Here is a 288,358-nt window from a genome sequence, read left to right as displayed (position 1 = left end):
CCCCACTGCCTTCAGCGGATGAGAGCTCCGTGGTCCCCCCACGCTGCTGGAAGCTCTGGGCCCCCCTGCTGTCCACTGTGGCTTGGGGCTCCAGGATCCCCCCCTCGAATCACCTCAGAGCTCCAGGGTTCCCCCCCCACCCGTAGCGCCTTGGAACTCTGGGGTCCCCCCCACCGCCTGAAGCACCTCAGAGCTCCAGGGTCCCCCCCGCCATCACCCGATGTGCCTCAGGGCTGGGAGATCCAGGGCCCCACTAGCTAACAGCTCTGGCCCCAGGGCTGAAGCAGAAAATGTCACGGAGGTTTCTGAAAGTCGCAGAATCCGTGACTTCTGTGACATAATCTTATCCTTACTCATAATATTTTTCTTCCCTTTTCCTTCCTTGTTGGATTTCTCCCTTCCCTCAGGTTTTCTCCTCTCCCTCTGTTTTACTATCACCCTCTTTTCCCTCTCCCTCCTGCCTCTCCATCCCTTTCCTTTCATTTTCTTTTCTGTCTTTCTACTCCACTGGTTATCTTTCTTCGCCCCTACCCCCAAACAGAGTGGGAACCAGGTTGTGAATCACAATCTGGTTTCTGGGCTCCGCACAACCATGCATTGCTCTTTACTCAGGATACCCCACTGCCCCTCAGTTCTCCATCTCCATTAGTAACCTCCGGCTGTGTCTGACTGACCCATAGCATCTGTACAGCCGGAAGAGAGACCAGGCTCCACTCTAGGCCCATGGCTGCTGACCTGTGCTGTGCTTTGTTTTTGTACATTCCAGCTCTGCAGGAAGGCATGGAACCCACTCCTGTTCCCCTGAGATCAGTGACTGTGGCAGAGGCAAGGTGCTGGTACAAGTGAGGTTGCAGTTGGGGAGGGACATGGTTGGCTGGGGACTTGCTGAGGAGCACTTCTTGTGAAACACAGCAGCCCTTCTCAACACCTTGAGAATTTGTGTGGCAGCAACACCCAGGCTGAAAAGCAGCCCCCATCGCTTAACCCAGGATTCTGAATGAAGAGCAACAGTAAAGAAAATCTTATATGGTGGCAGTCTTCCCCTTGATGCCAAGCTGGGCTTGAGCCAAGGCAGGGGGGCAGAGTACTCCTGTCATGCTGTGGTAATGGAACCAGCTACTCCACAGCTATCATGGCAGCCTTGTGCTCCACCTCCTCCTGCAAGCTCCCCCTAGCATGCTTTCCTGGGCCTGCTGGTATTATTGCCTCCCTGTGCTGTACTTCTGCACTGCACCCTCCGTGGCTGTGGAAGTGATGGACTAGGGTTAGACCCATGGGACAGAATACATATATTGTCACATAGAGGGACAGATCCTGTAACACTTACTCAGGCAAAGCTCCCATTGATGGCATGATTTGACCCAGATGATGCAACAGACAACAAAAGCCCACCCGTTTCACTGCACTACACATATTTCAGCATATATTAAAACATAAGAGGGGAGATCTAAAGCACCACAAGTAAAGGTCACCTGTTTATTTGTTTGACAGTAAGTGATAAGAGGGATCCACATACAGAAAAGATCAATATTCCAATTGTGTAGATGGCATTTTCCAGGGTGTCCCAGATTTCTGGCAACCAGTGATCACTGGCCCTCGGAAGAATATAGAGACTTCCTCCGTGAGCTGCTACTTTGATTTGAGCTGCAGGCACGAGGAATTTAAAAAGAAAAGGAGTCCTTGTGGCACCTTAGAGACTAACCAATTTATTTGAGCATGAGCTTTCGTGAGCTACAGCTCACTTCATCGGATGCATTCCGTGGAAACTGCAGAAGACATTATATACACACAGAGACCATGAAACAATACCTCCTCCCACCCCACTCTCCTGCTGCTAATAGCTTATCTAAAGTGATCATCAAGTTGGGCCATTTCCAATTTGTCTTGCTCACTAGTCTCTTGTGATGCTCAGAGCTGGCCGAGGAATTTTAATATTTCCTGGATGTGCATTCTTGAACTGTAAAGTAATTAAAATAGGCATTTCTGAGCCCTTTGCTGTGGGCTGCCCTTTGGTTGAATAGTGGCTTCATTTGTAACACCGTCAGTATAGGAACCCAATGTCAGAGTTTGGAAACCTGTTCTCTCCTGGTTTCATGCTGCTTTAACGTTAAAGGAAGAATGTCTGATCTCACACTAAACTTTTTGTTTAAATATTGAACATCAAGGGCTAAATTTGTAACACGAGCCACTAAGTCTCAGCTGCGTGACTCCCATTAAAGTTAATTGGAGTGCTGGAGCTAAACCCGAGCACACCGTATTCATATTTACCCCTAAAGGCCTTCTTCCTTGGCTGAAAAGATCTGAACACGTTGCTCTCAGTAAGGCTGTAGCGGGCATTCTAACATCCCATGCCAGATAACTGACTGTGCCTTTATAATTAGCATATTAACTTTATGTCATGCAGTGCATATGAAAAAAGACAATTGTGCCACCCTGCAGGCACTGAGAGGCTGTTGCAGGAATTAAAAGATAGGTTTTTTTAGTTAATTAATCCAACATAACTAACAGAATATGCTAATCTAATATAATTAATGTGAAAAATAACTGATCTGGTACTTTCAGGATTCAATATATTCAGATCTTTGCTACAGTGCATGTTTTATATGTATTTTATGTTTTATCTAAGATAGGGGACAGGATCTGCTCTCCTTTACACCTGAGTAATCTAAGGGATCAATTGTGACCTTGCCACAAACCGTGAGTAATAGGCAGTGCATAGTTCTCCTGTCACAGGAATTAGATTGCGTGACTCAGGATAATAATTTGGTTCCCATCCTGCTCAGGGATTCTAAACCTGGTGCACTGTATGTCTCCATCCATGCCTGCTCAGCCGGGCTGGCCTGAACACTGTGTGTGGGAGGAGACAAGACTCCACACCCACCCACCAACCTGCATGGGAAGGAAAACAATGGCCATCCATAGGCCATTCTACACTCCACTCTGCTACTTGTGATATGGGAGGCCAGATCAGAGAAATAGGGAGACATTTTATGCTCCTTTACTCCTGTGCTTGGACACTGAAGACAAGTTGCAACATTGCTCTCATCAATTTTCAAGGGGGCGGAACTCAGTTCAAGGGAGGCTTATGAGCCAAATTCTGCTTTCATTTACACCAGTGCAACCTATTTGATTTTAGTGGGGATGACTGGGTATAACTGAAGGCAGAATTTCATCCTACATGGCAAAGATCTTGTGTTTAGGCACCTCAATAAAACTTTATCTCTAAGTAGGCAACGTATACCTCAGCTTGCTAAAGTTACTTTAACAACAATCGTTTTTGCTACAGCTCTTTGAAAAATTACTGATGACGCTGGAGCCAATAAGTAATCAGATAGAATGTACAGCTTCTTACTGAAATGGTCCTATGAATAATTCTAACTGATTAATTTATGATTTATATATTATAGGATTGATTACTGGTCCTGGGTTCACGTAGAGATGGGCAGACAGGTTCAGAAAAAGCGAGAAATCCCATCTGAATCAGTCTATTTGTAAAATCAACCTTGAACTTGTAGTATTATAGGTTGTCACTAAATTATATTGGTACCAATAATACAATTTTTGTTTTCTCTTCCTATGTAATACCCTGTATCTTAGAGAAATGCTTAGTCTTAGCTGTGATGCAGTTCTTTGGCTATTGAACATATTACTCGTGGATTCTGTTGTCATAGCCTGAATCGTTTGGCCTAAATATATTTTTTTCTGCTTGAGGCTTATACTTATTCAAGCAAACCAAACCAAACCTTTATTAAGGTTCTGAAATGTATTGATTTAGTTTAACATTCAGGAAATCCCACGAGAGTCCAATCATTCACATATTCTTGACCAGTTTAGCAAATTAAATGGTTGGAGAGTTTGGCAGAGTTTCAAGTAAGCCTCCAAACTTCTGCTTACTTAGCTGAACCCAACCCAAATGCTTAACCTTCAGAAATTGTTCTGCCAGCTCTAGTTTCAGGTGTATTGTCCTTGTGCTGTGAATTCTTGCATTTATGGTGACTGGTTATAGGAAACAGATTTGAAGATGGATTAGAAGAATGATCAGTTACTGCCTGTGGTGGCCTAATACAAATGTATTCTGGATTATTTTCTGACATCTAGTAGCTAATTGAGCCACCTATTTATGACTTAATAGGTTACAGGAGTCGTGATCTTATATTACCTGGTTAGGGTTGTCTCATCAGGATAATGTTAATATAAACCATATAAGGAAATTACTCTGATTGATCCTGAAACAGGTTTATATGCAATGTTGGTGATCAGCCACTTTACTTCCAATTAAAATTGTTTAAAAACTACAGATGTATTGAGGTGTGTGATGTGACGCTCGTGTCTGCTACACACCGCCTATAGCAGGTGGCATTGAATATGCCAATCCTATTTGCTTTACTCATGCAAGAGGTTCCATTGACATTGATGGATACAATTCCCAGTTCTGCCACTGGCAAAATGGGTGACCTTGAGCAGGTCACTTCTTTTCTATGTGAGAGAACCAAAACCACTCCCCTCTTGCTCTGAGTAGGAAGTAAGTTGCACCATCCCTTTGCAATGTACATCTTCTTTCCCCCTCTGTCAGCTCAGCTGTGATGGCTAATGGCTGTGGGAAGCAGAGCCATGGCTCCACCCACATAGCCTCTGGATAGAAAGCAAAACGCAGACACTGGCCAGTTTAGGCAGTCTGGATTGATGGGAATATCACAGTATAGGCAGGGAACTATGCAGTCTGAAAATCTCCTGGCCAGGATGGAGAGAGACAGATGGTGTCTGCGGAGGAGTGACAGCGGAGGAGTTTGGAGCATAGAGGGGGTGCACTTTGTGCATGAAAGGGAAATACAGGTGCAGTTGTCCTGAACTGTGACAAATTCCAGCCAATATTATACCTTTCTCTGATACACTGACAAGCCCATTATAAAATATTTGTTCTCCCAGGGACTTATAAATTGTAATCAAGTCACCCCTTAACCTTCTCTTTGTTAAGCTAAATAGATTGAGCTCTGTGAGTCTATCACTATAAGGCATGTTTTCTAATCCTTTAATCATTATTATGGCTCCTCTCTGAATTCTATCCAATTTATCAACATCCATCTTGAATTGTGGACACCATATCCAAACACAGTGGTCGTACCAGTGCCAAATACAGAGGTAAAATAACTTCTTTAGTCCTACTTGAGATTCCTCTGTTTATGTATCCAAGGATCACATTAACCCTTTTGGCCACAAAGTCATCCCATGAGCTCATGTTCAGCTCATTATCTACTATGACCCCAAAACCTTTCTTCAGAGTCACTGATTCCAGGATAAAAGAAAAGGAGTACTTGTGGCATCTTAGAGACTAACAAATTTATTTGAGCATAAACTTTCATGAGTTACAGCTCACTTCATCTGATGCATTCAGGTTTCCTTCCCTGGACCTGAAGAAGAGCTCTGGGTAGCTCGAAATCTTGTACCTTCCACCAACAGAAGTTGGTCCAGTAAAAAATATTACCTCTCCTACTTTGTCTCCCTCATACTGTAGTCTGTTATTTTTTAATATTATAGTATTAGACAGCACCTGTCTGAAGAACCTCAACCATTGGATAGACCACAGGTCAGAGCAGTAGTTCCCAAACTTTAACAACCTGTGAACCCCTTTCAATAAAATGTCAAGTCTCGCGAACCCCCTCCGAAAAATGAATATTTCCAGGGATTTTATCCTTTACCTGAGTATAAATTATAAAAGCAGTGATCTTGGAAATATAAAATTTGTTTTTATGACATGCTTATTACACACTATTTATTATTAATTATTATTGATCATTACAGTATTTTTATTACATTATAAAAATGACAACACTATTCCAAGATCTCACTTTTGTAGCTTGTATCACTTTGAATAAGCCTGTTATAAGACAAGGCTCCTGTGTTTCATCAAGGAGTATCAGATGTGAAACAGCATGAAGATATTTAAGAAGCCAACTCAAAGAGTTCCTCCTACACAAGCAGTCCAGGCAAACAACGCACATTACAACAAAAGCTTAAACTTGTTCTTCATAATAATTTTAGAAACAATACTAGCTGCCTATTTAATTTTAAAAACAGCAAAAGATATCCACCTCCCTTTCCATTTCTTATAAGGAGTCTTGAAGTTTAAATCTCCTCAGTGTGATAGATATGCTTGCTTTGATCTGGTTAGCTCTTGGAAGTCCAGGGGCTCTGGGTTGCTGGTCCCGTGCTGCCCGGAGTCCCTAGGGACAGCTCTGTCTGCCATTAGGGAATTTTTTCCCAAGAACTCCCTGTAACATTTCGTGAAACTCCAGGGGTTCACAAACCCCAGTTTGGGAACCACTGGGTCACAGCCACTTCTCTAGAAATACAAACCCTTCTCCCATTTTAATTGGTATTTCCCATTCCTTCTTGTTGCTCAGAGAATGTTAAATTGTTTGGCTCAGTAACTGCATTAATTGCATTCGCTCTTTTATCAGATTACAGATCTTATCATTAGCCTATCCATAGTGAGTAAAATTGTTTCCAAAACTGGTCCTTCCAATTTGCCATTCTCTGCATAAAATATTATGTTCCATTGGATTTCTAAGGTGCTCACCTAAAACCAACCTTTCTTTTTCAAGGAAATTTGACAAAGCAAATGGCAGATGCTTTCCTACCTGTGATGTTTGGGGAGGGGTCCTGCAGTGAGGTGAGTAAGGCATTACCTCTTCAGCAATTAACCTGAGAGGGAAATGGAATCTATTCCATCGGAAGTAGCAGCAATGTCAATCCCAGTTGATTAGATGGGAAGGAGTATAATTGCCCTTCAAGTGAGATATCTCTGCTGATTGCTGACTCCACAGATGGTGGTGTTAGAGGAGGTAACAACCTGGGGTTTAACACTTTGTGGAGCTTGTGCACGTTACGTGAGGTATAGGTGTTAAATTGATAAATAATGACAACATATGTTAATTTTTTCATACTGTACCTATAACAGCGTGTGTAATGAAATTAAGCAGTGTGTGTTGCCATGCAGGAGAGCCAGGCTTAGTTCCCAAGCACTGGCCTGGCAGTGGGGGAACACTCAGCCTTTAGGAGCCAGAATGGGGAAGCAACCAATCCAGCTGATCTGGAAGGGTCTGGGGGGCTCACCAGCCAGCTCTCCTTGACTAACTCCAGATTGCTGTAGTAGGATCAACAGGAGCTTTCCTTAAATAAGGCCTGAGAAGAAAAATGGTTTTGTGGTTAAAACACTTGCCTAGGACTCAGGAAGCTGGGTTCACTCCCTGCTTCTGCAATAGCCACCCTGTGTAACCTTGCAAGGGTCACTGAACCTCTCTGTGCGTGAGATCACCAACTGTAACGTGGGGATGAAATTCTCTTTCTCCCACCCTGCATCTTGTCCATTTCAAATGTTTGGGACCATCTCTTACTAGAAGTGTGTACAGCACCTAACAAAGTGGGGCCGCACTCCCAGCTTTGGCCTCCAGATGTCATTGTCATAGAAACAACAGTGAACCCATCTGTAAGGTGAAGTCTCCTTTGCCAGTATATTCATACAGGTTTTGTTCTTTACAGAGGGTTTGCTGAATAAAACAGAACTGAAATACCCCCTTCCCTACAGAGGACAGCAATTGTAGTCTGCGGAATGGGATATTTTTAAACCTGATTTTGCACCTCTTTTTATCAAGGGTGGTAAATTATGATGTGAATGGAGGATAATGGGAGATGATGAACTTTTTGCTGGAGCCAGAATTCAATTTACTGCATGACATTCTGCTCTTGTTTGACTCAGAAGCAGAGTGTTAATAAAAGCAAAAAGAGGTGAGAATTTTAATAAAGGAAATGCATTAACGCTAGCTCTGAAATTAAACAAATGCTGCAGGAGGGAAAAGGCAAAGCATGAAGATAATATGACTATATCTTAAGGACAGTTATAATATGGGACTTGAACATTTTCCCTTTAAGCACAGCCCTGCACAGAAGTCAATGCAGAACTGCCCTGGCCCAAAGGGTGCAGAATGCCTCCTGGAGCTCATGGGCATAGAAAACCATGCACCCAGTGCCACACCCCTTTGGAAGGTGCAACCTGCTATCCTGTCTGTGCAGACTGGTTCTGCCAGCCAGTGTGTAGGGAGATGGATCCATGCCTCTGCATGGCCCTGCGAAGGAAGCAGGGAGGCAGCCGCTGGTGCACTCTCCAGAGCTCAGGAGTTTCAATTGTGTCTGAGTCTTTCACGAGCCATGCATGGGGTTGTGGGAAGGCTCCTTATGGGCTCCTTCCCCCTCTGTGCACCTGAGTAAGGGCCAGCAAGGTTTTTAGCCCATATAGAAGCAAATAGATACATACTGGGTTAACTTCTGTTCTCATCTACCCCAGTGAGAATTTGGTGTAACTCCACTGAAATCAGTGGCACTTCACCAGTGTAAACCTGGAGCAGCACAACACAATAGCGAATCAAGTCCATAGAATTGAAAGTGGGGTTTGTTAATCTTCTTAGTGGTGATGCATGTGGTTTCATATGAGATGTTTAGACACAATAACTACAAATGTTAAGCCTTAACCTCAATCCGTTTATAGCTATTCATCTAGGACCCAATCAAGCTGTGGAAAGAGTCACTTTTGATTTTAATGGGATTGGAATTGGGCAATTAGTTCACCCTTAAGTGAAAGATTGTTATTTACTGAATGCTGACAGTGTGTGCAGGGCTGTAGAAACCGGGAGCAAATCATGATCCCTGCCCTGAAGTGCTTTCCACCTCAATACCGAGATGTCTTCAGGGATAGGCTCTTGATGCTGCATCTCAGTAATGTGGATTAATGAGATCCTCTCTGTTGGATTAGTAACGCAAAATGCACATCCTTAAAAGATCCAGGTTCAGATCCAGTCGGGTGCATTCACATGGTCAGTTTTGATTTAGGACCACCATCCTGTTCAGCGGTGCCATCATCTTTGGCTCAGCGACAGCAACAAAAGACTCTCCCAGCGTGCCATCAGTGCCTGAGGCATATACTGCAGCACGTGATCTGCTGAGTATCTCGGTGATGACTTCGCCAGTGATTCAAGAGACATCTTGCCTGGTACCGACGGACACTTGTGTGGATTTTCTGGAGGCCAGAGTTCAGCCCTGAGTACTGTGGGCACCTCTGGTCACTGTGGTATCCCCTTGTACTGTGCTATCAAGAGCCAAGGTGGCTCTGACTTCCCCAATGTCATCTTCTTCAGACTCCCATCGCTATTCCCCAGCACTGAGAGGCACTGCATCTCCCTGGCAGGATGGCTCAAGTTTGTTGTCTAAGTCGGAAGTTGGATCTCATGTGTCATGTGTAAGCCATCACTTTCTTCTGAGGGGTTTTTAACCTGGTATTCAGTTGAGTTTCCACATTGGTCAGCTAGCAGGGAGCCATGATTGGGCTCCCATGCCTATCAATGGCTGTACTGGAATCTGTGGAGGTTTTCTCTTGCCTCTAGATCCTCTCCACACCCTCCCCTCTCTATGTTCTCCAGTAGATGTTTCGAAAATGCGCAACAAGAGCTGTAGGCAGGTGCTCCCAGTACTGAGTCCGGTGAATCCCTCTTTGCAAACTTTCTAGCTCAAGTGCCTAGACTGGACATTTGTAGAGCTGCAACTTCGTCTGCAGTACATATTTTTGCTTCTCATTTATGCCAGCTCTCAACAGTCTAGAGATGATGCCAGATTTGGATGTACAATCCTTCAATCATTATTTAGGTAGACTCTAATCCCACTTGGTGAGTCACCTGAAGCAGAATGGGCACGTGCAATCACTTGAAGAAAAATGGTTACTAACCGGTTCTGCAACTGTCACTCTTCGAGATATGCCGCACCTGTCCATTCCATGACCTATCCTCCCTCCTGGAAGGACTCTGATATAGAGGGGAAGAAGAAACTGCAGGGGGCCTGGGCTGGCTCTGCCCTTTATTTCATACCCAATTGTGCAGCAGCAGGAGGCAGTAGAGGGTGCATGCACCACCCTGACAGGTAACACTAAGGGAAACATTTCTGCAGCTAGTGCACTGGGCATGTACACATCTGAAGTGGAATGGACATGTGCAACACATCTCGGAAGAACAACAGCTACAGAACAGGTTAGTAACTGTTTTATCCAGCTAAAAACTTATGTGTGAATCTTTCCTCACAGCAATGTCTCAGCAGATGGCACTGTCTGGCTGAGGAATTTTAAAGGATGGTATTTTTTGCTAATGTTTTCTGTTCATTACAGCTAGCAACAAAATCAACTAGAATTGGCTGGGAGGTGCAGGAGGGAATTGTGAGCAATTCAGAAACTATTTCCTGGCCTTTTATATATCAGTTTAAACATTTTTTACTTTCTCCTTTGACCAGTGGGCAAAGAATCCATGAATCATTCTTTGTATAAACCTGTATCCCAGGGCAGTGTTTGTGTTGTTAATTATACTCTCGCCTAATTAGAGTAGGTGGCTGAATTACGCATCTTCTCTTATGGATAGCTATTACACAGACCATTTCCTCTTCTGAAAGTGGTAGATGTGTAATTATGTAGCGTTTCTTCAGGGTATGGAATGTTTTCTCATCACAGAGCTGGGAAGTAATTCCATGCAACTTTCTACGTGGGTAGTGATTGTGTATGAATGATCTTTCTCTCATTTGACAACCTACCTCCATTCGCTTTAGTTTCCAAAAGCATGAAATCATGTACTCTATAGAACAGCATCCCTGAGAAATAGCTGTTATATCTGAGTTGAATTTTTAAACCAGTTAAAGCTCTATAGGCCATAACACCAGTGGGTCCCCATACCCACTCCTTTAACTGCCTTCAATTATATGCTCTGCCTAGAGACTGAGAGACCCTGCCTCTGTGACCCAATCAACCTCCCATCTGGAGAAGGAGAACAGCAGATTTGCCACCATCAGCCTTCTACTACAGCAGATTCACCACACTTTAGAACCAGTGATGCTCAGCCACTCTCCACCCACCTGTTGCAGAGAGAGAGCAAACAGATGAGTAACTGCACTCAATCCCATGAGCCTGGACCCAAGGTCCAAGTACCCCATCTACGGATCTATGCATCTCTTATGTCCCCTGTTCAGGTATGTGCTCTGATTTTGAATCTAGCCCTAGGAGAATTAGCTAACGTGTTCGCGAGACCCATGATAACTTCTTCTGAAAAATCATGGGCAACTAGGATTGCTCTGAAAAGCTAAAGAAAAGTTTTCAAACAAGGAGAGAACAATGATGCTGGCAATCAGCATCCCTTCCATTTAACTTCTGTTGCTAAGAAAATTATGAAACAGTACTGCAAGAAAGTGAAAAGATGGTAATGGTACCATGAGGAATCAGCAGCCAAATGCATTTTCTCGATTGCTTTTTGTTAGAATGATAAAGGTCTGCCACCCGCAGCACCCATTGAAGTCAATTACGGCTCAGGATGTAAGTGGATGAAGGGAACACAGTCACTGTAATGGATTTGGATTTTAGGGAAGCATTTGGTGCTATCTCTCAGGAAATCTTACTCAAAAAGTTAATTCAAAATGACTTAATGGGACCACTGGCATGTGGATTGAAAACTGGCTGGAAATAATAAAAAGGTAATATTTTGAGGGGGTTAGCTAATGGGGTACCATTAGAGTCAATCTAGTTTAATTCCCTCATTAATGGTCTGGGAGAGTGAGTAGGCAGCATGTTAATGGAATTCTCAGTGACTATTAAATTGGAAGGAAATGTGAACACCAGTAAGGAGAAAGAACTAACACAAAAGGACAAGGAGTTGTTAGCAGGCTGGGTGGGCAGAAAATAAAATGAGATTCAATTTAGAGAAAAGCAAGCTAAATGATCTGGGGGGAAATAACCTGAAACACATACTGATCTACTCAATGAGTAAAGGACACTTGGGAATCATTAATGCTGAGAGAGACCTAGATGAAACTGGACAGTAAATTAGATACGATTTTGCAATATATACAAAATAATTAGACCACTAAGCACAGAGGTTCTGGTTTCTGGTATTACCATAATTCTGATGTTGGGTTCAGTTCTGGGCACCACATTACTAGAAATAGATTTCCAAATTGAGGGGGTTCAGAGGAAAGAAGCTAAAATGAGCAGGAGGCTGCAGGAATTAATCTATGAGGAAAATTAACTATACTGGCTAAGTGTTGACTGAAGGGATACATAAAAATGGCTACAAATAGCTGAAAATTGCAAGACCTTTGGATCTATCCTCTTGCTCTTCATCTTTCTTGTCTATTTAGACTGAGCGCTCCTCAGGGCAGTGTATACTGCCTTTTGCTGTGTGTCTGTACAGTGCCTAGGCCCAACTGAAATTTGGGCCTTTAGGTGCTGCTGTAATTCTAATAATTCATCATCATCACCATCACCACCACAAAAGAGTATCTACTTTCCTACTGGGGCATGTATTATTGACACTTCATTGTAAAATTGTAACAGCTTATTATATTCTTGGACTATTAATACAGTGGTGGTGTATCTCCAAATTCTCTTTCCAAATCTCAGGAGCAGACACAGAAACAGCACTATGTGGTGAGTAGGAAAGATGGGGCCCAGCTGTGGCCAGCTCTGCACCCAAGCACCCAGAAGTATGGAATGGTGTCCTCTGTTCTCTAGGGGCACTAAGATTCATACAGTTCCATCTTTTCCCCTAAGCCATATGGGCTTAGCGAATCAAAACTCTGGGGAGGAGCCAACCCAGGCCAGTCTCTCAAAGACAATGAAGTTCACCAGCAGAGCAGACACAGAAGCAGCCTCAGTAGGGACCATTAGATACTGATGATATCATTAGGCTGCTTCCTACAGTTTTCCCTCTGGACATTCTCTCCCCTGCTCTGATTGGCTGTGAGCTCAACTCCACCTGCCTCTTCCCTTGCAGTCTGTTCAGCTCAGCCTCACTCTAGCTCATCTCCATTCTCTTCCCCTTCCTTCCTTCACTCTTCTCCCTGTCCCCCGAGCCCTCCTCCTCTTTCTGTCCCCCTCTCCCTTCCTTTGTTGTCTCTCCACTTAGCAATCATCTCCCAACAACACCCTACCCTAAAAAATTAACAAACAAAAATATCCCTGCTCTAGTGTGACAACTGCAAACGATCACTGTTCTCTTCGATTGTACATTCTATGCATTCCCCTATCCTGTGTGTGTCTTGATAAACTGTAAGTTCTTTGGAGCAGGGACTGGCCATCACTCTAGCGCAATGAAGTTTTCCATCGCCCCTTAGGCACTACTGTAATAAACATAACTAAATAAAACAAAACTAGTTTGTTGTTCTTTGTGAGCAACAAAAATGAGAGGTATTGCAAGAATGCAACTGTGAGAAGGACAATGGCTCTCCCAGCCAAAAATGATAGTACAATGCATTACATTTTGATAGTTTCTGTTGTCAAAAACCAAAACAAAGCAACCAAAAAAAATCAAAACAAAAAACATCCCACCCCCCAACCCGAGACCTTTGGAGAGAGACATCTTTTTTTTCTACTGATTAAGTGATTGAGGTTATTTTAGGTTTCAGAGTAACAGCCGTGTTAGTCTGTATTCGCAAAAAGAAAAGGAGTCCTTGTGGCACCTTAGAGACTAACCAATTTATTTGAGCATGAGCTTTCGTGAGCTACAGCTCACTTCATCAGATGCATACCTCTGTGTATATATAAAGTCTGCTGCAGTTTCCACAGTATGCATCTGATGAAGTGAGCTGTAGCTCACGAAAGCTCATGCTCAAATAAATTGGTTAGTCTCTAAGGTGCCACAAGGACTCCTTTTCTTTTTGAGGTTATTTTAGTGTTCCAAGATGAAATAATGTGGCGAATTCAGAAAGCATGAATAAGAACAGTTGTTGGTACATTTTGGCAACCAGGACCCGTCCGCTGGTATCTGAATGACTAGAGAGCTGAATGGATTTGCTCATTACTAAAAAATGGGAGGGTTTGATTTGCCTTGTCATTTGCTCTGTGCAGAGAGGGTGTGAAATGCTATGATGGGGCAAGTGAAGGGAAAATTCTGACATGACAACATTTGCATCCACTTTGCAAGGACTACACAGTGTGCAAGGCAGTGGAGAACTAGGACCCTGAGGATATTTTTCAAATGACTTTGCCCATAATAGTAAAGTAAAGTGCTCAGGTTGTGCCTTAAATTCAATATGAGGAAAAAATAACTAAATTAAGGGCTAGATTCTCTGTTCTTGTAAACAAGTGTAGAGCCAATGAAATCAGTGGACCTGTGGCAGTTTACACCAATGGGGGAAAGCTATGGTTATAGAATCTCAGGGTCAGAAGTGACCATAGGAGGTCATCTAGTCCAACCCCCTGCTCAAAGCAGGACCAATCCCCAATTTTTCTCCCAGATCCCTAAATGGCCTCCTCAAGGATTGAACTCACAACCCTGGGTTTAGCATGCCAATGCTCAAACCACTGAGCTATCCCTCCCCCAGTGGTAATATACCTCTGCTGAGAATCTGGTCCTACATCTCTTTGAATGCCTACAGTCCACTTCAGCTCTGTAGTTAGTTTTGCTCCTCATACACAGTGTGTTTGTTAGTAAGGAACACAACAGACCCTACCTGCATTCAGAAAAGTGTTTGGAAGCAGTTGTTTAAATGAAGCAATCACTGCTGTCAGCAGACTATTTGCTGCTGGCATGTGCTGGGTTCTGTTGGCTAGGACTCTGCTGCGTTTCACATGCGGATAAAGAGGATCACCAAAGCTCAGAGAGACCATATAGGCTGAGAGATGTAAATGGGTTGGAAGTTTTTTTATTTATGTTGCAGTAGCACATAGAGTCCCTAATTGGGCCTCAGTGCCCCATTGTGCTGGGTGATGCACAAATGAGTAGAACAAGGACAGTCCTGCTCCAGAAAACTCACAGACTAGGACAGACAACTTGCTACGCATGTTGGAGGACAGGCAGATTGAGGATTTAATGATTTATTTTGTTCCTCTGCCTCCCAACCAAGCACTCACTTGGCCAGGCTAAAATTTCCAGCGTTTCCCCCCTTTGAAATGCAGTGGCAGCTCATCAGCTAGTGAACCAGTATCACTCCAGGGAAGTCAAAGGAGCCATGCTGATCTACACAGGCAGAGGATCTGATCCACAGCATTTTCCATTTTTACAATGTGTCTTTTGTTGTTGTTTCTTACAGAGCAGGGACTGACACTGGTTCTTCCACACTGCTTCTGCCTCTTGGGTGAGCCACTTTACTGTTATCTCTGCTCAATTCCCACACCCTCTGGAAGCCCACTCACTTCTGTCCATCTGCCACAGGCCTTCCCACAGATCCCCTTTAGCTTGTACATTGGGCAGTCAGGCCTACCTATCTCTGGGCTGAGCCCTGGGAGCCTCCATTTTGAATTTATGAGCTCAGGATCACAATGCTCACTGGATAGCGTTGAACCCCAGAGTGCATGAATATTAAAAACAGAGACATGAGGACCTCAGCACGGAGGAAGCCGGCTCCGATACTATTCACTTGGAAGATAAGGCTAATGCTGTGCTGTAATGTAATGTCCTCTGCTGTGAAAGCACTAACATAAAAGGACACTGCTGGTCTAGTCTAATCTTGGGCTTGCTTCAGCAGAAACTGTAAATCATGTTCAGTTGTTCCATAGGTTTTTTTGGGTAGAGAAATGGCCACTAGACAATAGGGAAGTACAAGACCACCAACATAATTTTCACGTGGGACCAAAACTTGAACCTGGGGCCTTCCAGGTTCATATACCTACCCTCCCATCACCGCCACAAAAAGAAGAGCTTTAAAGTGGGTCTGAGGTGGATTATTGTGAGAGGTCATTATTAATGTATCTGAACAAGCTCTCTGAACCCTAACCTTTTTTTTTTCAATGAACAATGAAGTTCCATCATTGGACTATGACAGACTTAACACTTCTTGCTGCAGACCCACTGTAAGCCTTGCTGACAGGCTACACAGCCAGAACCTGGGTTCTTCAGATCTGAGCAGCCACTTCCCCGCATGAACTGCTTCTAACAGTGTGAAGCACTACCTGGGTTTTGGAAAATTCTTAACTCCACTTCCTAAAGATTTAGGTTTTAAACATACTGATAAAAAATCAACATTATCTCCCTCCCCCCCAAAAGTTCCACATCACTGAAATGACACTGCACCTATAAAGCCCCAAGGTCCCACAAGTTTTTATAGCACTTTGTTTTACTGAGATGATGTAAAGTCCTTCAAGCCCCACAAGTTTATTGCAGGCAATCTCTGTACTTTCTCTGACTATGCACCAAGCACCAAGCTTTGCACCTGTAGCTCACCCAGTGCTGACTGCATTATTAGCTTTCTGGGCCACCCTGTCTTGGGTAATAGCATTTATTTACTTATAAACTGAGGTTACACTGAAGCTTTCCTCAGCTGAGATCAGACCTGTTAATGGACTACAGTGAAGAACCTAGTACGTCTATATTGTAATACACCATTGCAATTGCTTTTTCTAATTCACCAATACAAAATTATAGTGTTTGCTGATGGTCCCACCAGGGAAAGGCATCTTTAAACTGCAGACAAGGATGAGACTGCCCAGGGGATTGACATAATCAATCAATTAAGGGTTTTCTATAGTATCCAATATTTTAGTATTCAAGGGCCTGACCCTAAGTGCGTCACAGGTCAGTTAAATCTGCATAGTGCACTTCATCGTATACTCCATGGTATTTTCTGCTCCCCTTCCCTCCTTGGGTAGGAGTGACTCTGCTTAGGGAATAATATACTATACTTTGTATTATCATCATTATACTTTGGAAATACTTTGCCAAAGGGGAGGATCTTGCAGTGAGCGCTGTCAGTGGTCAAGCATCTCCTCAGGAGGTTCCATATAGAATATCAGGGGTGGAAGGGACCTCAGGAGGTCATCTAGTCCAACCCCTTGCTCAAAGCAGGGCCAAACCCCAATTTTTGCCCCAGATCCCTAAATGGCCCCCTCAAGGATTGAGCTCACAACCCTGGGTTTAGCAGGCCAATGTTCAAACCGCTGAGCTATCCCTCCTGCCAAAGAGTTGAACCTTCTCACGCAAGAAGGCTTTGTCTTTGGCTCTCAGGTGTCCTGTCAACTGTGTTGTTCCAGAGGAGCACAGCTGTTTTGGAGAGTCATGGGTAGAAACACGGTCACTGATGGTGAAATTCACCTCTGTGTACAAGACCTGTGCACCACTTGAGTCCCACTTACATTCTCAAAATTGATATTCTTCAAATTTGACTAGCTTTATAGGTCTCAAGGAGACTGTAATTTCAATTGGATGACTCTCTCAAAGACAATGAAGTTCTATGAAGTCTCTGTTCAACTTGTTTGCCAATAATCTGTCATACATAGTCTGTATCGCATATGGGAAAGGTGTTCTTAGTTTTCAGAATTTGTTTTAGTTAATGGACAATAGCAATTAGCTGTTAATCCTTTGCCTTATTCATTTTTCCAAGACCTCCTCTAATTCTCTTACAGGTGTGAGATATTCTGTCTCAAGATGTGTTATTTGATACACAGGTAATTTAGGGGACCCTATTGTCATGCCTCAGGTTAGGAATAGTTCCCATGTACTTCATGGGAGTCACCTTAGTATGTGGGAGTGAAAATGAGAATGTCATTTTGACCTTGTCTAAAGAAAGTAGACTGCTTCCAAAAAATCACTTAAACGATATTCTTGTCTCATTCCAAGACACCTCGTTTTTTCTGCTGGTTTCATTCAGCATTTCAGCTTTTGCTACACAGAAGCTGACATTCAAAGGGAAAACTCAGTGTGTACAAACCATGTGAACCAAAACAGAAAGTCTCATGTAACTCTACACCTGTTTTTTTTTTTTTTTTCACTTCAGTAAGGATGAACAGGTTGAATGAAACCTTTTGCTTTGTTTCAATAGGCATTTTGCCAATTGTTCCACAAGATGGCAGCAAAGGAAAATTGTTGCCCAAGTACAGGACAAAGACACACAAGGACATGCAGCTTTCCAACTGTGATTAAGACATTGAAAATACCATTGTGATAGAACCATGAATGCTTGTGGGAAGCCACCTGGTGAGAGAGATTTATTTATTGTATATGCTTTCCAAGCTTACCTGTCTATGAAGAGCTAAATGAAAGTTACTTTGTATTACATTAAATATATGCCCACTGTTCATGTGATACAGCAACAGCTAGGCTCTGATACCTGGACTTTGAGGTCCTGATTTCAAGTGTTAATTTTTGTGTGTCCCCCACCCCAAATAAGTTTAACCACAAAAATAGCTTTCTAGTCCTCTATTTTTACTTGTAATGCAGTAACACTTAAATGCGCCAACTGAGTTTGCCCCGTTGTGCTAGGCACTGTATATGTACATACAATCACTGCCCTGAAGAATTCAGATTCAAAACAGACAAAAGGTGTGAGAGGAAACAGTGGTGCAGAGACTTACCTACAGACATACAACTGGTCAGTGACAGAGCTGGGACTAGACCCCAAACAGCCTGACTACCAGGCCAGTCGCCTATTCACTGGACCATATTACCTCCTTGCTGGTTTACTGTATCCAGCACAATGGGACCATGATCCCTACTGGACCTTCTGGGTGCTACCAGAATATAAATAAGGACCATATAGTGATATCTTTACTCACACTCAGTAGGACTTTACTCCATGTGAAGTTCCACTGAATTTAATGGGAGTGTAGGTGGAATGTGGCAATACCCAATGTGAGTAAATGTATTGCATTTTGATCCATAATGAGGAGTCATGGTGAGTTGATGGCTGGACAGAGGAAAGGCAAAGGAGCTGAGGAACACTGGAAGGCTAAGGAGGACATAAAGGAAGAATTGAAGATTTTTTTCTTTTCTCTATTTATGTCTCTCTCTCGCTATAGGTCAGCCAACTGATGAAAGAGAGGTTAGATATTTCCTTATGTAGGAAAGGGAAGCCCCTAACAAATTCTAAATAGATGCAGAATTTTATTGTTTCCCTAATGAGATATGTCCCTCAGGGTATGTCTACACTATGGAATTAGGTCGAATTTATAGAAGTCGGTTTTTTAGAAATCGGTTTTATATATTCGAGTGTGTGTGTCCCCACAGAAAATGCTCTAAGTGCATTAAGTGCATTAACTCGGCGGAGTGCTTCCACAGTACCGAGGCTAGAGTCGACTTCCGGAGCGTTGCACTGTGGGTAGCTATCCCACAGTTCCCGCAGTCTCCGCTGCCCATTGGAATTCTGGGTTGAGATCCCAATGCCTGATGGGGCTAAAACATTGTCGCGAGTGGTTCTGGGTACATATCGTCAGGCCCCCGTTCCCTCCCTCCCTCCGTGAAAGCAAGGGCAGACAATCGTTTTGCGCCTTTTTTCCTGAGTTACCTGTGCAGACTCCATATGACGGCAAGCATGGAGCCCGCTCAGGTAACTGTCACTGTATGTCTCCTGCGTGCTGGCAGATGCGGTACTGCATTGCTACACAGTAGCAGCAACCCCTTGCCTTCTGGCAGCAGACGGTGCAATACGACTGGTAGCCGTCATCGTCATGTCCGAGGTGCTCCTGGCCACGTTGGCCGGGAGTGCCTGGACAGACATGGGCGCAGGGACTAAATTTGGAGTGACTTGACCAGGTCATTCTCTTTAGTCCTGCAGTCAGTCCTATTGAACCGTCTTATGGTGAGCAGGCAGGCGATACGGATTGCTAGCAGTCGTACTGTACCATCTTCTGCCGGGCAGGCAAGAGATGAGGATGGCTAGCAGTCGTATTGTACCATCTTCTGCTGAGCAGCCATGAGATGTGGATGGCATGCAGTCCTTCTGCACCGTCTGCTGCCAGCCAAAGATGTAAAAGATAGATGGAGTGTATCAAAACTAGAAATAGACCAGATTTGTTTTGTACTCATTTGCTTCCCCCCTTCCCCTGTCTAGGGGACTCATTCCTCTAGGTCACACTGCAGTCACTCACAGGGAAGGTGCAGCGAGGTAAATCTAGCCATGTATCAATCAGAGGCCAGACTAACCTCCTTGTTCCAATAAGAACAATAACTTAGGTGCACCATTTCTTATTGAAACCCTCCGTGAAGTACCTGCCTGAAATACTCCTTGATGTAAAGCCACCCCCTTTGTTGATTTTAGCTCCCTGAAGCCAACCCTGTAAGCCGTGTCCTCAGTCACCCCTCCCTGCGTCAGAGCAACGGCAAACAATCGTGCATCTGAGTTGAGAGTGCTGTCCAGAGCGGTCACAATGGAGCACTCTGGGATAGCTCCCGGAGGCCAATACCGTCGAATTGTGTCCACAGTACCCCAAATTCGACCTGGCAAGGCCGATTTAAGCACTAATCCACTTGTCAGGGGTGGAGTAAGGAAATCGATTTTAAGAGCCCTTTAAGTCGAAATAAAGGGCTTCATCGTGTGGACGGGTGCAGGTTTACATCGATTTAACGCTGCTAAATTTGACCTAAAGTCCTAGTGTAGACCAGGGCTCAGAGACTAGTAGAATGGAGACCTCTGTAGATCACTGTCAGGTAGATGTGATCAGTAAGAATCATTGCAAAGCCTCATGGTCCCATTGTGGGCATCAATCCTGAGTCCTGCTTGCTCTTGGTTAACCACCATGTAATTGCATAAAAGCATTCTTGGTATACCCCATGATACCAGCACCCTCCCCCACCCCATTTAGTCTTGCAAAAATCTAGTTGTCTGCCACATTAATGCCTACCAACGTGGTCAGCTGGAATAAAAGGAGTGACTCTGACTCTAAATGGCTGCAAATAATTAATTTAGGAGCCTCAATACAACACTGACAAAAATCAAACCCATTTTGTAGAGATGAACATATTTTGTAAGATCAAAAGAAAAATGCCTAACAAGTAAAGCCATAAGGCAAGTTTCAAATATGCAAAAAAATCCGTTCAGTGTTAAACTGGGTATTTAAATAGTAACAGTGCTCTATTCTGTACTACAGAGCTTTGACACAGTACTGTTTGGATGGTGGAGTAGGAGTGTTTTTTAAGCAAACAACCACAAAGTGCCACTCTCCATTATTCTAAGCTTGTAGAATAATGAAAGAATAAGTCAATCAGATCTTGATAATAGTGACAGAAAATGGACCAAAATCCTTGTTGAGTCTCTCCTGAGATTCTACAAGGATTAGGCTCCTCAGGCAGGAAGTCTTTTCTTTAAGGGTTTCTTTAAGAAATATGTTAAGCAAAAACATATAGTCAATTCAACAAGGTGGGCTGTAAAACTACATGCCCAAGGGGTCTTGGCTTCCAAGTCTCTTCTAAAAGTCACTAATGCCGATGTGTCAGTGAGGTAGGAGTGTGGAGGAGGCGACATTGTTTAGTGGGCAGGACACTAGACTGGGAATCAGGAATCCTTATTTCTTCCCCTGGCTCTGCCACAGTCTTGCCCAAGATCACACAGCAGATGGCTTTAACTCAGTGTGCTTCTGTTTCCTTTCCTTCTGTGTCTGTCTTGTCTATTTAGTTTGTAAGCACTTCAGGTACTGTCTTACTACAGATATATTTTTCAAAAGTGCCTAAGTGACTGGGGCACCCATTGTGGTAGGTGCTGTACATACACATAGCATAACCTTTTCAGAAGCACCTAAGTGACTTAGGAGCCTAATACCCAATTTGTATGTATAGTGCCTAGTACACTGGGGCCCCAAATTAATTTGGTGTCTCTAGGCACTACTGTAAAAAAAAGAGTAGTAAATAACTATAACAACATGCAACCTCCAATCCAGTGGAGTATAACAGAGTTGCATATATGGGAGGAAAGCAGATTAATAGAACTTTACAGTTCTAGGGCAACCACTGTCAAAGTAGATTAGGTCCCAAATTTAGGTTGTGAAAGGAAGAGTTTTATGACACCTAATGTAGAGGAAAATGTTTTCATGATTTCCTAATATTGTAATTTCAGTGAAAAGAGTTTGTAATATAAACTGTCCCTGGCAGTGCTGGAAACCAATGAAATCCACAAGATGAAACTGTCTAGCTAAGTTTTATTTCCCACACTGACCAAGCATTCCAAATTATAGAAGCTTTTTGTGGTAAAATAATTTACAAGATAACACCATGTGTGTGTAAACTTACACACTGCCTCAGACTATAACTGTAAAAACTGTCCAGAGTTGTGAGGGTTCAAGCCTGATGTACAAGACGAAAACACACCTATTAGACAACTACAGTGGAATGAGCTTTAGTTCCTAATGAATCCGAAAACAATGAGAAGTCCTTGGGGCACCTTAGAGACTAATATCAGGAGTAGCCGTGTTAGTCTGTATCCACAAAAACAACAAGGAGTCTGGTGGCACCTTAAAGACTACCAGATTTATTTGGGCACAAGCTTTCGTGGGTAAAACACCACTTCTTCAGATGCATGAAGTGAAAATTACAGACGCAGGCATTATATAATGACATATGAAGGGAAGGGAATTACCTCCCTCACAAGTGGAGAGCCAGTGTTGACAGGGCCAATTCGATCAGGGTGGATGTAGTCCACGCCCAATAATAGATGAGGAGGTGTCAATTCCAGGAGAGGCAAAGCTGCTTCTGTAATGAGCCAGCCACTCCTAGTCCCTATTCAAGCCCAAATTAATGATGTTAAATTTGCAAATGAATTTTAGTTCTGCTGTTTCTCATTGAAGTCTGTTTCTGAAGTTTTTTTGTTCAAGTATAGCTACTTTTAAATCTGTTATAGAATGTCCAGGAAGATTGAAGTGTTCTCCCACTGGCTTTTGTATGTTGCCATTCCTGATGTCCAATTTGCGTCCATTTATTTTTTTACATAGGGACTGTCCGGTTTGGCCAATGTGCATGGCAGAGGGGCATTGCTGGCACATGATGGCATATATAACATTAGTAGATGTGCAGGTGAATGAGCTCTGATGTTATGGCTGATGTGGTTTGGTCCTCTGATGGTGTCGCTAGAGTAGATATGGGGACAGAGTAGGCAATGAGGTTTGCTACAGGGATTGGTTCCTGGGTTAGAATAGAATATCAGAGTTGGAAGGGACCTCAGGAAGTCATCTAGTCCAACCCCCTGCTCAAACCAGGACCAATCCCCAATTTTTGCCCCAGCTCCCTAAATGGCCCCCTCAAGGATTGAACTCACAACCCTGGGTTTAGCAGGCCAATGCTCAAACCACTGAGCTATCCCTCCCCCTAAAAGGTTAGTGTTTCTGTAGTGCGGTGTGTAGTTGCTGGTGAGTATTTGCTTCAGGTTGGGGGGCTGTCTGTAAGCGAGGACCGGCCTGTCTCCCAAAATCTGTGAGAGTGAGGCATCGTTTTCCAGGATAGGTTGTAGATGGTGCTGGAGATAATGTGCTCGAGGGATTTTAGCTGGGGGCTGTATGTGATGGCCAGTGGTGTTCTGTTATTTTCCTTGTTGGGCCTGTCCTGTAGTAGGTGATTTCTGGGTACCTGTCTCGCTCTGTCAGTCTGTTTCCTCACTTCCCCAGGTGGGTATTGTACTTTTAAGAATGCTTGATAAAGATCTTGTAGGTGTTTGTCTCTGTCTGAGGGATTGGAGCAGACTCCTTGTTGTTTTTGTGATTAGAGACTAACAAATTTATTTGGGTATAAGCTTTTGTGGGCTAGAACCCACTTCATCAGATGCAGGGAGTGGAAAATACAGGAGCAGGTATAAATTAATCCAGTTTGCAAATTAATCAATTTTAATTAATTATTAATTAATCAATTAATACTACAAGACAGGCCCAACAAAGAAAGTAACAGAACACCACTAGCTGTCACCTACAGCCCCAAACTAAAATCTCTCCAGCGCATCATCAAGGATCTACAACCTATCCTGAAGGACAATCCCTCACTGTCACAGACCTTGGGAGACAGGCCAGTCCTTGCTTAAGGACAGCCCCCCAACCTAAAGCAAATACTCACCAGCAACTACACACCACACAACAAAAACATCAACCCAGGAATCAAACCCTGCAACAAACCCTGGTGCCAACTGTGTCCACATATCTGTTCAAGGGGCACCATCATAGGACCTAACCGCATCAGCCACACCATCAGGGGCTCATTCACCTGCACATCTACTAACGTGATATATGCCATCATGTGCCAGCAATGCCCCTCTGCCATGTACACTGACCAAACCGGACAGTCTCTATGCAAAAGAATAAATGGACACAAATCTGACATCAGGAATTATAACATTCAAAAACCAGTAGGAGAGCATTTCAGTCTCCCTGGTCACTCAATAACAAACCTAAAAGTGGCAATTCTTCAACAAAAAAAACTTCAGAAACAGACTCTAACGTGAAACTGTAGAACTGGAATTAATTTGCAAACTTGACACCATCACATTAGGCCTGAATAAAGACTGGCAGTGCTTGGGTCATTACAAAATCTAAGCCTAATTTCCCCCTACTGTTACTCACATCTTCTCGTCAACAGTTTGAAATGTGCCACTCTCATTACCACTACAAAAGTTAGTTTTCCTCCCTTGGTATCCTACTGGTAATTGAACTGTCCCGTTAGACTGACCTCACACTTGGTAATGGAACACCCATCTTTTCATATATTTATACCTGGTTCTGTATTTTCCACTCCATGCATCTAATGAAGTGGGTTCTAGCCCACGAAAGCTTATGTCCAAATAAATTTGTCTCTAAGGTGTCACAAGGACTCCTCGTTGTTTTTGCTGATAGAGACAAACACGGCTACCACTCTGAAACCAAAAACCCCAAGTGATACTCAGACAACCGCTCCCCGTGGTATTGTTATATATTATAGTTTTTCATTTTTTGTTAAGTGTTGGCACCATGACTTGCTGCTCTCAAAGACACAGATACAACATGATTCCTGTCTCAGGCAGCTTGGAGTCTAGAACCACAAACTGCAAACAACACATACTGATGATTCAGATGAAGAAGTTACCTTAGGTGATTCTTTCTTCTTCTCCCCTCCCACCACTGACTTCCCTCACCCTCATTTTCCTCCCATTTCAATATGATTTTATTTTTATTGTGGTTTCACATCAAAACCATAAATTTCCCGAGGTTTAGGTTTGAAACCATAAATCGTCCAAGGATAGTGTAATGGGATGTCCACCCCACACAAGACTGGAAGGGATTCAGGTGTGCACGTAGGCCAATTAACTGCCCAGGCTGCACCTGGAGGAGGAGCCAGGGAGCAGGGAATTGATTAGACCTGGGGCTAAGGTGGACAGGAGGAGGCCTGTATAAAGCCCAGGAGCTGAGAGCAGAAAGAGGCTGCAGGGAAGTAGTCTGCAGTCACTCCCTGAGAGGAGGGGCTTGGCCTGGCAAAACCAGAGAAAGCGGGGAAGTCAGAAGGTAGAGCTATGAAGTAGGAAGGAGTTCAGGGGAAGACCAATACAGTCTCGGACCAAGCAAGTCACTGTTGCAAGAAATAGCATCCCTGGACTGGAACCTGGAGCAGAAGGTGGGCCCCGGCTCCCCTACCAGCCACAGGAAAGTGGCATGGTCACAGCAGTGAAGGGAAGACAGCCATTTTGTATAGCAGGAGGAGAAACATACATAGTGACCTGGCCAGAGGGCCAAATCACAAAGAAGCAACACCCTAAGTTAAGAGGGTGCAAGAGGACAACAGGAAAGACACTACTAGAGGAGGGCGCAACACCTGGTCAAAGATAATCCCCAGGAGGAGGCACCACTAGTGGTGAGTGAAGTCCATGACAGATAGCTTTAAACTGGGCCTCAATTTCACTAGAAAGATTCACAGACATTATGTAACCTTCTGGTAAACCTAAGCAGAACATGGGTTTGCAACAAATCCTTAGGCCAACAAATCTTTAGTTCTTTGGGGTTTTAAGTTGCACTGTAATCATTTTACTCAGCCATCAATGCCACAGGGTTATTTTTGGACATTATCAACCATCCTTGTTCTTGAGAGAGAGTGCTAGGCTTGAAAGAACGGTGTTTGATGCTATTTATAAGACGTTTGTGCTACTCAAGAGCGACTTCAAAATGATGCATATACAGCACTGAAACTGCTGACCTGTGTGCACATTAGCAGCGTGTACTGATAAAAGGGAGACAAGTGCTCTTTAGAAGTGTCACAGGAAGGCGAGAAATAGGGAAAGCCATTGCAAGCGACACTCACTGTTCACTGCACAAATGAATCTCACAGCAAACACTGAGAGCATTACTAATGCTAGCAGTTTTCCTCTGAGAAGTATTAGGATGGATTTCTAAATGAGTCTGAATGTCACAGTCAGAAGATGTGACCATGTTTTAATGGCATTTTTTTAGTGCATGCCTGCTGAAAGAGCTGAATATTCCTTGACTTGTTTCAAGGAGCAGGAGCATGTTCTGACATTGCGCTCCCTATGTTTCATGGAAATATGCGAATGAGTGTGAATATGATGTAACTGGAATATGCTTTATGCAAAAGGTCTCTTGTAAGGTATTATAATCTACTGAGTGTGCTCATTCTATTTGTATGTATATATCATTCTCGTATCTGAAATTAGGAATATGAAATATAACTCTGAGGTCCTATTGTAGTTATGCAAAGTGTGGGCCATTAATGGTGGTTTGGAATCTTAATGGCTCCCATTAACCAGGACAATTGGTTGTAAATGGCTCTGTTTACCTGCAAGCTTCCACTGTATATGTGTGTGCCAACAAATGAGTAATGAAGTATTACTGTGACATGTGATCATGTCACCTGAACTGGAATCCATCCTTAATCTGGTGCTTTTCCATTAAGAAGGTAGGGTGGGAACCCAGAGAGAGACAAAGGATTCCCACCTTGTGCAAAAGATATATAAGGGGGTGAAACAGAACAAATGGGTGGCCAGTCATGTGGAATCCCCTGCTTTTCACTTAAGATGCCTGCTGGAATTAACAAGGACTGTACCACGAAAAAAGATTGGGCCCAGACTAGGAAGGAGTCTAGTCTGTGAAAGAAGCTTATTGGAACATCTCTTAGGAGATTTACCTGTACTCAGTTTTTTAATGTATTAGGCTTAGACTTGCTTGTTTTGTTTTATTTTACTTAGTAACTTACTTTGTTCTATCTGTTATTACTTGGAACCACTTGAATACTACTTTTTGTACTTAATAAAATCACTTTTGTTTGTTATTGAACCCAGAGTAAGTGATTAATAACCAGGAGAGCAAATAGCTGTGCATATCTCTCTATCAGTGTTGTAGAGGGCTGAAAATGTATAAGTTTACCCTGCATAAGCTTTATACAGAGCAAAGTGGTTTTATCTGGGGTTTAAGCTCCTAGAAGAACTGAATACTGGGTGCTAGGAAAGTCCCTGTTAACTGAGAAGCCCCTCGGCTAAGTGAATCTTAGATTCTGTAACTGCAGGGGGGCATAGCCCAACCTCTTGGTCTGTGCTGGAGCCAACTGGTGTGTCTAGCTCAGCAAGACGGGAGTGGAACGGGGGTTTGTTCTCAGTGGTATCCCAGCACATCTAGTGACAGTCTTGAGGGAGTTTCTGTGACCCAACCCGTCACACATATATTATTAGGGCTGTCAAGTGATTATAAAAAATATCACGATTAATCATGCAGTTAAACAATACTAGAATACCATTTATTTAAATATTTTTGGATGTTTTCTACATTTTCAAATATATGGATTTCAATTTCAACACATACAAAGTGTACAGTTCTCACTTTATTTTTTATTACAAATATTTGCACTGTAAAAAACAAAAGAAATAGTATTTTTCAATTCACCTAATACAAGTACTGTAGTGCAATCTCTTTATCATGAAAGTTGAACTTACAAATGTAGAATTATGTACAAAAATAACTGCATTCAAAAATAAAATTATGTAAAACTTTGGTGCCAGTCCAACTTCTTGTTCAGTCAATCGCTCAGACAAACAAGTTTGTTTATATTTGCAGGAGATAATGCTGCCGTCTTCCTGGTTACATCACCTGAAAGTGAGAACAGGCGCTTGCATGGCACTGTTTAGTCAGCGTTGCAAGATATTTACGTGCCAAATGTGCTAAAGATTTATATGTCCCTTCATGCTTCATCCACCACTCCAGAGGACATGTCCATGCTGATGAAGGGTTCTGCTCAATAAAGATCAAAAGCAAAGCGGACCGACACATGTTCATTTTCATCATCTGAGTCAGATGCCCCCAGCAGAAGGTTGATTTTCTTTTTTGTTGGGTTGGGTTCTCTAGTTTCTGCATCAGAGTGTTACTCTTTTAAGACTTCTGAAAGCATGCTCCACACCTCATCCCTTTCAGATTTTGGAAGGTACTTCAGATTCTTAAACCTTGGGTCCAGTGCCGTAGCTAGAAATCTCATATTGGTACTTTGTTTGTGTTTTGTCAAATCTGCAGTGAAAATGTTCTTAAATAGAACAACATCTGCTGGGTCGTCATCTGAGACTGTTATAACATGAAATATATGGTAGAATGCAGGGAAAACAGAGTCGGAAACATACAATTCTCCCCCAAGGAGTTCAGTCACAAATTTAATCAATGCATTATTTTTTTAATGAGCGTCATCAGCATGGAAGCATGTTCTTTGGAATGGTGGCCAAAGCATAAAGGGGCATATCTGCCATGTAAATACCTTGCAATGCTGGCTACATAAATGGCATGTGACCCACCTGTTCTGACTTTCAGGCGACATTGTAAATAAGAAGCAGGCAGCATTATCTCCCGTAAATGTAAACAAACTTGTTTCTCTTAGCAATTAGCTGAACGAGACTGAGTTGACTTTTAGGCTCTAAAGTTTTACATTGTTTTGTTTTTGAGTGCAGTGATGTAACAAAAAAAAATCTACATTTGAAAGTTGTACTTTCATGATAAAGAGATTGTACTATGGTTCTAGTGTGAGGTGAATTGAAAAATACTATTTCTTTTGTTTATTATCTTTACAGTGCAAATATTTGTATTCAAAAATATTAATATAAAGTGAGCACTGTGCACTTTGTATTCTGTGTTGTAATTGCAATCAATATATCTGAAAAGGTAGAAAAACATCCAAAAATATTTAATAAATTTCAATTGGTATTCTATTGTTTAACAGTATGATTAAAACTGCAATTAAGCGCGATTAACTTTTTTAATCACAATTTGTTTGAGTTAATCATGTGAGTTAACTGCAATTAATCAACAACCCTAATTAATATGCAATTAATTACCCTAATTTTTCCTTCTCCAAGCATGCTAAATCTTTTATCGCATTTATATTTCTTGAAGCACAGCCGAGATCTACATGTGTTTCAATTCATCTCTAATAGGAGGAACTCTCCGCATCAGTTGTTCAGATCTAGGCCTCCATTTGTGTAAGCACAAGCTTGATGTATGAGCAAACATATATTCTACCTATGTTTTTTCTACAGAGCCTCTCACCATGGTCTCGAGCACTTTTGCGGTCTGATCCATTAGGTCCAGTGGCTGTTGATTATGCCCTTTGTGCACTCACATTTGTATACACAGGTACTGGATTTTAACACATTTGTGCAGCTATGATAGAGATGCCACAGGCTAAATCCATTTCATTCAACTCTGGCTCCTCTGTGTTAAAGTGTTAGTTGTACCAAAGGCACTCAGATACTATGTAGATGGGTGCAATAGAAAAGCCCATGAAAGGTCGTTTTGATGATCCTGTGGCAGTTTGTGGAGACCAGCAGCTTTAACAACCTCCCTGATGCGTTATGGCCATTCTATAATTCAATTTTCACATTCCAGGGTGCTTGGATTTAGCTGGCAATCAGGGCCCGGCATAAAGGTGGCCAAATATAGTCTCGTTAGTGGCATTTTTAAAGTCAGAAAGAATTAGGGGTGTGAAGGAACGCTTATTGCAAAGGTTGCACGGTGAGCAAGAGTTACTGCGTTCATGGAAATGTAAGCAGCCATGTTGGAAGCTTGAAGTGGGAGGAATGGGAGAAAGAGCCTCACTTGAATTGATGGAGACAGGCAGTAGAAGTCTGACCTGGGTCAGCTTTTATATTCATACAACTGAAACAAGTCAGTCTGAGCACAAGGCCGAATGGAGAGGGATTGCAGTCCTCAGTGACAGTGAGGCTAACCTTTCCATGAATGACGGTGAGAAGTGGGATGCTAACAGTATTAGACACTGGTGTGATTAAAAATAGTATCTGCTATTCCAGTAGCTGGGATAGAAGTTTCAAGAGCTGTTATTCCCTCCTGTTTCAGGTTGTAGATTGAAAAGTAGCTGGGGCCAGGCATGAATATGGTTTCATGATACAGTATTGAATGATTATTTATTTCTACTATTCAGCAATGGGACTCAGTGTTGCCAGGACAAGCTTAAGGCAATCTGGGGCCCTAAACACACTGTATATGCGGACTGCCCTTGGTCACACCCCCACACTATAGCCACACCCCCATGTACTGGGTCCCTACACCTTCTTGGGGTGGCAATGCCAGAGGCCACTTACACAAGAGTATTGTGCTGGAGTGCCCACTTTGAGCAGGGTTCCTTGTCTACTGGTAGCTTGGGGCGTGTCTATAGGTGAGAAGATTCAGATGCCCTCCATCCCTCATGTGTGTGTGGATCCCTTCTGACGCCATCACATCACAACTGAGATTGGCCAGTGACAGGGAACCCCCTCCTTTATCACCTCATATAGACCCCTGGTGGGTGGCACAGGGTAATGTGTTTCAGGGTTACTAACCCAATAAGATGAATGGAGCAATTCTCATCTCCCCGAGCTATTGTTTCAGGCTGCCTGCAGACTCTGGCAGTCATTGCTATAACACTTGTTTCACATTTTGAATGTGTTCTTCAGAACTGCTATCAGAATCTGGCCCTGGGTTTTGTAGATAAAATAACCCAGTCAGTCAGACTTAGAATCCCACTAGTCCCACCTCACCCCAAATCCTTCCTCCTCTTCTGCAAAGAAGCAAGATGGAAGCAGGGCAAATCATAAATAAAAATGCATAGACAAGAAGGACTTATCATGAGTTCTAAGAACAGCCCCAGAAGGAGCCTGATACTAAGGGAGGGGAGCCTTAGCTTTGGCCTGATCCAGCCTGAATCTTTAGCTGGCTGATGGGAAAAGTCACCTCGGCTGAGATCAGTTGCTTGGGTAGATCACAGAGCTGAAGCTAGCCCAGGAAGTTCCTCATTCCTAGTTCATGAAGAGCTTTTCTATCGGTAATAACACCCTGTTGTGTACCTGTTGGCTTCCTATTTAGCCAATTCAGTTGGCCAAGAGCAGGGTGACACTGACACCCAGGCAACCATACTAAGGGTCTGGCAAAGAGCTATCCACGGCAGCCTTTTGGTTAGCTTGGAGGGAAACTGAAGGAGGCCTCATTAGATACATTATAAAGGCTTTAATGTCTTAACCTGAAGGATCAAACAATGGGCCCTGCAAGAGATAAGTTAGCAGAGGAAGATCATGATAGATGACAATTCCTAGCTTACATCCTCTCCTCGCACTTCATGGAGCTTGGTGACATAAGAGAATGATACAAAATAATTAGTTTCAAAGGGGAGATTTTCCACACTGATCCGCTCCCTTCCACTTTTAAAAATTTCCCCCCTAACAGCTTAGTGCAAGAGTCTGATTTCAGGTGCCAAAGGAGCTTGGGATATGTGTAAGAGGACTGGAGTGGGACAAGGCCCATTATGGAATAGCCTGGTGAACTCAGAACACTTTTAATAGACTTAAAGTTCTCTACAAGTATGTCACTTTTTTCCCGAGGCAAGAGAAGGAAGAGCTGTGTGGTTTGGGTGTGCGCTGAGCTGATATAGAATTAATAATTCAAAGCAGCAGAAGCTTTTATTCTGCCTTGATGCTTTGCACTGTCACTTTCATCAATAAAAACTCTAGCCTCTGTTTTTCGGCAGGAATGGCTAAAATCCAAGTGAAATACTATGCTTTATAAATATTATTTTTGTCTTGGGACAGATTCAGCTAACAGTGCAGTTCAGACTTTGCCGGGAGAGAGACAATAAAACAAATAATTCTCTAATTCCCCTAATTAGCCTCTGTGACAAGTACAGGAAACACATTTTTAATTATGGATTGCAGTTATGTAATGTTTTTCTTTCGGAAAGATCCTTTTGAGCATCTAAAAATAACTCCTCCCCTTCCCCCATCTCCAGGAGAAGATTTTCACTACACTCTTCTTTTACTACTTTCTGTATGATCTATTCTGCAGCAGCCATTTGTGGCCTTTGTGACACAGAAGATTGCATAAGCCATGGAAGACTGCATAGTTATTTATACTGCACCAGATGCACACATGCTTATTTGCAAATGATGAGACATTTAATAGTAATGAGATATGGCACTTACCTAGCACTATTCATTCACTGAACTCAAAGCACTGTAATCGTATGGGAATATATTAATACCCCTGTTTGGCCAAGGTCACATCTTGGGTCACTGTGAGAGAGCTGGGAGTAGACCTCAGTTCTCCTGGTCTCATGTCAAGAAAAGATGGACCCTGCCCCGAGGATCTTAAAATCTAATTAAAACAGATTACATGATATTTTCACAACACACGATGAAGGGAGTGAGAAGCTGGGTGGTGCTGGAGGAAATGCAATTGGAAGAAACAATTTTAACTTCTCTTCTGATATTTAGTTGTTAAGATCTGGATGCGTTTTTAAAATCAATCAGCCAAACACAGGGATGGAGAGTTCCATGGGTGCTTTCCCTAGCAAGATGCACAGAGTGAGCGTTGTTTGCTAGGGGTTTTGCACACACTAGTAACATGGAAAATGTCAGCCTTTTTAACACTCAGTCAGTGAAACTGACCATTCCATAGGCTGAATATTTTGCTTCTGTAGGCAATTGTTGGTCAGCCCCCAGGAGCCAGCTTTGGACGAGAGTGAAGAGATCATGCTAGATTCATGGAGTTTAAGGCCAGAAAGGACAATTAGTTCATTTAGTCTGACCTCCTGTACAGCACAGGCACAGAATTTCCCTCAGTTATCCCTGCATTGAACCCAATAACTTGTCTTTGATTGGAGCATCTCTTCCAGAGAGGCATCCTCAGTCTTGATTTGAAGACTTCAGAAGACGGCGAATCCATCACTTCCCTTGGCAATTTGTTTCAATGGTGAATCATCCTCATTATGAAACATTTGTATCTTATTTCTAATTTGAATTTTTCTGGCTTTAGCTTCCAGCCATTGCTTCTTGTTATGCCTTTCTCTGGTAAATTAAAGAGCTCTTTTGTATATGATATTTTCTTCCTGGGAAGGTAGATAATAAGATAGAAAATATCATATTGCCTCTATATAAATCTATGGTACACCACATCTTGAATACTGTGTGCAGATGTGGTTGCCCCATCTCAAAAAAGATATATTAGAATTGGAAAAGGTTCAGAAAAGGGCAACAACAATGATTAGGGGTATGGAATGCTGCCATATGAGGAGAGATTAATAAGACTGGGACTTTTCACCTTGGAAAAGCGACGACTAAGGGGGGATATGATTGAGGTCTATAAAATCATGACTGGTGTGGAGAAAGTAAATAAGGAAGTATTATTTACTCCTCATAACACAAGAACTAGGGGTCACCAAATGAAATTAATAGGCAGCAGGTTTAAAACAAACAAAACAAAGTATTTTTTCACACAACACACAGTCAACCTGTGGAGCTCCTTGCGAGAGGATGTTGTGAAAGCCAAGACTATAAGAGGGTTCAAGAAAGAACTTGATAAGTTCATGGAGGACAAGTCCATCAATGATTTATAGCCAGGATGGGCAGGGATGGTGTCCCCAGCCTCTGTTTGCCAGAAGCTGGGAATAGGTGACAGGGGATGAATCACTTGATGACTGCCTGTTCTGTTCAGTCCCTCTGGGGCACCTGGCATTGGCCATTGTCGGAAGACAGGATGCTGGGCTAGATGGACCTTTGGCTTGACCCAGTGTGGCTGTTTTTATGTATTTATACTCTGTAATGAATTAAATGAAATCCAGTGAATCCCTTCCTTTTCCATAAATATTCCTTCTGAGTCAGTCAGGCTTGACATTGGCACTATGCACTGGCAGAACCTGTTTGACGACCACACAGAAACTGAGCTGTCAGGCTGGTGGAGCACAGAAATTAGAGCTAGTAAGGAATTATATGTGACAGTCTTAGACTATGGCCTTTCCTTGTCAGAGTAGCTGACAGCCAGATGAGAGAAGCACTCAGCTGTAGGGTGGCAGTGTGCAGACTAGCCAGTAATGCTTAGCGAAACCCACCTGGCATTTTCAAACTTGAATACACAGAAAGGAGGGGGAGGCAGGATCAGTGAAAATGTTTATAGGGGTAAAGTCCAGACAGTCTGGTTGAACTCTTAGCCAAGTGTCTGAGGAAAGTTGGGGTATGGATAAGAACTAGCTGTCTGAAGCTTAATTCAGATCAGACTGAGGTTATGCCGGTAGGTTGGGGACCGGGAGGCTGATACCTCAGGTACTTGCCTGCCACTCACTTCTTGTGAGCATTTGCAATCTGGGGGTAGTGCTGGATCGCCATCTGCTGTTAGATGTGCACACTGCAGCAAGTGTCATGATTGCTTTTTACCAGATTCTGCCTGTCCGGGAGATTGCATTCTTCCAGATGTGGACCTTGCTGCCAGGCTCCAGCCTTACCGAGGCAGAACGGTTGCCCCATGTAGCACCTCAAGATCCAAAGAAACCCAAATTTGCTGACCTTCCAGGCACACTGCAAGGCCTGTCTCTTTGGGCAGGGATGGCTGAGGGTTAAGGCAGTTGAGGGTGGGTGTGTCTGGTGGGGAAGTGCAATTGGGGTTGTAAGTTGTATTGGTCACGTGCCTGGTGATCAGCTGGTGTGTGGCAGGGTGGGAGGAAGCAGTGCTCTTGCTCTGGTTGGGTTGTATTTGGCATTTCCAGTGTTCTTGTCTCTTTGAATTCAAACTGAAATCTGAATGAATAAATAAAAAGGAAGCCATGAAATGGCATTTTGCAGCCAGGACACAGGAGCCCTTTTTTTTTTTTTTAAATAGGGTGATGGATTGGTTTGCATGGAAACTGAACTCCTCCTGTTATTCACACAGTGGGCACTGAACAGCATGGGAAAACAGAACCCACATCATCTCTCCAGTGACCCTCCACCCTCATGGACAATGATTGCCAACAAACGGACCAGTTGTGTTGGTGATGGTGGCTTTCCTACCGCCTTTTCACACGGTGACCAAGCCTGATACAACCAAGTCATTTTACTCAGGCCACTGACCAGCCATCATCCCGTAACAACTTGCAGTCAATGGGCTAGACTAGAATCAGCCACCTAGAAATACTATCTGAGCCCATCTCCCTGTGAACCATTCAGGGGAGGTATTCTCTCTCCTAAACCTGCATTAGCCTCAATCGCCTATGGCTGGCACTTTGGGGAGCTAGTATTTCTACTCAACATGGGTGAGGATGTGTGTCAAAGTATAGAAAATAGGTTTTTTTAAAAAAAGAAATAGATACCTAATGAAACTGATCCTTAACTCACTGCCATAAAAATCTCAGTATCATTGCTGCTGTGTGTGAGCAGGTATAAAGATGAGAGCTTTGTTGCCCAAACCCCTTTACTTGTTTGGATCAATGGACAAAAATCCTCCAGTTTCACACTATCCTGGTAAGAGTCTTCACATATTTTATTTTACCTATATCCCACTGTCTCAAGGCAAAGCTGTACTGAATGGTGTTCCTCCCCCACATCCGAAGGGAGTGCTGCTGAAAAGAGCTTCAGAGATACATTAATTGTGAAGTAGCAAGGCCTTCGGCGCATCAATTTCAGTGTGTTTATTAGGTGGTAAAAGGGGAAAATGGAAAAAAAATTGATTAAGGAAAATGACTATATAAAGAAACGGACTTCACCCATTAATGTGACATACCCCAAGTAAACATTACTACCAGCAAGGCTAATTAACACAAAGTGCCTTAAATTCGAACCCAAGGACAATAGGCTTCAATGACAAGGAGACACTGACATGGAGTTTTTAAGCATTCTCCGTGTGTCCCGTCTATTGCATTGTAATCTTTCCCCCTCATGTAGTGAAGAGCGGAGCTTGAAAGACTGCAAATGCCCATCCATGTCACTCTGCTGTTGGATGACAACTGACAGGAATTCCCAGCCAGGTTAAGAATTTGACTGTGCAATTACAAAGCTCTTCATGTACCAATGGAGAAGCTTAATGTGGCGCTTTTCTGCTCTAATCATTTCATTGCACCTCTGCCAAAATCAAGTCTTGGGTAGGACTCTGTGCTTCTAAGGTGTCAGCTTGACAGTGTCCAATGAAAGGTTATTTGGCCATTATTAACTGTCCACTGAAAACAGAAAAGGAGTACTTGTGGCACCTTACAGACTAATTTGTTAGTCTCTAAGGTGCCACAAGTCCTCCTTTTCTTTTTACGAATACACACTAACACGGCTGCTACTCTGAAACCTGTCATTATTGAAAACAGGGAGATACTGAGTATTTTTGACATGGAAACTCCTTGATGTTCCATTCTGCATAGAAAAAGGAGGTAAATGCTTATGGATACCGAAGAGAAGGATTAAATGAGACTGTCACTTAGAGAAATCGTTGCTGGCTGTTTTCAGATATTTTCAGCAAGCAACAGTGAGATTATCAGGAATGAGTGAGAAGCTGTGTTTTTTTTTCAGTTGTTACATACACAACAGCCACGGTTATCAGGTCAGCATTTAGCGAAGTCCACACTGTGGTATCTGACAGCTTATCTAAACCGTGTAAATTCCTGCATGCACTAGCATGTGGCGCTAAGGGCCCATGCTAGACCCTGCCAATGCACACTAAAAGTTCCCTACTGTGCATTAATGTAGTCCTGTTTCAAAGAGTAGTACATTAACACACACTGGCGACCTTTTAGTGTGTGTCAGCAGGGTCCACACAGGCCACTTAGTGTGCAACACACTAGTGCAACACTGGAATTTACATCCCTCTAGCATGTACTAATGCGCTGTATAGAAAAGCCCTGAGATACCACAGTTCAGCTCTATGCTAAGTACAGGGAAATGAAGGATTGTCTACATGGGGACACTCAGGGAAAATTAATCCAAATGAACTAAATGTGTGAATTTAAAGTGGATTTGTTAAACCACATTAAATGCTTGTGTGGATGCTCTCATTCAGAATTCAGATGGTCTTAATTTGTTTTAATTTAATTAACTTCCAAAGTGAATTATAGTGTGAACATAGGGATAAAATGTGGTCTCACTAATCTACTTCAAAAATTAATTTGGATTAATTTTCCTGAGTGTCCCTGTGTAGACAAGCCCCAATACTCTCAAATCTCACTGTGTGATAAATGTTGTCTCTGTAGTGGTGAGTCATATCGCATTTTCACCTCTTCTTCTTGAACTTTGAACATTAGATATGGTATTGTCAATCAACCAGAAGGGACCTGAAATATTTTTTTAATATGCCAAACACTACAATTTTAGCCCCAAATTTGCTCTTTATTAAAGTGGGTGAATGACCTTACATTGTAAATATATACACATGGAGGAGTGTAAGATCAGTGATCCAGCTAGTTCAATATCCTATCTGAGTCAGTGATCAAAATTGGGTTCTTCAGAGACTGGGAATAACTGACCATACCGCAGTTGATGTGTTGGTTCAGCGGATGCTATTCTTCTTCCTACAAATAGCTAATCTTTTTAAAAAGACAATTTCTGAAGCTATATGAAACAGTGTATTGTTATGGGAGATGCATCCAAACCAAACTGTGGATTCAAACATGCCTAAACTTTGGCTAAATTCAACTCCAGCTCTATACTGGGGCTTGAGCTCACCGCTGGTATTTACGAGGGTGCATATGCCTAGTCACTGCCTACACTGCTTGCATATTGGACTTCTTGTAGGCTGCCACTGGGTAAGTCTTTGTTCCGAAGACCATCACAGACCTAATTTAAAGCCAATGGGTGTGGCTAATACTCCTTCAGTCTCAGTGGAAGAACCAGTCAAGCCCCTCCGTGTAGAAGAGACAGCTACAGACAATGGAAGCGCTGGCCTGGGCACACGGCAAGTCGGAGCAAAACCAAGTGGTCTGAGGGATTTCCCTGGTTGCAGATACAGGGGCGAGGCTATTGGTTTTGCAGCCTGTTTGTGGTAGAAGCCAGCAGAGCTTGGGGTCATGGAATGGTAGACTGGGGAGTTTCTGCGCAAGGAAACTGCCTGCTGCTGTTTGTGTACAAAAAATGTCCAAAAAGTTCTGTGTCTATGAACACAATAGAAACAAAGATTTTACCAAAGAAAAACCTGACTCACATCATCTATTTCTCATTCTACTAGAAACAACCCTATAAAGCCCCCAATATTGGCTAACCTCTTGGGCCAAAGATATCATGACAAGTTGCCTGCATAGCAACATCCTGTACTACTAAGCCTAAGCTTACACAGAGAAAGACTTCAGTTTTGTACTGGAATGTAGAAATCAAGTATGTGGTCCGGATGGATCCCTCCTTCTTTAGCCTGAATAGCGGTACCTGCACCAGCAGACAGGAACCACTGACGCTAGATATAAATATTGATATGGGTTGGGTGTAAGATCACAAATTACAATGCTATTGACAAGTCATAGAGTATATCTATAAAACAGAGCGTAGGTAATAGCTAGTGTTTCACTTGTGGCCTTTAGGCCGGTGGTCACCAACCAGTCGATCTGATTGACTGGTTGATCCTAGAGGATCTCCCAGTCGATCGCAATCTCCAGTGGGGCTGCTGCTAAGACAGGCTTCCTGCCTGCCCCGGCCCCACGCTGCTCCTGGAAGTGGCCAGCGTGGCCCGTGGCCTCGGGAAGGTAGGGGTCTCCCTCTGCGCGCTGCTTCTGCCTGCAAGCACCGCCCCCTGCAGCTCCAATTGGCCAGGAACAGGGAGTTATGGCCAATGGGAGCTGTGGGGTGGTGCTTGCAGAGAGGGGCAGCGTGCAGAGCCATGTCCTGCCCGCTCCCTTCCCCAGGGGCCACAGGGGTGCGTTGGCCCCTTCCGGGAGTGGCATGGGGCCTGGGCAGGCAGGGAGCCTGCCTCAGCGGCAGCCATGCTGCACTGCCGACCGGGAGCCGCTGGAGGTAAGTGCTGCCGGGCGGGGGGCCACACCCCAACCCCAGCCCTGAGCTCCCTCCTGGAACCAATACCCCATACCCCCTCCTGCACCCTGAACCCCCTCCTGTACCCCAAGCCCCAGCCCTGACCCCCCTCCTGCACCCCAACCCCCTGCCCTAGGCTCAGCCCAGAGCCCCCTCCCACACTGCAAATCCCTCGGTCCCAGCCCAGAGCCCGCACCCCCTCCCGAACCCCAACCCTCTACCCCAGCCCCGTGAAAGTGAGTGAGGTTGGGGGAGAGCGAGTGATGGGGGAGGGAGAGTGGAGTGAGTGGGGCAGGGCTTTGGGGAAGGGGTGGGGCCTTGGGGAAGGGACAGGGTAGATCCTGGGTTGTCCTTAAATTCAAAACGTGATCTTGGGCTTAAAAAGGTTGGAGACCACTGCTTTTGGCTATCACATTTGCATAAGTCACAAGCAGTGGAATAAGTAGGCTCCATCTAACATAGACAAGTAACCCCAGGCTGGGATTTTTTACCTGTGATAGTCACAGGTGAAATGTCCTCACTAGCATATTATTCCATGAGACTGAACAAATTTAGCCAGCGCTTTATCTGTGTGACACAAAGCTCAGACTTCATTAGCAAAGAATTCTGCTCGGGAATATAGCTACACTAAGGGGGATTTTGGAAGGACTAACAAAAAAAAAAAAAAGCCACCCATGCCTATGCCGAGAAGCACAAGATTAAAAATCCTATTATCCTCACATCTTCAGCATGGATTCCTGTTGTCTAGTTAACACCTTCCTCATGCTGGAAATTGTCACTACAAGGGTTGGCAGCATTGACAATGAGAAGGAGAAAACTGGTCATCAGGGACATGTGTGTTTAGCAAGGATGAAATGCCAAGTGAACCACAGGAAACACTCATCTATCCCTGTTGGTAGGAAAACTAGCGCCTAAGGGAAAAGACAGCTGTTTTTTAAAGCGCTGTTTAAACATGCCAAGACTTGGTTTCCTAGTGCCCCAAATGCTGCATCGAATGTGAAATTAGTTTAACTATCTCAGGGCTTGTCTGTGCAGTGCAGATTATGGGGCTATGACTAGCAATGCACATTAAAATGTTGCACGCCAAGGGTAAGTTTATGCTGCGATTAAAAATCCACGACTGGCCCGTGCCATCTGACTCAGACTCGCTGGGCTTGAGCGAAGGGGTTGTTTAATGGGGGTGTAGATGTTCAGGCTTGGGCTGCAGCCTGAACTTTGGGATCCTCCCACCTTGCAGGGTCCTGGAATCTGGGCTCCCGCCCAAGGCCAGATGTCTACACTGCAATTAAATGGCCACTTCGCCCAAGCCACATGAACCCATGTCAGCTGGCATGGTCCAGTTGCGGATATCTAATTGCAGTGTAGACGTACTCTAACTGCCCCATGTAGACCCTGCTAGCATGAACTAAAAGGTACCTAGTTCACATTAACATAGTGTAGCCCATACAGTAATTATAGCAGTAATCATCAGAGAAAGGGGTAAGGAATTAGTAGCAGAAATGCGAGACCTATAGGCCTAGACTTATCAGAATAGCTTATGCAGTTAGCATAAGGCCTTATAGCATGAGTAGGAGTAGCTGCTCAATAAATTAGTATAAGTAAATAACCGAACCGTGATCTTAAGTCACAAGATGCATAAGACTTTGTTTATTGTTTTGCAATAAACACCAGTGTTGCAAACTGATGGCAGGTAACTGCAAGAAGGGAGTTCATACCAACGTAGAATATTTTGGAGGGACACAACAGCAGATGCCAGTGTTAGAATATAGATAATCAGGCTTGCCTGTAAAGCCGATACTTTAGCATACGCTAACGTTAAGAATGTAGATGTATTTTTAACACTTAGCTAGTTACAGGGGTATTTAAAACAAAGGAGCAAAGTCACAGTCCGCCTGTGTATGGGCCTTCTCTCACTAGGATAGTCTGAGGCTCTGTGCTTCGGCTAAGGCCTTTAGCTAAACAGCAGAGGCAGCCATAAGCTGGGAAGCCGCCGTTCACCTCCTCACATCCCAAACCAGTTGCACTGAAATAAAGTGGTATTGGGCTGTTAGGAAGATGATCCTGTCCTGACAGTGCCCATCACCACCAGATGAAGAAACAGATTTTTAAGATGGTTAAAGAAAACTTAGTTTGATAGCACCCTGTCTGGCAAAAAATCACTTATCAATGGTTGTAATTGTGAAACCCTCATTTCTGTATTGTTTTATCTTTATGGCCCCCACATTTCTATTGTTAATCTGTCTGGTTCTCTAATTGTCTCTGTCTGCTGTATAATTAATTTTGCTAGGTGTAAGTTAATTAGGGTAGTGGGATGTAATTGGTTAGAGAATTTTGTTACAATATATTAGGATTGGTTTGTTAAATTTCAGTAAAATAATTGGTTAAGGTATAGCTGAGAATATTACTATATAAACTTGGGTCAAACAGGAAGTGGGGGGGGGAAGGGAAATTGGAATTATGCTTGCTAAGTGGGGGGAGAACGGGAATAAGGAATAGGGAACGGAGAACAGGATCACAGGCAAGGCTCTGCGGCGTCAGAGTTGGGAATGGGGACATGGGGTAAACGCTCTGCGGTGTCGGAGCCAGGAAGGGGGACGCAGGGTAAATGCTCTGCAGCATCGGACCTGGGAAGGGGGATGCGGGGTAAATGCTCTGCGGCATTAGAGCTGGGAAGAGGGACGCAGGGTAAACGCTCTGCAGTGTCAGAGCTGGGAATGGTAACTAAACGCTCTGTGGCGTTGGAGCCGGGCAGGGGGACATGGGGTAAACACTCTGCGGCGTCGGAGCTGGGAGTGGGACATTGGGTAAATGCTCTGCGGCATCGGAGCTGGGAAGGGGGACGCTGGGTAAACGCTCTGCGGCGTCGGAGCTGGGAAGGGGGACGCGGGGTAAACACTCTGCGGCGTCGGAGCTGGGAGTGGGACATGGGGTAAACACTCTGTGGCGTCGGAGCCGGGAAGGGGGATGCGGGGTAAACGCTCTGCGGCGTCGGAGCTGGGAGTGGGACATGGGGTAAATGCTCTGCGGCGTCGGAGCTGGGAGTGGGACATGGGGTAAACACTCTGTGGCGTCGGAGCCGGAAAGGGGGATGCGGGGTAAACGCTCTGCGGCGTTGGAGCCGGGCAGGGGGACGTGGGGTAAACACTCTGCAGCGTCGGAGCTCGGAGTGGGACATGGGGTAAATGCTTTGCGGCGTCGGAGCCGGGAAGGGGGATGCGGGGTAAACGCTCTGCGGCGTCAGAGCTGGGAGGGGGACACGGGTAAACGCTCTGTGGCATTGGAGCCGGGCAGGGGGATGCGGGGTAAACGCTCTGCGGCGTCGGAGCTGGGAAGGGGGATGCTGGGTAAACGCTCTGCGGCGTCGGAGCTGGGAGTGGGACATGGGGTAAATGCTCTGCGGCGTCGGAGCCGGGAAGGGGGGCGCGGGGTAAACGCTCTGCGGCGTCGGAGCTGGGCAGGGGGACGCGGGGTAAACACTCTGCGGCGTCGGAGCTGGGAGTGGGACATGGGGTAAATGCTCTGTGGCATCGGAGCTGGGAAGGGGGACGCGGGGTAAACGCTCTGCGGCATTGGAGCTGGGAAGGGGGACGCGGGGTAAATGTTCTGCGGCGTCGGAGCTGGGAAGGGGGATGCGGGGTAAACGCTCTGCGGCGTTGGAGCTGGGAGTGGGACATGGGGTAAATGCTCTGCGGCATCAGAGCTGGGAAGGGGGATGCGGGGTAAACGCTCTACGGCGTCAGAGCTGGGAAGGCGGACGCTGGGAACAGACTCTGTTGGCGTATAGAGATAAGCCTGATTGGTGAGAAGGGCTTTGGAATATGCTTGCTTGGAAACTAACCCCATTAAATATTAAATTGTTTTGTACTTTGGACTTCTGGTCTTTTGCTGCTTGCTGTGTGTGTGACAAGAACCAGGGAAGTGGGAGGGTGAAGGGAAAGCCCTCTAACAGCCTAACTACAGGTGAGCATAGTAACCTAACTGACATATATATTAATGAGTTTAACTTAACTACTATACTAACCCATGGGATAAGGACTGCCCAACATTATGAGGGTGAGGAATTTAAGCTATGGTAAAAGAGGTAGGAGTTTAGTGTATTTTCTGTTGGCACAGTAATTCTATTCCACTCACCTGGACATTACTCTTGTCATAAATATAAAGGGAAGGGTAAACACCTTTAAATCCCTCCTGGCCCGAGGAAAAACGCTTTCATCTGTAAAGGGTTAAGACGCTAGGATAACTTTGCTGGTACCTGACCAAAATGACCAATGAGGAGACAAGATACTTTCAAAGCTAGAGGCGGGGAGAAACAAAGGTTCTCTCTGTCTGTGTTGCTTTTGCCGGGACCAGAGCAGGAATGCAGGTCAGAACTCCTGTAAAGGGTTAATAAGCAATCTAGTTAGATATGCGTTAGATTCTGTTTTGTTTAAATGGCTGAGACAATAAGCTGTGCTGAATGGAATGTATATTCCTGTTCTTATGTCTTTTTGTAACTTAAGGTTTTGCCTAGAGGGATTCTCTATGTTTTGAATCTGATTACCCAGTAAGGTATTTACCATCCTGATTTTACAGAGGTGATTCTTTCACTTTTTCTTCAATTAAAATTCTTCTTTAAGAACCTGGTTGCTTTTTCATTGTTCTTAAGATCCAAGGGTTTGGGTCTGTGTTCACCTATGCAAATTGGTGGGGATTTTTATCAAGCCTTCCCCAGGAAAGGGGGTATAGGGTTTGGGAGGATTTTGGGGGGAAAGACGTTTCCAAGTGGGCTCTTTCCCTGTTATATATTTGTTAGACGCTTGGTGGTGGCAGCAATAAAGTCCAGGGGCAAAAGGTAAAATAGGTTGTACCTTGGGGAAGTTTTAACCTAAGCTGGTAAAAATAAGTTTAGGGGGTTTTTCATGCAGGTCCCCACATCTGTAGCCTAGAGTTCAGAGTGGGGAAGGAACCTTGAGAACTCTATATTTCAAACTACTGTATTTACAAATTCTACTGCTGTATACATGGGAACTGCATTCTGGAGTTTCCAGAAAGTCTGTTTCCTGTCTCTTTGCTTAGTGTGAATTTTTCACATTTTTACATTCACATCCACAGCTTGCTTTTAAAAGTGATTTTTAGTGCTTGTGAAAGGTGCCAGATTGGCAGCTCTGGAGAAAAGAGTCCTTCATTTATCTTGTGGCAAATATGCATAGCAGCAGGGCAAGCTTCCCCCCTCCCCACTAAGATGTCTCAATCCTGGCACAGAGATCTACATCCAGAGGTAAGAAGGGTAGTTCAGTCTTAATTCTCCATCTGCGGGGCCCAGATCAGCATTCATGTTGTGCTCCCTGTCAGTACCCAGCCCTGGTGAAGCTAATGATACAACTAGTGGACCAAATTCGATGATGACTTCTGGGCATGTACCACCTGAGGCACATTGTGCATACACTAAGAATAAGTACTTGGCCTCTTTACAGATGTCAAAAGGGCACAGGAGCCAGCAAAGAGAGCTGAAAACGGGAATTTGAGTGGAGATCTGCTGGAGGGGAAGGGAGGTAAGCCCTGGTTCCATAGGGGCAGTATGAGTTCTTGAGAGTGTTTGTTTGCTGGTTTGGTCTTGGTCTTTTGGTTTGGAACCAATTTTATTTAACATTTTCATTAATGACCTTGGCACAAAGAGTGGGAGTGTGTTAATAAAATTTGCGGATGACACAAAGTTGGGAGGTATTGTCAATACAGAGGAGGACCAGAATATCATACAAGAAGATACGGATGACCTTGAAAACTGGAGTAATAGGAATGGGATGAAATTTAATAGTGCAAGGTCATGCACTTAGGGACTAACAACAAGAATTCTTGCCATAAGATGGGGATTTATCAGTTGGAATCAACAATGGAGTGTTATTACCATTATACAAGGGACTGGTGAGACCTCATCTGGATTAATGTGTGCAATTCTGGTCTCCCATGTCTAAGAAAGATGAATTCTAACTGGAACAAGTATAAAGATGGACTACCAGGATGATTAGAGGAATGGAGAACCTACCTTACAAGAGGAAACTTAGGCAGAGTGTCTTATTTTGCCTAACAAAACAAAGGCTCTCTATAAATACATCAGAGGGAAAAATATCAGGGAGGGAGAGCAGTTATTTAAGTTAAATGCCAATGTTGGCACAAGAACAAATAGCTATACAATGGCCATAAACAAGTTTAGGCTTAAAATTAGATGAAGGTTTCTAACCATCAGACAAGCTATGTTCTGGAACAACCTCCCAAGGACAGCAGTAGGGGAAAAAATCTAACTGGTTTCAAGACTGAGCTTGATACACTTAGGGAGAGGATGTTATGATGAAACTGACTGCAATGGCATATGGCCCATCTGCTACTGCTAGTAGGAAATATCCCCAGTGATCACAGATGGGACACTAGATGGGGAGGGCTCTGAATTACTACAGTGAATTCTTTCCCAGGTGTTTGGTTGGTGGGTCTTTCCAATATGCTCAGGGTCTAACTGATCACCACATTTGGGGTTGGGAATGAATTTTTCCCCAGGTCAGATTGGCAGAGACCCTGGGGTTTAAATTTTGCCTTCTTCTGCAACGTGGGGCTGGTCTGAACTAGAGTAAATGGTGGACTCTCTAGAACTTGAAGTCTTTAAATCAAGGATTGAGGACTTCACTAACCCAGCCAGAGGTTATGGGCCTATTACAGGAGTGAATGGGTGGGTGAAGTTCTGAGGCCTGCGACCTACAGGAGCTCAGACTCGATCACCATAGTCCCTTCTGATCTTCAAGTCTATAAATCTAAAAGGAGCAGCGGTTGAAGTGGTGAGTTCTGTGATGTGGACTAGACTGAGACTCACTCATTTCACACAGGCCAAAGAGCCATCAGATGGTAATGATGTAGACCTGGTGTGAATTTGAAGTGATGCTCAAGGAGATGAAAGACAACCTTGTGGTTAAGGCATTGGACTGGAAATCAGGAGATCTGAGTGCAATTCCTGGCTGTGCCACAGGTTTCCTGTGTGACCTTGGACAAGTCACATGACCTCTCTGTGCCTCAGTTCCCTCCCCATTTGGTCTCTTAGGCCTCTTTAGATTCTAAACTCTTCCAGGCCAGGATTCTCTTTTATTAGGGGCTTGTGCGATGACTAGCACAATGGGACCCTGATCTTAGATGGGGCTTCTAGCTTACTATGGTAGTACAATGGATAACTAAGACTAAGTAATGACTAGAGGTCTCTCAGTCCATTACTAATTCCCGAAACTGCTGGTGACTTACGTTTTGCATGAACGTTGTATGAAAAGGAAAAAAAATCATACTTCTAAAAAAAATTAAACCCTTTTTATTTGTATATTTATTTTATATATAAAAGAAATTAAAAAAAAGAACACAAACAAAATGTTTATTATGGCAATTCAGTTTTGTCAGAGCCCTCTGCTTGGGCCACTGCCTCTGGTCCACTGGAAGTTAGCAAAGTCCGCCGGTTATAATGTCCCTTTATGATGCCGGAGTTATTGTTCTCATTAAGAATTTGCTTCTGTTTTTGCCTGTTAAGAGACTGTACAAGTCCTAATACAACAGCCGCTAAGGAATACTGTCCAGTCAGTTTTCTTGGTTGTAAGATTAAAGGATTTGGTTGTACTCTTCCTAGAAGAAAATACGTTTTGATTTTTCCTTCCTGTTCGCTGATACCTTTGACATAAATCTCTCCTCGATAGTCGAAGGCAAATCCCTTGTCCTTCAGGATCAGATACGTTTCTTCAGGCACTTGTATTCTGCCACTTACACCCGTGCTGTCCATTCGACTAGCTAGGTTAACCGTTTTGCCCCAGATATCATATTGGGGCTTCTTAGCACCGATAACTCCTGCTACAACAGAGCCATGGCTAATACCTACAAACAAAATAAAATCAAGAGGAAACATAATCAGACAATCGGGCAAGAATGTTTGAAATACCAAGTTTGCAATTATGCTTTAGAAGTTTGCTTCAGACACATTCTTCTCTGAGTTTTAGGAAAAGGGCGGAAATAAAGAGAAATAAGGACATAAAACATTGGAACTTCTATCTGGATATTGATTGTATATGGTAGCTATCACTATATGATGTGAATATCTGTAAACTATGCATCACCTTGACAGCAATAAACTTGGTACTGTACAAGGGCTCAGGACTAGCCATTGTTCCAAGTAGGTTTGCCATCTTTTGGGAGTTTATCCTGAAAGACAAACTTGTTAGTATTAGATGTGACATCATCATATTGTTAAGTATTAGGGGGTAGCCATGTTAGTATCTATCCACAAAAACAATGAGGAGTCCGGTGGCACCTTAAAGACTAACAGTTTTATTTGGGCATAAGCTTTCGTGTGTAAAAAACCCCACTTCTTCAGATGCAAGTGGGTTTCTTACCCATGAAAGCTTATGACCAAATAAATCCGTTAGACTTTAAGGTGCCACCGGACTCCTCATTGTCATCTTATTGTTACTTCCTATGGAAAGACATCACAAGATCATGATGCAATTGCTTAAAAATGTCATAGTTTCTTAACAGCTTAGCATTATTTTGGGAAAGCTAAAATTGTCCTGCAAGCACTCCTAATAAATTTAAGACAAGGGGTAATGCTGTAAGATTAAAAGGGTCTATATGCCTATTTTAAAAGTAAATTCAGTACTGGTGAAAGGTGATAGATACACAGCTCTGGAGAGAAATTGCTTTGCTTTCTCTCAGATGTATATGTGTATACAAGGACAGAATATATATAGGGACAATGACAATGCAAACCTCCAGACTGCATGATCTGTATAGCTCAACCTTGATGTGGAAAACCACCTCGAAGGGATCACATTTCTGTTGGATGTGTTTTGGGCTTGTCCAGTAATGCAGTCTGCTATACTGACTGTCAGGTGCAGGCATGTTACTGCTGTATCCAATACATATAGCCTATGATACTTTTGTGTCCCACCCTAATGGTTTCATCCAGGATGCCAGGTTTCCTATGGCAGCAATTCAAAACCACTGGTGGTCCTACAGGTCTGGGTAGAACTGGGATTAGATTTTTGTGCAAAGCCAAAAACCAAGTTGCTGTACTTAGAATAAGCTCCCATTTCTATTTTACAGGAGAAGCAGTTGATGCAGGGAGTTTAAATGAAAAAAGAGAAGGTGAGTCAATATCAGATCCAGGGTGCTCCTGGCTCCCAGTCTAGTGTTCAGACCATCACACAGTGATGCCTCTCTGTCAGACTCATGCGAGAGTGTACAGGATGTTGTCATCCATTGGTACCGTAGCTTGCCCAAGAGATTATAGGCATTATAAAAAGAGAACCAGAAGATTCTCTTTTAGGCTACATAGTGGGAGGCTGTATTTTGGGAGCCGGAGGATCGTATTTCTATCCTGCTCACGACTTTGAAGTCAATGTGATCACAGAAGACAAAATAGCTGGTGGTATTGAAGTTCAGTACATCCACGTGATCAGTATACAATGTCCTTGCAGGTCATAATAGGCAGAGGTAGGTAACAGGCAGCAGGTTTAAATCAAACATAAGGAAGCACTTCTTCACCCAGTGCACGAGCAACCTGTGGAACTTACTGCCAAAAGTATAACTGGGTTCAAAAAACAATTAGATGAGTCCATGAAGGAAAGGTCCGTCAATGGCTATTACCCCAGATGGTCTGGATGCAACCCCATGCTCCGGGTGTCCCTAAACCTCTGACTGCTAGAAGCTGGGACTGGATGACGGGAGAGGGCTCAATGAATAATTGCCTTCTTCTGTGCCTTCCCTCTTAAGCATCAGACACTGGCCACTATCAGAAGAAAGGATACTGGGCTAGATGGACCACTGGTCTGACCCAGTGTGGCCATTCCTATGTTCTTACATATAAAGGGTGTGTGCTTGCAAAAAATAAGCCATTTTATTTCAAATGCTTGCACGGTACTTACCGATGCGGAGTTCAAAGTTGTTGAACGAATGTTTGTTGATCTCCTGTATACTTTCATTCAAAGCTATGGAAAAGTCAGCCAGAGCGCACAAATGTCCCCATTTGTCTTCACATTGCTAAGAGTGAATTAAAATGGAATACATTATGTGTGTTTTGCATTTGCTATAAAACAACGGTCTCCCCAGAGCTAAGTATGTGAAATCATAATTCATAAGAGCAGTCTCATCATACCCTATTAAATCTCAGTGAAGTGGTTCACGGTTAATGGAGAGGTAATACATTCCATTTATGGTGCGCTGCTTACACATTTCAGTGCAGAGCTGCCTTGCTGTGAAATATTGTAGATACTTTGCTTGAGATCAGGAATTTGATGGGTAATAATGGGAATAAGCAGGAGGTGGGATTTCAGGAGATAAAATTAAAGCTGAGAGGGTGTGAGGAAAGAGAGAAACACAACTTGTCTTAGGAGGAAAAGTAACGAGAATGGGAGGCAGGGGAATAAGGGGACAAACAGCACTGAGAGTGAAAGAAGAAAAGAGAGGGAGAGAGAATTCTTCGAGAACAATTGTGATTTTCATTTGCTAGAAGTTCCAAATATCTATTTTCTTCTAGTAAATACCACCCTGTGAGCATCTAAAAATGACACCAATATCCTTTACTTTGCAGGAACAGATGAAGAGCATAACATTGACATCTCTGCTTGTTTTAAAAAGATTGAATTAGTCCCTTACCTGTTTTTCAGGTGATAATCCCGATACAGCCATGTATGTGCTGCCAATGGTTTTAATTTTTTCAATATCTTGAAATCTTTCTTCACCCAGTAACTAATGCAAATGAGACAAAAGGCTGTTACTTCTATAGTACCTGATGCAAAATGCGGTAGAGTTAAACTGTAAAAGTACAAAGACCTAAACTAATAATTATTCTCACAGTTCATTGTAAGGAAGATCTAATTTGGTAGAGCATCTTGTGTAATTGACAACGGCACACAGTTTGCTTGAACTTCTTTGTACAATGAGCTTAAAGCTTTCAATGTTTTCATGGTAGGTATTCACAAAATGCATTCAGTTAAACCCTGCAGGTCTGCTCGGCACAGCAAATTATGGATTGTACAAAATACACACACTCAAGTCCAATTTAAATTCAGGCAATTGCTGGAGTTCCATCACACACACACACACACACACACACACACACACACTAATTGAGCTTAAACAAACTGAAAAAAACCAACAACCAGCCCCCCAGAATGTTACAAAATCTCCGTAAATCCTAGAGGAAACTTCTCTTTTATTAGGCAAAACATGAACACCCTTATACTATATACCACTATGCAAAGTTCTTCCAGTTCATGTGTCTGAGGTTCCCATTGATTAAAAGCTAAAGGGATTACTTTATTCAAAGCAAGACGCATACCACAGGCTTATCACAGATGACCTCCCATCAAACTAACCACATTGTACGTAAGTCAAGAATCTGGGATCTTGGAAACATTGTATCTCGTTTATGGAAATCACACCACCTGCCTCTCATGGAATGCTGCACTGCCGCCTATGCAGGGAATGTAAACCCATATGCCTTTCAAACCATGGGAAGGCCAACACCTGACCTACTATCTGCTTGCAAAGCCATTTATGTGCCTTTCCCTGCCCAAAGCCAGCAGCTTCAATGCTCTCCTAAAGAAAGGAATCAATGCTTGTAACGCAGCCTTCATGAGCAATCTGATGGCAACACATCAGTGTGAACAGGCGTTCAGGGAAAACAATTATGGTAAAGAAACAGATTTCATTTTCAGCTTCCAAAGGGTTTTTGTAAACAGCAGTGAGCAACGCAGTAATTTAACAAGCATGACAAATATCTGAACCGTGCTCTTTTCAGGCGCAAAGAAGCCATTGGCTCTTAGATCATTTACAGAGAATATCTCAAGCTATCTTCTTTTTTGTCTTCTATTATTTTAAATACCCCTATATTTCAGAGGTTTAGCCTTTTTATCAGCTGCTTCATCCATGTTTAAAACAATGCCTTCTTTTTCATTTTCTGCTCTGTGGCATCTTACAAAGATGGATTTTAATATTGTGGGAAAATATTCAAATTGACTCAATTCTGTTTTTTTCCCCCTTATTGTGTTCACTAATTTGCCTAGGCAATTTAGGGAACATTTTCTAATACTAACACTTACCTTGAGCCCAAAAACCAGTTCAGGGCCTGATCCCACATTCTTCACATATCCAAGGTCAGTGGGATGTCACTGATCATGCAAAAAATGCAAGATTGGTTCTCAAGTGTACACATGCAATATTACCCAGTTGCATGCATGCAAGTACAATTTAACCAGTGAAGTGTGAAAATGTGATTCTGCAGTTAAATCATAATTTATATTTATGACAGTATAATAACGGCTATGGCATAAACACGGCGTAAGTCACTGCAGCGTAAAGAGAAAGGAAAAATGGTCTGTGAAGTAGAAAGCCCTTATTAAAATACCAAAACAAGTAATATCAGCACCAAGACAACACTAAGGTGGTAAGCACCTTAGATTAAATTGATTAGATAGAAAATGAGATATCCAAAAAAATTGCCTTAGATCTACAATTTTCAGGGCAGTGACAATGTCTGTGTGTGCTTCTGTACAGCATAACAAACACTGAGGGCTTGGTCTTGGTTGTGGCTTCTGGGATACAACAAATAATTATAATAATATTCATCTTGGACTCTGAAAAGTGGTGCTATAAAAAGGCAGCACAGTGTCCATATAGTCAATGTGCCGTCAGTGCCTCTGAGCACATCTACAAAATAGAAAATCACGTATAATTGCATTCTGAAATGACATGTTGTCACACTGAAAGACTCCCCATGCCAGTCCAGAAGTCAACATCTCCCGGCTCGCCAATCAGGGAAAGCCTGGATAACTAGACAGGCCTTACAGCAGGTTCTGAAGGTCAACAGACTTTTGGAGCTTTGGGGAAAGCAAGTTCCAGAGTCACATGACCCCAAATACACAAATTTGCGGCCAGACTGTGGCCTGGCCTTGTGTGACTGTACAAGGATATAAGAGGCAGTTAGACACCTGCCTCTACACCCATGAGAGTCCTCTTTGGACTGTGCTCTAGGAACACAAGGAAAGCAGGGCTTCATGAGGCCACTGCTTCCCCCTCCTGTGTGGATGTGTGGCGAGTTGGAGGAGAGGGGTAGGGAGTGGGCAGTCTTGAATTCATTCCCCGAGTGTAGGTTATTTCTCCCCAGAGACAAAGGGCAAAGAGTGGTGGGATTGTGACTCTCTGAGGTAGCATACAGCTTCCCAGAAGCACAGGAAGCACAAAATCGCTGAAATTCAGCCAGATAAATCTTCTGTTTGTTTTTCTCTCCTCAACATAGACCATGAGGACAAAAGACCAGACCCTAGCAGTCCTGTTCACCAAATTATAAAGCAATCAACATTCATCTCAGTTTTTGAGCATAGACAGATTGGTTTCCTCAGGCTGACTACACCCAGAAGAGTTCTCCTGATGCACACCACTCCTCCTTATTTGTAGACTGCTATGGTGGTGAAAGAGGTGGTTTACATCACAGCCACCGCACATGACTTAAAAGTGTACATGCAGCAATTGGGTGAATCCAGAACAAGATTTTTACTACTAGCTTTCTAACCGCCCTTCCTTCATGCTTCTTCTGCTGCAGAAGGCATACCAAAGAGGATGGTGCAGAAGGACATTTAGAAGACACGTATCAAGGAAAGAAGATAATTATATTTTCCCATCAACATATAAACCAAATGGTTCAACACAGTATGTTCCTTTATGCAGCTCTCAAATCCAATGGGGTGCGGAAGGAATATCAACAGAAAAGGTCCTCTGCCCAGGTAGGTGCAAATCTGAGCCCTGATCTCAAGCTGAATAAAGAATGGTTTGTTATCATTCAGTGATTCCATAATTAATTTGTTCCCCTCCACCTGCCAGATCTGCAAACTCAATCTCGGCTCTGACAGGCAAACTGGATTTGTTCCAGCTCACATGCCATCACCAATGACAACTACATTCCAGTTGCAGAATCTTTAACAGTAAACAATCCATCTCACTCTCTCTCACTGGCACTGACTGGGGCAAACAGGAATAATAGGCAGTCACAATGGATGTTGGTCACTGAAGTCAGCGGCTCTGACTCCGAATACATGCAGGGTGCAGAAACGTTGACTAAGATGTCACCATTTTTCATAATCACCCTTCTAGCTCTTAACAGCTGCTGAGTAAAGCAATTGTTTTTCACAATCTTTCCATATGTAATGCTGAAAAGCCGCATTTTTCCAACACTAACAGTGCTGCTCCCAAACTGTGCATCCAGACGTGGCTGACAGGTCTGCAAATAAGGAGTAGGGTGAAATACTGGCAAGGAAGCAACATGCCTCCACCCCTCCACCTTGTCCTTAAGTCAATATTTGCAAGAAAATGTTACCAGCAGACTTTCAGCTAGGGGATGTTGCACAGCTGAAAACGGGAAGCTTAATGACGTCTCTGTCTCTTTGCAGTACATTTTGTTCATGCTTCTCAGCCTTCCCTTCTTTCCTGTGTATGATCATTAACTCTTTTCAGTCATTCTCTCTTCTGTGCTTCCTTTCAAACAGCTGAGCTGCAGACCAGAGTCTAGCTAGAGTAAGCAAACTGCATCTCCACCATAGAAATAGGTTAGCAGCCAGCAAGGGATCACATTATTTCATTTAATATCCACACCACAACCTATTATACAACTAAAGATGTCTGAGACTTAACATAGTTCCTCAATAGGCTCTTTATTCATCAGAGAGTAGGTGTTAGGGACTTGAATGTGAGATAACTTTCATATTCTTGGTGAACGAGATGTCTTTAATGATCATAGCTACAGCAATAAGATTCTTCTGCCAAAATTGCACTCACATGCATGATGGGACTTCTTAAAATTAATTCATAGCATAAACTTTGAATTATCTTTGAGGCATAAAGTTTTAAATCAGAACTACAAAGAAAAACAAAACCATTAATAAAGAAATATGGTGACATCTGGGTGTTAGCTTAGGTATAAAATCAGATATTTATACCTGTGCAGGAGCCTAGCAAGTAGCAAAGCTTGTTAAGTAGCAATGATATTTGAAAGGTAATTATGTTACATAAGGACATCAGATTGTGCCTCTTTCTTCCACCCTGACCACCACTACCTCACTCCAGCAATTGCTGTTCCCCATCCAGTTCTGTGGACACATCCTCAGGCTTCTCCTCTCATCCACCTCTTTATCCACGATGTCTATATGCTTCAAATGCCAGTGAGTCAAAATCCAAGATGTACCCACCACCAGTCTCCCTCTCACACTACCCTGGGAGAGGAAGGTGAGGGTCCTAGTTCTGCCTCAGTTCTCCACCTGTAAAATTTGGATAACAATGCTTCTGGCAAAGAGGCAATATGAGGATAAATTCATTTAAAATTCAGAGGCGCTTGGACACCGTGGTGCTGGAGGCCATATAAGAACCTAGAGAAATGTATCTCCTCTACTCCATTCATGTTCTTATCACTCATACCCTCATCCTTTTCCTTTGGTGCCTGTTGAACTATCTTCCTTTCAGTAGAAAAGCACTGTAAGCCTTGATTGTATTCCCTGTCACCGTATCTCCTCCTGATTCCCAGTTCAGTGTCACAGCAACAGACAGCCACCCACTGTCCTTTGGTACCTTCCCTGGTGGTTTTAAGATTACCACTATTCCTACCCTTTCTGAAGATTCCTCCTTATTTACGTCCATCCCCACCCCCTCTCCATCTGATCTCCAATCTTCTCTTAGCAAAATCCTGGAAATCCAGATTTTTTTTCTGAGCTCTCTAATTTGCTTTTCCAAAAGCAATGCCCTGGATCCGTGGTGCTCAAGCTTTTCCACACTGAAACCAGGACCTCTCTCCCATTTAGCTGGGATCTAGAACTGCTGCCATTTGGCAATATGTGAAGGGCAGAGCAGTCACAACCTACTGAAACTTGTTTGTAGCCCCCAGGTTGACAGTCTCTATCCTTGGTAGTTTCCACTCTCACTTCCAGCTGCTTCACAGTTCTTAAACTGTCCTTCTGCTCAAAGATCTTTTCAGGTCTAGCCCTTGTTCCTTTTCTCTTCTAATCCTTCCTGACCGCAGTACAGAATTTGACACCATCTATCTTGACATCCCTATTAATTGATTGGCAGAGTTAGCAATAGCCTTGGACAACTTGCTTCCTGCTCTCACTCCGCTAGCCAACTGCTCCTCTCTTGCAATGGGCAATGGTTACTTCTCTGCTTTTAAACCTAAGGGGTTTGTCCTAGGCCGGCTTCTCTCCTCTTGTTTATCTTATCCCCGTTGGTGCCTATTCTGAAGTCAACCTTGGTTGTCCTTTCTGTGGAAATGATACCTAAATATAGCCCTTTACTTTAAGTCCTTTCCTCACAGATTATTAGCATCACTATGAAACTTTGTTCAGCTTAATATATCTAAACCTGTATCCTCCCTATCTGATCAGGCCAGCACCCTCAATCAAAACTCAACCATCTCTCCATCCCTCATTTACCATCTTCTTTCAAGAATCTGGACATTTGATTTGACACTGTTCACTATTTTTTCTTTCATATTCCTTGAGTCCATAAATTCATTGCCTTCAAAACAATGCCATTACTTCCTATATCTGGACCACTCCTTTCCCAAAACTAGTGCAGATAACTTCATCCTCTTTAACCATCAATACCAAGGTATAGTCTATATCTATATTATCTAGATGTATTGGGACAGATTCTGATTGCAATCACAAAGGTGTAAATCCAAGTCACTCAACTAATTTTAGTCTTAACTTCACCTTACTGGTGTAATTAATATCAGTGCTTGGCACTTTCAGTAGAAGAAAAGATAAACAATTTGGATAGCAATTACAGTAAAGACCAGGCACAAATATTGCAGGGACTTAGTAAAGATGATGAATCAAATGTCAGACCTGCTGATCTGGGTGTTCAATATTTAAAGTCCACCAAGTCCCCTTCTCTATTAGCTGGTATTACCTCATCGAAGTCTGCAATGATTTCATTCAGCAAACGGAGACATTCCACTCCTTGGTTGTTCATTTCAGTTTGAGAATAAAAATCAGCAAACCCAGGGATGGAAGCAAACATCACGCCAACAGCATCATAGGACTGAGAGTATAACTCCTAAAGGAACAATAGGGAAGAGAAACAAGTTGGAGTGGAAATTTATCCCATAGGTGATGTAGGGCTGTTGAAAATCATTGTCTGCACTTCACAACCCACATGTCTATCTTTTTAAGAACTTAACATTTGTTTGATGAACAGCTCTGGACATGGCATTTCGTAGGTACTATTGAGTTCCCTGGGAGAAGGTTGCCAAGAGGGTTGCCAACTCTTGTAATTTTATCATGAGTCTCTCACAATAGTCGGTGCTTTTCTTAAAGCCCTATCAGCTTGAGTCATGTGATTATGTAAGAATTTCAGCTTTCATTTAAAAGAAAAACGGTTTCAGCCCTCATGGTTGTGGAGAAGCGTTGGAAATGTGTACCTGCAAGGCTCAAACACCAGAAAACAAATAAAAAGAACCTTACATTTAATATTTTGAAAATCACATGATTTTTAAGCCACTCAATTTTTTTTGAATGCGTGGGATTGGCAATAGAGGTGTTGTCTAACGGCAAGAATCGGGGACATGAATCAAGATTCTTGATTTCTGTTCTTCACTCTTCTGCTGACTCACTCTGTAGTCGTTGGCACATCCCTTCTCTCTGTGCAGCAATTTACCCAACAGTAAAAATGGGAATAACAACAACTACCCAGGGGTGCTGGGAGTCTTAATTTGTTCAGGTTTGTTTGTTTGTTCGTTCGTTCTTTGGAACACAGCTGACTTTCTTACCCCAGCCCCTCCTCCGTCTGTGATGGAGGTGCCTCTGCAGGGACAGGGGAACCATACCACCGAGGCCAAACTCCCCCTTTCACAGCTGCAGTGCCCAGAGTGGAGCCTGGGGCCCTAATTATGGGAGAAGAGACAGTGTGTGTGTGTGTGTGTATATATATATATATAAACGTGTATGTATATATATCTCTGTCTATAAATCTCTGTCTATATATCTCTGTCTGTTTATCTCTGTCTATAAAACTGTTCAGCTGAGCCTTCCATTGCTCGGTTTTTCTATTTTTAGTAGGAAACATCAAGATAGAAATAATAAGTCCATGAGAAAGTGCTTACAGTACACATCTGGGGATTCATTTTTTGAGAGCAGGAGAATTAAGTTAATAGCCAGACATGAATTACAGGATTGATTGTACAGTAATCTTCCAGATGTTAATGCCAGCCAGCTCATTCATAAATCCTCCCCAGGTATAATCGCTCCAGGAAATTGCCTTGCAAAAAGCAGAGGTGGCAGCTGAAATCCAACTGCAAGTGTATTGAATGCATCAGCACTGAAATACCAGGCAACTGGTTTCAGTGCTTCTTTTGAAAATTATTTTAGCACTGAATGTGAATGTGTGTGGAGGTACATATCTCAATGGTTCAGTAGGATGGAGCATGTACCCTTCCAGCAGCCATAGTATATTCGTGACAGAAGATGGCAGAGGCCAGAATTGGAGTTTATTTCACACTAAAAAAAGGGCTTTACTTTTGCTCTCTTTCTGTCATATGCACACACACTTTCAATTGTGCAGAATAACATTGTGTTTTCTTAGCAATTTAATTCTTGCAAAGTAGGAGATTCCCCAAGAGGTGAAACTCTTAAATGCCTGGACATGTAAACCCCTGAAGATGATGCCATTTTTTCCTAGCTAATACTTTAAAGTATAACTTTTAGAAAAAACAATGGCATGTCCTGTCAGACCTATTTTGGCTAGTAACATCTATTTTCAAAAAAGTACTGTCTGACAAGTGGGATTCTGAACTCATTTAATTGTACAGCAAATAGCTTATTGTTGGTATCTTGATTCTAGAACTATTTGTGAACCCTTGGTTCCTGATGCACAGTTCAAAGGTCATGTATATCTCCAATCCCAAGCCTGATTTACATCGCACTTTACAACACACTCAGGGCTTGTCTACACCTCCCGGAGGATTGACATTGTGGCGATCGATGCATCGGCCGTTGATTTAGTGGGTCTAGTGAAGACCCGCTAAATTGACCACCCATCATTCTCCTGTCAATGCCTGTAATCTACCTGATCGAGAAGAGTAGGGAGAATGGACGGGAGAGTGTCTCCCGTTGACATTGCATATTGTGGACCCCACGGTAAGTTGATCTAAGCTATGTCGATTTGAATTACACTATTCATATAACTCAAATTTCATAGCTTAGATTGACTTTTCCCTTTAGTGTAGATAAGGGCTCAGCTTGGCCCCTACTAATATTATTGTGAGAATTTGACTTATTTCTGGTCACACTACTTTCAGACATGCTTTCTCCCTTTTCTTTTTTCTCAGATTTCCTTCATCCCTTGAGTAAACCCCTCTGAGATCTCCATCAAGGATCTCCAAAGCCTCCCCTACCAGCAGCTGTTATTGCCTGTTTCCTCTGTCTCAGGGGCCTGTCCAGTGTAGCTTTGTATTCATTCTGATTCTTAACATATCCTTATTAAGTTTGCCAAGGCCCATTAGGATACACTCTTTAATTACATGGTTTATATTTGTTCTAAGAAAACCCCTGTTTCATACACAAAAAGAAAAGGAGTACTTGTGGTACCTTAGAGACTAACCAATTTATTTGAGCATAAGCTTTTGTGAGCTACAGCTCACTACATCGGATGCATCCCTCAGTGCACAGGATGGATAGTAAATGAGGCAAACGGCTGTAAAAAGAGAAAGGATGTTCTCTTGGATTTAAGGGGCTGGACTGGCACCCAGGAGAGCTCTCCCACAAACTTCCTGTGTGATGCTGAACAAGACTAATTATGCATGAGCAGAGTGTATTAAGGTTACACAGGCATTAGTTAATTCTGGCATTTCCTATCTTTGGAGGGATTTGCAACATTAATGTTCTTTTAGCATTATTTTCTGCATGGAATAAATAATGTCAGACAGAGGCAACAGCTTTAACATTCTCACAGTATCATAAAGGACACTATTTTTCTTTTGCCTGTTAGGAAAAAAGTATCAGAAACAAACTGATATGTACTTCGTTATCTCGATCCTTCTCCAGGAAGTGACGGGCAACATGACTTGGCAGAATATTTCGAAGCATATTTTCATTGTGTTCCCTTAATTCCTTCATTTCGTTGATTTCTTCTTTCGCTTGAACACGCCACAGAAAGTCCAGGCGGGCTGTGTATTCAAGCTATATTTATGAAGAAAGGCAAACATTAAGTCTGATGAGCTAAATGCAGACATGGGATTGTAATCATGGAAGCCTGTCGCTACTACTTAAATTACTTCAGTGCTGTAGACACCAGAACTATGACTCCTAAATAGTTTTCTTTCTCCTATAAACAAATACCAGCATTTTGTCATGTATAGTGAGAATCGCAAAGGAATCAAGGGCCCAATAACATGAGTCATATTGCTATCTTATATTTAGTGGTTGGAAAATTTCAATAAAGCTATTTCCCCCTAGAACATGTCTGCATTACTTAAAGAATGATATTATGGAGTCAGACATGAGATAAAGTAACAGAATACATAGCTAGGTTAACAACATATTCTTCCAGCTCCTGAATCAGAAAATATATTCAGCTTTTTACAACTGTTTCCAACTGGAATGTACTTCACAAAAAAACAGAGCCAGGGTGAATAAGGATACTGTGCAGAGAGATAATTTACGTCTCAAGGACAAGCACTCTTCTCTCAGTGAAAAAAAAAATGAAAAGCCCAACATGCTTCAGACTTTCAAGTTTGAGATGCCTGAAGTGAGCTGTTTCTGCTGCTAGGGCAAATAGACATTTGCTTTTGAACTTATATATGATAGTGGAAGCATATAGATTGTCTTGTAGCTACATGAATAATCTGTAGTTTCATTCAGATTGCATTCTGGTTCCAAAGGTTGCAAAATTGCTATTGATTATTTGTATAACCATAGTGCCTAGTAGCCCCAGTCATGGGCCAGGACCCCAGTGCAGTAGATGCTGTACAAACAGGATCTCTGGAAAAGAGTCCCTAGAACGCGAGGCAATAGGTGGGTGCAGACAGGCGTGGGGAGCACAAGGAAGAATGAGACAATAGTGGTCTCTAGATACCAGCTGCCTCACCATTGTTCAGATTTTTGTAGGCATCACATCAAATGAGAGAGTTTTAATGAGGGATCTGAAGGAAGACAATGCAGTTTAATCCTGGTAGAGGTGCAGAAGCGGTCACTGATTGAACTATGGAAAGGCACTGAAATAATGGGGCTGTGTCTGTGTATGGATGCCATCAAACATGTCAAAGAACGATTTATGCTGTTTGGGATGATACAACCAGGAGTAAGGGTCAAACAACTAGAATGGGAATATTTCAAATAAGAGAACAGGCACATTTTCTAGCTGTGATATGCATTAGCCAATCAAATGATTTGCCAACGACAGTTATTGAGATTCCAGCACGAGAAATGTTTGAGAGCAGACCAGATAAGACACTTGGTATCTTTGTCTAGAGGATAATCCCCAATGGTGAACAAGGTATTGCCACATTGTAGCAGTCTAGTGGTCCATCCAGTTCAGTATCTTGTCAAGAACACTGGCCAGTGATCTTCTGAGAAAGGTGCAAGAAATGCTGCATGGACCGTTATAGGATAACCTAACTGGAGGGAAAGTTTCTTCCTCACTTCCCATAGCTAGAACAGAGTTTAAGCCCTGCAGGATGCAGGATTATATCTCATTACAAACTTGTATTTATTCTGCACTATTTTCTAAAACTCTTGTCATCCATATGAATCCTGCTAAGTTCTTGATCTCTGTTATATCCATGGCAGTGAGTTCCACAGGCTAACGGTGCATAGTCTGTAAAACTATTTCCTTTTACCAGTTTTTTCAGCTTTCAATCTCATTGAATACCCCCTTGCTCTTGTGTTATGAGCCAGGGTGCAGATAAGACCCTGATCTACCTTTACATCACCAGGAAAAAGAGGCCTAAAATCATCTCTCATTTACTTGTCATGGGATCCCCTCGTGATTTGAATAATTACGTGGGGCTTTAGATTAACAGATTCATAGATTCCAAGGTCAGAAGGTTCCACTGTGATCATCCTGTCTGACTTCCATTGTAACACAGGCCATAGAACTTCCCCAAAATAATTCGTAAAGCGTTTCTTTTAGAATAAGCATCCAATTTTGATTTAAAAATTGACAGTGATGGAAAATGCACCTTGATCCTTGGTAAATTGTTCCAATGGTTAATTACCCTCATTGTTAAAAATTTACACCTTTCTAGTCTGAATTTGTCTAGGTTCAACTTCCAGCCATTGGATCATGTTATACCTTTCGCTGCTAGACTGAAGAGCCCATTATCAAATATTTGTTCCCTATATAGGAATGTGTAGACCATAATCAAGCCACCTCTTAATCTTCTCTTTGTTAAGATAAATCGATTGAGTTCCTTGATTTTGTCACTATAAGGCATGATTTCTAATCCTTTCATCATTCTTGTGGCTCTGCCCTGAACCCTCTCCAATTTATCAACATCCTTCTTGAATTGTGGGGATGTGAGGGGGTGCAAGACCTTCCCCCACACTGTTGTCCTTGTAACCCCATGAACTGCTCAGACTCTCTTCTTTTACTGTCCCCTCCATCAGCACCTGTAGAGTGCAACACAACAGCCAGAATCCCTACAACCTTCAGTGCCTGTTTATCAGGGCCCTGGAGGAAAAGAGAACTCTCTTCCTTGGGATCTCCTTCAATCTGGGCACAGCCGGCCTTATCCTCCCTCCCTCTTAACACTTCCTTCCTGCCTTTTATCAAGCTAGTCAATTTATGGACGAATTAATTCTAGTTATACAGCCTCCCCATCTGAATAGCTAATTCCTCCCTATTTCCTCAATCTGCTGACACTGCGTAAACTAACTGAGTCTACCGTGATCAGAGTGCTAACCCATCTCTTGGGCCTCAATTCTCTGGCACAGGGCACCAGAACTGGACGCAGTGATCCAGAAGTGGTGGCACCAGTGTCAAATACGGAGGTAAAATAACCTCTCTGCTCTTACCCAAGAATCCCCTCTTCATGCATCCCAGGATCACATTAAATCTTTTGGCCACAGCATCACACTGGGAGCTTATGTTCAGCTGACTTTCCATCACCACCCACACATCTTATTTAGAACAAGTATGTTCCTAATAGAGTCTCCGATGCCGTAAGTATGGCCTGCATTCTTTGTTCCTAGATGTACACATTTATATTTAGCCATGTTAAAACACATATTGTTCGGTTGCACCCAGCTTAACAAGTGATCCAGATTGCTCTGTATCAGTGACCTGTCCTCTTCATTATTTACCAGTCCCCCAAACTGTGCATTATCTGCAAACTTTATCTGTGATGATTGTATGTTTTCTTCCAGGTCATTCGTAAACATGTTAAATAGTATGAGGCCAAGAACAGAGTGGGATTCTATTAGGAATATACTTGTTCAATGATGATTCCCTGTTTAGAATTACACGTTGAGAGGTATCGGTTAGCCAGCTATTAATCCATTTAATGTGTGCCATGTTCATTTTAAATCATTCTAATTTTTCAATAATGTCATGTGGTACCAAATCAAATGCCTTACTGAAGTTTATTACATCAACGTTGTTACCTTTATCAACCAAACTTGTAACCTCATCAGAAAAAGATATCAAGTTAGTTTGACATGATCTATTTTCCATAAACCCATTTTGATTGGCATTAATTACATTACCCTCCTTTAATTCTTTCCTAATCATCTGCTTAATCATTGTCTTGTCCAGGATCAATTTCAGAATCACAGACTCTGTCATTCTATTTACGCTTTTTAAATATTGGTGCATTAGCTTTCTTCCAGTCTTCTGGAACTTCCCCAGTGTTCTAAGACTTACTGAAAATCAACATTAATGATCCAGTGAGCTCCTTAGACAGCTCTTTAAAAACTTTTAGATGCAAGTTACCCAGGCTGGCTGATTTGAAAATGTGTAACTTTTATAGCTTATGTTTAACATCCTCCTGAGATACTAGTGGAATGGAAAGAGTGTTATCACATGATATGACGACATCTTATGTTTTTCCCAAATACAGAACAAAATATTTATTGAACACTCCTGCCTTTTCTGCGTTATTTATTGATCATTCTAATATTTCCATCTAGTGATGAACCAATACCATTGTTAGGATTCTTTTTCTTTCTAATATGTTTTAAAAAATCCTTCTTATTGTTCTTAAATGAGCTGTCCATACATTTCTCTGTAGGTCCCTTTTGCTTCTCTTATCAATTTTCTATAAGTTCTACCTTCTGATTTATACTCATGACTATCAACTTCCATTTTCTTCCATTGGTTTAATTTAATTTATTTATTTATCTGTCTATTTTTATAGCTCTAAACCAGGTTGTTATTTTAACCAATACAGCCTTCTTCCTCGATTGTTAGATGCCCCCAAAAGCACAATCTGACAAAGTATTCTTAAACAATTCCCAATTATTATTCATACTTTTACCAATTAAATTCTTCCTCCCAGCTGACTTGGCTCATAATTGTTTTCAGCTTTGTGAAATTGACCCTTTTAAAGCATCATATGTTATAAAACTGTTGTGGACCTTATGTTATTTGCATGTTATAAGAGTGATCTAGTCATAATCACTTGTATCTAAGCTACCACTAATTTTTAGATTTGTGATCAGTTCTTCTTTATCTGTCAACATGAGGACTAATATAGAATTCCCCGGGGTTGGATGCAACACTTTTTGAGTTAGAAAATTGTCTTCTATAACATTTAGAAATTTAGTTATTTGCAGAATATTTCTCATTGCACATAATGAAAGATTTCATTCAAATTTTATTTTGTAGTTTAGAATGAGAGCTTTGAAATTATATATGTATTTAAACTGCCTGTGAAAAATAAATTACTAACATTGGGAGAATTTTAACATAAGACTCCTCCAAGTCCAGTCCAGCACATCAGTGTTTAGCCTTTATATCCAGGCCAAAATCCAATCTGGATAATTTAATTTTCGCTATTTAAAATTCCCTCTTATTTCAGCTGGAACAATTTTCTATGCCTCCCTGGCACAAAATGGCTGCTCTGTTCTACTCCAGAGTTGACTCTATGTGACTTTGTGGGTGAGAGTGGTTTGTATATACAGGGTTATTAAATATCTAAAATGTAAGGTTATTTTTGTCTGTGAACAAATGGAACGGCCCCACTGTGGTGTTAATGGGAAAGGACTGTTCCAAGGGCTGCATCACTGCTAATCAGATTTTTTGGTTCTGCCATGTGATTACTAGAAATGTGGCTACCTTCATTACTGAGTAAAGAAAATAGGCTATTGCATAGGAAGCCAAAAAGCCCCAATTCCTAGGAGTGGAGATACCATCCAGCCTCTATGCATATATAATCACCATGCATGGTGGAAGCACAAGGTGCTAACGGGTTCAACTCTCAGTTTTCTCAGTATTTCTAGTGTAGTTTATTTTGGGGAAGAGGGAGTGTAGTCAAGACATCTCTTGAGGGTGCTTCCTCTAAGAGCAAATAATCACATGCTGGACTAAAGAGATTCCAAGGACAGAGTGCTTGCAAATGTGCTTTCTCCCCTTTCACTACACTTGCAAGACCTGCCACTTCCCACTGAGTTCAGTGGAAGGACTCAATGGGAGATGGATCAGTCTCCAGAAGGGTTAGCCTGTACTCCAACGACAAGAGGGAGTTTTAACATCACATTGAATTTCAAAGCTTCCCTCCATTTTCCTTCTTCTCTCTTTCCCTAAGATTCTTTTCCCTTCCCCAAATTCTCTCCTGCTTTCACCTCTCCTCCCATAGAGCCCCTTTCCACATTCAGAGCTATTCAGATGCTGAAAGGTCTGAGGATGGATGCTGGATTCTCCTCCAGCTGCACTGATGAATCTCAACCAGGTGGAGAGGAAGAGCATCTAAAATAAATATAACTAAATTACAAGAAGCTCTTTACTGCAAGTATGTGGACTTAATCTCCCTTGGGATTAATTCAGTGGAGGAGAGTAGCGCCAATGGAGTAACAAGGTAGAGAGGGTGAGAAACTGAGATAATTGTGTTTATTTTGTGGTTGAGAAATAGCTAGTTAGGCAAATCGGTCCTACCAGCCAGAATGCAGAGCTCTGCAGAACTGAAATATTATCTCAGTATTGTGGGTCATCAATGTATGCAAATCTCCAGATGAGAACTGAGCAGTAAATACAGCGGAATTTCATCCTGTATGACATATGCTGTTCAAAAGTCTGGATTGCAGAAGAAAATAATGCCTTTGGCTGAAGCCTCCTACCCTCAGTCTCTCATCCCTCTCCTCACTCAGCTGTGGTAGAATAGGTTGAGGCATGCACTGTTCTAGGAAGAGTTATTAGGCAGGAGATTCGTGTTAAAACAAATGTGAGTGTTTTCCATTTCAGAATTGTTAGCTGTCTGCCATTCTTTATGGAGCCTGACAAACTTAATTTAAAGTTCATCCCTCATTTTGCACACACAAGCTTTTAAGTTACTTTTTCTAGATACAGTCGAGACAGAGCAAGGCTGTCTCGTCACAGTGAGAGAATTTCCTAAAGAATCCATCTCTGGTGCAGCCAATAAGTCTGGAAAAATCAGTCATGCTAAACCCCTAATTAAAAATAGTTCCATTAGCAATATATGGTATCAACATAAATCAAATATTTCCATACCCCAGGAACCTAATTTAACACAAAAACAAGCATTCTGAGCCTGAAAATTATATTCTAAAAGCATTTGACTTACAGCAATATTTTGAAATGACATGTTGCACAGGAGAGCTGTTCTGACATTTGAGGCAGTCCCAGTCTTATGGCTATTCTATATTGAAGTATTTATTTCATTCAAAAATCATGTAGCCCAAATTACATAGAACTAGAACATACCTTAAAAACACATCAAAATAGAACATCACATACAAGTTCCTCGACAAGAGAAAAATGTTTCAAGACAAAATCCATATAGGGAAATGCTTCTAGGGCCCTAGCTCTCTGGATAGCAGCTAAAGCATCTATTAGACCTAACCTTAACTCTAATACTCTGCCTAAGCAGCTAAAGTGAGGCTTTAATAACTGTAGCCAGGGACCAAACAAGCCAAAGCTGAATCAAGTTCCCCTGTTTCTCCACCCCAGATAGGCCTTTAGCTGCTATCCAGAGGAGTCAGCGAGGGGGAGGGTACTCAGCCCCATCCGGGAGCCACTCTGCACAACTGTCCCTTTTCATTTCCTGAGCTTGTATTTCCTACATTCATGTTCTCCCTTTGGAAATACTCAATCAATCACTTCACAGCATTTCCCCCGTCCCTAAAATATTCTGAGCATGGTTCCTTCATCATCACTTCACAGCATTTCCCCCCTGTCCCTAAAATATTCTGAGCATGGTTCCTTCATCATATCACTCCAGTTTTACACCAATGCATGCTGAAATCAGTGTCTTTGCTGCAACATAATACTGGAGTAGCAACATGAAGAATCAGACTGTCGTGATTTTTATTTAGCACATGTCAGGGTTTTTTTGCTTTTTGTTACACTTTAAAGGTTTTATGCTCTTCTTTGAGGTACTTTTAATGTTCTGTTTCATCCACTTCTAAAACTTTCTTTTTATTTCACACCATTCAATACTATGTAATTTGAAAAACAAACAAAAAATCCAACACTAAAGCATTTACAGTTCTTTCAACCCCTTTCTTGCAAACCCCCATTATCTCCATGTTTCCATAGTGATTTACTTTCTGGGAGAGCTGGGCTCTCTTTGACTTTTACATGCTTTCAATGTATAGCTGAAGTGAGTGGAAGCTGAAATTAGGACACAGCAAGGAGCACAAGGTTACACAGTGGCATATTATAAGCAGCATATTATTAAGGTTGCCTGATGTTGCCCATTATAAAACCCTGTTTTCAGTTGCTTATAACTTTGCCAAACTATAGCTGTTTTGACTGAAATTTTTCATGCCAGGTGTCTGCATCAGTGTGGATTTTATTTATTTATTTATTTTTGGAAAATGTCAGCCAGTATTGTTTAGCCATTTCTGAGAATGAGGCTAGGGAAAAATATATTGGTGGGCAACCATTTTTGAAAGTTCTAGTGTGTGCCCATGTTTGGAGCAGAGTCTTGAAAGTTGGCAGGGGGTGGCCTTTGTGTCAGCAGTATACCTTTTGCTGACCCTGTGAAAATCCAGCCAAATTTGGCCAAGCTATAAATCTTTGGAAAATCACGGTTCAAATGGGCTCAGTATTGACTTGTTAGGCTTAAGCAGCTAAAGTCTCCAAAGATTCTGTCTGCAATGAACATTTTTCCAGCTGGCAGTTGAACAGGACTTTCCTTGCAACTGCAGCTCTGACCTGCTGTAGGCCATCTGAATACTAAAACTCAGAGCAGAGAGCCTTTCTCTTCTGTGTTCTCCATGACCTCCCTTCTGAGCCTAGGCAATATGAAGGAGGAAGATGCCTGATTTGAAGGCAGAGGGGGCTAGAGCTGGAGCTGGGGGAAGAGTAGATTAGGACAACCAGCATGGGAGTGGAATTGGGATAGGCCAAAGAGATTGGGACTGAGAATGGGTGGGAAATGTTGGAGAGAGACTGGGAGCCAGTAAGTGTGTGGGAGACCAGGATTAGAGGAACAGTCAGGTGGGAAAACTGGCTAGGCAAGGAGATGGGGACTCAGAAGCATTGGGGAAGGGGGAAGGCATTGAGCGGGGAAGGCAGACGTATACCAGTAAGGAGTCAGGGTCCGGGAGGAGAACTGGGACTGACTGAGCAAAGAGACCGAGACAAGGAGCTGGTGCAGGGGAAGTGGGCAACTGAAATTGGACAAGAAGCTCTGACATTGGAGGACAAGCTCAAGGAGGGAGACTGGAACTGGGAACCAGTAGGGACAGGGAATATGGATGCGGTGACTGGAGGCCAGAGTATGGGAGAGAGAGACAGATTGGATGAGGAGTTAGGAAAGGGGAAGTGGAATGTCTGGGCAAGGATGCTAGGGCTGGAAATTAGGAGAGAATGGGACAGGGAATCTGGAGTCATTAGAATAGGATTTGCTCAGCAAGAGGCTAGGGCTGGAATGATAAACCTGATGAGTTGAGATTGGGACTAGGTGAGGAGAATGGGGCTGGGATTAGAAACCAGGGGTGGGAAAGAGACTGAATTAGGACAGGGACAAGTTGGACAGGATGGAGCAGAAGGGGTCTAATCTTGGGGGAAATATGAAGAAGAGTCTGTGCTCATTAGAGAACACTCCCCCCACAGAGCCTGGAATGGAACTCAAGGTTTCTAAGTCCCACCATTTCTCAGCAAGTATTTATTAAACTACTGGCAAAGTGTGCTTCTCATCCCCTTCTAGAGCAGGGGGTGATGGTAAAACCATCCCCATAGAGGATGACAACCTACTAATGCTATCAGTTACTCCATTAGCTCAAGTGGAAGAGATCTAAAGGTTCCAGCGCCACCAATATCCTACATGGGTGTCAATATGATACCATGTAGTGGAATTTCTTTTTTTTGTTTATTTTTTTTTAAACTGGGAAATTACATACAAACTATATTGAAAGAACATTAAGGTTGCAAACTCAAGCACTTTAAAAGTTAGGAAATGCCAGCATAAGCATTTCCCATGCAACCTTAATTTGGCCCTCTTGTGCACATGCATTATGATACTGTATTTAATTACATGATCACATGCTATTTTTTCTATGAATAAACTTCAAGATCTCCAGAAATAAGAAATGATTTAAAAACATCTAGGACCATGGATTTACAGTGTGCAATCCATTCGCTTGCTGCAATATGGTGCAAGTCAGGGCCAAATTTACACCTTGGTGTAGTCAGTGAAAGTAACTCTACATTATCGTCCAAATCTTAGACTGTGTAAGGGCTTGTCTGAATCACAGCCCCTGTATTTGTGAGAGCACAAGGGCTGCTGCCAAGTTGTTTGTCCCTAGGAACAATTCCCTGGAAAGAGATTGAGAACATACAGAGCCATGCCTTCCCCATGCTCTCCTCTCCTTCCAGACGGCAGAGGGGAGTATGCTTCATGCCCTAAATGGCTGTAGCAAATTACCTCTACCCCCACCAGCCCAACCAGGGAGCTCCAGGAGACATTGCATCTTCCTGAAGCAGAATGACTCCAAATACCGCCCCACCCCCAGGAGTGCTGTTCCTTCACGTTGGTTGCTCGAATGCAGCACTGTGGTTCGATGCCACAGGTGAACCTTGCATGACTTGGGGTGTTCTAAGGGCTTGATCCTTCTGAGATTACTAGAAAAAAACTTCAGCCAAAGCCAAAGGGGGTTTTCCAGCACTGGACTAGGACTGCCTAGGGTTAGATCTTAACATTCCTACTGTATAACCCAGAGGAGTTTAGTGACCAACACTGCCCTGGATTGGTTTTGCAACAACTTCAATGCGGTTCTACGTTTACAAATCCAGAAGTATGGATGGGTTCAGATCCTGGTCCCCCTTTAATCATAACTCTCTATTTCTGAGGTATCCTAGGTAGGAAGTCTTTCCCAGTGGTTAGGGCACTCACCTGGGACGTGGGAGTTCTGCACTCAAGTCCCAATTACTTGGCCTCTCTATGCCTCCCTTTCCTATCTGTAAATTGAGGCTAACAGCTCTGCCCTGTTTCACAGTGGTGTGATGAGGATGAATACATCAAAGGTGGTGAGACACTCCAATACTATGGCTATGGAAGCCATATAAGTACCTAAGATACAGAGACGATTGCACATTTGGCCTCTCTCCATTATGCAGTGCATGCTGCTCTTAAGAATCACTAAAACTGCACTGTGCTGGATGTGAGCCTTCTTTAATCAGTCTTTGCTTAATTGGCTTATTTGACATTACATTATTAAAGGTCATATACTCAAGTGGATAAAAATATTTGCTTCAAATGCCAGCTGGTATTTTGAAAGTAATTATTGCTGCATCCTGCAATTCTAGTTTGTAAAGCGAGCAGTTACAGTAAATGTTTGCTTTACCTGTTGACCATGATAAAATACGGCTAACAGGAACATTGCCATCAGTAGCAAGGATGCTTCCTTTGTGCCCAGGAAATCGGTTCTGGAAAGAAAAAAACCCAAAGAAAGACATTATTATTGATCGGTCAGAGTTTTATTTTAATCAGGGAGGGCTTTAATTTGGTAACCTATGTGCTTTTCTATGGTTTGTTGTGAAAAACCTTGGCATTTGAAAATATAACCAATAACAATTAATTCAACAGTACAACACTGTAATTAAAATGTTCACTGTCTAATAACCAATGTGTTGAACGATTAAAGCGAGGCCTCCACTAGCAATCAGGAGATGCTAATCCTTCCCTTCCAACCGTGACAGAGAAGCCATGCATTCGTCACTCTCTTTGTGGTGGTGATCCCAGTGGCAGTGGTATGCAATGAACAGAACTGACATGATTAAATATATCCTTAAATGAGGTATGCACACTTCAGTCCTCTCCCAATCCAGGCTTCAGAGCTATGGGCCAGGATGATCTGCAGCACCAAAACCCACTTGGCACTGAAGAAGGGGGCCTATCACAGAGTGTGTTATGGCTTTATAAGTCTCTAGTTTGCCCTGGTCCTGCTGGAATTTAGAGCAGCTTAGTGGCCCCAAAGGGTCCATTACACAAGCTGGGGAGAGCACAGCACACTCCTGCTGCACCCCTAGAAATCTACTTTGGTTCCCAGCATGCCCTCTGTGTCAGGACCAGGGGAGAGTACACAGGGTAGGAACTGGCTATGCTGGCTTTAGGCCAGCTGAGACCTCCTTTCACTGAAGGAATTCTCAGCTGGCCAGATACAACCAGCATCTGGCACCTTTTTGCTGGTGGAGCAGTGCAAAGGGTTTGGAAGAGTGGAGAGAACCTGACCCTATATCTGGGATTATGACCTACAATCCTAACTTCAGCCATTACAATATTTTGCACGTGCCTAGCACCTTTCATTCAAGGACTTCAAAACATTTTACACATATTGACAAAGCCTCCCAACACCCTTTTGAGGTAGATCAGTATTCTGTCCATTCTACAGCTGGGTAAGGAGAAGCACAAATAAATTATGTGACTTGTCCCAGGTGTCTGGAAGTCACTTGCAAAGCCTGGAATAGAACCCAGTAGTTCGGACTTTGTCTTCTACTCGAATGATTCTCCCGACCTGAGCTGGTGAAATACTACAAAAACATTGTTTACTAGCTCTGGCTGAGAGAGTGATTTGAGTAGAAGATAAAGTCAGGACCACTGGGTTCTATTCCTGGCTTTGCAAATGATTTCCAGATATCTAGAGCAAGTCAGATAATTTGTTTGTGCCTTTCATTTGAATTCCAAGTGGCTGTTTGGTTAGATTATGCCGAGGCCCTTTTTAATCACTATTGATGAATATTCACATAAATAGGTTTTGTTCACCCAAATATCTGGGAAATGTCTGTTATTCATACAATTACTCACAGTTAAAAAGTGAAGAAAGGTATCTGTGTATGAATAAAAGCAGATACCATTCATAATGTCTTAGTGTCCTGATGTTTTAAATCCTCCTGTCGAGACTGGAAACAATATCATTTGACTAAGATGAACAATCAGAAACCATGAATTACAAATAGCAGGAGGGATAAAATGAAAAGTTTGTGAACAGCCCATAACTTATACAAACATGTTTTGCTCTATTTGCACAATTACAAATAGATTTGCAAAAATCAGCTATATTTGGAAATGATTTTTAAACAGAAAGGAGGGCTACATTTGTTGGATATTTTGTTGATACCAGGTAACTTGATCATATCAATCTACCTGCCTGTCCGTCTAGCCTATGGTAATTTTAGAATGGCAACAGGTACCTAGATCACTCTTTCTCTTATGTCACAGTGTTATAAAACAATGGTTACATGTTTCAATATAATAGTCTTTTTTTTCACCTCAACATACCATTCATCAGTTTAGCCCAAAACTCATATTATCGACAAACTGAAGTCATCCCATGAAAATCCATCTGATAATATTTCCTGATGGAAAACTAGTATATTTTTAGTATGCTTAGAATATATTCCCTTTTTGTAAGAGTAAGCATCTCCTTAAATATGCCTTTTAGAAACCACTGCCCTGTAACAGTTGGTATCTTCTCACTGTCATTCATGGTGCCTCAAGATTGTCAGGAAAACTGGTTTCTAATAGTAACACTCACTTAAGTTCCAATCAACCTGTCCTCTTTTTTTCAGTATTAGATGATTTATATTGATAATAGCATTTGTACATTCTTTTCTACTAGATTTTTTTCCTAACAATCCAAGACTGGCTGTGAACAAAGACAACTCTCTAATACATAACAACAAACCAGCGGGCACACTGTACGTGTCACTGTAGCCGAGGGTAACGTAAGCTGATAAATATCATCTTTGTCATGCAAGTACATCTGTGCTAAATTGATTTGGATATATGACTATTTTCTCTGAAAATACAAAGATATTTGAAGAAGAATTAAAATGTGGAATTCTCTGGATTTGGCCCAAGACTAGTCAAAAACATGAATCTTCACTGGCAATTCTATCACTTTATGGAGTGCTCACATGGCACTTAGGCCAGGTCTACACTATAAACATACATCGGTATAATTATGTCGCTCAGGGGTGTGAAAAATCCACATCCCTGAGCGAAGCAGTTATACTGACCTACCCCCCGGAGTAGACAATGCTATGTCGACGGGAGCGCTTCTCCTGTCGACATACCTACTGCCTCTTGTGGGGGTGGATTAACTCCACTGATGGGATAAGCTCTCCTGTCCGGACAGTAGCATCTTCACTGAAGCGCTACAGTGGCCCAGCTGCACCAGTGCTGCTGTAGTGCTTTAAGTGTACACCTACCCTCAAATACATAGGAACCCCAAGAAGCACTCCTTGCAATTAAGCTGCATTTCTTTTCGGGAGCAGGGCCCCAGAAGCAGTGGAATAAGCTTTCCAGTGAGATATACAACACTTCCTTCTAGCCCTGAAAGATCCAGAGATAAGGGTGAAATGATGGCTCAACGGAAATCGATGGGAATTGAGCTGTTTCATCTACACCTTAATGTTGTGTATTAAAGCCTACAGTAGATAATTTTTAGAGATGGTTCAAATGTGTGGATTTGGAAGTCTTATTCCTGAGAAAATTCTGTGCCAAAAAATTAGAAATTCTGCAAAATTCTGCAAATTTTATATGTCAATAAATAAATGTGGAGGCTCTAGCATGGCAGTAAGGAGCACAGGCCACTGGCTGCACAGAGGTGGGAGATCCCTTCTCCCTCCCTGGGACATGGACCTTTGGGGCAGGCCCAGCCTTTGTGCTGTGTCAGGATTGGGTGCAGCCTCATGGCCAAGTCCGTGTCCAGGGGTAGAGGGGCTGCATGGTGATCTCCCACCTCTGTGAAGCCAGTCACCTGTGCTCCTCACTGCCATGCTGGAGCCTTCTCATTTCTTTATTGACAAATTAAATTTGCAGAATTTAAAAATATTGTGTGCAGAATTTTTATTTTTTTTGGCACATAATTCCCTCAGAAGTAGGAGGTGCACATCCCCTGTGTCTTGGAGGGCAGGCTGAGGAAGGGTCAGTGGGGAGACTGAAAATCCACCCGTTTTTGTCCCCAGGGGGCATGAACAGAGAAAGAATGGAGGCTTTGGCAGCTTTAAAGTTACAGTAACAGTTGTGGCATATCTTGAGGAGAGTTTTCCTTCCCCACGGGGCCAAACTTGGGCTACGTGGCCATGGTTCAAAGGAAATATTTTAGCTCTTGGTGCATACAAGGACACGCATATACTACAGGTATATGGCCAGAGAGTTGCACAGAATATTAGAGAGCCACAAAACCACTCATCTGAGATTGAAATGGGAAGGATCTACACATTAGAACAGTTACAGCTTTATTTTTTTTAATTTATGAGACCTATATTAAGGCTGCCCTGTTCCATTCATGCATCTTCTTCTATTGCTAGTTAATGAGACGTTTCCTGCAGCAAGGAGGTACTGATTTGTCTACAAATGAGACGACTCAGGGTACATTTTTTGTGTTTCTAAGGCCTTTTTGTCCCTTAATGTTTAACGACATGACATTATACTCCTAGCAGAGGACAGAAAATAGCAACACATGGCATGAATGAAATATAACTGACTGAATAAATTAACCATCAGCAGCAGGTAGCTCGGAGAAAGAAGATCATGCTTAAATATATCACCATGGCATTTGATGCTTGTAGCTTATTATCAGTATTATTTATATTATAGTAGCTCCTACGAGCCCCCAAGAAAATAACTGCACAGCAAGAGACAGCCTCACCCTGAAGGGCTCTGTAGAGGCTCACAAGTCTGCTCCTACATGTGAGCTAATGGAGCTAAGCAGCAGCGGCTTAAGGCTTGAGATCTACTAGTTCCCAAATTCAGTCCTTGCAGATGATCTGGCTTATGGGTATTATTACACATGATCTAACCACTCAAGGGGGCTATAAAGTCACACTTGTGTTTGTGTGATTAACGCATTCCATCTGCCCTGAGAAGCTCATGTTGAGAATACACAATCCACAACCCCTGCATGGGCCACCTCACATAATGACTCCCTTGGTCCTCAGGGATTGAACTCTGAATCTAAAAGCACGCATGTCTGCTGTGGAGGCCTAAAGGACCAGCTCCATTAATTCACATGCAATAGCATAAACCTCTATAAGTGGCCTGGCCACTAGAGTACAGCAAACATGCACACTGGGTTAATGTGGATTACCACTGCTTTTTCTGAAGACCTCTAGTGCCATAGTAACAAGTAAGCCTGACACACTGCGTCATCTGACACCCTCAGCCACTGTGTCATCACAGCTCTTATGCCTCTTACATTGTTAATTATTCTTGTGGAGGCCCGAAATGGTAACTCTTTGAATCTTAAAAAGTAGTGATACAAAGCATGCTGCAGCTTTTATCTAACCATCATCCAAAGTACAGATAGCAAAGGATCACATTAACATCATACCGAAGGCTGCTTTAGTACATTTTAAAAAGGGTTCTGAAGAAAACAAGAGCCACTTCAAAAATGTTTAACATATGGTGTTGTTTGGAATCGTGATAGCTAAATTCAAACTACATCCAGCATTTCAAATCAATCCCTTCTTTGAAAACACATTTCTAATGCAACTTTTTCAGCTGCGTTAAAATTAGATGTCTGGCACAACCTTAAGTATGGTGTTGCTACTCCACTGTATTATCTGAAGGAAGTACATCACATACAATCTACATGCACAGACAGATTTTATATGTATATGTAAATTATGCTTAAGATTTTTGCATGTTCTCTTAATTGACACGTATTGCTAATTATTGTTTATAACTCCTGGTGAATGTCTGGAGTTTACTTTTTCTTTTTTCTTTGAGTTGCCTTAACATATTGATCACTTATTGACAGTTGAAACTATTTCCAATAAACTTGAGATTATCACTCCAATTTCAATGCTTTGTTGGTTTCTTAGCGAAGACTATATTGATTCTTTCATTAAAGGTTGTGAAATGCTTTGAAATGTATTGTTGAAGAGCACTGTATCAGAGCTCGGTGTTATTATTATTAATTCAGGGCCAGATTGTGATTCTCTTTTCCACACTGAGCAGCATATTACTCCAGAAGTAGTTCCTTTCACTCTGCTGGGACTATTAAAAGTGGAAGGTACTAATCAGCATGAGCAAGGAGATCACAGTCCGATCCTTAATTATTAATGATTATTCAAGAAATGAAAGCAAGGATACAGTGCGCACAGAGTTGTGCTTACTCCTGGTGAGTAGCACCTTACCACACTAGGAGTCCCTTTCGGAGCATGGCACTACTCATTGTGAGCAAAAGTGGCAAAACCCGTCCCATAAAACAATAGACATTTTTTCCAAATGTAGCTGCTAACACTTACTCTCCATTGTGATTCAAGTTGTCGTATTGCAGGAAGAGGGAGGCATAAACGGTCTCAGTCAGCAGAGAATAGATTGCGATCATAATGAGAAGCACTGCCAACTTCAGGACGGAGTTGAGACGAAGAAACACGGCACAGGTCACCATTGCCAAAACACCGGTAAAGACAAAATACTGAACAGAGAGCACGAGTGGTCAGTTTCAACTTTATGAAGGCATGAATTTTCGAAGTGTCCACCAATTGTGCTCAGACCTTTAGAAAATCCAGCTCTGTATCCTATTTGGGGCACCAAAAATGGAAGCATCCCTGCACGGTGGACACTTACGATAATTTAGGCCTAAACATTTATGGGGTATATATGTGCAGTTAGTCATTGGTGCAGACTAACTACAGTTAGTTTGTATGGAGATGGTCAGAGGAGGATTCCCTTTGTGCAGGAGAACTCTCCACTTGCAGAAATCTGGCAGAGATGGCTCTACCAATTCCTGTGCTAGCTACCCCATCCTGGGAAGGGCATTTCTTGGGCACAGTGGAGAGAGGAGAGGGCATTACACCTAATTGCCCACTTGCAAATGGTCTCTCGGGACATAAATTAGGTTTGCCCCTGGCAGTCCTTTCTTACACTAGGTTCAGGATCAGGGAGCCCCTGCCTTGCAACATGCCCCCTCCCTGCTGTCCAAGTGGAGAATCAAACCTGAAGGGGTGCTTTGGTATTGCAAATCCAGCAAAATTTCACTGCCCTCTTACAATGTGATGCCCAGAACCTCATTCACTTCTCATTTTCTAATACTTTCAACATCTCATTTTTCTTCATGACTACGTTTTTGTCAAACACCATCCTTGCACTTGAAGTTGTACATAGAGGAAAACATGGACCTGGCCTCAAATGGCTTACATTTGAAATGGCAACGTTAACACCTATAATCCGAACATCTTAGTGCCAATAAACATCCATAATATCTCATTAGTAATATTTTGCAATGGTGCAGAATTGGTTATTTTTATGGAATTTCTCTTATGCCACCTCTTTGCCCTCTCTTCTCCAGTAAGGTGCTGCCACCTGGAAATTCGTTGCATAACGGTGGCAACATTATGACACTGCCATGTGCCTCTTTTAGAGCAACATACTTGTTTTATCTACAACCAACCAGTTCAGTTCTGCTGATGTGTTTGCTCCCAATGGAAGGAAGAGTCCATCTGCTTCAAAGGCACAGACTGGAATGAAAGCTGTGGCAGCAGAGTCACTGCAGTTCTTCTTTGGTGTGTAAGATTTATTAGCACACTCCATTGACTTCCTCTGACTTACATTTGGTTTTGTATTTTATTGAACCAAGGAATAATCTTTGGGTGCATTATTTAAAAGTCTATAATGCAAGCAACAATGAAACATTGACAAAAGTCAACTCAAACAGGAGTTTGAGCCAACAACAAGTGTCTCATTCTCCCTGTCTAAGGCCCCGGCTTAGCCAATCACTCAGGCATCTTCTTTATTCTCATTGCCTTGAATGGGACATAAGGATGTGCATAAGCGCTTGGCTCAACAGGGATATGAGTAAGCAAACAGGCCTCTAAGGTGTGCTGATTGCAAAACCAACTCTTCTTTGGCCTTCACCATAGTATAGGACTTCAAAATGTTATTTTGTCATAGCCACCCTAGTCTCCTAACACTGCATATGTCTGCCAAAGTTCACCTGCCTATGGAAGCAGCAAAGAGTCCTGTGGCACCTTATAGACTAACAGACATATTGGAGCATGAGCTGTCATGGGTGAATACCCACTTCATCGGATGCATGTAGTGGAAATTTCCAGAGGCAGGTATAAATATGCAAGCAAGAATCAGGCTAGGAATAATGAGGTTAGTTCAATTAGGGAGGATGAGGTCCTCATCTAGCAGCTGAGGTGTGAACACCAAGGGAAGAGAAACTGCTTTTGTAGTTGGCGAGCCAGTCACAGTCTTTGTTTAATCCTGAGCTGATGGTGTCAAATTTGCTAATGAACTGAAGTTCAGCAGTTTCTCTTTGAAGTCTGGTCCTGAAGTTTTTTTGCTGCAGGATGGCTACCTTTAAATCTGCTAGTGTGTGTCCAGGGAGGTTGAGGTGTTCTCCTACAGGTTTTTGTATATTGCCATTCCTAATGTCTGATTTGTGTCCATTTATCCTTTTACGTAGGGACTGTCCAGTTTGGCTGATGTACATAACAGAGGGGCATTGCTGGCACATGATGGCGTATATTACATTGGTGGACGTGCAGGTGAATGAACCGGTGATGGTGTGGCTGAACTGGTTAGGTCCTGTGATGGTGTCGCTGGTGTAGATATGTGGGCAGAGTTGGCAACGAGGTTTGTTGCATGGATTGGTTCCTGAGTTAGAGTTACTATGGTGCGGTGTGTAGTTGCTGGTGAGAATATGCTTCAGGTTGGTGGGTTGTCTGTGGGCGAGGACTGGCCTGCCTTCCAAGGCCTTGTGAAAGTGAGGGATCGTTGTCCAGGATGGGTTCTAGATCACTGATGATGTGAATCATCTATGAATGGCTCGCCAACTACAAAAGCAGTTTCTCCTCCCTTTGTGTTCACACCTCAACTGCTAGAAGAGGACCTCATCCTCCCTGATTAAACTAACCTCATTATCCCTAGCCTGATTCTTGCTTGCATATTTGTACCTGCCTCCGGAAATTTCCACTACATGCATCTGATGAAGTGGGTATTCACCCACACAACCTTATGCTCCAATACGTCTGTTAGTCTATAAGGTGCCACCGGACTCTTTGCCGCTTTTACAGATCCAGACTAACACGGCTACCCTTCTGATACCTGCCTATGGAAGTGATCTGTGAGAACAGTGCAAAGGGAGGGGCACTCAGGAACCACTGTATCAATGATAGAGAGCAAAAACTGGTTGTAATGTCCTACAAGATCGTCAAGTTGGTTCTCTCTGTAACCTTCCATTGTGTTTTCTACCAGCATGTTGATAAACAGTAAGATCTCAACGAGTTTAAATATAAACTCAGAAATACCTCAGGATAGGAGCAGATATCCGTAAAAGATTCAGAGGAATTGAAAGTCTGATTCTTAAAGGGTATTGGTTTATCAAAATCACACCATAGCTGTGGATTAAAAAAAACAAGAAGTTAGGGATGTATTTAAACTGAAGTTATCCACTATACTGGTCCCTGATGACCAAACCCCCAGTAAAGTTAGGTGGACATAGACCAGGGAACTCTTTGGTTTCCAGGTTGTCACATCACAAAACACACCACCACTACAACTGGCTCCCTTGCTAGCAGTCTTAGCAGAAAATCCAAAGGCTGAATGCTTAGGAAGATGTCTAGGAAGTCTGTGTGCAACTGTCTATTGGCATATAAAGACCAAACTCATTTCACAAGATTAGATTAATTAGATTAAGAGTAGATTAATTTAAAATACCCACTTTACATGGATAGATATATATTTTTGTACACATAAAAGTTATGCACCCCTTTGACAACATACACATTGCACTAAAAATGACAGTATGGTCCCAGCAGATATGGGCCAAATTCCCATAGCTTCACTGGAAGTTTGGCTTGTGCATTCAAAAAACAGAATTTGATCCTAAGATTCCGGGAGTGACTATTGTGATGATAGGAAATTAGAGGGTTGTACTGGAAATAGATTTATCTGATACAAACTCAACAGATGCTTTAAATAGAGTATTTAATTAAAATATATAAACCAGCTAAAATCTAAACCAAATGGCAGTTTGAGATGCAATATATCATAATATAAAAACAGAAAAATTCTGTAATGATTTCATATCTTCAAAATGAAGTTAGGAGTCACTTGTCACACATGTTAATCCAGTCTGGATGTTTATTAGCAGGCTAATACTTCCAGGCCAAATCTCCTCTCACTCTTGGAAACAGAGTAAATAGTTTGTTTAATGAGGTCCGATTTCCTATAATTAAATTCTAATGAAGTCTCAACTTGCAACTCTCCTATTTGTTCTTCTAATAATGGTGGTCTCAGCAATGCAGTACCATCCTCTAGGATATTTGTGCACTCCTCAGTGACTATTAGTAGTTTACGTCTTATATAAGTTCATATGGCATTCATCAGAGAATATCTCTGTTTGCACTATAGAGTTCATGAGAACCACTTTGGCTATCTAGTTAAAAGATCAGCAGGCTTAGAGGTTGTATGTGAATATTCCACCAGGGATGAGTGAACCAATTTGGAGAAACATAAAACCCATTTGACCTTCTGATGAAAGCTTGTTAGAAAGAATTTAATTATTTTTTTTTAATTCGATGATTCTTGCCCTTTTTATCTGGTGCTGTGAACTTAGCAGATGCATGTGGCTGCAAAGATGGAATGATCTACGAAGCTGTCATAAATATAAAGGGAAGGGTAAACCCCTTTAAAATCCCTCCTGGCCAGAGGAAAAATCCTCTCACCTGTAAAGGGTTAAGAAGCTAAAGGTAACCTCGCTGGCACCTGACCAAAATGACCAATGAGGAGACAAGATACTTTCAAAAGCTGGGAGGAGGGAAAGAAACAAAGGGTCTGTGTCTGTTGGTATGCTGCTTTGCCGGGGATAGAACAGGAATGGAGTCTTAGAACTTTTAGTAAGTAATCTAGCTAGGTATGCGTTAGATTATGATTTCTTTAAATGGCTAAGAAAAGAATTGTGCTGAATAGAATGACTATTTCTGTCTGTGTGTCTTTTTTGTAACTTAAGGCTTTGCCTAGAGGGATTCTCTATGTTTTGAATCTAATTACCCTGTAAGGTACCTACCATCCTGATTTTACAGGGGTGATTCCTTTACTCCTATTTACTTCTATTTCTATTAAAAGTCTTCTTATAAGAAAACTGAATGCTTTTTCATTGTTCTCAGATCCAAGGGTTTGGGTCTGTGGTCACCTATGCAAATTGGTGAGGATTTTTACCAAACCTTTCCCAGGAAGTGGGGTGCAAGGGTTGGGAGGATTTTGGGGGGAAAGACGTGTCCAAACTACGTTTCCCAGTAAACCCAGTTAGAGTTTGGTGGTGGCAGTGGTTATTCCAAGGACAAAGGATAAAATTAATTTGTACCTTGTGGAAGTTTTAACCCTAAACTGGTAAAAGTAAGCTTAGGAGGTTTTCATGCAGGTCCCCACATCTGTACCCTAGAGTTCAGAGTGGGGGAGGAACCTTGACTGAGGCGCAATTCAATAGTATGTATGAGGATCAACCAGACAGAACTCACGGGCATGCTGGAGTACCCCTGTGGAATTTTGTATATGTTTTCTCAGGCCAAATATGAAGTAACAGCAATACAATAGTTAGAAATGTTTACCACAACTATACTAACTATTGGTACAATGTTCCAGAATAGCGCCATGCTAGTCTGTATCCACAAAAAGAACAGGAGGACTTGTGGCACCTGAGAGACTAACCAATTTATTTGAGCATAAGTTTTCGTGAGCTACCGCTCACTTCATCAGATGCATTCACAACTATAATCTATTTGCCCATTTTAGAAGCACCATTCTTGTGGTAATAATCTAAATACCACGCATGAAATCTTGCCCCTACTGAAGACAATAGGGACTTCATCTACAATGGTAAGAATCAGTGGTCACATTCTTCTTTCTGCTCCTGTCCTCCCTACCACTGGCTACGTGATATCACAAAGAAATTGGAAGGAAGCCATAGCACACTGATAACCATCTGTCAACCACAGTGGAATGACAACAGCAGAACACAGTACTATCAAACCACAATGGTGACATGGTAAGGGTTTGTCTCTATGAAAAGTTAGTGTGTAGCAAGCTGGGGTGTGAATTTACCTCACTGCAGCCTGCCACGCATTCACTGTCCAAGTGGAATCAGATGCTGCACACTAAAAGTTTCATAGTGTGCTTTGATCTACCCTGCTATGAAACAGTAGATTAAAGTGCACTAGGGAACTTTTAGTGCATGGCAGCAGGGCCCGCATGGACAGTTCGCATGCTGCAGGCTAGTGCAAGGTACATTTACATCCCAGGTTGTTATGCACTAACTTCATGTACACCAGCCCTAAATTAAACTCTTGGTTATTCATAGTCAGAGGTTTGACTTCAGCACACAAGACTTTGTCATTTAACCTCGTTGTGGCGACATTTCCCCATCTATCAAAATGGGGGAAAATAATAACATGTGCCTATCATATGGTGGCTTAGTTAATTATGTTTTTGGAAAGGGCTTTCAGGTCTTCATCTGGTAAGAGTTATAAAGATACAAATAGTAAAATCAAGCAGGTAAAGCACTTCAAGATCCTTGGTCAAAAGGTAATTTAGAAGGGGAAAGAATGAAGAACATATTAGAATTCACACAGTGAGATTTCAGCTCACCCTAGGGTGCCCAGATAGCAAGTGTGAAAAAATGGGACGGGGGTTGGGGGTAATAGGCGCCTATATAAGAAAAAGTCCCCCAAAATGGGACTGTCCCTTTAAAAATGGAACATCTGGTCACCCTAGCTCACCCTGAGCACAGACTTCGATACTGGTTGGACTGGCAGAACCTGCTTATCTGACCCATTTATCTGAAGGTTGCTGGTGCCTCTGAAGACCTTCAGATAGTCTGTGCATTCTTGAATTTTTCAGTTACACAGGGCCCTTTTCTATAGAGCTCCTCACCACAATCGAAGCACTAACACTTCGTATCTAAGCACAAATGCTTCACAAACATTGCTTTGCTTACTTTACAGATGAGTACACTGACAGAGAGATAAGCTAAGTGACTCGTCAAAGGTCACACATTGAATGGATAGCCAAGTTAGGAACTGAAACGAGGACTCCTGACTTCTTGTCTCTGACTCTAACCACTGGATTACCCCACATTTGATCCATTCTTCCACTGGTGTTTTCTTATGTTATCAGTCAATAGCATTGCTTAGAAATCTAATTCACAACAGAGTTGCAACAGATGAGAATCCTGTACCTTTTATTTGTGATCATTATTTCGAATACTAGTTCTTAAGAAACCACATCATCACAGCAGTAGACCATAAACGGTTTGCAAAGCACTGGACATGTTGAGCAGAAAGCAGCAGATGGGATTTGAAAATAGATAATCCTCATAAGGGAGAAATAATTATGCACTGGAGAAAACCATATTTTAAACAACCGATTGAATTTTCTGAAGTGCTTTAGCTTTGCCTTTTATATTTAAACCATGGGTGGCTCATTACCACATTAGTTAGCAAGAAGAGTAACAGGAAGAATGATAGGATTTTATAATTCATAAAAAAGTTCTCTGGTATACATGTACCACCCTCCCTTAGTCCGTCTGATACTTACAATATTTATGATGGCTCCCAGAAAGTTAATCAAAATGGATGCAAAAATGATCACATTCCTGGCCAAATAGGTCTCATTAATCCAGCAGCAAGTTTTCCGTAGCACTAGGGGTAAACATTTATAATCCTCTGCAGTGGTGATCAGCACAAGAGTGGAGTGCAGCATAATCAGAATGGAAAACTGAATGACCATTGGCATCATCCTGCAGGGCAAAAAAGAAAACCCAACAAAATATTAAAACAATACCACTTAGTATTAAAAAAAAATCCTAGTAAACTGCTAGTTAGTATTAGGAAATAAATACTAGTTAGATCATAGCACATTTCCCCTTCCTTTTCCATCAGTTTTTTCTCTTAAAATCAGTTGTTCTAATGACTGGCACAATTAGCCCCAAGACACATCATATATGCTGTGGACATCCCAGTGAATACAAAGAATTGTTTATATTCCATATGGCTGACCATAACTTCACTTATTTTATTATCCTCTAGCTTGCTAAGCAACTGCTGTCAAGGCAACATTCCACCGAAATTACTACCAATATCTCTCTGTGCACTGCGTGTTCGAGTGGTAGACATATCCTTCTTTTCAAGCCTCAGTGCTTCTCTTTCAAGATGCCATCCAAGAAGTCTATTACCCTTCCTACTCAGGTGGAGTCCATCCCAGTTCTCTGTCCATGAATGCCTCCCAGTGGTCAAACATCCCAAAAACCTCCTTATAGCACCACTGCTTGAGCCATCTGTTGATCATCATAATCTTGGCTCACCTTCACTCTCCTCCTCTAGGGACAAATAGAATCCCTCTGAAGATCACCTGTGTCTCCATTTCTTTAAGTGTCTTCCCCAGTCTGGCGTAGTCTTCCTTGATGTGTTCCAGTGAGAATTGAACAGTTTCATTTGCTCTCACACGAAGGACAGTCAGTTGATTCCCTCCCACTCCCATTAGAATCCTCTTCAGCCATAGGTCCATATCCTGTGTCTTAGCTCCTGGCAGATAGCACCCCATCTGTTCACCAGATCAGCTTTGGTAACAGACCTGTCTGTTCTTAGTAAGGAGTCCCCAGTCATGTAGAAACTGCCTCTTCCTGTTGTTGATGTGATTCTCCGGCCTTCCCCCTTCTGTTCTTTTCTGGCTGCAAGTCTTCTTGTCTTTTGTTCTCACTTTCAATCTTCTGTGCATCATCCGCTAGCCTCCTGGGGCTCCAAACTCTGCATTATCTGCATGATCTCTTTCCTTCTTCTTGTAGGACTAGCTGCTCTTCTCTTCTTTCTTGCCTTCCCACCTTCCTTTACTGCCTGCTGCGCCCCTTCATTTTCCAACTCAGCCAACCTGTTCCTCCGGTTCCTCTGTTTCTCTTTTACTAGCTAGTCTTTTCATCTGCCTTGTTCTCATAGTCACATGCTTACATGGGCCACTTTCTTCATCCAGAAGTTGTCAGGGTCTTAATCTGCAGCAGAGTCAGTCTCCTAGCAATCCAATGAGCACAGCTGGCCCTGATGGAAGCTGTCTCCATTGACTGTCCTGACTGGTTGCAGGAGTCAGCAGGCTGATATTTAAGCTCAATGGCAGCAGTAGTCCAGTGGCTGCTCAATGCATTCCTCGCCTGCAACTGTGCTTGGTCCTGTACTTGCCTCCACTATCTCTAGTCTTGATTCCGCTCCTGCTCCAGCCTGTCCCAGCTCCTGCCGGAGCTCTGACTCAGACCCTCAATTCCACCTTCTTACTGCAAGTCCAGTTAACCCTTTGGCTTTGGATTTGGTTTCTGACGCCCAGCTAAAACTTCTGCTACACCTTCCAACTCTGATTCCAGTTAACCCTTCAGATTAGGCTTTTGTCTCTGACTCCCAGCTATGACACTTGGCTGCATCCTCCCCATCTGGATTCCAACTGGTAGGCTCTTGCTCCAACCACTGGGCAAAGTGGCCCATGACTCAGTTGCTGACAGACGTCTACCCTCACAATACTCTTGTCCATCTTGCATCTGCAAGTCTTGAGTTTCCTCCTCAGCCTCCTTTCTCCTTCCCTCCATCATTCACCCAAATCCCCTTCTAAATTCAACCAGAATTTCTAGCTGCACCTCCAAACCTCGGGTCTTCTCTTCCATGAGATCTATCAGGCAGCACATCATAGAAATGAAACACCTTTCAGGTATCTGCTCCAGAATATTCATCCCGCAGCTTCCACATCCGGTCATCTTCATTGTCTCTTCCATTCATTGGGTCTTTGTATCTCTCATAACCTTCTCTACTTAACTCCTGTCAAAAAGAAGGAAAAAAGCCACCCACACCACACCCACGCTCCCCCAAACTTCCCTGTTTTCAGCTCAGTTTGCTGGCTCCTGTGCTGCTGGCTGGCCAGTTAGCTGCCTTTATAGGCCTGATGCCTAAGGAAGCCCCGCCCCTTAATCAAGGTTCAGCTGTAATCTAAGGCTCGGCTTCCTACCAGACTTTGCAAACTGAAAAACAAATGGAAAACAAGCCAGCAAGCAAACAAACACACACACTCTCAAGAACTCGCTGCTCCTGAGAAACAGGGACTGGCTTGCTGAGACCTCCAAGCTAAAGCTGTGCAGCTGGCCTAAACCACAAGCACAGCCCCAGGAAGCAGGCGGAGAGAACTCCTGTCCAAAGGAGGGAGTTATTATTCACCTAAACCACAACTCCAGCTCCAGAAAGAGAACGGGGGTGGGGGACTCCTGCTTTCAGGAGGGAAACCATAAGGACGATCTGGAGTTTCGCCCAGTGGAATAGCTGAGAGGACCAGGAAGAAGCCATACAGGAAATCCTCTGGAGAAGAGGACCATAGGTTGTGAACCAGAGGAATGGCCAGTAGGAGGAGCATGGTAGGAAGCAGGGCAGGGAATCTGTAAAGGGTTGGGAAACATTGGCACCAACCACCTTATACAGAGTTCCTGGCTTGGAACCCAGAGGGTGGATGGACCTGGGTCCCCCTACTAACCCAACAGGAAGGTTCATGAAGGCCTTGAGCAAACAGGTACATTCAAAGAGGCCAGGGACTACACTCCCCCATCTAGGGCAACTGGTCTCCTGAGATATTGTACTCTTTAGCACCCTGCAAGGGGAAAGGACTACCAATGACCCAGCCAGAGGGCTGAGGTCATGATGAAGGACCAATAAGGGGGTGAGATAGCCAGGGGTCCAGCAGAGGAGGGAAACTGAGGCAGGCTTGCTCTGTCATCCAGTTTTGCCACAAGAGGGTGCCAAAGAGATTGCCAATGGTTCTGTACACACCAGATATGAGAATGGAACAAAGAGTTTCCTTCTTTGTCATGAGTGCATACAGCATATCTGAGAGTGTTAGTAAAGCTACTGAGTAAAGTCTTTCTCATTATCATTTCAATAATGCTTCCCTTCACTTGTTTCCAATAATTCACCAGAGGTCCAGCTCAGCAATACATTTCAGTAGTTATTTAACCTTAAGCATGCGTGCGATCCTATTCCCTATTCAACATACCACTTAAGCATGTGCCTAAATCCCGCTGAAGTCAAAAACATGAAGTGCTTTGCTGAACATGATGGGATTACTCACATGCTTAAAATTCAGTGTGGGCTGAAATGCTGTGCTAGAAATACAACGCCTAGATCAGTTTCCTCACCTAAATGTTTTCCTCTCTCTTGCTCTAACAGACCTATTTCGTATTGCAGGGTTGTACATGATTATTTAGCAAAGAGTATTATTATTTGTATGCTTTGTAAAGAACGAGGTTTTGTTTTCAAAACAAAATATATGGACTTTACCAACAAGAAAAAGTGGTAGGTAAATGTTTGTCGTCATTAACTTGGAGAGTGATCTTTCAACTCCTGAGAGCAGAAACTTGCCCTGTAGCACAGAACTGAGGAAGAGAAATCAGAGGGAAAGCAAAAGAGCTGCAGTGAAGATGGATATGTCACATATGGCACTGGGTGGGGTTGTGAGTATTAGCGGAAAGGAATCCATACAACTAGAGAGCACATTGTATTTTGTTACTGTGACAGAAGTGATAAAGGAGCAAAAAACTCCAATGAAAAGTAGGTTCCATAAGCAAGCTCCATCAATCCTATTGCATATGAGCAACCACAAGAAAGTCAAGCACTCTAGACATGGTAGATTAATGTACTGGAAGAAGAAGGACTTTAAAAAACACGAACAGATTTTGCAATACCATTGGCAGCAATGCAGTACATCAGAAGCGCCAACAAGCTAAATGTCAGAGCTGGGAAATGCCCCGTTACATTCACAGGTGCCCTGAGCCTCAGTGTGTAGAATCATAGAATCATAGAATATCAGGGTTGGAAGGGACCTCAGGAGGTCATCTAGTCCAATCCCCTGCTCAAAGCAGGGATGATCCCCAATTAAATCATCCCAGCCAGGGCTTTGTCAAACCTGACTTTAAAAACTTCTAAGGAAGGAGATTCCACCACCTCCCTAGGTAACGCATTCCAGTGCTTCACCACCCTCCTAGTGAAAAAGTTTTTCCTAATATCCAACCTAAATCTCCCCCACTGCAACTTGAGACCATTACTCCTTGTTCTGTCATCTGCTACCACTGAGAACAGTCAAGAGCCATTCTCTTTGGAACCCACTTTCAGGTAGTTGAAAGCAGCTATCAAATCCCCCCTCATTCTTCTCTTCTGAAGACTAAACATCCCCAGTTCCCTCAGCTTCTCCTCATAAGTCATGTGTTCCAGTCCCCTAATCATTTTTGTTGCCCTTCGCTGGACTCTTTCCAATTTTTCCACAACCTTCTTGTAGTGTGGGGCCCAAAACTGGACACACTACTCCAGATGAGGCCTCACCAGTGTCGAATAGAGGGGAACAATCATGTTGGCAATGCCCCTACTTATACATCCCAAAATGCCATTGGCATTCTTGGCAACAAGGGCACACTCTTGACTCCTATCCAGCTTCTCGTCCACTGTAACCCCTAGGTCCTTTTCTGCAGAACTGCTGCCTAGCCATTTAGTCCATAGTCTGTAGCAGTGCATGGGATTCTTCCATCCTAAGTGCAGGACTCTGCACTTGTCCTTGTTGAACCTCATCAGATTTCTTTTGGCCCAATCCTCCAATTTGCCTAGGTCCCTCTGTATCCTATCCCTACCCTCCAGCGTATCTACCTCTCCTCCCAGTTTAGTGTCATCTGCAAACTTGCTGAGGGTGTAATCCACACCATCCTCCAGATCATTTATGAAGATATTGAACAAAACCGGCCCCAGGACTGACCCTTGGGGCACTCCACTTGATACCGGCTGCCAACTAGACATGGAGCCATTGATCACTACCCGTTGAGCCCGACAATCTAGCCAGCTTTCTCTCCACCTTATAGTCCATTCATCCAGCCCATACTTCTTTAACTTGCTGGCAAGAATATTGTGGGAGACAGTGTCAAAAGCTTTGCTAAAGTCAAGGAACAACACGTCCATGGCTTTCCCTTCATCCACAGAACCAGTTATCTCATCTTAGAAGGCAATTAGATTAGTCAGACATGACTTGCCGTTGGTGAATCCATGCTGACTCTTCCTGATCACTTTCCTCTCCTCTAAGTGCTTCAGAATTGATTCCTTGAGGACCTGCTCCATGATTTTTCCAGGGACTGAGGTGAGGCTGACTGGCCTGTAGTTCCCAGGATCCTCCTTCTTCCCTTTTTTAAAGATAGGCACTACATTAGCCTTTTTCCAGTCGTCTGGGACTTCCCCCGATCGCCATGAGTTTTCAAAGATAATGGTCAATGGCTCTGTAATCACATCCGCCAACTCCTTTAGCACTCTCGGATGCAACGCATCCGGCCCCATGGACTTGTGCACACCCAGCTTTTCTAAATAGTCCCAAACTACTTCTTTCTCCACAGAGGGCTGGTCACCTCCTCCCTATGCTGTGCTGCCCAGTGCAGCAGTCTGGGAGATGACCTTGTCCGTGAAGACAGAGGCAAAAAAAGCATTGAGTACATTAGCTTTTTCCACATCCTCTGTCACTAGGTTGTCTCCCTCAGTAAGGGGCCCACACTTTCCTTGACTTTCTTCTTGTTGCTAACATACCTGAAGAAACCCTTCTTGTTACTCTTAACATCTTTTGCTAGCTGCAACTCCACCAGTGATTTGGCCTTCCTGATTTCACTCCTGCATGCCCAAGCAATATTTTTATACTCATCCCCTGGTCATTTGTCCAATCTTCCACTTCTTGTAAGCTTCTTTTTTGTATTTAAGATCAGTAAGGATTTCACTGTTAAGCCAAGCTGGTCGCCTGCTGTATTTACTATTCTTTCTACACATCAGGATGGTTTGTCCCTGTAACCTCAATAAGGATTCTTTAAAATACAGCCAGCTCTCCTGGACTCCTTTCCCCCTCATGTTATTCTCCCAGGGGACCTTGCCCATCAGTTCCCTGAGGGAGTCAAAGTCTGCTTTTCTGAAGTCCAGAGTCCGTATTCTGCTGCTTTCCTTTCTTCCTTGTGTCAGGATCCTGAACTGGACTATCTCATAGGTCACTGCCTCCCAGGTTCCCCTCCACTTTTGCTTCCCGTACTAATTCTTCCTGGTTTGTGAGCGGCAGGTCAAGAAGAGCTCTGCCCCTAGTTGGTTCCTCCAGCACTTGCACCAGGAAATTGTCCCCTACACTTTCCAAAAACTTCCTGGATAGTCTGTGCACTGCTGTAGTGCTCTCCCAGCAGATATCAGGGTGATTGAAGTCTCCCATGAGAACCGGGGCGTGCGATCTAGTAACTTCTGCGAGTTAGAAAGTTTTCTTCTGCGGAAGAAAGCCTCGTCCACCTCATCGTCCTGGTCCGGTGGTCTATAGTAGACTCCCACCATGACTAGAATAGCTCATGTACCCAGTATTCACCTTGCTTTATGATACTCAGAGTAGATTATTTCTAAAGAACGGAAGATAAGAAACTGGAGATTATAAATTGGTAAAAATGGGCTGGGGGACAGGGACATTTTGCAAACCAGTGGTGGCTGGGTTTGTGATTTCTATAAAATCAAAAATAAGGGGTGTTTTTGATCCGTTAGAATTCTAAATGTTGTGGGAGTTTACGCAAATTACTATACACACATTTATAATGTGCCCATCACCATAATATAAAGGCATGCCTAAGATCATATGTTTTTAAAATTTTTCATTGATAAATGAAAAAAAGCACTTGTCCTAGGCTACAGGCACTTTTAATACTTATTCAAAGCACAAATCAGTTAGTTTAAGTCCTTAACGCTTGTCAGGTTGCTATAGTTTCAAAGTTATCCCACAGGTGGTCAAGTTCCTTTGTGTGACAAGCAGCTGTCTGAGAATTGAGTGCTTTGTGCATCCCGTTCTGTAGTAGCAGCATCATTCACCTCATAGGAGACTCAGCCGTGTGACTTTGGGGAAGTTAAGAGCCTAGGGTTTTTGTATTGTAGAGCAGTAGATGCTCAACATGGCTGTGGCATGTAGATAGACAAATGGGTGCACAATGCTTAGAAAAATGCTGCATTCAATGGCAGGAGAAGCTGGACAAAAATGAAAGTCTGACACGTTTGGTTATGTTACATGAAGTTCCATCGTGCAATACAGATGGCCTAGTTATTCAAATTACTGATCACCCTCAACTCCTGTTGACTTCAGCGGGAGTTAAGAGAACTCAGCGCTATGTGAAGCCCAGATAAATCAGAGTGGGAAAAGAGCTACTAGGTCATTTACTCTACCATTCTTGACAGTACAAGACTGTTCCTGACAGGATAATTATACATCACATCACACCATTGATAAAGTATAATTACACAACTTACTTAAGACATACTTATGTGCTGTGATGGAACACAGAAACAAAAGCACTTTTTAACCAGTCACCAACCCACCAATAATTATTTACTAATAAGAAATTGTACCCATTCAGAATGAGCATTTTTTAGATTATCTGTAGAAACATGAGGCCATATGATGCTGATTTTTTAAAGTCAAACTCCCCATTCATTTCAATGGTACGTGCCACTTAAAACTGATAGAATGATTCAAGACATAGCAGGCCTTGTGGATTTCAATTCTCTCCCTAACAAGATGAGAAGACAGGAGTGGTGTTAGGTCCTGAAGACAGCATGATACAAAAGTATGTTACAAGAAAAAAAACCCATGCATTAATATTTCCAATCTTTTCTTAGGAACTTTAGAATCAAGTTGCTTGATTTATGTTACATAAATGAAGGAAATTCTAGAAATATTATTGTCCTGGGTAGGGCCAGTGTTTTCCGTGAAACTGTTGCTATTACCATGTTTTTTTCTGAAATGACACTTCATTTCTAGAATTACACTTAATTTCCAGAATCACTGGTCAGAGGGTGGGCAGGGCACGCAGGGTCATGCCCTCCGACTGCTGATTTCTTCCCGGAGAAACCTGACTCATCCTGAGGGCACAGGGCAGACGCTGGCTATTGAGACTTGCTGATACCTTCTCCTCTTCTCATAGAGGCCTGGGCTCAGCAAAACTGCTGCGGAGTTTCCCCTGGGTGGGCAGGGGACTTGGCAGCCGGGCGCCGGGCTCCCTTGTCATGCTGCAGAGCGGATGGCACTCGTACCTGCTCTTGAGAGCATTCACAGCGCTTCTACCCCGCTCACCTCCCCTGCACACCTGGGTCTACCCCTCAGCACTTAGGATTTTTGTGCAGTAAAGAATTATATATTGCTCATGTTTGTTGATATTTGTATTAATGTATTTTTGTAGTAATATACTACATTTCCAAAATTTCTGAAATATACAGCTTTGAAAATCTGAAATTATTCTGTTTTCATTGCCGGAAAACACTGGCCCTAATCCTGTGCTTTCCCCGTAATGCCTTTTAGAATTGCAATGAGGTCTCTTTGTATTTACCTTGTAGAAGGAAGTAAACTTTGGATTGCCGTGATAAATACAAGGACAATGAATGCACACACCAAGTTTGATTTGAACACTTCATCCCTCATTTGAGAATACTGGAAAAAAAATAAAGAAGAATGAATTAACCTTCGGCTCATGCATCAGTTTTGTAAAGAGTGACATTTTTTGACGTTTCTGGGAAATTTAAAAGAGGATCTGGTACATTAATCAGCATATTGTGGTGTTGTTTTTAAAAAAGAACGAAAATCATCATGTCATGAATGAGCCAATAAACCACTCTCACAATGGGAGCAAACCCCAACCCTTTTGCTTTATAATACAAAGTGCTTTTACATGGTTGCCTTTTTGTCTGAATTCCATGCATTAAAAAGCAAAAGATGGGGTGAGGATACAGGTACCACGGGGATGAATATGATGCAAAATACCTAGGTACATAGTACTGACAGGGAAGTCCAAGCAGTAAATTCAGATCTAGATCTCTAATATCCCATAGTTCAGCAGTGTTTGGATACAAGGTTTTAATTGGGGACTCTATTAAAAAGAAATGGAAGAAATGCACCGAAGTCAACAGGGGCTGCATCACATACATAAAGTTACACGTGTGCGTAAGTGTTTTCAGGATAAAGGTCATTACATTTTCCTTTTAAAATACTCAACTTTCAGCTGAAGTGAGTCCCTCCCCTCCGCTCCTGAGCTCTACTGCCCTTGCTTATTCTGACTTCTCCAAAACATGGCAAGAGACCACTCTGTGATGGGAAGGGATCACGGAGTGTAATGTCAAGGTCAGTCTATAGCTTTATATCTAGGGCCCTACCAAATTCACGTCCATTTTGGTCAATTTCACGGTCATGGGATTTTAAAAATAGTTGATTTCAGCTATTTAAATCTGAAATTTCACAGTGTTGTAATTGTAGGGGTCCTGACACAAAAAGGAGCTAGGGGGGGTTGCGGTACTGCTACCCTCACTTCTGCACTGCTGCTGATGGTGACGCTGTCTTCAGAGCTGGGCGGCTGGGGAGCGGCGGCTGCTGGCCGGGAGCCCAGCTCTGAAGGCAGAGCCGCCGCCAGCAGCAGCGCAGAAGGACGGACGGCCTGGTGTGGTATTGCCACCCTTCCTTCTGCGCTGCTGCCTGCAGAGCTGGGCCCTCAGTCAGCAGCCGCCACTCTCCGGCCGCCCAGCTCTGAAGGCAGCGCAGAAGTAAAGGTGGCAACACCGTGACCCCCTAAAATAACCTTGCGACCCCCCTGCAACTCCCTTTTGGGTCAAGGCCCCCAGTTTGGGAAACGCTGGTCTCCCCCAAGAAATCCGTATAGTGTAGGGTAAAAGCACACAAAAGACCAGATTTCACAGTCCATGATGCGTTTTTCATGATCGTGAATTTGGTAGGGCTCTATTCATATCTAAATGATCTTTAAATCTGTAATTTCCTCTTCACACAGCTCCCCCCCTTCCACAAACCCATACATATCCTACTCTCAGGAGAATAAATTGTGCATGAGATTTGTGAATGGCGCTGGGTGATAATATGGATAACCGTTAATGCTCCCTTTGTAATGTATGAGTCACTTGGGGTAGCATTATGCCTTTTCCCAGAAGCCTAACAGAATATGGCCTGAACTCTGTATTACATTTATCCTGTTCTCCTTTCAAGTCGTGACAGTCAATATTCCAACTAACACACAGGTAATATAGAAACTTATGAACATGAGCATTCAAGTGGGGATATTATTCTGCCAACAGCCCAACTTTTATACTGAAGGCTCCTTGAGTTGCAAAGATGCCACCAAATGCTTTCCTCTGTTTTGGCTTTTTTTTTTTTTTTAAATTCAAACTACATATTGCCAAGCATTTTGCTTCCAGTCCTGCAAACCACAGATTTTGGAAATCCTAGCAGACATCGCAGATTACCACGTCACCCTTGCCATGCAAGTCCCTTCAGAAACGAGTTTTGGGCTCAGTCAATAAAAGTGAATCAGTTAAACCAGGAGGCAGATGGACTAGGTCCTTAAGTGGTGGAAATCAGCATATCACCGCTGACTTCAGTGGAGCAATGTCGATTTACAGCCGATGAGGAGCTGGCCCGTGTACCTAAATTTCAAAAAACCTGGCATAGCTCTATTTATGCCTTATCTGTGCTACAAAAATTCCTTTAAGGAATAAAAGTAAAAAGATGCCTATCTGTAAAACTTTCTTTCTCCTCTTTTATTGCAATGGAATCATGCCTCTCTGCTTCATCTAATCTCTCTAGGTGATGGTGAAGCCGAGTTATATATTCAGCACTGTAAATGAAATCAAAGGTAATATAAAATGTATATAGATCTCCCTTTCAGATTTTGTGAGAAACAAACAAACTCCCCCGCCCCGATGCCGACAGGTCCAGAGAAGCAGAACTAAAATGTGGGCATGAGCAGGGCAAGTGGCAAGAGAGAGGGAGCTGCATCACTAAGGTCCCTGGGTAACAGCATGTTGCAAAGCTCAACCCTCTGTCTTCTCAGCTACTTTTGAAGGAGGTGAGTGATGGGCTTTAAAACTGTGTCCAATCCTTGCATCCTTGGGCTTCATTTCCTGTTTGAGCATCTGCTGAAATCTAAAGCTCTATCTCATCTAGCTTTTGGAAGGGAGAAGGTGCTTCTTAGCTTCTCCCTCTTCCAAAGTGTCCTGTTTGCTATAAGGAAGAAGGATGTCCATTTACCTCTCTGCCTGCTTCTGTCTTTTGGATCCCCTTCTCTCATGAATAACTCCTTTGTCTACTCATTGCCGCGGCAGTGTGAAATTGACATGATTCTTGATGGTTTCACTACTGTGCACAAGGTTACTAGTTTCACTCTGCTGCTGTGTGCAGAGACAGTAGATCTGTTTACCTGCGTTTGCAAGAAGACACCACTTCATCCATTCATGTTTTCTTTTTTCTTTTTCTTTTTTTAAAGAAGGCTTAAACTTTGCAGAAATTGATTGCTAGTGCCTCACCACACTCATTAGGGGATGCTTCCTACTCGCTTTTCGAGATGGATGTCAATTTTTGAAGCCATGGGTGTGAGTTTAATTAGAGTTGTCTCCACATACTACCTGAGTCACTGAGCTATCAGCAACAATGACATAATGATAGTACAAAAGAGAACTGGCATATTAAATTCAGCTGCTCTTCGTAAACACAAAACTTGTCTCCTCTCAAATATAAAGCCCCATTTTCTTTCTAGTAACTTGTGAAATACCCAGTTCCACACTCCTGATTCAGGTAAAACTATCACTGAAGAAAGAAAGGGTTTTGCCTGCCTAAACTGTACAGGACTGGGCCTATGCACTGCACAAAATAACCAAGGAAAGTTAATTTTAAGTTTTTACAATTTATTATGAAATGAAAATGATTGGTTAGGGAAATTATAGAGAATTAATTTACTGCAGTACAAATACAGCATTTCCTGCTGTATTTAAATTGATTTTGAAAGGATAAAGGCGTATGTGGCATAATTGTGCCTTGAGAAGGACTTGTTGTTAATATTTCTGTGTGCTTTGAAATCATTAGGGGCTGGACTGAGCCTCGAGGCTCATCCCTGCTCCAGGAGGAATGCCAGGAAGTCACTCTGACTCAGAGAGGCACAATGCTTCCCTGGGCTCCCATCCGGCACTGTGCGTAGCATAGCAGGCCCCCAACAGCTTTGCTCATTCCCCACCCCTCTCTGACCACTTGCTCGCAGCATCCAATCCCTTTCCTTCCGCATGCGTAGAGCGGTGGTCTGGGCAGGGACTGTGCAGTCACAGATGGCAGTGGGCACTCTGCTGTTCACGGCTGCAGAGAACCAGGGCATGAACTGGCCTTAATTAATATTAGTGATGAGGAGGTTTATCATCATTAGCCTGTAGAGGCCACAATGCAGTATCAGGCGCCACTGTGCTGGGCACTGTACAAGCATGTAATGGAAGGACAGTCCCTGCCCTTAAGAGCTCACAGCCTTCGGAGATGTTTTTGTAATTAGAACAGCCCAGATTACACATTTTCCATGGGAACACTAAGATTGAAATGTCACCCTGGGGACAACTTCCCCATAGCAACTTCCTCCTACATTCCTTTCCCAATGCAATGTAGTTCTCTGTAGGAATAACCCTTGTGAGGAGAGGAATAACTCTGAGGCTAGGAATTCCTTTAGGGATAGCTACATTTTTAGGAATGAGACTTTCCTGAGCACAACCTTCGCCCTGCTGAAAATTACTCTGCCACACTCCCCTGATATATCTGCATGGGATTCATGGTATTGGGAAATTTCTAACGGACAAACAAGAAGTACAGAGAACCCCCTCCATGATAAACGCCTATTTAGAGGGGAATCATCCTAAGTGATAGCTGAGAACCTTTGTGAGCCATTAGAAGGCTGTCAGCATCTTCCACAGTCTGATGCTAAAACTTCAAGGATTCTTTAGCTGTGTCTCTTTTGATTTTGCCCATTTGCCACTATCCTGTTTGTGAAAATAGCTTCAAGTGAAACTGGGAGTGAATCATAATGAAAGTCCAGTGAGATATCAAGCGCTAATACGTGACATATGAATTAGCAATGACTGGTCCATTTGGTGATATAATTTTAAAAACACACTATTTGGGATCTTGCATGAATCCCTCCTAACACAATGAATCCTGGTGGAGTTCACTGTGCATTTTATCTTTCCTTTCATGGTGGTATCCTATTTTCTGATATAACTATGCTTGCCGTGTCTGTGGAATCTACATTCATGCAACAGTAGAGGAGAACAACAGAGGAATGGGGAATCTGCCACTGGAAGTAATCATAAAGACCTAAACTGTTATAAATAGATAGGAATTGTGCTACGTCACAACAAATTGTGCCATTTACACAAAGCAGGTGGATTCCTGAAATTGATACTTTGCTTTTATATCCTTTTTAACAAATCAAAGCTCCAAATTAACCCTGCTGTAATTCCACTGACTGCAGTGATTTTATAATGGATGAAATCCCAGCTCCTGAGCAGAGATGCAATATAAGTTCAATGCTCCCTTTAAGTCCCATTCAAACTACCGAAAATAAGCCTTCAATGGGACATAAATGGTGCACAGTCCTATTGCCTATACAGTCGGAGTGCATTTTTATATTTACTTGCTTGTCAATTGATCTGAGATATAAGCCATTGACTCTCTGTCCAGAATGACCATGGCTAGCAAGTATGATGCTTTATTATTGCCAGTGGGGTTAATGCTAGCGAATCTATTGTACACATTTAATATATGCATTCTCTAGGGAGAAATGCATGGACAACAAAAGAGAAGGGTTTATTCGGGAGAAGTCGGTGCTGTGTAAAAGCACCAGGCTGAATGTACGGACACAAGGTTTCAAAAAAAAGAAATTGAAAACATTTTGGAAATATTTTTATTTCTGAGCCGCTGCTGTCTTGTGGCAGCCACCGCACTAAACTGAAGGCGACAGGGAGCAAACTAAATCAATCAGGCATGGGGGAACTGCAGAGTGAGAGGGGAAGGCCAATAAACATGTGCCAGTTCATTTACTCAGAAGCACTGCGGAGAGCAACTAGAGGAGCTGATGTAGAAGGTCGGGGCAGACAGCAGAGAAGTGTTAAGAACTGGGGAAAAAGTCTGATTCTGGAGTGAAAGGCAAGGACCGGGGACAATGAGAGCTTAGCGAGAAAATGTTTTGAAATAGTCTGGTCGAACTCAAATTTTAACCTGATAAAACAAGAGGAAAACAATTAGTGTTAAATGATAGTATAGAGACAATCTAGAAAATAATTAGGGGCTGCCTTTCTAGAAATTGTAGCTATTCTCTGCAGATATTACCTTGTATAACGTCACTAAGTGGTGCTAACCCTGCAATCATTGCACAGGCAAAACTGGGAGGAACAAACATTTCCTGCATGTCAATATACGGTAGTTCCACTATATTAGTAATCAAATGTACATGATGATTTGCCTTTCATTAACCTACTGGCCCCATGAATACTTACTAGATGTATTATTTTGAGTAGCACAATTGGTGTGCATGGCACTTTGCACACATGTACGACGAAGCAGTCCCAGGCCCTCAAGAACTCACTGTCTAGCTTGTGATGGCATGGTTAGACTGCATCTTAGCAAGATGAATAGCTATGAGAACTTCGTTTTCCTCTAATTATTAGCTCTGAACAAACCAGATCAGATAAAATAATCTATCTGAATCTACTTCTACCCAATACTTGAAAAAAGCAGATTCAGAAAGTTGAAACTATTCCAGTTCACTTTTAAAAGACGTTCTTCATTTTTTCATATTCTGTGCCTGCTGGTTCTGCATGGACTAGAAATGCGGATATACAATGGTTATCATTAAAAAAGTCATAATTTACCAACAGTTATGGCACTGTGCTCTCTGAGGTACCATACTGAGAGCAACAGGTGTTGCAACCACTAACAAATGCTGACTTTTTGACAGACACCTTTCCGTCATTTAGATATAATTTAACACCTTGTTAATATTTGAAATCTGACCTATGAGATGTGACGGGTGGGTTTTTTCTTGCCCTGCTTAAACCGAATTTAAATTAGATCCCAAATTTTCTGTCTGGAATTTTCCTGTCATTGCTGATTGTGGAGTCTGAGCTGGCAGGCAGGTTTAACAAAACAATGCCCCTAACATAGGACTTGATTCTGGAAAATTCCTATTTACTTTGGGCCAGATTGAGGCTTTGCTCGTATTGAGTAGTAACTTACTTCTTGAATAGTCAGTCCTTTTTTCTTCAGTGGGGTCTTTTGCAAAGTAATGTATGATTCAATGACAGCAAGGGTTTCAGGAGGAGAAGTTCCTACTTAATGAGAGCAAGGTCTGTAATCAGAGTATTGCCTGAGTCCGGAATGTGGGATCAGACTCAAATTGCTCGCAGATGTCTATGGGACAGGCCCCTAGCTGCTGTCAATTATTATAATTCTGTGGAAGTCAATGGAGCTATGACAATTTACACCAGTTGAGGATCTGCCTACATGAGTTGAGCGAATGTACCTTGAGCTGTTGCTCAACAGATGTTAAAGCACTGATGGACAGCAAGACTCCTCAAGCGTGCAACTTCCATGCTGTTTCTCTCCCTCCCCCTTCTCCAATTAGGCATATACCTGACCATAAGACTGTCACTGCTGACACTGAGCACTTTGTTATTCTCTGGGTTGATGAAGTCATTTGAAACCAATGAAAAGAACCAACACAATTAGTTTGCAAGGAACACTGGACGAGCTCGCTTTTCCATTCCCCCTCCCACTTTCAAACTGAAATATATATGTGCTTTTGAATGCAGACAAGAGACAAGATTCGGGTGGGATCATACTGCAGCTCAGGAGCAACATGAGACATGAGAAAACAATATTTATCCCTCAGAAGTAGAACGTTTCTTTAATTTCGGGACTAAAACAAAGATTTGATAGAGTGGTTTTGACTCAAAATAAAAAATAGCAATTGACTAGGATTTTGGGTGGGATTGTGTCACCAAAAAGGGGGAATAGATTTCTATACTATCTATCCTCTTTTTTTTTATTTTCCTAAGGAGAAGCATCATTTTATTGACATGCTTGCTCCTGGTTTTTGTGCCCAAGCAGCCTCATTTTAAAAAGTAAGCTCTGCTTTGACTCATCATCCAATTAAAAAGCTGGCAAACAGCTTTCACTTTTCTTCAAAAGCAGCCCTTGGCTCACTAGTAGGGATTTGCCAGCTTTGGAACTGACTCATCAAGGAGTAGAATGACCTTCGGTTCAATCGTGTCTTCTAAAAAACAAAACAAAACAAAACAAAGCTAGAACCTAGAGCTATTGTCTCTAATTCAGTGGACATTTAAGACAATTTGAATTGGAAAAATGCAGCTATCAAGACCCAGCTACCTTATGCTCCAGGCTGGAGTCTTTAAACATCAGTGAGAAAGGCTTGATATGCTCTCTTCTCAATTTATCGCCACTCCGTAAGTCGATGGTGTGCTCTATTCGCTTGTTAATTTCCTCGGGCCCAGACTGGACATGCAAAGCTTGTGCAAGATGGTTTGGAAGCAGATTTATTGAATTTCTTGTTAGGGCAGCCAGAGTCTAGGGGAAAGCACATGCAAACAGAATAAACCTGCTGGTCCCCTTGGGTTAAAAATGCAATGTTTTAGATTATGTTGCATTGCAAACCGTAACAGCATTTCATGCAATTCATTCAATGAAACCTACAGAAGTTTAAAATAACGTCTGTTCCACTAAACACATACAGTATAGTAGGTGGCTGCTTTCGTGTCACGTTTTGTAGGGGCCTTTATGTTTGTGGTTCCACTGAACTATATCATTGTAATGTTTCCAGATTTTGCCGCTGCATTACCAAGGAAACAGGGGACTGAATTCAGTGGTCAGTCTCAGCAAATTAGAATAGAATTCACAGAAAATATGTAAAGGAGAAAAGACAGTGAAGTTACTGGATGTGTATAGTCAGGGAACAGATAGTTTGGAGGGGAGGAGAAAGAAAGAGAAACGTCCCTGTCTGCCTCACCATGTGCCTGTTCATATGCTTTCAAACAGACAGTGAGCTTCTCTACATTGGTATGTTCCAACCAGCATATGTAGATCACAGTTATGCCATATTGGTTAACATCATTCATATACATCACTTTTCATGGTCATAACTGTGGTAGATTTTTTTGTAGATCATTTTAATTGTCCTTTTCCATCACTGATGACGCAAGTGATTTCTGTGAAGTTTCGAAAAGGACAGATGGTGGAGATAGTAAGAGTAGTGTTTAACTTTGAGAACAGATGTAGAATTTAATTCCATGAAGGAGTAACTCAACCCAGTGTAGCAATTCGTTATGCAAACCACAAGACAGCAGATTGAACAGGAAAACTTAAACATTATTGTCTGCTATAGTCCCAACGTTTAAAAAAATGCTAGTGAGTAGAAGGGATATAAACTCTCAAACTTTAGGGTACAAGACAACCTCTAATTATTAGGGGTTAGGAAGAAATGTTCCTTGTGGGCAGGTTAATTCACAGCTGCCTGTTGCAGGGCTCCTCTGATGTATCTGGTACTGCCCGCTGCAGCAGACATAATACTGGTCTAGATGGACCAGTGGTTTGAACCCATAAGGCAATTTTTATTGATTAGGAGACTCCATGCAGATAATGGAATATGGAGTCTTTCCCTGGTCCAAATTCAGAGCATGGACAGAAACGATCTTAAGCTGTTACCTTCTGATAAATGTTGAGTAGCACATAAGAAATGAGAGTGGTTTTAGCCTAATTACCACCACAAAATACAGCTGAAGTGGCAACCTTATTTGAAGTCCTGGTACAGAGGCCAAGGATGAAATAATCCTGAATAGTAAATTGCTCTCTTACACTGCATAATTAGAAGAGAAACTTTAGAACACAGAAAGCCAAAAGAGCTTAACACACTATGGCTCAAATCCCTTCCAATATTGACGTTGATGGGGATTTTGCTCTTGACTTCAATACGGCTGGATTTCACCCTTCAAATGTTTTGAGAAGCCCTTTTACTTAGTCACAAAAAAGGCAGCACTACCAAATTTTCGGAAAGGGAAATCAATTAAACATTACCATAAAAACTTTCAGACATATCTAGGTCCCCATCTTATCGCTGGTATGCAAAAGTTAAGATGTATGCATTAAGGGCAGATTCCAGTGACATCATTAGGAATCTTTCTAGAGTCAGAGTTTCATGCCAGAAGGTACCACCAGAACGTCTAATCTGACCTCTTGTAAATCACAGGCCAATAAACTCCAGCTAGCCATCCCCAGACCAACCCTATCAACCAGAATTAGATCAAAGTATTATAGCCGTCTGGGGCTTAAACTATTGCATGCCACAGGCAGAGAACAGGAAGGACCGAGGTGCACAAATGCCTGAGGCCCCAGCAGTGACAAGGAGTTTTTCAGTGATATATACCCAGATGATTTTGGCATTCATGCCCCATGCCATAGAAAAAACCACAACCAGCGTCCCTGCCAATTTGATCTGGGGGAATAACTTCCCATCCTCACATATGGCGATTAGTTAGACCCGGAGCATGTGAGCATGAACCAGCCAGCCAAGCTGAGAGACACAATGCTCAGTACCACCTCAAATCACTGGCCCACTCTGCCAAGTGTTCCATCTGCAGGTATGGACATCTCTGATACTTCAGAGGAAGGAGAAAAAAAAATAAGGGTCCTTTCTGATCCCTACAGGTGATTGGGAGAAGCCCTGGATCATGAGATTTGAGATTTTAGGAACATTAGAAAATGTGATTGCAATGTGTTGTGGATCACACCTAATAACATCCTTTCTTTAGAGGTATATTAGTCATTCTCCAGACTTGAAGGAGTTAATTTAAACTTGGGATCTGTGGCAAAGCTATTATGGATATTCTGTTACAGGGATGGAGGCTTGAAGCAGTGCTTGGTCTCTATAAGAACAGGATCACTTCAGAGGCTGAAGTGTTTTGGTCTCTTCAGAATTAAGTCCAGCTCTGCTGGAAACAGAGGGAGACAAGTGCCTGATGTTTTAGCAGGGTAACTCTTGATTAATTGGGGCAAATTATCTCACCTCACCTCAGCAGGTGACTAAAATTATTTGGCTTAATGTGAAGTGAAGAATCATGCTGCTTTGTTGCTGCGTATATTAACTAATTGGTTTAGAACTACTGTTGACTAAATATGCCACCTAATCATGACAGGGGCCATAATGCAATTTGCAGTGGGACAAGGAGGGAAGCGGATTGAAACAATCCATATTTCTCCGGGAAAAAGAAGGACAAATCCCAGCTGAACATGATGTAATATGTCCATCTTTCTCTCTCACACAAACAAAGACACTGACACAAACAGCTTCTCCCTAATGGGCAATAAAAATCAAGTAATAAAAGGTTATCTGTGTGTCATTGACCAAGGTATGTGCTCTAATCCACTTGTGCCAGCACATCCCATGCTTTGTTCTGCATTTGCTAGGGGAACCAATGTAGAATACTTGCTTCCCCACCAAGCCTATGATGCTGTCTGGTCAGCAGCTATATGGAACAAATACTGGTGACCCATATAACTACTGAGGGCCAGATGCCGCCACCCTTATTCATCCAGAGTAGTTCTTATTCCTCGAGTAATCCCATTGAAACCAACAGGGCTATTTGCAGAGTAAAGTACTACTGAATATTAGTGAGGGTGGCAGAATCTGGACCTAATGATTTGTTTTTCCATATTAGTGAGTGACATTGAAAGACAAGACATAGTGCTTTCAGTCACACCTCTACTGGCAGAGAAAGCATTGTATATACAGTGGTCAAAACAAAACAGTTCCACGTTTGCCAACAGATGCCCTACTGTAGAGTTATCACATTTATTTATTCTTCTAAGTCTAGGGAAAAACTAGTGTCCATGATATGAGTGTGGTTAACGGTTGGCAAATGTCTTTTTTTTTTAAAGGCAACGGTTCTGTGTCTGTCTGTCATATGCACAAATGTGCATGCATGCAACGGTGTGCTCTAAAGGTTTTATTGACCTGAGTTTGGGGATAGCCATTGTACTCAGGAGTTAGGCCTAACCTCCCAAATGAACAGCACTGAAACCTTTATATCATGCAATGACATATTCTATATATCATGATCATCAGCATTTACACTACAGTAGCACCTTAAGACTCCATTCAGAATCAGGGAACCAGTGTACGAGGTTCTACTCAAACACAGATGAAGATGTGTTACAAAAAAAACAACTTTAGAAATGTTTCAGAGAGATTTGAAATACTGCATGGGAACGATATTTCACTTCCCTCTGCCTGTAAAACCAAGCTCCTTTAATATCACGAGTCCAGCTGTACTGAAGAGGAAAATAATAATGAATACATTTTTAGAAAACTCTAAGAATGACTTAAGTGAGATCATCCATGCAGATATCACTAGCCCTTCCAGGGTGAGATGCAAGTGCTGTATATCCCATGGGAAAATAGGGCAATATCCCCTTTCTAACCACACAAAGCTCCTATGTGTTATGCTGCAGGACCACAGTATATCTAACCTTACCCCTGCATTAGTCCGGGGTGAAATCCTAGCCCTGTTAAAGTCCTGGGAGTTTTGCCATTGATTTCAATGGAACCAGGATTTCATCCCATGGGGCAGATCAGTTGGGAGTACATTGTCTTGACAATTTACATCAGCTGAGGATCTCTTCCTGGTGCCCATCCTGTACCTCAGACCAGTGTAATATTAAGGGAAAGGAGGAAACATCCAGTAAGTTGATAGGTTTAAAATAGGCATTGTTTGATGTTGTCAAGAGATTTGGAATTACAAGTATGTTCCAAGGGGGGGCGAGGATTACTAAACAGAGATCTAGTGAGGCGGATCAAAAGGCATGAATAATGCAGTTCAGCACATGGTTTCCAATTTTTCTCATGCCTATTACCGCCACCCAAGTGAAGTTGTTATAATTTGTTTTTCACACAAAACTTTTCCAGTTTGACAGTACAATGCATTTCCCAGTGTTGTTTAATGCTTCAGCTGCGAATCCTTATCGCGTTGAAACCAACAGCAAAATTTCCATTGACTTCATTGTGACTAGGTTTTGGGCCTTAGCATGTTAACACCTTGCAATCATATTACTTCAAATATTTGGGTTATCTCAACTCAAGAGGCTCGTACTTTGATATAAAAGAGTTGCGTGAGACAGGCCCATTACTTGTCATCTCCCAGTGATGCCTGTGGTAGTTTTGCATAGACAGGGAATATGGGTTTAGGCCCAAATAATGTTGGAAGAAGTAGTAGAATACTTCCCATTAACCCAGGGTTCCTTATTTTTTTTGTAACTGAAAAAATACAAGAAAAAACACTGAGTGAGTTTCAGGGGGTAGGTTTAAATACTTTTGATTCAACATATTCCAGCTGAATTGTAATTTAGTACTAAATCTAATTACAATATTATCTATATCCAATTAGTGTGGAATTGGGATTGGTTTTGTTGTGTAAACAAAAAAGATCCAGAGTCAACTTAGTTATTCGGAATATAAAACTTGGCCAAGTGGAATCTTGGACAACTGATTGTGGTGCCAACAGAGTTTTGTTTTGCCTCCTGATTTATTAGCCAGAAGAAATGACACTCCGGTGGACCTTAAGGGCTGTGTTTTCAGTATGATGTAATGCAAATGTAGACAGGCTACTCATACTACCATTAGCTAAAAAAGATGGTGCATTCGAATTCCCATTCACTGAGCTGAATGTTTCCTTTTCGAACATGGGTTAATTGCTTGAGTCTTGTAGTGTATGACACAGGCACAAGCTCTCAGGTTCAAGTTCCACCACTAGATGAGCTAACATTGACACCAGAGGGCAGAATCTGGACTTCAAAGTGAAAAGACCAAAAAGCGTGAGAGGGCAAAAACAGACATAAAATAAGATAAATTGAAAACAGAGGGTGCAGAAATATATTGAAGTACAGGAATCAGAGGTCAAATTTTAAAAAGTTAGTTTTCAAAATAAAAATACACACATTTTTGAAAAAAATAGGAAGTATTCCCTCTGCTCCATTTTGTCATCATATATTCCTAGTCCAAGGGCCAGATTCACAAAGATATGGAAGCAGCTAAAGATGCTCTATGTCAAAGTCCTACAGAACTGCATAAGCATGAAACAGAATTCTATGAAAATTATTCTAAAAGTAATAAAATTGAATAGAGAGCAATATATCCTTTCTGTAAGTTTCTTTTTTACAGTGGAGTGCTATAGCAGGGATATGATTTTTTGTTAAACACTACAGGATGATTAAAATAACAAAAGACAGGTTTCCATTGTCTATTCAATCCTGTAAAACTATTTCATAGGGGCTTTTGGCACCAAAATAAGAGGTTGACACTAGGAATTGTATCTACGTCTCCTGCACTTTATGACCCCCTGCCCTTTTATGTTTGACTCCTGATCTTTACAACAGTTGTTCATACTTCTCTAAAATCAATGGAATTCTTTATACATTGTTTATTAGATGTCTGCATTGGTAACAGTCACCAAAACAATCACTAGAATATGTGCATTCACCACAAAGATGTCAGATTAGCATGTTTGTAACTGCATCCCATTTGTGTCAAATTTCTTCAGAGTAACATCAGGGGCCATATTCTGCCCTTGGTTTCAACTTCTGTAAAGCACAGACAGAGAATCCAATTCCACCAACTATCCATATACCACAGGGATTGGAGACTGTCTGTGCTTTACAGAAGGGCCCACCCATGCTAATAGCTCCATTCCACTAGCCTTACAGTCCAGGAATATTGGACATGGACTAAATTTCATTATGGCCACTCACAACCTCGGCGTAATTCACAACCAAACCTAAGTCACAAGCCTGGTAACTTTAGCTTTTCTACATGTGTGTGATGTGTAGATGGCTTATTTGGCCTCTAAATCAAATCTCATACCTCCACTCCCCGCCATTCGCATAGGCTACCAGTCCAAAATAAATTAGGGAAAAGAATTTGAAATGTGATGAATTGGGGCTTGGAGGAGAGAAATCAGAAGAGACTCTAATCTGTCAGATTCAAATAGACTCGGCAAGACCTAGAATTAAGCCACAGGTACCAGATGAGTTGAGTTACCCAAATCTTGTTGTAACTGATAATTTTTTAGTGAGGACATTTGAAAGGAACTGGCAAATACTAAAGCAGATCCAGTGCTTCGCTGTTGAACAGCTGCTTCTTGCATCTCTAACCTCCTCTGCTACAATTGATCTTTCTGCTGATAATTAACATTATTAAATGCTTAATCTGTCCAAGGCTGACCAGCCCTTGGAGAAAGATACAAATTACTAGCATAATTCAAAGATGCCATCTGATTTCTAAGATTATATTCGCTGCAGCCCACTATTAATGAACAATAATGCACACTATATTGACTTTACAATTGAAAATTACACAATTGAGTCATGCATGCAGTGATTGGCTAATTAGAGCATCTACCCAGCTAATTAACTGTTATATAGTAAAAATGATTTATGTTTTTAATACTGGGATAAATAATAGTCAATCAAAATAGGGAGAAGCCATCTTCTGTTGATTTAGATTCGTTTTGTTGCCATAAGGTGCAAATCCCTTTGAAGATACGTGCATTGATACACCTTTCAGTCATTTTCACAGACTTTTTATGGGCTTGTTAGATGGAAGGAGGTCAACAATGGTATAAAACAATAGCTCTTTTTCTTCATTGTTAGCACCATGATAAGGTACAGTTGAGAATATGGACAATGGGAGAATAGCCCAATCTGCAACATTTTTTTTTTGGCCTACAGAAATCGGAAAGGGAAAGAACAAAGAAAGGGAGAATGTTGAGAGAAGTTAATTTTAGCAACACACATGCACTCGTTCATTCCCAATGGAATGAAAATAGGGATATAAGCTGACAAAATGATGTGAGAGCTGAAAGGAGTTATACATGCAGATAAGCAAATACCCATATAAAACGTATGTTTTATGTAACCACAAACTGTACCATGCACCATTTTAGTCTGAAAGGACAAAGACTTTTCACAAAGAATTGATCACTTGTGAGGGTTTATCACTCTAAGCAAGAGACAGTTGACGAAGCAAGATCTTCATACAATAAAGCTCTAAGTTCTACAGACGTTTCAGCTGACTAGGACTAAGTACATGCAGCAAAAGAAAGAAAATATGTCATTATAGATCTCTCACATACCAATGGAAAGCAACTCAAACTGATCTTGTTTCACTATGACTCATCAATCTTTCAAATGCAGTAGAAAGAGTGGTGTCTTAGGGCATTTTAACCTTTTCATCTTTAATTCGTTTTAAGCAGACAGGTTTCATAACTGATTTTAGGACTGTGAAAAATTATTGGATCCCCAGGATGCGTACAACTTACATAAAATGCTTTTGAAAAGGGTCTGATTGAGAGCAATCTAGAGAGACATTTCTTTCATGTTATTGCTCCCTACTTCTCCTTAGCTAGTCAAGATTCCAGTAACCCCCTGTCAGGGAACCATAATTACGTCCAGGACTTTTTTTTAAGCTAATAAAGAACGAATGTGAAGAATAATGATACTGTTATCACAAGGTGCGTATTAGTCCAAACATCTTTACTTGGACTCATGCATCGCTATGTTTGCATATCCCACACAACATACACCTACTTGTCTTGACTTTGACAATGAATACAGCAGAGCACTGAAAATATAGTGTGTTGGTTAAATAGAGGTTACACATGGTGACTTGCCCATCTCGTGTCATTTAAGGACATTGGTTTTACATTTAATTAACTGCTTTGAGGTTTGGTACAATTAAAACTCAGCTGCAGAGTATTTAATTTTCGTTGGACCAAAAAAACCCAACCCCTGCCCCTTCTCGTCATGAAACCTTGGCATTTCCCCGATTCTGATACATAGGTTAATTCTGTCCTGAGGTGATTTGTTTAATCATCTACAGTTGCAGTAAATGTTAGAGAAAAGGTTAAAGATGAATTTGTTTCCTCTGAGGCTTTCATTATTGAGACGCATTCAAGCATGCTTTCATAGTTGATGACATTAAGGAAAGTTTGACTTACGTTCTGTTTTCCCACTATGTTATCAAATGGGAGTTCAGGGCTCCATGATCCTTCTGTAAATGTTGCCCCACTGTTTCTCCTGTCTGAGATGCTGACAGATTCTTTCACAATGTCTTCAGGCAAAGTCAACAGACTCTCCTCGGGCTGTTTTATTAAATAGGTCTCAATGTTATGTTTCCTTAAGAATTCGTTTCTTTCTTTACCATGTCCTTCTTCAACTTTATAATCCCCATTCAGGCAGTCCAGAGTGGCTTTGGAGATGTGGATCCTCCTGCGTGTATGACACAAGTGGTACTAAATGCTGATTGCATATTTTGACAGGAAGGACTATCAAGAGCTTTACATCATTATTTAACATTATAGATAAATGCTCTTTTTGGTATTACATATGATTTTACAATAATTAAACATTATAAATGGTTACATTTTAGAGGTGCTGTGTAATCACTCATGATCCCCAAATTTCTTTACAAACACAGGCTCCAGTTCTGCAGTGGGAGCCCAAGGTCAAACACTGGCACCAGCATGGAGCCCCATTCACTTCCATGGGATTCCATGCAGGTGTAGGGATCTGCCTATATTATATTATTAATTATTATTATTATTATTAATTATTTGGATTGAGGTCTCACTCGGGAGCCCCAGCCACGCACCAGGACCCCATTGTGCTAGGTACTATACACACAAACAGACAGTCCCTGCCTCAAACTGCTTACAATCTAAGTATAGGGCAAGGGACAACAAATGGATACCGACAGACTGAGGAGGGAGTACAAGAAACCAATGAGACACTATTGGTGAGCATGGTATGCAGTGGTATCAGACCATCACCAGGCTAACATGGATCAGATTGCAGGACTGGGGCTTTAATACCAGAACCTGATGCCCTTATGATAAGTAGGACCTTACTCCAGGAACAGTCCCATTGATTGCCATCAGACTACCCCCAGAGTGAGGTACTATTCAGTGTGAGCCAGAGCAGTGGTTTTCAAACTGCAGATCGTGAACCAGTACTGGGTGGTGGAATGTAAGGCACTGGGTCATCGCGGCTCTGGTCAGCACCTCCGACCGGGCTGTTAAAAGTCCCCTTGGCTGTGCTGCCTGGCTAAGACAGTCCCTACCTGTTCTGACACTGCACTGTGCCCCGGAAGTGGCCAGCAGCTGGTCCGGCTCCTAGGCGAGGAGGCCACGGGGCTCCGTGTGCTGCCCCCCTCCCTACCCCCCCACCCCCGAGCACCTGGCTCCCCGAAGGCTTTGCACTGCTTCTGAGAGGTGCAGGAATATGTTTTCGTATGGTAGTTTAAATGAGTTACTTGAAGTTCTGCATTAATACACCTAGTGAGGAATCTATTTGTCAGAAAACATTTCCTGGATCTTTTTTTTTTGGTCTGTATTATTACTTGCTGACAGGTATTTTGAAATAAATTACCTAACTAATTGAAACTGGCATGATTCTATTGTGTTATTTTAACAAACAGAATAGTGTGTGCAGAATTCTTAATCTTTTGGAACAGAATTCCCCCAGGAGTAACATATGCAGGAGATACACAGAGCTAGATTTTGCAGTGGTGTAACCTGGCATTGATTTCAATAGCTCTGTGCTGGTTTACACCAGCTCAGACTCTGGCCCATAATATTTCCCATCCCACCTCTTTGCAACCCTTGTTTTGCGGCCTATTTGGTGCCATTGCAGATTTATACTATGTAAAATCCTAGCGATAGACCTAGAAATTTGTGTAGTAAAAAGGGTATGGGTTTAACCCTTTGTGTTAGTGACTACCTCCTCCAAGTTGCTGATTACACTTAACTCCTCTGAAGTGCCTGGAAGTGAAAGAATCCAGAAAAACACAGAATCAGGAGCTATATATAATATGAAACATAATTTCACAATAAAAAACCCAAGAAATTTGAAATATTTACATCTCAATCCATTTAAAACCCAGGGCCAGATTTTCAGCCGATATAAATCAATGTAGCTGAATGGAAGTCAATGCATCTATGCCAATTTAACTCATAAGAGGATCTGAACCATAGTTTTTTCCAAAATTTCCCCGGAGATGAATGGTCTCTAACAATAAAATTACTGTAAAAATTGTTTCCAGAAGGTAAGCAGCATTTGGCCTGGATTTGAAAAAACAAATAGTCTCTACCTGAGAAACAGACTTTGTTTCCAAGCTTATAAATCCAAAAAGGCTAAATTAATTTAAGTAAGGGACTAAATAAAAAAAGAAAAGAAGATAATACATTAGTTGCTAGGGTGACTATCTTTGTGCTGAGTTTTAGTCTAATATAATTTCGGAAGATTGCATTATAAACTCCTGAAATGTGGGGCTTATAATGGAAACGATAACAGCGCTCAGTAGAGCTGTGATCCTGGCTACTGATTTAATAAACATACTGGGACAAAATATTAATAAACCAGCTGGTGGAGTCAAGAATGGGTTTTGGTTCCACCTTACATGCATTTGATTTTTCTTCATCCATTTAAAATGTATGTTGAAGTGGCCTGATTCTGGGCTCACTTAAAATGTATACATCAGGAACACTCGCATTGAAGTCAACGGATCTAACCCGTTTTAGAAAAGGTAAGACCAGAATCAGACCCAAGACTTTTGAACGTATTCATAAATAGGTATCTTGAAAAATCAGTTATCATCTATGTCTTATGCAGGAACAAAAAGGTTGATTCCATAATGCACATATCATGTATTAGAAATAACAGCCCTGACTTTAATACACAGAAAAGTGACTCTAAAAATAATATTCTGGGATTCCGTATGTATTCTCTATCAGTGGGTTCTGGATCCATTTGCTCATTTTAGAGCATATCCACACAAACATTGTATGCCAAGCTGCAATAAAAATCTACAGAGCTCCAGAATGCCACGCACTAACTGTCTGTGTGTACTGTGCTTATGTACATGAAAAGTTCTCTGGTGCATATTGCCGTACTGTGGTTTGAAACAGCCGTAGGTCAAAGTGCACTAGGAAACTTTTACTGAGCAGCAGCATGGTCCCACACGGACACTTAGTGTGCGGGACGCTAGAGCGCTGTAGATTAACACCCCAGCTAGCTGCACAGCAAGTGCTTGTGTAGACATGCCCTAAGGAAGACAGAAATGATTGATCTTTCATTGCAGCAAACTGCATCTGAGATCTGAAAGTCAAGGTGTATTCTTTGTGCTCCTAGTCACTGGGTGTGAAATTCACGCCCTTGCGAGCTAAGGGCCAGGTTTCAATCTATGCACCACTGAAGTCCCACTAAGCCCCACTATTGAGGGCCTAGGTGGGATTTATATGGTTAGGGCCCTACCAAATTCGCGGTCCATTTTGGTCAATTTCCCTGTCATAGGATGCTAAAAATTGTACATTTCATGATTTAAGCTACTTAAATCTGAAATTTCACAGTGTTGTAATTGTCGGGGTCCTGACCCAAAAAGGAGTTGCGGGGGGGGGTTGCAAGGTTATTGTAGGGGGGGTGCAGTACTGCTACCCTCACTTCTGCACTGCGGCTGGCGGCGACGCTGCCTTCAGAGCTGGGCGGCTGGAGAGCGGCAGCTGCTGGCCGGGAGCCCAGCTCTGAAGGCAGCGCCCCGCCAGCAGCAGTGCAGAAGGAAGGACGGCCTGGTATAGTACTGCCACCCTGACTTCTGAGCTGCTGCCTGCAGAGCTGAGCGCCTGGCCAAAAGTCACCGCCCTCTGACCGCCCAGCTCTGAAGGCAGCACAGAAGTAAGGGAAGCAATGCTGCAACCCCCCCAAAATAACTTTGTGACCCCCCCGCCCCAGAACACTCTTTTGGGTCAGAACCCCAGTTTGAGAAACTCTGGTCTCCCCCATGAAATCTGTATAGTATATACGGTAAAAGCACACAAAAACCAGATTTCATGGGGGGGAGACCAGATTTCACGGTCTGTGATGAGTATTTCATGGCTGTGAATTTGGTATGCCCTATGTATAAATGCATAGGCTTTGTGTTGTGCACTTTCAGTGAAGGGGTGAAATTCAAACCACTACAATACAGATTTGGGAAGCAGAACTTGGCTTGATCATTTTGCTAATGAAGACCAGGCTGAGTATGATGCAGCTTGTTCCTGTATTGGTTCTGTGGTGGTAACACTAATGAAAGTGTTTTGTCACTCCAGTGTGCACATGTGACTCAGGCACATACAGATCATATATGTTGGGAAAGGAGGAGTCATTTTTCTGAGCATAACTACACTTTAAAAAACAATACTTAGAAAGGTTTCAGAGTAACAGCCGTGTTAGTCTGCATTCGTAAAAAGAAAAGGAGGACTTGTGGCACCTTAGAGACTAAGGTTAGTCTCTAAGATGCCACAAGTCCTCCTTTTCTTTTTGCAAATACTTAGAAACCAATTACAGGCAATACCAACAGATTGGTAAAATGACTCATTTCCCACAGACTTTAAAGACAATTATTCGGCAGTCAGTATGGGGGCGGGGGTACTGTATCTGCAATATCTCTACAACAGCCTGGAAACATGGCTTTTCCATGCATTGCTTAAGGCAGATCTAGGTAGAAGGGGGTGTTCTAAGGCACTTAAAGACCGAACTAGTTAAGCACAACTCCCACTGCAAGAACTGGCAGTCACACTAAACTTCATCTGTTCCAGACTTCCCCAGATGTTGCTTCTATGCTCCAAGGTCCTGACCCTGCAACATTAAAGTAAATAGGACTTTTCCCAGATACACCAACAGGAACAGGACCAGAGCTTCAACAGGGATTTCTGAGGCCAGCATGGCACAATTGCTTGACCTTAACAGATCTCCAAAATCGTAAGTGGTCTGGCTGCAAAGGGTACTGAGAGTGGTTGACTCACCACAGCAAAGATAGGAATTGTGCATCTCAAAATGTGTTGAGATGCAGGTCATATGAGGCAGAAATAACTTTTCAGCCCTGGGGCGAAGCAGACATCTCAGATGAAGAAACACTAAGCAGATGGATGGCAACATGTATATCCCTACATATACAACTGCTGCTGTAAAGGTCACAAAGCACAGATTAGCAGCTCAAAGCATCAAGTTAGTTGTGAATAATCCCTGCAGGGTAAGTTTTCCAAAACTCTATGAAATTAGGTTGGCAGCTCATGAAAGATGCAACAATGCTCCCATATCTTGTGTAAAATCATGGGAAACTGCACCCATGTTCCTCACACCAGCATTTGGAACCAAAGGACTTAGACGTGAAGTCTGCATGCTAGTCAGAAGAGAGAATCTTGAACCAAAGGTATATCCATAAATCTAATGTCCGATACTGTGTCACAGGGTGAGCTGGCCTTTTAAGGGGTTTGGGGCTCACCCTCACCTGTGGCAGGTTTAACTCAGCTCTTCAGGTAAAGGAAATTAGTATAATGAGCATGTGAGGGGGGAACTCAGAACCAGGTCTGCTAAAAAATATAAGAGACAGCTTGTGACCATTCAGAGGAGAGTCTAAAAGGGGCAGGAGGAGAGTTCCACACAAAGACACTCCCCATAGGGTCCCAAGCAAAGGCCTGGATTGTGCAAGCCTCCAAAGATCAGGAATCAACTGGGAAGGCTGGAGTGAGGGGAGGAAGTTTGCGATGAGGGCTGGGACCAAGAATCCTGCCCTCAAGGTCTATGATCTAGCTAGGAAGGCTGGATGTAAGCTCTGTGTTGTTTTGTATTTTACATCAATAAATCAGACTCTTAAAAGGAAAGAATGACTGAGAAAACAGCTGCAGCGTGAAGTGTGATTAACGGGGAAAGGAAGGAAACTGAGGGAGCAGCAGGGCTGGAAGCCAGACCGGGTAAGCTCTGCTTCATTTAGGAATAGTTATTGACTGAATACTATCACTGACCATTTGCAGAGAGCAACATTCTCTTTCCCCCAGCCAGATCCACAACACCCAGGCTTGAATGGCAGGCAAGATGGCAATGGAAATGAGATCCGCTGACCTTCCCAGAAGATCTGCATGCCGGGGGTGGCGCGGTGGGGGCAGTCAATGGCTATCTAAGAGGAGGAACTGACATATGGGTATTTTGTGACAATCTTTTGACCAGCCTTTGCTAAGTGCCATTTTACAAATATCACCAGAAGGATGCTTTCAACATTGCATCAAACCTATTTAAATACTGGAAAGAGAGTTAATTTGTCAAAGGCACACAAAAATTATACAGCTGATGGTATCATGCTCCGTCTTACCCAGGAATTCCGCCTGACTCGAGTTTGTTTGCAATATCCACATCCCATGACCAGACATCAAACTGCCACTTCCGTAGGCCCAGCACCCCACACAGCACTGATCCAGAATGTATTCCAATCCGCATGTCAATGTCATGCTTTGTTCTTGACCTAACATACCTGTTTTTGTTAAGGGGTTAAATACACAAAGAAATACAAGATCAGCTCATGCCATCAACTCCATAGAAGGCTGTAACTATGGTCCATATGGAAAAGTCACATCTTTACTGCATCGTAACAACTGTCCTGTAGGTCTTGTCAGATAACAGGGCAGCTGCAGAACTAACATCATTCAGAGGTTTTACGTGTTTAAAAAATGTATAGTCCATAAAATGCAACACCAATTTGACATGTAGGGATACTTGGTAGCCTGGTACAATTAAGAGATAACATTCTGGGTCACAGAGTACATGCAGTCATAAAATAGGTCTGAAAGCTGGATTATCACAGAGGTGCTTAATTGCGGTTTGATGGCAAACATATTATTCCTATTTTACAGAAATATCAAAGGAGAGAGGGAGAGAGAGAGAGAGAGAGACACGTTTAAATGGAAGCAACCGTAGGGTCCACGGAGTCCTTTCCCATAAAAGCATAATTGAACATTTAACACATCAAGAGAAACTATTATAGTTAAGTATCAGAGGGGTAGCCGTATTTCTCTGGATCTGTAAAAGTGGCAAAGAGTCCTGTGGCACCTTATAGACTAACAGATGTATTGAAACATAAGCTTTCGTGGGTGAATACCCACTTCATCAGATCCCACGAAAGCTTATGCTCCACTATGTCTGTTAGTCTATAAGGTGCCACAGGACTCTTTGCCGCGATTATAGTTAAGATATACAATGTTCTCATTCTATCCTCCTCCTACTTGGAGTAACTCATTACTTTCCAAAACATCCCTTTTCTGGCTGATTCCAAAACATCCCTTTTCTCCAATTTTCTAGGGTTGGTCTTCGCCCAAAGGTGAAATATTTGTTAGAGGGTTTGGACAAAAATGCTTCTTAGAATATGAAGGGATTGAAAAAAATATATACATTTCCCATTATAACAAAAATTCCTGTGATCTTTTTTGAGCAGCTCTGAAGTCAAAACGGCTGGGGTTGCATACCTAAAATCTGGCATGGAAATAAGCCTTATTAAAGAGAAGTATCTTGGGCCATGTCTACGCTATGGGGACTATAGCAGCACAGCCAGGTGCCTTAGCTTTACCAGCATAAACCTATAATGTAGATGCATCCTACAGCGATGGAAGGGGTTTGTTTGTCCACTACTGTTGGACCACCACCTACCTGAGCAACAGTTGCTATGTCGATGGAAGCATTCTTCCATTGACCTAGTTGTGTCTCCATCGGGAATTAGGACAGCATAGCTATCGTTCTCATGAGCCTGGATTTTTCACACCCTGGAATGCTGTAGCTATGTCAACTTAAATTTTAAGCATAGACCAAGCCTTGGGGTGTGCTTGTAAAAATTGGAGATTTGCCCAATTGAAAATTGTACCCTGCACACTCACAGAGTACATTTTTCACAGGGCTTTGCATGAAGCTGATAAAATATGCAGCTAATGGAGGTTGTGTTATGTATGCACGCATGACTATCTTAGCTATGTAGCGAAGGTGCCAAAGCCCCGGCAGATCTTGTGAAATGTGACAGGGCTAGGGAGCACTGCTTTGCTCTTTGTATGGTTTGCAGAAAGAAGCACTCCTCTGATATGTTTTAAATGTGCCAGATCTGAGGAAAGAACAGAATGCCTTCCCCAACTTCCCAACATACCAGGTTCACAAGGAGAAGTGCTTACTTTGGCAGCTCTCCTAAGGGGCATGGGACATGACATGTCCAGGTTGCCCATGATACAGATAGTTCCAGATTTATGAGCTTGTATGCACCATTGCCATTTTTTTCCCAGTCTAAGGAATACTGTGCACACAAAGCCAATGTTGAGAGAATGTTACAGTTGTCTGGAAATCAGGAAATGCCAGAGATAAGTTGCATAAACAACCTTCAGCTCTGCCCTGTTGTGTGTATCATGGTAAAATCCATTTTACAAAAATTGTTCTCAGAGTTGACATTACTAGGCAACTTTGTTAACAGTCTCAGAAAGAAAATCACGTGCTTGATCATCAGCTGGTTTAAATCAATGTAGCTCTACTGAAGTAAATGGAGCTCCACCAGATGAAGACTTGAGCCAAAAGATGGATTTACAATGATCTTACACTAAATTAGTACCTTCCTTTCAGACTGATTCCAATGCAGTGTACGCGGAGACACTAAACTAACTTTGCATCCCAGAGGTGGTCCTTCCAAGGACTTTGCCTGGGCAGTGTGGAGCAGCTCACAACTAAGTTACCTGTGCTATACCTACTGGGAGGACAAAGAGCGTATTGTCTTCAGAGCTCTCAATCTAACACTATTAATGAACTCTAAATTTTCCTTACCGACCTCCCCCCCACTACTGTTTGCACCAATTAATATCCTTGCTGGCAGTCTCAGAATAAATAAAGTGCACGGCAGGCTGAAATTTGCTATTTCTTTGTACAGTCCCAGTCCTGCTACCACTGAAGTCAATGGCAATGATGCATGATCACACCTTAGGACAGACAAAGAATAAACAGCTGTTTCACAATTCACGAGCTGCACATCATAGACTCAGATCTGACCTAGACAGATCATGTCTAGGGACAAAAGGATAAATCACCAGTTTCCATTCAATCCTTGGCCTTTGATTGCTGTCAACAAGGACATCAATGCAGTGTGTGAAATTGAGTTTCAAAAAGGGAGAGAAATTATATAAAAATGAGAGGATTCTAGAAAAAGCAATTCACCTTTATTGCCCTCTCCTGCACATTTTCTTAGAAAAATGATGACTATAATATGTTCCTATGCAGCTGTTATCCTGCTAGCCCAGCACCTACTTGTCAGATTCAGACACCAGGAGGTCTCAGTGACCTTGGCAAGAGGGATGAACTGAGATTTACACCTTGATAAACTATTTTTTGGCACATTTCCTCCAATGTATTGAACAAAAACATGTTTCTCTATAAACAACAAGCACACCCAGCTTTCTTACTCCACCAACATTGTGTTCAAACACACCGATTGTGGTAACTGACTTGCCAGTGTCTCTTGATCTCTTGTCTCTTGGGATTCTGAATTTTGCTCTGCACTGCATCTTCACTGCTATCTTCACTGCACAGCATCTTCACTGTCTTCACTGCAACTATGCTCATTTTTATACCAGCTGAGGAGCTAGCCCTATATGATTACCAAAACCAATTAGAAAAGGCACCTAATTTTGAATAATTTGTGCTGTGTCAGGGTGTTCAAAAACAACTTTTGAACGTTTTAGTGCCAGGGCACTTTCTTTACCATACATAAATCTCTCTGAATTCATATATAACAGAATAAGGAGTAGGTGGGTCAGGTTTCCCAACAGACCAATACGACAGGTCAAAAAGCAGTTGTTTCTTGGGAAACAGCAGGAAACTTGGCAGGTCTGCTATTGAGATCATGCATGGTAGCGGCTTTTCTTGAATTAATGTTACTTCGGTTAGAGACTACGCATAGACAGACTGGTTTATAATGAAGACAAGCTGTTACACTATTTCCTGAGTTGAGTTTCAGTTGTGTGGTGAGACTACTTCTCCTGTCCTAATAATAAATATTCTTTCAGCTGGCACTTTAGTGGGCAGGTATCCCAGACACTTAGCCATCCAAGACTCCTTGACCTGTGAAGTAAGTGTGTTGGTAAGGGTTGTTTGGGTTTCCACTACTGTGCAGGGAGACCCCGGTCCCTTTGATGACACTAGAACTCACACAGCCACACAACCTCCCTTCTCCGCGTGAAGTAAGCCTCAGGAACAAAGAAATTCCAGGGGGGAGTTAGCCCCAGGCCCAGAGAAATTCAAGCCAGCTGAGCAATCACAGAAGCCAGCTTAACATGGACTGTTGGCCACCTATGTTACCACAGATTCATAGAGTTTAAGGCCAGAAGAGACCATCTAGCGTGTACCATCCTGTATATCAGTGGTTCTCAAAGCCAGTCCGCTGCTTGTTCAGAGAAAGCCCCTTGCGGGCCGGACTGGTTTGTTTACCTGCCGTGTCCGCAGGTTCGGCCGATTGCGGTTCCCACTGGCCATGGTTCGCCACTCCAGGGGCGGGAAGTAGCACGGGCCAAGGGACGTGCTGGTCACATTGCACAAGAAGATCCCATTTTTATTTGGCCTTCAGACCCTATTGTTACTGTTATAATTTATTTGTGTTACAATAATCCAGATGATCTGACATAAGATTGAATAAAGGGATGCAGAGATAGTAGATTCTATTCTTGCTAGGTCCTTAGCAGCTCTGTCTTCTTCTTCTGTGAAATTTGGGTATATCCATACAGCTGCATGGGAAGTGGTCAAAGCTACAACTTGATCCTGGGAAACAGCGACTCTGAAAAAGATTTGAGGGTTCTGGGAATAATCAGTTGAACATGAGCTCCCAGTGTAATGCTATGGCCAAAAGAGCTCATGCGATCTTGGGATGCCTAAAGAGGAGAATCTCGGGTAAGAGCAGAGAGGTTATTTTACCTCTGTATGTGGCACTGGTGAGACTGTTGCTGGAATACTGTGTCCATTTCTGGTGCCTACAATTCAAGAAGGCTGTTGATAGATTGCAGAGGGGTGAGACAAGAATGATAAGAATGACTGAAGGATTAGAAAACATGCTTTACAGGATAAACTCAAGGAGCTGAATCTTTTTAGCTTATCAAAAAGAAGGTTACGGGGTAACTTGATTACTGTCTATAAATATCTACCTGGGTAACAAATATTTGATAATGGGCTCTTCAACCTACCAGAAAAAGGTACAGCATGCTCCTGGGGCTGGAAGTTGAAGCTAGACAAATTCAGACTGGAAATAAGGCATAATTTTGAACAGGGAGAATAATTAACAATTGCAACAATTTACCAAGGGTTGTATGGATTCTCCATCACTGAAGATTTTTAATCAAGATTGGATGTTTTTTTTAAAAGCTGTGCTCTAGAAATTATTTTGGGGAAGTTCTATGGCCTGTGATACAAAGGAGGTCAGACTAGATGATCACAATGGTCTCTTTTGGCTTTGGACTCTATGAAAAAGCCTTATCAGTAATGAGATCCCAATGTGCTAAATGCTGACAAATACATAAGGAGACATGGGTTCCTGTCCCCAGGGAATTTACAATCATTGAGGAAAAGTGACCTATGAAGGACTTGGCAGAGGATATGCTGTCAAGTTTGTACAAATGACTTTATCTATATAAGAGGGACAAGGTGGGTGGGTAACCTCTTTTATTGGACAAGCTTTTGATCCACACAGAGCTCTTCTTCAGGTCTGGGAAAGGAACTCCCAGCGTCACAGCAAAATGCAAGGTGGAACAGATTGTTAACATAAGTAGATAGCACATATTGTAATGGATCTTTCAAGGTACAGTGGCCTGTTAACACCTCTGCAGTCTTAGGACAAAAAGAGGGGGTTAGTGGGTTACTACGCTGCATATATTTATATACATAACTGCAATATTTAATATTACTCATAGGGCTTGTCTTCACTACTGGAAGTCGACCTAAGTTACACAACTCCAGCTACATGAATAACATAGCCGGAGTCGATGTACCTTAGGTCGACTTACCCCGGTGTCTTCACTGTGCTGCGTCGATGGGATACACTCTCCTGCCGACTTCCCTTACTCTTCTTGGGGAGCTAGAGTACCAGAGTCAACTGGAGAACACTCTCTTGTCAGTTTAGCAGGTCTTAGACCCACTAAATTGACACCCGCCATATTGATTGCAGCAGTATCAATCTCCCCGGTAGTGAAGACAAGCCCATAGATAGCTTTTTTCCACCTATAACTTCTATAATTTGTGCTTTACTTTGGTTGTGGGACCCGAAGCAAAATATCCACCACACTCTGCAATATTTGGTCCGTTAGTTTTGTCAGCTCCCCTCCTAGAGATCAGTAACAGCAAGGTCCATTATTTAGTTGCATTTTTATTAATTATCTTCAAGCTCCTCTTAAATTCAGGACACAGTAATATAGGTGCAGTCCACAGTAACTCTCTAATTCCATGGGACACATCCAGGATTAGGAAGGAAGGCAGGTGGAAAGGTGGGAAAAACAGGAAATGGAATACACAAGAGATTGGAAAGGAAAACAGCAGTAATAAGGGGAGGAGTTTTGGTGTGGGACTCACTGATTTGATAAGGAAGGCAACAACAGGAGGAGCATTGGGAGAAGGATTCATTGGACCAAAAAGTGGGTGGTTTTGAGGTCACGCGTGAAAAAGGCCAAGAATGCTTCTTTTGTAGTATTGGAAATTGGGCACTAGCAGGGCAAAATACTTGACTATAAATGGGCTGCTGAAGCCTGATAGCTTCAGTGCATATATCTGATCAAAATATGCAGAACTGGCATTAGGCATAAGTAGACTAAGCAATTGCTTTGGGCTCTGAGCAGCTCATGGGGCCCCCTACTAATTATTAGTAGGAGTTGTGGGGAGTGGGTGGAAAGGCTCCCACAATATTCCTGCTTAGGGCTCCCAATGGGCTTGGATCACCTCTGAATACCGTACGCAACCAGAAACAAAGCTACATACACACTGGGGGTTCAAGTTGTAACTAAAACGTTCATAGTTCTGGTAGAGTTAAGAGGCAACCTTAACAGAATAAGCAAGCCTATTTAGCTGGCAAATCTTATATAACTTATAAATTTCTCTCTGACCTAGTATTCATATAAAGCCATTGCCACTGCTGTCTACTTACTGATCTTTGATTGTCAAAGAGATTATAGAAAATGAGCCTGCCTCGTTTTATCCTAAGCAACCTCATCTTTAAAAAACTGCAGCAGTGAAAATGAATAACTGCTAAATTCCAATCTGTGGAAATACACTGGCCATTGTCTCCTCCTCAACCTTCTTACTATCATCTTAGACATTATGTTATAGATTCTAAATCCTAGTATTTTACTTACATTGATTCAGTTTCTATGAATGTGGACCTGGTGCTGCTTCACAGATAAAAAAATTCTGTCTTGCTCCAGTAAGTCAATAATCCATCTCTGAAGCCAATGCACCATCAAGATAATATTTGAAGAGTTACTCTGTCTAGCAATAAAAATGCTTAAATAACAGACCACAGGACAGTAGCAACAACACCAAAAGAGGACAACAAAGAAAAGAATTACCTGATAGTTTTGATCATGCTGAGTCCCATTTCAACACAACAGTGTGCATGGTCTTGGCGAGGTTCCGGGAGCCCAGAAACACAGTAGTAACAATCCCCCAGGATCTTAATTCTAAGGCAATGATGTTCCTAAATTAAATGTATCAAAACAGAAAGATTTTTAGTAATGGATTTGTATTTGCAACACAAGCATGGAGGTGGCAGTGAAAAAATATTGGAAGGAAATGTAAAAGGTTTTCACTATACTCTGTGTGTGTATGTGTGTAACTAATACTACCTTGATTTGTTCTGATTTTGAAAATTAGTGCCTTTATACTTCTAGAAAAAAATATATATATACATATATACAATTACTTATTTTTTGTGGGTGTCTGAAGTTCTTATTGCAGGTGTGTGAAGTTCTTAGCAGGGTTGGATGAGAAGTTAGGCAAAGGTCCCAGAAGCTGCACAGTGGGTTAACTGGAGTCTCACATTTATAAAACAACAGAAATATATAGGGACTGATCCACACCGTAGCGTGCCCTTCCACTGACTTCACTGAGCATGGATCAGGCCCACAGACAGGAACAACACATTCCCTGTCCGGGAAGATATTGAACACTGAGGACAGGGAATAAACAATGTATTAGGAAGGAATTTCCATGGTTTTCCTCCTCTGCCTCTGTCCCTTACAAACAAATCAGAGCATATATCCAGCAATGAAATGTGGTCCATTACATTTAATTATAGTAAGAAAACAGTTCCTTAGTTTCTCATGAAGCAATTACTCAATGAAGGCTACAGGCAATGTTTTGGAGCACCTCTACCCCTCTGTAACAGAGTGCTAGGTATGAAAGCCTGAGTCAGCATTCTGTTCACAGTGCTTCAATCAGGCAAAGCAGATTGTGCCTAATTTGTGGGTGGCGCAGGGCAGAAAGGCTGATTAAGCCATTAGTCAGAGCCCACAAATAGGCACAGGAAGTAAGTAAGAAGGAGGGGAAGCAGGCAGTAATAGGGAGAGAGAGATTGCTCTCCCCTGCTTGTTAACGGCACTATGTATGATGTGAAGATAAACAAATAAACTGCACAAGGTGTTGGACCAGCACAAGGGTTTCTGTGTAGTCTGTCGACTGAGACAGAAGCAGGACCCAGGAGGACCTGTTACACCCTCCCTCCAAGATGTTTGTTAAGGGAAAAAACAAGCTTAAATAGTTAGATTTAAAGAGTTATTTATTTTGCTTTGGATTCTTTTTTCATTTTTTTCTGTTATCTCTTCGTTCAGGTCCACAAGGCAAGAAAATATAGAACAGCAAAACCTTTTGAATCATATCTCCAGGAGCATTTTCCACCTCTTAAAAAAAGGTTTTGCTTCCAATACAATTGCAGACATTTCCAGAGCTTGATCCAATACCCACTGAAGTCAGCAGACTCCCATTGATTTCAATAGGCTTTGGATGAAGCCTATATTCCAAAATAAAATAAAAAAACAGATGTCATTGGTCACAGATACAGTACATATTTATTTGCATACCATCCAACTAGAAATGTTCTTCAACTTCAAGGGAAACTGTACTATTTCATCATATATAAAGATACTTCTGGAGTCTATAGTAATGAACTGAAACACCATATTATCCTGTTTTTAGATCATTACTTTGGCATATCATTTTCTAGTGAAACAGCACTCAGAAACACCCAAGTATTCACAGGTTCCACTCTCCACTGTACTTGATGAAATAAAATTCATTTTTTACAAAATCCCCAACCCATCAAAGCACTTAAGACTGTGTTCAATTGTAAGCATATGCTTACGTGCTTTGCTGGATTGTGGGCTATGGTTGAGAATCAATGTGCTGTAATTGGAATTACAGGGTTCAGGGGTACAAATGTGGGTTTTCTAGAGCTGGAAGAGACTTTTCATGATGAAAAGTAGTTTAAAAAATAAATGCACTCTAACACCAGATCAGTGTATGTTTGTATGGTAGCAGGAAACCTTTGCAGTAAAGACGCAGACATACAGTACAAGGGAAGCAGTGTAGAGATTTCTCAAACTCCTGCATTAACAATAAAATCTGGTCTCCTTTATCTATAATATTTATTTTAGCTCTTTTCTCCTTGATGTCCCAAGCAATCTCCAGTGTAAGCTGTACTTCAATCAAAAGAAATGGAGTGGGAGCACAGGGGTGCACTAATAACACCGGGGAACATGATGACTGCAGGTGTCATACAGCAGCAACTGCCAGTGCCTGCCATGCCTCTGGAATCGGTTATTGGCAAATTGACTCTATGCTATCATTTACATTACTACAGAATCAAAGTGGAGTCTTGAAAAATAGCCTCAGAATATTCCTTTCAAATACTTAAGTGGTGAAAGTGACCTAACTACAGCATCAGTTGGGACCAGAGCTCCCAGTGAAGACAACGGAACCTTTGGGTATGCAGGGAAGGTGAAATCCACGCCGACTGTAGAGGCCAGATTAAGCTTATGCACCACATAAGTGCTACTGAAGCCCTCAGTGGGACTTGAGTGGTGCATAGGCCTTGGGCTGGCCCTCTGTACAGGGGTGGATTTCACAATTAATACAGGATCAGGCCCTTGCAGTGCAATGCATTGCTTTTGGAGTGTAACAAGGGATGTTAAAATGAAGTAAAGCTTCTAAAACTGTAAACATTATATCTGCTCCTCTCCTCCCCTTACACACATGCATGCACACTATTGAACTACTAGTAATTCCAGTTAGGGCTAAAGGGATATCTTTTCTGATTGGTTTGGGACACCATCATTCCTAACACAGAGGTACGAAAGGTTACTTTCTGCTCAGAGATGTGACTCCAAGTCAAACAAATTTATGTTGGTGGAAGTTGATTAGTGATACCAGAACTTTTACCTTAAAGAGTTTCTGTAGCATGTTCCCTCTACGTGGTTCTAGGCACTTTTATAATTACTAAAGAACAGAACAAGAAGCAATGGTCTTAAGTTGCAGGGGGGGAGGTCTAGGTTGGATATTAGGAAACACTATTTCACTAGGAGGGTGGTGAAGCACTGGAATGGGTTACCTAGGGAGGTGGTGGAATCTCTATCCTTGGAGGTTTTTAAGGCCCAGCTTGACAAAGCCCTGGCTGGGATGATTTAGTTGGGATTGGTCCTGCTTTGAGCAGGGGATTGGACTAGATGACCTCCTGAGGTCTCTTCCATCCCTATGATTCTATGATCCTGATACCCATATTCATAATAAGCTGCACTGCTTCTCAAATAGTCCCATTGATTTCAGATGGATAAATTATATTTTGCTTTTATGCTGACATACTATAATAAGCATTGTGTAATATTATACTGATAGGAGGCCACTGGAATAAGGTAATGGATTGTTGAACAGATTCTTTTCCACCTGGGACAATTACAAAAATGATCAGTTGATGATTCGCCATTCTAATTTAGAGAAAGAACAAAAAGTGGTCAACTTCCAGGTAACAAAAGGGTCTCTGATAGAGTAACTCTTATTAGGAAAAAGTCCTTCCAGTGATAAGCTTGTATGTGACACTAATATGCCTGGTTATTCTTGAAATATCAGACTGTTCCCTATAACACTTATTCGCCATTAACCAAGTATCTAATTTGAAATCTCATGCAAAACTGGAATGATCTCAGTGGTTTGGATCTTGGTGCCTCTTTAAAAACAGTGGGTGAAATCCTGGCTTAATTGATGTCAATGGTAAAACTCCCATAGATTCTAATGGGTCTAGAATTTCACCCTGCATGTTAACCATCTGTATAAAAAAATCCCCAAACCAAATTGTTGCCAAAAAGAACAGTAATGTAGACAAATGATAAGAAATACACATCCTTACCTGTCACATGCTAATAAGGGTTTGTTGCATGTAAGTGTGAATATATGTGTGAGACCGCTGACATATTTTTAGCACGACGCTGGCTAGATAGATGCTGCCCCCTTCAGAATACCACCTCTACTCTGTTTTATCGAGCAAGCACCCTACCCTCTCTTTTTAAAATCTCTCCTAGAAATGTCTCTCTTCTGTGATGGCCACAATGAGTCAAGAATATTCAAGGTCTTACCTGCCTTGTTTTTGTTTTATAAAACAAACCCTGAACTGAATCATTGTGACGGGCTCAGTGTCAACGCGTGCGGGAGCTGAGTAACAGTGTCACTGTGCTGCCCACACCAATTCCTCTTGCCGTTTATTTCCACCACTCGTGTCACATCTAAAATTTAGATTGGGGAGGGACCAGGTTTATTGGTTTATGGCTGCTCTGTGCCACTGGAGAGGTGCAATGCAGCAGAAGTGTGGCTGTAAATTTGGACTCAAGTTACCTTTTGGAATTGCCCAGCACATTTCTCAGTCAAAGGAAACAATAAAGAGGAATAACCTGCCCTGCCTTTAGTATTCAAGCCTATTGCTGTATACTAGCCTGAATACAATAGATAATTAAAAAGCTGAAAGCTTATGTAAAATGAAATCCAACTTTATCCAGAAAAAAAAATCAACTGCAAAATGATCAAAATGCTTTTAAAAAAGAAAGATGAACTGGTTAGAGCAATATTTCAAACCAGCAGTTGCTATTCTGCTCTTTGATGATGTCTCATTCATCCTCTTCTGTTCCTTATGTTCTCTTCCTATTCCACTTCCCTTCTGGAACCCCAGAAATTCTCCTTTTGCATGTGAATGACAGGCAACACTGCTCAAAAATACATGCATTAGTATCACTCATCCCCCTGTGATTAGCATTATTTTCTGTTGGTTCCGATTAGTGTCAAACTGTCTACTGGAATACTTCCTTTCCCTCTAAATCAGTTTCTCGTCTGATTTGAATGACAGTGTTTAGGGGCCTGATCCCACCATCCTCACTCAAGCAAGACTTCAACTGAAGTCAAAAGCAGTTTTCCCTGAGTAAATTGAGCAGGATCATGCCCTAGATGATCAGCAATAACAATTCTAACAGAGATCCTTAGCAGTTAATAGGGAGTTTTTTCCCCAATCCAAAACACCTTAACCCAGAGCAAAAGGGAATTTGCAGTCCTACTGTAAACACATGAGCTGATTATGACAGAGTAGCATGTGAATGATTTATGCTTTGGCTTATTAAAAAACACCAGCAGTGACTGGAAAGAAAGCAAAGCAAATTGGCATAAAATAGAGCTGAAGAAATGAGTTGCTCAAATATCAAACCACTGAAACACACAAACAGAAACTTCATTAACATTTCTTGTCTCCTCAGGCAGAAATTCTAAGGAAAAAAAATAAAATAAAAAGATTGATTGCATTTCGTAAAATAAACCCAGCTTACCAGAGTTCCAGCTGCAGTGAATTAATCATTCCACCCGCTTTTCAAAGAAGCCCAAAATGTTCACTATCAACTAACCAAACATTCAGTTTTCACAAGTATTTCAAGCTCGACTTCATCATCCGTAAGTGAGGAATCGGGTGAGGTTGGAGTGCAGAACACAAAAAGTCCCTCAAAATATTTGCTAGAGCAAAGGTTTCCAAACTCTTTAATCTGCTATGTGGTCCATGTGATAAACAGATTTTAAGGTCAGAAGGGACTATTACGATCATCTTGGGTAACAGTTTCAGAAGCATGTAAGTGACTTAGGAACTGAAATCTCATTTTCAAAAGTTGCTTTACAAGCCTATGTCCCAGTGAAAATCAATAACAATTAGGTTCCTAAGTGATTCTTGAAAATGGAATTGTTTCAGAGTAGCAGCCGTGTTAGTCTGTATCCACAAAAAGAACAGGAGGACTTGTGGCACCTTAGAGACTAACAAATTTATTAGAGCATAAGCTTTCATGAGCTACAGCTCATTTCATTGGATGCAGGTGAATCTGATGAAGTGGGCTGTAGCTCACGAAAGCTTATGCTCTGACAAATTTGTGAGCCTCTAAGGTGCCACAAGTACTCCTTTTCTTTTTGAAAATGGAATGTAGGCGCTTTTGAAAATTTTGGCCCTCATCGAGTTTGATTTTCTGCATAAGGCTTATGGAACTAATCATGTGCATAAAGTGAAGCGGGTGCCTAAACGTTTGCTAGATTGGGGCATCATGTGGATAATATAGGTCCCTTGCTGACCTAATAGGCTTTTTATAGTCTCTAATGCTATAACTATATGAAAAAAAATGAGCTTTAGTAGTGGATAATTAAGTATTGGACACCGTCAGAAAAAAAATACTCCAGAATGACCTTTAAGAATGCAAGACTTCAAAGAGAAGTTATGGAAACTAAAGGTTTTCTAAAATTGTCATTACACATCTACAGAAAGGTGAATGAAATGCTTAGTTAAATGTCACTGACATGTACATTAGCAGTCCAATTAATTCTCCCTCTCTGTGCGACATACTATTAATCTAATATGTTACTGTATGATGTTGAATTTTACTCCCTTATTTACATGTATATATGATGTTTAAATAGTCCCTTTCAACCAGAGATTCCAGAATACTCTACACCAACTACATATACAAGGATTCACCAAAGAACAAAATGCAACCACCACGGGCTGGAACACAGCGTCTGATTAGTAGGACACTGCAATGCTACACACAGGATAGGTTAGATGAGGAAATGAAGAAGAATACTGTATCTGGTGAAACTACACAAGGAAATTAAAGAAGATTGATTGTCCATTACCCAAAATGGAATTTGACCAGGACTCCAAAGACCTTTTGCAAAAAGTGTCATGGGATCTTTAATAACCACAAGTGCCTGGGATCTTTATTTTACACTGCATATGAAATATATTATCTCCAGTAGCATCACACTGGTTCAAAGGGAAGAATGCCACTTACTAACTCATTAAGGTCACATCCTGTAGCTGAGGTTTCCATGGAGAACTCCCATCCAAGTAAGGAGCAGGTACCACCGTGATTAGCATAGGAGAGTTGATGAGATCTCAAACGGAAGAGACAAAGGCCATAAAACTTGCTCTTCTCCTTTAGGAGATCTGCTCTTACATAAAACCTATGCATGCCGATATTTCATGATAATATTTTAATGTTTCTTATCCGTGGGAACATACTTAGTTTTTATTAGGGACGGGTCCAAACTCAAACCCAGGATCTGAACACACAGGAATTTGTGTGACAGTGTCTGTGTGTGACAGCGTATGTGTGTGAGAGAGAAATCTGGATCCAGATCTGAATTTTGTGGTTTGAGCTCATCTTTCATTCTTAATGACAGTGAACTTGATAGCCAGCTGGTGTAACAGAAGCCTTCAAAACTACAATCATTTACACCAATTGAGGATCAGATCATTTCTCCTTAGTTTTTTATATCTAAAACTGCATCTCCACACAGATGACAGGGACAGAGACATATGGCAAGCAATTTAATCTGGTGGGCCAGATAATCGCTTTTCTGAGATGGGGAGAGAAAAATAAATAGCAAATATAGCTATTACTTCACCAAAGCTGGAACTTTCTTAGCCATACACATCCTGAAAAATGCAGTCAGTCATTTCCCCCCCCCCCCCGTCAGAATTTCTGCCTGAGGAAAACAGAAATATTAATGAAGCTTCTGTACCAGTAGATTGATATTTGAAGAACTCATTTCTTCAGCTCTGGTTTATGCCAGTTCGGTTTGCTTTCTTTCCAGTTGCCACTTGGGTCTTTAATAACCATAAATCTTTTGAAAATGTTGGAGAGAGAGTAGGAGAGAGAAGTAGCAAAATATATCATGCTATTATATTTTTCTTCTAAACAAATGGTGGGCTGATGTCTGCTCTTAATTCAGTACAGCTTATGAAATTTGTTACTAATAGTAATGTCATATACATCCACATAGACCAGAATCCTTGGCATAACTCAGGCCTAAGCCTTTAAAAAATGTCAAACAGCAGATGCTGCTTCTGTTTTCCATATAGAGGAATCAGACTAACAGACACAGCTAGTTAGCTAAACTAACCAGAAACTTGCTAAGCTGTGAAGTAACTTCCTTTTTCATATTATCATATTATCAGCTTTATGCCTATAAGTTTGTAAGAGAGATTCAGCAGATCAAGCTGCTATTTGACATAGTATTATAAATGTATAATATTAATGAGTAAATATGAATGTATAAGGTGTCAATTAAAATTTAAGAAATTATATCAAAAATTTAAAGTTATCTAAAGCTTTCTGTAGCAAACTTTTTCATTTGAGGAAGAGTCATTGTCAAGCCAATCTGAGCACAGAGTGTATTGCAAATTGTTTGAACAATGCTGTCTATTTTAAATAGAGGTGTGATCAATAAAGCACATCTTAAATGGAGTAAGAACTGGCTAATTAACAGATCTCAAAATAGTTGTCAATGGTAAATCATCATAAAATGCGGGTGTTTTTGGTGGGGTTCTGCAGGGATCAGTTCCAGGCCCAATGTTATCCAATACTTTAAGCAATGAGCTGGAAGTAAATATAACATCACTGCTGATAAAATTTATGGATGACACACAGATTGGCAGAGTGGTGTATAATGATGTGGAGAGGGCAGTCATACAGATCTGGATCTCTTGATAGGCAGGACTCATTCAGATAAAATGCATTTTAATATAGCCAAATGCAAGGTCATACATTTAGGAATAAAGAATGCAGTGCTTCTGAAAAGGATCTAGCAATCATACTGAGCAAACAACTGAACATGAACTCCCAGTGCAATGCTGTGGCAAAAATGACAAAGACAACCTTGGAGGTATAAACAGAGGAGTAGTGAATAAGAGTAGGGAAATGATTTTACTCCTGTTTACAGCACAGGTAGGACCAATACTGGACTACTGCATATAGTTCTGATGTGCCCATTGTAAAAAGTATGATGAAAAATTGCAGAGAGTGCAGTGAAGAGCCACCAAAATGAATCTGGAGTCTTACAGTGAGAGAGTTAAGCAGCTCATTGTGTTTAGTTTATCAAGAAGAAGACTGAGAAGTGACTTGATTACAGTGTATAAGTTCCTTCCCAGGAAGAAAAGAGTGGGTACTAAAGGACTCGTTAATGAAGAAAGGCATAACAAGAACCAATGGCTAGTTGTTAAAGCCAGACAAATTCAAATTAGAAATAAGGAATCACTGTGAGGGAGATTAATTATTAGACAAACTACCACGGGAAGTGGTGAATTCTCACTCTTGAAGTTTTCAAATCAAGACTAGATGCCTTGCTGGAAGTTATGCTTCAGTCAAATACACGTTATTGGGCTAAAAAAAAGTGGTGATTGGAAGAAATTATATGGCCTGAGTTATCCAGGAGGTCAGACTAGATGATCTAACAATCCCTTCTAGCCTTAAAATCTATTCAATTTAAATTCATTCTTCAGTCTGTACCATAGCTAAGCAACACAGGTCCAAAGAGGAGTGAGAAACCTCATAGAGCTAACGGGCTAGCTATATAATTAATGGTTTCAGAGTAGCAGCCGTGTTAGTCTGTATCCGCAGAAAGAAAAGGCGTACTTGTGGCACCTTAGAGACTAACAAATTTATTTGAGCATCAGCTGTAGCTCACGAAAGCTTATGCTCAAATAAATTTGCTAGTCTCTAAGGTGCCACAAGTACGCCTTTTCTTTTGACATAATTAATGTTAACTATTCTGACAAACTCCAAAGAGGTCAGTAAAATTATATCGATATAACTGACAACAGAGTTTGCCCTGGTATATTTTACAGAATCTTTTTTTAATTAAATTTTGTAATAAATATGCATCCATCTCACTGCAACACTTTTCTATGACATGTGGGAACAGGAATTCATGAATGACAGAAATGCGGTTGTACCCTATTTAGGGCTGGGATTTTCAAAAGTGCCCCAGTGACTTAGGGGCATATCTCATTGAAAGTCAAAGGGTCTTGTGCTCTTCATCACCTAGCTGTTTTTGGACAATCCTACCCCAAAAGCCCATGGAAGTTAATGGGAGTCTTTGGTTACCCTTAATCTACAATGAGATCATGACTGGCAGATATATGGCTCAGTCTGGACCCACATAGAGTAAAGTCAGTTATCAAATAGACATGAAGTGAATGCAGTACTCGTTTGGATTTGGGTGGGCAGAACTTCATGCTATAGAGTGGGGAGGCAACAGCCCTTCTCCTGACAATGCTGGTACAAAGGCCCCTGGAATTCAGTACTGGGCAACCCCCTGTCAAGAAAACTGACAGTGTGAGGGAATTCAGAGAACAAGCAACAAAAAGGATACTGGATCTCTTGAGTTGATTTACACTGAAGGAGCTAATTGCCTATAGCTTGGCTAAGAGGTGGCTCTTGGAGAACATAATCATCTATGCATATCTGAAGGCCATTAAGCCCCATGGAGAGAGCAATTATTAACGCTGGTCTGAGGAGGTATAACTAGGAGTCGATTCCTGATATTAAAGGTTAGATTGAGCTTATTATTTGCATTACTGTAGCAGCTAGGAGTCCTAGTGATGGACCATGACCCCACTGTGCTAGATGCTGTACAAATCCTCAACTCCAAGATGACCCCTGCCCCCATAGAATCTTTTAGGCACTCTGTGAAGGGGCAGCACGCACCTGGGCTGCCTTAGGAAGGAATTCTGGCTCTCCCCTGATCTGCAAAAAAACCTGTGTTTTCAGAGTGCAGCTCACCTTCTCCCTCTTGCCTGTCCAGCTCTTCCTGCCTTTCCCTGTCCTCTCCTGGCCCACTTGGTTACAGAAGGCAGGACCGACTAGGCACACAGTCCTTGTTCTTCCCCTCTGCTCCCCTAGCTCAGATCAGAGTAGGTCTATGCAGCTGTGCAGGTCACTTTGGAAATCAGGCTGTCCATTTAGGTGCCTAGATGTGGACCCAGAAGCTGAAACGTTAGGCATCTAATTTTGAAAATCTCAGACAACGACTCTACTCCCTGTTCTGCTATTGCATCCTGTGTGACATCGGGCAAGTCGTTTAACCCCTCCGGGCTTCCTTATTCTCCCATTAGCACCAGTGGCTTCAATGGAGCTATTTTTGATTTACCTCAGATGAGAGGAGAAGCAGTTATGCTCCGTGCCTCAGCTTCCCCGTCTGTAAAATTGGGATTAAATTATTTCCTGACTTGACAGTGGTCATGTGAGGATAAATTCATTAATATTTGTCAGACACAATAGCGATGGACGCCAGACACCTGGTTACAAAGGCATTGTGCATTAAATATGGTTTAAGAAGGAATTAAAAAAGAAGAAATCTATGCACATGAGGCTGGAGACTATTCCTGGCATATAGGGCAAATATGAAATGTAAAACAAATGCATTAAATACATTTGTGAAAAAAGTTTATGTTTTAAAATGCCTTTGTAACACACACAAATTAATTAAATTTGATCTAATATACTTTTCTCCACCTGACAATTTACTTTCATTAAGTGATAAAGAAGCAGTTGTGAGTGTTTAACCTGCATCAAAGACAAAACCAATTTAACTCCTTTCACTTAGCTTGCTTTGGCAACACAAATCAGCACCGCACAGCCAGAGAGTGGGCATTTTTTGTTTGTTGGCAAAACAAATATTGTAAGTAGATCTTAATGCACTGGCAATATGCTAATGCTTTGGCCCATTACCAGGGCAATATTATACACTTGAGAAAGTCCATTTCCTTTTCAGATCACAAAGGTTGGCTCAGAAATTACACTCAGTAATTGAGAAATAGAGTCTTACTTTTCTTGACCTTGATGTGCAAGTAAAGAGCCTATGCTGAGGATCGCATCAGTGTGGGGAGATGCACACCTGTCCTCTGAATAAGCACAATGCACAGGAAACTAAAGAGGGACCTTATTAAAAGACTTTGAGACATACCACAATGTTAGTAATGCCGCTGTACCGGAAGTCAGTCGAAAAGCAGAAAATAGGAGAACCCTCCCAAAAGAGTTTATAATGGACCCAATTCTGCCACTCAGCACCTTTCTCTGCAAGAATTCCCATTGGTGAGCTAGGAGGGCAGGTTCTAGTCTGCTCATGTTGAGTAGCACCTAATTCCACAAGTCATGCCATTGTTTCCAATGGGACTATATGTGGCGTTAGGTATTGTCTAACATGAAGAAGGGAATTAAAATGTGACCCTAAGTAACAATACTTGGTGAGTATGATGGCTGGACAAAGAAAGGCCAGTGACAATAATAAATCTTTGAACCTTTGCCCAACTCTTAGAATCAAACTCTAAATAAATCTTTGAGCTATTTAAAATGTTCAGATCAGTCGATTTCTCTTCCAGTTTTCATCTTGGAACAAAAGGAGACAACTCTCTGAAAGCCTGCTCTCATGAGATTCTCAGCCTAGTTTTGCAAACACATGAGGTTCAGATGAGCATGTGAACTTTTGGATGCTTATCTGAACTGAAACCTAACTGCAGACCTTTGGCGCTTCACCCATCCCTAGTGGCTATGTCCAATCTCAGCTGGTGAGGAATTGTAGATGCAACATCACTCCCCTTTGAAAATGAACTGCATTTAACTCACATGTGCTAGTCGATCAAATCTGGCAAAGAGTTCATTCAGCATTCGGACCAGCTCCTGTGCTGATAAGGTTGTGGAGAGGTTGGTGAAACCTTTAACATCTGCAAAAAGAATGCTAAACAAAGAAAGGGAAAGGATATTAATATTTCAATCCATTTCCGCCATAATTGGCAAGATAAATACAAACAGTAATCCTGTGTATAGTGATTAGTATGGACTCTGCATATGTGAAAAAGTGATAGGCAAATAGCCAATGTCTGGTCAGGGTGTAATTTAAGGAGAGCGGGAAATTCATTAGCTCAGACGCAGGGAGGGAACATTTTAAAGTTATTCTGTCTTTGCTATGGGCCTTACTCACTAGACTATTTCCAGTACAAAGAACTAGTATTAAAAGTACTAAAATATGAGCAGAAAAGTACTAAAAAACTGCTTCATAAAAGAATGTTATAGTAATTTTCATACTTTGTGTTTCTATAGGTCCTTTCATCAGAGGATCTCATATCACTTATAAAGCACTAACTAAACTTTTATATTTAGCATAATTATCCCATTTTATGATTGAGGAGACAGAGACACAATGGGGTTAAAGCCCAGATCCTCAAAGGTAGTTAGGTGTCTAATATCTAATGAAATCAATGGGAATTAGACACCTAAATACCTTTGAGCACTGGGGCCTAAGTGACTTGTCCAAGGTTATGCAGCAAGTCAGTGTGGCAGAGCTGGGAACGGACGGTACAGAGGATGGTCTAATGGATAGAGCACTACAGTGGGACTTGGGAGACCTGGGGCCAACTCCTGGGTCAGCCACAGACTGCCTGTGTGACCCATAGAGGTGTTGTGAGGATAAAATCTGTTAATGATCGTGAGATGCTCAGATGCTATGGTGATGATGAAGGCCGTATAAGTTGATAGACAGAAACCCAGAAGTCTTGACTTCCAGTCTTCAGCCACTAGCTGACACTGTTCCTCAATATATAGACTAGAACTTGTCTGTGTACACAACCTTTCTTGCTGGGGGCACAGTGAGAGCTTGACACTTCATTCTTTGGTCTTCAGGTCTAGCCAAATTATGCTCACAGCTAGACTCAAAAGGGGGAACATAGGTAGATTTATGCCTACTTTATGACTCTCCAATGCTGTCAGCCCTGCTCTAATATGTGCTCAGCAGCCAACAGCCCAAAGGGCCATTTTAGCAACCAGAGATGGAGAGAGCAAAGAGGGATGGACCCCTGTCCTCTATTCCTACAATAACAACCACCTCAAATTTAAGAATGCGGGGAGGGAAAGGCTTTAACAGTGCTTAAGCACGCACAGACACACTTGCCCAAATAGTCTGCTATATCTAAGGCTATGTCTACACTACAACCTATGCTGGCATAACTTATGTTACTCCGGGATTTCGGAAAAACACCCCCTCATCAACATAAGTTACACCGACATAAGTGCTTGTGTGCACAGTGCTTCTCCTGCTGACATAGCTTCTGCTGCTCGCAGAGGTGGTTTCATTAGGCCGACGGGCGAGCTTTCTCCCCTTGGCACAGAGCGTCTTCACCAGATACACTGCAACGGCGCAGCTCCACGGGGACAGCTGTACCACTGCAGCGTTGCATGTATAGATATGGCCTTAGATGCACAATAGGAATTTCCCTCCCATTTCCGATCTAAGCATGCAGAAGCACAGACTTTGGAGGACGAAAACCAAAGACAAGGAAAGCAAGAAAGTAAACTTCAGCACGGAGTGTTTCAACTAGGCCCAGAACTGCGAATAATTTGAAGCCGACTTCATTGAAACTTCATAGTAAAACAACAATCAGTGGTGCAGCTTGAGATTTAGCAAAGAGTAACCCAGTTGAAGAGCTTCAGTATGTTTGTTGAATAACTAAATGCTAAATCCAGACTAATGCAAAAATTAGATTATGATCAGGAAGAAGGTAAAATGTGGCTAAGGATAATTCGCTGCTTTCCTAGAGGCAAAAGCTAATAAAGAAATTGGATGAAGGTTCTAAGAGGCTGAAAATCTAAAGCAGGACTTTTCCTAGTAGGTTCTACTAGGGCTCACATAAAAAAAAAAGGGGGGGGGGCATAACAGTTTTAAAGCACCTGTACAGCAATAACCATTTTCAAGTGGGAGATAGGTGAAATATTTTCATTCTTCATCTCAAAACCTTTACTATCAGTGTTTAATTACCCTTTACTATCAGTGTTTAAAAGGCAGAGGCAGCATTACCTAAGTAACAATAATCTGCTCCCCATTTGAATTATTCTACAAAACCAAAAGGAGTACTTGTGGCACCTTAGAGACTAATCAATTTATTTGAGCATAAGCTTTCGTGAGCGCCAGCTCACTTCATCGGATGCATGTGATGAAGTGAGCTGAAGCTCACGAAAGCTTGTGCTCAAATAAATTGGTTAGTCTCTAAGGTGCCACAAGTACTCCTTTTCTTTTTGCGAATACAGACTAACACGGCTGTTACTCTGAAATCTACAAAAACAGTTACTGTAACAGAGGATGAGAAAGGATAATAAACTAAATTTTTATTTAGTGTTGTCTAAACCTTTTGTAAAGGTTCCTGGTACCTTCAGCCACATCCAATACAATAATATGTGTGGCTTGCTGCCAAGGCCACAGGAGTGGCAGAAAATCAATTTACACTTTATAGAAGTTGAACATGTTGTTTATTGAACTGGCCCTTCCGAAGTTATATAGGGGTTTCATTTAAAATCTAGACAAATGCTTTCCTATTGAATCATATACCTTAATAAGAAGATGCTTATATGATGGCAGTTTGATTACTCTTTCCTCCTGGTATGGGACAGACTCACGACAGACATTACGGGCTAAGCTTGATGTTCTAAGCCAGAGGTATCATGTTTGAATCAAAGGGCTTGTCTAGACAGAGAGGTAGTGTGTGGTGAGCTGAAATATAAATCTATAGCACATTAGCATGCGTAACTGGCTTTGTTGACTCTGTTACTGCACACTAAAAGTTCCACAGTGCACTTTGATCTACTCCGGTGTTTTTCAAACCATGGGTCACTACCCACTACTGGGTCGCCTTGCTCTGGTCAGCACTGCCAACTGGGATGTTAAAAGTCCCGTCAGCGGTGCTGCCCAGCTAAGGCAGGCTAGTGCTTACCTTTTCCGACACCACGCTGTGTCCCGGAAGTGGCCAGCAGCGGGGTCTGGCTTCTAGGCAGGGGGGCCACGTGCTGCCCCCGCCCCAAGCACTGGCTCCACACAATGAGTTGACGGACAATGGGAACTGGGGGGGTGGTGCCTGCAGGCGAGAGTCATGCGGAGTTGCTTGTGCGCCTCCGTCTAGGAGCCAGACCTGCTGCTGGCTGCTTCCGTGGCACAGCACAGTCCACGGTGCACCCCGGCTACGCCACTGACCGGTAGCTACTGGAGGTAAGTGCATGCCCCAACCCTGTGCCCCAATCCCCTGCCCCAACCCTGAGCCCCCCAAACCTGGAATCCCTTCCTGCACCCCAAACCGCTCATCCCAGGCCCCACCTCAGAGCTGCACCCCCAGTCTGGGGCCCTGACCCCCTCCTGCACCTCCTCCTGCCCCAGCCCAGGGTCCCCTCCCACACCCTGAACCCCTCATTCCCGCCCCACACTTCAGCCTTCACCCCCGTACCCCAACCCTGTGCCCCAGCCCTGAGCCCCTCCCACACCCCAAACCCTTCATCCTCAGCTCCACTGGGTCACAGGCATCAACAATTTTCTTCAACTGGGTCCCCAAAAAAGAAGTTTGAAAACCACTGATCCACTCCACCTTGAAACAGCAGTGGGCCAGTGAGCAGTGCGGAACTTTTAGTGCATGGTAGCAGGCTCCACTCGGAGAGTTACTGCGAGGCACTAGTATGCTATAGATTTACTCTCTGCCCTTAGAGGCAAGCCCAAAGAGGGGAAGAGATTCTGTAACACTTTGGGAGTGAAAGCTAACCATTCTGGTGCAAATGAAAGGCGGTTGTTATTTACTGACTCCCAGTGCTGGCAAGTGCATGCAAGGACTATTCCCACACCATCCCTGAGCTGTAGTTTTGTGTCCACTAGATAGAGCGACTTTGAAAAGGGAGAAGTAGGAGAAGAAAATGGTCACGAAGAAGCTTGATTGTATGAACGCTGCAGAGAAGGGCCGTTAATATGAGTTCAGGGCAATCACTTGATAACCCTACACTCTTGACAGGGCCCCAGAGTTTCTCAGCTGATTTGTTAGCTCAAAAGGGAACAAGATGTTCTTCTCGAGTAGAGGGAACATAGAGAGGAAAATTCATGCTGAACTTCCCACCCATTTGTTGGCAAAGCTTGCAGACCCCCACATTGTGGGGCTGTCCCTGGATGGGATCAAATAAAGCTGTGGCGCAGTTTAGTAATGAAGAAATAAACATTTCTGTGTGTTGCTCCCATGTGCTAAACAAGGGCAGTGTTCAATTTGAACAGCTGTTGCAAAGGCATCCAACCAGTCTGATAAATTAGAGAAGGCTCTAAAATACACATCTGTTTAGGAAAAACAAAAAAACTTCCTGGTATTTCAAATAGCTGATTATTGAATTGATCAAGGGGCAGAAAAAAACAAAAAACAAAAAATATCTCCCCCCACCCCCACGAAACTGATATCCAGTACAAGCTGAGTTGTTAAAATAGAAGACAGGCACCTTCACTCACCTGACATTCTCATAGCGGTGAATATAGATCTTATGGAATTGGTGCTGCAGGTGCTCATCTTCCACATTGGTCATGTCGTTAATCATTTCTAGTACAACAAATCGAGGTAATACGGAGAGCACCAGCCGTTCCTGAACCAAAGCAAAAAAAAAAAAAAATACAGGATGGGCCCTTTAGACTGGGTCTGCGTTAATCCTTCGCAGCAAAATGACAGAGCTCTGTATTGGGAGCTTTTCCTGCACAATTAAACTTAAACTGTTTAAATGTTTGAACAGTTTTGCTGGATCAGATCCTCAGTATTGACCTCTTTTCAGAAACTCCAAATGGGGTGTATAATACTCATATGCACATAATTAGTTAATGTAACTGCAGATCAATATCTATTAACAAGTGCACAGTGAGCCTAGAATCCTGCTCATCTAGAAGTCAACGGGATAACTCACATGAGTAAGAAGAGCAGGATTTGGCCCCAAATTTGACCTAACAAGCAGAAGTTAAAGACACAGTATAATATAATAAAATGCCTACTTGTGCTATAATCTAAGGGGCAGATCCCCAATTGCTATAAATCAGCATAGCTCCATTGACTTCAGCAGAGCCATGCCAATTTACACTAGCTGAGACTGTTTAGCTGGCACTCACTATAGACCATATTTAGCTGGCAACACCAGCCTAAACTGTGTTATGATTTGGATGTCTGCAAAAGCCTTATGTGCCACCAGCCAGCCTTTGCCTCAGAGTGATCTTCATTAACCTCAATAAGAGATGCTGAAGAAGCTGGATACCAGCAATGAATTGATATGTATTTAAAATACTCTTCTTACCCGAAGGGCCAGACTATGGTGGGTGCTTGTTCATGTTTGAGAGGGGGAGGGGAAAACACAAGTTGGCTGCTGGCCTTTGTGTCACTTCTACGGCACTAGTCCTGCTAACAGTGGCAGGGAAGCATGAGACCATAAGTGACAGCTGTTGACTGAAGGAACAATGCTGACTGGAGCGGTGTAGTCCCCCACCACCTCCAGCATTGTTTTGTACCTAATAGGTACAATCTGGCTGTAAAAGTTTTGTGGGTGGGGGAGTCTAAAGTAGATACAAGAGAGAGAGAAAATAACTTATTAACAATAAAGTCATAGGGTAAAATTTTCAAATGAATCTCACTGATCTAGGAGCCCAAGACCTATGTTTCAAGAGCAACTTAGGCCAAGATTTTGAAAAGCGACTAGTGATTTTAGATGCGTTAATTTTGGGGTGTACCGTTTGAGATACATTCAAAGAGCCTGGTTTTCAGAGGGTGTTGAGCACCCAGCCTTTGAAAATTAGTCTTCATTAAGATGCCTCAAGTTGAGCTCCCATAACTAATCATTTTTGAAAACCTTTAAATTTTGGCCTTAGGCATGTAGGGGCCCATGTTCCATTGACCTTCACTGAAAATAGGACTTGGACCCCAAGTAGGGTTGCCAGGTGACCAGTTTTCAACTGGAACACCTGGTCGAAAAGGAACCCTGGCAGCTCTGGTTTAATGGCCTGGTCGGCAGTGCCAAAGTGCGGTAAGCGGTACAGCAGGGCTAAGGCAGGCTCCCTACCTGCCCTGGCTCCATACTGCTCCTGGAAGCGGCCACCAGGTGCCTGCAGCCCCTAGGTGCTGGCGCGGCCAGGGACTGCGAGGCTCCGTGCGCTGCCCCCTGCCCTGAGTACTGGCTCTGCAGCTCCCGTTAGCCAGGAACCATGACCAATGGGAGCTGTGGGGGGCAGCGCCTCTGGGCACAAAGACCCCATGCACCTTGAGGCCACAGGGACCTCGAAGTGCCTTCCTCGGAGCCACGGTAAACGCCGCTGGGACCTCACACCCCAACCCCTTGGCTCAGCCCAGAGTCCCCTCCTGGACCCCAAACTCCTCATCCCTGTCCCACCTTAGAGCCCATATCCCCAGCTGGAGTCCTCACCCCCCCCGCACCCCAACCCCCTGGCAAAGCCTGGAACCGCCTCCTGCATCTCAAACCCCTCATCCCCACCCCCAGCCAGAGCCCTCACCTCCCCCCGCACCCCAACCCCTTGGCTCAGCCCAGAGTCTCATCCTGCACCCCTCATCCCTGGCCCCGCCCTCAGCCAGAGCCCTCACCCCCCAACCCTCTGGCCCAGCCCGGAGCCCCTTCCTGCACCCCCACCCCCAGCTGGAACTCTCACGTCCCCCTGCACCCCAACCCCCTGCCCCAGCCCAGAATCCCCTCCTGCATCCCAATCCCCTCATCCCTGGCCCCACCTCCAGCTGGAGCCCTCACCCCCGCTGCACCCCAACCCTCTGCCCCAGCCCAGAGCCCCTTCCTGCACCCCAAACCCCACCCCAGAGCCTGCACCCCCAGCCCAAAGCCCATACCTCCTCCCACACACCAACACTCTGCCCCAGCCTGGTGAAAGTGTGTGAGCTTGGGGAGAAGTGAGTGATGGAGAGAGAGGGGGATGGAGTCAGTGGGGGCCTCGGAGAAGGGGTGGGGCAGGGGTGTTCGGTTTGTGTGATTAGAAAGTTGGCAATGCTAGCTCCAAATCACTGAAGCACTTTTGAAAATTTAACCCATAATCTCAGAAAGTAAGCCTAACCATTTAATCAACAATGTCCAATGCTAACTACTCCACTAACTGCTCTCAGTAAAAAACAACTCAACATACTCAGCATTTAATATTAATAATTTTTAGACTGATCTAATAGACTAGGAACACTCAAGAGTAGATTCAGCTTTACTATTAGTTTATGTAAAATAAAATTGTTCTAACTGCCCAGCCTCCTGTCACAAATATAAAAACCAATTCAATGTGTCCATTATTTGGGCTACAGACCCTATCCTGAGATATCCATTGGAAACAAATCTAGCAGCTTCCACTGTCAAGACTCCAGTTAATCAGCTTTTGAGCTAAAGGCTCACAAACAAATGTCACATTGTCTGGAGTGGCTCACAACTGTGAGTGCAAACCTCAGGGCAGACTGTTAAGAAGCAGGGAAAAAAACCCAAACTGGTTGTATGTTCTGTAAGTCGATTTCACCAACCCAGTCACAAGTGTGAATTCCTAAAGCACTCTAACAGTCTTACCATGGAGTCACAGACAGTCCTCTTGGGCATTCCAGTCTATCTTGCCACCCAGGCAAGCTGGACTTTGTGATAGATGATCACTTTACACCAAAAATTATAACAATATTCATCAGCCTCCAAAACTGTGGAAGGTTGGGGTTTTTTTGATCATAAATAGTTGCCTTCAGCTCCTTGTAACCACCCATAATAATTGCACCTGGGCTATCAGATCAAGTCACCTTCAGTCCTGCCCCCATTATTCATTTTCTCATAAACTTACACATTGTATGTACATATTCCACATGTGTGATCTTGTCAAACATTTTAAGATTTCTCTACTTCAGTTGATAGGATTCAGGGTAATCTTAAACCGTTTGAATACATTTCTTTTACATTTCTTACACACCATAGTTCTTGCCTTCCCAGTTAATCTGGTCAAGAGGATAGGCATCCACTTATCCTCTGGGACCTTGTGGATCCCACACAATCTTTCAAAGGCGGGTAGGAACTTTTCTATATAGCCACTCCCTTTTAAATTGGGCAGGCTTTCTCCCACTCCTTTATGGGCAGTGTACTTGCTGACTGAGGAAGCTCCTTTTGCTGCTCCAGTACTCTAACCTGCAATGTGTGAGCTCTCTCCTCAGCTTCTCATTGTTCCATGCATCTTTGGTGGGCTCTCTCCTCAATTTCAGCCTTGGCTTTGACTGCTGCTCTATGTTCCATGTATCTGTGATGGGTTCTGTCCTCAGCTTCTTGGATTTGATCGGTCTCCTTGATCCACAGTTCCATCATCAGTCGCTGGTGTTCTTCCTGGCCTGCCCTACTGAGCCAGTTCCACTGCAGCAGTCTCTATGGCATCTGGAGTAGCAGGGTGCTTGGATGCCTGGTCGGAACTTATGAGGAAAGCTCTTGGCTCCTCATCTAGGGCTTTCTTTTTATGGGATATTCTCCTCACCTTACATAACTTTTCAGGGTCTTTTGTCTCAGGATCATCACCTGCTCCTCTTTGTGGGTGTGCGGAGAGCAATCAATGAAGTCCTTGTTCTTTGATGGCTTACAATGACCCATTTGGATTCAACAGGCCTTCCCGAGGGGCTGGAGATAATCCCTCCTGGCGGGTGCAAACCAGTATTACATACTTGGTGATGTTTCCTTCCTGACTGGATTTACAGTTTCAGAGCAGTTTTACAGTTACAGAACAAACACTTAAGCACTGCCATATAGCATGGGTTACAGATATTATTAGTGAGATTAATACATGTCACAACTTACAAGCATTTCAAAAAGTCTAAAAACTAAACACGTTGTTACAAGTCTAATACCTATTTTGTATTACTAACATATAGGCAAGCCAGAATAGTTTCCAGCTATGCACATGAAGCCTAGGGATCTTGGCATGAGCTGGCACCTGGTCTACAAGGTCTATAAACAGCAGATTAGGACAAGATGAAGAAGCATATCGATTCTTTAAGCTGCTTATCACCAAATTTCAGTTGATGAGGTTGTTGGATGGGATGAGATAAGGCCAGGGAATGCCATATACGAACCTGAGGTCAGACAAACACCAGAGATGATAATGAGAGGAAGGATGTGCATGAAATATGCCCACACATGCTACAATTGCTAAGTAAACAGACATAGGGAATCATGCATATCTGTATGTCTTTTTAAGCAACTTAGTAATAAATAAATAACTGCCTGACTAAGTAGTCAGTAATTGTCCAGGGCCACATCATGCATCTAAGATCTGCATGCAGAGGGAATTCCAAAAATATATCTCCCCTTTCTCACATGGTAGGGAGGTAGCAGCCACTTTTACAGATTGGTTCTCACTACCCTGGACATTATGGGAAGGTTTTTTAATGGGTTAGGCACATGGACTAATCACATTAGGGAGTGGTGGTGAATAACCACATTGAGTGAACATCCTCCCACCAGCTCCCTGGAAAGCACCCTCTCTGGTGGAGAACCATGGTGCAATTGCAAGCCCAGCTCCTACAGGAGAGCCAGGGGGATAAATTCTCCCATTAGAATTGATGTCCTAGGACCTGTATGTGAGAGGAGCATTGGCCCAGGGCTTTTAAGGTCTCTCACCACCACAGTGCCTTTTGACTGTGTATTTATAGGTTTCCTTTTGACTTTGTAGTTGTCTCTCCTTTAGATGTGACTGCTCACTGGTGTGAGAGTCTGAGGGTCTAGCAGGAACGAAGGATGGGAACAGAGGTTAGGGTGTTAGCCTTGAATTCAGAAGCACTGCATTCAATTCCCTGACCTCCTGTGTGAGCTTGGGTAAATCAGATAACCTCTCAGTGCCTCTGTTTCTCATTTCTAATATTGGGATAATAGATATTTCCCTAACTCATAGATGTGTTGTAAGGCTGAACACATTAAAGATTATGAGGTGCTCAGATACTTTGGTAATGGTGGCCATATCAGTACCTTAGATATCAGCATGAGTAGCTGGAACAACAATAGTGTTTGGAAGAAATATATCCCATGCTTACTTTTTGTAAAATGACAACTGTCCAGCATTTTCCTTCCAGGAAGACTGACTTATTAGGTAGCAAGCAATTCCCAGCTGCACTGAAAGCGCATTATGAACAAACAACCTTCAGTTCAAACATCTTCAGTTCCACAGGTAATTTAGCTTCAGAAACTAGAACACATATTGTCAATAGTTTATTCACATTATTTCCAGCAGGAGAAAAATAATGTTCCACTTAAAGATAGTCGGTCTCTTCAGTGCATCTCCCTGCATAAAATTCTAATGCAGAACATCAATGACCCGTGCCTCTTCTTCTCCAATCTGTCCCCTACTGAGTCTGCACCTAGAATTCATTGTTAACCCAGGATGGCTTTCAGAATCTATGAGAGCCCACAGAAACTCAGAAGGAGAAGAAGCCACTCTACAGATAAGAATATCTGTCAGTGATTTGACAGACATTCTTACTGGACACCCCATCTGTTGCCTTAGTGGATGGACATTGCAAACTGTGACCTTTATAGAGGTGGGAGTCCACATTTCCAGAACTCTGCTCTGTTTATTTTTCTACCCTTCCCATTCGGAAAGCTCAATTCCTAGTTCAGTGACCAAACCTGCAAAAATATGCAGTCAGTTTGAATTGCAGGTCCCAGAATGCACCTGTGTAGTGACAGTTCTAATGCAACCCCGCCATTGTTAACACAATGTCTCAGGGCTTCTCCGCACAGCAGACTTGGGGTCATTAGCTGATCAAAAGCCAAAATTTTCAAGGAAAAACAAAAACACTCTTGGTACTTCATGTCCTTAAGATACACTCTAACATAACAAAACTCTGCATCTGATGAAATGAGCTGTAGCTCACGAAAGCTTATGCTCAAATAAATTTGTTAGTCTCTAAGGTGCCACAAGTACTCCTTTTCTTTTTGCGAATACAGACTAACACGGCTGCTACTCTGAAATCTAACAGAATATTGTCTCAGTGTCCCTTATTCTCTGAATATTATAACACATTGCTCAGCATGACTACATAATAAAACCCCTTTTAACTAAATCATATCAGTCTTTTAGGCATCCAGATGATTAAAAAGTCTTGACAAGTTCCTCTGAAGACACTTGCCTTATATTCAAAGCTCTTTCCATTATAAAATCATGTATTTTATTTCCGACTTTCTCCTTGTAGAAAGGAAATTGTACTTTGAATTGAAAGAAAAAAGAAAAGAAATCAAACAGAAGAACTGTTTATTATTGAACTACTTATTAATGCTGTGATAAGAGCAAATAAGAAAAGGCCATTTCTTCATAGACACAGAGACAAAGAAATAGAATATTCTTTCTTTCATGACAGGAAAGATTTATAAACCTCATTGGTGTTCATTTGGGGAAGGTATCAAACAGTGGCTCCAGAACATTTTTTTTAAAATAAAGGACGGCTCACTTGACACACATTCAGCAAACCAAGAAAAATGTGCCTAACACATTTGATACTTTGACCTTCATCCTACTTATTAAGATAAATTCAATGGTCTTAACTGCACATAAAATCTGGCAATGACCCATAAAAAGAGAGATGATCTTTAGTGTGCCACCGCTGTAGACGTTTACTATAATACCCCAGCACGTGCAGGGATATTGTCCAGATGCCAGCATGAATCCCACATGCAGTTCACACAGTATGCTGTATTGTATGTCATGCTACAGCCAAACATTTTAAAATGGAAACAAAATTACTGCATATATAAATTATGCAAAACAGTCAGTGATTGATTCCCCTGCTTATAAAATCCACCAGCTAATAATGTCTGCGGGCACCATCCTCAGCAGAGGCAAAGTTGGCTCTAAACCACTCTTATGCCACCCATGACCATACTCTGGTGGAGGTGCTGAACCAGTCACATTCTGCAAGTCAGGGCAGCCACAGGGCTGCTCAAATTCATACTATTTAGGGATCACTTCCTTGGCCAGGGATTGGTGGAGTGCATAGCATACCATGTACTTCCCTTCTCTCCCCTGGAACATGCTCTCTCACCTCCATCTAACCCTGATATGCCATCTAGTCTATACAGCTTTCCTACTTTGTACCAATGCAGCAGTGCAAAGAGATCTTTGCAGGTCTAAGGATATAATTTTCTGTGTATACTCGCCTTTATTTAAGGATCTCTCAGTGTTTTGCAAACACTGCTATGAACTACATATTATTATTCCCATTTTACAAATGTGGAAACTGAGGCACAGAATGATTCTATGGCCGCCCCAAGGTCACATGCAGCATACCAGTGACAGATCAAGGAATAGAATGCAGAGTCCTGAGTCTTTCTGCAGTCTCCTATGCTTTGCTACTGGAACCACTCTCTTACTGTACAAATCTGTTCTCTTCCCCCCCCCCGCACCCATTACCTTCCCCTATTCACAATTCCAGTCAGTTTCATAGTGGGTGGCACTTTTGGGGAGTGAGCAATGTATGCCAAATATCTTTTGAGGATGCTCATGACTCAGAGAGAAACCTAATGGGGAAATGTCCTGAAGGCTGAAGCAGAAGGAAAGGGGGACGGTCCACCAGATCACCTTGTTGCATCTCCTGTTGCTAGATGAGCAACTGACTAATAGGAGAGTGATAGTAATGATAAGAAGTCTGGAAATACACAGGACCTAATCATTCAAGAGAAAAGAAGTAATAACTATCTACAACTATCCAAAGGGATGTTATAAAGGAGACAGATCTCTTTTATCCTCCATCCTTTATCCTTTAGTCAGCGAGGAAGGAACAAGAAGGAATGGACTTAAACTGGAGCAGGACAATTTTAAGTTAACTAAGAGAAAAGCCTTCACTGGAAGAACAGTTAGACAAGGGAACAGGCCAGCTGAAATCACAATCAAAGACCAGACTTTATACCCATCTATTACTGAACTATTAGGGACAGTTTAGGAAGAATTAATTAAATCCTATCACGAGAATGGGAAATTACCTACATGAGTTATTACAGGTTCATTTTGATCCATATGATGCTAAGATTATTTTTATGCCACTGTCCACATGTTGCATTATGCATCTGCAATAAACGACACCAATCCCAACATCGTCCCTATGGCTGGATTGTAACTTTGGTGAATGGAAAAGGAGTACTTGTGGCACCTTAGAGACTAACCAGGTTATTTGAGTATAAGCTTTTGTGAGCTACAGCTCACTTCATCGGATGCATATAATGCATCCGATGCATCCGATGAAGTGAGCTGTAGCTCACGAAAGCTTATGCTCAAATAAACTGGTTAGTCTCTAAGGTGCCACAAGTACTCCTTTTCTTTTTGCGAATACAGACTAACACGGCTATTTCTCTGAAACCTTTGGTGAATGGGCATTTCTCCCACTGAAAGTCAGGCCTGCACACTCCAGCACAGAATTTGGCCATGTGTATTCACAACCCAGTTCAACATCTCCCTGCTGAGTAATTAATACCCTTTAAACATTTTTCATAAAGCCTTAATTAGCAAAAAGATCAGAGCCTAATCTTGTGAGTAAAAATTCATTTGTAGAGATGAATAAAGGAACAAACATCAACAAATATATTAATGACATGGGCCCTGAGGGAGGATGCCAAGAGGAAGCTACGCTCCACAGGATTCCCCTGTGGAATGAGTACGGGATTCAACCCAAAGAGAACACTGTCTGCACCAGCCCCTTCCAGGCAGTACAACTCCAACAGAGTCATGCTGCCAGAGCTTCTCCTGGACTTCCTTTGCTTTCTCACCCTTTTCTTCATGGGCAGTTCGGTGGCAGGATCAGCACAGATCAAGGAAAAATTAGAAGATTCCCCCCCTCCTTATTACCAATTTGTATCAGAACCTCCCTCTCTGCCTTTCTGTTCCCACCCACCTGCCCGATATCTGTGAACTCAAGATCATAGATTAGAGGTGAGACTCTAGTTTGTAGGGAAAACCACTTCACACTTGCAGTCTTTATTTTAAGATGCTTTTTTCCAGGACCAAACTTGCTTAAAGGAGGTAGTTAATGAATATCACAATGTAGGCTTAGTTATCTTAAACCTCTAGGTTAATAGGATAAGAAACCTTAACCTTTTCAAAGTGCATTTGCTCATTTTACATTTTAGAAACAAGAAAATGTAATCATTGTATGAAAGAAAAAGTAATTATTTTCAGAATAGCTTTAATTTTCAAAAAACCTTTATGGAAAAAGGGAGTAATCAACTCTCATTATAGTTAGGGACTCTGAACTGAAATTATGAAAGGTTTCAGAGGGGAAGCCGTGTTAGTCTGTATCCACAAAAAGAAAAGGAGTACTTGTGGCACTTTAGAGACTAACAAATTTGAGCATAAGCTTTCGTGAACTACAGCTCACTTCACGAAAGCTTATGCTCAAATAAATGTGTTAGTCTCTAAGGTGCCACAAGTCCTCCTTTTCTTTGAACTGAAATTCTCACACTCTTACGTCATCTAAAATAGATGGGCTCTTTGTCGCACTTCTTTACAATACTCTATGAAGACCATAGTAGGTGATGCATGGGATACAGAAGGAAAAGAGATATCTTATATGTTCTGGTTTGTGAGTTTACAAGGTTGTCTATTAGTTTTTATTATTTGCTGCTGCAATGTGAGATTACAAGACATATCAACTTGCCTTTATTTTGGATTCAGCTAGTTACCAATTCCAGTTATTCAGTACTTGGCTGCTTATGGCACTTAGAAATTTGGTATACTCCAAGAAAAACACAGGGCAGTGCTGAAACCTCTAGTTATATTTTTTTTTGTTTGGGTACTTGATTTGAGAATCTTTTGAAATGTGGCAATTTGTGGCCTTTTCCAAAGCAACTGGGGTTTATAGAAGTTTATGCGCAGTAGCCTTAATACTGTGTATAGTTAATAAAAAGGCACCAGAGAAAATGTTTATTGTTTCAAGGTGAGAAGAGACACACAGTTTCTCCCACCATTGGGGGAACATGTTATTTGATATTTTCCTAGGTAATGGAGTAGAGAATGGCATGAAGTAGTAAACACAGGACATAATGGAGGAGAGCATGGCTCACAGCTGCTTTTTAAGAGTACCGTTTGATCTCATTGTCGCCTCCTTGTTTGACAGGGGATAAAAAGGAATGGCTGATAACTGCAAATAGCTAGTATAATATTGTGAAACCCTGACAGCTTTGGTGATTAACATTATATCCTAAGTGTTGCTCTAATTCAAAGGTAACTTTCAGTTTGGTCATTTGGTTATGCACCAATATAGCTTGCAAAGTTTATTTATCAAGGTGCCCTCTTTGGAGCTGGAGCTCCCTGTAAGGCAGAAGGCTCCCTCTGGGGATGGAAGCTTGTGTTTTTATACCTTAAGAGTGATACTTTGACCTGTGAACACTAACTTTGTCATGTAGCATGCTGGTAAACAAAGTGCACTGACCATTGTTGCTAAAGGACATTTTTGTTGAGGTAACTGTAAATACTGTTGTGTTTTGTTTTTCCCCATAAGGTCCAGCCACTAGAGGGTGACACAGAGACACAGCATAGGCTACACAATAATATACATCTCTAGCTGGTCTTGTTGGGGTGAAAGTTGATGTGTATTTTAGATACTGTCCAAAATTGTTATACTCCATTGGCAACAGTGTATTGCAAGGGAAATTTTAAATAATTTTTAAGTAATGTTCATGTGTTTCTACCCACCCTCATAATACATTCTGGTGTGATAATTTGTTGGATGATTTTAGAGGATAAAAACAACTAGGAAGAAAAAGTACTTATGTGACAACACAGGCAAGTCCTCAATATAAATACTATACTATCTTTTGGCTTATCACCCACTGGGCACTGTAGCCTTGCCTTAATAAAATTTGATGTATACAACAAAAAATAGAATCCCACTCAAAAAGCAGATCTATAAAGGCTTCAAAAATCTGCAGCACTTAAAATTCCTCTTCTTGTACAGATAATTAGGATAAACAAATGTTTCTAGTCCTGCTTTTAATTTTATTTGGATGTGAATGGGGTTCCCTGTTACAAAGTCAATCCATATTCCAGACTAAAAGACCATAATGGTTCCTTCTGGCTTTAACATCTATGAATCTATATCTCCCAACACTCCTTGACCTTTCTACGATTGCTTTGATCCTGTTGCTGTTAAATGCTCTTATAATTATTCTACATTGCTGGTATTCTTCATTCATTTAGATCCCCCTCCCCATTTTGTTATTTTCTTGTTGTTTAAAAAATTACCAAGCATCTTGGATAATAAGTATGTTCCTTAAATAATAACAAATAATAAGAAAATAGCAAGAAAAGTGGCAGAAATAAAGATTGAGTGTCATTTCTTTTGCAGCCTAATATCACAGAATCATAGAATATAGAAATGGAAAAGACCCCAAAGGTTATATCCTACCATCTCCCTGCCAAAGCAGGAATACTCCCTATTGTTTATTTATATGTGTTTTGTCCAATCTTAAATGTCACAAGCAACAAGGCTTCCAACATTTCCCGTGACAGGCTTTTCCATGGATTAACAGATTTCACTATCAGAAAATGTTCATGTAGTTCATAGAGTTTAAGTCTGGAAGGGACATATAATCTAATCTGACCTCCTGTACATCACAGACCATTACATTTCACCCAGTTATCCCTATGTGGAGGCTGAGCACATGAGCAAGACTCACCAGCTAAGCATCTAGGATTCCCTGTACCACCTCCAAGCACTGATCCAACATATCCGGTGTCCTATCTCATAAATTCATAGAGTTTAAGGCCAGAAGGGACCATTAGATTAACTAATCTGATAATAAACCTGCTTAGATGTTGTAATCAAGTCACATCTCAAACCAAACTTCTCTTTCTGATATGCTAAATTGATTGCACTCTTAGTCTCTCACCATTTGAATAATTTTTGTGGCTCTTTTCTGCACCCTCTCCAGTCTCCAGCTGTCCTATTTTAAATGTACTGTCTTAATTTCATCCTATTATTTAACTTTCACTGATAGCATGCAAGAGCCTATGGTGCTAATGAAAAATGTTTGCCAACCCTTCTGCCATCTCTGCTATTTGACTAATTCTACTGACACTGAATACTTCTTGATATTCAGCCCAGACATATAATTTCTAGATTGCTGGTCTGACTCCTGAGGGCATGTGGACATTACCTCAGCTCTCCCTGCCCCTGGCATTCTTAGCTGATGAAGCAGCGACAAGGTCTCAGACCAGTCTACAATGTGATATTAACAGCACTAGGTGCCAAGTTATTCTAAGCAACACCAATACTAGACTTTTACTATTTAGCTTTCATTGTTTTAGAGCAACCACCATTGGGTCAAACCAACACCCCAAGCAGCCTTAGGCCAATATTTTAAAAAGCGACAAGTGATTTTGGCTGCCCCAGATTTTAAGTACACACTTTACGCACCTTCTTTTGTGGCTGCTGATGCTGTTCAATATCACCTGGAGAATAAAGTCATTCCTGTTGGACTAGCAAAAAAGGCATTATTTTACTGCTTTGGAAACATAAACATAGCAAATGAGACTGCTGTAACTATCACAGCATTACTCTTCTCTCTGTCCTGAGGAAAGTTTTTGCCTATGTCCTGTTGGGTCAAAACATTGATATCTTAAGGAGCAACAGAAGACCACAACAAGCTGGCTTCACTCCCAGCCATGCCACAATGTGCCACCTTATTCAGAAGGTACAAGAATTCAAGTGCCACATTCACACGGCATTCATGGATATGAAGGCCGAGTTTGACTCTCTTGACAGGGAATCGCTTTGGCTGATCAGTGACCTTCACCTTCTGGAAAAGTCTTCAGGCAGCCAACTCAGGTGTATTTAGAGTTTGCAAAAGGTACTTGAATGATGACTGTGGAGCCTGGGATCCTCTATTTAACCATAGCCAGTAGAAATGCAGACTGCCTGGACAAAGTGTCTCATCTCTGTTGAGCTGTGAGAACATTTCCATTTCTGTGCCCTTTCCATCCTTGACCTCTCTACTGCAACTAGTCATTCTCAGCAGTGATAGTCTTGTATTTAATTATTATTATTTTTAATTAAATACCTGTGTATTTGGCAGTGAACTGAGATGACCAAAGTCAAAGGCCACCAAACACCCATCAGACAGTAATAAGTCCGGCTTACTATTGACCTGTGCTAGGTTTGAACAAGTGTTTGAGAGGTGACACAACATATATATTATAATAAACAACTCTGAAACTATTTATAGTGTGAGAATTATGTCTTCTTGCTCACCAACAGAACTCAGATAGGGAAAGCTTCTTTTCACTGAAGCCCTAACCAGACTATTGATTTTACAAATTGCAGTTCATTTGCACTGGTTGTACACTAGTATCACTCTACTGGCCTCAGTGGAGTTACTCCTCATCTACAATGGGCATGGGAGGTGACAGGTCCTTTAACTACTGATTTGCAGTCCTTTTCTTAAATCTTTGCTTGAAGGAAGGAGCTATGGGTGCTGCTTTGAGGATGGACTAGACATAATCAGAAAGGGCAAACGCTGCAGACGAGCAGAGCCAGGAGAAACAGGATCTGAAATCTTATGGCAAAAGTATTCCCTTGGTCACTGCAAGTGGAAGCGTTAGACATTTCTGGGGTAGAGGACAGGAAGAGGGGAACATCAGCTCTGTGACATGTTCCTAGGTTTCTAGAGAAACTTCAATACATGTGAACATCAAGGTTTTGGTTTCATGAGTCAGGAGGGAGCAGGGCTAGGGCTAGGACTAGGGCGAAGAGAGTCACCCCCTATGGCACAAGTGTACAAGACTTGCGAAGCACAATATAACACTGGCCCAGTCCGCCAGTTAAGTTGTTGGCCTATCCACTGAGTGATTCTCCTTAGCCTCAAAGTGGAAACTTGAATGCAGCAGCCACAAAGGACATTATGCGATCATGGCTCCTAAGGGAAATGTGCCACTGTAAGAGAAAGGCCTGGGGAACTGTGCAGAGGCATTAGGCTGTCCTAACTGGGTGTCTGAAGTTCTACAGATTTGGAGGGCTGAAACGCCCTGCCCATTCCCACTTGAGCTGGGTGACATTTTTCACACTAAAGTTTGTCAGCAAAAAAATGCAGATCGCGCAACACAAGAAACATTTTGTGAATTTGTGTCAATTTCACTGAATTGTTTCAGTCGTTTAAAAATATTTTAAATGAAACATTTAATTTTGACATTTTCAAAGAAAAACATTTTGATTTTTCAATTCAACATGACTTTTTGTATCTAAAATTTCTTTAATTTTATTTTAAAAGCAATCAGAAACATTTAAAGATGCTTAAAATTGAAATAAATAAACTGTGGACTGGGGGAAAGTCAACGTGTGCATAGGAGGGAAATAAATAAACTGTGGGCTGGGGGAAAGTCAACGTGTGCATAGGAGCACATGGTTCAGACAGAGACACCCTGCAGGGGAGAATCTATTAATGCGGATTCTCTATGTCCTAGTAAGGAGCAGAGGATGGAAGAGGATCAAATACAGGTAGGATCTGATGAGAAACAGTCAAATGAAAAAGAGTCCCATTCACTTACATCACATAATGGCAGATAGCTAAAAGTGACACATTTTATAAGTGCTTATATACAAATGCTAGAAGTCTACATCCTAAGATGGATGAACTTGAGTGCCTGGTGTTAAATGAGAATATTGATATACTAGGCATCACAGAAACTTGGTGGAATGATGATCATCAATGGGATATGTTAATACTGGAGTACAAAATATAGAGGAATGATAGAATAGGTCGTGCTGGTGGGGGAATGACACTACATGTAAAAGAAAGCAGTGAGTCAAATATAGTAAAAATCTTAAATTAATCAAACTGTACCATATAATCTCTCTGGATAGCAATGCCATACTTGAATAATAAGAATATAGCAGTAGGGATATACTACCGACCACCTGATGAGGATGGTGATGAGACTGTGAAATGCTCTGGGAGATTAGAGAGGCAATAAAAAATAGAAAACTCAATAATAATGGGGGATTTCAACTATCCCCATATTGACTGGGTACATGTCACCTCAGGACACGATTCAGACATAAAGCTTCTTGACACCACAAATGACTGTTTCTTGGAGCCTCTCAAGAACCCACAAGAGGAGAGGCAATTATTGATATAGTCCTAAGGGGAGCACAGGATCTGGTTTAATAAGTGAATGCAGCTGAACCACGTGGTAATCACAAGCATAATATAAATTAAATTTAACATCCCTGCGGGGAAACACGAAAGAAGCCCATCATGGTAGCATTTAACTTCAGAAAGAGGATCTACACAAAAATGAGGAAGCTAGTTAAACAGAAATTAAAAAGGTATAGTCCCCAAAGTGAAATATCTGCAAGCTGCAGAGAAACTATTTAAAAACACCATAGGAGAGGCTCAAACTAAATATATATCCAGAAACAACAATAACAACCCACCCCCCTCCTGCCCTCCAAAATGGGAAGATGTCAAAAAAAATACAACCAGGGCTAAACAATAACGTAAAGAAGTCAATTAAAGACAAAAAAGACATCCTTTTAACACTGGAAGTCAAACCTTACTGAGGAAAATAGAAAGGAGCATAAACACAAGTCAAGTGTAAAGTATAATTAGACAGGCCAAAACAGAATCTGAAAAGCAACTAGCAAAAGACACAAAAACGAATGGTAATTTTTTTTTAAGTACATCAGAAGCAGGAAGCTTGCCAAACCATCTAGTGGGGCTACTGGATGATCAAGGTACCAAAGCAGCACTCAAGGAAGACAAGGGAGATTCCCAGACCTGAGCCTTTCTTTTTAGGTAACAGATCTGAGGAACAGTCACCAGATTCAGGTGTCAGTCGAGGAGGTTGTGGAACAAATTGATACGTTAAATAGTAATAAGTCATCAGGACCAGATCGTATTCACCCAAGAGTTCTGAAGGAACTCAAATGTGAAATTGCAGAACTACTAACTGTGGTTTGTAACCTATCATTTAAATCAGCTTCTTTACCAGATGGCTGGAAGATAGCTAATGTGAAGCCAATTTATAAAAAGGGCTCCAGAGGTGATCCCAGTAATTACAGGCCAGTAAATGACTTTAGTACCGGGCAAACTGGTTGAAACTATAGTAAAGAACAGAATTGTCAGACACATAGATCAACCTAATTTGTTGGGGAAGAGTCAACAGGATTTTTGTAAAGGGAAATCATGCCTCACCAACCTACTAGAATTATTTGAGTGGGTCAACAAGCATGTGATCAATGGTGATCCTCCAGTGGATATAGCATACTTAGACTTTCAGAAAGCCTTTGACAAGATTCCCCACCAAAGGCCCCTAAGCAAAGTAAGCACTCATGGGATGATAGTGAAGTTCCTCTCAGAGATCAGGTTTCAGAGTAACAGCCGTGTTAGTCTGTATTCGCAAAAAGAAAAGGAGTACTTGTGGCACCTTAGAGACTAACCAATTTATTTGAGCATAAGCTTTTGTGAGCTACAGCTTCATGCATCCGATGAAGTGAGCTGTAGCTCACGAAAGCTTATGCTCAAATAAATTGGTTAGTCTCTAAGGTGCCACAAATACTCCTTTTCTTTTTTCTCAGAGATCAGTAACTGTTTAAATGACAGAAAAGAAAGAGCAGGAATAAATGGTCAGTTTTGAGAATGGTGAGAGGTAAATAGTGGTGTTGCCGAGGGGGCTGTACTGGGATCAGAGTGGTTGAACATATTAATAAAGGATCTGGAAAAAGTGGTAAACTGTAAGGTGGAAAAATGTGCATAAAATTATTCAAGATAGTTAAGCCCAAAGCAGACTGTGAAGAGTTACAACGGGATCTCACAAAACTGGGTGACTGAGCAACAAAATGGCAGATGAAATTTAATGTTGATAAATGCAAAGTAATGCACACTGGAAAACATAAATGCCAACTACATATACAAAATGATTGGGTCTAAATTAATTGTTACCGCTCAAGAAAAAGATCTTGGACTCATTTTGGATAGTTCTCTGAAAACCATCTGCTTATTATGCAGCGACAGTCAAAAAAGCTAACAAAATGTTAGGAACCATTAAGAAAGGAATAGGTAACAAGACAGTAAATATCATAATGTTAGTATATAAATCCAAGGTACGTCCACACCTTAAGTACGGTGCGCAGTTCTGATCATCCCACCTCAAAAAACATATATTAGAATTGGAATAGGTACAGACAAGGGCAACAAAATGATTAAGGGTATGGAGTAGCTTCCATATGATGAAAGATTAAAAACGCTGGGGCTGTTCAGTTTGGAAAAAGATGAGTAAGGGGGGATATGACAGAGGTCTATACGCTCATGAATAGTGAGGAGAAAGTGAATAGGGAAGTGTTATTTATCCCTTCACATAACACAAGAACCAAGGGTCATGCAATGAAATTAATAGGCAGCAGGTTTAAAACAAAAAGGAAGTACTTTTTCACACAACACACAGTCCACCTGTGGAACTTATTGCCAGGAGATTTTGTGAAGATCAAACTATAACAGGGTTCCAAAATAATTAGATAAGTTCCTGGAGGATAGGTCCATCAATGACTCTTAGCCAAGATGATCAGAGATGCAACCCCATGCTCTATGTGTCCCTAGGAGTCTGTTTGCCAAAAGCTGGGAGTGGACGGCATGGGATGGATCACTCAATGATTTCCTTTTCTGTTCTTTCCCTGTGAAGTATCTGGCATTGGTCACTGTCAGAAGACAGGATACTGGGCTAGATGGACCATTGTTCTGACCCCGTATGGCTGTTATGTTCTTATATTCTAATGATTGCAAGAAAACTCTGGCAGCTTAAGCTTAAGAAGTTTCCTGAAATTCCTTCATAGAGAAATAACTGGTCTTTTATTTCTATTTAATAATAAACAAACCCGGATCAAAGGCTTACTACAGAGAAACTTTATAAGGGGGTTAACATTCACCCTTTAAAACAAGTCCCAAATAACTGTGATTGGAATTTTTATTTATGATACTTTCTAGACCATTTCTGCATTGAAATATGAAGTCTCTGAATATTTTTTCACCAATCTGAACTTTATCCTCATACCAGTTTAGAGGGATTTTTATATTCTTAGACTCCATATTAAAAAAAGAGATGATTTTAGACCATATAACCTTCTTAAAATATCCTTTCCAATCTCAACCCAATCTGCTCTTATTTTAAAAGTTGTAAATACTGACTGTTGATTAAAAACTAGAGCTGTAAGAGCTTGATAAAACCTGCATGACATGTAAGCTTCTTTAAAAACAAAATTTCAGATCTCATCAGCCTCCAGAGAGCTTTATTACAGCAAATGGAAAAAAAATGAGACGGCGACTGCTGAAGGGAAGCAAGAAAAAATACTCCTGAAACTGGAGATGTAAGGGAAATAAATGGAAAGCAGGAAGAAGGAACTTGCTTCTTAATCATGGTGTCAGCTTTCCATCGAATCCTGGATCCCTTTCCCAGCCCAGACTAAGCAAAACAAGGTAGACATTCAGATCTCCACATGGATAGGCAATGTGCCACTGCTGTGTGTAACTAGCAAACTGTTTAGTTTCTATATTGGTACATTGTTAACAATCCAACAGGAAAAGAGAGATCGGGGGGGGGGAGGGGAGGGAGGTTACAGATGGTTGTTCCATTGAGACAACAGATGGTGGGAGAGCATGTGGGGGACAAACTGTTAGCACTAATCCTTTGATATTTCTAACCCTCCTCTAGCCCTGGACAAGGTTTCTTTACCAGCACAGTATCAGTAGGTATCGTAGAATATCAGGGTTGGAAGGGACCTCAGGAGGTCATCTAGTCCAAACCACCTGCTCAAAGCAGGACCAATCCCCAACTAAATCATCTCAGCCAGGGCTTTGTCAAGCCTGACCTTAAAAACCTCAAAAGGAAGGAGATTCCACCACCTCCCTAGCTAACCCATTCCAGTGCTTCACCACCCTCCTAGTGAAAACGTTTTTCCTAATATCCAACCTAAACCTCCCCCACTGCAACTTGAGACCATTACTCCTCGTTCTGTCATCTGCTACCACTGAGAACAGTCTAGATCCATCCTCTTTGAAACCCCCTTTCAGGTAGTTGAAAGCAGCTATCAAATCCCCCCTCATTCTTCTCTTCTGCAGACTAAACAATCCCAGTTCCCTCAGCCTCTCCTCATAAGTCATGTGTTCCAGTCCCCTAATCATTTTTGTTGCCCTCCACTGGACGCTTTCCAATTTTTCCACATCCTTCTTGTAGTGTGGGGCCCAAAACTGGACACAGTACTCCAGATGAGGCCTCACCAATGTCTAATAGAGGGGAACGATCACATCCCTCAATCTTCTGGAAATGCCCCTACTTATACAGCCCAAAATGCTGTTAGCCTTTTTGGCAACAACGGCACACTGTTGACTCATATCCAGCTTCTTGTCCAGTGTAACCCCTAGGTCGTTTTCTGCAGAACTGATGCCTAGCCATTCGGTCCATAGTCTGTAGCGGTGCATGGGATTCTTCTGTCCTAAGTGCAGGACTCTGCACTTGTCTTTGTTGAACCTCATCAGATTTCTTTTGGCCCAATCCTCTAATTTGTCTAGTGCCCTCTGTATCCTATCTCTACCCTCCAGCGTATCTACCTCTCCTCCCAGTTTAGTGTCATCTGCAAACTTGCTGAGGGTGCAATCCACACCATCCTCCAGATCATTAATGAAGGTATTGAACAAAACCAGCCCCAGGACCGACCCTTGGGGCACTCCGCTAGACACCGGTTGCCAACTAGACTGGAGCCATTGATCACTATCCATTGAGCCCAACGATCTATCCAGCTTTCTATTCAGCTTATAGTTCATCCAGCCCATACTTTAACTTGCTGACAAGAATACTGTGTGGGACTGTATCAAAAACTTTGCTAAAGTCAAGGAATAACATGTCCACTGCTTTCCCCTCATCCACAGAGCCAGTTATCTTGTCATAGAAGGCAATTAGATTAGTCAGGCATGATTTGCCCTTGTTGAATCCATGCTGACTGTTCCTGATCACTTTCCTCTCCTCAGAGTGCTTCACAATTGAGTCCTTGAGGACCTGCTCCATGATTTTAGGTAGATAAGAAGTAGATTTGGACAGCCTAGCAAAACTCCACTTACCCTGGGCAAGTAGTGTTTTGGGTGGGTGAGTGAAAGAAATACAGAGGAAACAAAGTGGTGAAGTAGTAGAAGTAAAATGGTATCTTTTCAATTGAACTGTACTTGAAATTGTAGAATTCATAGGAATTTGTCCTCTCTTCCCTGAAAAGGGAGCCCCTCTTCACAAGCTGGCAGATTTCCAGGGATAGCCCTACTGGTTGTAACCCCTGGTACACTTGGTCCCAGCTTCCACTGGAGCCACATGACCAGGCACTCTTATTGGTCACAGCCTCCCCTGGCACCCTAACAGCCTCCCCAGAACAGATAGAAGACCAGCAGGCTGCTGAGTAATCGGCATGGTGTAGTCAATAGAGTCTAGAGTGTTAGGCCTGGGCAAGACCTGCACCAGGGGCTGTGAACCAAAGTCAAGCAATGTATTAAAGCAAATGCCTCTAAGTGCAGTGTCCAGTACATGAACTTGGCAGAGATTCTGCTAACACTGCCAAAATACACTGAATATGGAAACACATTCCAGCAGGCTAGCACAAGAACACCCCAAACTAGCACAAGATAGGATGGTTTGACAGAAGTGATAAATAGGGACATTTTGTCCGAATCATCAGGAGAAAGGTACGGGGGGAGCGGTGGGGGGGAAACGAACATGTCACAAAACACATAAGTTGTTTGTCTCAGTCTACAACTGTTGGGGTACCTCGCCTCAACTCTTTATCTGGCTTAGGGGGCAGTGGAAAGTCCCACCACTGACTGGGCTGGTCAGTTGTCACAGGCATACATGTATTAGTGTCTCTGTAGAAGCTACAGGGTGCTATTACCATACTTTATTGGCAATAAACCTGGCTGAGCACCTTCATCACTGAACGGAGGCTGTGATCTTTCTGGGCAGTTCTATCAAGGTCTGTTGAATCAGCTACCTGTGCAGAGCTGGGACAGCATGCAGAGAGGACACACTCATGCCACAGTTGATGACACGTGGGACCAGAGTAGGGCAGTGTGTATTTCCCAGTTGCACCTTGACCAACTGCTTCTTCCTTTGACCCACTCAGTCTCCCCCCACTCCCCCATCATGCGCTCAAATGCCATTGAGGTCTTTATGTAGTCCGGAGCAGTGGAGTAGGTCTGTGGAGGTGACTGAAGCACTCCCTTTTGCTTGCGTGAACTACATCCATACCCAGAAGACCCCCGCCCCCTGTGGGTACATCGCAGGACAATAATGCGAGCATAGAAAAGGGCTGCTTTCTAGAAGTCTGGCTGATGTGATGGAGGGAGATTGTCTTCCCAGAAAACAAAGAAGCTAACAACAAAAGGTCTGTCTCCCTGCTGCCTTACTCCCTTTTTCTGCTGGGGTGGCTCCATGGGAACTGGCAGAACACAGTGGTGAATTACGACCCAAAGCATTTTTTCCTTTCTTTTTCTTCTTCAGGTTTCTAGACCTGATGAATTTTTCTGATTGAGTCTAAGCCAAATATCATCAGTCCCTGCACAGCAGTAATTGTGTAGCCCTGTGGGTGGTTATCTTGGCACTGGGTAGGGGAGTTTACATTTTATAAATCATTCAGAACCTGCTGCAGTGAGGAGAGTAACAAATACTTACCATGAGAGTAAACATACATATCCAAGTGACACATTACGGGTTAAGCTGGTCATCTCAAACAAGTGCCCATATAGAGTCCTTACGCCACAAGACTCCATCATGCATTGTGCATGCGTCACACATTTCAGAGAAAAATATATTAGAGAGGTTTTTTAATCTTTTTATTGGCACACTTCTTCATGAGCCTGATCCAAAGCCCATTAACGTCAACAGGATTCTTTCCAGTGAATCTGTTGGATTTTGGATCAGGTCCCATATCTCTCCACCAAGAAAGGCAGGCTTACTTAATAAAATGAGTCTAACTATATGGACCTTGGGTGGAGAAGAAAACTTTAACTAACACACTGTAGAGACCTGGAAAGCTTAACTAAAATAGCTTTTCTATGCATAATAATGTTGTAATTTTGAGGTTTTATTTTGAGAGCTGTGCCTTGTTTGGAAGAAGGAAGTCTCCCCTTCTATGGTGTCTATTTCCAGACTTGAGTCATGAGAGTTTGCACTAGTGCAGTTTTCAGACGCAATTTTTTTTTTTTGGATGGGGGGTGGAGAAGGGTACAATTCTCTGGGAGACTTGTTTATCTTTAAATGAAGATATTTAAAGATTGATTTATCCAACCAGTTTCCAGTGGAGATCAATTACCGGATAAAGAGCAGGTAAGGAAGACAAGAGAGTATCATTAATGCAATAATCAAATGGACATTACCCCAGTGTGTGTATGTGTATTATATGGCTCATTTGCAAGTTAGGAACAGTGGATAAATAAAGAACAAATTCCATTTTCATCTCAGTGAAGCTTTCTGCTCGGTCCTGGTAGCAAGTATACAAAAAACTTTAGCACTAAGGCAAACTGCATATCTGGGTTATAATTATTTTTGAAAAACGTGTAGCATATATTCCAGAAAATTAGTCCCACATTTCATTTTCATTGCCGTGCCCTAATGAAAGAAGGATTGCCCACTCTGTCTTTGAGGTAATACCAAGTACGAAAGAAAAAATACACTATATCGGTCTTTAAATATTCTGTTCACAAGGTTGGTGAAGCACTGGCTGTAAGTCTTTTTGTAATGCTCCACGTAACATACTGGGCCCAATACTCACCTTGTGTAAATCAGTAAAGTCAATGGAGCTATGATGGCTTACAGCAGCTGACAAACTGGCTGACAAGATATGCTTTGTTTTAACTTTAGCATTTTTGTTGCCTGAAACATCCATAGTTTTCAGGCCCAGGTGGGTGAGTGTGTTCCACCATTCCATAGATGAATTAACATACTGGCCAGTGTCATCAACCTGCTACATACAATTGCCTTCACAACAGTGGTGCAAGCAAACCAGTACGGTCAGGTTCGCTGTACCATTAAGACATTTATTGCCAGTGTGCCGTACAGGAAAGCCACATTCTGTATCGCTGAACACCGTAGGGATCTCCTGGGAACTGCAGTGGCAAAAGAAGAGGAATGTGGGGCTGCCAGGTGGCCCCATGCTGGCAGCTCCACCTCCTGTCTAGGGTCCGTACAGCCCTGCCGGAGGACAGGACTGGAGGTGGGACTAGGTGTGTACAGCCGCACCGGAGGAGCTGCTGGCTCCGCTCCTTTCGGCGCTGCAATTCTCAGGAGAGCCCTGCAGTTCAGAAATCGGTATCCACTGAAATTGGTATCCAGCACAGAGGGTAGACAGCCCCCACCCAAGTAACATGGGATGGAGGCCCTGGGCTGGGAGGAGTCACACGGGAAGACTCGTGCCCCCCCTTTGTGTCCCTCCCATAAGTCACCTAGGCGTACCAGTAAGAGTTAAAATCTACTTGCACCATTGCTTCACAACAAGTTGTCTCAGCTGTGTTACCCCCACTAGCCCACTTTTGTTTTTTCCACAAATAGGAATACTTGGGAGTCTTCATTTGTGAGGTTTCACTTTCTCAATCTGGCTTTCAAAGGTTCTAGATCTTAACCAAAACCAAGCTGCAAACTCAGATTTGATTTCTACGTGAAAACAGGAAAAGTATAGCCATAGCCTCTTCTTTGGATTTCACTGTCACACGTTGACCAGGTTTCTTGTGGTTTTATCAAACAGATAGAAACAAGGCCAAGGAAGTGTGCTACTGACTTATCACAATATCACTCACACCTAATGGTGGCAAAAATTCTCCCTCCTTAGTTCTACTGTCATCCACATGTTTGGTATAGGGTAGTGTTTCCCAAACTTGGGATTGCGCTTGTTCAGAGAAAGCCCCGGCGGGCCCGGCCGGTTTGTTTACCTGCTGTGTCCGCAGGTTCGGCTGATCGCGACTCCCACTGGCTGCGGTTCGCTGTGCCTGGCCAATGGGGGGCTGCGGGAAGCGGCGGGGGCCAAGGGATGTGCTGGCCGCTGCTTCCTGCGACCTGTGGACGCGGCAGGTAAACAAACCAGCTGTGCCCGCCAGGGGCTTTCCCTGAACAAGCGGTGTCCCAAGTTTGGGAAACACCGGTATAGGGTAAGGGCCAGATTCTTAACATTATTTAGGTGCTGCTAGATGCCCAAGGGGATTTTCAAAAGCACCTAGATGCCCAATTCCCAATGAGAGTAAGGCACCTAGGCCTTTTTAAAACAACCAGTGGGGCCACTGGACAATAAAGATAGAGAAGCTAGATGAATTCTTTGAATCAGACTCCATGGCTGATTATGTGAGTGAGATTTACACACCTAAGACATTCTTTTCAGGTAACAAATCTGAGGAACTCTCAGAGATTGAGGTGTCAGTACAGGAGGTTTTTGAAGAAACTGATAAATTAAACAGTAGCAAATCACCAAGCCTGTTGGTACTCACCCAAGAGTTCTGAAGGGATGCAACTATGAAATTGCAGCACTATTAACTGTGGTATGTAAACTATTGCTTAAAATCAGCCTCTGTACCAGACGACAGGAGGATAGCTAATGCAATGCCAATTTTTTAAAACAGTCTCCAGAAGCGATCCTGGCAATTACAGGCTGGTAAGCCTAACTTCAGTACCAGGAAAATTGGTTGAAACTATAGTAAAGAATAAAATTGTCAGACACAGATGAACATGATTTGTTTGGGAAGATCAACATGGATTTTGTAAAGGGAAATCATGACACACTGATCAGAATTCTTTGAAGGGGTCAACAAACATGTGGACAAGGGTGATCCAGTGGAGACAGTGTACTTGAACTTCCAGAAAGCCTTTGACAAGGTCCCTCAACAAAGGTTTTTAGGCAAAAAAAGTAGTTATGATATCAGAGAGATCCATGAGAGGACATTCCCTAATTGGTAAAAAGACATGAAACAAAGAATAGCAATAAATGGTCAGGGTTCACAGGGGAGAGGGGTAAATGGCAGGTTCTGCAAGAGTCTGTAATGGGACCAGAGATGTTCAAAATATTTATTAATGATCTGAAAAAAGGGGTAAACAGTGAGGTGACAAAGTCTGCAGATGATACAAAATTTCTCAAGATAGTTAAATCCAAAGAAGACTGAAGAGTTACAACTGGATCTCAAAACTGGGTGACTGGGCAACAAAATGGCAGTTGTAATTCAATGTTGATAATTGCCAAATTGCACACTGGAAAACAATCCCAAGTATACATACAAAATGAGGTCTAAATTAGCTGTTACCACTCAAGAAAGATCTTGGACTCATTGTGGACAGTTCTCTGAAAACATCTGCTCAATGTGTGGTGACAGTCAAAAAAGATAACAGAATGTTAGGAACCATTAGGAAAGGGATAGATAATAAGATTGCAAATATCATAAAGTCACTACATAATCTATGGCACACACACCCCCCCACCCCTTGATAACTGCATTGAGTTCTGGTTATCCTACCTCCAAAAAGATATATTAGAATTGGAAAGGGTACAGAAGGGCAATAAAAATGATTAGGGGTATGAAACAGCTTTCACATGATGAAAGATTAAAAAGACTGGGACTATTCATCTTGGAAAAGAGATGACTAAGGGGAGATATGATAGAGATCTATAAAATCATGGTGTGGAGAAAGTGAATAAAGAAGTGTTATTTACCCCTTTACATAACACAAGAACCAGGGATCACCCGATGGAATTAATAGGCAGCTGGTTTTTAAAAAAAAACAAACAAACAAACAAAAAGGAAGTATTTCCCACACACAGTGTCAACCTGTGGAACTTGTTGCCACAAGATGCTGAGAAGTCCAAAAGTATAACTGGGTTAAAAAAAAAAAACAGAACTTGTTAAGTTCATCGAGGATAGCTCTGTCAATGGCTAGTAGCCAAGATGGTCAGGGATGCAACCCCATGCATTGGGTGTCCCTAAGCCACTGACTGCCAGATGCTGGAACTGGACAATAGGGGATGCATCACTGAGTTGCCCTCTTCTGTTCATACCCTCTGAAGCACCTGGCATTAGCCACTATCAGAAATCCGGATACTGGGCTAGATGGACCATTGGTCAACCAAGTACGGCCATTTTTATGTTCTTATTGCAAATTTTACCTGACGTATCAATGGGATTTAGGCTCCTACATACTTAAGTCCCTTTTGAAAATTTACCCATAATCCTATATATAAAACTGTTACCCACCATAAAATTCTGCATTTCCATAGTTATTTGCTTTCTTCACAGTAGGTGAATTTATCACAATGCATCTAGAATTTATGTTAACGTATCTAGCTATGAGCAATGGATCAGTGGAGTTACTCCAAGTATACACCCATGTACCTGAGAATAGAATTTGGCCAATATGGTGCCCAGCTGAGAAAACCAATGATAACAATAAAAAAAAGCGAGGGACCCACATTATAATGAAAAATACCAATGACAAGGAGAACAAGAGTTGCTGTAGAATAACAAGAATTACATAATATGCAGCAGATGCTACCACATTAACTGTCCAATTTCAGCTCAGAGCTTCATGGAAAAAACTGAATCACCTCCCCACCCCCCCAAAAACAAAAACAAAAAACACACATGGGGAGGGAGGGGAAAAGCATCATTCTGATAGTGTCACCTTGAATTTGCACCGCATTCCATAAGAACCAGCTATGATTAGCAAAGGCAAAAGAAATAAGCAAAACTGTTTTTGCTGGGGAAAGTGTCATGATTTCTATGTGGAATTTATCTAGACATACATACTACCAAGTCCTGCATTCCTCCATTAAAATATGAGTGCAATATTTGTATTCTAATAGATCTGCAGGTGCTTATTGGAGGATCAATGCAAAATCCCCCAAACACCACCAAAACATTTAACGGCTTTATGCAGTCTATACCGTGCTGGCCAATGTTGTCTCACCATTTCCTTGTACTCTCCCATCTGTTATGTGTTGTCTTAAACTTAGATTGTAAGCTCTCTGGGGCATGCACCTGTCTTCTTCTTCTGTAATTATACAGTACCTAGTACAATGAGGTCCTGGTCTATGACTATGTAATACAAACAACGACCACGTGTTTGTGGGATCAGCCCCTTAATCTCTGTGTGGTAAATATGCACTATAATCCCCATTTTACAGATGGGGAAAACAAAGAGAAAGATAGATGTGCCCAAGGCCATGCAGCAAGTCAATATCAGAATCAAGATTAGAACTCAAAATTTACAAGCAGTCAGCCCCTTGTTCAAACCTCTAGATCATGCCGCTTTTTGTGAATAGAACACGAGCTTCTCTACTGCATTCCCATGCAGTTGGCCCCAGCATCACCCCCTGCATAGGAAGGAGGAGAGGCGAGAGGCAGCCAGAGTGTACTGTATTCTGGCAATGTCAAGCTACTTTAAGGTTCCTTCGGGGGCCATTGCCATCTGGAGTAGTATCCAGCAGCGCCTAGGCTGCTCTAACTTACCTGGGACCAGTACAGATCAATCCATGGAATCAAGGCGCTACCGTGAGATGCCTGTGTTGCCCAGCTGATAACACAGAAGAGAATCTGATCCACAATGTACTGTGTATCTACTGAACATGAAATCTCTGTTTGATAATGACATTTTCATTCTGAATCAGGGTGGCTTTATGTTCCTCAAAGAAGAGTTTACACCATGGTGTGGGGAGTGGTTAGACAGACTTTTTAAATGAGGGAGGGAATTTGGTGGCAAAGAATTGAATGGAAGGGAGCAGAATTTCAAGTAAAAATATCTCCCTTTTAATCATCCCATTCACGCCAATGAAAGGGAACCCTAGGGTTACAGGAAACCAGAAGAGTGTTGTATGTTATACATATCTTTAAAGCGTGGCTATCTTTAACCAGTTTACGTGAATGGGGAGAAATAAAACCAAACGCAGAATAAGCAGGGCTTATGGCCTCAGTAAGTCAAGAGTTTTCTATGCTAATGAGGGACTCCTTGGATAATTCTGATTAAAGCTAAAGTAGAGAACATACTGATATGGTAAATTATGGCAGTTATTTTTTGTTACATATTTAGCACAGTTCTTTGCTTCACCTCTGTACACATCCCGGCCTTCAAATGACCTTAAATTCTCAGAAATCAAAGAAATAAGCATGTATCTAGAGGGCAGGGCTGAGCAAAAGGCAGAATTTCCATCCCACAGGAAGTTCCAGTATTTCCACATTTGTGTTTATCCTAGATTGAGACAAAAAGCTGAAATTTCAACGTTTTTCATAGAACAAAATATTCCAAAAGATTTGATTCAGAAATATTGAAATTTGTTTTGACAATTTCAGTCAAAACACATTGACATTCTTGAAATCAAAATGTTTGTCTAGTTTTTAACCTGACCGTGCATATTTTGTTTTGAGAAACCTCAACATTAAATTGCATTTCCCAGGTGTGGAGGAGTGCCTCCTAAGAGTTGTTGTTCACCACTCACCTCCATGGGCCAGGCTTCCTGGACAAACTACATCTCCCATCATGCAACATCAGTCATGTGACTCCAATGATGTAACAAGCTTGGTCAGACTTGAAACTGAGTTGCATCTGATGAAGTGAGCTGTAGCTCATGAAAGCTTATGCTCAAGTAAATTTGTTAGGCTAAGGTGCCACAAGTCCTCCTTTTCTTTTTGCGGATACAGACCAACATGGCTGCTACTCTGAAACCGGTCATTATGAGCGATGTAGTCCTGCAGGGAGTCTAAGCCATAGGAAAGAATGGGGACCTGAACTACAGTTCCCTTGAGGCAATATGCCATGATGGGAAATGCAGTTTGATATTAACTGATTTGAAACATTTTGGGTCAGTTCAACGAAACAAAATATTCTGATCTGTGTCTGACCTCAAATTTGTTTAATTTTCCCAATTGAAAAATCAAAAAAATTAAGCAAAATTGAAATTTTCCAACAGAAAATTTTGATTTTAAATTCCCCAAAAGAGTATGGTGACCACCCATCCACAGTCCTGCAATGCAGAGTTCAAGTCCTGATCTTGGGTTGAATGTTTCTGGGACAGTATTTGTTCTGGGTTCCCTGTGGTGCCACTCCACACCTGCCCAAGGCTCAGGGGTAGTACCAGTCTCTTCCTGGCTTAGCCCTTAGCCCGCCCCCCCCCACAAGGTTCCGCCCCGCCTCTTGTTCCTCCCTGATGCCCCACCCCCTGGCTAGGCTAGAAGCTGGAGCTAGGCAGTAGTAAGAGCCACCCAGGGAGCCTGGGCCACTGTGGGGATCCCCAAACCCTCCACCTACCCTGGGCGGCGGACCTGGGTGGTGGGGACATGAGCCAGGGGCTGCTCTTAAGCACCTGGCCGCCTGCCCAGAGCAGATGAAGAGTCCAGGTCACCCCACAGTAGCCCAGGCTCCCTGGGCAGCTCTTTGGCTTCCAGCCTGGCCGGGCGGCGGGGCCTCAGGGGAAGGAGGATCAGTGGGTGGGGATCCTGCATGTATCCCGCTTTTGCCGTTTCAAAGGCTGGTCTCCTTATGCTGATGGGGGAGATGGGGAGAGGGAGCTAAAGGGGGTACCTGTGGCAGGGTTACTCACTGGAGTTGGGGGCAGTATAGTTCCTTGTCTCAGTGGCAGGGTGACTGGTGCAAGCCGTCAGTCAGTGCCTCCCTGTGGTACCCTGTCCCCATCCACAGAGCTGGGAGCTGGGCCTGGATGAGCAGGATACCACAGCACTGGTTGCAGGGGCATGGACCAATCAGGAAGCAGACCAATTCGGGCATCTTTCTGATCTGCAATGTCTTCTCTGCAAAAATATGAGACATTTCCTGTTATTTGAAAAACCTGCCTGGACAGAGGACAGAGCCTCAAAAAAGTAGTAATGGCTGGGAAAACCCAGATGTATGGTAACCCTAGGCAGGATAGTGCAGAGATAAATGTCAAGAACATTACACAACTTCTGAATCTCTCAATGTAAGTTTGGCAAAAAGGGAAGGAAATAAGGAGAAAACCATTTACATATATAATAAAATTAGGCTAATTTCATTAGTGAATTAAGTGGCAACACAATTTATATGTTGAATGCATACTGGTCCTAAAACTAGTTTAAATGGCAATGCAGCACAATGGCATTGATTTAGCATTTGGTGGGTGCAAAGCGAGTTTAACGTATACACCCAGGAGGCAGAGTGAGGGTGTATACAGGAGAATGAACTACTGCATGAGAAGGGTGTCAGAGTAGGCTCCTCTGCACAAATGAGGCAAGGAAGAGATTTCCTGATGAAAGCCTTTGAGATGTTATGTGAGCAAAATACAACAAACGATAGAGCATGACCCTCACTTAACCAGTATAAATCCATTCACATCAGTGAGGTTACAAGTGTGTAAGTAAGAGGAGGCTCTGGTCCTAGTGATGTATCAGCTCCAATTTATATGACAGCAGCAGCATTTCTCTGGATACCTGTCTCTGGTTTTCCGTCTCTAGCCTCAGTCTTGCTTCTACACATCTTCTGGTCTCTAAGAAGGCTTGGCGCTGAGCTCTATCTGATAGGTAGCTGATGAAGATTCCCGCTGTATTCATACACATAAACAACACTGCCGGAGCCGCTATCTGAAACAGACAAGAAAAACAGGACTTTGATCAGACAACTGAGGCAGAAATATCCATTTAAAAAGGGAAAAGACTGCTTAAAAGTCATGTAGGCTGGAAAACTAAACAGTTAAGAAAGTTAGTAGAAAAAAAGTCTTGGATCTTAAAGGTGTCAAACATATGAAACACTCTGCCTGCAGGAGGAAATATGCAGTATTCGTGGGGGCATTAAACTCTGGTTGAACCACAAATGGTGTTTCCAAAAGCTGACTCACAAAGCCCTAGTCAAGCATAGTTACAAACACAATTAAGAATTTTTCCATAGTCCCATCTGTAAAAGCAGCATTGTGATACGCTTCATGCTTTGTGTGAGAAGTGAGCCACATAAAAAAGAACCACAAAAGGGCAGATTATCCATTTAATTTTGAATTGTTGTTACTGTATTAGTATTATTGACACTCGAAACAACCTCATTATCAGCTGACAACGAACCGGCACGCATATTTCTGAACGAAAAACCCAACACAAACCCAAGGCATAAACAAATACTTGCAGCATGGCTGTGGTATAAACAGAGGTCTTACTTCATCCCTACCACATTAAAAGGTTAAGGAAACATTCTCCTCTCCTGTAACTGCAAAACTACACTCTGTGATAGGGGAAGGGGCATCCCAGCTTCTTCCTCTTCTTCCCTCCATAAAGTTTATTTTAGCTTGGGGCATGCCTGGAGTCGCGCCTCAGCTACTGTGAATTTGCAGGGCTCAACTGTCTTTAAATGAGCTATGCTGATTTACACTAGCTGGGGATTTTGCCCTGTGAGCACAATTTACAAGGTCACTCTAATTCTGCTTGTTGTCTCACTTTCCCCCAGACCTTCACAAACTAAACTCCTGGGTCTGGTACTACTCAATAGTTTCATTAATGACTTGGATAATGGAGCGCAGAGTATGCTTATAAAATTTGAGCATGACACCAAGATGGGAGGGATTCTGAACACTTTGAAGGACAGGATTAGAATTTGAAACTACCTTGAAAAAAAAATGGAGATTTGGTCTGAAATCCACAAGATGAAATTCAATAAAGAAAACTGCAAAATACTTCACTTAGGGCTAGTCTACACTGGCAACGCTAAAGCACTGTTGCTCTCAGCGCTCTAAAAAAACCCACCTCGATATGCCTGGGAACCGCGATACACTGGCACCGTACAGTGCTGAAACTTGCTGCGCTCAGGGGGGTGTTTTTTCACCCCCCTGAGCGAGAAAGTTGCAGCGCGGTAAATTGCCAGTGTAGACACGCCCTTAGGAAGAAAAGAAAAATCAAGTGCACAGCTACAAAATGTGGAATAATTGGGTAGGCAGTGATACTGCTGAAAAAGGATCTGGGGGGCACAGTGGATAACAACTTAAATATGAATCAACCACGTGCTGCAGTTGAGAAAAGGCGATTATCTCTGGGGTATATTAACAGGAATGTTGTACGTAAGAACAGCAGGTAATTGTCACATTCTCCTCAGCACTGGTGAGACCTGAGAAGGAATACTATGTCCAGTTTTAGAAGCCGCACCTTAAGGAAGATGAACAAATTGGAGAGAGTCCAGAGGAGAGCAACACAAAGGATAAAAAAAGTTTAGAAAACATGACCTATGAGGGATGGTTAAAAAAACTGGGCATGTTTAGTCTTGAAAAAAAGACGGGGGCGGAGGGGGAGACCTGATAATGGTCTTCAAATATGTTAAGGGCTATTATAAAGGGGATGGTGACCAGTTGTTCTCAGTGTCCACTGGATTCAGGACAAGTAGTAATGGGCTTAATCTGCAGCAAGGGAGATTTAGGTTAGAAAGTTTTTCCTAATATCTATCTATAAAGATAGTTAAGCAATGGACTACACTTCCAAGGGAGGTTGTAGAGATTTTTAAGAACAAGTTAGATAAACACTTGTCAGGATGGTCTAGGTTTACTTGGTCCTTCCTCAACACAGGGGGCTGGACTAGTTACCTCTTGAGGTCCTGTCAAGCTCGACATTTCTATGATTCTATAATCCCCTGATGGTAACCTAGGCAGGCCTATGTTTTTCACTCACCCGTAACAGGTGCCTGTGTTTTTGTCTAGTTTACCGAAGTAACTCCCCCCTTTTCTTGAGAGTGTCCCCTTTAAACTGCTAAAGTCCTTTAATCCTCTAGTTCCCATATATATTCCCATTTTGGCACTCTTAACATCTGTCAGTTGGCTAAGGAGAAGTGTTCATCCTGAGCCATTCCTTTACCCTCCTCTTTGGTTTTCCTTATAGCCCCCTATTGAACTAAACCAATGGATCCATACTGGAGAGAGATGTTTGAAGAAGATTTTAATTTAGAGATGCTTCCTCAGTACTGGAGTACTGTCATGGATGGATATAAACTATGCAGGAAGGACAGGCAGGGCAGAAAAGGTGGGGGAGTTGCATTGTATGTAAGAGACCAGTATGACTACTCAGAGCTCCGCTGTGAAACTGCAGAAAAACCTGGAGAGTCTCTGGATAAGTTTAGAAGTGTGAGCATCAAGGGTGATGTCATGGTGGGAGTCTGCTATAGACCGCCGGACCAAGGGGATGAGGTGGACGAGGTTTTCTTCCGGCAACTAACAGAAGTTACTAGATCACAGGCCCTGGTTCTCATGGGAGACTTCAATCACCCTGATATCTGCTGGGAGAGCAATACAGCAGTGCACAGACAATCTAGGAAGTTTTTGGAAAGTGTAGGGGACAATTTCCTGGTGCAAGTGCTGGAGGAACCAACTAGGGGCAGAGCTCTTCTTGACCTGCTGCTCACAAACTGGGAAGAATCAGTAAGGGAAGCAAAAGTGGAGGGGAACCTGGGAGGCAGTGACCATGAGATGGTCCAGTTCAGGATCCTGACACAAGGAAGAAAGGAGAGCAGCAGCATACGGACCCTGGAATTCAGAAAAGCAGACTTTGACAACCTCAGGGAACCGATGGGCAGGATCCCCTGGGAGAACAACATGAGGGGGAAAGGAGTCCAGGAGAGCTGGCTGTATTTTAAAGAATCCTTATTGAGGTTACAGGGACAAACCATCCCGATGTGTAGAAAGAATAGTAAATACAGCAGGCGACCAGCTTGGCTTAAACTGTGAAATCCTTGCTGATCTTAAACACAAAAAAGAAGCTTACAAGAAGTGGAAGATTGGACAAATGACCAGGGAAGAGTATAAAAATATTGCTCAGGCATGTAGGAGTGAAATCAGGAAGGCCAAATCACACCTGGAGGTGCAGCTAGCAAGAGATGTTAAGAGTAACAAGAAGGGTTTCTTCAGGTATTTTAGCAACAAGAAGGAAGTCAAGGAAAGTGTGGGCCCCTTACTGAATGAGGGAGGCAACCTAGTGACAGAGGATATGGAAAAAGCTAATGTATTCAATGCTTTTTTTGCCTCTGTCTTCACGAACAAGGGCAGCTCCCAGACTACTGCACTGGGCAGCACAGCATGGGGAGGAGGTGACCAGCCCTCTGTGAAGAAAGAAGTGGTTCGGGACTATTTAGAAAAGCTGGACGAGCACAAGTCCATGGGGCTGGATGCGCTGCATCTGAGAGTGCTAAAGGAGTTAGCGGATGTGATTGCAGAACCATTGGCCATTATCTTTGAAAACTCATGGCGATCGGGGGAGGTCCTGGACAACTGGAAAAAGGCTAATGTAGGGCCCCCAACTTTAAAAAAGGGAAGAAGGAGGATCCTGGGAACTACAGGCCAGTCAGCCTCACCTCAGTCCCTGGAAAAATCATGGAGCAGGTCCTCAAGGAATCAATTCTGAAGCACTAGAGAAGGAAGTGATCAGGAACAGTCAGCATGGATTCACCAAGGGCAAGTCATGCCTGACTAAGCTAATTGCCTTCTATGATGAGATAACTGGCTCTGTGGATGAGGGAAAAAGCAGTGGATGTGTTATTACTGGACTTTAGCAAAGCTTTTGACACTGTCTCCCATAGTATTCTTGGCAGCAAGTTAAAGTAGTATGGGCTGGATGGGCGGACTATAAGGTGGATAGAAAGCTGGCTAGATTGTTGGGCTCAATGGGTAGTGACCAATGGCTCCATGTGTAGTTGGCAGCCGGTATCAAGTGGAGGACCCCAAGTGTTGGTCCTGGGGCTGGTTTTGTTCAATACCTTCATTAATGATCTGGAGGATGGTGTGGATTGCACCCTCAGCAAGTTTGCAGATGACACTAAACTGGGAGGGGAGGTAGATACGCTGGAAGGTAGGGATAGGATACAGAGGGACCTAGACAAATTGGAGGATTGGGCCAAAAGAAATCTGATGAGGTTCAACAAAGACAAGTGCAGAGTCCTGCACTTAGGACAGAAGAATCCCATGCACCGCTACAGACTATGGACCGAATGGCTAGGCATCAGTTCTGCAGAAAACGACCTGGGGTTACACTGGACAAGAAGCTGGATATGAGTCAAGAGTGTGCCCTTGTTGCCAAGAAGGCCAATGGCATTTTGGGATGTATAAGTAGGGGCATTGCCAGCAGATCGAAGGACGTGATCGTTCCCCCTCTATTCGACATTGGTGAGGCCTCATCTGGAGTACTGTGTCCAGTTTTGAGCCCCAGACTACAAGTATGTGGAAAAATTGGAAAACGTCCAGCGGAGGGCAACAAAAATGATTAGGGGACTGGAACACACGACTTATGAGGAGAGGCTGAGGGAACTGGGGTTGTTTAGTCTGCAGAAGAGAAGAATGAGGGGGGATTTGATAGCTGCTTTCAACTACCTGAAAGTGGGTTCCAAAGAGGATGGATCTAGACTGTTCTCAGTGGTAGCAGATGACAGAACGAGGAGTAATGGTCTCAAGTTGCAGTGGGGGAGGTTTAGGTTGGATATTAGGAAAAAAACTTTCACTAGGAGGGTGGTGAAGCACTGGAATGCGTTATCTAGGGAGGTGGAGGAATCTCCTTCCTTTGAGGTTTTTAAGGTCAGGCTTGACAAAGCCCTGGCTGGGATGATTTAGTTGGGAATTGGTCCTGCTTTGAGCAGGGGGTTGGACTAGATGACCTCCTGAGGTCCCTTCCAACCCTGATTTCTATGATTCTAAGGGACAGTATTGTGATCATAGGACTTTGAAGATGTGCTCTGGAGGCCGGGGTTGGGAACACCACATGGCTGGGTGCAGAAGCTCACTACAGAAGCTCTCCAGTTTGTTTTATTAAAGTTGTGTTCCTTTCTCATTCACTGGTTATTTAATGAACCCAAAGATCATTACCTGGTATCAGAAGTGCTGAATGAGAAGGAAACCGCAGTCATTTTGAAGTTAACTCCTATGTTTGCAACTAAAAACAAAGACAAAGGGAAGCACCAGAGAAGCATGTGGAGCATCAGGCATGGAGGCTTTTGCATGTATTTGGTGAGCACAGTAGTAGCTTGACTAGCTTAAGAAAGCAGGGTGGGTAAGCCAAAAATTGATGTGTTGCAACCTCCTTCCTGTCTGCAATTGTCAGGCAATGGTGCAGAGAACTGTAAAAAATTCAGAGATTTGAATTATATTTAACTGTCATAGGGGCAGAGGAGAAAAATGATAAAGTGAAATCATGTATCTTTTTGCATGTTGCTGAGGAGAAAGCATTCAATATTTATAACAAGTTTAAGTTTGAAGAAGGTGGAAGCATGAAGTAAAGTAAAATACCGACTGACTAAATTTGAGGAACATTGCATGCCAAAAAGGAATGAAACCTTTGAGAGAGAAACATTTTTACACCCATGATAAACACCAAAGACAACACTGATAACACCATAGAGCAATGTGTCACAGAATTAAGAAAACTCAGTAGAGCCTGTGACTTTAGTGAGCTGACAGTCTCTGGTCAGAGATAGAATCATTTGTGGCATTGAAGACAACGTGTTGAGAGAAACAGCTCCGTGAAGGAGACCTAACTTTAGAAAAAGCTCTCCAGATATGCAGGGCAGTAGAAACTGTGAAAGCACAAGCCAAAGAACTAAATTCACCAGAAAGGGTGAATCCATGTTCTAAGTACAAAAGAATATAGCCAGAATACATCAAATCAAAGAGTGGAACCAATCACTATGAAAACCACTGTGAGGGGGAAGACTGGGTACAGATGGATCACAGCATGGCCACAAACAGTGTGTTTCCTTTGGGAAACTGTCATAAATGTGGGGAAAATAATCATTTTGCAAAATGCTGTAGATACCAAATGCAGAAAAGTCAAGTGCATCCAGCTCCACAAAGGCCTTATGAGAAGGTCAGCACAGACTTCTTTACCTGGCAATCAAAGGATTATTTAATAGTCACAGATTATGATTCTCTGTATCCATAAATTTACACACTGCACAGTACTAATAGTAAGTCAGTGATAGCTGGCATGAAGGGAATCTTCTCTAGATGTGGCATTCCAGATGAAGTCTTTAGCGATAATGTGCCACAATTTTCCATTGTGGATTTTAGGCCATTTGCCATAGACTGGGATTTTCATCACAAAACATCAAATCCAAATTATCCCCAATCAAAAGGTCTTGTGGAAAGGTCTAGATGGACAGTAAAGAATCTTATGAAAAGACTTGACAAGACTTGGGGTGATTTGTATAAAAAACATTACTGGTTCACTGAAGTACACCCCAGACAATGGCTTTTCTCCAGCTCAGCTGTAATGGGAAGAAGGATCAGATCTAATTTACCAATTACTGATAACTTGCTGAAATCTCATAACAATGAAACCATATGGAAAAAGAAAGAAAATCTGAAGTGGAAGCAGAATTATTTTGGCAAAGGGCCCGTGGTCTCCCATCTCTTAACCCAGGTGATGGGGTGTGCCTTTGTAATCACACCTCTAATACACAGGGCCAAAGAGTACTGTTAAAGAACAGCTGCATCCAAGATTTTATATAATCCACACGGACGAGGGAAGACACATTTCAATGTAATCAAAGGGATTTATGAGTAATCCCAGAAAGTTCCAACACATTGACAGTAGATGTGGACTCCGGCATTTCCTATCTGACTGATCCTTTATTGTCAATGCATAAAGGAGAAACTGTCAACAAACAAGAGAGCAACTCACACTCTAATGAAAGAGTGATACTGAGAAGATCAGGTTTCAGAGTAGCAGCCGTGTTAGTCTGTATCCGTAAAAAGAAAAGGAGGACTTGTGGTACCTCAGAGACTAACAAATTTATTAGAGCATAAGCTTTTGTGAGCTACAGCTCACTTCATCAGATGCGTACAGTGGAAAATATAGTGGGGAGATTTTATATACACAGAACATGAAACAATGGGTGTTACCATACAGACTGTAACAAGAGTGATCAGGAAAGGTGAATTATTACTAGCAGGAGAGCTGCGGGTGGGGGGAGGGATGGAGAGCCTTTTGTAGTGATAATCAAGGTGGGCCATTTCCAGCACTTTACAAGAACAGTAGGAGGGGAAATAGTTTTACTTCGTATAATGACCCGTCCACTCCCAGTCTTTATTCAAGCTTAAGTTAATTGTATCCAATTTGCAAATTAATTCCAATTCAGCAGCCTCTCCTTGGAGTCTGTTTTTGAAGTTTTTTTGTTGAAGAATTGCCACTTTTAGGTCTGTAATCGAGTGACCAAAGAGACTGAAGTGTTCTCCGACTGGTTTTTGAATGTTATAATTCTTGACGTCTGATTTGTGTCTATTTATTCTTTTATGTAGAGGCTGTCCAGTTTGGCCAATGTACATGGCAGAGGGGCATTGCTGGCACATGATGGCATATATCACATTGGTAGATGCGCAGGTGAATGAGCCTCTGATAGTGTGGCTGATCAGTGCGGGAGATTAAACATCCTGAAAGACTCGGATGTGCTAATGTGCCTGGAGAAGGGGTAAGTGGGGAAAGTGAGTGTATCACTCTACAGTGATATGATAGTAACCTCTCCTCTCAAGGTAGTTGATGGGTTTCTGGAAAGTTATTACATGGGTTGAGAATTTAATGCATGTGTTATGAGAGCTATTAGCTGTCTGTATAAGATTGTGATCTGGAGATGCTCCCTCATAAGGGACAATATTATAAACATGGGAATTTGGAGATGTGCCCTGGAGGCGGAGGTTGGGAACACCACATGGCTGGGTGCAACAACTCACAACAGATGCTCTCCAATTTGTATTTATTAATGTTTTATTCCTTTCTCATTCACTGGTTTATTATCTAATGAACCCCAAGATCATTACACATATAGTGAACATCCCAATAACTGGGGGTAATCGTAAGTTAATACAGACCAGTTCCAATTCTGTTACAATCCCTGCCTCTCCTGACTTGCACTCAGAGAGCAGACATTTTCTATGTGAAATTTCATTTAATCAAAAACCCAATTTTTCATCAAAACACAGTTTCAACAGAACCACCTCTAATACTGATCCCTCAGTACATCAAGAATCAACTTTATTTGGAAACCTGGCATTCAACCCCATTCCTCCCCAACATACACATTCCAAAAAGAGTTGGTCAATTTACCTTACACAGACAAGCATCTTACAGAGTACAGTTAGTCCAGTTTTCGGTAGATCAACTGTATGTTCTGGTAGGGCCAGTTCTGGCCTCTACTCACTGATACTTTAGTTCATAACTTGTTCCACCAACTTCAGTGGCACCGCTCATAGAATATGGGCAGTAGACTCTTGTCAGGGTTCCCTCCCCACTCTGAACTCTGGGGTACAGATGTGGGGACCCGCATGGAAGACCCCCTAGGCTTATATTCCACCAGCTTAGGATAAAAACTTCCCCAAGGCACAAATTCCTTTCCTTGTCCTTGGACGGTATTGCTGCCACCACCAAGTGATTTAAATAAACATTTAGGGAGGGGCCACTTGGAGACCTATCCCCCCAAAAAAGATCCCCCGAAGCCCTTTCACCCCCTTTCCTGGGGAGCTTGAGAATAATATGCCAACCAATAGGTTAACAAAGTGAGCACAGACCAAATCCCTGGTTTTTAGGACATTGAAAATCAGGTTCTTAAAAGAAGAATTTTATTAAAAAAAGTAAAAGAATCACACCTGCAAAATCAGGATGGAAGATAACTTTACAGGGTAAATAAAAAGATTTAAAATCCAGAGGATTTCCCTCTGAGTTGGCTTCCCAGTTACAAAACAGGAATAAAATGACCTCTTAGTACAGTAAAAATTCACAAGCTAAAACAAAAGATAATCTAATGCATTTCCTTGCTATTACTTACAATTTCTGTAATTTTAGGTGCATCATTTCAGTAGGAGCTGGGTTACCTGCTTGGTCTCTTTGTCCCGAGAGAGGGAATACACAAAAAGCACAAACAAGACATCCTCCCCCCTCCCTCTGGATTTGAAAGTATCTTCATTCCCCATTGGTCCTTCTGGTCAGGTGCCAACTAGGTTAATTTACCTGTAGGGGTTAATCAGTTCAGTGATTCTATACCTCTGGCCAAGAGGGATTTTATATTACTGCATACATAAAGGTTGTTACCCTTCCCTTTATATTTATGACAACTCCGGCCTTCAAATACGTTCCATGACTGCACAGTCTAATTTTGGACAAAGAGTACTAAAGAAAACTAGTTACAGAAGAAGATATGACTTATTTAGTTGGAGCCACTTTCTGCCATCCTTACACAGAGTAGCATGACTGAAACTAACAGAACCACTTGCAGAGTAAGGTACTTCTCAATGTAAGGGTGGAAGAATCTGGGTCTTGTTAAAAAAAAAAAAAAAGACTTGAGTCTTTCGCTGTTGCCCCTCCACCACCCACACAACATGGCTGGTACCAAAAGGCCTGTGAGATTTCCACTGAATAGCCTGGCCAGATGCCAAAGCCAAATTGTGGTTTTATAAGCTGTGGACCACTCCATGTTCTTTCTGCTGTATTGTAGAAAATAGATGCCAACACAGTAGGAATGAGAGGTTAAAAAAAGAAAACCTTTTCAGATCACTTATGAGTCCCTTAACCCTTCTTGTGTCTCCCACAGCCTTTGGATAAACAGATGCAGCTGGGCTATAAAGTGACATAAAAAGCCATATACAGGACTGGTAGATGTAAAATTATGCCCCAGGAAGATCTGCATATTAGATATTATATAACTGGAAACAAGGAAGTGTCCATGAACACAATGGGTGGGGAGATATCATTACTCCAAAATCAGAGCTACTTCCACTGCACAGCTGTATGTGTTGGAGTCACATAACAAGGGTGGATGAATAAGAAGGTTACGCTAAAGTGTCCACAGGTGACTAGAAATGCTGTTATAATTTTTACTCCCATATCTCTACTTCCTGTAAATCTAACTGCCCTCTATCACTCAGGAGATAAGAGCTTGATTCACAAAGAAATCACTTGTCAAATCAAATTTACATTTATAAAATGTCCTTCATGCAGGCACCTCGAGGGCACTTTACAAAGTCAGTATAAAAACAAAGGCAATGCAACGTGAGCAAGCCAAGTCAAACAAACAAGGTAAGTTTTGCTGTGAAAGTGGACAATGATTTGATTCAATTCATTTTTGTCTGGGGCCTGTCATGCAGAGAATCTCAAAGTGCTTTGCGAAAAGAGATGAAACCCGATAACATTTGGAAGATATTTGGGAGCAGCAGATCTCAGCCGAAGAGCAATTCAAACACAGTTGGAGGAAGTGTTAGTCAAAGAAGGAATGACTGTAAATAAAGAGAACAGAAAAAGGGAATATTCTTTAAAAGGACAGTGGGGTATGCCAGTAGGTTTGTGGATTAGAGCTGAATGAATCAGAACCACAGGCAAAACGATAGAGGGGCTGATCTGAAGAGAGAGAGAGAATTAATGGTTCAGAAAGAAGAAACTTCAAAATGTCACAGGTAGGAAAGTACTTCCTAGCTACTGAAAAAAGCTGATCCAAGAGTCACCATACTGACTTGTAGATATATCTACAAATAAAAATACTTGGTTCAGTTTGACTTCATTTGCAGGGTAGTTTAATCCATTATTTGGACAACTGGCAGGTCTGAACAGAAATGTTTGTGAATCCTGAAAGTTTTAGCACGAGTGATGTTGCATCCAAAATTTCCAAACAGAACGTGTGTTGTTTGCTTTTTTGCTATTGTGACGGGGCAAGGCCAGATGGCTATATTAGCTCCAGGCTAAACAAATCCCTAGGACCAGGATAAGTGAAATGGCAGCTGCTCCAGGTCAATTAAGACACCTGGGGCCAATTAAGAACTTTCCAGAAGGCAGGGAGAATGCTAGGTTGATTGGGACACCTGAAGCCAATCAGGGACTGGCTGAAACTAGTTAAAAGCCTCCCAGCCAGTCAGGTGGGTGTGCATGTCAGGAGCTGTGGGAGGAAGTTGTGCTGGTGGAGAGGCTGAGTAGTACACACCATATCAGGCACAAGGAAGGAGGCCCTGAGGTAAGGGTGAAGTGGAGCTTCAGGAAGTGAGGGCTGCTGTGGGAGAAGTAGCCCAGGGAATTGTTATGTTTCTAAAAGGTCAGCTACCATAGCTGATACTATTAGGGTCCCTGGGCTAGAGCCCGGAATAGAGGGTGGGCCTGGGCTCCCCCCTGCCCACCTTTGCCCCCTGATCAATCACTGAAACTGGGAGATAACAGAGACTGTGCAAGGAAGGATAATTTGTCCTCACCTCCCTTGCTGGCTTATGATGAAAATGGCTCAGTAGACTGTGACCCTTGTCTCTAGGGAGAGAAGGGTTATGTGGAGGGTCACAGTGAGCCTCTGAGGCTAGCGAAATCCGCCAGGAAACATGGGACCCACAGAGGCAAGGACAGAGCTTTGTCACACTATTCATTATTCTCTTGTTTGAAAAGATTCAGTCATCCAAGCAGGGAGGATAAGCAATAAATGAATAGCCAATTATCAAAGACCCCCTCCAAGGAGCTTGTCATCTGAAAATTATTGATCCAAATTTTCTGGTGAATATTTATGAATGCATTATGAAGATTATGAGAATCAGTTGGTTAGTGATTAGTTAACTAACAAGATGGGGGTAGATAGGTGACAAACATTCTTCACAATGAATAGTTTGACCAACTCCAGTTGAGAGAAGAAGGGAGAGAGAGAGAATAGATCCGAGATGAGAGATAAAGTTGACAGAGTCCGTGAAGAATTTTGAAAACCAGAGGAGAATTGAAGCTCTCCATCTACACTGCAATGAGAGGTGCGACTGCAGCTCAGACAGGCAAATCCACGCTTGATTTAATCTAGCGAAGGAAGCTTAAAATAGCAGTAACGAGGCAGTGATAGAGACCTCAGTGCAGGCTAGCAACATGAGTATACACCCAGGATTCCACAGCCTGCGCTGAAGCCTGGCCAGCTCCATCTTCACTGCCATTTTTAACGGAGCTAGCTACACTAAAGCTAGTACAGATATGCCTACCCCATCTGGAATCATGCTCTATTGCAATGCAGGTACACCTTAACAGAAGTATTTTATCCCGTATCATAGTCAAATACCCTAAAGTGCTCTGCAAAAGAACACAGTCCCAAAGTTCTAGTGTATGTGATGAAACCGATAAAAGCCACTTAGAAGCAGAACTGGAGACAGCAGACTGGCACTGTGAGTATAAGAGGTACATTAGCAGTTCAACAGCCAAACTGCTTCTGGAAGCCAAATAAAGCCAACTGCAAAACAAACTATAACAACTTTATTCTTTTCCTATTCCATGTTTTAAGTTTGCGTTGGTTCCACCAGTGCATTACAGAAGTTTGACTGGGGATAGGTAAGTAGTGGAAATGAAAGCTGTTGTGTTCCTTTAAGAAGGCTTTCAGTATGTGCCATATAAAGCAGTGGTTGCTATGGTAATTATTATTGGTTAATTAGGTTTGATGAAGCATTCTGAAGCATCATTAGTTATTAAACTAAAAATAGCTGTTTGCCAGAAGGTTGTTTTCTTTAATAAAATAGTCTCCAAAGTCTCATTTACCCCTTCCCCTTGCAGCTCACCTGGGGTTTGGTTACTTCAGTGTAAGATATTATTCAACATGCTCTTTTAAAATCACTTATAATAACTCAAATTAATTAATGGTGGGGTTGTGATGTGCTGGACTGTTAGCTCTGGAGGCTGAACTCCTCTGCTTTGGCTAGAACAGGAACTTTTGGCTATGCAAGCTTCCCATCCCCATCTGATCAATGGACTTTGAAAGGCACGCATCAGCACTCAAAAGGCCAAAATCACTCTCCATGCTCTTTCGGCTTCTCAGCGGATGCTGCCAAGTACTAAACTGTGGCATTTACTTTTTAACTTCTGGACATGTCTCCACCAGGAACTGAATGGAGATCACCAACTTGTTTTGCAAAGGCCACTGAGTCACTGCCATAACTTTTAGTTAATACAGACTGACTCAGGCTTGATTTACACACTTGACATAGGAGGAAAGGCTCCATAGACCATTATTAATCCCCTGCATCATCCAGGCCACAGTTATACTACATGTTCTATTGGTACTCGGGTAAGGGATTGTTATTTTACACCCATAATTGTTCTAGATGCCTCAACGAGTTTATAAAGTAAGTGATGGACTTGAGAGACGAGTGAGCATATAACATACCTAAGAGGGGCAGTTGGGAGGAAAAAAAAGGACCCTGGTTACAGATATAAGACCTAGACTGCAAGCTCTTTGGGGCAGGAACAGTCTTTGTGGTGTGTTTGTACAGAGTCAAGCACGATAGGGTCCTGTTCCATGACCAGAGCTCTTAGGCACTAAGAAATACAAATCAATAATAAGAAGATTGGGAGGTTTGATTCTGAGTCAGCTCAGTTTAAGCAAACACATGTCCTCATGGTTCATATGAGGTCCTTTGTTGGATTAAGTGTAAGCACCATTAGTTTTTGCAGGTATTACCTCTTGGAGTTTTAACTTCTGGAAATGACAATTTGGTGCAAAATTTTCAAAAGAGCTCAGGGCCAGATTTTCAGGAGCTCAGCCCCTGTTGTCCAGATTTTTCAAAAGGAAAGTTTTCAACAGGTAAGTTGTGGATTTCCAGAAATACGAGTGTTCGTAGTGTGTATATAAGTATCAGAGGGGTAGCCCTGTTAGTCTGTATCTAAAAACAATTTAGAAAACAAAACATTCCCCCCCAGAACAATACATTTACATAAAGTCAGTTGTCATGGTTTTAGATCAAAACAAAAATTCAGAAATGCGTGTTTTAATATTCACAACAAGAGGTGTAATATTCTATTATGAAAACATGGCTATTTCCCTCTTGAGCTCTTCCATTGAGTCCATTAGACATGCAGAAAATTAAACGTTAGAGAAAATTGTTCATGGGTAACTCGAAACATGCCATTTAGCAAAGCAGCTGTCCACTTAAGGCAGGGCATTTGCAATACACTGCCCATACATTAGGTCGGGAAGACAAATCATGTCCTATCAGCCACAAAGTGACAGCAAGTGACACAACCTGAGTGATGCATTGAGGCAGGCAAGCTAAAATATAACCCTGATAGTGCCACTGAGCATCCCTAAATGCCAAGCCATTTTCAGCAAATCACCGCTAACTCATTTTGAGCTAGTCTAGTATTTAGGCATAACCTTAGCAAACGTACATATTTCTGGAGTTTTGATAAGTCTGTCTTTTCATAAAAATGCTAAAGTGACCAGACATCAAGGACTGTCTGGGACACTGGAAGGCTTGGGGCTGCTCTCTGCACCCCAGGTAAATGAGGACCGATATGAATACTTCCTTGGAACAGGGTTGCCTGCCCCTCCCCCAAGTTCCCCTTCAAGACAAGGGGTGACTCTGCAGTGTCCCACCCCATCTTCCTTTTCCTCAGGGGTCCTTATGCAAACCCCACACAATCTCTCTCATGCAATCACAGCCATACTTGAAGGCTGATTTCTTTATTTACAAAGTTCCAAAGCAAACACAAATCAAATCTTCCACAAAGCCTTAAGCTGGTCACAGCCCATTCTCCACGAGGAACTGTCTCAGCTGGGTCCCGATCCTGGTCCTCGTCCCGATTCCCTGCCCCTTCCTCCTTCAGAGACCACTGGAGGGGACCTCCTCTCCCCGCAGCTGCTTTGCTCTTACTGACCTCCCTCTGACCCTTTATAGCCCAGGTGCAGTCCCAACTGTAATGCTCCTTTTTTTTCAGAAATTGCTTTCCATGGCTGCGTGACATCTCAGTCTATCTAAATATCTGTCTCTCCACCCATCCAGGCATACATACACACACACACCACACTCATCACTAGATGTTTGGGAACCACTGATCTACATGTATTTGAACAAACTAACTGCCAAGAATGTGCATGATAATTGGGAATTGATTAAAAACACTTTTCTTGATGTCCCACCATTGAGGAAGAAGGCGCTAATGTCCAAAAAACAATCTGGTTTGGAGGGGAACTGAAGGCAGCTATAAAAATAATATAATAATTGGAAGAAAGGGGAAGTTGATAGAAATGAAAATAAATCAGAAGCTGTACAAAATGGATAAGGGAAGCAAAGGAATCCAAGGAGAAATGTATGGCCAGCATAGTTAAGGACAATAAAAAAAAAGAGACTTAAGTATTTTAGGAACAACAAAAAAAAATCCTAACAATGGTATTAGCCCATTACTAGATGGAAGTGGTAGAATTATCAACAATTATGCAGAAAAGTCAGAAGTATATCTATCCTGTATTTTGAGAAAAACGGATGATGTAGTCATATCTTATTATAACACTCTTTGCATTCCACTAGTATCTCAGGAGGATGTTAAACAGCATCTACTAAAGTTAGACATTTTTAAATCAGCAGGTCTGAATAACATACATCCAAGACTTTTAAAAGAGCTGGCTAAGGAGCTTGATGGACAGCTAGTGTTCAAATTTTCAATGAAACACTTTAGAAGTTCCAGAATACTGGACAAAAGCTATTGTTGTGCCAATATTTAAAAGGGGTAAAGAGAATGACCTGAGTAATTATAGGCCTGTCAGTCTGACATCAATCCTGGGCAAGACAATGGAGCAGCTGATGAGACTTGACTTGGTACCACATTACTTTGATTAAAAATTAGAATATAAAATTAACAGGGCACTCACTAAATGGATTACAAGATGGTTAACGGATACCTCTCAAAATGTAATTCTAAATGGAAATTGATCGAGTGGTTGTGTTTTTAACAGGATCTCAGACTTTTTTTTCACCCTATGCTGTTTATCAGTAATTGTTTTCTTCCAGCTCATTAGTAAAAATGTAAGTCTCCAGATGAGACACAAATTGGGGGAGTAGTAAATAATGACAGGTCACTGATACAGAGCAATCTAGATCACTTGGGAAGCTGGGTGCAAGCAAACAATATGTGTTTTAATATGGCTAAATGTAAACATATACATCTGGGAACAAAGACTGTAGGCCCCACTTACAGGATGGGGGACTCCATCCTGTGAAGCGGTGACTGAAGAAAATTTGGTGGATAATCAACTGAACATGAACTCGCAGTGCGACACTGTCACCAAAAAGGCTAATGCAATCAGATGCATAAAAAGGGGAATCTCAGGTAGGAGTAGAGAGGTTATATTACCTCTGTATTTGGCACTGGTGCAACCAGTGCTAGAATTTTATGTCCAGTTCTGGAACCTACAATTCAAGAAGGATGTTGATAAATTGGAGAGGGTTCAAAGAAGAGCCACAAGAATGACTGAAGGATTAGAAACCATGCCTTATAGTGATAGACTCAAGGAACTCAACCTATTTAGCTTAACAAAGAGAAGGCTAAGGGGTGGTGTAAGGGAATGGACTCACCCCTGCAGCACCTCCTGCTGGTCTTGGTTGGGAATTAGCTCACCAGGCTCTGGGGCACCCTCTGCAGGCCAATGATCCACCTTACTGCTGGCCCTGTATCCCTCCTGGACCCAGTGCCCCTTGCCTCCTGGATAGCTGCTCCCTGGCAGTACACCCAGTGTCTCTCAGGGTCTCCCCACCCACTATCCCCACCTTGCCTCAGTGTAAGTCTACTGCCAGTCACCAACTAGCCCCTTGTATCAGGGGCAGACTGCAGTGTAAAAGCCACTAATCACTGGCAAGGAGGGGTTTGGAGTTGCTGCCTCGGCCTACCTGTGGGCTTGCCCCTTTGCAACCCCAGTACCTGCCTGGCCTTCTACTAGGCCACAGTCTGGGATTTTCCCAGCCAGAGCTCCCCAGCTCCCTTGGCCTTTCCCCAGCCCTGCTCCAATCTAGGTACTCTCTGCTCCCTACAGCCAGGTCCCTCCCTCTCCAAAAGCAAGAGAGAGTGTTTCAGCTCCTGGCTCACTGCCTACTTATAAGGCCAGCTGAGCCCTAACTGGGGTGTGGCCCCAGCTGAGCTTACTTCCCTACTCAGCCTGGGCTGCTTACCCAGCCCCAGCCCTCTCCTGGGCTGTTCTAAGCCCTTCAGGGGAGGAGCGGGTGTCTACCCTGCTACAGGTGGCTTGATGACAGTCTATATGTACCTACATGGGGAACAAATATTTGATAGTTGGTTACTAGCCTAGGAGAGGAAGAACTACACAATCCTATGGCTGGAAGTTAAAGCTAGACAAATTCACACTGGAAATAAGGCATACATTTTTATAGTGAAAGTAATTAACCACTGGAACAATTTACCAAGTGTTGTTGTGGTGCATTCTCCATTACTGGCTATTTTTAAATCAAGGTTGGATTATTTATTTATTTATTTTTTAGACGATCTGCTCTAGGAATTATTTTGGGGAAGTTCTATGACCTCTGGTATACAGGAGGTCAGACTAGATGATCAGTGGTCCCTTCTGGCTTTGGAATCTATGACTATAGGAGGGAGAAGGATTCTCTAGGCTGGTATAAGGGGGATATAACTAGGAACAATGGGATGCATTTAAGGAAAAGAAAATTTAGGTTGAACATCAGGAGAAACCTCCTAAAAGTGTGGTATACACAAGTAGTCTCTAAGATAAAAGTTAGAGCTGGTTGGGAAATGATTTTTTCTTTTTACTTTTGGACAAAAGTTCACAAATGGAACATTTTTGTCCAAATCCACCAAAAAATTATTTGGAAATGCTGATGCTCATGGTGGCTCATGGAAGTTGTACTTGTGGTGCCTCATGCTTCTCTTCTCCATTATAAACCAGGCTCCCTGGTGAACCTGCACCTCCCATGATGCACCAGGGTCTCTCCTGCTGAGCCACCTTGGAGTATCATGGTAGTCCCTGGCCCCAGTATAGCATGGGAAATGCAGTCTTGCTGGGCACATGTTCCAAAGAGGAGAACTGGGACATGAGGGACCTGAACTACAGCACCCATGAGGTGGTGTTGTAGCATTTCCAAATAGAAATTTTCCAGTTTTCAGGCAAAAAATTTTGGTTTCAGGTTTTGTTTGTTTGTTTTGCTTTTGGGGGCTTTATGAATGAAAAGTCAATTTTTTTTCCCAGGCAGTTTTTGTGAAGAATTTTGTTTAGTCAAAAACCCAATTTTCATTTGATAACCAGTTTTGGTGGAAATTTTTTCCAGGAGTCCTGATAATGGAATATATTTTAAAGGAAGTGCTCGAAGCCTCATTGCCTTACTTATTTAACGTTAAAATGGACAAAGCAGTGGAGACGGAAAATTTTCAGAAGTGACCTCCAATTTTGGATGCTTCAATTTTAGGGTGCCCTAATGCTTCAACGGCAGCCTGATTCAGAGGTGCTGGGCATTCAGAGCACCCATTTTCTTAAGGTGGGGTTGCAAGTGCTCAGTAAAAACAGTCCTAGGGGTCTAAAGTTGAGCACTCAAACATTGAGCCAACCAAAATCGGAGACCACTTTTGAACACTTGACCCAGAGTTTGCATAGTATGTATAAATCAGGGAGAATAACCCAGCATTGGTAAGGGATGGACTACAAAACCTAAGAATAATTTCCTATCTCTAACATCTATGATTACATGAAGGTGCTTCCCTATTTCAGAGACACTTAGCAGAGATCTTTGGTTAAATACTGTAACTTCTATTAAAAGTAATTAATTTTCCATGTGCCTTTAAAAGGAAGGCAGCGTATATTAAATGTAATCACGTTGGCCTTTGTCTTGAACAGTAATTGTGCAGCTACTATGTCAGCTGATTTAATTGGGGTTGGTCCTGCTTTGAGCAGGGGGTTGGACTAGATGACCTCCTGAAGTCCCTTCCAACCCTAATCTTCTATGATTCTATGATCAGATCAGCTTCTGAATAAAAGATAGGTGAAGTATCCCATCTTGGGACAGACTCAGCCTTGTAAATCTGAAATTTGGGAGTGGGATGATTGCGTGCAGAAGAGAAAGCCACACAGCTGTTTCAGGTACATATATACAGTAATGTGAGTGTTGAGGGAGAAGAACCCTATATCTGAGCAGGTGGCAGCCTCCCACCTTATCCTGTTTGCTTTTGGCTGCCTCATATACTTATTTACAGTTACTTCAGTCACTGGGCAAGAGATGATGGCATGCAGAGAACCATCACTTTTTCTGCCACTCAGTGCAGGCTGACACAGGATCAGGTCCTATGTCAGTAGCATTGACAAATTTAACTAGTTATGTTTTAAAGTAAGGAGAAAAGCTACTAAATGTGCTAGGGTTTTCAAAGCTATCAATAAAGATATATAGGGAGAAAAATAGGGATGTGAATTTTCCCTTTTGAGCTCTGCCAAAATGTGCTGGCCTAGAAGAAGTTTTAGGGGGGACAGAATGGAAAAGGGATTGATATTTATGTGAAAAATAGATGGCCCACCTTAAATAGGGAGTTTTGCATGCCTGTAACCATGTAAAAATGTGTGAACTATGGTGATAATGTGTCATCCCGTACAACGAACAAAAGATTTAGCCATCAGATTGCCAATGGGGAGCTGCTGGAAGCGACGCAGGCCAAGGGATGTACTGGCCGCCACTTCCAGCAGCTCCCATTGGCCTGGAGCAGCGAACCACGGCCACTGGGAGCTGCGATCGGCCGAACCTGCAGACGTGGCAGGTAAACAAACCGGCCCGGCCTCCAGGGGCTTTCCCTGCACAAGCGGCAGAATAAGTTTGGGAACCACTGATGTAGATGGTTATTTACAGCCACTATCAAACACTGACTGCTATGCCGCTTCAGCTTCGGTATTAGCTAAAATATAGTATAACAAAAACAGAATTAGCTGACCTATATTTCAACTTTCTGACAATTTTTTGTTTTTCATTGCTCAGATGACAGTTCTAATTAGGAGGAGGTCGTCAAAAGTGGATGAGGGATAATTATGTTTGTGTGATGGACAGCAATCAATCTTTTCTTCCACTATTTGTTGCTGTTCTTTGTCCATCAAATATATGCGTGTCCTGACAATTACCCGCAGAACACACTGCGCTTCCTTCCCCACTGCAACTGCCAAGTCTCATGACCTCTATCCAGACAACAGTGTTTGATGCAGTTCTATAGAATAACCGCAAGAGCCTGCCCAGAGCAGAGATTACAAAGGCTTTTTCCCTCCATGCATAATAGATCAGGTGCAATATTGTGTGTGTGTGTGCTCCTCTGAAATATCAAGTCATGGCCATTGCTAGAGGCAGGAAACTGGACTTGTCTAACCAGATCTGCTATAGAATGGAAGAGGAAAGCAACAGCAAAGCAATAGTGAGCTAGCATTTGCCTTAGGTCCTTTATACTTTTCAAGAAATAAAAAGGCTGCTATGAAGGGCATTCCATCCCGGGTGAGAGTCTCCCGAAATAATGAATGTGCCATCTGTGAAATAGTGATAATGTAACGCGGTTACTTATTTTGCTTGCCTTGCCATAGCATTTGAGTGCTCCAAAACCTTTAATGTATTTCACTTCACAACACTTCTGTGTGGTAAGGAGGTACTATTACCCCAACTTTACAGGCAGGGAACTAGAATAGACTAAATGACTGGACTCAGGTCACACTTGAAGTACAGGCAGAAATGAGAACTCAGCCCAGGTTTACTGAATCTCCACACTTAACAACAAGACCTTTGCTTCTAACAGGGCCTGCTTCTGATTTCCTTTACACAAATATTAATTCAGGCATAACTCAGATGAAGTCAGTGTAAAAATACAGTGTAAAAGTATGTGTGCAAGCTGAATCAAACCCTTTTAGAGACTTAGGGCTCTGCTGGTCACTCTTTGCCCACAGTCCTATTTAAAGTGTAGTATGATCTGAAAAGGAAACCTGCTAAAATGTCTCCTTATCCTTCACTACATATGTGTCCACTGTGTGCCCTTGAATCACACCTGCTTACTCGAGAGACAAAAACAAGCATATAGCACTGTTAATGCTGTACAGCCAGCATAGCTGCAGAAGAGCATGCAGGATTCTCTTCTTTGCTCATCCGCTTCAAACTTGTCTGTTGAGTTGTGATTATAGAACTGTGGTGTTTTGAAAACTGTGTTAAAATTACAAGTGACCACTTTAAGTTTGAAGGGGTTTCCTGGTGCTGATTGTTGGCTACGAGACTCTGTGGGAAAGCGTGCAAGCTGGATATTCAGCAGACTCACTCTGCATAAAGAGCCAGCCTGGAGCTGTGCCTCTCTGCCTTAGGTAAGAGCGGCAAAGAGTCCTGTGGCACCTTATAGACTAACAGACATATTGGAGCATCAGCTTTCGTGGGTGAATACCCACTTCGTCAGATGCATGTAGGTAGCAGCCTGCTTGCACGCGCGCTCTCTCTCTCTCTCTCTCTCTCTCTGCATTTGGTTGTTGTGTGTTAGAGTTCTGGATAAGTGGTGTTCCACTGCAACCTTTCAGGGAGAATATTCATCTTTTGTTATAACTGTGTGTGTGTATATGCCATGAACCTAACAAGAACCTTTGTCAGTGATGCTATAAAGCACAAACAGAACACAGCTTGGGTTTCATACCCCGGGAAGAGTTTGCATTGTCCGCAGTTAGAAAATCATCTTTTGACTTGTAAAAGTGAGAAAATGTGATATGGAAATTATTGAAGGATAACTAAGGAACTCCATGATATCATTAGTCTTTTTGCGCAGTACAACTGTGCTTCAAAGTGTGTTTCTACTCTGAAATGAAACTGTGAAAGTGGCACCTTCTTATTCAACAGATTGGCTCCCTGCATGTAGTCAAAGTCACATTTGCTGGTTTTAATCTCAAAAATGTTCCAAAGAGGCTGTATCTTGACCAGGGGTGGGCAAACTTTTTAGCCCGAGGGCCACATCGGGTTTCCAAAATTGTATGGAGGGCCGGTTAGGGGAGGCTGTGCCTCCCCAAACAGCCAGGCGTGGCCCAGCCCCTGACCCCTAACCGACCCCCCCCCCCGCTTCTTGCCCCCTGACAGCCCCCCCCCGGATTCCTGCCCCATCCACCACCCCTTGCTCCCTGTCCCCTGACTGCCCCTGGACCCCCCACCCCGACTTCCCCCCACCACCCCATTCAACCCCTCCTCTCATTCCTGACTGCCCCCCTGGGACCCCTGCCCCCATTCAACCCCCCTGTTCCCCACCCTCTGACCGCCCCAACCCCTATCCACACCCCTGGTCCCTGATCACCCTCTCAAACTCCTCTGCCCTCTATCCAACCCGCCGGCTCCCTGCCCCCTTACTGCACCACCATGCAGCACGGAGCACTGGGGCAGGCCGGGCTCTGCAGCTGCGCTGCCCCAGGAGCTCACGGCCCCCTGCCCAGAGCATTGCGATGGCGGTGCAGTGAGCTGAGGCTGCGTGGGAGGGGGAACAGTGGGGGAAGGGCCGGGGGCTCGCCTCCCAGGCCATGAGCTTAGGAGCCGAGCCAGAGGGTCCCACGAGCTGTAGTTTGCCCACCTCTGATCTAGACTGTTCCCAGTGGTAGCAGATGACAGAACAAGGAGCAATGGCCTCAAGTTGCAGTGGGGGAGGTTTAGGATGGATATTAGGAAAAGCTTTTTCACTAGGAGGGTGGTGAAACACTGGAATGGGTTACCTAGGGAGGTGGTGGAATCTCCTTTCTTAGAGGTTTTTAAGGTCAGGCTTGACAAAGCCCTGGCTGGGATGATTTAGTTGGGGATTGGTCCTGCTTTGAGCAGGGGGTTGGACTAGATGACCTCCTGAGGCCCCTTCCAATCCTGATATTCTATGATTCTATGAAATAAGTTTTTATTGCATTTTTACTCCTGTTTACTCTGCAGTTCCAACGCAGCTGAGAAAAGCGAGCTCAATTCTAGCCCTTTTTAAGCATCATTGATAGAATGTTTATCTAACTTCCAATGGCAGGAATAATTTTCCCACTGAATTACACCAGTCACTGATGGAAGCATCTGAAGAAAATCAGATTGCATGGGTGTCAATAAGGATATAAGTTGGCTTGAAGAATCCATATATAATATTGGTAAAAATCCAAAAGTTTGACTTTCAGATTCCAGGTTGATTCTGCATGGCTGGCCACCCAGAAATCTAGCGATCTCTTCATCACACTGTAAAACTTTTAGTACATACAGCTTACCTGCACATAAAATGGAATATATTTACTCAGACCTGCTGGTAGCAAAATAGCAACTCTGTTCTGTTACCCAGCGCCCACTGCTCCTGCCATTTTACGACATTACATTTTTCTTTTTGCAATGGCCCTGAAAGTCACAATTAAGATAACTAAAGAAATATTTAAAAAAAATCCCCCAACTTTTTTTCTGGGAACTAGTCAGTTCCATTTGGAAATCACTAAAAAAATGTATTCCAACAATGTCATTTTTAGAGTCTGTTTTCATAACAGATCTATACCCTTAGGGCTTGTCTATATAACAAGTTACTGTGCTTGCCCTGCAGTAACATCCCGTGTGCTATGTCCCAGAGTGTGGCTTGGCATACTAAGCTTTCAAGTAGTAGTAGATCAAGATGCACTCCAGAATTGTAGCAGTGTCCAAATGGGACGTTACCACAGGGCAAGCTGATCCACTGTAGATTCACACCGTACCATCCCATGCAGTAACTTGCCATATAGACAACCCCTAAATAAAAATACTGACTGAGATTCTCAGCTGATCGGCAGCTGCTTTGCACCATAACAGTCTGTAAACATGGAAGATACAGGCCTCTAAATATTGTCCCTATCTAGGGGAATTCTTGAATGGCATAAAATTGATGTAGCCCTCTGATGTACCATCCCCTTCCTAGCCTTGAGTATATAGACATGCAGACCATGGAAAAGGGAGCATGGCTGGGGCATCTCTATGCCACACCAACACCCAGTTGCTGGAATGGCCCTTAGGGACCATTGGTAGTTGACATAAATTAGAGAAGCCCTGAGGCTGGGGACCAGCCTAGTTGAAAAACTCTAGAATTGTTGGTGAGATGCAAAGGTGGCTTAAGGCCACAACTGCACTCCCACCTATCCAGAGCTGGGCTGGGCACAGCTCAAATGCAACCCAAGATCTGGATCACTGCTTGCCAGGTCACCTCAGGAGTTTTATTTACAGTGGTCAAATGTTCTCTTTAAAAGCCTATTTGGTTTTGATTCTTATTTTTTTTCTTTTCATAAGTCACAATTAAGAACCCACCCAGACGGAGAATGGGAAAGGAACACAGAGGCGAGTGGAAATATACTAGACACGACCCACAAGAGACTACAGCACAGCAGCTGGATTAAAACTTTATCTCAGAAAGTTAGACAAAGACAAATGTTTTCCTTTGTGAAACCTGTGGGTGTTTTGCTATTCGCCACAGTGGCTGTTTCAGTGTGATGAGCCATGAAAACTCAGCGCAATACAAAAGTACCAAGAGTGCTGCAGGAAAAAGTTGACTCAGTTCTTTGCCTGACAGAATATGTCAGACATAATACAGGTTTAGATTTCTTCTGCTGCTTTGTTGGAAGAGAAAAAACACTGAGCAAGGCCTGATTCTGATCTCACACTGTGGCTAGCCAGAAGTAATTCCACTGAGGTTTATGGAGTTACTCTGGTATAAAACAAGTATGGGATCACAAGCACACCCAGATAACTACTGTGGACTAAATCCTGCTTGGTTTACTCAAAAGGGTAGGTTCATTTCTTTCAGTGGGACTACTCACGTGAGCAAGGTAAACAGGAATTGGATCCTTCCGAGCAAATTAAAAGAATATGGAGGTTAAACTTGGGAGATGCTGAGCATCTGCAATTCCCACTGACATCAGTGAACATAAGAATGGCCATCCTGGGTCAAACCAATGGTCCAGCTAACCCAGTATCCTGTCTTCCAACAGTGGCCAATGCCAGGTACTTCAGAGGGAATGAACAGAACAGAGCAATTATCGAGTGATCCATCCCCTGTCATCCAATCCCAGCTGCTGGCAGTGGAAGTTGCAGGAACTCAGTACATCTCAGGATCAAACCTATTGCATTGATCTTGATGTATATACGTTAACATATAATGAGCAAGATCCTTAGCTGGTGTAAATCAGCATCACGCTCCAAAATGGAGCTATGCTGATTTATACCGACTGAGGATCAGGCCCCATATGCACACACAATATGAGCAATCTACATTGCTGCTTTACAATACCAGTTCAATCAGACTTTAGAGACACAAAATCCTGCTTGTCCTCCTCACACAAAACTCTGTGGATATCAGAGAGTCTCTCTGCATGAGCAAAGCAGCTTTTGGTCCTCCAGAGGATATACAGATCAGTGCCCAAGCAGTAATGATACATAACTGCTGATCTCATGGGAAAGCATTGCTGATGAGCCTCTGAAAAGGAACATTATATGCTTTTGAACATGCTGGGGAGCTATTATTGAGGACTGAAAGACAATGTTTAAGAGCTTCGTGTCATTAAAAAAAATGGAGAATAATCTGGTGTATTGGGTTTGTCAATGGGGTTTCAGTCATTGGGTGAAAAATTATTCCTTAATCTTTAAAAATCAAGCCAATACTATTACAATAAATTGATTCTGCCCATTGGCTGATTTTTACAGGAAGTCAAGCAGTGTTTATGTATAAACACTATGAAAGGTGCCAGGTGAAAAGGGACTCTGGTTAATTAAAACGGGATGATATATTGTTTAGGACTTGGGCAGTAACCCAAAGCCTGTTGAAATCGATGGTGACATGCCCATTGACTTCTACAGGCTTTAGATCAAGCCCTTGGGCTCTGTTCTGATGGTCTCAGTTCACCGTCTATTGGAACACAAGTGAAATAAAGTGTTCCTCATGTTCATGTGATGATTCTCTTTAATTTCTCATGTTTGTTAATACTCAGAACGAGTGTTTCTCTGGAAGCATAAACCCTGTGTGAGGCTTCCCAGAGATCCCCAGGGCTGTGAGGCACCTTGCTACCACCCGCCTTTGGCGTGAGGAAGCCCTGTCTGGGCCTGCTGGAGGTCTGCTCCACAACTCCATTGGCTGCTGGCAACACAAGCACTCCCCTCTAGGTCTAATCAGGCCTCGCTGTCTCTTTACACATTATCAATAGGTCCAGCCCAACCCCTGAGCCCTGCAAGTGTCTCCCTGGAATGTCCAGTCCCTTTTCCACTGGACACTCGCAGTATTCACAAATTCACTTCTTCCAAAGAAGCAGTGCACACCAGTGTACCTGATACACCTCAGATCACCACTCTGCTTAACGCACAACTCTTAGATATGTTTGTAGTCAAAACAAGTAAAAGTTTATTTAACAAAGTATGAAGATTCCAGTGATAGCAAGTAGAAGTATTGGAAACAAAGGATTACATATAAAATAAAACCATAACAGGCATTCTAGAACTTAGACATGATTAACAAGATACTTTCAGGTCTAATAAATTACTGCTCACCCGTACTTTCCAGCTAGCCACGCTGTGATCCCTTTTTCATGAGACAAGCCATCCTGTCAGGTTGTCTCCCAGGTGAAAGACCCACGCTCCTAGATATACCCCCACAATCCATTGCCTTTATGCATAAACAGGATCCCCTCCTGCTGTTTATTTCTTCCTGTAAATTTCCTCTCTTGTAGATTTCACAATCTTTCACTGATATAAGGCTCAGTATGCAAAAAGGCTTCCATTGTGAGACATACAATGTTCAATACACACATGACCAGACAGAGAGAGAAGCATTTGTTTCCTCCTGCTTCAACTTGTCTAAGGCCATGTCTACGCTACAAACTTTGGTCAGTGCAGCTTACGTTGCCATAAAGTCACTGCGGTTGTATATTGTTTGTATGCATGCATACTTGGCTCCTTGTATTGGTGTTGCACGTGCTCACTAGAAGTGCTTGTGTCACTGCACAGTGTGGTGCACCATGGGCAGGTATCCCACTGTGCAACTCGCCACCATCCAGCGCACTGTCTTTTGGGAAGCTTTGGCAATGCATGGTGGGACAGAAATGAGTCGTACAGGGGTGACTCGGAGCATGGGGTCAATTTCCTGGCATGCAACAGTCTCCATCCCATAAAGTAATCTATAGCTTAGCGCATCGTTTTGGTGCCTTTTTTTAAAAAACTGCATGAATCTGCATGTCCCTCGCTGTCCACCATTTCTGACAGAAGCATCGAGCCTGCACAGCTCTGCACTATTGCCATGAGCATTGCAAGCAGAGGAGGCACAATCCTCCAGGGTTTGCACAGCCACAACAAGAACCGAATCAGCGAGGAACATGACAATTTCTTGGAGAACGGATTGCTATGGGACATAGTGAGAGCCAATTCAAGGTAGATGGTGGCATTCACGGAGCAGCTGCAGATGGCAGAGAACTGCTTCCGGGTCCACTCTGGTGAGATCACATCACAATAAGATTTGGGTTGATGAGAGTGGCTGCACCGACAGTGGAGAAGCGAGTGGCGATTGCTCTGTGGTCAGTGGGACATCACTTTGGATTTGGAAAAATCCATGCTGGCAGCCGTTGTCATGCAAGTGTGCAGAGCCATTAATCCCCTCTTGCTACGCAGGACTGTGACTCTCAGCAATGTGCAGGACACAGTCAATGGATTTGCAGCAATGGGGTTCCCGAACTGCAGTGGACAAACAGATGGCACGCATAGTCCTATTTTGACGCCAGATGACCTTGCTATAGAGCACATCAACAGAAAGGGCTACATTTCTATGGTTATGCACATTTGGTGGATCACCGGGGATACTTTGCCAACACCAGTGTTAGCTGGTCAGAGAAGGTGCATGATGCATGCATCTTTAAGAACACAGTGCTATTCAGAAAGCTATAAGCAGGGACCTTCATTCCCGACTGGTGGATTACCACTGGGGATGTTGAAATGCTAATAGTGATTCTGGGGGACTCAGCCTGCAGTTTGCTCCCCTGGCTCGTGAAGCCACACACTAGCCACCTTGACGGAACCAAGGAAAGATTCAGCTACTGGCTCAGCAAGCGCAGAATGACAGTTGAATGCACTTTGGTAGATTGAAGGGACACTGGCGTTATTTACTCACAAGACTGGATCTCAGTGCACAAAATTCCCAATGGTTATAGATGTCTGTTGTGTCCGGCATAACGTTTGTGAAGTAAAGGGGGAAAAATTGCCATTGGGGCAGAGGGCAGAGATGGAGCTGCTGGCTACTAAGTTCGAACAGCAAGACACAAAAGCTATTAGAAGAGCTAAACGCGGAGCTATATGACTCAGGGACTCTGAAAGAATACTTTAACACTGAGCCACAGTAATGCATGGTGGTGTATTGTGCTCTACCTGGCCCTGCTGTTTTGAGGCCTGCTAGGAATTGTGTGCTGCTTGGTGTGCATTTGTGAACATAACAGTATCAATGCACCTGTTAATTTTGTGATTCTTGATGTACATTTATGATTATTACACCTTGTTTGTCACTGATCCTATGGGTTGTGTCAGACTGTACAGTAACAAGTAAGCGAGTGCTTTCTGAACTGCTAGGCCCTCTGCAGCATATGTTGTGAACTAATAAAGGTGAATTATTTCCCAAATAACAGAATTTTATTCTGTAACAAAATCAGTGCAAAGAAAAAGCTGTGCAATTTAAAAGCAAACCTATAAAAACGTAATAAATTAATGGAACAGAACTTAGCAAGGGGAAAAAAAACATTCATGTCCATTTTACCTACACATACAGCAACCGTGACTTTCACAGGTCAACGTATGTGAAGCTGTGGTTGTCCTTAGTGTCCCCCAGCGTGAAGTGATAGGGGTAGGGATGTGGCCCCTGATGCCACATGGAACGTTGATGGGGTTTTAAGGGAGGTGTTTTAATGGAGTTCTCCGTGGATTGCAAAGGGAGGAGAGGTGGCAATTGTTGAACCTATAGGTCCATAAGAGTCTGCAGCGTCTGTGTTTGCTGCCAGAGAAACCTCATTATGTCCTGGTGCATCTCCCTCTCCTCTCCCTGCTGGAACTCTTGGGCCTTTCTCCTGTCTGCTATTTCCTTCTCCAGGCTGCCTGCGATGTTCACCCTCCAGGCCCTCTGTCTAATGCAGCACTGGCTTGCAGGATCTGATGGATCTCATTCTGAGTCCTCTTCTGTCTCCCCCTTATCTGGCTCAGGTGTTCCACGGGTGTGGAGGGGGAACCCTCCCCCGTGCTAGCAACTGCAGGTAAAACACAGAGGTACAACTGTCAAAATAGTCACAATGGAAAGAGAAAGTTAAGATTCAGAACTCTTTTCCTTCGGTCCCCTAAAGTTTTAAACGAGATGTGCTTATTGACACTTCTGCTTTGGCGTGCTTGTGCAGCGCACCACTCATAGCACCAGCCATGGTGAGTATGGCCCACCTGGGCTCAGGGAAATGGGGAGGAAATTGCTTGATTGCATGAAACCGAGTACAGGGCAATGGCACTGAATACTGGCACTATTTTCCAGAGGCAGTGGTGCTTTTAGCTGATATCTCACTCCTGAGGGTAACAAAGGAAGAGAGAGAACAGCTGCTGCCTGGGGCCATATGCTGCTAGTCTGTGTACTGCAGTAGTAGCAGCCAGAGTTACTGTGACTGGCATTTGGAAGTGTCCTACACAGAGGAAGAAATAAGGCTGCCATCCCTAGACACCTTCGGCAAAGGACTGCAGACTAAGTCCATGAAAGTTTCATCGAGATCTCTCAGGAGGATCCAAGCGACAGTCCTGTGTAGATACACAAACTGCTCCGCATGGCCCCCCTTGCCTAACTCTACAGGGGAATGAAAAGCAAATAGCAATTCAACCTCTCCTGGTTGTTCTGCTAGCCCTTAATGAAAAGTTGATAGCTGTGTCCTGTTACACTGGGGGTGCCATCAGTACATCACTGTAATAGGAAATACAATCACACACTTACTCGATGTTCCTTCCCCTGCAACGGGTGCACCCATGCTCGACTGCCGGAACTGACTGGACTGCAGTGGAATCTCAAACAGGTCCTGCCTTGTGGAATAGCTGGATTCCCTGGTGGGATGTTGTCTCGGGTCCACAGGACTGGTGTTAACAACCCCGCTTTGGAACATTCTCTAGGAGGAGAACCTTCAGTGTGCCAGACCCTCTAGGGGTTTCAGTCTTCCTACAGGGTAAGCCAGGCAGCTTCAACACCTCCTTAGACTGGACCTCTAGGCCTTCAGCACTCCTGCTTCACAGTGTGAGCTCCGTTCAGTAAGTCCAACTAGATAGACTCCTGATAGAGACTTGTACACTCTTTGGGGATTAATGCACCTTGCCAAGCATTTGCAGTGACTCTCAAACAGCATTACCAAAACCAGTAGGGTTTATTAGTCAACTGGAAGACAGCATAGGGAATCCTTTGGTTAACACAGAGAAACGAAGGAGAATGCATAGACCATTCTTGTCAGCCCAGAGCCCAGCCAAGCTGTAGTGACTCCCATTGTTCAAACTCTGTGTGTTTCTCAGTCTGACCTCCTTGGTCCATTCCCAGGTGAGGGCCCTGACTCCTCCCAGCAGCCAACACTTATCCCCCTACCTCACACCTCTCCAGTTCTTTGTTCCTGAGCTGGGGAATGTTGCTCAGCTTCCCTGCTGAGACTTGGGGAATTCCACCTCCCTCTGGGTTGTTGGTAGCTAGGTGTCAGTGTTCTGGTGATTGGCTTTGCCATTGTCTTCTCAGGTGCTCCACTGATATGGGGACTGAGGCTCAGATCGATAGCCAACAACCACACTTATGTTTCTTAGCCTGCCCTGAGAGCAAACAGTCCTTTTCCACCCTTTATTGGGTGAAGTGCAGCATATTGGGGAAACTGAGGCATACATAGGAGTCATAAAAATATTACAGAAAATTCCCACTTCATCGCACATCCCCCATCTCCTTCTCTACCTGCTCCATCTCCTCCTCACTGTTCATGCCAGGGGCCTGTGACTTGGGTTCCCTGAAGGTATCCATGGTGGTCTGCAGGGTGGTGGTGAAGTTTCCCCAAGTATGGGATGCAGCTTTTTGTAAAAGCAGCAGGTCTGTGGCTTGGCACTTGATTGACTGTTCACCTCCCTGGCCTTCTGATATGCCTGCTGCAGTTCCTTCGCTTTCATGTGTCACTACTGCTGGTCCCTGTCATACTCTTTCTCCTGTATCCCTCATGCAATCTGCTCATAGATGTCAGCATTTCAATGGTTGGTCCATAGCTGTGCTTTCACAGCCTCTTCTCCCTACAGGTCAAGGTGATCCAATATTTCCTGTCTACACCAAGCTGGAGCACATCTGGAGCATGTTGCTGGCATGCTCAGCTGGGCAGTTGCACATGACGATGGAGAGCAGCTAGGTGTGCTCGCCACGCTGGACAATCAGGAAAAGGCATTTCAAAAATGTGCAAGACTTTAAAGTGGAGGGAAGGTTTCCAGCCTTCGTGACTCCTGGGCAGTGGAGATCACAGTTGTGACCTAAACAGTTAGTGTCGGGCACTGTGAGGCAGGAAGGGAGTGTTACTGTGTTGCTACAACAGGGTGCTTACATCGGTGGGAGACAAATTTAAGTGTAGACATATGAACAACTAGGTCAATGCAAGGAGATTTATGTCGTCCTAACTTTGTAGTGCAGTCCAGGCCTCAGACATATCACCTACTGGTCACCTACCTTAGTTCCAAGGCTTTGAGAACCGAATTTCCAGTATAGATACATAAGTCCTTAACTATTAGCTGTGCATACATTTTGAAATGATTATGATGACCAGTGGGCTAGTGGCTCATGATAGAGACCTGACATGCAACCCTTTGATTAACTTAATATGTACATATATCTGACTCAGGGGATCCTTGTAAAACTAACCCCAGTATCCTCTGCTAGTTGGCATTAAGCGGTTCCTGGGTTACATCCTCCAGCAAACAGCAGAGGTTCTTCAATCAAACTGGCTGCAGGGTAGCCAACCAAGTAGCCTAATTGTCTCTCTGTGGCAGGGGAGCCCAACTTATGGCCCACCAGAGCATTTTATAAGGCCCGTGGCCTGCTTTCAACACAATGTACTAATGGCCGATTCATTAGCATTTTGTTGTCCTGTTTTCATCATCTTTGTTTACACAAGTGTTTAAATAGACAATACTGCACATAGAAACAATCATTTAAATACATATGAAGCAAGCTGAACTTAAAGTATAAATTAATACAGGTGACTTTAAATCTTATTAAAATATGTAGCCCTTTATGTGGTCCTCCTGTCTCATAAGGTTGGGCACCACTGTTCTATGGGGTATGGGTGTCTTTTGCTGGAAAAAATGGGAAAGCCTTGTATCTTGATGGAGAATGAATCAGGACCCAATATTCAAATGGTTTCTCCCTGTGTGTTCAGATACAACAGTGCTGGTGCTATAGAAAAACACTGATTGAGAGGTTTTCAAATACATTAGCAGCCGTTATTAAGTCAACATTTGGTAACACATATGACACAGAAACCACATTTATAAACTATTCTAACTATAGGGAACAAACAGACAATACCACTTTTTTGCAAATGCTGACATTTTAAAAGTAATCAGTTTGTAGAAAACAGCTAGAGGTAAACACATATATGGGCATTAGACTCATAAAATAAATTCCCATATTTCTGCAACCATGAAGTAAACCACACAGTCATGTAATACACGGTATTAATCATGCACATTTGACCTCATCCTCACACGCTATATCTATACTTTCTCTACACGGAGTACTTAAAAAAAATTACCAATCTCTAAGTTACTTCAAACAACTCCTATTTGTTAAAAGAAAAGCACCTACCACAAAAATAAATACAGCTGGTCAAAATTAATTCATCAAAACATTTTATTAATGAAAAATGGCTTTCAAATTGAAAGAAAAATTGGGAAAACTGGAAAAATTTTGTTTTGGTTGAAATTTGGGTTGTTTTTTTTTTAATGAAAAAACAGTAACTGAAAACCAAAAAAATTTCATTTAAAATATTAATATTTCAGGAAAAATGTTAGAATTTGGTTATATATTTGAAAACCAATTTTTTTTTACTGAAAATCAATTCTTTTCTTTAATTAAAACAAACCCTGAAAAGTTTCCACAGGAAACTTAGAAAAAATAAAGATGTTTTGATATTTCCCATGAAAAATAATTGCATTTTTGACCAATTCTAAAAAGAAAAGCAAGTTTTTCCTTCAAATGTGGAATTTATCCCCAAATGACCTTTGTCTGGGGACCAGCAGTGATCATTTTAGTTCTGGTCCAGTGATGCTTCTATGACACCATATGTCATCTTGTGAACAAAGAGGGCCAGCAGCACTAGCCTTCCCCGCTGAAGAGCTGGATACTGTATTTATAATGATACACAGAAGTGTTTCAAGCTCTAAGACCTAGCTCTAGAGCTCAAAAGTACTTAGCATCCCAGTCCCCTCCTCATTGCCCCTGTAAAGTCCCCATCTCTCTCTGCCTCTCCCAATATCCCTCTGCCCCCAGGTCTCTCAAAAACATACACCCCTAACATCCCCTCAGTCTGACATGCACCAAACTTCCACTTCTCTCTCTCTCTCAATCCCTCAGATACTCCCCCTCTGTCTCTCAACATTTCACACCCTTCCTCTTTGCTCTGCGTCCCCCATCCTTTCTCCAGCTAATCTCTGTCTTCATCTCTCTTTGTCTCCTGGATCCCTCCCCCTTCAGTTCCCAGGCTCTGCCTCCCTCTTTCCATGTGCCCCTGAAGTCTCCTACAGAGCTCCCCTCCCTGCAACTCTCTCCACTACTCTGCCTCTCCTTCCAGCCACCCTCCCAGTTTCCCCACCACACCCTTTGCTCCCCCCCCCAGATCCCTTTGTACCTGTCCCTTTTCCTCAAGAACCCCCCTTTGCACTAGTTACCCCATCCCCAGTCCTCCTGTACCCAAACCCCCAACCCAAAGTCCCGGCCTGTGGTGGCTCCCCACTCAAGGTCCTCACCTTATTGGTCTCCCCCTTGTCCATCTTTCCCTCTGTTCCACTTCCTCTAGTTCCTCCCAATTGCCCTTCTCCAGGGTCCCCCTGTATTTCTCCCCCACTCCCCAGTACCAGACCGTCCTGTACCCATCTCTCCAATTTTCCCCATGTAACTCTTGTCCCCCTCCACAAGCCTCCTGTGCCCACATTCTCCCCACAGCCCCTCTGACCCCCTCTCTCATTACCTCATGTGGGAGCAGGCAATGAAGTGTCAGCTCTTGTTGCTGATTAGGCCAGATGCAGCAGAGGGAAGGCTTCCTCTCTCAACCCCTCTAAGCCAGCAGGGGATGGCAAGAGGGGGCCTAAACAGGTGCGGCTTTCCATTTTCCTAGCAGGGCATACAGAGAGGCCCGCAGAGGCATCAGCCTCTGTTGTAGCTGTCTCTTCCTGCCTCTCTTCTCTGTGGGGAGGTATGTGAGGTAATTTTATTGGACTGTATTCTTTTGGACTGTATTCTATTGGACTGTATTCATATCTTTTATTGGACTGTATTCTATTGGACTGTATTCATATCTTTTATTGGACTGACTTCTGTTGGTGAGAGATACAAGCTCTCTCACCAACAGAAGTCAGTCCAATAGAAGATATGACCTCACCCACTTTGTCTTTCTAATATCCTGGGACCAGCATGGCTACAACAACACTGCGTACAACAATGAAAGATCTCTCTTTTCTGTGTGATTGTTAACTTAGCCAATTGTGAATACCACAGTCAACATTTTCCAAAGTGACCGCTGATTTTGCATATTGGAAGTTTTGGCTCCCTGACCTGAGACACCTTGAATATTGGCTTGATTATCAGAGGGAGGGTGGTTGGCACTTCTGAAATAGTTCTAGTAAAAGAACAGCATAAAGATCAATTTTAGCTCATTGGTCAATGTGTTATGTGTGCCTCTTGGTGCTTGATCCACAGAGGATGGGATTCTGTTAGGGTATGTCTACACAGCATTGTAAACTTGGGCTCAGACTCAGGTTTGAACCCAAAACCCACTATCATCCACACACAAAACTGTCTGACTCTGATCAGCACGCATGCAAGACCCAGGTCCTAGAACCACCCGGGGGGTAGGCCTGAGACCAACTCCTGCTGTGACTCAGGCCCAAGCCCTGTCATTTTGCAGTGTTGATGCAGTTCAAGTGGCAGACCTGAGTCAGAAGGGCTGCGTAGCACAGTGTGGATGCGCTAGCATACCTGTGAGACCTGGGTCCAGAAACTGTAAACCCAGATTTACAACGCAGTGTGGCTGCTCAAATGTAGGCTTGGAAACACGGAGTCCACAAGCCTGGATCCCACAGACCTGGATTTACAATGCAGCGTAGACATGTCTTTATTACGGTTCAGAAGGGGGGAAACTGGCCCTTCACCTCAGGCAGTAGAGATTCTTGCTTTCAGCTCCAGAGGTTCCCTGGTTCTATAACAATGTCCTCAGAATGAGTTTGAATATTTTTCCCAAAGGCCTGAACTCCCAAAGTATTCATCATTACGGCCAGATTCCTGTACTTTGCAGAAGCTGGTGGATAGCTGCCTTGAAAATCCTTTATAAGAGCAGAAGAATTTTAGATCGCTGTTCTGAACTGTGCTGATGTGCATTTGTGCTCTGGAAATTAAGGCACGTTGCTGAATGAGTGAACTGCCCTTCACGCGATGAAGAAATTATAAAAAAATATCCCAGCAAGGTCTCAGTATATTGTTCCTGAAGAGAACATTAGCTATTATGTTGCCTGAATTACAATTCTGTGCTGCTGCTAAGAGTCTCGGCTTATTTAGACAAGGTGGGGATCACTTTATATTCATTGAGCTACAAGGAAAAGCCAGTTCTCAACTTCTTGGCATCTCATGTAGTCACTTACACCTGTGTAAAGTGGGCCAGATGCTCAGCCCACAAGGATGCTTCCACAGCTCCAGTGATATAAAGCAGCCTTAAACCAAGTGGCTCCAGCCCCAAGAGAATTTCTCCGAAACAGAGGAATCTTCCAGTGATGTATGGACTCCATAACTGCTCCTAAGCTCCCCACCCCCACCCATGCTCTAGATTTCCTGACAAATGGGCATGTGTAGCTTCAAGGGATCTTGGCCAGGACATTTCCACACCTGGGTGATCCTCAGCTGCAAAACAAGAGGTAGAGCAGCTCCGAATCTTCTTCAAGGCCATTTTTATCTACATTTTAAGATTTCTGTTATTTTTATAAAAGTCCCATAGGCCTCTGCATAATTTTAAGAACATGAGTAGGCCAATTTAAAGCTGACCAAGAACTGATTTTTTGATTGGAGGAACGAACTGGAAAATCTGGGCAGGGGGGAAGGGCTCAGTTCAAATCGAAATTGATTTTTTTTAAAATTTTCTTGCCAAAACAAAAAATAAAAAGAACATCCAACAATTAAAAAGAATTTGTTTTGGTCAAACAAAATGATTTGTTTGGTTGAAAACAAAAGGTTTTGTTTTTTCATTTTGTTTTGGGTTAAATACCAAAACAAACCACCATTTTGAAACAAAAAGTCAAAATGAAACATTTCAAAATAGATGAAACAAACAGTTTTTGGCTTTACCAAAAATCAGTTTTTTGAAGCTGAAACTAGTTGCTGAAATCAACCCGAATTTGCAAATAGTTTTGATGTCCTGAAAAATTAATATTTCAATGAATTTACTATTTGCCAAAAATACTTCACCCAGCTCAAGTCCCACTGGCTTCAACAAGACAACTCATATGCTTAAAGTTATGCATGTCCTTAAAGTCTCTTGCTGAATGAAGGCTTTCATTAGGAACTGTAAAAATTCTACCTGATTGTTCTTCACTCAAACTCGTGTATACACCTTCTGCTAGTCTACTGAATGGCATCTGCAATAAAGAACATGATCTGTGGCCATAACCAAAGCAATGTACATTAATGAGATTACTAAAGTTAGAACAGGGCTATGAAATTAGGGGTGGGAGAATTTTGCAGCTTTGTGTGGCATTGGAACTGGGTGGATTTTTATTAACTCAGCACAAGAGACAATTTGAAGTGAGTTTGTGATAAAATAAAAAAATGTGACTGTGTAAAAATGGCCTCTGCTTATTTGGCAAACTCGCTCCCTGCAGTTTCTTTGCGTTCTACAGTACATGCTGACTTTACTGAGCAGAGCATGTTTTACTACTTTTAGCAATCTATCATTAGTGCTACGGAAGAATCAGCTGGATCCTACCCTCTACTTGCTCACCAACAATACTGTGGGCTAATTTCTAATTAGTGGCTGATCCAGGCTATCTTCAAACTTTATGTTACTTTGTGGAGTAAACCAAGCAAATTTGAACTGAACTGGATATCTCCGCCAAGCAAATTCTGGAGGCACAAACACTGTGCATTCCTTGAGGTATGAGAGTTGAGAACACTTTGTGCCACAAACAGAATTCTGGGTCCATATCCTACATATGCTGCATAGGTGGTGAAGATTAGCAGGGTACACTGCAAAGGAATCCACTGATGATGGAGATAGCCGGTGCCTCCCTTAGAGAAGGCATGTTGCTGACTTCTGTAAAGGCAGCTGATGATAGAATTCAGCTCAATTTACTGCACAAAGTACCACAAAGTTTATAATTGCAGCATCTTTATTACTGGTGGCATAAAAAATACAGCTTCATTTCCAGATTCCAGCTTGAGTTTGCAGCAATGGTAATTAGAAAAAACAGCGTGTTTATTAATTAAAGTATTTATTCTCAATCTTTATATTGCACCTATCAGTTCTCGCTAGGTATACACAAACTTTAGGAAAACAGCGGATATTATTTTGACATGTAAAGATAATTAATCTGATCGGAAAGCAAGTTACAGAAAAAGAATAAACAGGAAACACCACAATGTCATTTTTGCTGAGTCCTTTTTCCAACTGTAATTGTATTTTAAGGCCCTAAAGAGCATGTCCGAAAAGTGTCTAAATGCAAAGCCTGCAGACATATCACCATTGCTACGGTAATCAGTACATGCCTACGCCCCAATACACCTTTCAAGATTCATGGGTCCTACACATGCCTATTACAACATGTAGCATACCTCATCCAGTGCACCCCAATAACAAGTATGTGGGTGAAACCAGACAATCACTATGCTCTCACATAGAAAAATGACAAAAGCACCATTTTCAACAAAATGATCACTCCATATCTGACCTCTCAGTCTTCATCCTAAGTGGAAACATGCACACCACATTCAAAGGATGACCCTGGGAGCTTAAATCCACAATGTTGCTTGGGCCTAAAAATCATGGTCTTAATAAAGACACTTCGATTTATGTAGGGTTTCCAACTTTCTAATCGCACAAAACCAAACACCCTGCCCAGCCCCTTCCAGAGGCCCTGCCCCCACCCCGCCCCTTCTCCGAGGCCCTGTCCTCCTCTTGCTCCATCTCCCCTCCCTCCATTGCCCGCTCTTCCCCACCCTCACTCACTTTCACCGGGCTGGGGAAGAGGGTCGGCGTGCGGGGGGGGGGGGGGGCAGGTATGGGCTCTGAGCTGGGGTGCAGGCTCTGGGTGGGGCCAGAAATCAGGGGTTCAGGGGGTGGGAGAGGGCTCCGGGCTGCAGCAGGGGGTTGGAGTGTGTGTGTGTGTGGGGGGGGGGGGTCGAGGGCTCCAGCAGGGGGTGCGGGCTCTGGGTGGAGCTGGGAACGAGGGGTTTGGGATGCAGGAGGGGACTCTGAGCTGGGGCAGGGGGTTGGGGTTCGGGAGGGGGTTTGGGGTGCAGGGGTCCTGGCGGGGCTCACTGCAGCTCCCAGAAAGCATCTGCCAGGTCCCTGCAGCCCCTAGGTGCATTGGCGGCCAGGGAGGCTCTGCGCACTGCCCTTACGCCCACAGGCGCTGCCCCTACAGGTCCCATTGGTCATGGTTCCCGGCCAATGGGAGCTGCGAAGCCAGCGCTGGGGGTGGGGGCAGTGCACGGAGCCTCTCTGGCCACCCAGGCGCCTAGGGGCTGCAGGGACCTGGCGGCTGCTTCTGGGACCCGTGTGGAGCACGGGCAGGCAGGGAAGCTGCCTTAGTTCTGGGCCTACGCTGCACCGCCGACCGGACTTTTAACGGCCTGGTCGATGGTGCCGACCGGAGCTGCCAGGTCCCTTTTCGACCGGGCATTCCAGTCGAAAATCAGACACCTGGCAACACTAGATTTATGGCATATTACAACAATCTGTAACCCACTATTCCCTTTTTTTTTTGTGGTATGACTTGTAGTTGTTAATGGGCCACTTCACCTTTAACGGTCCCTTAGAATACGTGTTAACTCCTTATGCCAAACAATCTGTTCCACCTTGTATTTAATTGTAAATCTCTGGGTGTGTCTCCATTGCAATTAAACCCCAGCGGTTGTTGGCCTGTGTCAGCTGACTCGGGCTCGGTGGGGGGGAGGGGCTCAGGCTGGGGGGCTGTAAACTTGTGCTGTAGATGTTCAGGCTCAGGCTGGAGCCTGAGTTCTAGGACCGCACGAGGAAGCAAGGTCCCAGAGCCGAGAGCAAGGTGCTCGAGCGAACGCTTGCCTCTCTCACCAACAGAAGCTGATCCAGTAAAGCTTGCCTCTCTCACCAACAGAAGCTGATCCGGCTTGTCTATGTAAACATAACACTTTCTTATTCAGCAGATTTATTTGGTTTGTATTTTCAGGGTCGAATCTTCTGAGCTTAGTCACAAAATGTTTTTACTGATTTTTACTTATGTTAAAAAACTCAGCTAGAAAACTCAGGGTTCTATGCCTTCTTGTGCATCACCAACAGAATTATGTAATAAGTGCCATTTATTTACACATGTGCAAATCCACTGAATGCAACAAGGTTATGCAGATGGTTGAGATGGTTAGTCTGTGGAAGAGAAGAATGAGGGGGGATTTGACAGCTGCTTTCAACTACCTGAAAGGGGGTTCCAAAGAGGATGGATCTAGACTGTTCTCAGTGGTAGCAGATGAGAGAACGAGGAGTAATGGTCTCAAGTTGCAGTGGGGGAGGTTTAGGTTGGATATTAGGAAAAACTTTTTCACTAGGAGGATGGTGAAGCACTGGAATGCATTACCTAGGGAGGTGGTGGAATCTCCTTCCTTAGAAGTTTTTAAGGTAAGGCTTGACAAAGCCCTGGCTGGGATGATTTAGTTGGGGTTGGTCCTGCTTTGAGCAGGACTAGATGACCCCCTTCCAACCGTTATATTCTATGATTCTATGAAAGGACCCAGCTTCACTTCCAGATCTCAGACTGAATTTGTAGGTCTGGCAGTTACTTTACCATTTGGGAAGACCCCAATCCAATAAATATGTGCTTAATTTTAAATACATGAGCAATCCATTGATCTGGACCATGAGGTGGAAATCACTAACAGACAATAAACAGGAAACCCCTAATGCTATGTCTATGAAGTTACTTTTCAGGGGAGAACTCCACTTTAAAACGTCTTAGGTTGCTATCATAGCCATCACTTAAACATACAATTTGGGAGTAATATTAGGCTGCTACTTGAGGTATTTTTTATAGGGCAGTAGCCAAAAAATATGGCTGAAGTTTGAAAATGTACATATAAATATTCCTTAACGATGAAGGGACAAGTACATTTCTGGCAGAAAAGAAAGTTGTGAGCTATTGAAGAAAATCAATTCTGAGCATGCTCACTGGGCATGTTAAGATTTTTAGAAGATGATTGAAGCCCCATTCGCTGTGTGTCATCACACAGGGAGTGATAACATTGCACATGCTCTTTTCAGCTTGACAAACACGGGGCTGCCACTCTCAGGTGGCTACTGAGATGTTTTCTCTGAAGGAGATTGTAACCATTTCATTTTAACAAATACAGCCAATCCCTACCCACATTATCAACCCAAAAGCTGTATTTACATTGGCAATATCACAGCTTCTGTCAAAGTAGCGTCACTCCATATTTTTTGTTGCATTTAGCTTTTATCTGCAAATTTCAAGATTTCATTTAAAATAAAACTATAGTGCCAATCCTTCTCTCTTTGAAGTCAATGGGAGTTTTGCCATTGACTTTCAATGGTAGAAGGCTTGAGTCCTTAACAAGAAGAAGACAAATAGAAAATACTACATATGGGCAATGCAGCCCAGTTACCATTGCTGTGGGAACCATTAAGATTTGCATTTTTAATTTTAACTATGCCATCTTGCTCTAATTTCACAGTGCAGCTGGAAAGGGAAGGCAAATAGCTGACATAAGCAATGGTGCTTTAAACAGACAAACAGTTTCTCACAAATCTCTGAATTGTGTTCTTGAAAGTGCCATGCCATCTTTGATGGGAACGATTGAGTTTTATTTTATTTAAGATCTTATTTTCCGTAGGGGAGGGGCTTTTTCACAGAGTTAATCAATAAACAGAGAAATGAAGAAGAGAAGAAAAACAATATGAATTGAATTTCAGACGATTCATCCTAGGAAATGTAAACTTTGCACTCCAAAGGCCGAATCCTCATTAGCTCTGGCTGTGTAAAGAGGCCTTGAAGTGGACATACAAATAGTTTACTCCCTTTGTATGGCCTTCTGCAGTGCCATGGGGGTGTAAAGTGGCTGTGGTGTAAAAGAGTACCAGGTCCCTAAAACAGAAAATCCATCACTATATAATCAGATCTGCTTTATAAAGAACAAAGTCATATTACAACACTTTTTCTGAAATCATCCTCACTAGTGAGCTGTAGCTCACGAAAGCTTATGCTCAAATAATTTGTTAGTCTCTAAGGTGCCACAAGTCCTCCTTTTCTTTTTATCTTAATGACTGTTGACACTAAACAGAGAGTAGTTCTTCATGCTCTTTGTTGTGGAAGGGTAATATGTTTGAATGAAAGGTAACAGTGAGGTGCAGAGACTAACTTTGTGTAGTCAACAAGGTAATAATAAGAGTTGGCACTTACATAACACCTTTGGCATGAAGTTCTCAAAGTACTTTGCAAAAACATTAATTATTTACTCTTACAGGACCCTGGAAGATACATTTATATCTATGTTTGTAAACTGAGATACAGAGAGGTAAAGAGACTTGTCAAAGTCACACACATAGCATGGCAGGTGGCAAATTCAGGAGCGGAACCCAGAACTCTTGATTCCCAGTCCCTGGTTGGAATGTGCACGAGATATCAATACCTCCCATACAAGACCACAAATGTCTATCATAATAAATTAGATTTAATACATATTGGAATGATCTCTATAATGATTAGAAGTCTCTAAGGATGTGTATATAATTATAGATACATATTATTAACACTGATACCCATTAGAAATACTTTCACATAAGTAGGGCCCTGCCAAATTAACGGTCCATTTTGGTCGATTTCACGGTCATGGGATTTTAAAAATCTTAAATTTCATGATTTCAGCTATTTAAATCTGAAATGTCATGGTGTTGTAATTGTAGGGAAGCTGACCCAAAAAGGAGTTGCGTGGGGGAAGGTTGCAAGGTTATTGTAGGGGGGTTGCGGTACTGCTACCCTTCCTTCTGCACTGCGGCTGGTAGCAGCGCTGCCTTCCAAGCTGGGCAGCTGGGGAGCAGCGGCTGCTGGCCGGGAGCCCAGCTCTGAAGGCAGAGCCGCCGCCAGCAGCAGCGCAGAAGGAAGGACGGCCTGGTGTGGTATTGCCACCCTTCCTTCTGCGCTGCTGCCTGCAGAGCTGGGCCCTCAGTCAGCAGCCGCCACTCTCCGGCCACCCAGCTCTGCAGGCAGCAATGCAGAAGGAAGGGTGGCATAGTATGGTATTGCCATGCTTACTTCTGTGCTGCTGGTGGTGGGGCATCATCATCAGCGCTGAGCGCCTGGCCAAAAGTCGCCACTCTCCAGCTGCCCAGCTCTAAAGGCAGCGCAGAAGTAAGGGTGGCAATTCTGTAACCCCTCTAAAATAACCTTGCAACCCCCTGCAACTCCCTTTTGGGTCAAGACCTCAAATTTGAGAAATGCTGGTCTCCCCCATGAAATCTGTACAGTATAGAGTAAAAACACACAAAATACCAGATTTCATGGTGGGAGACCTGATTTCATGGTCCGCGATGCATTTTTCATGGCCACAAATTTGGTAGGGCACTACACATAAGACAATCCCATATGATATAGATCTTCTTCATTTGTTTGAGTAACAGAGATGGGAAAACAAATAGCTGTTTCTTTAATTAATCTCTCTGTTGCACATTTAAGGTAGACAGTATTGGCTAAATAATTTTCCACACTATGTCTCTGACTCACAGAACGACTTTACCAAATTATTATTAATTATCGGTATGTAGTTGTGCCTCCAGGCCCCAGTCATGGATCAACACAGAACAAACACAGAACAAAGAGATAGTGCCTGCCCTGAAGAACTGACCACCTAAGTAAATCAGCAGAGATTGGAGAAAAGGAGGAACGGTCACGTGTCTGTAATGCAAACCTCTTCTAACAATGTGAACTAGGATATCTGTGTAAATACTGCAGTTCTCTCTCTCTCCGCCCTTGTTTAGAAGAATCAAAAATATTCTTGGTGAAATCCTGGTCCCATTAGAGGCTCCTATTGATTTGGTAAGTCGGGATTGTACTCTCTAACTCCAAGAGGACTATGCATCTGGAAACAATGTAGGGTGTCTCAGGAAAAGAACATACTTTGGCATATGACGTTGTAAAACGTTGGGAAAAAAATCTGGTAAAAAATCAAAAATTGCAGTAGATACAATAATCAAATCATGAAATGCATGTGCACTTTGCTTTCAGATTCATAATTCAAAACAGGTAGAAAATATTAATTAAATTAATACTAAGAGCACCAGGATGAGAAAACAAACAAACAAACAAAGCCCCAAACCCTTTGGATTATGTGCAAGGAATGCAGTTTTTTGCTGCAGCTGATAAAATGGCTGTTGCTGCACTGAAATGCTTCAGTGATTTCTCAGAATGCCACATTGCAGTAGTGGTTAATTAAACTACTCAGCAACCCTCCTCTCGATTATTAAAAATAATCAGCCTGTAAGCACATATAGAATAATAGTGTTATAGGAATAGCCAGCATGGATTTGTCAAGAACAAAAGAACTTCAAAAAGAAAAGGAGGACTTGTGGCACCTTAGAGACTAACAAATTTATTTGAGCATAAGCTCTCGTGTAGCTCACGAAAGCTTATGCTCAAATAAATCTGTTTAGTCTCTAAGGTGCCACAAGTCCTCCTTTTCTTTTTGCGGATACAGACTAACATGGCTGCTACTCTGACAAGAACTTCAGTAACTCAGACAGGAGTTATGGGCTGGGTGAATGAGGGTCTGTCGCCTGCAATGATCATGATGGTCCTTCTGGCCTTAAAGTCTGAGTCTTTGCTGCAAGACTAACTGTGTGAAATCCTGCAGCAGGAGAAGCTGGCAAATGAAATGCAAATGAAATTCAAGGACTTCTTAAAATAGTTGCTTATAAACAAAACTTGCATGATGAAAAGTTATTGTGTCAGCAGGTGATAGTATGTTTCGGAAGTTTGCATTGTGCAACATGGTATTGGCTTCTTCATTTGTTCTCTTGTAGTTTAGGCAGAAGCACATCAGCATCATCAGATACAGATTCAGGTGTTTATAAAGGTAAGATTGACATAATTTATTCCAAATGACTGAAATCGGAGCAAACCAATACACGACAGAATGAGCAGGTTTCCAAGCATAAATCAGTGCTTTAACCTGGAATGTACTTGTAACATTTTGTAGAAATGCCGAATTATCTTGCTAGCTTTGCTAAAGAAAAATCAATCCTATATTCTGAGCCAAAGCTCACTGAAGTCAATGGGTGTCTTTCCATTAACCTCAGTGGGCTTTAATCAGGCCCCTGTGCAAACTGCTGAGTGCCTTCCATTCATTCAGCACCTAGCAAGACCCCTTTGGGCATGGCTCAAAGCTAAGTTGAACACCAGCAAATCAATGGGTATTGGGAGAGTTAGCATCTCTCTGGTTCAGGCCCTGCACACCAGACTGATCACATTTACTCCTGGCTTACATCAGCGTAACTGAGATTGGAATCGATCTGTAAATGTTCATCTCTACATTGTACAAATAACTGACATATTTTTCATATGTGCCCCTGGCACTGGGCTAGCCTGTAATATTACAGCCTGCCCTGAGTTAGGGGGGTGATAGGTAGCTATACTGCCCCAGGAGCAGACCAAACATCTCAGAGATCCATGCTCTCCTACTCTGGAAACAAGTTATTTCACTCCATTCCATACAGCAGCTTACCCCAATGTGTGCCTTGCCAGCTACTCTTGTAGCGATGCGGGAAGAGCCCGAACTCCCCCACCCCACTCTGGGCCTCCTCTCCTCCCACTTGCTTACAGAGGGAAGTATCAGTTGAATAGGTGCAGCTATTCCTCCTTCCAAGCCATGGCCAGATTCACAGGCTGGGCAGGCATGAATACAGGATTGAGTATGGGGATGTTACCCTCCTTTAATTTCTTGCACATCTGAAAAAGGACCACGCCAATCCGATCCATTCATGATCAATAACTACCTTGGTGCACTACGCTAGCAGACAAGAGGTTTTTGCTGGAAGTTGCTATTTTGGCCAAACCAGCATATCCCCTTGTTTTGATCATGGGGAAAAAAATCATCATCAGAGCGATTTTGACAATAATCTATCAAAATGATCGTACTCACCTCCACTGAGGGCAAGTGCCCTAGAGTTCTGCTGTTGTCTGAAACTCAGTGATAAAGCTTAGTGATAAAAACAGGCTTCCATGTTCCTGCTTGGATTACTCCATTTCTGATGAACTCTCAAAATGCAATTAATCATCAAATTGTAAATATGACTAATGCATTTGTCCTATTGGGCACATTATTGCAGCTGCTCCAGAGAAAAGTATATCCAGTTCTAATCTAATTATGCTTTGACCCACTGATACCCGTTGGGATATAAAAACAAGGTCATAATCCATTCTAAAAAAATACAATCAGTTTATAAATCACCCCAGGTAAAAAATGGCAGTAAAACTTGACAGTAAATTGTACTATGAAGGAGGCTTTAGGGCTAAAGAGTGAAACAGTTTAATCATTTTTTGACTTTCAAATTCAACTTGGTCTTTAAAATAACTTTAGACTAAAATATTTTAAAGGCTACTGCCAAGGTATTTGACAAAATTCCCACACTGATATCAACAATAAATTATTGGAAATAATGAAGGTGAAATGTGTTTACAAAATCTTTTAGTCCCATTACGTATGTACACTAGTTTGTTACTGTAAGGTTGCCATTTGTCATCTTTTTTTTTATAATAACTTTGAAACATGTCTGGAAAAAAACCAACCTATATAAATCTAAAGAACTGCATAGCCTCTGCAAAGATATTTATTAATAGAAGGATCAAATTACAGGTCTAACTAATCTTGGTAGTGTTCCTTAACTCTTTTTAAAAGCCTGGTTTAATGTACGTAATTTAGACTTGATCCTCCAAGCCATCAGTGTGAGTAGCTACTTCTCACATGGGTAGGCTCATTGACTTACATGAACAATGGTTGCAGGAGTGGAGCATAAAGATCCAGTTTATGTACATGATTTACATGACTATTTTGCAGCCTATCAGAATTCGTATCTATGGCATCATCTGCCTGTATTGTATATTAATATAAAATGCAGTGAATTGTTTATTCTTCTCTATATTCCTGACGCAGATAATTTACTCTTTATATTTTATAATTCAATAGAGGAAAACACAATCATAAATACAATACCAACAGACACTCTCTGGGAATTCGTTTATAGGAATGTCTGCAGCAAACATCACCACATCACAGTAGCTGACCGAATAAAAATGAGAGTTATGTTTTTAGCGGGGTAAAGACTTTGAGCCTGATCTTGCAACCCTTACTCAGGGAAAATTCCTAGGGAAGTCAACAGAAGCTTTGCCTTCATCAGGATTATGGGATCAGACCCTCTTTGTGGGCTTTAACCCTGGCAAGTATTGAACATTGCCTGTACAATTCTCAACACTCTCAACTGGAAGTCAGTGGGAGATGAGAATTCTCAGAATCTTCCAATAGGTGCTGGGCACCTTGCAGAACTGGGCCTGAGTAGATCTAATTTTGTTTTCTTTATCTCATTTCTCATTTCACTTCTCTCTCTCTTCCTCCCCTCCCCCACTTTCTCCCTTAAAGTGCTATAAGTAAATCAGAGGTTAAATAATATTTTGGAAAAGCGGTGCAGGGAAATTCACATAACCTCTTGCAAATGACTATTGGAGAAAACGGTGAACTGTGGGCAATATTTATATGCATTAAAATGTGTGCCTTAAATAACAAAAATCACAGCTACCCCAAAAGGCAAGCTCTGTGTGTCTGAAGACTGAAGACTTTCAGCTGCATCTGAGTATGTGCTTCTCAATAAAAAGTGTAATTAATTAGGATAAAGAGAAAACAGGACACCTGGTACTTGACTCCCCTCTTACACCACTATAACCTCATTATTTTTATGGAATTACTCCTGATTTACACCAGTGTGAGTAAGAAAAGAATCAGACTCATTGTCCACATAGATACTACTGGATAAGCTAATGAATTAGCTACGCTATAGACCATGCTATTGTATTCAGTACTGTGCGCAATATTTTCCCTGCATGAAATCCCCATTGAAGTCAATGGAAAACCTCTTATTTCCAGAAAAACTCAGAATTTCACCCTCTGTCTTTTCCATCTTTCCTGGCATATTTTAATTCATGTAGCTGGTCTAATGTAGGTACCCACACACCTTCCTGTCTATCCAGATGGCTAAATTATTACAGCTTCCAGAACATTATTAGAGAAACAACATGGGTGAGGTAATATATTTTATTTTTACTTTATCTTTTATTATCTCACCCTCTTTATCTCACTAATATCCTGGGACCAACACAGCTGTGACAACACTGCATGTAATATTATTAGATAGTCACGGGTCAGTGAATTTGATGTTTACAACCAGGTAAAATAAACCATATGATAAAAGAGACAGTTTTATCTGGAAGATCAGGATAGCTGAATTCTCCTGCAGACTTAATGTATAACCTTGGGCAAGTCATTTAAACTATCTGCACCTATCTGTAAAATAATATTGACAGTGTTATGGGGCTTAAATCATTAATAATTTTAAAATGCTTTGAAAGCCTCAGAGGGAAAATGGCTATAACAGTGCAAAGTGACCCTTTGGGCTGTATCTTCCCATGTGAGTGTACAGAGCCTCGTACATTGTGGACATGATAAGAATAACAATAAGAGTTATTCTAAACTACATGATAGGGCAGCCATCACATCACTATGACTTTATAATGTGCTGCCCCTATGCAATAAATATTGTTTAATGGTTTCCTGTTCCTTCACTTTACCATGCAAGAAATCCATAAAGTGTACAAGGTAGATAATGTGATTTGAATTACAATTCATTGTCTTAGTGCAATACCTGATTGCATCTTAGTGCAGTACCCGTAAACTTATCCTAACCTACACCTTATCATAAAAAGAAAAGGAGTACTTGTGGCACCTTAGAGACACCTTATCATGTAGACAATAGGTCCAATTCTGTGGGGGTACTGAGCACACCCAGCTCCCATTTACTTCACAGGAGCTGAGGGCGTTCAGTGCCTTGCAGGGGTTTCTAAGCACCTGGCAGGATCATGCCAACCATTTGGACTGGCAGAGTAAATATCAAATTAAGCTGGGAGATGAGAGAAGCTGCTATTGGAAGTAACAAGAAACCACAAGAGGGAGCCAAATGAAAGTGTTCTACATCCAAAAATAAAAAGGCAAAGGATGTTCAGCACCAAAAGCCAGAGGAGAGCGCCCAGTGTAAATAGAGGTCACAGGCCTGCCAGCTCTGGCTTTACTTACTATTCCATTCCTCCTCCACTTTAATACAAGATCAAAAAATAAAATCGTCTAAACTATATATTCTCTGAAACATTTTTTGATGGGGTAGGGGGTAGAGAGAGCTATTTATATTCTTAAATATCTCTATATTCCCTTAAATCAGGCGAATGCTTAGTGTGTGTGTGTGTGTGGGGGGGAATGGAAAGAAAAAGAGAAGAAAAAAGAAAAAAACCTGAAATGTCATATAAATGTTAATATCCTTTTGACTGGCACGGAGGTGGAGGATCAGGTCAAATCAAATATTCTAGTGGAGAAAAACGTGCTGAAGCGATTTATAATTTGATAGTTTAAATAACTGGGTCTAAAGGTGTAAAGTGTAAAACAACACCCATGTACTGAATAGTGTGTGGAGCCTATTACCCAGTTCTATATCTTTAGTTCATGAAGACAATCATGTAGCAAGTAGTTTATCATTTTGCATGGTTCAATAGCATTTCATTCATATAACTGACTAGGTATTGTGCTGTCAAATAGAAGGGATAATTGGTATCTCTCCCAAGAAATGTCTATGTTATGAATGACCCCCCCTTCCCCCAAAAAGACTAGTTAACTGCATTGAAATGCATGAAGCAGATTATACAGTATTACTCACAATGAAAAAAGATCACAGAAGTACATTTTGGTAAGTGAAACTGGATTGGGATGTCAAGTATTAGGGGGTAGCCGCATTAGTCTGTACCCACAAAAACAACAGGGAGTCCAGTGGCACCTTAAAGACTGGAACAGAGTTATTTGGGTATAAGCTTATGCCCGAAAGCTTATGCCCAAATAAATGTTAGTCTTTAAGGTTTTTGTGGATTGGGATGGAATTTTTGAAAACCTGCCATAGACAATTATTTTGATTGGTATAAGTACTCCTTTTTGTACTATAGTTAATTGTAAGCAGCAAAGACTTTATAGTACAGCACAACTATTTCATATTCTAACAGCTAATGCCATGTAAGACACACTGTGCCTCCTGTATATAAATCATAAAGAGCCTGGACATTAACAAGCAAAGGCAGCCAAACAGACCAGCTGTTACAGGAAAGGAGTGCAATTAGAAATAAGGCAAGGCTCCTAAAAGTGCTTGCAGTGACCATAAGGTCAAGGATAAATAAATGAAATGGAATAGCTGTAGTACTAAATGACATAAGCAGAATCATCTGGCTGCCATGAGACTGGTTTGAGGCATCTGATTGCCAGGAGACCAATCTAGTCAAAACTCCTAGTGTAAGAATGTGCACACCGTCTACTTGCATGTCTCTTACGGTCATGTGGCCACAACAGCAGAAGACACAAATGAGGCTAGATACTGTCTCCAAATAAGAAAAATGATGCTATTTTTGTGCTTTCCTCTGGCTCAGATTAACTCCCCCTGGCCTCCCCTCTCCACTTTAGTGAGTCACGTTTACATGATAATCTTATCTGAAATACGGGGACCACAGAACCATGACATTCTAGAAGGGGAGAAAGGAGCATCTAAATGACTAAGTTCTCCATTGCTGCCCAGTGAGTGGGAGAAAAAAGCTTAGCAAAATATCATATTTCCCAGTTTCACAGGGATGTTGCAAATTTTTGTACATTAATGTTTGTAAAGTGATTTTGAGATTGTAGGACAAAAGGGGCTATGGGAGTGCAAAGTAATATTAAGTCCTTAATTTACTCTCTTTGTCCTTCCTTCCTGCCCCTACGCAGTTAACATTTCAGAACGTTCATGCCTGAGCTTGTCTCACAAGGGGTATGTTAGCCAATAAACTGCACACACAACCTCCACCAGGCAATAAACTCCCTGACCTAAGTGATTCCTTCAAAGTGCCCTGTACACTTCTGTTTGACCCAGGAAGACCCACCTCTACCAGCAAACCAATTTTGGGTGACTGTTTAGATGGCTGCCTAAGAACTAGATCCAAAGCCCTTTGAATTCAATGGGAGTCTTTCCATTATTTCAGTGGGCTTCAGCTCTGACTCTCAGACCTTGCACATGAGGAGAGATTAACTTTACAGCTTGGAAAAGCAGCTGCTAAGGGAGGCTATGATAGAGCTCTATAAAATAATGAATGGTGGAGAGAAAGTAAATAAAGAAGTGTTATTTACTCCTTCACATAGCACAAGAACCAGGGGTCACCCAATTAAATTAATAGGCAACAGGTTTAAAACAAAGAAAAGGAAGCCCTTCTTCACACAACACACAGTCAACCTGTGGAACTCCTTGCCAGGGGATGTTGTGAAGGCCAAAACTATAACAGGATACAAAAAAGAATTAGATAAGTTCATGGAGGATATGTCCATCAACAGCTATTAGCCAAGAGTCTCTGTGCATCCCTAGCCTCTGACTGCCAAAAGCTGGGACTGGACAACATGGAATGGATCACGCAATAACTGCCCTCATTCCCTCTGAAACACCTGACCCTGCCCACTCTCAGAGGACAGGATACTGGACTAGATGGACCATTGGTCTGAGCCAATATGGCTATTCTTATGTTCTTTTGGAAAAAAAAGTCATCAATAACATTTCACACTTTTCTACAGCACTTTCCATGCCAGCATCTCAAAATGCTCCACACATCCAACACCCCTGGGAGGTAGGGTATAATTCTGAGAGTGAGGAAACCAAAAGGCACAAACAAGTGAAGTGATTTGCCAGAGATCAGAGCACAGCTGGGAAGAGGCATCAACATTGCTGCCTCCCAGTTCCTGTGCTTTAACTACTGGATCAGTGCTTGAACTGAGGAGCGGAGAAGTGACAGGGTACCCCAAAGCCCCTCCACTCTCCCCAAAAAGTGTTTCAAGGGGCAGCAGTGAGATATGTGGGGGGGAGGGGCAGAATTCAGCAAACCCACCTCTACATCCCCTTTGCCCCAATTCAGGTGCTTCACCCAGGCCACGCTCCCTTTCCCAGGGGGCTTTCTTACTGTAACCAATGTCTCTTATCTTTGTCCTTCTCCTCCCAGTGACACACATTTCAATGACTAAAGAAATCAAGGGCTATTATCCCCCTCCCTCCCGCACATCCTGGGGCAGAAGTGCAGGCTGGCTGTCACTTTATGAAGAGGGTACCTGGTTGAGGGAAGTCACTGCCAGCCTAGGGATGACCAGCTGCATGACGAGCTGCAGGAGGGAAGTCACCAGTCCGGCCAGGATGGCCCAGGTGAGGGGCAACGGAAGCATGCTGTAGGTGGCAAAGAGGGTGAAGAGCACGTAGCCGATCCCGTCGCCCAGAAGGCCACAGCCCAGGCCGGCGGCCAGGATCTGCGTGGCCATGGCCACCCAAGTCACCACCCCGCTGTACTGCAGGTAGGTGTAGGAGGTCGTGTCCTTCCTGACCACCACTAAGGCACAGATCACCACCTCGATGCCGGTGAAGAAGCCCAGCAGGATGCCCTTGATGGGGTCCATGGGGGCCGAGGCCAGGGTCAGGTGGAGCAGCAGCAAGGTCAGCTTGGTCAGCACGTCCAGGATGTTCATGACCACCTGGGACTTGCGCCGCTGGCCCAGGAAGTAGCGCTGGTAGAGGCGCTCCAGGTCCCGGGACTTGAAGGAGTTGCGCAGCGTGGGGAAGATGACCCCGCGGTAGGTGTAGCCCCAGCTGAGGAAGAAGTCGGAGTTGCTGGGGGCGCAGTCGAGGTGCAGGAAGCCCAGGTCCCCGCTGCTGCTCGTGCGCTCCGGGAAGACTTTGGTGCCCCCGTTGTTGTGGCGCTCGGAGGGGCGGCGCGGCGGGTGGGGGTGGTGGTTGGGGCAGCAGGAGTCCTGCGAGCCCAGGGCTTTGCCCCCGCCGCCGCCGCTGCTGCTCCCCCCGCTGCTGCTGCTCTGCTCCTGGATGAAGCGCTGCTCGGTGATGTGGCGCACCGCGGTCTGCCACAGCAGGCGCTGGGGTCTGGCGCGGCCGCTGCCCGGGGGGGTCCGGTTGATGGTGTACAGCTCCGCGCTGTCGCTCAGGCAGCGCACCTCGGAGAGCTCCATGGCGGCCGGGGGGCAGAGGGGTGGCGGGGGAGGGGGGAGGAGCAGGAGGGGGTGTCGGGGTGGGCGAGTGTCACATCGAGAGGCGGGCGGTCAGCGGAGGGTGGCGGGGCCGCGTGGCCCCATGCCTGGCGCGCCGGCCGCCCCTGGCAGAGCCGGGTGGGTCCCCTGCCGCATGCCGCGAGTGCGGGCTGGTTTGTTGCACAGGGGCTGGGCGGGGGAGGGAAGCGGGCTGGTTGGCTCTGCCGCCGGTTGGTTTTTAGCAGGTGCAGCCACGCCGCGGTGATGTCTGGCTTGGCACCGCGCAGCGCAGAGAGGAGGAGGAGGAGGAGGAGGAGGAGAGGCCCATGGACCGGCAAAGCGCCCCCCTCCCCCTCCCGCCCCCAGGCTCAGGGAGGCAACGTCCCAGGGACGCAGCAGCCTTGGTCCCATCCAGGGACCAGCTGCGGGAGCACGGAGCGGTGCACCATGCACCCCCAGAGTCTGCAGCCCCGGCGGTCCCACCGGGCAGCTCAGCCCCCCGGGGTGCGGCTGTTACTCGCCCCGGGATTCGGGGAGCGAGCGGCTCATTGACCTGCTGTCACCCCGCAGGCGCCGGGCCGCAGAAGCCATCCGTGCAAGAGCGAGCGGAGAAGCAAACAACCCAGCAAGGTCTTTGCCGAGGTCACTCATGAAACCTAGAAGTGGGGGCCGGGCAGCCCCGGGGCACGGGACGGGCAGGGCAACGAGCGGTGCCGCATCCCTGGCTGCGGGCTGGGCAGCAGCATCTTCCCGTGCGGGCTGGCAGGGGCGGAGAAAGCGGCTGCCAAACGCAACTCCAGCCCAGCGGGACTTTGTTCTCTCTCTCCTGCGAGCGGTGACTTGCAGCTGCACATGTCCGGCGGGGATGGCCGCTCTGGGCTACGGGCCCGCCCCCGCAGGAGGGAGCCTAGGACGGGGAGCCACTGCCGGGCTTTGCACAAAGCAAAACCAACTCTCAGAGCACCTCGGAGCGCGGGTTGTTTCCCCGGGACTTCCAGGCGCGCCTCCGAGCATCCAGGGGCTCCGCCACTTGCCCCCGGGCCGGGGAAAGAGGCGAGACCGGGCGCCCTCACTTCCAGCCGCCCTCGGGGGTGACTGGGGCAGCCGCGGTCCAGGTGTGGGATCCGGGAGAGAGCAGGGCGGGAGTTTCCTCGCTCTCAAAAGTGTTGGCGGCCGCGTGGACGAGGCGGGAACTCATGAGCTCTCGGGGCCGCCGGGCTTAATCCAGACCCGGTCCTTGCAGGCAGAGGTGAGCCCGAGCCCTGCCGCGAGCGCGGCTCCCCGGGGCGCGCGTGGCCGGCGGCCGGGCGAGCAGGGCGCGGAGTGGTTCTCGCGGGCCGGCATTAGCAGCAGCGGCGCACGCAGCCTTAGCGCCCGGGATAGACGGGATTAGCGGGGTAAAGACCGGCCGCGGTGTCCGGGGCTGCGGCGGCTGCTCCGGCTGCTCCTGGAAGAGGCGGGCAGAGCCCTGGCACGGTCAGCTGATGCCCAGTGACGTCAGGCTCTAGTCTCTTGCCCTCCCCTTCTGTCCAGTGACAGCAGAATCATCCCCCGTGCAGGGGCGGCGAGTCAGGACCTGCCCGGGGTCGGCTCGGCTCGGCTCGGCTCGGCTCGGCTCAGAGGCGCCGTGAAAGCCGGCCACTGACTTTCTTTGGCACTGACTTTGGAACGGAACTGAAGTGTTTGTTAAGTGCTGACAATGGAGGGGGGTGCGGGGAGGGGGGGGGAGATCAAGAGAGCCAGCCCCCGCCCTAAAGAGCCTGCAGTGTAGAGAACAGGCACACAGAAATCGGCAGGCACTGGGAGAGCCAGAGGTGGGTAGGACTTAGTGACTTCTGCGTCCCCTCCTCCTTATTAAACTCACTTCTGGTGGACATCATATAGAATAAATAGATTTTAGGAAGGATTTCAATGACTATTATTTGTATTACAACAGCCATCCAGAGCATCCACACACTCGGCTCAGACTCAGGGTTGAGCCCAAATACCCCTTATCGGTCATGCACACACATCTTGCTGATTCAGGTCAGCAGTCCCGTGGACCTGGGTCCTAGGATCCATCAAGGACTGAGGTCCAATCCCTGCCATTTTGCAGTGTCGCTGCAGGTCAAGCCATAAACACAAGTCAGAAGGTCTGCATAGTGCAGTATAGACATGTTAGCATGGCTAGAAGAGCCTGGTCCAGCAACTGTAAACCCAGGTTAACAAAGCAGTGTGGACAAGTAAACACTGAATCCACAAGGCTGGGTCCCAACCAAGTCTGAGCCCCATTCTGCTAGGCACTATACAGACTTAGAGCAAAGAAAATCCTCACAAAGAGCTTGGATGAGGAGTGGGCTTGGTGAACTGGAGTGGGAGATCATTACACTCTTAGGGGGCAGGGTAGAAAAAGACACTGATCTGGACTGGGAGAGTGTAACAAATGGGACATCAAGGATTAATACATAATAATAAATAATAATAGAAATAATATCTGTACTCATATTGGGCAGTACTTCACTTCAAGAATCATCCCATTAAAACACTGAGACTCCCTGAGGATGAAAGTGCTACTCAATATAAGAAGCGGTATCATAACTATGGGCTCATAATTATTCTGATTAATAATAATGATACCCCAAATCATAGTAGAAAAGGGATCTCATGTCTAGTTTACTCAACTCACTATAAAAATCACATTTTAACAAAGGAAACAGGGACAAACATTATAATATGATTTAACCAAACAGTCAATTTGCCAGTTCAAAAACAGCATAATATGAAGGTAACATAAGAAGCTGTAAATGCTCTAATGTTATTATATTAATGTATTAATTGTCTAACTGTAATCTTAATATATTAATATATTATAATGTTGGTTGCATTGGGTCAGATCCTGTTGCTACCTGGGCTTTTGCTGAACCCAAAGCTCCTGGTAACTTTACTCTTAGAGAGGCAGTGACAGGAAATAAATAAACGGGGACACGGTTGTCTGGCTGATAGACAGTTGATACAAACAGGCAAACAAAAGTGCTTTCACTGAAAGTTTCGACTGTATTTACTCTCCAGCATAATCTAAAAGGGAGGACATGTGACCTCCCCACATGTGTCCTCTGCCTAGTGACCCCCCCCCCCCGGCCCTGTGCCCAGCCTGGGACTGCCATGCTCTCCCTGCCCCATGTTACTGCGGGGAGGCTCTGCCCTTCTTTCACTGTGCCTCCCCCTGGACATTCAGCCACTCTCCCTGGCAGCCAGGCCTGGGTGGGGAGCAGGATGGAGCTGCTTCTCACACAGCTGAAGCTGGCCACTCTGGGTCACTGACTCTGTGCAGCACAGCAGCTGCCTGAGAGACCCTGGCTGGGGAGGCAGCAGCAGGGGTGGGCCACACCTGACCTGGGCCCGGCTGCCGGGGACAGGGGCCAAAACCTGCTGAGGGAGAGGAGACTCTAGCTCACTCAGCCCTTGTCTGCAGCAGCCGGGCACAGGTGGGAAGCAGCCCACCTCCAGTGTCCCAGCCAGGTTCTCTGTGGCAGCTGCCGCCCTGCACAGAGCAGAGCCCCTGAGTGGCCAGTGTGAGAAGTGGCTGGTCCTGCCCCTTCCGCTCCCGGCTTGGGCCCAGCTACCAGAGACAGAGGCTGAGCAAGCCAGGGAGCAGGCACAGCAGGAGAAGGACAGAGCCCCTCTCCCTTTTCTCCCAGCAGGCCAAACAGAAATCTGGGAGGAGGACACTTGATCCTGCATGCTCCCCCACTTGTCACCTATGCTCAAGACCCTGGGGAAATATGAATCTGGTAATTTGGGGTGCTATATTACTCTGTTGCGGAGAGGCAAGAGTCATCTATGGTCTTGAAGCGGTCTCGAGTGGATGATTGTACACGTCTAGTGGCCAGCCTTCTCTCTGCAGGGGAACTTGAGAGGTGTCCAAATGTTAAAGTGTCCACCGTGCTCAGATTTCTTTCTCTTTTTATATCCAGTTTGTTTGTATTACATAGCTTGTTCATAAAAATAACTGCCGAGCAGAAGCTAAGTTAAGTGTGGAGTTTTCCAGCCTGTAGTTTTCCATCAGTTAACCAGCTGTATTTCACATAGCAACACTTAACTATTGCCAGACTTTCCATCTTGCAAAACCACATGCTTGGGCAAAAAGCTCAAGTCTGGACAGCATAGGGTCATGTTTACTCCCCATAGTCACTTACTTCCCCCTCCCCTCCCAGTCTGTTAGTTGTGCTAAGGCTGCTACAAAGGCCTCACATCTGTTTTCAGTGATAAGAGTAACAATTGGTATTCCAGCTGCGGCCAGTGGTAAAGAGCCAACTCATGCACTAAAGTCAGCAGCATTATTTACATGAATAAGGAGAGCATATTTTAGAACAAAACCTTGATCATTCATTTGTCAGGGGTAAAACCTCTCTCATTTAGATTGTCTCAGTGTATTTTCCAATTCTAGTTGTATGAGATAGCGTAGTTAATGGCATTATTAATAGTGTATTGTACCTGCAAATATTTATGGGCCTCTACTTCACAAGTGCTGAGCACCTGCACTTTTTATTGAAGCTGATAAGAATTGCAAGCACCTCTGTGGAGCATCATTGTTCTGAGCCTGACCCAAAGCTGAATTTATTCATTTGGAGTCTTTCCATTGACTTCATTGGGTTTTGGATCTGGCCTTTTATTAGTAACCCTGCTTTTTTTGTTCTTGTGGCCTGTTTGTTTAAAGAAAGCAATAAAACGCATACCCTTATCAGCATTATAGATCCCATGATTTTGGTCATAGTAGAGGTTTCACCCAATGAAGTTGGCCAAAATTCCCATTCTCTGCTGTTGTGATGCATGCTATGGTCTAATGGGTTTCTATCACACCCCAGAAGTAGCTACATTTATATAGGGCCTGATGTTACAACATTTACTCCTAAAAAACGTCCTTAGTCCTGTGAGTAATCTCACTGACTTGTATGGAACTGCTTATGTAAGGATTGCAAGACAGGCCATATATATAAGATATATATATATGGTTTGTAAAAGCACTTCAGGAAGGGTGACCTTTAGATAGTGTCAAATATGTGCTGCTGTAAATTGCCTTACTTAAACCTTAATAGAGATTTGAAATCAATATTAAAAAAGAGAAAAGGAATAAATAACATAAAATCTTCCCATTCACATACATAGAATTTGAAAGCAGTTACAGTAACTGGAATAGAATCAGAGCAGACTAACTTTTTGTGTCCTCCTTACCCACCTTGTCAACAACACTCTTCTTTCTTTTCCTCCAATACAATAAAGGAAATAAACTGGAACTTCTGATGTTGCTTGATATTCCCTTATTACAATCTGTGGATCCTTTTTCTCAGTTGCATAGAGTGGTATTGTAACCCACACACCTCCTGGGTGTGGTGTTCTGTCCCATCAAGATATATATCTATATAGATATATAGATATATTGATTGATTTGCTCTACAGCCAGCTGGCTTTTGGCTCATGCACTAAGCTCCACAGGTCCCAGGTTCAATCCCGCCCACTGATGAACGGGGTCTGTCAGCTTTACAGTATATTTTCTGTATGAAAACATGGGGAAATAGATTAAAAACTGTAAACCAGTTGGTAAAACCACTCCAACTGATTGATGAGAACCGTGGTGAAAGAAAAGAAAGAGTGTGTGGATTGTGAGATCAGAGATAAAGGACACATAGTTTAACAGATGATGGAAACAATCAGCATCCACTGGAGTTAATGGATTCATAGAATATCAGGGTTGGAAGGGACCTCAGGAGATCATCTAGTCCAACCCCTGCTTGAAGTAGGACCAATCCCAAATTTTTGCCCCTGTCAAGGTTCCTTCCCCACTCTGAACTCTAGAGTACAGATGTGAGGACCTGCATGAAAACCCCCCTAACCTTATTTTTGCCAGCTTAGGTTAAAACTTCCCCAACGTACAAACTATTTTACCTTTTGCCCTTGGACTTTATTGCTGCCGCCACCAAGCGTCTAACAAATATATAACAGGGAAAGAGCCCGCTTGGAAATGTCTTCCCCCCTGCCCCAAATCCTCCCAAACCCTATACCCCCTTTCCTGGGGAAGGCTTGATAAAATCCTCACCAATTTGCATAGGTGAACACAGACCCAAACTCCTGGACCTTAAGAACAATGAAAAAGCAATCAGGTTCTTAAAAGAAGAATTTTAATTGAAGAAAAAGTAAAAGAATCACCTCTGTAAAATCAGGATGGTAAATACCTTACAGGGTAATCAGATTCAAAACATAGAGAATCCCTCTAGGCAAAACCTTTAGTTACAAAAAGACACAAAAACAGGAATATACATTCCATTCAGCACAACTTATTTGATCAGCCATTTAAACAAAACAGCATCTAAAGCATATCTAACTAGATTGCTTATTAACCCTTTACAGGAGTTCTGACCTCCTCTGACCTCTGGTCCCGGCAAAGCAACACACAGACAGAGAGAGCCTTTGTTTCTCCCCTACCCTCCAGCTTTGAAAGTATCTTGTCTCCTCGTTGGTCATTTTGGTCAGGTGCCAGTGAGGTTATCCTAGCTTCTTAACCCTTTACAGGTGAAAGGGTTTTTCCTCTGGCCAGGAAGGATTTAAAGGTGTTTACCCTTCCCTTTATATTTATGACAGCCCCAGATCCCTAAATGGCCCCCTCAAGGATTGAACTCACAACCCTGGGTTTAGCAGGCCAATGCTCAACCCACTGAGCTATCTCTCTTCTTAGTGCAATAAAAATATCAATAAAAATGAGGAGTCCTTGTGGCACCTTAGAGACTAACAAATTTATTTGGGCAAAAGCTTTCATGAGCTATAACCCACTTCATCAGATGCATAGAGTGGAAAATACAGTAGGAAGATATATATAACAGTACATGAAAAGATGGGAGTTGCCTTACCAAGTAGGGGGGTCGAGACAATTCAGTTAAAGCGTGCTGTTATAAACAGGACAAAAAAATCACTTTTGTAGTGGTATTCAGGGTGGCTCATTTCAAACAGTTGACAAGAAGGTGTGTATCAATGGACGTTTTAAAATGTGCAAGTGATAGAACCAAATTATTGCATGCAGCATGTATACCATATGTTGGGTAAAAAATTTTTAGGGTGGAACCATCCTCTATTTTAGCTGCTTTACATAATTTTTAAGTTTCCATTTTATTTTCTATTGTAGTTTATGTATCCAACGCAGTAGCCCTTTCCTTAATCTCTTGATGAAATTGTCTCTCTCACTCTCTCCACACACACACAAAGACCAGAACAAAGACTGAGTATATGGACTTTGGGTGGGGAACTATGAGGGGGAATTTCACCCTTTAACCTGTGGGTGGGGCAGGGAGGTGCTGTTCTCCAGCTTCTCCTTGGCTGCTGTTCCAGCAGCTGGTCTGGAATAACAGCTGTGAACCTTGCATGCCTTCTATTCATGGATCTCTGGCCCCTGAAGCTGTATAATTGTGATCCTGGTGTCCACTAGAGCTGGTTGGAAAAACTCTGATGGAAACATTTTCCAATGGGAATTATGGAAATTATGTTGATTAATTTAAGTTTCCTTTAGGAGAGTCCCTCCCCACTCCTCCCCCCAAAAGTTCTGACAATGCCAGTGTCCTGTTTTGAACATTTGTGGAACTAAACATTTTGATTTTACATTTTAAAATGACAGCTCGTGTTTTAAAATGTTGTATTATATTCTATATTATAATATACATTTTTTTAAAAAGTCAAAATCAAAATGAAACTAAACGATATTGTCGAAGCAAAATGTATTAACAGATCTGAAAGAATTTATTCATTTATGTATTTAATTTTCCATAGGACAGAATTTCAAAATTTTCAGGATTTGTTCCAATTAGGAAAAAAAGCCAAATTTTGAAATCTCAAAATGCTTTGCAATATGGAATTTCTGTCCTCTGCACAGCTCTAGTTGCTACACACCATCCCTGCCCCCACCCTGAGCTTAAATCCTTCTTCTAAATTGGGCTACGTAGAACTGTCACACACACAGCCCTGCACAGCCCTCACATGACAGAAAGACTTGATTTCACTATGTTGATGGCCTTTTGTGGCTGTTGAACTGATGAGTGAATTTCACCCTTTGAGAACTGCTGGCCTGGACTTGATATTTCATAGAAATCCTTTGCAGAAGAAAGCTTTGTGCTCAAAAGACCTCTGACTTCCAAGTTAATTACAAATGAAATCCCAAAAAAAAGAACGAAGAAAAGATGTTGATCTTTTAACTTCATCACTCAGTGCGCCACAAATGAAGATTTTGTAATCTACAGCACTAGGCAGTCAGCCTCTTCACAAGGACTGCCGTTTAAATTTGGTCTGAGATCCTGAAGGAGTGAGTGGAAGGAGTGATGTCCTGTTGGGAGAATCTGCGTTTGAAATCAATACTAAAAAAAGAGACTAAAATCTGTTAGGGGATTCAAAAGAAACTAAAAATATCTAGGTTTCAGAGTAACAGCCGCGTTAGTCTGTATTCGCAAAAAGAAAAGGAGTACTTGTGGCACCTTAGAGACTAACCAATTTATTTGAGCATAAGCTTTCGTGAGCTACAGCTCACTTCATCGGACGCATACTGTGGAAAGTGTAGAAGATCTTTTTATACACACAAAGCATGAAAAAATACTTCCCCCACCCCACTCTCCTGCTGGTAATAGCTTATCTAAAGCAATCACTCTCCTTACAATGTGTATGATAATCAAGTTGGGCCATTTCCAGCACAAATCCAGGTTTTCTCTCCCCCCTCCCCTCCCCACACACAAACCCACTCTCCTGTTGGTAATAGCTTATCTAAAGTGACCACTCTCCTTACAATGTATATGATAATCAAGGTGGGCCATTTCCAGCACAAATCCAGGGTTTAACAAGAACGTCTGGGGGGTGGGGGTAGGAAAAAACAAGGGGAAATAGGTTACCTTGCATAATGACTTAGCCACTCCCAGTCTCTATTCAAGCCTAAGTTAATTGTATCCAATTTGCAAATGAATTCCAATTCAACAGTCTCTCTCTGGAGTCTGGATTTGAAGTTTTTTTGTTGTAATATCGCAACTTTCATGTCTGTAATCGTGTGACCAGAGAGATTGAAGTGTTCTCCGACTGGTTTATGAATGTTATAATTCTTGACATCTGATTTGTGTCCATTTATTCTTTTACGTAGAGACTGTCCAGTTTGACCAATGTACCTGGCAGAGGGGCATTGCTGGCACATGATGGCATATATCACATTGGTGGATGTGCAGGTGAACGAGCCTCTGATAGTGTGGCTGATGTTATTAGGCCCTGTGATGGTGTCCCCTGAATAGATATGTGGGCACAGTTGGCAATGGGCTTTTTCACAAGGATAGGTTCCTGGGTTAGTGGTTCTGTTGTGTGGTATGTGGTTGCTGGTGAGTATTTGCTTCAGGTTGGGGGGCTGTCTGTAGGCAAGGACTGGCCTATCTCCCAAGATTTGTGAGAGTGTTGGGTCATCCTTCAGGATAGGTTGTAGATCCTTAATAATGCGTTGGAGGGGTTTTAGCTGGGGGCTGAAGGTGACGGCTAGTGGCGTTCTGTTATTTTCTTTGTTAGGCCTGTCCTATCAATCTGTTTCTTCACTTCCGCAGGTGGGTACTGTAGTTGTAAGAATGCTTGATAGAGATCTTGTAGGTGTTTGTCTCTGTCTGAGGGGTTGGAGCAAATGCGGCTGTATCGCAGAGCTTGGCTGTAGACAATGGATCGTGTGGTGTGGTCAGGGTGAAAGCTGGAGGCATGTAGGTAGGAATAGCGGTCAGTAGGTTTCCGGTATAGGGTGGTGTTTATGTGACCATCGTTTATTAGCACTGTAGTGTCCAGGAATTGGATCTCTTGTGTGGACTGGACCAGGCTGAGGTTGATGGTGGGATGGAAATTGTTGAAATCATGGTGGAATTCCTCAAGGGCTTCTTTTCCATGGGTCCAGATGATGAAGATGTCATCAATATGGCACAAGTAGAGTAGAGGCGTTAGGGGACGAGAGCTGAGGAAGCGTTGTTCTATAAAAATGTTGGCATACTGTGGGGCCATGTGGGTACCCATAGCAGTGCTGCTGATTTGAAGATATACATTGTCCCCAAAGGTAAAATAGTTATGGGTAAGTCACAAAGTTCAGCCACCAGGTTAGCCGTGACATTATCGGGGATAGTGTTCTTGATGGCTTGTAGTCCATCTTTGTGTGGAATGTTGGTGTATAGGGCTTCTACACCCATAGTGGCCAGGATGGTGTTATCAGGAAGATCACCGATGGATTGTAGTTTCCTCAGGAAGTCAGTGGTGTCTCGAAGGTAGATGGCCCAACTTGATTATCAGACACATTGTGAGGAGGGTGATCACTTTAGATAAGCTATTACCAGCAGGAGAGTGGGGTGGGGCAGGTATTTTTTCATGCTTTGTGTGTATAAAAAGATCTTCTACACTTTCCACAGTATGCATCTGATGAAGTGAGCTGTAGCTCACGAAAGCTTATGCTTAAATAAATTGGTTAGTCTCTAAGGTGCCACAAGTACTCCTTTTCTTTTTGCGAATACAGACTAACACGGCTGTTACTCTGAAACCTGTCATTTTTCATTGGTGTATCTCAGAGAGGTTTTGTTGTCATAGGACTAGAGATGCTTCCTGCTGATGTATATAATGAGTCTTACTAGAGTGCAATTAAGAACATAGGAATAGCCACATTGTTTCAGACCCAAGGTTCATTTTGTCCAGTATCCTGTCTCTGACAGTCAGTACCAGATGTTTCAGAGGGAAGCACGAGAACCTACAGTAGGTGGATGTGGGACAATCTGCCCTACACAGAGGCCTCATCCTGGTCTCTAATAGTTAGAGGTTGGCTTGATCCAGGACAGTAGGCACTGCAGAACTATCTTGCAAGAGTCATGTATTTCATATGGCATTCATGCATTTGACAGTCCTTTCATGACTGCCTGCATCACAGGTAAAAATCTCTCTCTCTCTCTCTCTCTCTCTCTCTCTCTCACACACACACACATATGACAGGCTGTTTCCAAATTCCCTTTGGCCTAGGAGTCATAAGACCATGGGTTCAGGTCTCACTTGTTTTAATGACTGCTGTTAATATTTCTATGCAGTTCACGGCCTCTATTGCTGACTACGATTATTATCTATATAATAAGGTTCCAGGATTGTTACTCTGTGTGTCAGTCTGAAGCCTAGAATGTCTGTTGAGTCAATGTGAACAAATGGAAACAGCTACAAGCAGGGTTGAGAGTGCTTTTTGTTCAATATATCACCAGGTTCATTCAACACTGGCATATGTGGTCTGTGACCACCCCATTTTTAAGTTCTGAGCCATTTTGGATTTATAAATTACACCCGTGCAACAGCAAGGCATGTATCTATGGCAGGCCAAGAGTCCTAGACCTTTGGGATATCAGACATAACAAGCAATCACCACCCTTACTCTACCGCCAATGTGGATGCAACAATTTAATTGTTCCTATGAGGGAAACTGCACAGCTGATTACTTGGCCCAAATGCCACAGTTCTTCAAAACCACCCATACAACGATACAACCAGAGCCAGAAGACACAATAACCCCAAGCACAAACAGCTCCTCACAGTAGCACATGCCACTCATTGGCCACCTGCACGGACCAACATAAATCTTCCAGAATTGTCACTCTGTTCATGTGTTGCTCAGAAGCTTAGAATGTCTAATGAGTCAGCGGGAAGTGATGGAAACAGCTGTAAGCATGGTTGGGAGTTCTTTTGGTTTAGAATATCACCTAGTTCAGTCATCATTGGGATTCACAGTCTGTTGCCATCCAGTTTTTAAGATACAAATTACACCTGAGTGACAGCATGGGCTTTCAGTGACTACTAGTTTTTTTAACTCATTAGCAAAATGTGTGTCATGTCACCCCGTAAGGGATGACACTCTACACACACAGAGTAGGACAGTCTGTTTCTCCTGCAAGTTACTCTCTTCGTTCAAGTAGAAGAGATCTGTTCTCTGTATCTGATGGTCCTGGATTAAACCTTGCTGATAATCCATGTGGGAAAAAGTAGTATGTGAGCATAGGGTTAAGGACTGTATCATGTTCCCTCTGCATAAGAGGACAGAATTGAGGCTGGACATTAATTCAGGTGTTTTCCAACTTTTCAGTGCTTCACTTTGCAGCTTTAACATTTTCTAACATCACTTTCCTTTATGTAATATAAACAAACATAAGACCCCTTCTTACTTAGCACTTATTGGATACCTAGATGCCTCTGAGCATTGCTATAATCCCTTTCTCAAGTAGGTTACCAGTAAGAGTCCAGTCTAACTTATTAGGGATTAAATGTTGTTTCCTTCTAATGGATGTTTGATGGCCCCTATCTCAGATGTGTTTGATGGATCTCAGTTCCAGCTCCCATGTCACAAACTCACCAGCCTGCTTTGTACTACCTGTCACACTCAGCAAAGAGGCTAAAATTTGCATGGTTTATGGAGACTGAGCTGCTTCTGATAACCAAAGAGGATGTCCCTTCTCCTTCAGGTCAGCGGTGAGGCAGGCTGGTAAGGTGGGGTGTGTGTAGGAAGTTTGTCCTGCTGCTGCCCTATAGATCAGTAAATGACTTCATTCACCTGGGCTGTCAAGCCAATGCCTTTCACCAGCAATAAATCCACCCAATTTTTTAAAGCTAAAGTTCATGGTTGTATGAAAATTATCAGATATGCACATTAACCCATTAAATGATGTTCACACGATGTCACACAAAGTACCCTGGTGGCTGCAGTCTTAGCATTGAGAAGGCCTTATAGCTCTCTGTATTATAAATGACACCTGTTAATCTTCTCATCTCCAGTAAAAGTGCATAGCGTAGATATTGTTAGGGGATGGGTTAAACCATGTTGTTGTGGCTCAAGCTTGGCCATTGCCTGACATCCAGGATAAATGTAAAGAAGCCATTGTAATCAACCCATGGACACATGAAAAAGCTGAATAGAAGCTGAATGCTGTGGCTCAAAGGTGTTCCAATGCAGGAACTAGAGTTTTGTTTGATGGAGCTGTTTTGGTTGATGTGTGTGTCTGTGTCTGCATGTGTGGGACAGTCACAGCACAAGTAGAGAGACAGAGGCACAGAGAGAAGCAGAAAGCCAAGCACACACAGCCTGGAGACATGGTATTTTGCCCTGGGAAAAGACGAGAGAGGGGTTTTGGGTCAGACCCTTGGCTGAAAGTGTTTGGTGCTGTGAGCAAGGAAGCTGTCTTCTGATTTGAGATTTCTCCTGTGTTCAGGGAAACAGGACTTTGAACATTCCCAATACAGACTCTATCATCAAGTTCTCCTCCCAAATGGTACAACCTGCAGGGCCCCAAACTTTGACTAGTACTCGGGTGCACAGAGGGTAACAGTATTCTTAGATGGAACACTTGGAAGGAAGCACTGAATCTTGGCAATCATTAGTTATTTTCTAAAATGTTAGTATTAATATACATGGGCCTGACCCTTCCCCTTTGAAGTCACTGGGTCTGATTCTCAATTCTGTTAGACGGGTTTTGAACTTATATAACTCCACTGACTTCCTTGACCTAAAAACAGTGTTGCAGACTTCATTTTTAGCAGGATCATTGACTTGTGCAACATTCCCCCAAAACATGAAAACTATTATTTCCTAGGAATATAGATTTGCCAGATCAGATCAGATCATTGGTCTATCAAGTCTGGTCTCCTGTTGCTGGCAATGGCTGATATCTGGTGCTTCAGAGGAAGGTGAAAAAGTGGGCTATTGAGCCATGCTATTCCTCGATGGTGGAATTCCTTCCTGACCTTGAAGCAGTCAGAGTGCACTGACGAATAAGATTTAATTACTCTGATCTTTGCATCCATGGCTTCAAATACTATTATTGACTATAAACGTTGCAAACATATGAAGTTCAAAAGGTTAGGTTGTTAGGAGCCAAGAAAAATATGGCATAATTGCCAAATATCCTAAACAGGCAAGACAATCTGCAGGATCCAACAGAAAATCCAAACTTCTCTTTCAGAAAACTTGCATGCCTAAAGTTTATAACTCCTGTGGAAGGCTAGACGCAAGTTACATAGCTTAACATCAAATCACATGCATTGTAAATTATATTTTTAATAATAATTAATATGATAGAGGTTTATTCTGCTCTCATTTACATGGAGAAGCCAATGGAGTTATACAAGTGTAAAATCAGGTTGAGATCAAAATGGGGTTAAGAGAACGTCTTTCATCCCAAAACACTTTACAAACTTGTGGCCCAAAACTGCATTTCAGAAAGCAGTGTGAGTTTTGAAGCTGACTTAAATAGGAGTCTTCCAGCCAAATATTTCACACTATTATGATGCAGTTAGTTTGGATTAGCAGCATCAGAACCTTTTGATGCTTATCCTAATTGAACCCACACAACATGCCTTATTAACTTTTAACTCTATGTAAATAGGGTCTGAATGAGTTGGGAGGGGGAGAGATTTCAGGGGAAAACTGTATTTACATGACCACACCCACTCTGCCAACATATCCAGAAGATAGAGTGGCGTTGCTCAGAGTGATCAACTTTGGCTGGCGTTGGGTTACAAATCACTTTAGTCCTGAATGCAAGGGTAGTGAAATGCTGTTATAAATGTTGTTGTCTTTATTGCCTGCATAAAGGGGAGTAGAACTGTGCTTAACCTGTCCCAAATGAGGGGTCACCCTCAGCTGAAAGGACTTCGTTAGTGGCTCGAATGCCAGACCCCTTTGAAAGTAAGAGAGGTAGTCTGGTTTAACCTGTTCCTCCCCACTGTTCAAATATAGAGCTAAATAGGCTTTATTAGGAACCTTTGTTATTTTAAGTGCTTAAATGAGAGCTGAAATCACTTGTCTGATTAGGATCCAGGAAGTGGGCGGGCAAAGCCCGCCCACTGCTAAAGAATCCCCCCCAGCCTAAGGGGGGGGTCCACAGGACCTAGAAAACCAAATAATTACGGGGGACAACTAATGAACAACAGGGTGTGGTCAAAGGGTCAAACGAAGGGAACTGGATGGGGACACCAAGCAGAGGACCCCAGACAGCGCTCACTGCTCCTCAAAGGGAGTCAAGGGAGTCAGTGGACGCCACTCACAGGAACTCTGCCCGGAGGCGTGAACAGACGGAGGATCAGAAATAGGCCCCACAGTCGCAGGAGACTCCATTGGCCAACCTCCTCACTCTGGTTTTATAGATGGCCACTTTAACCAGGGCCAGGAGGAGGTTGACCAGGAGGTCCCGCGACTTAGCGGGGCCACGGACAGGGAGTGCATAGATAAGGAGGTGAGGGGAAAAGTGCAACCAAAATCTTAACAAAATATTCGTGAGGAGCCGGAATAGGGGCTGCAGCCTGGCGTACTCCAGGTAGACGTGCACCAGGGTTTCCCTCACGCCGCAAAAGGGGCAGGTGTCTGGGACTGGGGTGAACCACGCCAAGTACACGTCCTTGCTCACGGCCCCGTGAAGGAGCCTCCAACTGATATCCCCGGTGGGCCTCGGGACTAAGGTAGAATATAGGCTGGCCCACTGGGGCTTCTCACCCTCTAGAGGTGGCAGGAGGTCCCGCCACTTTGTTTCAGGGCGGGATGTGAGGGTGAGGACATGAAGGGTGTGGAGCACGAGCGTGTATAGATGTTTCCTTGGCGCGGTCTGGAACCGGACCCGCTGCAGCTCGCGTAGCTGGCTCATGGTGAAGGGGCGGGGGGTTGGTCAGGTCCACGGGGCAGGGGCCTGATGAAAAGGTCTGGCGGGCCTCTGAAATCACTTGTGGTGGGACAGAATTGCTGCCCAATCTGCTGAAAGATGACAATCACTAAGAGGCTGACCTGCAGAGATCACAGGAGAGAGGCAGATGGCATCAGACAGTAACTGGGTAACTGACAGTCTGCAGGCGGGAGTGAGTGACGAACAAGCGGTGGCTGGAGAGGTGGCCAGCAGAGAGGAACCATGCTCACAGCTTTATTTTTATGAATCCTGCTTCTGACATTTTCTCTAATTAATGTCCGGTGACTTCTCTCCTTTCATTAAAAGTTTCTTTTCTACACTCAGATTCTGTGCTTGCGAGTGGGGAAGTATTGCCTCTCAGAGGCACCCAGGGGTGGTGTGTAATTTTCCCAGGTTACTGGATGGGGGATCGAGCCAGTGCTGTGTTGTATTGTTGGAAAAAAACCCCTAGCTATTGAACTCAGCCCTTGTTGCTGCCCGCTCCACCTGGCAGAAGGGTTACATCTACATTGCTCAAAATATGCTACTAAAATGAAAACTGAATATATTATCCTGTGATTTCTTTAAGGTCTTATATATTATTATTTATGTATACCACAGTACCACCTACAGGTCCCAGATCCATTGTGCTAGGCCCTGTACAAACCGATAGCAAAATGACGGCACCCGCCCCAACAAGTTTATGGTCTAGGGATAAGATGAGACGAGAGACAATGGGTAAATACAACAAATGGATGGGGGGTGGCTGGGAAACATAAGACAACAGGAAGGTGGTTATGATCATGGATAAGCAGTGGTCTCCGCACACCAGCAGCCAACTATCCATTTTTTTGTAGGCATCACAACAGAGGAGACTTTTAACAGGGTATTTGAAGAAGAGCAACGTGGGGCTTTGCAGATTTTTATGGGAAGCTCTTCTATTGCCCTGACTTTTTTGAACTTAATGTACACAAGACTGTGTGCACTTTTGAAAACATCTGTTGGGAATAAAACTCTGAAGAAAACAACAGATACTGTCTTCAAATGTGATCCTTTTACTTGAGGTGGAAAAAAGAGGCTGTAAAACAATACAAATGTAGCAAGATTACCTGTTCCATATTAATGCTTGATAACTGTACATTATATTACTATTTATGTGATTTATAATGGATCATAATTTCCATTTGATAACTATTCAACCAAAGAATGATGTCAGGAAATAAATAACTCTAATGTGATTTAACTGCCAAGAGCTGTAGATTTTAACAAGTTTCATTTTCACTAATCTGTTTTGGAGCTGTTACTTAGATGTGATCACACTTCTAGTCATCATTTGCAACCTCTATACATAATATATTGTGACTCATATTCACTTTAAATTTAAAAGCTTGTTTTTGTCCTCTTTAATTAAAATTACCATATTGTATACACAGCTATGGAAAAACAAAAAAATCTGAGCTACTTATTTGAAGAAACATGGCCAACCTACAGGGCTCAATTTAAGAGGGCTATCATGTGGTATGGGATTATTTTATCTCTGAGGGGCTTCTATACTACTTCCTTCATCTTTCATTATTTCAATAGCCCAGAGTCATAGATCCCTGAATATTTATTCTGGTAACACTTCCTATTCCTTGCAATTCTCGGTATTTTGCATGGACTCAATGGACAGGGCCAGATTCTCAGTTGCTGTCAAGACCCACTGAGCTCAGCAAAGAACGGGGTTGGCAGCAAGCAAGCTAGGATGCCTCAGTTCTCTAGCTGGTCCCAACCCAGACCCATCTGAGCCACCTATTACTGAAGTCAGTGCTAAACCCCAGTATAGTCAAGGCTGGATTCACCCATGTAGGTGAAAATTACATGCTGCTGGTCATAGGGCAGCTGCACTGGAGGGGTGAATCACCCTGCAGCATGGACTCCCAGAGGAGTATTGCTACCTTGCATTGCTCATGGGGTTTCAGGGGAACCTCAGAAGTGTCATTTGTTAGACAGAGGCTCTGAATCTCTCAGCCAGCCGAGACTCATTCATTCCCAACCAGCTCCCCTCATGCCATCTCTGGGCCTCTTACTATAGCTGTTGTCATAGGCATCTCACTTGGCTGCACCCATGCGATAAGCAGCATTTCTGCTTGTGACAGCAGAACTCCTGGAGTCAATCTTGCCCCTAATGCCTAGTACTGTCCACAGTTCTTTATATGCAGCCATGGAGGAGCAATGACATGCTGCACTGCAGTGGCCCTAAGCCGTGGCACTCTGTCTCTGACATAGTGGAATGATTGACAACCTCGCTGACAATCCGTGCTCTGACACATGTACGCTGATACTGCAGAGTATGACTTTCAGGCTGGGCAATGGCTGGAGCCTAGAAAAGGACACCCATCGATATGTAGCTGCAGTGATCTTTGTAGCCTTTAATAAAAAAAAGTAATTAAGGAGCTTATAGTGGTGACGTCAGATTGTTCTGTGCAGTCTCAGGTGTCAAACGAGGGAGTGTATATTACATGGGAGTGAATATTTCATGGTGGCATATGCCTATAGGAAAGCTGGGTAGAATTATGAAGACACACTGGAGGTAAGCATAAGTGGAGGCTTTCCATTTTTGCCTCCTGCTATTTAATGTATAAAGATGGTCCCTGATGAGTATGTGCAATAAGAATTTGCACCTGAAATAAAACATTTCCCCAATCATCTAAATAGCACATGTCGAGGGCTACTCCCCTCTCCCATGATTCTTCAGTGGGTGTTTGGTGGCTGTTCTCCTACCAGCCAACTGACTGATGTGGCCACTGTGTCTCCCTGCCCCCTCCAAAGCCACATAGGAATTCTACTGAGGATCAGAAATGAGAGAAAGTAATGGTCTCACCCTACTGAGCCACTGATCCTTCAAGGTCAGCGATGTTGCATGCTATTTAATGATTGCCGTAGGTGCAACTGTGTTGGGTCTTTTGCCCTTTACACAACAATAATAGTATGAGGAAACGTATGCGCATGGAGGGATTTGAATAACCATTGTGTTTACTAAATATACACAACAATTGAAGTCCTAGTTACATATAGACACTGCTATCAAGGATCTCTTGATGCTAACTGGCAAAAGACACATGGGGCATATGGGTTACAGGGATTCCAAGTGTCTGGTATTTACATTTGAGTTCACCAAAGGGTGTCATGTAAGGTCTCTACTGAAAGCCTGTGTCACACTGGTTATCATAATATTTATGAAATATGTGTGTGGATAATATGTAAGGAGATATGTATAGATATTGGACATTATGTTCTTAAGGCCTTGTAGTTAAAGGCAGGTAGGTTACTCAGAGGTGCAGAGCATTGAAACAGACATCTCCAGATGGATGGTGGGAGATGTTTATCTTTCTGGTTGAGCATTGTGTATCTTACAGTACAAGACTATCTGCAAACTGAATCAAATGCTAATGAAGACCTCATGGGGGAGGAGCCAACTTCAGAAGGAAATTATTAGGAAGAGGTAAACAGCAGGGGCCAGGAAACTCTGGTTTAGAAGTGAATTAAAAAAGACTGGTCTGGTATATTTGACCAAGGGGGAAGCAACCTACCAGAAGGGTTGGCTTCATGGAAGAAGGGTCTCAGCCACCCTTGTTGAACAATGCTGTGAAAAGAACATTCAGGTAAGCAGAACCTAAGAAGACAAGAGGGTATCCTATTAGTTGAGTTTAGGCTCTAGAATCCATGTTACAATGCTCTCTCTCTCTCTCTCTGCACTGTGGAATATCAGTGCTCATTTTGAGCCTATTAGGACTCTAGTTACAGGTGCTGAGCTGAATTCACTTTGGGCTTATGGTGCACCAGCACTCAGGCTCCCACTACTACAAGTTGAACTCACTAAAGAGCTAGAATTACTAAGAGCTGAAATCACTGAGCACTGTGTTAAGTAGTGGGGAGCCTGCAGATATATTGCTGAGTGGCCGGCTGAGCTGTTTGCGGGATGGCTGGTGGAGCGGAGCGGAGCAGAGTGGCTTGCAGGGCCGCTGGTAGAGCAGATTAGAGTGAAGCCCTGTGGAGAGGTGGGGCAGTCAGCTTCAGATCATGTAAGGTGCCCCTTACCTCTCCTCCTCCTTCTCCTTCCCCCCCCCCACATTTTCACCCAGGCTGAGGAGTAACACTCTGCAGATGAACTTTTGAACTCTGGGGCTGGACTTTTGGGACTTTGGGTGATTTTTGTGTTGCTGGACTCAAGAACCAAAGGGAAAGGAAATGGCCCAAATTGCTGGGATGGGTCTTTGCTCATGGTTTGGTTGATGAACCCTAGTTGTGGTATTTTCCCAATGTAATGTTGGTGTTGTTTACCTCATGTTATTAAAGCTTTTCTGCTGTACCGAGACTCTGTACTTGTGAGAGGGGAAGTATTGCCTCTTTGAGGCACCCAGGGGTGTGTGTAAGATTTTCCCAGGGCACTGGGTGGGGGCTCGAGCTGGTTTTGCATTTGCTTTGTTGAGAGGGAACCCCTTGCTGCTATCAACTCGGCCTGGCAGAAGGGTTACAAAAAGAACACTTAGTCCACACTAATGGGATTCCTGCATATCATTGACTAACCATCTCAACAATGCAATGAGGCTACAATACAATAACTTCAGGGTCTGAAAGTGACATGAGCATTCTAATGCAATCCATGAAAAAACTGTCCAAATTGCCCTTCCAGTCTTGGTTCCTTAGGCACAGATTAGGGATTTCTCTTTCCCTGTGGGTTACTAGCCAATAGTTGTGTGCAGTGCAAGTTTGCAGTGATGGGTTCTGGTTCCCACCACAGCTCCAGCCTGGATAAATAGACTGGAACAAACTGAGAAGAACCTGCACTGGCAAAGGATTGGGCAGGATGGATGATCTAAGGACATTTTCCATCACTAACATCTGTTATTTTAATACCTTTAACAGGTCTATTTGTGTTATTTGGTTGTAGGAACTCTTCTGACTGCTACAATCAAGCTAACATCTGCATGTTTCCTGTATTTTCTCTGTGCTTCTGAGTTTCCAGTTGCCAAAGAAGAAATTAATAACATGATACACAAACCACCTGTATCCTGTCATAGACATGAAATATGGACAAACAGCTTCTTTCTGGCATGCATTATGCTATATTCTAACTCTCTTGTCTATCAGACGATAGAATCAGAGAAGCCAGTGAAGGAAAAGACAAAAAATTCTCACCTCGTCCATCACCTGCCAGTGGAGGATTGTTCCTATGTCCTCTGTCCTGTTGACTTTTCAAGGACTCATGTGGTGGGTTATCTACCAATTCCCTTGAGAAAGTCTCCCACTGGCTAATAGTCACGGTTAGAAAGTTTCCTGCCAGTAAGCCTAGATATTTTTTTTGCTCAGTTTCATCCCATTTCTTCTGATTCTACCTCATCATCAAGGAATTCCTCTTCCTACTTTCACCACCCTAAACCCTAGCAGATGTCTATCAAGTCCTCCCACAATGTTAGTCTTTGTCTGACCTAGTGGTACAATATAATGAGTCAATCCCATCAGCCCTTTAACCGTTTTGTTGCTCTTCCCTGAATTCCCTCCAGCAGGCTGACGTCTTTCCATGCCACAAACCTTGCTCACTCTTCAAAACCTTAAAACAGAGTTGAAAAGCAAACTCCCTGAAGAAGAGAGGGTGCTGTAGTAAAGGCATTATTTTATTCCCATTCTTCTCAAAGAGCTTCTTCTAATTAAGAAATGTGTCTCGTCTGTCATTAATCTCCTTGCTACGCAGCAGTTGGAAGGGGGTTGAACAACAGGCCGTGTGTACATATTTAAAACTCATATGTCTCCATATCAGAAACCTCTGCCAGTTTCTTGGGACAACTATTTCTCTGTTCCCGTAACATAATTGCAAAAGATGAAACAGAAAAAAAAAAATCAAGCATATTTGATTCGCGCTACTAACATAATTTTGAAACCTAGCTTATGTCTCAGAAGCACTGGCAGCATTTTGGAGGAGAAATGTTAACAATTTTTAGAAATATTTTAATAAAGAAAACACAGACCCTCTTACGCCACACTTGAGTTTCCTCCTAATGCAGGGGCATCTGCTTCATTTGGTCTGTTTATTCCAATCAATCATTCAAAAATCAAACTTGATGGGTTTTATTTTGTTACTAGTGTGATTTGCACAGCCACCTTGTGATTCCTTTCCTTGTGATGGTGCCCAAGAGATAGAATTCCATTTATAATATCTGTCAGTGGCTCACTTGCATGTAGGATACATCCTCCCTTTCTGAAGATTGCAGCAGCCATCCCGCGGACTAAGACATGACTATTGTTCTTTGGTGATCTTTCAGGATTTCTGCCATGCGTCAAAGGCACTAAGCCATTGTTTTTCTGCACAAGCTATGTTGTTTTCTCAATGGCGATCTGACAAATGTAGAGCAAAGCAAGAATTCTCCCTTCCCCTTGGGCAGTGTCTCTCAACATTTTGAAAACTTCAGAAAAATAAAATTAATAATGGCCCCTGCAACCTATACCAAATTATACTAAAGGTCTACACAACTCAATGTATTCATCTTCTATGTGCCCAAAATGTGTGTTTTGCTAAAGTGGCTGGGAAGGGGCATGGAAAACTATTTGCACTGTCGCAGGTTTCAGCCTCGCATATCCAACAAGTCATAGAAGCAACTTAATCGAGGTTCCTGATCACCAGTTTTTATGGCCTTTCCATTTAGGCCCTGCAGAGTAATAAATATTTCCAGAAAGAATATATCTAGAAGAATCACAGCTTTTCACTACAGACATACCAGAAACAGAGGAGTTGTATCAGAACAGATCCATGGCCTGATATATCTGCCTCTGTCATAAATTAGATCCTTCAGAGCAAGGCACCAACTCTTCATAATGGCCCTTGGCAATTCTGCAAAGCTGTGGTATGGAGAGATGAATGCCTCCGATCCTGATCTGGGCTCGTGATCAGTATATGCCCTAAAGGATGAAGGCTGGGAATTGTTAGAAGTTTTTCATCTGAAATGTATTTGTTTTGTTTTTTCTTTATTTCAATAATTTTTAATCTGATCTATTTCTGGTAATTCCAGTGTTATGCTTTTCTTATCTGCATAGTCATGTGCAGTGTAGCTCATTGAGTCGTTTTTCTAATCTGATCTCCCGTACAATTGTCTAGGGTTTACAGAAGTCAGCTCTTCCTGTTTCATGGTCACCCCAAGGTTCCTATTCTTAATCTGAATGATGGTAGAGTGAAAAGCTGTCAAATTCCTATCCTCTTTACACCCATAGATAGAGTCCATGCCAGGAGGCTTCATCAGCACAATTTGACCCAGAGAGTTGCCTGGCTTCTGCTATGTGGGTGCAAAGTTGATAGAATTCCCTCACTGTATGTGTCTTACAACAGTTTGGTAGTTGAAAATATGCTCTATAATGGCAAGCTGCAAGAACGTGAAGCTTTTCCACATGAAAAAGTTGCACCCATTTATCTTAAGTCAGCTTTTAATCTGATTCAGTTAAAAGGCTTCATGGACACTCTGCAGTTTAGTTAAATCTGAACCTAATTCACTTTGCTCTGGTCTGCACTAGAAACGTATGTTGGTATAATGATGTCACTCAGGGGTGTGGAAAATCGAAGTTAAAAATGAACTAATCCCCAATGTAGACAGCTCTATGTCAATGGGAGGGCTTCTCCCATTGACATAACTACTACCTCTCAAGGAGAAGCTCTTCCATTGGCCTAGGTAGCATCTACACTAAGCGCTACAGTGGTGCACTGGCAAATTGACCTACACAGCTATTCCGGAATAACTATTCTGCTATAATTTAGCTATTCTGAAATAAATCCCCTATGTGGAAACTCTCTTCCAGAATAAAAGTGATTTCACAAAGTCAGGTATAAAGTCACTTTTGTTTCAGAATAGACTCTGCACAGGGACAGTGTGGAGAACAAGGGAGATATCTGTATCATTTTTATGAATATTATATGTATCTCAATTTACCTTCTTGATATTATTCTATCTGGTTATATAGAGTTAAATACCACGTATGTATTAGACAACTACAGGCTGGGAAGCCTAACTTCAGTACCAGGGAAATTGGTTGAAACTATAGTAAGAAACAGAATGATCAGACATATATATAAACACGATTTGCTGAGGGAAGACTCCAAACCCCTTTTGTAAAGGGAAATCATTCCTGACCAATCTCTTAGAATTCTTTGAGGGTGTCAGCACGTGGACAAGGGTGATCCAGTGGATATAGTGTACTTGGACTTTCATACAGCCTTTGACAAGGTCCCTTACTAAAAAAGAAAAGGAGTACTTGTGGCACCTTGAGGGGCTGTTAGAAAGAGCCAGCAGGAAACAAAACAATAACAGAGACATGATATATTTAGGGGAAATAACCAGGGTTCTTAAGTGAACAGTGGGTGGGCTATTAAAGATTTTCCAATATGCTTGGCTGCAGCCAGGTTAACAGACTTATTTTTCGAAGGCTAGGTCCTAAGATTTAAATAATTGAAAATCCCTGCCTAGAGAGGAAGAGTGGGTCCAATGGACACGAGCTGCTTGGGAGAGATGCTGTGGCAGAGAGACTCAGGCATAGAGAAAGGTAGCATGTCTGTCCCAGGCCAGAAGTGGGTGTGTCTAGGTTAAACAGAAACTTCCTAAACTTGCAAGGAAAGGATAACATTTAACTCAGCCTAGATGCATATAGGCTGGTCTTATTTTATACTTTGATGGCTAGTTGGGTGCATAAACCATATATTTGTTTTGGAAAAGCTTTTTTGAGTCACTCGAATCAACCTCTGGTGAGGGGCTCTCAGAGTGAAGTGTCTTGCAGGTGCCAAATACAGTTGGGCCTGCAGAGTTAACATGACTGGGAAACAGGAAGGCTGCAGCCTAGAGATCCAATTTAAGCATGGCTGGACCATGGAGTCCACCTAGAAAGAAGTGAAGGAAACGAACCCATTATTTGGCAGTGCTCTCAAGAGGGACTGCAAAGGGGTCTAAAGCACAGCTCAACATGTAACCGTGACCAGGAATTATTATGGGCTAGATACAGCACAATAGCTGTTCCATAATACCTATGCCAGTCAGTTATCCCATGCAGAAAAGCCCTTAATATAAATCAAAAGAAGCCACTCTTCTACCAAAATAAGTATCTACACAGCCTTTTGTGCTGGTTTAATTATATCTGTTTAACTTCACACTGTAAGTGATCCTGGTGCATCTTTCTCATGTAGAACAGCTCTTAAGCAAGCTCTCTCTCTCTCCCTCTCTGTTTTTCTTCTGACACTTGGTGCATCTAAACTGTGCTATTACATTACTTCATTGGTGTGATCTCATGTGCTCAATTATCTCAGCAAAATTTGAGTTATTAAGGTCACTGTGCTCCTAATTAATTGGTTGTGCCACTTTAAAAATAGTCTTCCTGCAGTGTTACAGATTAATGGCAGCCTCTCTGTGGACCCATCGGTTTATAGCACGTGCTTTACCAATAAACTAAATGACACTGGCATGCCAGGGCTATGCTTAGGCTCCTTATTGCAGATGGGAAGATTTCAGAGAGCATTTCAGCTGTAATCTGGTGTCTTTTGGAAAGATTATGAAACATATGAAATCTTTCCATCTGCAATAAAGAGACTAAGCGTGAAAGTGCGAGTCATTTGGACTATTGCTGAAGAGTTTGCTTGAACCTGGCATGTTAGCAGAGTGATGATGCTATGAATAAAATCATTGCTTTTAAGAAATGGCTGACAAGGTCAGGGGTGGGAGGGAAGAGGGATGCACTGGGAATCTTTAATACCTGACTCCTCCAAATGACTGACCACATAACCCTTAATGATTTCCCAATGGCAGACTTGAAGAAGTTTGATCACACACAGCATTGTAATTTCCACGGGTAACTATTCATTGCTATTATATTCATGTCTGGCTGCAGCTGGCAAAGCTAAAAATGGAACATTGGATATTTTTTTCCTGCAGTTTGTTTTGATAATTAGGATTCTGATAGTTAAGGCATTCCTGGGAGAGGGAGCATGTGAAAGCTTCTCAAAGCCCACCTCGCAGGTAAGCTTTCTCTTTGAAAAGTTTGGTTCAGGTGCCTACCTTCGGAGAGGGCTTGTTCCCCAGTCCCCATCATCTGTGCTCCTCTTGGTGGCCATCCCAGATCCCCTGCCACAGTGGTGATTTGAATGGCTGCTTTCCTTGGCAAACAGTACTTCCATCCTTCCAGCTGCACATCTCTTGGCAGCCTTCCTATTTACCTGGTGTCAAGGTTCCTCCCCCACTCTGAACACTAGGGTATAGATGTGGGGACCTGCATGAAAACCTCCTAAGCTTATCTTTACCAGCTTAGGTCAAAACTTCCCCAAGGTACAAAATATTCCACTCTTTGTCCTTGGATTGGCCGCTACCACCACCAAACAAATACTGGTTACTGGGGAAGAGCTGTTTGGAAACGTCTTTCCCCCCAAATACTTCCCAAAACCTTGCACCCCACTTCCTGGACAAGGTTTGGTAAAAAGCCTCACCAATTTGCCTAGGTGACTACAGACCCAGACCCTTGGATCTTAAGAACAATGAACAATCCTCCCAACACTTGCACCCCCCCTTTCCTGGGAAATGTTGGATAAAAAGCCTCACCAATTTGCATAGGTGACCACAGACCCAAACCCTTGGATCTGAGAACAATGAAAAAGCATTTAGTTTTCTTACAAGAAGACTTTTAATAGAAATAGGAGTAAATAGAAGTAAAGAAATCCCCTCTGTAAAATCAGGATGGTAGATACCTTACAGGGTAATTAGATTCAAAACATAGAGAATCCCTCTAGGCAAAACCTTAAGTTACAAAAAAGATACACAGACAGAAATAGTTATTCTATTCAGCACAATTCTTTTCTCAACCATTTAAAGAAATCATAATCTAATGCATACCTAGCTAGATTACTTACTAAAAGTTCTAAGACTCCATTCCTGGTCTATCCCCGACAAAAGCAGCATACAGACAGACAGAGACCCTTTGTTTCTCTCCCTCCTCCCAGCTTTTGAAAGTATCTTGTCTCCTCATTGGTCATTTTGGTCAGGTGCCAGCGAGGTTACTTTTAGCTTCTTAACCCTTTACAGGTGAGAGGAGTTTTCCTCTGGCTAGGAGGGATTTTAAAGGGGTTTACCCTTCCCTTTATATTTATGACACCTGGCTTCAGCAATCAGGCTCTCACCTAGGATCAGAAGAGACAATGAGATCCTGTCTGATGCCCTGCATAACAATGGTCCTGGCATCTAGTTAGTCCTGTATTGAATCCAATAACTATGTTTGACAAAAGCATTTTTTTAAATCTTCAGATATGAATGGTGCTTCTCATGAGACCCAGATTCCCTCTTTTCTTGGCTCGCCCATGGCAGAAGTTTCCTTTGTGGCTCTCAATATAATGTGAACCCAAAGGAAATAAAGAGTCTTCTCTCAGTTAAACTATTGCAAACCTGGAGAGCTGAAGTGAGCAGCATTATTCTGTATTTATATGGGTATCCTGGAGATCAGAATCCAATTCTCTGTGTTTAAAAACTACAAAGGTGCCTCTGGATCATGTGTGTTATTTTTCTTTATACACATGAGGCCAGATTCTCAGCTGTTGTAAATTGCCATAGCTCTATAAATGTCAATGGTGCTAGATGGTGTGATGAATTGGAGCTATAAGTCTACAATTTACGTATTCTGGTTCATATTTGCAAGGCAGTATTCTGAAAAACTGCTGTATCACCTGATATATGTGGATCCACCATTGCTTACAGGCCCTTAAGCAGATACACAAGAGACAAGGACAATAGGAAATACTTAAGGTTAATGATGGTACTTAATCCTCACAAAGAGTTATACAAAAAAACCTGGCTATGTCCTTATTAAAACCAGCTTAGCTGATTCCTCTGGAGAGAAGGGGGAGATAGGAGCAGTTGAAAGTTATGAGGAGAAGAACAAAAGTGGCCAGGTGATGAGGAGGAGTTTAAAGAAATACACAGGAACAGGGGCCAGGCAGGAAGAGGGAACATGGGGCAGGAGGGAGCAAGGTCACAGAAGCTGGGAGAGGGACTCCAGGAGGGAGATGTTACCCAACATGTACAGCCTCAGGGCGCAAAAGGGGGGCCCTGCTTGCTTTCGTGAGCCTGGATGGCCCCAAGGATTCTGGATAACCTGAAGGACTTGGATTCCAGGCCAAAGAATGCCCTGGAGTAGTGAGGATACGGAAGCAGGGACATGTGATTATTTGTTGTTTTGTATGAGCTGTATTGTCCTGTGCTTTACATGATTAAGTATAAAAAAATAAAGATTTTAGACTGTACAAAGTACATGTGTATTAACTTCACAACTACTGAGTGCCCTTGAGAGAGTTAAACTGTAAACCAGAAGCTTCATGCCTTTGGAATGGAGTTCTGGGAGAGTGGTGTGTTTATGTAACTGGGGTATCTTGGGGTTCAGCACTGGTCCTGGAGGCCCAGAGTAGGTGGACTGAGGAGCCCCATTTCTGAGGAGTAACAGAGAGTCAGTGCACAGGAAATACGCCAGAAAAGCCAAGAGAGGAATCTGTTGAGGCTCTAGAAGCTTGAAACACCCAGGGGGATCCAGAGCAACAGAGGATTGGATTCCTTTGACAGCACTGCCAGTGTGTGGCCAGGAAAGAGCATTCACTAGGATCTCTGACACACTAAATTACACCAGCTGAGAAACTGCCCCCACCCTTGTATTTTGATTGCATATCTTCTTCCATTTGGGGTTTATCTTCAGTATCCTCTACAGAGAGTTCTAGTGTGTATCCAATTAATAACCATCCTCCACCCTGGTATGTGAAGGACAAAACTTCAGAGGTGTAAGACTGGGCCTAATAATAAGAGTTTTGCATGGAACTCACTTCACATGACTTTGAAAATTCATGGTGATATTTCAATTGATTTTTAAGGTGAGGAGAAGAGGTGACAGCAATGAATTGGAGGTGACAGTGGATTAATGCATTAGTTTATCACCTCTGAAGACACATTTTCAAACGCTGGGCCATACTCTCCACTGCCTTGCACCTAGTCATTTACATTTGTGCAAAGTGATTACAAAGTGGTGTAACATGCTTCCAAATCAGAATGGTGGTGTTTTAAACCCACATTATGCAGGTGTGAATGCCTACAGAAACTGCACAGTTGCACAGAATCCGACCCACTATGACTGAATTAAGCCAGTGCTGTGTTAGCCCATCTTTTTCTTAGGTGCTAAATTCACCTACACATTGCTAACATGACAAGCCCGTAAACACTACAGGCCTGATTCTCTTTTCACTCAAATTGGAGTAAATCAAGAGTAACTCCACTGAAGTCAATGTAGTTACAATGATGTAAAACTGATGTAAGATAAGGATCAAGATCTTTTCTCTAGACATGGTCTAATAGAGCTGATACAAATTTTCATTGGAAAATACCAACTAATAAAAATGGAAACTTTCCATGGGCAAGAGTCAGTTTCAACAACTGTTTTGACTCAAAAAGCATTGGCAAAAAGTTCTGAAGTTGTGGAAATGGCACATTTTGACATTTTAAAAACAAATTCTGGTTTCCCACTTCTCAATGACTTTTTTGTTTTGAAAGATAAGCCGATTATAGTATGAATAAATAAAGGAAATACATAAATAAATAGATAAATAATGGTCCAAAATGAAACAAGGCATTTAAGTTGATCCAGACTGGAATTTTTGTGGCAGGGTCATGTGAAAACATTTGAGGTTTCAACTTTTTATCCCAATTCAGGATGGAAACATTTTTTGCTATCTCATAAAAGTTTTGTGGGATGAGAAAAATCATCTCCTGCCCAGCTCTAGTGCCTTAAAGAAATAGCAGCACTCCTCTAATTGATTTTCAGTGGAACTTGATCTTCTAAATCACCTAGGTGCTTTTGAAAATTCAGCCTTAGGTTCTAATATGGGCAGGCACCCTATGCCCACTGTATCAGAGCACCTCACGTATATGTTAATGGACTGATCCTCAGAACACCCCTGTGAAGCAGCGAAGTGTTATCTCTTGAAGAGTGTGTTTTTTAAAAAGCTAATAGTTTTAGTGCACATATATTGGACTAGTGTATTCCCCTTTCTTTCGGCATAGAGCAATGAATTGTAGCTTAAGCATTCATGGTGCTTATGTTTTTCTGGTTAGAGTCTGCACCAGCTGCTGGATTACTAAAAATAATTATGCAATTCCAAATAAAAATAAAAGACAAGATTAACTTTGACTTATTACATAGGCTTCCGGGAAGATTCAATTAAAAGCCATGTGAATTCTGGAGAAGTTGCATTAAGATTCTGCTTCCGTTCCATCCCAGATTTTTATTAAATGATGACTTGATAACACCCAAAAGGAATCAAGATGAGTCAAACCATTTTACATGTAAAAATTAGATCTGGTTGAAATTTTCCAATATTTGAGTTTATGATGTTTTTCAACAAAATATTCAGGTTTCAATAACAACAACAAATAATTATTTTCACAAAAATGTCCACCAAAATTTTTTCAGGATGACATTTTTCAACAATCAAAACAATTTAAGCTTTGAAATTTTTCAAAATGTCAAAAAAAGTTGAAACATTTCAGAATTTTTTCTACTAAAAACCTTATTTAATACACTTAAAAGATACATGGGACAAATTTAGCAATCTGATTGGGCAACACATGAATTAAGTATTGAGAAAAATAGTTGAGCTCTAGTAATCTGAACATAACACTTGTAGCCAGGAGTTTACAAGTTCTAACTCCAGCTCTTACAATGACTCATTATTTGGGTACTGTGTGAGTCACTCAGGCCCGATTTTCAAAAGTGGCCTGTAGTTGTAGATGCCACTGTTTTCTGGTACCAGGGAGAGGAATTATTTAAGCTCAGTACCAATGTGGACACAAGAACAAATGGATATAAACTGGCCACTAGGAAATTTAGACTAGAAATTAGACGAAGGTTTTTAACCACCAGAGGAGTGAAGTTTTGGAATAGCCTTCCAAGGGAAGCAGTGGGGGCAAAAGATCTATCTGGCTTTAAGATTAAATAAGTTTATGGAGGAGACGGTATGATGGGATAACATGATTTTGGTAATTAAATATTCATGGTAAATAGGCCCAATGGCCTGTGATGGGCTATTAGATGGGGTGAGATCCGAGTTACCCAGGAAAGAATTTTCTGTAGTGTCTGGCTGATGAATCTTGCCCATATGCTCAGGGTTTAGCTGATTGCCATATTTGGGGTCAGGAAGGAATTTTCCTCCAGGGCAGATTGGAAGAGGCCCTGGAGGTTTTTCGCCTTCCTCTGTAGCATGGGGCACAGGTCACTTGCTTGAGGATTCTCTGCTCCTTGAAGTCTTTAAACTATGATTTGACGATTTCAATAGCACAGATATAGGTGTGAGGTTTTTTTGTAGGAGTGGTGGGTGAAATTTTGTGGCCTGCATTGTGCAGGAGGTCAGACTAGGTGATCATAATGGTCCCTTCTGACCTAAATATCTATGAATCTATGAAATATTTACACCTTGATTTTCAGAGGTGCTGAACTCCAGCTGAGAGCTTTTGTCCTTGGTACTTCTGAAAATCAGGCCCAACGTTGCTAAATTTGGGCACAGAGAATCAGTGGCATATGAAATTAGAAGCCAATTTAGAAAGTTTGGCCTTTAACCTTTCTGCCTCAGCCTCCCCAGGTGTAAACTGGGATCAGTGGGCCCGATCCAACTCTCATTGAAGTCAGGGGCCAAACTTACATTGACTTTAATGGTGCAGGATGAGAATCAGCATTTACTTGCCTAACTTAAAGGGCTGTCATGTTATTTGGTTAATGTTTGTAGAGCATTTTGAAAATAAATGAAAAAGTGTTCTAGTTCTCTAGACAGGCTTTATTATAGACAAAAAGTGAGTGCACACAACTTCAGTGATAAATACTGAGCCAAACGGAAAAATATGGGACAATATAGATTTTTCACTCTTTTTTAATTTTATATTTTAAATTTTCCATCTTATAATAGCATAAAAAGCCCTTATCAGATGGGCTGGAGATGTTACTCCTCAAGGAATAGCCCTGGGCATTCCTCGTTGTTTTCTTTTTTTATTTCAGACACTGTAAGTCATCAATCACTATTGCTTATATTCAGTGCAGAGTTCCACTTTGTTAAAAGGAAAAGATTCATATTTTTCTCTCTGGGAACGAATGTTGCAACCCCAGATCACAACCCAGTGACAGCACGATAGAAATATCTCCAAGTGTTGCCCACATTTTTCAAACAAGCTGTTTTTATATCATCGATTTATGGTAGTGATATTTCAGCAAAACAGAAGCTTGAAAAATGTCTGTCGCTGGCACGGAAATAGGCACTCCCTAGCACCCCATGCTTGACACAGATTCTCCACTCTTCTTGATGAAACATTATCTCCATCCTCCTTCAAACTCATTCTACATTAATAAGGGGAAGCGATGGGAAGCCACTTGTGCCCAATGGATACTCTTCCTGTTAGATCGCCCAGGGCACGACACTGCTCAGGAAAATGAGATATAAAATGAAGGTTTAAAATTGCTGAGCCTTCGCCCCGGCTGTATGGACCATTCCAAGCTGTTAATTTAACAGAGCAGCTTTTACAGAGGAAGGACCCATGTTGGGGCAGCTGCTTCAAGGAACAGTCCCAACAGAGCACTAACGGGTACATTCAACAGAACCCTTTAGTGTATGAACGGATCCAGTGGTGAAGCACTGGAATGCGTTACCTAGGGAGGTGGTGGAATCTCCTTCCTTAGATATTTTTAAGGTCAGGCTTGACAAAGCCCTGGCTGGGATGGTTTAGTTGGGGATTGGTCCTGCTTTGAGCAGGGGGCTGGACTAGATGACCTCCTGAGGTCCCTTCCAAGCCTGATATTCTATTCTTCCCCTCTTGTTCCTGATCCTTTATTGTCTGTGTTGTGTCTAAATAAGGACCAGATTGTGCCTGGCCTTTGCATAGGTGCCTAGCACTGAGGAGAGTGCCTTCCCCTTTGCACACCTCACACAAGGGCTAGAGACAATCATAGTCCTTGCCCTGAGTAGTGTTGGGACTACTCCACCCATGCCACCTCTAGGAGGCTGTGATAAATGAAAGGTGGGGGAGGGATTAGCTCCCTTTTATGGATGGGTCCCTGGATCCCTGGCTGGGATGATTTAGTTGGTGATTGGTCCTGCTTTGAGCAGGGGGTTGGACTAGATGACCTCCTGAGGTCCCTTCCAACCCTGATATTCTATGATTCTATGACACCCAGCCTGCCAGTTAGCTATAAAATCCCTCTTAGTAGTTGTTCTGTACTTGCTTTACCTATAAAGGGTTAAAAAGTCTCCCTGCATAGGTAAAAGGAAGGGAGTGGGCACCTGACCAAAAGAACCAATGGGAAGGCTAGAACTTTTTAAAATTGGGAAAAAACTTCCCCTTTGTCTGTCTGTTGTTGTTCTTGGGGAGAAGCAGAGACAGGGCTGGAACTATACTGTAAGAAGCTTGGGGCCAAGTATGAAAAATCATCTGAATCATATCTACAAACTACTCACTTGAAACCCCCATGTATGTAGTAGATCAGGAAATGTCTAGGTTTATTTCTGATAGGTTTATTTCTTTATGGCTTGTGGACTCCTCTGTGCTAACCCCAAATGCTTTTGTTTTGCTTGTAACCTTTAAATTGGGCCCCAAGAAGGTTATTCTTGATGCTTAATTCTTGTAAGTGGGTTTTTTAAATCTAGAAATAGCCTGAGTTTTCAAATTTATTTTCTTTCGTTTTGTTTTTAATAAAATTTACCTTTTTTAAGATCAGGATTGGATTTTGTGTCCTAAGAGGTTTCTGCACATGTTGTTTAATTAGCTGGCGGCAACAGCTGATTTCCTTTGTTTTCTTTCTCAGCTCTTCCCCCAGGGATGCAGGGTGAAAGGGCTTGAGGATACCCCACAGGAAGGAATTCCCAAGTGCGCCTTCCTGGGTTCTCAAAGGGGTTTTTGCACTTGGGTGGTGGCAGCATCTGCCTATCCAAGGTTAGAGAAAACCTGTAACCTGGGGAGTTTAACACAAGCCTGGAGTGGCCAGTATTAATTTTTAGAATCCTTGTGGGCCCACACTTTCTGCACTCAAAGTACCGGAGTGGGAAATCAGCACTCATTGTCTTAAAAGGCACTGAGGGGTGGATAGCAGGAAGAGTCCTTCCACATGCCCCAAAAGCTGGCCAGCTGTATAAGGGGAGCAGGCTGCCCCATCTGGTTCCATAGCAAGGAATTCAGGAGGGGGTTGTACATCCTGGGCAGGACTCGGCAAGAATTTTTTGACAAAATAGTTTTTCATTGAAAAAAGCCAATTTGCCAAAAACCAAAATTTTAGCAACAATGTATCAGTTTTGCTGAAACTATTTTCGGGAAGGTTTCTCAGCTCCAGGATGGAATTTCTGATATGCATGAAGGAGAGAGTAACCAATTCCTCCTCCTCACCAAAAAACAGCCCATAGCCTAATGATTAGCAGGGACTTGAACATGTGTTCTCTCTCACTCTTGAAATCTCAAAGCAGTATCATGTACAAGGAGTATATGACATGGTATCAGCAGTAGCATGGAGAAAAAGGATGGGGAATTTCAGCAGTCATAAAAAAAAAGAATATGTGATTGACAGTGGAAACTTTAACAGAAACAGTTGACACCTTCAGTTCGTTCTGCAGAAAGAAACATCAACAGAACAAACTTTACAGATGGCAGATGCAGAACAAGAAGAAAAAGATTCAAAGATTCCAAACTGACCAAAGACAGTCTTTGCAAATAATGGACAGCCAGATGACCAAGTTGTTATGCATTTGGGTCATGGAATTAGAAAACCAGTATGATTCAAAGACACTTAACAGACTGATGAAAATGTAAATTTTATACTGGGATCTCCTTTCAAGAGTCCAATATCACCACTGAGTTCTTCCACCTTTCTCTCTGGACCTATCATGGTTGCCATGCTGTGGCTGAGTATGTTGTTGGTCTTCGAACCTTTGATCGCATGCACTCTGAATGCAAAGATTTTGCTGATGTAAGTTGTTTCTGTGGTGAACTGGCCCATGCAGTTCAGAATACCTCTTGGGCTAGTCATGGCTGTGTCAGCCAATTTCAGCTCTGGAAGGGGCTGAAGGTGACAATAAGTCCCTTCTGATATGACAGTTATGTCTGTTCCAGAGTCAATCTTAAAGTCAGTAGTCTTTCCCTCAATATTCACTTTCACTCTCCAGGCATGTGCTAGATTCCAGAAACAGCTCTACACTGTCTATAAGTCAGTTCCTAACTGCCTTAGTGTGGCAAACAGCTGCAAAATGTCCATATTTTGTGCATATATTACATCTTACACCTTTGGCTGGACACATATCTCTTGGGCTATGAATTTTTCCACATCTTGTGCATTTAGTATGAAAGGTTTTGTAGTTAGCCTTCAGTGCCTCAGAGGTTTTGTGATAATTACTTGTAGCATTCATGATGTGTCTCTTTACAGCTTCTAAGCTAGTTTCGGGTTTGTCAGGTCTGACAAGTTGCTCCTGTATTTTGTTTTCCTGTGTCACTAGTTCATTCTGTTTTTCTATCTAAAGAGCTGTGTATAGACTTAAATTTGTGTTTAACTGTACTTGTTGTGAGAGACTTTTGTCTGCAAGCCCAATAACCAATCCATCTCTAATATTTTCATGTTTTATAGTCCCAAAATAACAGTTTTCTGCCAAGGCATGCAAAGCTTTTATAAAAGATTCTGTAGATTCCTCTGATTCTTGAATTCTCTGGTGAAACCACACCCTTTCATAAACCACATTTCTCTGAGGTACAAAGTATGCATCAGATGTAGCCAGAACCCTTTCATAGTCATCTTTATGACTATTGTCAGCAAAGGAACAGGATTTAAAGATATGCTCTGCCTGTATCCGCACAGCATAAATTAAAGACGATAGATGAATGTCTCCAGTTTCTTTGTGGAGTTTAGTAGCAATGTGAAATCTTTCAGAATGCTACTTTCAGTCTGTCCATTCTGAAGGTCTGTCAAAGCCTTAGTTCTCTGGGGCATTGAAAAATGGCATGCTGTTGACATCCTGCAAACTTTGTTGTTTTTTTCCCCTTCTGTTCGCAAACTTTGTTCTGCTTTCCTTCTGTTTCTGTTCTCCTCTGGCAGCAGTTATTTCTGACACCATGTCATGTACTCTCTGTACATGGTACAGCTACTAGCAGGTCAGGCTACTATACCAGATTTGGACTGGCTCCAGAGCTTCATCACAGAGAGAGAGACAAGAGGTGTGATCTCTATGAGATACTTTAAGGCAATGCTGGCTATTGCTATTACCAGCTCCGGTAAGGTATGATACACATGGCACCACCTAGTGGCTGTCCATTTGTTTTAGCATTCCATCAGAGATGGGAAAGCCATTTCCCACCCCGCTCCAGTCCTGAGATACAACCCTTCTGTAAGGCTCTACACATCTAGCTGCTCAGGGAGGTGCCTAAATGGCACAGTCTACCCCTAAGATATTAAACTCCTAGGGGGCAGGACCTTTTCTTCCTATGCATCCCATGCCAAGCCCTGTTGCATTCTCTCATTCTGGGGACAATTCTGTTCAAACATTTCTGTGTTAGAACAACTGCATAAAAGCAGGATTTTTGTATGTGGAGTGTATCCACTCACCTGAAGTCCTAATTGCCTGTAAGTCTCCTTCTAATTGATTGCTGTGGAATAGCAATTATGAAGACACAGACAGAGGATTATGACTTCAGACGGGAAATAAGCAGGAAATCCGATGAATAAAGATGCTGTATTCAGGCAAATCTCCTTCCTAATCAGGGGAGACGTGTCATTTAAGGACAGGCTTCACAAGAAGGTGAGGGTGCAGTCGCCTCTGCCCAAATCACACAATCCCATAAACTTGCTGGCAGGTGCTGGGGACAGGGCAGAATGCACCATGGACATTTGGTTCCTTATGAAATCAGCTCTGCAGCTTTCCCTCTTTCCCTCTTCACTCCTTTGGGGTAATTTTGCATGCCCAGGCATGCAGGGTCCCTGTGCTCCTTCAAGCACACAGGCTGTGATTATCCCTGGCTCATATATGGGATGCACAAAGGGGAAAAGTTCTCTGCAAGGCTGGGATGATCTAGGTCAGGAGAACTGTTTCAAAGTAGGGAGGTTTGCACAGCAGGCAGCAAAGGATCTTTATGGTGAAATGAAAGGATGTGCAAGCAAAGAGAACCTTATACTGCTGTTTAGGGAAATTATGCACATTAATTTATTCCCCACATGCCAGATAGTGTAACTAAGCTACTGAGGTAGAGTGAGGTGGAGCAGTGGACTGGGACTCAGGAGACCTGGATTCTGGCCCCAGCTCTGTCACAGGCTTCTTATCTGACCTTGGGCGCATAGTTAACTTCAGATACAAAAATGATGCATGCATACAAATATGATTATCTTATTCAGCAAATAATAACTTTTCCCTGACACCTTACTTGACACACTTTGTAAAAGATTTGTCGTGAATATATAACAGTCGTAGCAACAATGATCTACATGGTCATATTTTAATCATACAATGTCACACCCTGTTCAATTTCCCCCCTGAGGCAAAGGGGAGACCGGATTTGAAGGGGGGGGGTCTTTCACCTCTCAGGAAGGTGCTATTCTGATGTGGGGCTCCCTCAATCTCATACCTGTTGAGCCTGTGACAAAGACTCATTGGTCCAGAGAGCATGAATGAGAATGACTCTGTAGCTTGGTGGTTAGCGTACCTAGCTATGAGGTGGGAGACCCAGCATCCAGTCCATTTGTCTTTCATTATTTATACACAGTGGAACAGCTTCAGCATCCCAGGAGAGTGCTCTGACCACTAGGATAAAAGTTATAAGGTCACCGCCACCACCTCCTCTTACTCTGGCCAGCATTTGAATACGACCTGGTCTTGTAGGTGGCCAGTGATCAGGCCCCATGGGTGAGTCAGGCAAAGGAGTGCCTATCTTCCCCCAGTTTGTGGCTAGGTATGGGGCTCAGCCAGCAGATAGGTGCCTGGATGCCCAGAGTGAGACAGCTGTACACATGCCCAGAGGCAGAAATGTAGGCACCTAGGGGACTTTTACAGCAAAAATTTAGGTGCCACGTAGGGCTGTACAAAGGTTTTTAGGGGCCTGCGGCAAAATCTGAAACCCTCCCCCTTCAAAAATACCAAGGATGCAAAAACATGGAGGGGAGGCCCCAGGGGTGGGGTATTGGGGGACTGGAGACACCTGCACTCCCCTCACAGTAGTGACTCCTGTCCCACGGGGCTGGGCTCAGCCCCTGCCCCTGTCCCTGTCCCTGCCCCAGCTGTTGCGACTTTGTGCACAGGGTTGTAGCGTCACGCAGTTTTGGCCCTCTGTGGCTAGACCACACCCGAGTGGTACTGTGACCCTGCCCACTACCTCACAACACCAGTCAGTCTGGGGGCTCTCTCAAAGAGGCGGGACAGGGTAAAGTGCCTCTTTTGTTCCCCCCAGGCAGCCCAGCCACCAAATCAGTTTAGACACCTGCCGGGTTAGGTAGCACCTGGTTTTGTGGAGCACAGCAGTGCCTAAAAATGGAACTTAGATGCCTAAGTCTGGGGTTTAGGTGCCAAAGTATCTTTGTGGATCTGGGCCCAAGGGTCTAAATTCTGTGTTTTAACTATGGCAAAGGAAGAGAAGATCAGCAGAAAAGGGCAAAGCTCTCAGTGAAATGCAGATATAGTTGATAATTCGTTAACCCCCTCCCCCGCAACAACACAGAAAACTTTTTTAAAAATGTGAATAAGTAACTGGATTTTCATTTACATTAGAGGCAGCAAAGTTCAGATCCAGATCCTGACTGAACTTCTTCAAAGAGCCAGGATATTCCAATCAGAGGTTTTAATTCATGCCTTTTTTATTTTTATGGCAGGAGATCAAATGAACACAGTGTGAGACCTTCACCTGGCAGAAATCAACGCAGGTCCATTGAAATCAGTAGAGTTACTCAGATTAAAACCAGCTGAGGAGCTGGCCTGTCAAATCCCTGCAAGCTCTTGTTAGGGCAGCTACCAAAATCACCTTGGAATTTGAGTGGGAGAAAATGCAAGAAGGTAAGTGAATGATACAATTTAAATGTTCAGTTATTGAACAACCTGACTGGACTGGAAACTGCAAAAGTGGAAAAGTAATAGCTGTAAATACTGCATGAGCAGACAAACCCTCATTCTCCATTGTCTTGTAGTCTCCTGTGCAAACCCAGTATAATCTGAGAAAAATCCATTACTGAGGTGAGTGGCGAATTCTGATATGTTAACATTTTACACCCACCTACTATGCTTTGCACAAAGGTAAGTGACTAGACAAGATGCGGCTGTCCCTTTCACAAAACATTAAAATGAGTGGGGGGGGATTAGCCACTCAACCATTCTATGGTACAAAGCAATCTGAGCTGAAGAATTTTAGAAAATTAATAATATTTTTGATTCTCACAAATGAGCTGCTGATCCATAGCTCTGTTACTGAGACCCCTTCATACAGGTTTTCTACTATATCTTGTCTCTAGTCAGATGATTCTGTGTAATACTATCCCATAATGTTGCCTAGTGGCTAGAACATTGCACAGGGAATCAGGAGTTCTGGGTTCCACTCATGGCTCTGCCATTGGCCTGCTGGGTGACCCTGGGCAAGTCACTTCCCTTTTCTGTGCCTCAGTTTCCCATTTGTAAAATAAGGATAATACTACTTCCTTCCTTGGTTGACATTTTGAGATCTACAATGGAAAAGTGCTATATAAGCGCTAGAAATTATTATTGCTCCAACCTCAAAAATTTTAGCTAGCAACTCTTAACGAGGAGTCAGATGCCAAGGTATATTTCTATATTTAGCAAATAGAGGCAGTCATTTCAGTGTCTCGTACTCACAGAACCAGATCTTTCTCTCAGTAACACCAAGACAAATCTGGAGTGATTCCACCTACCTCAGTGGAGATGCTCTGGATTTGCACTGGGTGAACTGAGACCAGAATCTGGTCCAAAATATTTTGAGCAGACTTTTGGTCTGCAGTTAACTCTGGAGTTCTCTGCAACAGATGGTGATGTGGACTACAGGCCCTTTACATTGTCAAATATAAACGAAGCCCCTTTACACCTATGCACACTACATGGACATTGAGTTTCAGAATGCAGGAGCAAGTGAGCATTATGCACCTGCTGCTCTCCAGCCAGAACAGGTGGGCAGGGTGTGGGCAGAACATTGCCACTGTCCTTCAAATAGGCCAAACATCTGAGATTAATTTTCAAACAAGCATCTTTGTCCATTCTCCCACACTGCCCCACCCACATGGGAATAGCTTCCTGGGAACATCTACAAACCCACATCCTGGTCCTCCTTCAGATCCCTTCTTCAAACTCTCCTTTATTGTGATGCATACCCCAAACTTGCTAATGGTGGGCCCATCATGCTGACTAGTACTGTTTTCTTGTACTCCCCCTTCTCTCTTTGTCTATATCCATTGTTGTCTCCTGTCTTACACTTAAATTGTCAGCTCTTTAGCACAGGGACCATCTTTTTGTTCTGTTTATACAGTGCCTCACACAGGGAACACCTGGTTCATGGGGCTCCTAGGAGTTGCAGCGATACAGAACTAATAGCGGAGCTGGCCCCAGGGGTTCTGTAATTTACTGTTGGCATAGGCCTGTAGCAAATCACTACTTCCCCCTTCCCCAGAAGAAAGGGAGAAGCAGGAAGGGAGCTGTGCCTTGGAGAGGAACAATGCCTCTTAGGTCTATTCCTGCGGTAACACTGCTTGATGAGGCTTGGGCCGAAAAAGCCACAGTCTAACTTTCAGTGCAGGCAGCTTTTATGAAATCAGTACATAAATGCAATCCATAAAGTACTTTTCTGTCTCCTTTTGAAACATTGATCTTATTTATTTACACTTACATTTAGGGCTTTATTATTAGGAATCAGGAAATGTTTTAGTTCTTAATTCAGAAATGGCTTCTCTAGAGGTTTCTGGGCCCCCGCTTTCCAAATCTGTTTTTGTTCTGGTTGCCTCCTAGCTGCATGAGTTCCCGGTACATATCTGAGACTGTACAGCAACAAGAAAAAAAAACAACAACAACAACAGAATAACCAAATGTACAGATGGCTATAAGTAGATATGAGGGAGAGTAAAAATAACCCAGCCCCGTGACAAGAGTGAGCCACATTCTGGCCAGCATGGGGAAGGTGATTTAACCATGCCCCTCCCCACAAAAGGGGGGTTTTAACCATGCCCCTCTCCACTCTGCAAAAGCAATCTAAATGTCTGGCTTTATTCTGGCTTGAAAATGTAGCCAATGCAATGATGCCTTCTAGGGTCTGCAGACAGGATCCAGAGAGAGAGGAACAGTTGCCGATAGAGCTAGGGAGTCCTTAAAGCCTGATCACTATCCATCACAAAAGGAGATGGGGGGTGGGGTCCAGACTATTTTGGAGGAGGGGGCTGGATGCCCCATTGGGCTCTGTGAGATAGGCTCTGCCTTGGACTCAGGGGCTGCACTCTTCCTTGCTGCTTTTTTACTCCAGAAGTGACATCAGGGAGGGAAGGGGGCATTCTCCCAAGCACCATTCATTCATGACACCAAAAATGAGTCACTCACTGTTGATTGTACAAACAATGGTAATGTGAGTGTTCTGATCAGCAGTGAAATAGTTCACAATGTTGACATTCCTATTAGCATCACTGAGTTAGGGACTGGGGCAGATCACACTTCCCAGAGCTATTGTTACAGGGTGTCTGTAAAAATGAAAGCTGAGATTCTGGGGGAAAAGATGGCAGCATCAAAAACGTACAGGATTGCCCATCGGGTACAATCTGATCCAATTATAGTTCTGATACAAATAGAATTCAAAATAGGAAAGGTGTGTTATAAAACCACAAAAAAACCCTCTGGAACTCAGGACCAAGTGCAGTATCTGAAACTACCGTTTAGTCATTTGTGTTTGATTGACTGCCTTTTCAGTTGATAGAGTCCCTTTAAACCATTTGCCCAAACTGCACCTACTCTTCCTGCCGACGCTACTGCACATGCCATTTGTTCAGCAAGAATTTAATGAAACGACAAGAACAAAATTGCCAATCAATATATCGTAATAAACTGCTTGTCACTGTAGCATTGTCTTGTGGCTGTAGACCGAGATTGGCTTAACTAGAACACTGGGCAATGGCAGAGCCTTGGGAAGACAAAACTATCCAGTGAGAGAACTTTTTGAAGTTTGACATCTGATGTCTCGTGACCTCTTGGACCCATACCAGAGGCACTAAATCCAAGAGCTTCTAGACAGCCCCGCCGCCGCCTGCACCCAAACTGTGGGGATGTTTTTTAATCAAACGCTCTAGGGCAGAAAATGCAGCATAGTAAATTTTATGCTTTTTGTCATTGTGTTTCTGTGAGTCAATGATTTAACTGGGACATGGAGAAACTATGGCCAATGGCAATCGGGAACCTGGGAGGATGAGGTTGTCGCAGCCAGATAAATGAGATTTGAGGTTTGTTTGTTTTTCCCAGTTGACTCTTCAGTTTCCGTTGCAGGAAAGGAAATGTAGCTAGGAAAACAATTACCACTGCAGGCTAGAAAATACTCATGTATTTCTGCAGGTACTTCTGCTTTGGTACCTCTGCTTTAAGGTATATTCTGGGGTTTTTTTTAAGTATTTATTGTCTGATTGCTACAGGTCACACCCTTTTTTTGCAAATAAAATCAGGAGGAATAAAAGAAATAAGGACGGTGAGCCCAAGTCCTCCACAGGTATAAATCAGCATAGCAACTCCATTTAAAGCCATTTGCACCAATTTATGCCACCTGAGGTGATGACCCTGCAAGAATAAATAGAGCTCTCTAGTCCCCAGAACAGCTTTATTTAAACATCTCCTTTAGTATTTCATAACTCTGAAAGCAACCTTGGCTTCAGCGTTTTGCAAACCTCTGGCCCAAATATCACCAAAAACTTCAGCTGGGACCTTACCAAGATCCTGTCTTGCTCTATGTGACAATAAGAGAGACTATGTTGGTGGGGTTTTTTTTTGTTTTTTTGTTTTTTTTTGTAAAATCACGTGTCTGCCTCAAGTCACTGGCCAACGTTTCTTTTCTCCTTGCTGTTGTGCAATGTACTGTTATCCTGGTTATCTGCTTGACTGCTCCCAGCTGCCCCACAAATATTTGAGTTTTGTAGATTTTTAAGGCCAGTAGGCCCAATGTGATGATCTAATCTGAACTCCCGGGTAGCACAGGACGGCCATAGAATTTTACCAAGTGGTTTCTGTATCAACTCCATAACGTTTACTTGCACCACTGAGCTCAAACAGAATTCATTTCTTACTGGTACACTGTACCAGCTAAGGGGGGGGGGGCACATGACCCCCCCACGTGACTCCTCCCGTGACCCTGCCCTGTCCCTAGCTTGGGGCCCTGCGCTTTCCCCCTCCCCATGATCCATCCCACGTCACCTGTGGTGGGGAGCGCTCCCAGTGGGTGGGCACGGCACAGCTGCTGTGTGAGCTGCTAAGAGAAGAGGAGGGTTTGCTTTCTGGAACAATAGCCAGTTCACAGTCACACCTGCTTTAGGAATTGCCAGCAGAAGAGCTTCAAACCAGCTCCCTCTGACAGCTGAGAATATTTTTTTTCAGAAACACTGGCAACCGAACCCCACGCCGGCAGCTCTTCCAGCGCGGCTGTACCGTCCCCAGCCCTGCCATGCAGCTGCATCTCCTGAGTCCCGTCTGGGGTCTGTACAGCAGCCCCACCAGAGGACAGGGCTGTGGGGACGAAGCTGGGCGTGGTATAGCTGCGCTGGAGAAGCTGCCGGCGTGGGGTTCTGCTTCTTTCACCGCTGCGGTTCCCGGCAGAGCCCTGAGGTTCTGGGATCTGCTGGGAACCGCAGCGGCGAAAGGAACAGAACGTGGGACCACCAGGTGGCCCCACACTGGCAGCTCATCCGGCGCAGTTGTACCACTCCCAGCCCTGTCCTGCAGTGGGGCTGCTGTACAGACCCCGGACAGAAGACACAGGCATGCAGCTGCATGGAAGAGCTGGGGGTGCCGCCCAGTGGATCCACATTCTGTTCCTCCTGTGTCTTTCCGGTATGCCCTACTGGCTATAAATATCTTCCTGGTATGCCATACCGGACCCTACCATCCTGCTTGCATCACTGGTTGAGCTAGAGCATATCTTTCTAGAAAGACATCCAGTCTTTAAAGACTTCCAACGATGGAGAAACCCATCACATACTTGGGTGAATTGTTGCAGGGGTTCATTACCCTCCGTGTAAATAAAATAACCGGGTTTGGATTGTTCCTGCTTCAGCTTCCAACCACAGGATCTCATTATGACTTTGCGTGCTAGATCAAAGAGCCCTCTACTTTCAGAAATCTCCCCCCCAGATACATAATTATAGACTGTGATCTAGTCACCACTTAACCTTCTCTTTGTTAAGCCACATGGATTGCACTTCTTTGGTCTCTTCCTACAAGGCAGTTTTTCCAGACCTCGGATGAACTAATTTTTAGCTCAGCATTGAGTTTTTATTTGTCTGCCAGAATGAGGCCTGTGATAGAATAGTCCTGAGTAGGGTTTAATGTGCTTTTGTATTAGAAAAATGATCATCTACAATGTTTAGAAACTCCAAGGCAGTTTACTAGTGTGAGTCCTCTAGCATACCTCTCCCAGACTGAAAGCATGTTTTAAGTAATGAATGAAATGCCTCCTGGCAAAAGGCTAAAACTTTCAGAGTGGATGACTAAAAGTCAGGCATTGAAATCCTTATCTAGGTATAGGGTTGCCAGGCGTCTGGTTTTTGACTGGAATACCCAGTCGGCAGCGCAGTGGGGGCCCAAGGTTAAGGCAGGCTCCTTACCTGTCCTAGCTCTGCACGACTCCCGGAAGTGGCCGCCGGGTCCCTGCAGCCCCTAGGCGCTGGTGCGGCCAGGTACTGGGAGGGTCCATGTGCTGCACCAGCTCTGCAGCTCCCATTGGCCAGGAACTGTGACCAATGGGAGCAGGGGGGCGGTGCCTGTGGGCACAAAGGCAACCCACACTGTGCAGAGCCGCCGGGCCGCCCATGTGCCTAGAGGCCACAGGGACCTGCTGGTCGCTTCCTCGGAGCCGCAGCAAGCACCGCCGGGACCCTGCCTCCCAACCCCTGGCTCCAGCCAGCCCAGAGTCCCCTCCTGTGCCCCAAACCGCTCATCCTCCGCTGCACCCCAGAGCCCACACTCCCAGCCGGAGCCCTCACCCCTTCCCACACCTCAACCCACTCCTGTGCCCAAAACCCTGCATCCCTGGTCCCACCCCCAGCAGGATCCCTCACCCTGCACCCCAACCCCAGCCCAGAGACCCCTGTAGTACCCCAAACCCTTCATCCTTGGCCCCACCCCAGAGCCCACACCCTCAGCCGGAGCCCACAACCCCTCCCACACTGTGAACCCCTCAGCCCCAGCTCAGAGCTGCCTCCTGCATCCCAAACCCCTCAGCCCCACCCCAGAACCTGCACCCAAAGCCCATACCCCAACCCCCAGCCCAGTGAAAATGAGTGAGGGTGGGAAAGAGTGAGCGACGGGGTGGAGGAGAGGGGGATGGAGCGAGCGGGGGGCAAGGCCTCGGAGAAGGAGTGGGGCCGGGGTGTTCAGTTCTCTGTGATTAGAGAGTTGTCAATCCTGTCCAGGTATCTAAATGAATAGTCTATGTTCTGAGGTGCACAGTGCCCAGTGAAATCAAGTGAGGCCAACGGAGGCTGAGAGTCCTCAGGATCTCTCAAAATGAGGCCCATTTATTTTGCTATCTATCTTTAGGCACCCAAAATTTGAAACTTTGGCCTCCATTTGAAATGGGCTTATAATAATGGCATTACAAAGCTCTTTAGAACTTATATGGTCTATTTTATAGATGGAAGATGCTATTAACATTTAATATCTCTAATAATAAACTGCCTCAGTAGGATTATAATTGCGCATAAAAAGCATATACTATCAACCGATATAACACAGACCATAGGCACAGTATGGACCTATTTGGTGCCCAGTGGTTTCACAACAATTAGTGGAGCAGCAATGCACATAGCTTGTTAGATGCTGTAGAAAAGACAGCCATGGGCTGCCGCACTGGTCCTAGGCACTGCAAATTACAAGAATTACAGTACTTGAATATACCACCTGTTGTCACAGGATTCCAAGGCACTTTACCAACAGAACAGTTATGTAGGAATTACTTCCCTCACAAATTGCCACAGCTATCACTAGGATGCAAAATAACTGCTGTTTAACAGTGCACAGTGCCACCACCCCGCAGTTGAGGGCAGGACATTAAGAAAAAGACCAGATTGCAGGCACTGAAGCTAATTGTCCAGCTACTGAGGGAAGTTACAAAGCGAGATTACGATGTTACTGGGTAAGATTCCCCAGCTGCAATTTTGAAGTCAATGGAGTCAGGCTGATTTATACCAGCTGAGGATCTGCGCCATGTGTTGAAGTCAGGAGTCTAATTTACAAAATAATAACGCTGGCTTTTCCCCAGCAGATATCAAAGTGGTTCACAATCTTTAATTAATTTTTATCAGCACCACCCCTGTGAGGTAAGGCATTGCTTTTATCCCCATTGGGAACTGGGGCACAGAGAGGCCAAATGACTTGCCAAAGGTCACACAGGAAGTCTGTGGCAGAGCAGGGAATCGAGCCTAAGTCCTCGGCTAGTGCCCTATGCACTGGACTGTTCTTCCCTTTTTGCAAGCAAAATATAAACTAGAAACATTCTCTCTCAACACTAAGGTTACTCACCTGCTCCTCCTCAAATCCCTAAACGTGCTTCAGTGACCCCATCTTCTCATGCCTCCTGACTTTCCATAACCCCATCATTATTCCCTATTACTTTCCTCTGGCTCTCTTTCCTCCGAGTACACACATGCTCCAGCCCCCGCTCTTCGTCAGAGTCAATCCTTGACCCCCACCTGCCTCTCAAACTACTGTCCCATCTCTCCCATATTGATCAGACATAGTCTTCAATCACTGCCTTGGGTTTCTCCATCCTGTACTCTCTCCTATCTGCCTCTTCAGTATGTAGCCTGGATAAGTTTAGGGTGCAAAGTACACCAATCACAAGTAACAGGTTCTTTACTCTTGCAACTATGTAAGAGATTGAGATTGGTGAAACACACAAATAGAAACAAATCCAAGCATAAGTATAATTATACAAAAGCAGATACATATGAGAAAACACCCCCTGGATCGTGCACACCTAGAACCTTAGGCTGGTACAAGATAAAGCAATCCCACAATGCTGACATACCTACACCCTTGTAGACACTCGTAACAGCAAAGACAGAAACAAAAAGAAGAGGGCTTGTTCATACTCAGGGTTCTGCTATTTGGCCATCCCTGGTGCCCAACTAAAGATGGGTCTGACAACCTTTTTGTACATCCTTTTCCATTCCCACCACATGCCACACAGGATCATATCTAATCAAGTCTCCGCCCCAGTTCACATTTTGTCCTCTGGGAGACCAATTTTAGGGTTCCAGTTGTCAATATGTGGTATTCTGGTTGACCATAATTATGTTTGATAGTTAACCCAATCATTTGTGTCAGTCCCTTTCCTAGTAGTTTCAATACCTCAGTGCAGTTAGCTCTTATTGCAAAAAGTCCCTGAGATTCTACCATGTGTTTTTGTGGTTTATCTATTTATCACAAACTGCAACACTAAACTGTCACAAGATATATACTGCTAATTTCTAGGCCTCACACTAAACCCTTAACATTTAATGCCTAAGACCTATAGGCAAGCCTATTTTAATACAAATATTTGGTTCTTCTACTTGCTGTTACAGCTTCAGTAACTTCCATTATTATTTTACGAATGGTGTCCTTAGCCTCCGTTTGCCAGAAGCTGGGAATGAGTGACAGGGGATGGATCACTTGATGATTACCTGTTCTGTTCATTCCCTCAGGGGCATCTGGTATTGGCCGCTGTCGGAAGACAAGATACTGGGCTAGATGGACCCTTGGTCTGACCTAGTAGGGCCATTCTTATGTTCTTACCCCCAAACTAGGGCCTTCCAAGATCAGACCAGGAGCCAACAGGAGACAGTCACCCCCTTGTTGGAGTGATAATTATGATAATTACCACAACACCATATTAATTAGTCATGACCTAATTTGGGTTTTACCGTGTTGTTTTTGAAAACAGGAACTGCACTACTGACTGTTGTCATAATTATAAAAGAAAGGGTAACCATCTTTCTGTATACAGTGCTATAAAATTCCCCCTGGCCAGAGGCAACATCCTGTTACCTGTAAAGGGTTAAGAAGCTCATCTAACCTGGCTGGCACCTGACCCAAAGGACCAATAAGGGAACAAGATACTTTCAAATCTTGGGGGGAAAGGCTTTTGTTTGTGCTCTTTGTTTATGTGGTTGTTCTCTCTTGGGACTGAGAGAGGCCAGACAGAAATCCATCTTCTTCAACCCATCCTAATCCAAGTCTCCAATATTGCAACCAGTATAGGTAAGCCAGGCAAGGCGGATTAGTTTCTCTTTTGTTTTATGTGAATTTTCCCTGTGTTAAGAGGGAGGTTTATTCCTGTTTTTTGTAACTTTAAGGTTTTGCCCAGAGGGGGATCCTCTGTGTTTTGAATCCGAATACCCTGTAAAGTATTTTCCATCCCGATTTTACAGAGATGATTCTTTTACCTTTTCTTTATTTAAAATTCTTCTTTTAAGAACCTGATTGATTTTTTTCATTGTTCTTAAGATCCAAGGGTTTGGGTCTGTGTTCACCTGTACAAATTGGTGAGGATTATTATCAAGCCTTCCCCAGGAAAGGGGGTGTAGGGTTTGGGGGGATATTTTGGGGGAAGACGTCTCCAAGTGGGCTCTTTCCCTGTTCTTTGTTTAAAACGCTTGGTAGCGGCAGCATACTGTTCAAGGCCAAGGCAAAGTTTGTACTTTGGGGAAGCTTTTAACCTAAACTGGTAAGAATAAGCTTAGGGGGTCTTTCATGCGAGTCCCCACATCTGTACCCTAGAGTTCAGAGTGGGGAAGGAACCCTGACAACTATCGTTCTTAACGAGGGTGTTATAACAAAAGTTTGGAACAGTGACAGGACACCCTAATTTACTCTCTTTGGTTAGTTGCTATGCAATACTGTCCATTCACACCCTAAGTTACTGTTTCCGATGGCATGTCCCTTTTTATTAACTGTACTGGGTTTGACAAGATGGTAGACTCTGACCAACTCTGAAAGTCATACATCTCCATCTAGCCACACAAAGGCAGAGGGGACATCTGCAGGGTCACGTGCCTCCCTCCCCCAAATTTGCTGCTTGGCTTATACTGATCATTCTCAGGAACATTCTCACCCCACTGCAACTGCTGAAGCCAGTTGTCCTCACTCTGCCTCCCCCACTATTGGCAGGCATGGGTTGTCTCTGCACACAGGAGCGATTACCTCAAACACACCTGTATACATGCTGGTAGCCATTTACAGAGCACCAGGTGGTATGCAAGGATCTCCATGTTTGGGTGTTCCACAGTGAGGCAAATTCAGACATTCTTTGAAGTTGTCTTCTTCGAGTTAACCCACTGAATAGACAGAAGCCAATCAGTGAAACACATCTTTGTCTGGATAAAACACTAGTAAAAAAGCAGTGAACGATACATACAGGGAAATAGGCATAGTACTGTTCCCACTTAAATAACAGGAGTTCTGATGAGGGGATATTGTCACAAATCCAAGGCTTTGCATAATATTAAGAGAGAGTTTCTTGCAAATAGCAAGTCATCTAATTCCATCCTGCTCTAGTTTCAGAGAACATTTTGGGCAATATCAATTTCATAACTGTTTGTCTCTAATAAAATTAGGCGTTTGTCCGAGTTTTAAATCCTTTAGGAGTGTAGTAACTCTAAGACACATTCAACATAAACTAAATAAACAGTTGTTACCTCTATGCTAGCCATTTCTCCAACCCGTTGCTGATAGGCTAAACCTTTATCCACAAGGAGTATGGAGTAGAAGGCTGCTACCTCTGAAATGCAGTACTTTTCATTATATTTTAATGTGAACATTTCAAAGCAATTGGACATGCATGAATTGCACACTATTTATTAATTAAAATACATTAATGCCAGGTATTTGTGAGACCACTTGCCAGTTCAGATAACAAGGTGGGGTATTTTCTTTCCATTTGATTGATTATAGTTTCGGAGTTTACTGTGGGCTTCTTACCTTTACCTGGAACGATGGGTACCTTGTACCACCACGTATTACATAACAACAGCCTGTTTCCTTTCACTTTTTTCCAATTGAATACCCATTCATTAATAACCAGATGTGCGCACAGGAGCATTATGCATTACGAATACAGTCTCATTAGTTCAAGTTACTTTGTCGCATTCTCTGGTTACAACATTTCCTTTGGTCTGGGACCTTCCATTCTGTAATTCTATCACAGTTGTCTTGTGCTGACATCACGACACTGGAAAATGGCGTTTGCATCCTGCCCACGTAACGGTGACATAAAGAGCTGAGTCTCTGCTGATGTGGAATTGGACGTCAGTACCAAGGGGAACATCAGTATTGACTGGGTAAGGCCCTCCTATTCAAACGAGTGGCAAACAAGATGTCTCAGTCCTTCTTAAATCACTGAGGATACTCATAAAGAGGAACAACCCTAACCACCATCTGGGATTTTTATTTGGCCTTTGCAGTGGCACTTGACACCTGTGGGGACAGATCTTTTTCCTAGTTCAACTTTAATTGATTTGCATGGTGAATTGTTTGTCCAATGTTTTTGTCTGTCTTTTATACAATTCTTAGATTAGGAACTAGGTCTCTCAGATAGGAGAGACTGGTACAATAGTGACAGGCTGGCCCACAAATGTGTAAGAGCATGACCATATCACGCCCTCTAGTGCTCCTTCTTTGCCAGTTCGGCATATCGTGTAGAACTTGGGGTTTCTGCAACAGCTTTAATCACCATTAGCAGAATCTGCCTATAATTAACAAGGCAAGCCACCTTAGCATATCAATCATAAGTTGATCCAAGGTGGATCTCTCAAGCCCAGATCAAGGGTCCACAAGTGGGATTACTCTGGTCAGAAGTTACACGTCCATAAGGATTTTAAGTCCACCCATTTGTATGACTGAAATTGTAGAGCCAGGTTTTCCCATCCTTCCTTGTGTTTGAGTAGCCCCTTACTCACCTTGCTTTCGGTGGTGCTACTCACTGCAAGTCTGGCCCTTACTCAGACTGCCTAGCATTTGTTTGAGCGAGTAGGTGTGACATCTGACATCTTGGCCAACAATGGGGATTGAACGGGTGACCTTCAGAGCTAAAAGGGTGAGTCTCTGCAACTTCAGATAAAAAAGACGCGTTCTGTACTGGAGGCTGTAAAAGACTCACATTCCCTATGGAGGGGGCACAGGGCATATGAAAAAGATTCCTTAAAGCTCTCCAGGGTTATTAGTCTCTGCCTGCTATACCATCAGGGGATTCATGAAATTTAAATAACCTTTGCATGAAGGCAGATTTAACCTGTAGGTATAATACAGAGTAAAAGGACAGCATGGAACTACTTTGCCCCAGGAAGAAACTGCAGTTCAGTGTCACAGTCTTTCCCCGGCTCCCTAAGAAATTATTGCAGCCCTTGAAAGGGTGCTGTGTACTCTGACCAGAGTGTGGGGGAGAAGGAGATGAAGCCAAAGCTCTGCCTGCTTGCTTGTGGAGGAATTATCTGAAGAGCAGGGGCTGTGTTCTGTAGAATAAGCAAGGGGATGAATGTATACCTCACCGCTTTTACTCTCCTGCATTGATCCTCAAAGGTATATAGGCACCTAACCCCCACTGATTTGATTTGAAACCAGTGGGAGTTAGGTGCCTAAATACTTCTGAGGATCTGGATCAAGGCAACCAGAGATCTAGAGAAGCACAATATGGGACAGATTCTGCCACTTTTATGCATGAGGAATAGCACTTTAATTCAAGTGAGATTGCTCTCCAAGTATGGCCCCACTCACGATGAGTATGGGTGGTAGAAACTGGCCTGCATTGTCATGGGTTCTTTCTGCCATCCTTATTCCCAATGAGGGGTAGTTTCTACTGTGGCTAGCCCCAATTAAATCACTGGGGGCACTCGCAGAATTGGGCCCTAAACCACCACAGTTTGGGATTGTAATAGAGCCACATCCTCTGTCTCAGAGAGCAGGAGTCTGAAGCTTGTCAGCGTTTCCTTTCATCATGAAGAAAGTGTCAGCTGAGGGTTGTGGCATCCTGTGTTTGCCCAATTGGGGTCACACAAAGGTTTAATTGACATTTGTCCAGGCTAATCAGATTAGAAGAGATCCCTGGGGCCTAGAAAGCAGTCAAATCAGTGCTACTTCTTAAAAGACTTAAAATAGGCAATGATATTAGAGAGCAGTTGGTCTGATAGTTGCAGGTAGGGTGACCAGACAGCAAATGTGAAAAATTGGGACGGGGAGGGGGTAATCGGTGCCTATATAAGACAAAGCCCCAAATATTGGGACTGTCCCTATAAAATCGGGACATCTGGTTACCCTAGTTGCAGGACATTGTTTTATGACAGAAAATGGGCACGCATCAATACTTCCGAGGGCAGTGAAGGCCATGATAGGTGACTGGAGGAGGGACTCTCCATGCAGATACCTTAGCAGAATTCTTCCCATGTGGCCCAGTCGGGGACAGGGCTTTGTTGCCCCTCAGAATAGGCCGTTGTGCCCACGGTCTCACTGGAGGCCAGCAATCTGTACAGAAGCCCTGTGCTGCAGCACCAGCATTAACCCTTGATGGCATCCCTGTCCCAGAACCCTGACAGTGCAGCCCTATCCAGGGCTGCCTCCAGGGTGGATCATATAGTCTTCCTAAAATCTGCTGGGAAGGAGGAGAGAAATAAGGTGTGTGTGTGTGTGTGTGTGTGGTGTTTAGATGCTGCTTGTAATTATTAGAACTGGGAGCACGGGCTGTTGGGAGTCTGAAAGGACAGGAAGGAGTGGGGGGGAGGGGGGGTTGAGGAGGCTGAGTGAGAGCTACCGAGGGTGCAGCAGCAGCTTGTTAAAGAGGTTTCCACTTTAAAAATAAAGTCTTGTTCAAGTTTATTAGTACCTCGCCTGGTTGTTACAACGTTCTGGCGATGAGGATGGATCTTCTGCCTCTGAACCCACCTGCACCCTTTCTGCAAAGCCCAGGTGAGCCTCCAATTGCTTTTACTGCCTAGTTCCATATGTTTGCGACTTATCTGCTTGCAATCAGTGCTACAGAGATTTCTGAAGTAAGAAAGCATGCTCTGCTAATCCACTGCCTTGGAGCAGAAGGGCAGCATATATTTTACACTTTTCCCCTTGCAGATGATAAGTATGAGACTGCACTCACTGCATTAAAGAACTTTTTTGTGCCAAAAGTGAATGTAGTAGCTAATTGCTACAGATTTTGCCTGCGTGAGCAGAAAACAGGGGAGACTGTAATGCAGTTTATTGCTTCCCTGAGGAGTCTGATTGTAACTTTTGGCTTTGGGAATATGGCAGATGAGATAATTAGAGACCAGCTCATTGAGAAAACAACCATGCTTCGTGTAAGAGAACGCTTACTTCTGCTTACTACTTAGCGCAACTTACACTAGAAAAAGCAATAACCATTGCTACTCAGATTGAGTCAGCTACAGCTGAAGCCAAAATAATGAGCAAGGATACAGGAGGCACAGTTCAGTCTGTGACTCCTTTCCAGAAAAGTTCACTATCGCTGCAGACAAATGATTCCAAGAGAAAAACAGTTGAACAGAACCAAGCAAAGTCTAAGGCTTTCAGAGACAAGCGACGGGGTGCTAAGGAACCAAAGTTTGAGTGTGGTTCCTTCATTAGAATACAAAAATCTGGAATTTTACATAAAGGGGACCATAAATTCACAGCTCCTCTTAAAATCATAGAGAAGAAGGGACCTTACTGCTATCAACTTTCTGATGGGCGGGTATGGAATGTTTCTTATCTTGCATGTGCCTATGCACCAAGAGGAGATTATGCCAACACCCAGTCTGCATTGGATGACTTCACCGTAGTAGCAACACAACAGGACATTGCACTGGAACCGGGGCCGGGTCTTGAGAGACGGCCTGTCACTCAAGATGACCACCTGTCTGGACTAGAGACACTGAAAACACTGTAGATACTACATAACATAGTAATATTTCTGCCAACAGTATAGTGTCTTGTTTCATATTTGTTCCTGTGGTTAGAACAACAATGTTTATTTTAATTGCGAGAGTTTCTTAAGGGAGGAGGGAATGTGGTGTTAAGATGCTGTTTTCAATTATTAGAACTGGGAGCACTGGCTGCTGGGAGTCTGAAAGGACAGGAAACAGGAAGCGGGGGGGGGGGGGAGTTGAGGAGGCGGAGTGACAGCCACCGAAGGTGCAGCAGCAGCTTGGAAAAGAGATTTCCACTTTAAAAATAAAGTCCTGTTGAAGTTTGTTAGTACCTTGCCTGGTTGTTACAACAGTGTGTACAACACTTGACTCATCCACCCTTCTTCCGAGCCAGCTCAGTCTCTTCTCTTTCCCACTGTAGGGGTCTCAAAACACCACTGCAGAGAATTCAAGGATTTGGGGCAAGATTTTTCAGAAGAGCTCATGTCATATTTAGGCTCCTCGGTATGTGTCTAGATTGTTGAAAGTGCAAAGCCTGTTGGGTGTTGAACTCTTTGGAAACTCTCTCACTATCAACATTTATTTTCATTTTCCATCACATTGCCCATGCAGCTTGTTTGGGTGTGTCTGAAGTTCTAGCAGTCCTCTCTGGCCCTAGCTAACCTAAACATAGGACCAAGTACAGAACCTTAAGAACCCACTGTTAACCTTCTGCCATGATTAAAATTGGCCATTTAATCCTAGTCTTTAACTTTTCTCCTGGCCAGGTTTTCATCCATGTCAATACTTTGTCTCTCACATGAGGACAACTTAGCTCCTTCAGTAGCCTCTTGTGCGGGACCTTGTTTAAGACCTGCTGGAAATTTAAATATATTGTTTACTGATTCTCCTTTACCCACAATGCTATTTACACCTTCAAAGAATTCTAAGATTAATAAAACACAATTTTACTTTGCAAAAAATACGCTAGCTAGTCCCACCCTGTTGTTATTACTATGTTAAGTGATGCTGAGGCAATGACATGTAGAATTCTATTACACTCCCCTTCTTCATACACCTTTGTTGTATCACAGGACAGAGTTCTGTCTTTTCAGGACGTTTTTTAGAAAGCATTACACAGAGTTAAACCTCAGGGCTATTGTGACAGAGATGGCAATTTTCTGCAATATCCTTGAAAAACCTTGTTGAATTAAAAGTTTAAATAACAATCCAATGTTATTAAAAATGCAAAGTTTGATGCATTATTGTGGAATTGTATGGAATGTCTGGGTGGGGGGGGGAGAGATGTGATCAGTATAAACCCTGATAAGTGTTATGAGCTTCAGAGGACTATTTGAAACAACATGCCAGACATGAATAAATTTATGGGACAAAGTTAGGTGGGCTTCCCAGGAAATCTCTAGGGGGCAGTGTATGCAAATGTACCCTTCTCTGATTATGCAGGAATGTAACCTTCTGAGGCTTCGCCCTGAGGAGGGGACTTTTGTCTGCTGATTACCTTTTCCCTGGGTCCCAAGATCAAAGACCAAACTGTATAAAGAAGTGACTCACAGACCTCTAGGTGCTCTTGTTCTGAGCAAAAGTTATCAACTTTTGACCACAGAAAACTCCTTGCTTTGAAGAACTGACTTCTACCAGAGCCCTTGTTGGAGTATGGGTGATCTCTGGTAAGCTTATGGGTTCTTTTATTGTTTTTAATATGTTTCCTCTGTAATGCTTTCCTCTTAGGAATAAATGTGCTTGCTTAGAAAGGGCGGTGTGGTAACTTAGCTGTGGGCAGTCATACTGTTTATGGCCTGTGAGGAGAAAGAAAAAGCAGACCCGGTTAGGCAGTCTGACTTACTTGGAAATTCACAGAGTAGGCATTTGAACCAACAATATACAGGTGAAAGCCTTTGAAATCTCTCATGGTGCCTTGGCTGTATCTGATATTGCTTTGTAGTGATTGGCCCAGAGACAGAATAAAGAAACTACTGCTAGGAATTGCTAAAAAGGGTCCCCGTTAGCTCAAGTGCAGATGGGTCTATTCTAGCAATTAAAGGTTCTAATCCTGACTCCCTCATGCATATGACTATGCAGTAATAGTGCCTGTTGATTACAGCATGTGGATTTATTTCATTGTTACAAATTCCCTGAATCATCCACTCCTCCTTTGTAGTTCAATTTTATTTCAGTTTTACAGGTAGCATTTGATTTTAAAAAAATCACATAATTTATGTCCTAAGGTACAGTTTCCTGTCAAAATATTCGTAGTTGGTTATGTATGGGATATGACTGGAAAAAAAAGCTAGGCATGCCTGGACCTTTGTTATAAATACGTGTCTAGAAAAGTTGCTAATTTTCAGTCTTCAGCTTATTGTTGTTTTCACATAGAGTACTTGGAGAATTTCCAAATGCATACATGAAATTTAATCTGTCAGGAACTGCAAATAATGGGAAATTTCTTTAGCAATCAATATTTTATTTCACACAGGTTTACCTTGCACTCAGATAATTGGCCAATCCACAGATTAATTTAGCAACACTATAATATGGATGGTATTATCTGAAATCCATTAAATTTTACATGAGAGCAAAGAAATCAAATAATTATGAAAACTGGAAATTCAATATATTTTCAAATATATGAATATTAATAAAATATGTGTTCATTGTATCTTTTCAGCTCTTTCATTTCCGATGAGGATGTTTCTGACAGTAAACCGCCACCCAGAAACATACAGTTTTGATGTGCTATTACTAGTTATTAAATATTAATGACAGTTAATTTTATTGTGTCTATGAGGAAGTGCCCATTGTTCTGGCTGAACAGGGAATAGATTCTTTGAAATATATTCTATTGTAATCAAAGGTTCCTTATCATAGCTTTTACAGTCCATTCTCCCTTTGCACTTCTTTCATTCACTTCTTTCTTTCACTGCACCCAACCCACACTTGTTGCATAGCTACTCAGGAGATTCAGGCTTCTGCAAGGATTTACAGTCCTTCAGGGCTGCCTGCAAATCTCAAGTCTTGTAGCAGAGTGCCATGGACACTGTTGGCACAGCCAGGAACAGGATGTTTAATAGAGAAATGAGGCCTAGATTCATAGAGCCCAAGGACAGAAAAGACCATTGTGATCACGTAGTCAGACCTACTGTATAGAACAGGTCATAGAACTTCCCCACAATAATTCGTGGAGCAGATCTTTTAGAAGAACATCCAATCTTGATTTATAAATTGTCATTGATGGAGAATCCACCATGACCATTGGTAAGTTGTTCCAGTGGTTAATTACTCCCATTGTTAAAAATTTACTCTTTATTTCCAGTCTGAATAGCTTCAACTTCCAGTCATTGAGTCATGTTATACTTTTCTGTGCTAGATTGAAGAACCCATTATTAAAATATTTGTTCCCCACGTGTATACTTATCAGCTGTAAACAGGTCACCTCTTAACCTTCTCTTTGTTAAGCTAAATAATGATAGACTCAAGGATGTTTTATAACTCTTTAATCATTCTCGTGGCTTTTATTTGAACCATTTCCAGTTAATCAACATCTTTCTTGAATTGTGGACACCAGAACTGGACACAGTATTCCAGCAGAGGTCTCACCAGTTCCAAATACAGAGGTAAAATAACCTCTCTAATCCTACTCAAGATTCCCTGGTTTATGCATCCCAGGATAGTATCATTCATTTTGGCCACAGTGTTGCACTGATCATCAGCTGATTATCTACCCATGACCCCCAAATCTTTTTCAAAGTCACTGCTTCCCAGGATAGACTCCCACATCCTGTAAGTATGGCCTAGATTCTTTATTCCAAGAAGTATACATTTACATTTAGCCATATTAAAATGCACATTATTTGCTTGTGCCCAGCTTACCGAGTGATCCAGATTGTTCTGTATCCGTGGCATGTTCTCTTAATTATTTACAACTCCCCCAGTTTGTGTGCCATCTGCAAACTTTACTGTTGCTGAGCTTATATTTTCTTCAAAGTCATTAATTCAAATGTTAAACAGTGTAGTGCCAAGAACCAATCCCTGTGGGACCTCACTAGAATCACACCTGTTTGAAAGGGATTCCCTATTAACAATTATGTTTTGAGACCTATCTGTCAGCCACTTTTTAATGTGTGACATGTTAATTTAATATAAGAACATAAGAATGGCCATAGTGGGTCAGACCAAAGGTCCATCCAGCCCAGTATCCTGTCTGCCGACAGTGGCCAATGCCAGGTGCCCTAGGGGGAATGAACCTAACAGGTAATGATCAAGTGATCTCTCCTGTCATCCATCTCCACCCTCTGACAAACAGGGGATGAGGACACCATTCCTTACCCATCCTGGCTAATAGCCATTAATGGACTTAACCTCCATGAATTTATCCTGTTCTCTTTTAAACCCTGTTATAGTCCTAGCCTTCACAACCTCCTCAGGCAAGGAGTTCCACAGGTTGACTCTGAACTGAGTGAAGAAGAACGTCCTTTTATTTGTTTTAAACCTGCTACCCATTAATTTCATTTGGTGGCCCCTAGTTCTTATATTATGGGAATAAGTAAATAACTTTTCCGTATTCACTTTCTCCACACCACTCATGATTTTATATACCTCTATCATATCACCCCTTAGTCTCCTCTTTTCCAAGCTGAAAAGTCCTAGCGTCTTTAATCTCTCTTCATATGGGACCCGTTCCAAACCCCTAATCATTTTAGTTGCCCTTTTCGGAACCTTTTCTAATGCCAGTATATCTTTTTTGAGATGAGGGTATTCAAGATGTGAGCATATCTTTTTTGAGATGAGGGGACCACATCTGTATGCAGTATTCAAGATGTTTTATTCTCTATACCTTTTTTAATGATTCCTAACATCCCGATTGCTTTTTTGACTGCCGCTGCACAGTGGAGCGGGGTAACTAGTGGTGTTCCCCAAGGGTCAGTCCTAGGACCAATCCTATTCAACTTATTTATAAATGATCTGGAGAAAGGGGTAAAGAGCGAGGTGGCAAAGTTAACAGACGATACTAAACTGCTGACGATAGTTAAGACCAAAGCAGACTGGGAAGAACTTCAAAAAGATCTCACAAAACTAAGTGATTGGGCAACAAAATGGCAAATGAAATTTAATGTGGATAAATGTAAAGTAATGTACATTGGCAAAAATAACCCCAACTATACATACAATATGATGGGGGCTAACTTAGCTACAACTAATCAGGAGAAAGATCTTGGAGTCATTGTGGATAGTTCTCTAAAGAACAAAGAACTCTAATAGATTAGTAAGACACAATCTCCCTTTACAGAAACCATGTTGACTTTTGTGCAACAATTTATGTTCTTCTATGTGTCTGACAATTTTATTCTTTACTATTGTTTCAACTAATTTGCCCGGTACTGACATTGCCAGGATCAATTCTAGAGCCCTTCTTAATTATTGGCATTACATTAGCTATCTTCTAGTCATTGGGTACAGTATCTGATTTAAAGGACAGGTTACAAACTAAAGTTCATAATTCTGCAATTTCACATTTGAGTTCTTTCAGAATTCTTGGGTGAATGCCATCTGGTCCCGGTGACTTGTTACTGTTAAGTTTCTCAATTAATTCCAAAAACTCCTCTAGTGATACTTCAATCTGTGACAATTCCTCAGATTTGTCACCTACAAAAGACAGCTCAGGTTTGGGAATCTTCCTAACATCCTCAGCCATGAAGACTGATGCAAATAATTCATTTAGTTTCTCCGCGATGACTTTATCGTCTTTTAAGTGCTCCCTGTGTATCTCGATTGTCCAGGGGCCCCACTGGTTGTTTAGCAGGCTTCCTGCTTCTGATGTACTTAAAGAACTTTTTGTTACCTTTTGAGTTTTTGGCTAGCTGTTCTTCACACTCCTTTTTTGCTTTTCTTATTACATTTTTACATTTAATTTGTCAGTGTTTATGCTCTTTTCTATTTACCTCACTAGGATTTGACTTCCACTTTTTAAAAGATGCCTTTTTATCTTTTCACTGCTTCTTTTACATGGTTGTTAAGCCACGGTGGCTCTTTTTTTAGTTCTTTTACTGTGTTTTTTAATTTGGGATATACATTTAAGTTGAGCCTCTATTATGGTGTCTTTGAAAAGTGTCCATGCAGCTTGCAGGGATTTCACTCTAGTCACTATACCTTTTAATTTCTGTTTAACTAACCTCCTCATTTTTGTATAGTTCCCCTTTCTGAAATTAAATGCCACAGTTTTGGGCTGTTGAGGTGTTCTTCCCATCACAGGAATGTTAAATGTTATTATATTATGGTCACCATTTCCAAGAGGTCCTGTTATAGTTACTTCTTGGACCAGATCCTGCACTTCACTCAGGACTAGATCGAGAGTTGCCTCTCCCCTTGTGGGTTCCTGTACCAGCTGCTCCAAGAAGCAGTCATTTAAAGTATTGAGAAATTTTGTCTCTGCATTTCATCCTGAGATGACATATATCCAGTCAATATGGGGATAACTGAAATCCCCCACTATTATTGAGGTTTTTTATTTTGATAGCCTCTCTAATCTCCCTTAGCATTTCATCGTCACTATCACTGTCTGGTCAGGTGGTCGATAATAGATCCCTTCTGTTATTCTTATTAGAGCATGGAATTACTATCCATAGAGATTCTATGGAACATGTGGATTCATTTAAGATTTTCATTTCATTTGATTCTACATTTTCTTTCACATATAGTGCCACTTCCCCCCCACCCCCCGGACGACCTGTTCTGTCCTTCCGATATATTTTGTACACCAGAATGATTGTGTCCCATTGATTTGTCCTCACTCCACCAGGGTTTTGTGATGCCTATTATATCAATATCCTCCGTTAACACGAGGCATTCTAGTTCACCCATCTTATTATTAGAGACTTCTAGCATTTGTGTACAAGCACTTTAAAAACTTGTCACTGTTTATTTGTCTTCCCTTTTCTGATGTGTCAGATTCTTTATGTGAATGTTTCTCGTCTGATCTGGCCCATACTTTATCCTCTTCCATCCCCTCCTCCTGACTAAACCTTAGAGGATCTCTATCAATAGACTCTCCTCTAAGAAAGGGAATCCACATGCGCCTCTGCAGCAGTCGGCTTTCCCCCATCTCTTTGTTTAAAAACTGCTCTGCAACCTTTTTAATGTGAAGTGCCAGCCGTCCTTCCTGTACAGGCTCTCCCTATCCCAAAAGTTTCCCCAGTTCCTAATAAATCTAAACCCCTCCTCTCTACACCATCGTCTCATCCATGCATTGAGACTCTGAAGCTTTGCCTGTCTACCTGGCCCTGCGCGTGGAACTGGTAGCATTTCTGAGAGGGCCACCCTAGAGGTCCTGGATTTCAGTCTCTTTCCTAGCAGCCTAAATTTGGCCTCCAGGATGTCTCCCCTACCCTTCCCGATGTCATTGGTACCTACATGTACCACAACCATCAGCTCCTCCCCAGCACTACATAGAAGTCTATCTAGATGCCTCAAGAGAACTGCAACCTTCGCACCAGGCAGGCAACTCACCATACAGTTCTCCCGGTCATCACAAACCCAGCTATCTATGTTTCTAATGATCGAATCTCCCATTACTAACACCTGCCTTTTCCTAATGACGAGTTCCCTCCTCCAGAGAGGTAACCTCAGTGCGAGAGGATACCCCAACATCATCTGGAAGGAGGGTACCAACTATGGGAAGGTTTCCCTCTGTTCCCGTTGACTGCTCTCCTTCTTTGGGCCTTTCATCCTCCTTAACAGTGCAGGGGCTGTCTGACCAGAGGTGGGACAAATCTACAGTGTCCCAGAAAGCCTCATCAAAATACTTCTCTGCCTCCCTTAGCTCCTCCAGTTCCGCCACCCTGGCCTCCAAAGCCCGTACACTGTCTCTGAGGGCCAGGACCTCCTTGCACTGAATGCACACATACGCCACCCGCCACACTGAGTGCAATAAACAGGATAGCCCCCACTCTGCTGCTGGGCTTCTGCCTGCATTTTCTCCTACAGTTACCTACGTTAATGATAGGGTTTTTGTTTAAATCAAGAAGTTTTGATTATAGTTTAGTGTAAAGGTTTTAAAGAACGGCAAGTGTACCTCGCCCCCTTCCCAACTCCCTCTCAAAACTCCCTGTTAGTGGCCCCTGTTCACAAAGCTCCCTGGTTGCTTGCTCACTGCTTTATGAAACCCTGGCCTCCTTGATAGCTCCGTCCCCTGACTAAGGCTCAGCCAATGAACAGAGGCTTCTAGATTTCAAACTTTGTTTAGAAGCTCACAGCTTCCAGCTTCCAAATGCCAGCCACAGCACACAGTCCTTCAAACAGACAGACAAACACAAGCTCAGCACATAACCCGCAAACACAAATACACACTACAGACAGCCACTTACCCCAAGGGTCCCATATTTGCTCCTCCTTCACCTGCAGAACTCCCTCTCGAAACTCTCTGTTAGCGGCCCCTGTTTGCAAAATGTCAGGCCTATAATTACACAGGTCATCTCATTTACCCTTTTAAAATATTGGCTCATTCGTTTCCTTCCAGTTTTGGGAACTTCCCTGGTATTCCAAGGATTATTTGAAAATCAACATTTAACAGTCCAGCAAGCTCCTCAACCAGCTCTTTTAAAACTCTTTGATGCAAGTTATCTGGACTTGCGGATTTAAAAATGTCTAATTTCAGTACCTGCTGTATAACATCCTCCTGATACACTCATGAAACGGAAAAGTATTATCATATGATATGGCTACATCTATTTTTTCTCCCCCAAATATAGAACAGAAATATCTATTGAATACTTCTGCCTTTTCTACATTAGCATGGATAACTCTACCATTTCCAGTAAGGGACCAATACCTTTGTTAGGATGCTTTTTGGTTTTGAGATACTTAAAAACTCCTTATTGTACTTAACTGTTCAGGCCATAGATTTCTCCTTGTGTGCCTTTTTTCTTTTGTGAATTTTGTACAATTCTTAGCTTCTGATTTATATTCATAGGCCAATTAAAAAAAGAGCCTTGCTCTTGGCTAATCGGTTCCTGAAAGGAGGAGGGGGGTGTTTTTCTGTTTTTAAGAAAAGTAAGTAGGACAGGGTGACTTTCTAAAAGATACACCATAGGAATCATAGGCCTGTGTTATTCAGGAAGGCAGACTAGATGATCATACTGGTTCCTTCTGGCCTTGAAATTGAACAAATTAATGCACTTGATGTAATCTTCTTTCTGAATGGCAGTAAGTAACCCTAAAGAGGAGGGGAAGAAGGATAGAAGCTGGGAAGTAATGACAGGGGAGGACGATGAGGCAGCAGAGATTAAAATCTCAGACATTTTGAATTCCTATCCATGGCATATATGTACCTCCACCATCCTGATGGCCCGGAAGGCTAGGCTGGGACTTCCTGTGGAGACCACCTTATCAGTAATAATTGACTAAATGGGCAAAATGAATCCACAGCAGCAAATATGGTCACAGGGGAGAGAAACGAGGCCATGAATTTTCTATTATTTCCATTAAGGAGACACACATGGTACCTGACTGTCTTTTTTTTTTTTTTTAAACATCCCACAGAACTATTTTGTTGCTATTCATTTGTATTGCAGTTGTGCCCACAAGGTGCTACGTTCTGCCTCCACAATAGGGAAAGAAAGCCCCTTCCCCATAGAGCTTACAGTCCAGCATATCATGAACCGCTGCTTTCTTGTCTGCATTCAGCAGTACATTTGCCCTTCTCTTATGCAACTGAGTAGATAATCCTCTGTGCATAACACCCCTTCTTGCATGTTTGATCAAGACCTTACTATATCTTGCTCTGGGTCTGTTGCAAGGTGCAGATCCTGCTCTCCTCACCCCCAATCCCAGTGAATGGGGACATGATTCTGCATCATTGAAATAAATAACAGTTATGTCAATGATTTCAGTGGCAATGGGAACAGTAGGTAGGATCAGTAGGATTCAGATCCACAAATCTAGATGTTGCAATGTTGACCTCAGAAAAAGCCTACCCCATTGGGCCCTGCAGGCAAGATAGGAGTTCGCCCGTCTATCCTGCCCTGGTTTGTGGATCCTGCTGGGGCTTAAGCAGGAGATAGGTATCTGGGTGCATAGAGTCAGGCAGCAGTGTGTATGCCCAGAGGCAGAAACTTAGGCGCCTATGGGACTTCTACCCTGAGAATGTAGTGTAGAGTAAATTCAAGCACCTATGGGGTTTGTCAGCGACTGCGTGGGGTTTCTGTGGATCACAATGGTGCATAAATTCTTTTGTTGATCTGGGCCTACGTGGGCAATAAGGGGATAGAGCGGGACAGGCAGTGGGTGGAGTCTTAGCTCTATGCCTCCCCACTAGCCGGCCTGACTCAAGTAGGAAAACAACTTGCATCTTTCCACAGGCTACAGTGACTTACTTCAACCTCCTTTAGTGAGAGAGGAACACAGATGGAATTGAGTCAAAATTCTTTCCCAGAGCTGGGGGCAGTGAAACCTCACACCACGCTTTACTCAGGGCTGAGCCTTAAAGCCTCTTTCTTGCCCTAGGAAAATAAACCAATGCTTAAAAAAATGTTTGAAGTCTGCATAATCCTTTCCCTTCCCTGTATTTAATTTCCGTATTGCAGTTTACAAAACATAAGTAAAGGGAATTCTTTGCACTCTGAATTCATTTAAAACATGAATTGTTAAATTCATTCTTACAGCTTGCATCCGATGAAGTGAGCTGTAGCTCAGGAAAGCTTATGCTCAGATAAATTGGTTAGTCTCTAAGGGGCCACAAGTACTCCTTTTCAGCTTGGGAAAAATATCTCACTGCCTGGATCTTTGGTAAATAGTGTGTCATTATCAATTATACATTCCAGTTAGGGTTCTATTTCATCTCAGTCTTCAAGAAAAATATTATCTTGCGTTTAAATATAAATTTTTCATGGGTTATTTATGTAGCATGCAGTCAGTACAAATTTTAGTTTTAAAATATGTTAATACAAGAAAAGCCTTGAATATTATTCAGAAAGCAATCTTAATAAAAAAAAGTAATAAAACCTCCAAACACTATGTTGCAAAAGTGGCAGGATAGTGGGGTTCTCTCTATCCAAACCTATGATAATGGACTCACTAACGATACCCCACTTCCATTAGGATAATATTTCATTTGGTATTAGTTCAATTTTAACATCAAATACAAACCATAGAATGGTTCCACTTTTTCCAGTTTTGTTCTGCATCAATAAATATGAACCAAGCAGAATGTTTTCCCCCCAAGAGTCATTTTTCAATGTTAAATAAAAAAGGGAGGAATGCAAATTGCTGCATGAAGACCAAAGTGGAATAAGTAATTTTACTTCAGCATAGCCAGACAAGTAGTAATTAGCCAGACAACATATCCTGACGCTTATGCACATGCTTAACGTTTCTCATGGGAGCTGTCCCATTGCAGTCACTGTTCTTAAAGTTAAACATCTGCTTGAGTATTTGCAGGCTTGGGGGTATATAAACTCCACACCAGATCCATTCTCTCATGCACACTCATA

At 42.9% G+C, this 288,358-nt stretch overlaps 1 protein-coding gene across 1 annotated transcript; it reads right to left on the bottom strand.

Moving 5' to 3' along the window:
* Nucleotides 1-46,321: 46,321 nt before the first annotated feature.
* ADCY8 (adenylate cyclase 8) lies at nucleotides 46,322-223,032 on the bottom strand. The gene is made up of 18 exons (XM_077808832.1): nucleotides 222,130-223,032; nucleotides 169,972-170,121; nucleotides 139,007-139,137; nucleotides 134,338-134,449; nucleotides 121,942-122,069; nucleotides 114,699-114,857; nucleotides 108,517-108,787; nucleotides 99,845-100,042; nucleotides 91,980-92,080; nucleotides 83,144-83,345; nucleotides 78,859-78,948; nucleotides 75,847-76,019; nucleotides 69,936-70,017; nucleotides 58,992-59,150; nucleotides 55,885-56,031; nucleotides 49,585-49,677; nucleotides 48,855-48,969; nucleotides 46,322-46,809 (listed from the first exon to the last, which is right to left on the bottom strand). Exons 1-18 carry the CDS (start codon nucleotides 223,030-223,032, stop codon nucleotides 46,322-46,324), a joined length of 3,702 nt encoding a protein of 1,233 aa, XP_077664958.1.
* Nucleotides 223,033-288,358: the final 65,326 nt, after the last annotated feature.

This window comes from Eretmochelys imbricata, chromosome 2 (assembly GCF_965152235.1).
Source record: "Eretmochelys imbricata isolate rEreImb1 chromosome 2, rEreImb1.hap1, whole genome shotgun sequence".
NCBI lineage: Eukaryota > Metazoa > Chordata > Testudines > Cheloniidae > Eretmochelys > Eretmochelys imbricata.
The sequence above is the reverse complement of the archived record's forward strand: the minus strand, read 5'-3'. Positions and strand labels throughout refer to the sequence as shown.

Coding starts and splice junctions, on each gene's coding strand:
- ADCY8 (XM_077808832.1), bottom strand. CDS start 223,032: ATGGAGCTCTCCGAGGTGCGCTGCCTGAGCGACAGCGCGGAGCTGTAC. Junction 114,858..121,941: donor AGCATGATCAAAACTATCAG/GTAATTCTTTTC, acceptor TAACAAAAACAG/GTATGTTAGGTCAAGAACAA. Junction 76,020..78,858: donor ATATCTGCTCCTATCCTGAG/GTATTTCTGAGT, acceptor CTCTCTGTTCAG/TATTTTGTCTTTACCGGTGT.